At 41.6% G+C, this 288,358-nt stretch overlaps 6 protein-coding genes and 1 pseudogene across 8 annotated transcripts; 2 read left to right on the top strand and 5 right to left on the bottom strand.

Moving 5' to 3' along the window:
- Window positions 1-9,270: 9,270 nt before the first annotated feature.
- ENC1 (ectodermal-neural cortex 1) lies at window positions 9,271-19,164 on the bottom strand. Its single transcript, XM_068990723.1, has 3 exons — window positions 19,062-19,164; window positions 13,411-15,223; window positions 9,271-9,400 (listed from the first exon to the last, which is right to left on the bottom strand). The coding sequence occupies exon 2, from the start codon at window positions 15,210-15,212 to the stop codon at window positions 13,443-13,445; it is 1,770 nt and encodes a 589-aa protein (XP_068846824.1). The 5' UTR covers window positions 15,213-15,223; window positions 19,062-19,164; the 3' UTR covers window positions 9,271-9,400; window positions 13,411-13,442.
- Window positions 19,165-60,713: 41,549 nt separating this feature from the next.
- LOC138094387 (beta-hexosaminidase subunit beta-like) lies at window positions 60,714-92,701 on the bottom strand. Its single transcript, XM_068990457.1, has 14 exons — window positions 92,427-92,701; window positions 86,052-86,197; window positions 80,636-80,701; window positions 74,325-74,371; window positions 73,952-74,062; window positions 70,302-70,403; window positions 68,319-68,448; window positions 65,776-65,956; window positions 64,701-64,787; window positions 63,409-63,481; window positions 62,433-62,607; window positions 61,364-61,454; window positions 61,115-61,219; window positions 60,714-60,813 (listed from the first exon to the last, which is right to left on the bottom strand). Exons 1-14 carry the CDS (start codon window positions 92,699-92,701, stop codon window positions 60,753-60,755), a joined length of 1,650 nt encoding a protein of 549 aa, XP_068846558.1. The 3' UTR covers window positions 60,714-60,752.
- Window positions 92,702-95,736: 3,035 nt separating this feature from the next.
- HEXB (hexosaminidase subunit beta) lies at window positions 95,737-127,824 on the top strand. The gene is made up of 14 exons (XM_068990385.1): window positions 95,737-96,077; window positions 102,772-102,917; window positions 108,259-108,324; window positions 113,853-113,899; window positions 114,161-114,271; window positions 117,774-117,875; window positions 119,703-119,832; window positions 121,505-121,685; window positions 122,304-122,390; window positions 124,651-124,723; window positions 125,528-125,702; window positions 127,072-127,162; window positions 127,307-127,411; window positions 127,708-127,824. The coding sequence occupies exons 1-14, from the start codon at window positions 95,830-95,832 to the stop codon at window positions 127,766-127,768; spliced, it is 1,623 nt and encodes a 540-aa protein (XP_068846486.1). The 5' UTR covers window positions 95,737-95,829; the 3' UTR covers window positions 127,769-127,824.
- A 168-nt stretch (window positions 127,825-127,992) lies between these two features.
- GFM2 (GTP dependent ribosome recycling factor mitochondrial 2) lies at window positions 127,993-179,263 on the bottom strand. 2 transcript variants are annotated; one of them, XM_068990602.1, is made up of 21 exons: window positions 179,155-179,263; window positions 172,377-172,463; window positions 170,065-170,149; window positions 168,658-168,715; window positions 168,110-168,207; window positions 165,917-166,042; window positions 165,109-165,197; window positions 160,376-160,464; window positions 158,649-158,709; window positions 158,203-158,382; window positions 152,949-153,029; window positions 151,505-151,653; window positions 149,815-149,955; window positions 149,626-149,725; window positions 148,718-148,907; window positions 147,178-147,254; window positions 143,612-143,750; window positions 138,431-138,610; window positions 137,079-137,194; window positions 128,769-128,951; window positions 127,993-128,319 (listed from the first exon to the last, which is right to left on the bottom strand). In XM_068990602.1, exons 2-21 carry the CDS (start codon window positions 172,437-172,439, stop codon window positions 128,191-128,193), a joined length of 2,334 nt encoding a protein of 777 aa, XP_068846703.1. In that variant the 5' UTR covers window positions 172,440-172,463; window positions 179,155-179,263; the 3' UTR covers window positions 127,993-128,190. The 2 variants fall into 2 exon arrangements, with proteins under 2 accessions (XP_068846703.1, XP_068846704.1); XM_068990603.1 differs by lacking the exon at window positions 149,815-149,955.
- A 149-nt stretch (window positions 179,264-179,412) lies between these two features.
- Window positions 179,413-186,586, top strand: LOC138094554 (ribosome biogenesis protein NSA2 homolog). The gene is made up of 6 exons (XM_068990641.1): window positions 179,413-179,573; window positions 181,508-181,695; window positions 181,787-181,937; window positions 183,234-183,413; window positions 184,814-185,006; window positions 186,373-186,586. Exons 1-6 carry the CDS (start codon window positions 179,571-179,573, stop codon window positions 186,438-186,440), a joined length of 783 nt encoding a protein of 260 aa, XP_068846742.1. The 5' UTR covers window positions 179,413-179,570; the 3' UTR covers window positions 186,441-186,586.
- Window positions 186,587-191,043: 4,457 nt separating this feature from the next.
- FAM169A (family with sequence similarity 169 member A) lies at window positions 191,044-236,088 on the bottom strand. Of its 2 annotated transcripts, XM_068990747.1 has the most exons (12): window positions 235,957-236,088; window positions 234,687-234,786; window positions 234,288-234,373; window positions 232,019-232,190; window positions 213,386-213,565; window positions 209,347-209,475; window positions 206,605-206,717; window positions 203,643-203,682; window positions 202,999-203,149; window positions 196,710-196,866; window positions 193,734-193,937; window positions 191,044-191,592 (listed from the first exon to the last, which is right to left on the bottom strand). In XM_068990747.1, exons 1-12 carry the CDS (start codon window positions 236,086-236,088, stop codon window positions 191,044-191,046), a joined length of 2,013 nt encoding a protein of 670 aa, XP_068846848.1. The 2 variants fall into 2 exon arrangements, with proteins under 2 accessions (XP_068846848.1, XP_068846849.1); XM_068990748.1 differs by lacking the exons at window positions 232,019-232,190; window positions 234,288-234,373.
- Window positions 236,089-262,960: 26,872 nt separating this feature from the next.
- Window positions 262,961-264,797, bottom strand: LOC138094665 (endogenous retrovirus group K member 9 Env polyprotein-like; annotated as a pseudogene).
- Between the last annotated feature and the right edge of the window lie 23,561 nt (window positions 264,798-288,358).

The raw sequence follows: 288,358 nt of genomic DNA, 5'->3' as shown, positions 1-288,358 counted from the left end.
TTTCTTCTCTGATTATTTCAAAAGAAAATGTTCCCAGCCAATAGACCAGTGAATGACGAATTTCTAGTCACACAGGCATTTGTATTTTGGATTTCCCTGGTGGCTCAGCTGATAAAGAATCCACCTGCAATGTGGGAGACCTGGGTTCGATCCCTGGGTTGGGAAGATCTCCTGGAGAAGGGAAAGGCTACCCATTCCAGTATTCTGGCCTGGAGAATTCCATAGACTCTATAGTGCATGGGGTCACAGAGTCGGACAAAACTGAGCAACTTTCACAGAGAAGCCTGGCATGCTGCAGTCCATTGGGTTGCAAAGAGTCAGACATGACCGAGTGACTGAAAAACAACTGCCGTTTATGAAGTTGACTTTCTGCTCTAGAAAAATACCTGAACATGGAAATAAGAATATATTAGAGTCCTTAAATTTCAAACACAAAGTCTTATGAAGGAAAAAAAATGTGCAGAAATAAAAATCTCTGGATCAGCACTTATACAGTAAATGCAGATATTCATGTATAGATATTTGCCAAAATACCGACTGTCATTAATTTGTGAGTTAGTCAGTTCTGACAGTGAATTGTAAGTTCGCAGCTTGGAGTGTAGGACATATCCTCCTGGCAGCGATGTTATAATTGGTGGCTCGTTCCCCATCATGACTCCACATCCTAAGCCTCCACTAGGAGGGCCTGATCTGGGGTCCTGGGTCAAGGAATGCAGGGGTGGGAGAATTTTCTCTTTCCAGTACATGGAGTCCACCTGTGGTAACAATTTAAATATATATATATATACTATATAACTTATTTAGGTTTAACAATTTATTTGACATCCTTTAAAGACTCTTTTTGTTTCTTTTTATTTTTTTGGCATTAAATAAACCTTCTTTTTTTAGGGCAGTTTTAGGTTCACAGCAGAACTGACAGCAAAGGACAGAGTTACACCAGCAACATAACCCCCCGTCCAGCAACACACAGCCTCCACCTCTCTCAAAGTCCCCACCAGAGTCGTCCATCTGTTGCAGCCTGGGTCTTTTGGGAACTTACACCGACACGTTATCACCTTAGGGTTCATTCCCGGTATATAGTCTATGGGTCTGGACAAATACATAAGGGCGTTTCAATGATTATAGTATCGTACAGAATAGCTTAAGGGCCCTAAAAGTCTTCCATGCTCTGCCCTCTCATCCCTCCCTCCCACCAATGGTAACATTTTTGAAGAAAAATCGCGCCTTTCTCATTTTTTCTCCCACCTGCTGCTAAAACACCCACGGGCCTCCTGACCCCGTGTTCCCCTGGGTGTGCCTTCCAGTCTGACCCGACTTGGGCAGAACGGCGCCCCCTAAGGGTTCCCTGACGCAGCGCCCCCACCCTCACCCCTGCCCTCACCCCAGAGTGGCCTGGATCATTTGAACAGGCAAATACTAACAGTCCCCCAGACGGAGCTTAGGGATTTCCATTTTAACAGGGTGCTGACTGACCGCCTCTGTCTCTTGAATAGGTGCAACCTCAGAGAGCATCTGAAAGGAATGTGAGGTGGACCCCCCAGGTACATCTGCCCCAGAATCCTTCTACTTTTTCTTGTTTCTCCCTTCCTTCCCTTTAGAGCAGACCCATGATAGCAGAATTCCTAGATCTCTCAAAACGGTTCTCCTGGCAGCAACAGACTTGGCCAGAATGTGTGGGGGTGGCTGAGTGGTACCCCAGTGTGTGCAATTTAGAGCTCGCGAACAGATTAGTTAGATCCTCAGAGAGAGAGACGTTTTAGCTTTCACTTTGCAGGTGCCCAGTTTGTATCTACTGATTTCATCTTCTTTGTACTTACAGTATCAGCAAGTGCTCTCAGCCCTTCTAGGATATTCAATAAACACCCCCAGCAATGTCTAAAAAACTGGGTGTAAAATCACTTTTTGGAACAAAACAAATCATCCAACAACCCAAGAAAAGGATTAATAGAAGACTTGGCTGCCCCTCCAACTGCCTTTCCTCGATGCCGTCCCCCATCTTTGCCCATATAAAGATTATGGTTGCCAAGGCAACAGGACCAGAGAAAGAGAAAGACAGAAACTTTGTCTCATTCGGTCGTCCCAAACTCACAAAGCAAGCTGGGCTGTAAGCAGAGCTAGATGGGATTATGGTAGATTTATAATTTACTTAGTCAAATTGCTTTTAATTCCTAGTCAAGCTTCAATGTACACTTTATTTTTCCTCTGAAAGTTAGGTCTTGCACTTAGTGGTCCAAGGTCTGACATATAACAGAGCTTTACAATTCATTGTCTGTGATTAAACTCAAATGCAGGACAGATGGCTTGTCTGAGTATCTGTCAGACAGGCAAAGCACTTAAGATTTGTGACAGGCAAGACCAGGAATTAACTGCTAAGTTTTTGCATGTATTCATACATTCATGTGCACTATGAATATGGCTGTAAAACTCACTTAAGTGTTCTCACTTTATTCACAATATTCCCAAACAAAGCAACTGCTCTCTTTTTGGCAAACCAGATGCCCTAATCTCAACCTCATTAACTCAAAATCCATTTTTCTCCTACAATATGTGTTGTGTACATTCCATCTTACTGTGACATGCAGGATGCAAATAACATCCTCTGAAAGCCCAGCTTGCCCAGAACCCAAAATGTTGGTTCTCACTTCATTTTTATCAACACTTTTATTGAAATATTTAACTTTTTATTGAACAAACATTTGTCTATCAAAATAAACAAAAACCAACAAAATGAGAACAGGCAAAGGCTATTTATTCAGAGCTTGCTATATCACAGGGGAGTTAGTCACTGTCAGTTGGTTTTGGCAGAGACTCAAAGGCGGGCACAGAGGGGGAAGGCTTTATAGTGGAAAAAAGGGAAGGTTTCAGATATGCCCTGGTTGGAGGCTGGTGACCTAGGGAAGTTGGAGGCAGGCTAACTAGAAGCAGGCATGCTATATGAGGGTTGCTGCTGCTGCTAAGTCACTTCACTCGTGTCCAACTCTGTGCGACCCCATAGATGGCAGCCCACCAGGCTCCCCCGCCCCTGGGATTCTCCAGGCAAGAACGCTGGAGTGGGTTGCCATTTCCTTCTCCAATGCACGAAAGTGAAAAGAGAAAGTGAAGTCGCTCAGTCTTGTCCAACTCTTCGCGACCCCATGGGCTGCAGCCTACCAGGCTCCTCCATCCATGGGAGTTTCCAGGCAAGAGTACTGGAGTGGGCTGCCATTGCCTTCTCCGATATGATAGTTAGGAGGGGATATTTGATTTTTTTTTGGTTAGTCCTAAGTTAGGAGCAACAACAAAAATTAGAAAAGCTGGAAGTTATTAATCAAGTCCTGGTGTTTGGGGCCATGTGTTGCACAGGTTATTGTTTGGCTTCTTAGACCAGTTGCTAGAGATAGTAATCTGACTTCCTGCAAGTCTGACTTGTAGATTGCAGCCTGACATTCTGGGCTGGTTACGGGAAATAATACAGTTGGTTTCCTGGTCTGGTTGCTGCAGGTTTTAGTGGTTCAGAATTCTATTTTTATTATGCACTGGCCATTGTCCATTTGTATGTTCAACGTTTAAGCGATTAACATTATATGAACGAAAAGTACACAGAGTCAAAGTGTGCAGCTCAATGAGTTACCAAGTGTAACAACCACCCAGGGCCCCCATTTATTTTAAAATTTGCTTCAATCAGAATTTCAGAAACCTGTCATCAAGGAACATTGTGAGCAGCCTAGTAGATTTTCTTTCTCTTTGCTTCTTTAGTCCTGGTGTCCAGGGTGGGACCTATCACTTGCAAACTTCTCAGCCCTTCTCACGATGTCACGCCTTCCCAGACACAATAGACATGGGCAGTCCTGGGTTTCCCACAGTCAGGCTCAGCCCCATGAGTCACCACCCTCCACATTCCTGGACAGGTTCATAGAGCATGCCTTGAAATCCAGGCCTCACCACTTCCTTGGCAAGTTAATCTCTCAAAACCTGTTTCTTCATCTACAAAATGGGGGTAATAACAGTGCCTGTTCTCAGGACCTCCCTGGCAGTCCAGTGGTTAAGACTCTGAGCTCCCACCGCAGGGGACATGGGTTCGAGTCCGGGTAGGGGAACTAAGATCCCACATACCTCGTGGGTGCAGAAACTGCCTCTTAATTGCTCTAAGGATCAATTAAGGCGTCGGACATGTCAACACAATCCATCACACAGAATAAGCACTCAGATTCTGATTTATTGGATGTTTAAAATGTCTAAAAATGACAGCTGAACATTAGTGAGAAACTCCGATGTGCCAGGCCCTGAGCTTGGCGCTTAAACGTAAGATATGAATAAACGTTCCTAGCTGACTCATTAGAAAAGGCCCTGATGCTGGGAAAGATTGAAGGAAAGAGAAGTGGGCAGCAGAGGATGAGATGGTTAGATAGCATCACCGACTCAAAGGACATGAATCTGAGCAAACTCCGGGAGATAGTGGAGGGCAGAGGAGCCTGGCGTGCTGTAGTCCATGAGGTTTCAACAAGTCAGACACCACTTACTGACTGAACAAGAACAACACAAATTAATCATCCTTATTTTACAGAGGAAGGCATTGAGGCTTAGAGATGTTAAGAAACCTCTCTGCACTTACCTGCATTTGTTATGAGAAATAAGAAATGAAGGAAAGCATGTCCTTAGTGCAGCCCCAGTGCATCATAGTCACTCCATCAATGGGGCTATTGTTGAAAATGACCCTTGGATTATCCACTGTGGCAGACCCTAGGCAGCAATTGCTTAGCAACATCTGCTCTCCTTTTCACCCATAGCAACAGAAAAATCACTTTTGTATGGGGTGGCATCATGCCTTGTAAGAGGAGTACGTAAAAGTACTCCTCTTATCAGGCTCTCTTACTTCTTTAGGAGGTTGTGAGACCCAATTTTGGCCAGTGAGAGGTGTTTACATTTCTGAGGTGGGTCTTTTTGGAAAACTTATTATTGTCTCAAGAAAAAGGAAATTTCATCTGACAAATACTTTTTCCCCTTTGCCCCCATCTTTGCCGCCTAGAATGCACGTGCAGTTCTGTGAGGTACAGCTGCCATGGGCTTTTCTGGTAGCCCAGCTGGTAAAGAATCCACCTACAAGGCAGGAGACCGCAGTTCAATCCCTGGGTTGGGAAGATTCCGTGAAGAACATGGCAACCCACTCTAATATCCTTGCCAGGAGAATCCCATAGGCAGAGAAGCCTGGCAGGCTACAGTCCAAGATTTGGACATGACTGAGGGACGAAGCACAGCACAGCACAGCTGCCAGCCTGTACGCATAAGGACCAGAGGCCCATGCCCAGGATGCCGAGGCAGAAGAGCCCCCGGGACTTCCCTGGTAATCCAGAGCCTGGGACTCTGCCCTCCCAATGGAGGGGGCCCAGCTTTGATTCCTAGACAGGGAAGTCTGACACTAAAGACATGCTGAAACTAAAGACCCAGAATGCCGTAACAAAAGGATCCCACGTCTGCAACTGAGGATCCCACCTGCAGCGGCTGGACTCTGCACAGCCAAACAAAATAAATAATTTTTTTTAAGAAGAACCCCAGACCCCTGATGGCCTTGTAGGCATACTGTCCAAGCCCTGGATTGCCAGCCTCCAAGTTTTCACCACTGTGGTTAAACCACCATGGCCAGATTTCAGTTGGTTATACACATTTGAAGGCAATCCAGACTAATGCAGCCACCATTAGGGTGGGAACGATAACTGAATGAAATGCAATTTACAAATGAATGAAAATTAGGAATCTTTAGCATCTTCTTTAATCTGTTTACACATCCCTACTGAGATGATAAAGAACTCCTGAGAATGAGAAGTCAGTGCAAATCATGAACTCTTCTCCAGCCTTCTGAGGACTGGCATCAAGGCTTTCCCTCAGCATCTGAGTCCCACGTGTCCACTAACTCTCCCCTCTCACCACGTCACATGGTATCATAGACGACGTCTCCAGCAGGGTTTCCATGGGTCATGAGCACTGTGTGCCGAGGGACCAGAGGACGCTTGTCACTTGTTCTCAAGGCTTGGCTCCAGACCAGCCTCACCCAGCATGGGCCTGAGTGACGCTTCTGTAAAACCTGAGGCATCTGCTCTGACATCTTGGTCCAAGTCCAAGGGCAGTAATTGCATTCTGCCTACTTGTGTCTCTCCTAGACTTCTAATTAGGCAGTATTTATGGTCTATCCAAAAAAGATTATGCCCAATGTTGCTCTGCCCGTTAAAACAACGAAGGGTCCACCTTAAGTGATAAAGGAGCATCTCCATGAGACATGAAGCCATCCCAAAGTGGGGGCAAGAGGCTTTACGATGAGCCGGCTGGGATGGCGGCTTTCAACTGGAAAGAAGCTAAGTGTACCAGAGGGGTTAAACTTGTGCTTTTTCATGTCACTTCAAAGAAATAATATGCATACATTTCCACTTACTTTAAATGACTCTAAGGCAGTGTCAGATGAAAACAGGATTTACCTCCAGCCTCTTTTCTCACAAAACATATCCCATGAGGAGTACAAAAACTAAATTCCTTCTATATATTAAGCATGTTGTCTTATCACTACATAGTACATGACTTTGTATTCTAAACTATCAGTAAGCCCAACTGAGGTATACTTTGGGTTTGCTTAAACATTCTAAAAGGCCAAAACTTTAAATTACTTAAAAATTAAAGCAAAATTGCTCGAATAAATGGATGTAAACAAATGGTGAAATAGAGGACACCCAGAAAAATTTGAAATGATCCTCTTTTGAATTCAACTAGTAAAAGCACAATTTTTCAATGCCTAAAATTATATTCAATAATGACCCATACACACAATGAAGAGAAAATCTCTAATAATTTATTTGACCTTCAGTTTCACATTGTGAAAAAAAAAAATAACAGTTTTACAAAACCTCAAAAATGTAGTAGCAAACAAGTACATATGAACACGAACACTTTACTTCTTCAACTTACACAGTTTTGTACGTTAACCACATACTCAAAATAGTCAAGAGAGGGATATTATTCAGCTCTAATCATTCTTATTCAGACAGGTGTCAAGCCCAGAGAAAAGGGGTCTACACAATTATACCAGAAGTGGAAGGCTGCCCTTTGTTATCCGTTTCCACAGCAACCAGTCCACAGAATAAGAAGAACCTTCTCTGTCTTATGCCAAGGTTTTTGTGTGCGCTGTGCTGTGAATTGTATTTGCTTCAAAGTGTAGGACATTTCACAGGGTGAGAATGGTCAAGTAGTGCGCCCAAATGCCTCTGTCAATTCAAAGAGCAGGAGTCCAGAAAGTTGCCTGCAGGCTGCGGGCCCACCCTGACCACCGCTCCCCTCTGGCTCACACACTGCAATTAATAGAGGATTCAAGGATAGACCACAACTTCGAAACAGCTGCAGAAAATTCACCCTGCTCTCAAAAGCCACATAGCAACACCCACATCTTGCCAGATTTGCATCATAAACTACAGAGCTGTAACTGCTACAATATACTGCCAGGGTACAATCAGACATTTGCATTGCTTAGAACACATCTAAGAGCGAGGGACTGACTGCTAGAAAGTATTAAGACCCTCCCTTTGATTTCAATGGCTCATTTATTTTGGTCCAACTATAGCCCACTTATTCACAGCACGGACAGACATGTATAATTAGTCTAATGAATTCAGGTGGAGAGAAATGTGAGGGATTTATCTGTCTTTAGACAATGCAAACACACAATGTCAAAGGTTATTGGTCTTAAACCCTATTTTCTAAGACACAATATTATGAGAAACAGCAATAGAAGCAGTGTGAGTTGCAGATGCTGGGCTTCCCCGGACACGTGCGAGGAAGCACCTATGAGTCTACCACTAATACCTATCACGGCACATGTTTAGCAAACAAGCACTGGAACTAGCAAAGAATGTATTCACAACCCATTTCCAGCTCTCCAGGGAGGCCTCTCCGCAGGGGCCACTGCTTACAGTTCTTTGGTGTTTGGGGGGCCATGTGTGTCACTTTTGTGCACCAAAGAGTTCTTTTAGAGACTTACCTAAGAGAGAGCACTGAAGTTTACACTGTACCCCTCTGAATATCACCTTGGAGAACTTTTAGCACTTGCTAAATGCTACAGCAGGAAGAGAGAACGACCAGTTTCGGTCAAGCAAATCTGATGAGTGAATTAATTTCTGTCGGTGAGAGTTCTGTTTTTTCCTGTTAACTGGGGTTATGGCCAAGCATTCTCACAGGGTAATAAATAGATAAATAAATAAACTTTGGACAATGCCTTTACCTGTGCCCTATATACAGAACTAGTCCATAGAGTTTCCAGGATTTCAGGATATCACACAAAGGGGAAATAAAAACAAAAAACTGCCAAGTGATTTGGTCCTTTCCAAACCTCAGTAGCTGAGACAGAAGCAAGTAAATCGAACAGGGATGGGAAGGACAGAAAGATGGCTTCCCTTGCCCCAGGAGCCACTGGCATGCCCAGAGCCCACGACACCCCAAAGCTGACTTAAGTTTAAGAAAAAAATGACCTTCATGCTTTCCCTACCTCTAGGATGTAACTTTAAGTTTCTATTTTGTAATCTTTCCCTGTCTTGACATTTACAAAATCTGCCCCCCCAACCCTGCCCAACCCACCCTCCAGTTATACCCCTAATTGTAACGCCCAAGTTTTCACTTTTGTGCAGCAGAGCACATCACAATGGTCACAAAATTGTGCAAAACGTACAACCATTCACACGCGTCCATACACGTGAGGACAACTATAAGCACTGTTTCAGCATGCAGGATTCAAATAATAAATAGCTGAATGTACAACACATTTCTTACCAGCCAAGGGGAAGTTTAAAGTCACTTATAAATAGAAAAGAACGCCTAGCAAACAGCTACCAACAATGTCCCCATTGTTCAGAAGCGTTTCTGGGGAGCACAGCCCTGGGAGATTAGCGTGGAGTCCAGCGGTCCTCACTTCTGCAGCCAGCCCAGCCACCTCCCCTCCTGGCCCCACAGTCGGGTTTTCAAATCTCCAACAGCAGCTGGTATGGAGACTTCAAGCTTGCTCCTCAGAGAGAGGTGACAACCATTTCAAATTTTACACATAAGTGGTGGAACCCATGGAAAATCAAATGCTGAATATGGTACAGCAAGGAAAAAGGGCTGGCTTTTCTCTCCCTTTGAGAAGCTGATTAATGCTGACATTAATCCACAATTACAAGACAAGGACTAGATCACAGGTTTGTTCATTCATATTTAAACCATGTGTTACTTGCACTGAAAATCCCACCCCCTCCCCCACCCCCTTCCTTCATGTCCAGTTAGAAGCATTTACAAGGTGCAGTGGATCGGATGCGAGTCTTGTAGCCACTTCTTTTCCTTTTTCTTGTCTTTCATTCGATTTGGCCTCTCTAAAGTAGAAATCGCATCTTGTCTCATCGAGGGATGGAGTCAGCTAAAATAGAAGAGAAGGAAGATTTTTTTGTTAGTCTCAAATCTAAAAAAAAAAAATTAAATTCAGGACAGAGCTGGTCAATATTGCTTCTAAAGGTCTTAATTACACATTTGGCAGGCAATGTGCAAAGACATTTAAAATGCCAGACTTAAAAGAGTACACTTGTGCATTCATGCAGGCAGACGCTCCAGCAAAAACAATGGTGTCCACAGAAAAGATCCTCACTTCCTGATTAACCATACATACATGCAAATCAAACCTATACACCTAGGTGCTATTACATCTTCTGCTTCTGATATGCGTAATTCCTCTCCATGGTTAAACAGCGCCACTGTAAAGTGATCACAAGAGATTCCTTTGCCAACTCACCCCCACCCTCTTTGGCCCATTTACCATAAAGGATTCCAAATTAAGTTTATTCACCATATAGAAAGCAGACATATTAATCCTCTTATTTAAATGCATCTCTGCTATTCATTATGGCAGAAGTCAGCCTCGCTTCTTTTCACATGACAGCACACCAGGCCTCAGCAGCCAAGGCTGGAGTCTATTCTCCAAGTCCATCAGTCCACACTTAGGAGACTCGGGCTGTGGCACGCAGCGTTCAGCATTATCACCTACAGGACTGACCGCCCGCCGATCATCAATTCAAGGTGCTGTGAGCACAAGCTTGCAGGTTTCATGGGAGCTGGTGGTTTCTCACACCACCCATCCTTCACACTTGGTTAAGTCTAATTTTACATAAGGAGAGTTTGCAGAGGGCTTTTGTCTTTGAAAAGCTCCCCCTATCTGGTCTCGGAGCACATTTCCAGCCCTAGCATAGGAATCTGCAGCCCCAATGCTGAAATTCCAAGTAGAGACAAAGGGAATTCAGGAGCGGCCGCTCATCACTCACAGAGTCCTTCTTTTTCTCCTGTGTTCAGAAGTCTGATTCATTCCATTAGCTGTTTCTTCCATTTCAAAACAGTGACTCAAGCTTTCAAGACATTCCTTAGACTACGGTGTCATCCCCCACCCCCAGCTCCTTGGAACCTATACATCAACATGAGGCCAAAAGAATGTATCTTGTAATAATATGAAATTTCAAGATGTTGCATACTCAAACAGAAAAACAAACAAACAAACAAAACCCAAAACAAAAACACCTCTAGAAAGGGGAGCAGGGAACAAAGCGAACCAAAATCCAAGTGTTGTCAAGCTGGGGCCACAGAGCATCATGAACACGCAGTGAAATCAAAGGCATTTCCTTTCTGTCCCTCCCAGGGCTGACAGAGCAGCAACAAAGAGTTAAAATCACCTTGGTGGATAAGCTTTCAGGCAGAGGGAAACGTTGTGTTAACACTGTATTAATTCAGATAGCACCTACATTTGGAAGGCAAAGCCAGGTCCCGGAAGCACTTGCAGCTCAAGTTTGATACCTACACAGTACTTCTTTTAAGTCACTCCATCCGGCTTAAGTGTTTTAACATTATCTGGTGTGCAGTAAACTTTAAAAATTTAAACCAACATTCTCCCCGTCGGAAACTGCAAGAGTGGCTTTGATCAGGCCCACACCGTCCTTTAAAAAGGCAAATCCAGCCCCCTCAAATTTGCTTATCCTGTGCTTGACTCTGGCTAATAACACCAAGAGTGGAGAGGATATGTTTCGAATATAACCCAACACTTTTTTTGCTCCATTTCCCAGGGGCCGGACATGTGTGATTAAATAGGTTCAAAGACCCAGGAGAGGGTGAATTCAAGTGTTTGCTAACATATTCACTCTGGGCTGAGAAAGAAGGTACCAAAAATGAAGTATAGAGATAACAAGCAGGTAACAGTCATAGAAACCTCATTGTCCCCCAACACATAAAGCTAATTCCACTTCGAGGTAAGGTCTAAATTGAAGGGAGGAAAGAAAACACAGACATGGGCTAGGTATTTTTACCCCTTTCTTTGCTTTTTTTCATTTATCAATTCATCCAAGTCTAAACTGGGACAGATCTCAAGGAAAGCACAATTCGAATCACTCATTTAACAAAGGGGAAGTCTGAAGTGCAGAGAGGTCCAGACTCCACAGCTGAAGGCTAGAACCAGACACACGTGGTCGCTCTCTTTCTGCCTCCAGTTCCTTATCTTGCTCCAATGATGCCAAGCCAATTACCACTTGGAAGTATCGCCACTGTCACTGGCAATTTTTAAGGCTCTCCTATGCAAATATAGTCAATTCTGGACTAACACCCAATTTAGCATGCTGTTAATTGATGCTTCTGCCTAGAAGGTTCTTTAAACTTGCTTTAGAGTTGAGTAATGCATTTATATTGCAAATGACATAACCCCTTTCAGAGCATTTGTTTATTCAGGATTACTGAGATGACAGCAAGGCTGCAAAAACCAGTTTGGTTTGGAACAGTTACCCTATTTGTTCCCCAGAGGACAGTCCTGCACCCCTGATGGTGTCTCAGTACAGGTAAACATTACGTTACTAAGAACTGTACCACCTGTAACAGGCGGGAGGAGATGAAGAAGAAATGAAAGAAACAGAAAGATTACATGTGAAAGGGAGGTCAATTTTACTGGTGTTTCTAAACAAGCTGTAAGAGATGAGGAAAGAGAAGACAAATGAAGAGTCCAAACCCCCTCTTTGCTGGATGGTCCCCTTGAAAGGTATGAAACATACTAAACACAGAACCAAACCTTTCCAAGTAATGAGTTCATTATCACAAGCAGCTCCTCCAAAGCAGATTCTTAAACTTCATCCTCTTATTATTAGTAATGAGCCGTCTAGTCACCAAAACAAATCAACCTATTCTATGTGCCCTGTGCTACGCTTACACATGTTTAAGTGACTTCGGGGCCAATCCTGAGAGTGCTTTACAAGCAAGCAAGGCAGCCATTAGCTCCCTGAACCCTGAACTGCGAAGGCCTATTAATTATTTGAACCAAGAGTATGATATACTCTTAAGTACACAAGACAACCATTATGTACTCAGATATATGACACAGAAACACAACTCTTGTTCACCCTGACAATGGGGTCAGCCTGAATGATTAACTCTGAAAAGCTGCAGGGAGGGTGGTTTGGATGGCTCTGTGTCCATGCATCAGACAAGCTCATACAATGCATGTGCAACTTTTCCCAAGGACAGACCCAGATTTCATGAAAGTTAGTAAATGCCCTAAAGGGGGCAGTTTGGGGATGGGGGGGGGGTGGCGGGGGGACATTTTAAATAAGCTAATAATTAATTTTGGACAGAATACACTGGAAATAATTTTCAGCATTCAATTTTTGAAACCCTACTTCATTCCAAAAAGGGTTTGAGGAAGCTCAGTTTAAATATCAACAATTATCTCCTGGGGTGATACCAGCGTGAAGGGTACTAAATGCCCTTTAGGCATGAGCTGAAGTGCTTACGCTTTATAGCCAGACTGCCTGGGCTGAACTCTTGACCAACCTTTCTGCCTGCTGAGCCCTATGACCTCAGGCAACTTACTCAACCCCTCTGTACATCAGGTGTTCTCATCTATAAAGTGATCCTGTAATAATATCCCACAGGGTTGTTGTGGGGACCAAATGAAAAGATCCATGTGAAACATAGAGCCCAACAGCCAGCAAAGGGGGAAGGCTCAGAAGACATCAGCTGGCATTATTAACATAGGTCAGGGTTCCCAACCAGCTCATAATTAGAACCACTGAAGAACTTTCTAAAAATGCGAATGCCTAGGACCCATCCAGACCCAACAAATCCAGCCTCTGGGGTGTGCAGATTTTGGAAAGCTCCTTGGGAGATTCTGAAGCTCAGTAGAGGCTGAGAACCACTTGCTGATGATCTGGGGCAGGGGCGGGGCGGGGGGTTGGCTCGTGTTGCAGCTGTGGTCAACACAAGTGTTTAAGCTTTGGGGTGCAAGTGCTTTTATTGGTATAGTTTGTGTGGTACCTCTATAGGATGGGCTATATGGAGCCTGTCTTATTCCATGTACGAGCTTAAACAGCTCTCTCAACTATACAGATACTTACAGCTAAGCTGACTTACCTCACGCTCACCCTCTCCAGGATGCAAGGCATTTAAGAAGGCAGATGTTTCCAGGTGCTGACAAACGCAGTAGGGATCAGTGAGTACGGGACTGTGGTGATGCTGTTCCACGCGTCCAGTGTTGGGTCGTAGCAGTCCAGAGTTTTGCATCGCTGAATGCCAAAGTACCCTCCAACCACGTAGAGTTTGTTTCCGGAGGCCACGGCGTGGCAGCTCATGCGCTTTGCCGTCACGTCTCCCACCTTGGTCCACTGGTAAGTCTCGCTGTTGAATTTATATGCAGAGCAGGCGGAGAACTCAGTATCTCCCCCCATAATAAAAATCTGGTTGCCCAGCACAGCTGCCGCCGTGTAACGCCAGGGCTGCGGACAGGTGGCTGGGACCGTCCACCTGTTTTCACACTGATCATAACACTGAACTTTGGGGAGCTTGTCATGACTGACACTGGTACCCCCAAAAGCAAACAGCTTGAGCTTGGCACTCACCACTGCGGCGTTGCTGACCCCTTCTCGGAGGGGAGCCACCATGGTCCATTTGTTGGTTGTGGGGTCGTAATGTTCCACTTGCTTCAGAGAGACTGAGGGGGAGGCTGGGAGGCAGCCAGTGGCGGCAGTGTGCCCGCCGACCACATACAGGCAGTGCTTGAGTTCAGCAGAGCCGTGGCCAAACCTGGCCACCAGCATGGGGGCCGCCTTGGACCACTCCTCATGCAGGGTATCATACACCCAGACGTCTTTCGAGACTCCATTCTCAGACCCTCGCCCCCCAGTGATGTATACTTTGCAGCCAATTGCACACGCACTGAATTCTTTCCTCGGGCTTGGGATGTCAGCCTTGGGAATGATCTCTTTGGCCTTCTGGTCGACCAGATAGAGTTTGTCACACATGAAAGTCTGTCCTCCCAAGAGGAATAGGGCATGGCCAGTTTTCCGGGGCCGGGCACAGAGGCTGGTCACCACACCGTCGTTCTGCAGGATTTTCAGTTTGCACCTGATGGCCTCTTCCACGATCTCCTTGCTCTTCCTCTGCTTGGTGATGAGTTCTTCCATGGCCACATTCTCCATGAGATAGATGGCCGGCAGCAGTGCCAGCCGCACCGTCTGCAACAGCTCTGGGAGGTAGCAGTAGCGCTTCTTCAGGTCGTAGCTGATCCAGTTAATTGCAGACTCGTACACAAGCCTTTCATCTTCGGTCTCCAGCTCTTCACTGGACAAGAGCTGCACGACCATGTCCTGGGGCAGCTGCAGGAAATCTTCGTTCTTCCTGATGGTCTGAAAGTTGCTGAGACACATCCGCCAGGAGAGCTCATACAGCTTGGTGCACTGGTGCGCATCAGACAGCAGCAGCATGCCCAGGCAGTTGGTGGGGTGCAGGTTCTTTTCTAGGAACTCGGCACATGCATCCCGGATGTCTTGAAACTCCAGCATGTCGCCGGCTTCCAGGAGCGATTCTGCATTTTCTTCATTGATGATGACCCGGGAGGAGTAGGCATAGTCGAGGAGCAGCTCCAAGACTTCCGGGTGGATGGAATTGTCGAAGTTGACTTCACTGTCCTGGCTCTCTTTCAGGCCCCCGCTGAACATGGCTTCGAAGTAGCGGCTGCACGCAGCCAGCACTGCCCGGTGACAAGGGAAGGTCCTGTTGCCCGCGTGGAGAAGGACATCAGTGAAGAGGCGCTGCTGGCGCAACAGGTTCAGGTGAGTGAGGACACTGTCTGCGTAGGAGGACTTGTGGAACAGGTAGATGTTGATGGAGCCACTGCTGGCCCTGGACTTGCGGTTCTCGTGCACACTGACAGACATTGTTTCCACTCCTGCAAAAAACCAGACACAACTACTGAACAGAGATGCTCCCAGTGTGCGGAACAGCCGAGCCAAAGCCCCAGTCGAAACCAGAAGACAAAAGACACGAGGGAACAGAACACTGCGCTGTGGGCCCCGCTGCCTACTAATCTGAATGATGGCTGGCCAGGCCCATCCAAAGCCAGAGACAGTTACTGATAAAGAAAGGCACTTACACTACTGTTGAGCTATGTAACCTATACATTGTTTAAAAAAAAAAAAGTCACTGCTCAAGAGCAGGTTCATCTTGGAAAACCTGATTGCCAACTTTCAGGATGTTGAAGTCCTTGAGAATGTAAGTCAGCAAAAGCCAAGAGGATCAAGCTCTCATTCTCACAGGTCCCTGCCCTGGTCCAGCTGATTCAGGGTTGGTCACTTGCAGTGCCAGGCCTCCAGCTCTCGTAACGCCGGGATGGGCACAAGTTTTAATGCCCTATGCAACATAAAGCCATGTGTAAGACAAATACCTACTAATTAATTCCATTAAGAATTCCTTTGGTAATACCCACTGTCTTTACTAAAGTGTAGGTACAGTAAATGGGAAATGTAACACTAAAGCCACAGGTGTAAGCCAACTTCTGAAGTGACCAAACATTTACTTAACATTACAAATCATTTCTAACCAGACACCTCTACCACTTCAGTCCTAAAAGAGCCCCAGTATAAACACGACCATATACTGATCAGCAAGCTATCCTGGAAACACAGAATAGACTCTGGCCCCAATTACCACCCACCTTTTCTGCTCTGGCCAGCTTCCAAAATGGGGATTTGTGCCCAGAAAAGAAAGACTAGTTTGAGTAGCAAACTCAGGAGTTCCAATGTTCTATTCTCCCTGCTTTAAGTTAGTTCTTAGAAAACCAGCTTCAAGAACAAAGCGTGTATCCACTGCTCTCTCTCGATTACACAGGGATCACCAGGGCCATCCCTGGGTGCCTGCAAATGCTGGCATCTGCATATAGGGAGATCAGAATGCAGATGTTACTTTATCTAAATCAAAACACACATACACACGTGTGTGTGTGTGTATGTGTGTTGCCAGCCATTGTTAACTTACGGTCACTCTAGAATTTATTTGTCGACTACAGTGCTTTCCTCAGTATCTAAATGGGAATTATAGCAGAACCGAATCGACTCTTTGGCTTTCCTCAGTAATCAAAGTGTAAGCTAAAGATACAGGACATGCCTATCACCTATCTTCAAAAATTGAATTATCTTCTTCCTTTTTAACCCTACCCTTCTGTTAAGTCAAAGGAATAAAGGCTCCAGGAACCCGCCTGTCAGAGGATTCGTAGGGAAGCTGTTTATTCCAGGACGGTGAACTGCATTGATACAGTATCTGTTCCAAACAGGGAACAGCTAGTCCTTACCAGCCTTGTTTCCTTCAACCTGACCAGCGGAGGCACAGAGAACAACAGAGGCAGGTGCCTTTGACTCACTGGTCTCATATATTAGGAGTTGCAACTTGTTTTCTTTTATTTTAGGCATGTAACTTTTCATCATGAGTAACCATGATTTACTGGGGAAGAAAATAAACAACAGAGTCCTATGGCTCTGGTGTTAAGACTTTAGGAAGCACCCATCAGTCTCCACAGTGACCTGAGCTGTGACAAATGGTGAAGAGGCCAGCATCACCCCTATGTCAAGCTAAGCCTCTTAAGGTCTAGTCCATGTCACCCAAGGCCCAATGCTCCGAAGAGCAACTGACAGGACCCTATGTAAATGCACCAGGTTCTCCAATGTGTTCAAAACCTGAATTAGCATCCCTGCTGTTCAACTGCTGTAGTCACATGAGCATGAGCACATTCAGTCTTCAGTACTTTGAAGAAGAGTTTTAGCCTAAACCTCAAAAAATGGTATAAATACTCTTATGCCTTATATAGAAACCTGCAAGAATTCCAAATGAGTAGCTATGCTTTTTAATGTTTTTTTTTTTTTAACGAATGCTTCCAAAGCAATCTCAAAACCTGCCTCCCTTGGATGGACCTAGAGATTATCACACAAAGTAAGTCAGATAAAGACAAACATCATATGATATTGCGCAAATGTAAAACCTTTTTTAAAAAAGATAGAAATGCACTTATTTACAAAACAGAAATAGACACACACATAGAAAACAAACTTATGGTTACCAAGGGGGAAAGGAGGAATAAATTAGGAGTTTGGGATTAAAATACACACACTACTATATATACAATAGACAGCCAACAAGGCCCTACTGTATAGTGTAGGACCTACTGTACAGCATATATACTCAATGTCCTGCAATAGCCTATAATGGAAAAGAATTCATAAATGTGTGTGTATTCTGAATACTTTGCTGTATACCTGAAACTAACAACATTGTAAATCAACTGTATTTCAATTTAAAAAAAAAAAAAAGCTGCCTTCTTTCTGGCTGAGCGTGAATGCAGCTGACAGAAGAATGAGGCTCTTGCACAAGGTACAGAAGCACCAAAGTGCCTGCAGATTGAGCTGGAATCACACCCACCAGGCCCAGAAGGCATTTCCCTGAGCAGTGTAAAACAACACTCATAGCCAGGCTTATACTTAACATAACAGTTTAGAAGACTGGGATATAGGATCTGCATCTCTTTACAGCCTGTGTTTATGCCCCTGGATTTCCCAAGTAGGTTCAAAAGCCAGCAGAAGAGCCTAGCCCGTCATCTTGGATGCCACCCAGATGGAGAAGTGTGTCACAGTCAAAATCCAACAATCTCGCAGGAATATTTGATTAAAAGGTACACTTGAAGACCCAAGGGAGACAACTTGTCTTTTGGTTTAAAAGTATGAAACATGAAAACATCAGCAGAAACCACGTACACAGACTCTAAACACACCTTCAACACAGAATGAATCATCCTTTTGGCATTTTTTAAGCCCCCAGAGAAATAATATTTGCATGCCAAGTAAGTGGCCAAAAAACGCACACATATACTTAACCTGCCTCTACAAAGAAGGCGAAAAGGGCTGCTATTACCAGTGAACATCAAAAGGAATTCTGGCTACAGTAACTTCAGTTCACTTAATGCTCTTTAACCAGGATCTCAGCCTCCAATACTTAGCAGCGCGTCACATTTCTTTAAGTTTTGAACCTGATCTCCAGGCCATCGAAGGAGAAACTAGGCAGATTTTCTCAGGCAATTAACATTATTGATAACAAAGGGACAACACTATAAAGAGACTGTTAACAAGAAAAGCATTTTACCATAGAGTCCTCTATAGCACTTGTAACGCTAACACATGCCCGTGTGGGCGACACCAGATACACACCAAGTTCAGTGGTTCAACTCCACCCCGCCTACCGATTCCTATCCTTCGAAACTAACCATGTTAAGGCTAAACAACTTGAATGACAAAAAAAATAATTTTTTAGAAAGCAGTTTTCATTCATTCCCCACAGACATCTGGCCGCAGTGAAGATGCCCTCACTAGGGGTGTCTGTGCGTGACCCCAGTGCCGCGTAGGGTTGCAAGGGGAACAAGCCATCCCGCGCGCTAGGCATACCCCTTTCCCCCGGAGGGGAGTGGGGCGGCGGGGCGCGGGGGGGTGTCGATCGTATCCTGGCTGAGCTCCTCTCTCCCCAGCGGCTCGTCCCGGCGGCGCAGCGGAGGTCCCTCGGGCAGTGCCCGGCTCTGCTTGCCAGAGGAGCGCAGCGGCGGGCCGGGGTCTCCGCCCGAGAACAGTTCCCCACCGCCACCTAGGTCGGAGCTCCAGGCTCCGCGGTGCGCGCGCGCGCACACACACACACAGGCAGACCCTGACACCCACGGCGCCCGCAACAGGTCCGCGGCGGTGGCGGAGACTTACAGCAGTGGCGGCCGGCCACAGTGCACAACCAGTTAGTTGGGTCTGGCCTCGGTAACCCGGCGGGGAGGCGACGGATCAGACGTCTCAGCCCCAGGGAGCAACAGCAACTGCCCCGGCGAAAGGAGCGCGCATGGGGCTCCGGCTCGCCGGCTGGTTACCGCGGGCTGATCGCCGCGGTCTCACGATTCCCAGGTCACGGACTCTGTGCCTGCCACCCGCGGAGCAGCTCCCGGAGGGCGCTCGGGAGGGAAGAGGGAGCCAGCGGCCGCAGGCGCCGCGGAAGGAGGCGGGCTGAACGCTCGGGGGAGGGAGCTGGAAAGAGCTGTGCGCGCCGGCGGCCGCCTGGCGTCTCCACCCGGTCTCTGCAGCGCCTCAGCCGCGCCGCCTCCTCTCCGGCTGCCCGAGCAGTCTGCGCCCGGCAGCCCAGCGCCCGGCTATAAGCGGCGAGACGGGGAGGGGAGGGAGGGGAGGGAGGGGAGGGGAGGGGAGAGGGCGCGTAGGCAAAAAGTGACACCAGGGGAGGGAGGGAGGAAGCGCGTGAAAGCGGCCGGCGGAGGAGGAGGAGGAGGAAGGGGAGGAGAGCGTGTCGGGGGAGTTAATCGAGAGAGGAAGCGGGGGAGGGGGCTGTGGCAAGTAGAGAGAGAGAGACAAAGAGGATGCGAAATCTCAGCCACGAGCAGCTGCAACCTTCGGGAATCGCGAGTAAAACAAGTTTTCCTGGGTCGCTGTGTCTTGAGCAGAGTCCGGTGCTGAGGGACCCTTCTGGGGTGGTTGGGGACAGCGCGGCCCCCCAGGTGTGTGCTCCGCGTTGCGGGAGCCGACGTGAGGCTCAGCAAAGAGAGACAAGAGGCGAGACGGGTGTTAGTGGTTCGCGCCCTGGGCGCACACAGCCTGCCCGCTGGGCGAGATACCTGGAAAGAGGACAGTGGCGAGGTTTGGACACAATTTTGGACACTGTAGGCACTCCGCAGGTTGGGCAAAGCCGGGCTGTAGGGCCCCTCTGTAGGGCAGGGGGCCGGAAAGACTCGAGCCCCTGGCGCTTCCTGCCCCCACGTCCTCCCGCACCCTCGCCGCGGGTGCGGCACCCGCGGCCGGAATCTGCCCCACGCCGCCCTAGGCAGCAGCAGCCGGGCGCTGTCCGGAGGAGCGCGCACCACGTGCTTTGCAGCCAATCGCTGTGGCCGCTTGATTCAAAACCAACTGCTCCAAGGAGTGGCCACGCCGCCACCTCTCTGTAGAGATAAACCTTTAATCGCCCCCTCAGACCTGGCCCTTTCCTATCTTTTATCGCTAGGTTGTGTTGGGTAGGAGTTCAGCAGAGAAATGGTTCAGCCCATACACGTTTGAAGCGCCGCGTGCCACGAAAAGGAAAAGTGATTAGAAAATCTCGAACGGCAATCACTATTTATGAAACCCATTTTTGATCTTTGTACCAAGGGCTTGTCTTTCCACGGAGAGCTGAAATGCCTGGTTTTCTTTTTATTGGACATTTGGAATAAAGTATATGAATGAACTGTAGAGATTACCGGTCCAGCCCCCCGCCCTCTTTTTTTACGGATTGGGAATCTGAGGTCCAGGGAGATCTGAAGTGAATTGTCCAGCTCGAGGGCACACGGCTACTTGCAATGGCCTAGCCCTATAGCTAGAGTGGAGATCCCCACTTCCCAGCTTTCTTTTAAATATTAATGGCAGAAATGGTTTAAGAAGCAGAGGAGGCTCCCCCTGGCGCGCCCCGAATCCAGAGACTAGAAATCAAGGCCCTCTCGGTCCTTTAACCCCACTTTCCTTTAAGCACGGTCCCTCCAGGTATTCGTGCTGAGAAATTTCGCTCCTTGCAAACAAAGGAAGACAGTGCCCTCTGAAGTCCTTTGTTCGCATTAACTCGTCAGCTTCACCAGGAGCCTTTACAGGTCTGCTTCATATTTTAACTTATTATGCAGAGTCGCGGCTCCAGACTGCTCCACAAAGCCAGAGAGGCCAGATCGCTTACCGGTCAGACCCACGTGCAGGGGGTCTACCAGCTGCAAGGTAAAGAGACCGGGTACGTTGCCTGCCCACCACTGGTTCCTAAAGATGTGGATAAAAATCAGCGAAGACCAGACAGAGAAAGGCCGCAGATATTGGAGATAGGGGCTGAAAAGCCGAGAGAGGTAAACGTGTTATATTGCACAGATGTCTTTTAAAAACATGTTTTCTTAGCCTGCGGCAAGGTGTGGGGGAAGGTAATCAGTGCAACCTCTGGAGGCACTTCCTCCTAGCGCTTTATCTTTCTGGACTTCGGGTCAAAAACGAGCAGGTTGGTTCTGAAGACCAAATGTTAATATCTGCCCTGGAAGGTGGGACTGGGTTGGGGGCGGGTGTTCTGTGTAAGAGATTATACACTTTTTCTCATTAAAGAGAAGTACTTCCTTCTTATTTCAGTTACTTACCAAACCTACAGGGACCTGTACCTAGATGACCCTGCCTAGGAATAACACATGTCCTCAGTTCATTTGGTTGGCTGGAGATTTTGCCACAGGAAGCCGCTGAGCTAAGAACAGGCCATCTGTTTCTATTGCGTCTTTACCACTCAGAAAATGCAGAGTGTCCTTAAACAGGGGGTGGGGGGACAGCAAAGTTTACATGTCTTTGCAAATAGCTTTGCTCAGCAGGCAGGACTGAGAAAAGAGAGAACTCCATCTGGCCATTCTGTCATCCACCTATGCTGTTTTCCTGTATCTTTTCTACCTAACATGGCCACCTTTCTACACTTGAAGAAGAGAGAAGGGGAAAAAAAGTTGTGGTCTGGAAAATCTTGAATGTATTCAGTGACTATATACATTCACATCATCTGCCTTAGGGAGATAAGCAGCATGGAGGAAGGGAAAAGAAATTACTTATTCTATGGGTTATAAAAACTGGAAGACAAATGACCTACAAACCGTACACTGGTTTGCCTGAGCCAATGCATGGAAAGTTATCAGGCCTGTAGGCAGTTTCTAATGTTTACTTCACAGCTGAAAGTGATTTGGCAATTTAGGATCACAGCCGTTCAAACTGTTATTCCTCCAGCGTCTCTCAGCCAGTCCTAAAGGTAGTTCTTATCACTTCACTTGCTAGGAGAAAAGATGAGCAAGTCTTGTATTTGTACAGGAAGAACTCTCTAGATAGACTTGTGATCAAACCGGATGATATAGACTTCAGAGATATGAGTCATAAACATCTTGGGAAACTCTACAGACATCCCTGTTGTACAATGGCCACCACCTCCCTCAAGATGTTAGGCCGGTCCCCTGGGCCCCTGGGAGCTGGTCTTCGCTTCTGCCTTGTGACACCAAACCAAGGTCTCGTTTTTAATGCTATTAGGAAGCTGTGCCCAAGGCTTTGGCCTTGTTATCTCCCTTAACAATGTTATTTTGTTAGGCTGCAAAAGAAGCAGCATGGGGTTAAATGTATTAGCTGCCTTCAAACCTAATTTATCTTCATTCCATCCTAATTTACACTTGGGCTGAATTAATGAGAATGATTTAATTAACACCCTGCGACCATAGTACCAGGAACAGGACCGCTCAGGGGATTAGACCAAGCAGTGGGCTGAGCAGCTGCCGTCCTGCCTCCTGTGGTCGCCTGAAAGCCCCACCCGCCTTTCGGGCACACTGCCTGCCAGTCTTCCAAAAGTGCCCCTTTGTTCTTTGCTCCTCTTTTTGAGTGTGTGAAAGGAAGATGGCACTGCGTTCCTTCCTCGTGTGGTTTGTGAGACAGGCATGTGAAGTCAGCGTGGCCTGGAGCCGAGGCTAAGTGTCAGTTCCTCCCCAAGTGTCAAATTCGAGCTGCAAGTGAACACCCATCCCGAGGTGACATGCCACACCTCCCACCCCTCCCCGGCCCAGCGTGGGTCAGTGGGTCACGTGAGCGCAGGCATGCGTGCGTCCTGGGCTCAGCACCTGTGGGACAAAGAGAGCCCAGCAGGATGGGCAGGGAGAGAAGCTGAGCTGCGACGCAGTCTCGGTCAGAGATGACGCCGTGGAGCTGTCCCCAGGTAGGCTGAGAAGGCCAGGCTGTAGTCGGCTGTGCTACCAGTTGCTGAAGGCAGGCTGCCCAGGAAAGGGGCCATGGCACAGTCATGTTCCCCAGAGGCGTTCTGAGGGCTGCTGCTAGCACCCCCAGGGCCAGGCAAGATGTCCTTCACTCTCCAAGGAGATGCTGAGGCGTCAGTGCAGTGCCTGCTCTGACTCCTGAGCCTCACACACAGACACAAGCCTAGAAACCTACTACGGAAGTGAGGCTTCAGATCCTACCAGCAATACTCTTTAATAAAAGGGAGAATTTTTTTGTTAATTTGACTATTGATTAAAAAGACAAGGATAGGAAAAAAGTAAAGCAATCAATGCAAGAAGTCATCGGCATTGTTCAGGTCAGTTATTTGTCTCTCTGGGAAGAAACAAGGGTCTAAACTGATAGTTGTCTACATTTTGGTTTACCACCTGCTGCATTTATATCTTTTTAACTGTATTTGCGTTAAACATGTCATGAGAAACTTTGAGAGTATTCTTAGAATTGGATCCAAATTGGCATGGTCATAAGTTTTTACTTGTTTCTTAAAAGCTTCTGTTGGAGAAGAAATGGCAACCCACTCCTGTATTCTTGCCCAGAGAAATCCATGGACAGAGGAGCCTACAGTCCATGGGGTCATGAAGAGTTGGACAGGACTGATGTGACTTAGCACACGAAGCCATTATATGTGTGACTACGTTACATGTATTTTGTGAATCAAGTTGGATTATAGTGTGACTTTTTAATTTCCAATTCCGATTGCTTGTTGCTGCTATCTAGGAATACAGGGGGCTTGTATATAATGATGCCTAATGGAAAGTCGTATGTGGCTGTATTTGTGACTTTTCAGTGCTGAGCACCACTGTGGGACTGCACCCCTCTATTCAAGGTTAGAGCTGGGGAATTCATTCTTTCCATGAGACTGTCGCTTTCCACATCCCCAGGTGACATGGCAAGTGGTAGTTTATTGCCTGCTTACAGGACAGCCGAGGGACACGTCTGAGGCACTTTTGCTTGATATTTCTCAGTAAGGTCCCGGTCATTAGTAAATCAAGCCATTCAGACTTGTGACTTCTATTGCAGGGCCGTTTAAAACAAAGATCTTCACAACCTGTGGTGGGTTATTGATTTTAGGGTCAAGCTTTTAAAGCTGCATTTATTATTTTCTCTTTGATCACAGAAGCACTTGATGGTAGAAGTTTGGGGAAAAAACAGAAAAGTAACAGAAAAAATTAGAGATAATGACACTTAGCATTTAAATTCTAGTCTTTCTGTATCCACATGGTATTTTATTTTTGGCAACTAATTGGTTAAGGGCAGAGACTCTGGAACCAAGCTGGAATTCCTGCTTTGACATTTACTAGCTAGGTGTTTGGAGGCCAAGTATTGTAATACCTGGGTACCTTAGCTTCCCAGGTTGCAATCTGAGCTAATAACAACCCTGGCTCAGAGGGTTGTTTGGCTCCTTAATAAATTAGCATATGTAAAGTGAGTAGAACAGAGCCCAGCTAGGGGTAAGTGCTATATAATGGCTCCTTTTATGATTCTGTAGTCAACTGTTTGAGAATGATATTCCTACAACCCCATAGTTTTTTCCTAGGAATTCTCCTAATAAAGACATGAATCCTTATCAAAGCTGCTATTAATATTTCTACACCTGCCCAATAGCACTAGATTAAAGGACATTTCCAGTCTTGAATTAATTCATTAACACATACAATTTTGGAGTGTTTATCTGAGGCTGTGCTTCTCTCAAACCCAACTTGTGCGAGAAACGCTCAAATTCATGGGAGTCACCGCTGCCTCCTTCCACCTCTTACTGACACTTTCTTCTTTTTGTCCTGATCTTCTGCTGATGATGGAGAAACAATTCTTCACCTTCCATCATCTTAAAAACTAAGCAGATGAAAGGGGAAAGTATTTAAGAAATCATATTTTTTTAAAAGCAGTATTTAGAAGGCAGCAGGCCAAAAACAGTGCATACATGAAACACAGCCCTACTTCTTCCTGCCCTGAGGTTCTGGTAGAGGACCCTAGGTAAAAACTCACTCCTATCTGTCAGAATCACACCAGGACCTCTGCAGGGTGAGGCCTTTCACAGCCCAGGGGCATATGAAACCATTTTCCTTTGCTTCTTCATAATTTTTGAGTGTCCCAAGGCCCCTGGATCTAAACTCTTAATTTGTCCTAAGTAATTACATTGAAGAATTGACCGTTGTTCCAAGCAGTGAAAATGAAGGTTTTCTTTGGCCTATAGGCTCTGCTACAGGGCAAGACGCCAGGTCTGAGCATGTCTGGGCATGAAAAAGGGGCCAGAAGAAGGGACCTTTGTGGTCCATGAGCTCCTACCTTTGAATGAATGAATATTAAGAGGATAGCATTTTATGGCACACTGTGAGCACGCACTTGACTCAGACCAGAGTCTGAAGTCAGGAAGCCGCAAGTCAGAATAAAGAAAGAATGAACAAGAAGAGAGAGATGCTGGTGAGTGTGTTGTCTTTAAGTTCTCTTAACTGTTTCCCCTCATGATTTTGAAAATACAGCCTGAACAAGGATATGCTGCTGCTGCTAAGTTGCTTCAGTCGTGTCCGACTCTGTGTGACCCCATAGACGGCAGCCCACCAGGCTCCCCCATCCCTGGGATTCTCTAGGCAAGAATTCTGGAGTGGGTTGCCATTTCCTGCTCCAATGCATGAAAGTGAAAAGTCAAAGTGAAGTCGCTCAGTCGTGTCCGACTCTTCGAGACCCCATGGACTGCAGCCTATCAGGCTCCTCCGTCCATGGGATTTTCCAGGCAAGAGTACTGGAATGGGGTGCCATTGCCTTCTCACTCAGCTATTAAAAAGAATGCATTTGAATCAGTTCTAATGAGGTGGATGAAACTGGAGCCTATTATACAGAGCGAAGTAAGTCAGAAAGAAAAATACCAATACAGTGTATTAACGCATATATATGGAATTTAGAAAGATGGAAACAATGGCCCTATATGCGAGACAGCAAAAGAGACACAGATGTAAAGAACAGTCTTTCGGACTCTGGGAGAAGGTGAGGGTGGGATGATTTGAGAGAATAGCATTGAAACATGTATATTATCATATGTGAAACAGATCACCAGTCCAGGTTCGATGCATGAGACAGGGTGCTCAGGGCTGGTGCACTGGGATGACCCTGAGGGATGGGATGGGGAGGGAGGTGGGAGGGGGGTTCAGGATGGGGGACACATGTACACCCATGGCTGATTCATGTCAATGTATGACAAAAAGTACCACGATATTGTAAAGTAAGTAACCTCCAATTAAGATAAAAAAAAATTAGTAAATAAAGTAACAAGGTTCCCCTAGACACATAAGTCACTTTTGAAAACAGTCCTAAAATCCCAAATAAAGTTGGAAGACTTGCTATTTCTTGGTCTGAGGATATTTGGAAATGCTGTAATATCAGAAAGAAATGAAGACTTTAAAAAAGTATATATATTCAAGTAGTTCTAAGTCAGTTTTCTTACCTGCAATTATCTGAAAAGTTGTGGTTTTATTCATTCATTTGTCCACTCATTCAGTCATTCATCCAGCCAATATTTACTCACAAGCATCATATTAATACTTAAAGCTGGCGAAGTCCCCAATTCCATTTTATCTAGCCTTCTCCTGTGATTTTACACTGTGTAGGCTTGGCTTGCCATCAATGTCCTCTTATTTGCATTTCGAATGTGTCTCTTCCCAAAGCTGAAACCACAGAAAAAGTCATATAAAGAAACTTGAAAGAAATAAGCAGGAAAGAACATAAACACAGGCAGAAAAGGAGCTCAATTTCTGTCACCCTGATTGCTGTTGGTTTAGAAGAAAACCAAGTGAAGGCAGAGCGCCTGGGCTGGAACTGGTGGTCTTCAATTGCCATTTTTCACCCAAGGATTATAAATAAAGCCTTTATTGCCTCATTAAAAACTGGCCTGTTAAAAATGGTTAAGTGAGTGGCTCAGAATGGCACTAGCCAAGAAAGGAAACGGGAAACCTCACAGGCAAGAGGCAAGAGTCAACACTGCACCTCCTTAATTTTCACAAGGGCTTCTGTTTTCAAGAGGCTGAGTTTTGCCACAATACAAGGAAACATCTCGGGTCCACAGAACTGTCCATCAGTTTCTTCTGTACCTTTTTTGGGTCACTTGCCCCAAATCAGCAGGAAAAGCAAGTTACACTCTGATGGTTCTGACTGATAGTGTTCCAGGCAGATTCTCGATCAGTTTCATCAGCATAAATTTTCTCTGTCTCACTTGTGTATTTTATTTTTAACTTTTTATTTTGTATAGAAGCATAGCTAATGAACAATGTTGTGATAGTTTCAGGCCTCAGGCATACATATACGTGGATCCGTTCTTCCCCAGACTCCCTTTCCACCCAGTCTGCCACATAACACTGAGCAGAGTTCCCTGTGCTACACAGTAGGCCCTTGTTGGTTATGTTACAAACTAGCCACTGGTATATTTTTTAAATGCCATACACAATGTCGCATAACTTAAGTTAAAACTTTGAGAACTATCTCAATATTTTCTGTATATATTTTTCTGCTACAGACAAAAGTTTTTGTTTTTTTTTCCCCTTCGTGGTTACATAAGAAAGAAAACTGTTATCATGAACAAAGCCACGAATGGGACGCTGCGGTGCAGGACAGAGAAGCAGGGCCACAGTGCGGAACTGGGATGAAGCAACAGTGCCCTCTTCTGACTACAATGAGGAACCACACAAAATTCAAGATGCTCAGGCCCTAGAGATCTGCTTTAGGACGCGGTGCCGCTAGGTAACAATAGTGTATCGTGTACTCGAAATTTTGCCAAGAGGGTAGATCTTATATTAAGTGTTCTTATCACAAAATTTTAATAATAAATGAAGAGGACAGGAAGAAACTTGGAGGTGATGGGTATGTTCATGGCTTCGATTGCAGTGATGGTTTCACAGATATAGGCTTACTCCCAGATTCATCAAGTTGTATGTATTAAAAATGTACAGCTTTTGGAGACATATTTGAGTCAGTTCTAATGAAGTGGATGAACGTAGAGCCTATTATACAGCGTGAAATAAGTCAGAAAGAGAAAAACAAATACCGTATATTAACACATACATATGGAATCTAGATGGAGAAGGCAATGGCACCCCACTCCTGTACTCTTGCCTGGAAAATCCCATGGACGGAGGAGCCTGGTAGACTGCAGTCTGTGGGGTCGCGAACAGTCGGACACGACTGAGTGACTTCACTTTCACTTTTCACTCTCATGCGTTGGAGAAGAAAATGACAACCCACTCCAATGTTCTTGCCTGGAGAATCCCAGGGACGGGGGAGCCTGGTGGGCTGCCGTCTATGGGATCGCACAGAGTCGGACACGACTGAAGCAACTTAGCAGCAGCAGCAGCAGCATGGAATCTAGAAAGACAGTACGAATGAACCTCTTTACTGGGCAGCAGTGAAGAGGCAGACATAGAGAACAGACTTATGGACACAGCTAGGGGAGGGAGGAAGGAGAAGGTGAGATGGATGGAGAGAAAAGCATGGAAACGTATACACCACCATATGTAAAGCAGAGAGCCAGTGGGAATTTGCTGTATGACTCAGGGAACTCACACAGGGGCCCTGTAACAACCTAGAGGAGTGGGAGGCAGGAGGGAAGTTCAAGAGGGAGGGGACATATGTACACCTATGGCTAATTGAGGTATGACAGAAATCAAACCAATATCCTAAAGCAATTATCCTTCGATCAAAAATAAATTTGAAGACAAAAAATGTACAGCTTTTCGTGTGTCAGTTATATCTCAATAAAGTGCTTTTTTAACCAAAACACACACACACACAACCAAGATATGGGAAAAGAAATAGTGAACATGGTGTGGAGCTTTTTGAGTAGCTATATAGCCCTGAAGGTTATGACTCAAATGAGCCCTGGCAGGTGTAATCTGGGGGCTGACAGTCTGCAACTCTTATGTCCTACAGCCCGGCAAACAAAGGGCACAGCTGGGCCATCAATCTCCCCAGATTGAGCAATTCCTGCTGCTCACTGGCCAGTCCAGTGCCACTGGCTCTTCTGCGTATAATGCATACAACTTACATACAATATACAATATAATATAAAACTTATGCAATATAAGTTGTCCTAAAGGCTCCTGGACAGGGACCCATTTGTCCACTGGGCTGGTCTTAGAGCTAATAAGAATGACAAGAATCCCTAGCATTTATTTTATCTTGTTATTGTTGTTCAGTTGCTAAGTGGTGTCCAGCTGTTTGTGATCCCATGGACTGCAGCATGTGAGGCTCCCCTGTCCTTCGCTGTTTCCTGGAGTTTGCTCAAATTCATGTCCATTGAGTCAGTGATGCTATCTAACCATCTCATCCTCTGCCATCTCTTTCTCCCTTTGCCTTCAGTCTTTCCCAGATTCAGGGTCTTTTCCAATGAGTTGGCTCTTCACATCAGGTGGCCCAAGTGTTGGAGCTTCAGCTTCAGCATCAGTCCTCCCAATAAATATTGAGGGTTGGTTGCCTTTAGGATCGATGGGTTTGGTCTCAAGAGTCTTCTCTAGCACTGCAATTCAAAAGCATCAATTCTTCAGCACTCAGCCTTTGTTATGGTCTAATTCTCACATCCATATATGACTACTGGAAAAACCATACCTTTTACTACATGGGCCTTTGTTGGCATAGTGATGTCTCTGCTCTTTAATACACTGTCTAGGTTTGTTATAGCTTTCCTTCCAAGGAGCAAGCATCTTTTAATATCATGGCTGCAGTCACCATCTGCAGTGATTTTGGAGCCCCCCCAAAATAAAGTCTCTCACTGTTTCCATTGTTTCCCCACCTATTTGCCATGAAGTGATGGGACTAGATGCCATGATCTTAGTTTTCTGAATGTTGCGTTTTAAGCCAACTTTTTCACTCCCCTCTTTTACTTTCATCAAGAGGCTCTTTAGTTATTTTCTTTCTGCCATAAGGGTGGTGTCATCTGCATATCTGAGGTTATTGATATTTCTCCCAGCAGTCTTGATTCCAGCTTGTGCTTCATCCAGCCCAGCACTTGGCATGATATACTCTGCAGGGTGACAATATACAGCCTTGATGTACTCCTTTCCCAACTTGCAACCAGTCTATTGTTCCATGTCCAGTTCTAACTGTTGCTTCTTGACCTACATACAGATTTTTCAGGAGGCAGATAAGGTGGTCTGATATTCCCATCTCTTGAAGAATTTTTCACAGTTTGTTGTGATCCACACAGTCAAAGGCTTTGGCATAGTCAATAAAACAGAAGTAGATGTTTTTCTGGAACTCTTGCTTTTTCAATGATCCAGTGGATATTGGCAATTTGATCTCTGGTTCCTCTGCCTTTTCTAAATCCAGCTTGAACATCTGGAAGTTCACAGTTCACGTACTGTTGAAGCCTGGCTTGGAGAATTTTGAGGATTACTTTGCTAGCATGTGAGATGAGTGCAATTTTTCAGTTAGCTTAAACATTCTTTGGCATTGCCTTTCTTTGGGATTCGAATGAAAACTGACCTTTTCCGGGCCTGTGGCCACTACTAGTTTTCCGGATTTGCTGGTGTATTGAGTGCAGCACTTTCACAGCATCATCTTTCAGGATTTGAAATAGCTCAACTGGAATTCCATCACCTCCACTAGCTTTGTTTGTAGTGATGCTTCCTAAGGCCCACTTTGACTTTACATTCCCGGATGTCTGGCTCTAGCTGAGTGATCACACCATTGTGATTATCTGGGTCATGAAGATATTTTTTTGTATAGTTCTGTGTAGTCTTACCACCTCTTCTTAATATCTTCTGCTTCTTGTGCTAAAGACTACACACACCCACCTTATTTAATCCCTGCAATGACCCTGAGAGACTGAAGGTCTCCAGAACCCAAGGTGGGTTTCATCCCAGTAGAGTTGTGTTCCTAACCATTGACCCACCCTGCCTCCTCTACTGTCCTAATTAGCTTGAGCCCCTGCTTTTCCATCCTCTGGAAGGGCAGATTTGGACCCCTGGTATACATACAGTGAATTTACGAGAGAAGGAAAAGAAGTGAATTGTTTGGTTTTCTTTGCTTCACCTTAACAGGTCTGATAAGGATGTGACCAATGAAAAGCTGGAATCAACTGACTAAAATTATATTTTTTTAATTATTCATTTTTACACTTTATAGTTGACTAAACATGTTATCAGATCATTCATTCTGGCACACTATACCCACGAGAAATTGGTACATCAATTCACAAGCAAAATAATGTCCTAATCAAATTGCTTTTTAAAATGTAATTCAGACATAGTCTCTTAACTATGGAACAAAGCACTCTTTCTCCAACTGTGTGTATAGTAAGTGGCTTCAGTCGTGTCTGACTGTTCGCGATCCTATGGGCTGAAGCCTGCCAGGCTCCTCTGTCCATGGAATTCTTCAGGCAAGAATACTGGAGTGAATTGCCATGCCCTCCTCCGGGGGATCTTCCAAACCCAGGGATCAAACCCGAGTCTCTTCTGTCTCATGCATTGGCAGGCAGGTTCTTTACCTCTTGTGCCAACTGTGACTCAGCGCCAAATATTAAGAGTCACATACCTGTCCACCTCAATGTCTAAAATCCAAATGTCTGGTGGAGTTCTGCATGTCCTCCTGGTATGATCTGGAGAAAACATGCAGTGGAAAATAAACAATGCACCGAACCGCTTGGCTATATCCAGCAACTGTGAAATTGTGGTTAAAAATCCTAGGATACATAGGTTATGCTAAAGTTTGAAATCTTCAGATTGGACAATGGTTTACAGATGGGAGGCTTCCCTTGTAGCTCGGTTGGTAAAGAATCTGCCTGCAAGACAGGAGACCTGAGTTTGATTCCTGGGTCGGGAAGTTCCCCTGGAGAAGGACATGGCAATGAATGCTGTCAGTGAGGAGGCACGGATCCTCCGTTAGAATGTGATGGCGCTCGTCACTCCCCGAAGAAGCCAAAACAATAGAACCTCAATTGTCTAGAAGCCAAATCACTAGAATGATTAATAAAACATTTTCCTATACTGAACTTTTAGAAGAAAGATGCTGAACACAAGAAAATATGTCCGTGTTGGAGCTTTTTCTTTTTTTTTTTTTAAGGCAAGTAACATCTGCCTAAGCAACAAATCAGTAAGAGAAATCTGAAATTGGGAAATAAAGGTGAACAGTGTGAAGGCAGTATTGACAGGCGTGAGGAACGGCTGAGGGACAGCTGCTTCTGGGGAGTGTGCAGCGCTGCCCCCGGCTGCCTCTGCAGGGTGGGCTGCAGCTGGCGGGTGAGGCCAGGGGGCTGCTGCCTTTCCTCTCGTCCTTCCCTGCCAGTTCTGCATCCACCTGCCTTTACTACTTTGGTTCATGTTAGGAATTTTTGAAGATGAACAACAAAAATTAAAATGTTATTTATTTACCCCCCCAAGTTTTTTTTTTTTCAATATGAATTGTTTTTAAGGTCTGCATTGACTTTATTACAGTGTTGCCCCTGTTCTATGCTTTTGCCATTGGCCACAAAGCACATGGGATCCCAGCTCTCTGACCAGGGATCAAACCTGGACCACCACCACCTCCACCACTACCCCTGCCTCTCCCAGCACGGGAAGGCGAAGTCCCAACCACTGGACCTCCAGGGAAGTTCCCAAAGTGTTATTAAAAACAAAAAATATCTGCAGAAACCAACCTAGTATTATAATTCTCCTTCAATTAAAAATAAGTAAACTGGGCTTCCTGGTGTTCCCGTGGTTAAGAATCTGCCTTGCAGTGCAAGGGACACCGATTCGATCCCTGGCCCAGGAAGATCCTACCTGCCGCGGGCACCACAGCTACTGAGCCCACGCACCCTGAGAGCCCATGCTTTGCAACAAGGGAAACCACCACAATGAGAAGCCCGCCCACTGTGACAAAGCGTAGACGCCGCTCTCTGCAACTAGAGAAACCAGAGAAAGCCCAGCAACGAACACCCCCCGCAGCCAACAAATAAAATAAATAAATAAATCTTAAAAAAAAAAAAACCCACATATCTTCCCCCATCAAAAGTAAATAAATAAGAGGAAAACAATATCCATTTATTATTTCACAGTGGGTCAGAAGTGCCAGCAGAGAGTGGCTCCCTGTTTCCTCTGCTCAGAGGCTCCTGTGGCTAAAGTCCTGGTTCAGACAGCTTGAACCTTATCAAGGGGCTCTAAGGAAGATTTTGTTTCCAAACTCATTTCAGGTCGTTGCAAGAGTTTGGTTCCTTGAGGTTGCAGGACTGTGGTCTCCATTTCCTTGACTCCTAAGCCTCTTCATCTTCAAGCCAATGATGGTACATCAAATGCTTCTCCCAAACCTATCTGTTTCCCTCTTCTAACAGCCTTCTCTGCTTTTAATGGCTCATATCATTTCATTGGATCCACCTGGATAATACAAGATAATCTCCCTATCTTAAGGCCAGTTAATTAGTCACCTTCATTATATCCACAATGTTCCTTTTGCTACAGTTCAGTTCAGTTGCTCAGTAGTGTCGGACTCTTTGCCACCCCATGGACTGCAGCACGCCAGGCTTCCTTGTCCTTCACCAACTCCCGGAGCTTCCTCAAATTCATATCCATTGAGTTGATGATGCCATCCAACCATCTCATCCTCTATCATCCCCTTCTCCTCCCACCTTCAATCTTTCCCAACATCAGGGGCATTTCAAATGAGTCTGTTCTTCACATCAGGTGGCCAAAGTATTGGAGCTTCAGCATCAGTCCTTCCAATAAATATTCAGGACTGATTTCCTTTAGGATGGACTGGTTGGATCTCCTTGCAGTCCAAGGGACTCTCAAGAGTCTTCTCCAACACCACGGTTCAAAAGTATCAGTTCTTCGGCGTTCAGCCTTCTTTATAGTCCAACTCTCACGTCCATACATGCCTACTAGAAAAACCATAGCCTTGACTAGACGGACCTTTGTTGGCAAAGTAATGTCTCTGCTTTTTAATATGCTGTCTAGGTTGTCTTTTGCTACACAATACAATATAACCATGAGCATTACAACAGAGGGCAGGGGTCCTGGGGGCCAAAATTCTGCCAGCTACACAAGCTTAAATATTGAGATTAAAATCAGTAGTTCTTGGAAATGGATGAAGCCACAATAATTACATTCTTCTTCCTTGACAGATTCAAGTGGAGAGAAGTTACAGACCAATTTCGGGTTAACCAGCTGCTGTTCTTTGTCAGCCGGTATCATCAGGTGCTCTGTAGGTCTGACCCATAACCATGAGTAATGGGAACTAGATGAGAGCAAGTGTCCTGACCTCTAGTCCCAGACCTGGAGTTTGTTAAAAACAAGACAACAGACCCAAATGAAATCACTTATGCTAAGCCTCACATCTCCAAACTGAGACTTAATTATAGTTCCAACTCTCCTACCAATGGAATCTTAAACCAGTCAGTCAGGAATGGCCTGATTAGCACTAGTTACATCATCTGCCTGATAGCCCTGTCATACCGTAAAGAAAAGTATCTTTGCAATAACCAACCTGCTTTTGGCCCTCTATTGCTTGCCTGTCCTTGCTTCCTTCTGCCTGTAAGAGTCTTCCATTCTGTACAGCTCCTTAGAGCTTCTTTCTGTCTGCTAGCTTGGATGCTGCTCAGTTCAATTTCTGCTCAGAAAAACTTAAATTTGTTAATATACCTCAGATTATTTTTTAACAAGGTCCTTGAGTAAGTCAGTCCATCTCTTGAGGCCCTGGTTTTCTCAAAAAACTTTAAAAGGAAGGAATTGAACCAATAGTTTATCCTAAAACAAATGCTATTTTTAATACAATATAGAGTCAAAATAGAAATGGTGTCTTCTTTTTAAATGACAGGACGTTTGGACCATTTAAAATTATTTTCATAAAGCAATGCAAGATTCTCAGGCATCAACTAAGAAGACCATTCATAGAGAACTGCAGGTTTTCATGTTTGTGCTTTATTGTCTTCAAATGTCCTTGGCAACCTAGGCATTCTAGTTGCTGCTACGTTTAGTTGCTAAGTCATGTCCAACTCTTTGCAATCCCATGGACTGTAGCACGCCAGGCTCCTCAGCCCATGGGATTTCCCAGGCAAGAATACTGGGAGTTGCCATTTCCTCCTCCAAGGGATCTTCCTGACCCAGGGATACAGCATTGGCAGGCGTCTCCTGCTTTGCAGGTGGATTCTTCACTGCTGAGTCACCTGGGAAGTCCAGATATTCTAGTTATTGGGACAATTTGCCTGATGAGAAACTGAATCCAGGAGAATGAATCCAGAATCATGTAGCTGCCAAGTGGTGGTGTTGCAGCCCGCATGGGGGTCCTTTCAGCCTCTACCAGATCACCGTTGTCTTTTTCTCATTGTGTGTCCAGTCCCTAACCCAGTGCACAGTAGGTAAACAACTAATATTTTTAGAATGAACAAGTGAATTGTTTAACAAATGAATGACTCTCAACCATCTCATAACTCATAAAAAAATATCCAAAGTATGCTCATTGCTCTGTACTTGCTAAGCCAAGAAAGTCTAACAAAGCATTAAACATAGATGTCAACTGGGACTAAGCCCAGATGATTTACCTGATTTTATCTGGAAAACCCCATTTCCAGAATATTTTGCTTAATCAGAGTTTCGCTGGATGCCTTAAGTAACAGGACCACATTCAGAGCCAATGAATTAGAGGAAGTTCCCTCAAATTTGCAAAGACGAACCATCATCAATATATGATAAATTGTTGTTGTTGTTATTGTTTAGTCACTAAGTCGTCTCTGACTCTTGGCAACACCGTGGACTGCAGCAGGCCAGCTTTCCCTGTCCTTCACCATCTCCCGGAGCTGCTCAAACTCATATCCATCGAGTCAGTGATGCCGTCCAACCATCTCATCCTCTGTCATCCCCTTCTCCTCCTGCCTTCAATCTTTCCCAGCATCAGGGTCTTTTCCAATGAGTTGGCTCTTTGCATCAGGTGGCCAAAGTACTGGAGCTTCAGCCTCAGCATCAGTCCTTCCAACGAATGTTCAGTGTTGATTTCCTTTAGGACTGACTGGTTGGATCTCCTTGCAGTCCAAGGGACTCTCAAAAGTCTTCTCAAACACCACAGTTCAAAAGCATCAATTCTTCAGTGCTCACCTCTCTTTATGGTCCAACTCTCACATCCATATATGACTACTGGAAAAACTACAGCTTTCACCATATGGACCTTTGTTGGCAAAGTAATGTCTCTGCTTTTTAACACACTGACTAGGTTTGTCATATCTTTTCTTCCAAGGAGTAAGCGTCTTTTAATTTCATGACTGCTGTCACCACCTGCAGTGATTCTGGAGCCCAAGAAAATAAAGTCTGTCACTGTTTCCACTGTTTCCCCATCTATTTGCCATGAAGTGATGGGACCAGATGATCTTAGTTTCTGAATGCTGAGTTTTAAGCCAGCTTTTCCATTCTCCAGTGGATATTCAGGGTTGATTTCTTTTAGGATTGACCTTTGCAAATAATTTGAGTCTCCTTGGAAGTATGGACCATTCCAACTGTAAACTAAGCAACATCACTGTGCTTTTCCTCTCAAGATAAAAAAGTGTTAAGTCACCCAAAGAGCCAGTCACCCAAAGGGGAGGTAATGTATTTCTGCTCCTTGGTGATTAATTGGTCTGCACTCCTTGATGCAAGAAATGATAAGACTTACGTAATGGAAAACCAGGGCATATCTCCCAGTGGGAAAGCCTCATAGTAAGTCATGCTTGTTAATTCTGACATGCCAGCACAAATCCTCCTGGCCTGTGGTCTGGTGGGTAAATCTATTCACCAGCTCTATGTAACATTACCTTTATGTCAGACAAACGAGGAATTCCCTTAAAAGTCTAACCCTAACTTATTTTGTTGGGTCTAGTACTTAAGTCTCGAGTGAGCAGCCTGCACAGAAATTAAATTCAAGCTCACTTTGAAGTCCATCAGTTCAGTTCAGTTCAGTTTAGTCGCTCAGTCATGTCCGACTCTTTGCGACCCCATGAATCGCAGCATACCAGGCCTCCCTGTCCATCACCAACTCCCGGAACCCACCCAAACCCATGTCCATCGAGTTGGTGATGCCATCCAGCCATCTCATCCTCTGTCGTCCCCTTCTCCTCCTGCCCCCAATCCCTCCCAGCTTTAGGGTCTTTTCCAATGAGTCAACTCTTCGCATGAGATGACCAAAGTATTGGAGTTTCAGCTTTAGCATCAGTCCTTCCAATGAACACCCAGGACTGATCTCCTTCAGAATGGACTGGTTGGATCTCCTTGCAGTCCAAGGGACTCTTGAGAGTCTTCTCCAATACCACAGTTCAAAAGCATCAATTCTTCAGCACTCAGCTTTTTTCACAGTCCAACTCTCACATCCATACATGACCACTGGAAAAACCATAGCCTTGACTAGACGGACCTTTGTTGGCAAAGTAATGTCTCTGCTTTTTAATATGCTGTCTAGGTTAGGTAATACAAAACACACAAGTCATCTGTAAATTATAATTTGTGTCCATTTATACTCACATCATGACTTACTGAGTATTGAATGTTCTTAATCATCCTGTGAGGTAAATACTGTCATTATCCTTGTTTTGTTAATGAGGAAACAGGGAAAGCAATGTAATTTAATTTACCAGAGAGCCCACAGTTAACAAATGGCAAATATCAGAGCCGACTTTTTTACTCAGAACCTGAGTTCTTCCTAGTTTGTGTGTCTTCTGGTCCACTTGGGTAGCCAGCAAGCAGCTCCTGAATACAGAGTGGCTTCTTACCTTCATGTCCTTTCTCCATCAATGATAGGAAAAAACATAACAGCTCTCATGCTTGGAGACATGCTGCTCAAATTTTTACACTGAAAGGGGTCCATATACTTGGGTAGTAATTATGAACCTTAGGACACAAACTTAGAAGTATAAGAAATGCAATTTTCTTTTTTTTCCTTTTTTTTTTTTTTTTTTTAATGATCTGCCGAGGTCCAGCCTCAGCAGAGTCCAGGGATATCCTCAGGATGGAAGACGTCTGCGAATGAAGAAAGATAGATAAAGAGATAAAGAAAGAGACATGGGGTGACCAAGCTTCTTTGGTGAGCGAGGCCCATTTACTTTATTCTTCTCGGGGCTTTTATACCCTGAGTTATACATGCAGCAAGGTGAAAAGTGCAGACTCAACTCAACATTCCATCAGTAATAACTGTCATCAATATCAGGTTCCTTCCTGCAAAAGTCTTATTTTCTGTACATCATCTTCTATTCCGGAGGCCTGTTGATATTCCATGACCTCCTTTTGATAAAGGTTGGTCAGCCAGAACACCAGAACAATGATTTTTTCTTAAAGTGTTTTTTCTTAAATTCTTAGCCTTTAGCCTGCGTCACCCTTAAAGTACAGAGTTACATTTTTATGGAGCAAAGATTCAGCGGGTTACAGCAAAGAAAGAACTTATTAACTCAAAGTCTAATGTTGCTAATGCTAAGGCTATGACTTGTTTTTTTCTACGTCTGACTATACGCACTCCCAGGAACACAATGGATAAGGGATGTGAGAACTTGGCAGTAAGCATAGGCTCAACAATGTTGCAGGGGTCTGGATAAACCTGCCAAGTAAGCTAGAATGCTAACAGAGGGTTTGAAACACTCCTTTCATGCCCAGGAGATTTATCAACCAGAGCCCTAAGTTAACTCTTTTGGTCAGAGACAGCCCCTTGCTAATGTCAGAAGAGTTGGTGAAAGACATAAAATAATAAGACAGACAGATTTTGGTTTGGGGGTAGATGCTCGAGCAGGTCCAGGGGGTCTGTTGAGTCCTGAGGCCTTGCTCATCAGGACTCTTCTGCATGACCTTGTCATGGGTCGGATGGCCCAGGGATTCCCTCAAGTCCTGCATGACCTTGTCATGGGTGGGATCTCCCATGCTGGCTCCCGGCAATGATCAAATAGCTAACTTTATTTTTTAAATTTTAACTGGAGGCTAATTACTTTACAATATTGTGGTGGTTTTTGCCATGCATCGACATGAATCAGCCATGGGTGCACATGTGTTCCCCATCCTGAATCCCCCTCCCACCTCCCCCCGCATCCCATCCCTCAGGATCATCCCAGTGCACCAGCCCCGAGCACCCTGTCTCATGCATCGGACCTGGACTGGTGATCTGTTTCACATATGATAATATACATGTTTCAATGCTGTTCTCTCAAATCATCCCACCCTCACCTTCTCCCACAGAGTCCAAAAGTCTATTCTATACATCTGTGTCTCTTTTGCTGTCTTGCATATAGGGTCATCGTTACCATCTTTTCTAAATTCCATATATATATGTTAGTATACTGTATTGGTGTTTTTCTTTCTGACTTACTTCACTCTGTATAATAGGCTCCAGATTCATCCACCTCATTAGAACTGATTCAAATGCATTCTTTTTAATGGCTGAGTAATATTCCATTGTGGATATGTACCACAGCTTTCTTATCCATTCTGTGCTGCACCACACGTGGGCCCTGACCCATGTGTTCCCCAATCAGGGATTGAACCCTTGCCCCTTGCATTGGAAGAACAGAATCTTAACTACTGGACGATCAAGGAAGTCCCAAATTTTCTTTTTCTAGGTGTTTTGGTGAAAACTTAATTTGAGTCATTGACCAAATCCCCTCCCTCACCGCCCACCTTCCCACTTTTCCCCCAGAGCTGTGTTCAAGTTCCAAAGTGCTCTTTAAGGTCAAGGATAGAGGCCCTTCCAGCCCCCTCCACCATCTGTCCATGGTAACAAGCCAAAACAACCATCACCCCTTCTCCACTTCATTAGGTGGCCGCAGAGTCACCCCAACTTCCCTGGCCCTCTCAGTTACCCTCTGTCATTTGCTGCCCTCATCACACTGGAAACCCTGGTAGGTTATGTCTATGGCCCTTTCGGCCCAAACTCGCCACACAGCTCGCTTCCTCTGAGGTCCCATCACAGCCCCAGGCCTGTCCCATCAGGAGCAAGGGGGAAACGCCTTCTCAGGGAACCACCCACATCTGTGCCAGTGACACTGTCTCTTTTGGTGTCAATTATTTTTACTATCTGTTTGTCTCAGGTCAGATTTGGAGAGGGAAATGGCAACCCACTCCAGTGTTCTTGCCTGGAGAATCCCATGGACAGAGGAGCCTGGCAAGCCACGGTCCATGGGGTCATGGAGAGTCGGACACGACTGAAGCGACTAAGCATGCATTTTTACTATCTACTTTGCCTTCCTGAAACAGAAGTTTTAGACAATACAGTCTATTAAGTTTCACTTCAGAAAACTCGATAACATTTCTTAACTCTAGGGTCGAGGAGAAACAAATGGAAAATTATAATAAAATCATATGCACTTAAATATGTAAGTGCCCTAGCAGAACTACACCAAATGACATCAAAAGGAGTCAGACAGCTGCCCGCATACACGGGGCTGTGGTGAGTGTGGGCCTCCAGATGTAGCCTGCACGTTGCCCATTCAAGTCCCGTGACTCACATCACATCAGCAGCACGATCTTAAAAAATGATGACCGACTCTTGGTAAAGTCCCAGACAAAACAAAGAGCTGTCTCTCAGTTTTCACAGTCGTCCCCGCCTAGATAATTGGATGGGTATTAAAACACCACAAAAGTGCTGTGTGTTTATGAGTAAAGCAGGCAACTTCCACTTCTGGCCAAAATGGAATCACAGGGACCATATTTACCTTCCACTTTTAAAACCAGACAAAGCATAAGAAACGAGGGCCCTCAAGACATTGCGTTATCGGGTGATGAAGGCCAGACTTACAGGCCACGCTCCAACCTCAGAGCCACATCTCTGCCAACAGGACCTCTAGGCAGCTTCTCTAGCTTTGCCTGAATGAACAAACACACATTCACAGTTTACCAAGTGGGGTTTCCATAGGGGTTGTGGTGATGTTGATGGTGTGGTTGTCAATGTCAATAATTTTGACTAAATGTGATAACTTTCAACCCAGATAAAGTTCCTGAATTCTGTCATGGTTGATTCATTTTTGTTAAACATCAGGGTGATTATGCACTGCCCTGGCCTGACAGGCATGAACTGCACAATGTGCATCACTTAAGCCAAAATACACCCATTAGTGTTCATGGAGACCCTTTTATGTGTCTGGTTGTGGGGGTCTGAAGATACACCTCCAGGGAGCTCAGAGACCAGTAGGGGCGGTTCTAGTCTAAGGCTTCTAAATCGGCCATAGGGCCACCTCATGCCAAGCATCTCCGTTTCCTACACAACAAAAGATAAAGATGTCCCGTGTCCTGTGGATGTCTGCCTGGGTGGCTCTGGGGTACACGGCTAGCCTGCCCAGCTCTCTCCGGCTGAAGCGGCCTTCACTCCCTTTGCCCCACTTGGGCGTGTGCCTGGGGAGGAGGTGTGGCCAGCTCACACTAGTGCCAGCACATCTTTGGAATCTGGCCAGCTTAGAGCATCCATCCCCAGGTGTCAGCAGCTATAGTCCTTTCTATACTGTACTTTCCATGGAAGCCTCACACAGGCACTGCTCAGACTTTAATGTGTGTAAAAATCACTTGAGGATCTTGTTCAACCGCAGACTCTGGCTCAGAAGGTCTGGGTAGATGCAGAGATCCTGCTTTTCTTTTCATTTTTTTCTTTTTTAACTGCCCTGGGTTTTTGTTATGGCCTGTGGGCTTCTCTTGTCACGGAACACAGATCAGAGAGCACATGGGCTCAGTACTTGCACAGAATGGGCTCAGTTGCCCCACGGCATGTGCGATCTTTGTTTCCCGACCAGGAATCGAACCTGTGTCCCCTGCATTGGCAGGGGGAGTCTCAACCACTGGCCCACCAGGGAAGTCCCAGAGGTTCTGCTCTCAGGTAACGTCTGTGATGTTGAGCTGCGGGACACACCTGTGCAGTGAGGCCTCGCTTGGCAGCATCGCAGAAGCCGTCTGTAACCACAGAATCACACAGGGACATTTCCGTGAGTGATAGGAACAGTTCTTTGATCCCCTGGGGCTGCAGCTCCTTGGACATGAGGTTAGCCTTCATTCCTACGTTAAGGGGATCCAACTCAAATAAATACATTGCATGGAATATACGGAGAATAACAGACTTTTGGGGGAAGTAAGGGACGGCTTCCAGAAGGAGGTGACTTCTGAGCTGGGTGTGTAAAGACAGACATTCAGCAAATGGAGAGGAGGTATAGGCATGGAGGGATGAGTCCCTGCAAGGCACCCGCAGCCACACTGGAAGGTTAAACTGTTTCTACACCGTGGAACAGGTATTTTTGAGAGAGCACCCTGACTGCTGTGTAGGGCGTCAGCTAGAGAGGAAGAGGGCCAGGGCCAGAGAGATAGCTCCGTCCAATGCAAAGGACAGAGAAGTCTGGACTAAGGAGAGAGAGCGAGGAAGCGGGAGCCTGTGGATGCGGTGCCTGCTGACTTTTACTGGGACCGTTTGGGGAGTGGGAGGTAGGGGGCGCAATTGTGTAGCTGCTGAAGCTGGGTGGAGCTGAATATCCAGGAGACAGACACCAGCTCTCTGACCTTGATTCCACGAGCACAGGAGCAGTGGCGGTGACTAGTCCTCCAGCGGGGATGAAGGTGTGTGAGGCACTGGGAAATCACACGCAGTGGTTCCGGGTACCCTTTCCCATTTCCACAGTACCGAGTGTCTATTAACATGAGGACGTAAAATGATGTGCTTGCTTATGCCGGGCACTAGTAAGGACTGTGATAAGAGCATCAATGTTATTTTGAGAATGTTCTAACCAATATACAGAGAAGTACGGGGATACTAACTCTTAAAGCGCTGAAACTTTTGTTGTTAATTTTGGAGAGTTTCAGATATCTGACTATTAATCTCTCAGCATCTATAAGAGTCACCCACCATTCACTATTGTGTGGCAAAGCCAGTTAAAACTAGTCAGCAATCAGTCTTTATGCTAATTCACACAATTAGGTACTGTACTATGATTAAATGCAAATGACTTGAGGCGATGAAAAGAATCAGAGTTTGTTTTTAAGGGATCCAAATCTGATTTTCACAGCAAAATCAGTCTTGTACCTGAAGAAGGCTGAGCCTGGAGATGGCTGTGTGTGTGTGTTATGTGAACCTTCTTTGTCCCTGTTGCATGAACTTACAGTTTACATCCTCCAGTGGCTCCCATCTCCTTTTTGCAACCGCAAGATCCGGTTTAGCTGGCTTCATCTCCACTCCAGCCACCCTCCACAGCCCAGGACCTTGGTACTTACTGTTCTCCTGCCCAGAGCAATCTTCCGTAGACATCAGCATAACCAGGTGTCTCTGCTCAGATGTCTCCTGATTAATGAGGCTGTCCCTGGGTTCCTGATCAAAGACAAGCTCCTCTCGCTCCATCCCTTTACCCTGCTTTGTTTTTCTTCAGCACACTTCTCACCACATCAGGGCATATATTTATTTATTATTTGTATCCACCACTAAAAATCAAGCTCCATGAGGGGAAAGACTTTGCTATTTTATTTTGCTCTCTGCTGAATCCTCAGCACCTAGAATGTTGCATGGAAATAGCATGTGTGTGTTAGTCACTCAGTTGTGTCAACTCTTTGCAACCCCATGGACTGTAGCCCACCATGGAATTCTCCAGGCAAGAATATTGGAGTGAGTTGTCACGCCCTCCTCCAGGGGATCTTTCTGACCCAGGGATCTAACCTGGGTCTCCCACAATGCAGGCATATTCTTTGCCATCTGAGCTAGAATGGAAATAGTAAATGCTCAATAAATATTGTTAAAGGGAAAGATGGCAACTATTCATCAAAAGAGTCGGACACAATTGAGCGACTGAACTGAACTGATTCATCAGAACCTTATGAGAAAGCTAGTAAGTCCTTCACTTAAGGGAGAATATATTTTTCTTCTGAAACCTCACACTGACAATGTAGTCACAGGCTTTCTAGCAAATCTGTGTCCTCTTTGCTCCATCGGCTGCTTTAGTTCCTAACTCCGTGCCTCACCTGTTGTGTGGTGCCCCCCACCCCCAAACCTCCCTTCCCACCCCTGTTTATAAGGGTTTCCTGTCCAGTTTCTAACTCAAGCTGCTTGATCTCTTTTGAATCCCCTAAGCCTCTACACCCCCAAATCTCCAGTTCAGGTGTTCACAGACTCTGACCTAGTTAGAGCCAGTCGTTTGCTTCCAGAAATGTCATCTGTGAGTCCCCAGGGCATTGGTGTCTTGAAACACACCAGACTCTGGAGCCCTAGCTTCTCGGCGTCTCTGATGTCTGTAAGCCGCTGGAAGTAGCAGCTGGGGCTCTGGTCTGTGTGGCCCCCAGATCACTAGAACATATCTGGTGAGAAAGAAAACAGACTCAAAGCAACTGTGTTTGATCTCCAGCACCACTAACAAATCACTGTCTCCAAGATGGCTCTGATGCCTCTCTCACTTTGCACTTTCCTAGAGGCAGCCTATGATATCAGTCATGAGTAAGAAGCGAAGCATCTTGCTAATAAAGAATTTGGTTTTTTCCCAGAGAGAAGTTTGGCCCTTGCCCCAGCTTCTGGGAGAATAGAAGTGTCTTAGTCTAGGGCAGAGCCTGGACACAGCAGATCTTCAAAGGGGCCCGCCACATCCCGTAGTATTAGGGTGGGAGCTGGCCAGGTGAGAAAGACCAACCTTGTGATTTAGGATAGGAGCTTTGGGTCACGTGGTATCAGTAGACCTGGAGGCTTGGATCAGCCATGCCTATGGAATGGGGCCTCAAGAAAACCTCCAAACATCGAGGCTCAGAGGAACTTCCCCGGTGGGTAATATTTTGTGTTTTGTTGCACATTGTAACGTGTCCCCAAAACAAAAACTTTGCTCTCAGCCCCTGCCCCCAACTCTGCTTTACATGTTTCTCCCTTCAGCTAATTTTAATCTATATCCTTCTCCTGTGATGCCCCATACTGTGAGTATCATAGCTTTCAGTGGGGTCTGTAAATCCTTTCTTCTAGGGAATTATCAGAACTGAGGGGGGGTTGGGGAACCTCTTCCCACAAACTGCAGTTGGTGTCAAAAGTGAGGGCAGCCTTGGAGACTGTGCCTCCAAACCTTGCAGTCTGGCTGACTCTGGGTCCATCTCCATGCCATAAGGAGGTTGATGCTTCTGCTCCGAGGCGTTTCACTTTAGTACAACACGCATCCTTTTTTTTCCATTTAGCCGTAACTTTTGTATTTTTTAATACCATATTTCAAAGCTTTCATAGAGGAAAGGGAGTTTTAAAACAGGAGAGAAACATGTGTGGTCTTTATGTAATATTTGCATTTGTAAGTCCCAAGATATTCTAAAAATACAGAATTTCAAAATGACTTCCCAGCACAGTATTATTATTTTTTTTAGCATAATTCAATCATCTGCGAAGAAAACATAGAAATGCCTGATTTCCCTCTGCCCAGCAGACCATGGTCAAGACCAGGGACACACTGATCTTAGAACACACTGGAAAGCACACAACCCCCAGTACAAAGCAGGTGAAGGGGCCAAGATAGGAAGAGATGGTGGAAAAATATAGAAATGCTGAAGGGGGAGCTGCAGGCAATTCTGAACTCAAAGAGATCACAAGGTGATGTATGAGGTCCCCACCAGCTAGAGATAAGAAAGCTGAAAGAGAAAAAGGAGGGTAGAGAAAGACTCAGGCACTTTGCAAATGTGAACACAGAGAGGAAGCAGGAAGAAGGGGATCCTAGGGCTTGGGGACAACCCCAGATCCTCCTTGTTCTGGGAAAAAAAGAACTGTGATCAATTCTTTCTCCTTTTCTCTTTTCAATCAGTCAAAAACTAATACTATGAGTGTATTAGCAGAAACTAGCATTGCATTATTGTCAGCTGAACAAGAATGTTCTTCCTCAACTCAGGAAGATTGCATTTTGTTGAGAATAAATGAAATTTAAACCTTAAAATCTTGATAAGTGGCTGGACTTTAGTATCACACTTCAGAAGTCAAAGAAGGCTCTTACCTTAGAAATCATGTTCTTTTCCAACCTAAGGGTAAAGGGCAAGAGAGGAATGACCCTCAACAGCCTGTCTGTGGGTGATAAGAGAGGAGAGAGGTGCGGAGCCCAAGGGCAGAGAAACAATCGCCACTTCACCTGAGCAAGAAGCCAAAGGAGAAGAGAGGCTCTGCCCTTTGTCAAGAACACAAGGGTCACTTGGGAAGGAAGCAAGAGGATGGGGCGTGTGGGGTGCAGAGACCTTCAGCCTGGCTGACCCCACTCATCAGGCATCCCCCCCCCCCCCACAAGTGATGATATTTCCATGTCTGCCCAGCCCTAAGCAATAACTGGCAACTGGTCTAAGCCAAACATAGTAACCCTCATCCTCTTCCAAATGCTGGTTGCCCAGCCTACCTCTTCAGCAAGAGTAGTGGTGCCAATGAAGTATAAAAGGTAGCCTGCTGGGAGGTTTCTGGGAAATGTTTTGCTTTTTGGTTAAACTAATATGTCTGAGGCCACCTCTTTTCCTTTTCCTCCTCCCTCCCCGGCTGCACATGATGCCTGAAGTCACAGCAGCCAGGAGAGATGAGGCAGGAGAGTCATAGAAACACCAGCCCCGAGGGCCTTAAGCTGCTGAACTGAGCCGGCAGCTGCCCACCTGTGGACTTCTTGGTGGGTAAGGAAAACTAGAACATGTTTGCTCAAGCTACCCTTAGTTTTGTCTACTCCTCCCAGCAGCCTCAGAATACTAATGTCTTATTCCAAGAAAATGTCTTTCAATCCTCCGTTTAGATGATCACAGGAGAAATTCTGGCCAAAAAAATAATTGTCTTGGAGCTCATAGAACAAGGCCAGATATGCAACTACAGCAAGGGTAAGAAAGACAAGGCATTCCCTAGAACAAAGAGTCAGCTTAGGAAAGCAAGAACATGGGCACCTGAAAAGGTGCCACCCAGCCTCCCTGCAGCAGAGGGGAAAGGACGATTAAGAAATCCCTTTCGGCTTGGCCTCCACCCTTCAGGTCAGACAGCAGTGGACTGAGCCGTGGGGAGGCAGGAAGCTCTGTCTGTTGGTATCAATGGGGGGTCACAGAGCAATCAACCCCTCTCTGCCTCCCAGCATGACAAACTCAGAGCTGGAGCAGAGGCCAATATTGCACTTGCACCGAGCGCTCATTAGATCCCCAGAGCGCTCTGGAAGTTGAACGTAAATTGAAGTTTACAGTCCTTGACCCCCAGGAGTTATCCTCTGAATGAGAATAAGGGAAAATCAACAGGGAGGCAGAGAGGTGAGAAAGAAAAGCCAGAAATGGAACGCAGGCCTGACAACCAGCTGGGGGCTCACATCTTCCCTAGTTTAAGCAGGCTTTTCTGTATTAGTTCTGATTTTATTTGGAAACTGACATATTTTTAACACTAAGTTCTACTTAAGGAAATTCAATACATAAAAAAATGTTGAAAGACGATCACTCACATTGTGGATGGAGAGTTCATTTGACATACTGCAGAGGCTCTTCATGAAATGTGTTTTCATAGTACCTTTACTCCACGATCTGAATTCAGCAGAATTCCTCAGCTTCGTGTCCACGTACAATAAGACCTTACCTAACACATTTTTCCTTTCATAATTATGTTTCCATTCAAGGAGAAATATTCATCTAAAAAGTGGGTTTACTTTTAGCCAAGTATAAATTTTGTATGTGTTCATTGCACAAAGTTGGAAAATATAGAAAAATAGACGGGAACATTCACCACACTCCAAAGAAAACCTCTATGATTTTAGCTTTTTTGAAATAATTTTTTGTTAGTTTCAGGTGTACAACATAATGATTCAATACTTGTATGTATTGCAAAATGATCACACACTAAGCCTAGTTAACCTCCATCATCATAAATTGTTATTTTTTCCCTTGTGATGAAAACTTGTAAGATCTGCTCTCTTAGCAACTTTTAAACATACAATTCAGTATTATTAACCATTCTCATCATGCTGCACATTATGTCCCCATAAATTTTTCTTTTAGTCTTTGTACTGTGCACAGTATTTTTCCACAGGCATATAATATTGATTAGACAATTTTATTTTCTGCTTTTTTTCTCCTAACATTATAGCATGAGTATTTTCTTATTGTTACTCTTACTAAATATTATTTTTTATGATTGCATGCTATAATTTACTTATGTATTTCTGATAATGAAATACTCTGACATAAATATACTTGTTTTGGATTACCCTGTAAGTGTCATTTAAGCAAAAATCTAAATGAATTATGTCATTATAAAATCTACCATATTATCATTGTCCCTACTATTGAGATTTTCCTGGTATCTTTCATTCTCTGACAACATCTTTATGTACCATTTTTTTCTACATCTTAGGTGAATTTCTTTTAGGCTAAATTACTAGAGATGGGACCTACTGGTCCCAAAGGAAAGAAGTCTCAAGGTGTTTGATTGTAAAAATTGCTTCTCAAAAGGATTATAGCCAGGTATACTCCTACAGTGTCCATTTAACCACACTTTCACAGCACTTAGCGGGTATTTTTAAAAAAATATTTCTTTATCAGTAAAAAAATCTTATTTCATTATTATATTAATCTACCTTGTGTTTGACTACCATCGATATTGGTACATCTTTCCAGAAATTTATTAACTAGCTGTATTTTCTCTTTTGTGAAGTATTTGGTCCTAGGTCAGAAACAAACTTCATTTTACTTCAAAGCGGAAAAAAAAGCTAGCAGAAGTTAAACCATTCCCCCAAGGCTACACAATTAAATGTTTCAGGAATCCAAATCGGGTATTTTAAGGCCTACTTAAGAAATTGCCCCTCCCACTACTGCCATTTGTTTTTTCAATTCCTCAACCCTACTTGCAAATATTAACAAAATAAGTACATTTCAAAGCACACACTTGAAGCTCATAGCTTCTCTTCAGGTTTGAAAAGTGAAAGGCGCTCAGTCGTGTCCGACTCTTTGCGACCCCATGGACTGACATCAACACTTAGCTGCAGCATGCGGGTTCCCTGAACTGTCTAGCCCAACAGGCTCCTGTGTCCATGGGGTTCTCCAGGCCAGAACACTAGAGTGGGTAGCCTTTCCCTTCTCAGGGGATCTTCCCAGCCCAGGGATTGAACCCAGATCTCCCACGTTGCAGGCGGATTCTTTACCAGCTGAGCCACACTCTCTTCGGGTTTACCACCGAGTAAACTGAAGCCCTGGGCGACACTGGAGACGGGTTTGATCCCTGGGTTGGGAAGATCCCCTGGAGGAGGGCATGGCATCCCACTCCAGCATTCTTGCCTGGGAAATCCCATGGATCGAGGAGCCTGGCGGGCAGCTTAGAGGAACAATGGCAATTTAAACAGGTGTGTGTGTGTGTGTGTGTGTGTGTGTGTGTGTTGCTCACTGTATCCAGTTCTTCAGCTCGCCAGGTTCCTCTGTCCCTGGAATTCTCCAGGCAAGAATACTGGAGTGGGTTGCCATGCCCTCCTCCAAGGGATTTTCCCAACCCAGAGATCAAACCCAGGTCTCCCGCATTGCAGGCAAATTCATTACTGTCTGAGCCACCAGGGAAGTCCTTCTAGCCATTCTACTTCTAGGAAATAATCAGAGCTCTATGAAAAGACTTTTATAGAGAGGCATTTCTCCTAGACTGTTCTTTTTCATTGAAGTATGGTTGATTTACAGTGTTGTGGCAATCTCTGCTGTAGGGCAAAGTGACTCAGTTTTACACATATATATTCTTTTTTTATATTATTTTCCATTATAGTGTCTCTAAGGAGATTGGCTATAGTTCCCTGTGCACTACGATCTTGTTTATCCATTCTAAAAATAATAGTTTGCGTCTGCCAATCCCCCAAACTCCCAGCCATCCCTCTCCCTCCCTCTCTGCCTTCGGCAACTTCAATATCACAGACTGTTTGCAGCAGTGAACATTCCTAAAAACTCTAAATGTCCCCAAATAAACTAGTTCAATGAAAATAGCCTTCCTATCAAGTTTCCTATTTTAAAAGAACAAAACGTGTGGTATTTGAAGTGACAAACAGTATATAGAATATCAGTGTAATCTTATAAAATGAAAAATGCTACCTATATACACTGTGGTAATAACTGGATATGGCTGCAGATGATTTTTCAGTTTTCTTCTATACTTTTTTAAACATTTACGTTTTAAATTGAGGTATAATTGGTTTACAATGTTGTGTTTCAGGGGTACAGCAGAATGTCTTCTTGTATTTTTCTGTGTTTTCCAAACTTTCTAAAATAAATGGGTGTGTGTGTGTGTGTGTGTGTGTCTTCGGTGGTGTGGTGTTCAAGGAGATTTTTAGAATAGTAGCCCAGTGGACAGTGTTCTAAATATCTTTGTTTCCGTTCCCCATACACACAGATGTTAAAAGCATCTTGTTGGAACCCCACAAAGGTCTATAAAATGGAGACTACACAGGTGGGTTAGCAGCTAAGCTTTCTTAATGAGAAATCGGAAAGAAGTGAACAGCAAGTTTGATGAAATCATTTTTTCATAAAGCTGTAAATATTCCAGAAGACAGATAAGAATATAAATGAGAGCAAGATCAAAGATTTGATGGAACATACCCACTAGCAGTGAAGGTAAATTTATGGACTGAATTCTTTTTCTTAAGCTGGTGCCTTGTGAGTGTCCAGTTTATTGAAGGTTTAAATTATGTCTGTAATTTTCTGAGCGGTTCACTTACATTTCAAGTTTGTAAACCAACACATCAACAATCAATGGGAGAGCATTTCTCCAGGGAGCTATGAAAATATATGTTGCATTTCAATGCAATAAAAAACATGACTAAACATGCCTCTGTTCTTCATAACACAAAAGTACCACATCTGGTCATTAAAAAAAAAACATTATACAGAGTTGTAAGGATGCCAGATACTTATTACAGAGAACTGTTTTATCCATTTAGCCTAATTTTCCAGATGTTTTATTACTTGGAGACAGGACAATTGTTGAAGCTGGTGATTGAAGCCCATTTATTTCCAGGGGCTCATCTGCAAGCATTTGAGGGACAAGTAATTTATGACAGGCCACAAGGCAAGGCTTGAGGAGGGCTGCCATCTCACTGGGTCACGAATAATCCCAAGAAAGGACAAACTACCCTATTTTGTTAACACCCAGCTTCATTTGCAAAAATTGCCTCTGAGGCAAGCACTTAGTTGTCATTTCACATGCAAATATGATGCACTTAATTGGAGCAATTTCCATAATAGTGGGTTAAGTTGGCTGTGCGTGGTTGGCTGTGATGGGAGGCCTGGTTCTCATCGTCTACCAGCAACAAAATGCTCACTTGGACCAGTTGGAAGTCTTGTCCTCATAAAGACAACAGGATCATGTTACACAGGAGCAGGTGTTGCTCCTCCCGCCCTTTCCCCAACCAGGTGTCCCCGCCCCCGGCTAACCCCTCACCCCCCATCCCCGCTCCCCCCAGCTCCGCACTCCCAGCCTCACTTCCCTGCACACAACCAGGGAACCTGCAGAGCACTAAGCTCAGGACATTAGTGGAGCAGTCCTGGCAGCCACAGTCTTTGCAGCTAATTAGAAGGCACCTCTGGAGAAGGCAATGGCACCCCCACCCAGTACTCTTGCCTGGAAACTCCCATGGATGGAGGAGCCTGGTAGGCTGCAGTCCATGGGGTCACTAAGAGTTGGACACAACTGAGCGACTTCACTTTCACTTCTCACTTTCATGCATTGGAGAAGGAAATGGCAACCCACTCCATTGTTCTTGCCTGGAGAATCCCAGGGACGGGGGAGCCTGGTGGGCTGCTGTCTATGGGGTCGCACAGAGTCGGACACGACTGAAGCGACTTAGCAGTAGCAGCAGAAGGCACCTCACTGTGGTAAATTCTCTCCACCTGAAGATCAAAATAGGGATTTAGGGGGCAGAAGGGATGGGTGGAATCTTTTAGCTTTGCATCTCTGAAGTCAGCATGTGTCTTTGCTTCATACACAGAAGTAGGAGATCCCAGGGCCTTGTAGAGGTGTATGTTCAGGTTAAAAGGGTAATGCTGCAAACTGTCCTAAGCCAACGGATTCACTAGCAAGTCAGTGTTGGGCAATTTACTTGTTTTTGTTATTCTTGTAAAAGCCGGTTACCTCTGGCATTAGAGAGAGTGGAGACTGTACATCCTCTCCTTGACAAATTTGCTACCAACTTGTTTATTGTGATGAAATGGAATCTGAGACCAATTTCTGCTGTGTCAGTGTTTATTAACAAGCAGGTATAAAAATGATCATACAGTGGTGTCTTGTGACTGGGGGAAAAGTCCCTCGCAATCTTTAGGCATTCCAACTAGCTCTTTGCTTGAGAGGTTCATTCTAAGGAGGAACAGTAATTTTTAAAGCAGAATTAGCCAACTTACTGGTTGGGTCAGGAAACAGGCCCAAGGGATGAGAAAGAGCACAGGGTCAAACGAATGTCTGAAGGGCAAGTGCTGCTCCAAAGGCGTGAGCTGGGAAGGCCAGATCCTCATATTTGCTTGGGTAAGGGCAGTAGGGCCCATTATAGTCTTTCTGCTGCTGCTATTTAGTTGCTAAGTTGTGTGTGACTCTTTGTGACCCCATGGACTGTAGCCCACCAGGCTCCTTCTGTTCATTGGGTTTTCTTGGCAAGAGTACTGGAGTGGGTTGCCATTTCCCGACCCAGGGATCAAACCCACATCTCTTGCATTGGCAGGTAGATTCTTTACCACTGAACCACCTGGGAAGCCACTTTCTAATTAGTCATAGATTTTAATTCTGCATTTCAACAGGAATCATTCCAGTCATTACTTCCCGACCCAGGGATCAAACCCACATCTCTTGCATTGGCAGGTAGATTCTTTACCACTGAACCACCTGGGAAGCCACTTTCTAATTAGTCATAGATTTTAATTCTGCATTTCAACAGGAATCATTCCAGTCATTACTTCTGCTAGTTAACCAACTTGCTCTTTCAAAAATAATAATTCTAATCTGCAATTCTGGAGTGTATCTTCTTGATTAGGATGCTTCAGAGGCTCCCTAATCATCCCTGAAGTATGGATTCTTGATTAGGGGTTCCTGAAAGGCCACCTAGTCCCATGTGCATCATACTGTTTACAGTGGGTAACATTAAACTAGATCATCTCAGGTTGGACAGAGGTTCATGACATTGTACAGGAGGCAGTGATCAAGACCATCCCCAAGAAAAAAAAATGCAAAAAGGCAAAACAGTTATCTGAGGAGGCCTTGCAAATAGCTGAGAAAAGAAGAGAAGCAAAAGGCAAAGGAGAAAAGGAAAGATATACCCATTCGAATGTAGAGTTCCAAAGAGTAGCAAGGAGAGATGAAAGCCTTCCTCATGATCAATGCAAAGAAATAGAGGAAAACAATAGAATGGGAAAGACTAGAGATCTCTCCAAGAAAATTAGAAATACCAAGGGAACATTTCATGCCAAAATGGGTACAATAAAGGACAGAAATTGTGTGGACCTAACACAAGCAGAAGATATTAAGAAGAGGTGGCAAGAATACACAGAAGAACTGTACAAAAAAGATCTTCATGACCCAGATAATTAAGATGGTGTGATCACTCACCTAGAGCCAGACATCCTGGAATGTGAAGTCAAGTGGGCCTTAGGAAGCATCACTATGAACAAAGCTAGTGGAGGTGATGGAATTCCAGTTGAGCTATTCAAATCCTAAAAGATGATGCTGTGAGAGTGTTGCACTCAAAATGCCAGCAAATTTGGAAAACTCAGCAGGGGCCACAGGACTGGAAAAGGTCAGTTTTCATTCAAATCCCAAAGAAAGGCAATGCCAAAGAATGCTCAAACTAATGCACAATTGCAGTCATCTCACAGGCTAGCAAAATAATGCCCAAAATTCTCCAAGCCAGGCTTCAACAGTACATGAACTGTGAACTTCCAGATATTCAAGCTGGATTTAAAAAAAGGCAGAGGAACCAGAGATCAAATTGCCAACATCCATTGGATCATCGAAAAAGCAAGAGAGTTCTAGAAAAACATCTACTTCTGCTTTATTGACTATGCCAAAGCCTTTGACTGTGTGGATCACAACAAACTGGAAAATTCTTCAAGAGATGGGAATACCAGACCACCTGACCTGCTCTTGAGAAACCTATATGCAGGTCAGGAAGCAACAGTTAGAACTGGACATGGAACAACAGACTGGTTCCAAATAGGAAAAGGAGTATGTGAAGGCTGTATATTGTCACCCTGCTTATTTCACTTATATGCAGAGTACATCATGCAAAATTCCTGGCTGCATGAAGCACAAGCCAGAGTCAAGATTTCTGGGAGAAATATAATAACCTCAGATATGCAAATGATACCACACTTATGGCAGAAAGTGAAGAACTAAAGAACCTCTTGATGAAAGTGAAAGAGAGTGAAAAAGGTGGCTTAAAACTCAACACTCAGAAAACTAAGATCATGGCATCTGGTCTCATCACTTCATGGCAAATAGATGGGGAAAGAACATAAACAGTGACAGGCTTTATTTTGGGGGCTCCAAAATCACTGCAGATGGTGACAGCCATGAAATCAAAAGACACTTGCTCCTTAGAAGACAAGCTATGACCAACCTAGACAGCATATCAAAAAGCAGAAACATTACTTTGCCAACAAAGGTCCGTCTAGTCTAGGCTATGGTTTCTCCAGTGGTCATGTATGGATGTGAGAGTTGGACTGTGAAGAAAGCTGAGTGCTAAAGAATTGATGCTTTTGAGCTGTGGTGTTGGAGAAGACTCTTAAGAGTCCCTTGGACTGCAAGGAGATCCAACCAGTCCATCCTAAAGGAAATCAGTCCTGGGTGTTCACTGGAAGGACTGATGTTGAAGCGGAAACTCTAATACTTAGGCCACCTGATGTGAAGAACTGACTCATTTGAAAAGAACCTGATGCTTGGAAAGACTGAAGGAGGGAGGAGCAGGGGAAGACAGATGAGATGGTTGGATGGCATTACCAACTCAATGAACATAAGTTTGAGCAAGCTTCGTGAGTTGGTGATGGACAGGGAAGCCTAGCGTGCTGCAGTCCAAGGGGTCGGAAAGAGTTGGACATGACTGAGTGACTGAACTGAACTGGTGACATCCACAGTCTGTAACGAGTGGATTGGTAAGAGACCAAGGCTCTCAGAGAATAGACAACCCGTCCTGCTCCACAAAGGAATGGAGCCTGGCTCTGTGATATCTATCCTTGACATGCCTTGATTGTGATCCATGGAGGCTGGACCCAGCCCAGGCAGGGTTACCTGATGCAGACAGGGAACAGGTGAAGGGGTGCTTTGTAAAGGGGGGACCTCCTAAGAACTGTAGCAGTGGGCCTTGACCACTAGCTTGTTTTCTGTGTGTGTTTTTCTTTGCACATTTATCCTTTGATCTTTAACTCTGCTTTTCGCAAATCACAGAAAAATTCCATTTTCTTATAATTTTTTCATCTTTCTTCTGGATTGGAGTTTGGGGAGGGTAGGTGGGAAGCAGTTTTTCCAGATTCAGGTTTCAGTAGTGGAAGCCAACTTCTTTACAAGTTAAGATGATTTCAGCAGGGCAGCCTGGCCCGTGGGAAGAAGAGAATGTGTAGTTAGTCCAAGTAGAATCAGATCCTGGTTCTCAAACTTCCTAGCAGTGTTTTTCTGAGCCTCACTTTGCTCATCTGTAACATAAGACCATGTTCTTGAACTTAGATTCCACTGTTGAAAGTCAGTATTCAAGAGACAAGTGTTGGTTGGAAAGGAAAGTTTGCTTTATTCAGTTGGCCAGCAACCTGGGAAGAAGGCGGACTCGTGTGCAAAAACCAACTTGACCATGAAAGTTTTTTAATGGAGAAAAGGAAGTTAAACATTCGAGGGGGTTGGGCGGGGGGGGGGGGGGTTGGTTTCCAGAGTCTTCATTATCTTCCACTGTGTGCACACTTTCTTCTGATTAGATGTCAGTGAGGAAACAGGAATCTTATGCTCACCCTGCCTTTAAAACTGCTTTGCTGAAACCCTTCAGGGCACTCAGGCTTCCTGAGTACTAGCTGTCTGAACTCCTTGTGTGGTACCCGGCAGCAAACACTGTATTTTCCCTCACCACAATCCCGTGTGTCACCAGGTTGGTTTTGCTGTGCCAGGGCAAGTGAACCCCAGTTTGGCTTGGTAATAATACTACAACATGTATGAATCTTAAAATAATTATGCTGAAGCTCAAAGAAAAAACATACTGAATGATTTCTAAAAAATTTTAGATGACAAAAGCAGATAAGCGATTTGTCTGGACAGGTGGAAAGGAGGGAGTAGGGTAAGGTTAGAGAGGTCAGGGGTCAGGGAAGGGATTACATAAGGTCAGGAAGAAACATTCAGGGCTGATGGATATGATATGTTTCATTATCTTGATGGTGGTGGTGGTTCCACTGTTACATACCTAAAACTTACCCAATGGTTGTTCAGTTGTAGTCACGTCCGACTCTTTGCGACTCCTCTTTTCGACTTTGAAAGAAATTAAACGTTGCTGAAATTCAGCCTCTGTTCACAGGTGATGAATAGAAACGTGGAGACAAGAGTTTTTGGTGAAACAGGAAAGAGTAGCTTTTATTGCTTTGCCAGGCAAAGGGGGCCATGGTGAGCCAATGACCTCAAGACTGTGACCCACTATAATGTTTCAGGAGCTGGCTATTTCAACCAGTCCATGGTCTATGTTCTTGTGGTTGGCAGTCTTCATCGGGAGGGGGTCTGCTTCATGTAAAATCAATTTGGGAATGTGTGTCAGGCCTTTATATCTTTAAGGGAGCTGTGAGTTTGGTAATTCTGCTTTGTGACAGAATTACAGTCTAAACTGTTACCAGTTCCCTAGCCCAACAGCTATCCTTGTTTCTCCATCTTCACATTTCCCAATCATTAGCTCTTGAGTCGGCATTTTACTTCAAAAGACAAGGACACAGGGGCTTTTACAGTTTCCTTCATTGTTGGCCTGTGGTGTTTTGGAGGCTATGGGTACAGTGGCAGCATTCCAGACGTGGGAAGATTAAAGAAGGCAGGGGGTGTTGAAATTAGGGTTGGAAAAGTAAAATAGAGTCCGACTGTGGGGAAACCTGTAAGAAACTACAGTGAGGAATTTGAGATTTGTTTTGAGAACTGTGGTAAATGATTTAAACATTTTGAAGAGAGCAGCATAATCATTAGAACATAGGAGGGACTGGAGTATGGAGAGCCTCAGACAGGGAACAGACTAGATCTGGGCTAGAATGTCAGCAGTAGGAATAGAAATCTTACAGCTTACATTGGGGAAAAAGGAAATCAAAGATGTGTGTCTGGGCAAACTGAAAACTAGTGATGCCATCAACAGAAAGAGGAAAGAGCAGGCAAGTGTTTGGAAAAGGAAATAATGAGATCAGTTTGGGCCATACTGGGTTGCTGCAAGATACTCAGACATCATCACAGAGCAGGCCAGTGATTACAAGGAGCACCCAAAGGCTGTGACTCGAATGCAGCTTTGAGGAGGCTTTGACGCTCTGTAACTAGGCAGTTGTTCCCAAGGCAAGGCAAAGACTGTGACAAGAGAACTAAGGACAGACCCACGAGCACAATACCTCCTGTTCAGTCACATACAACTCTGTCCTTTCCTCCGATATGGCATTATTCCTCTTAATTTTTAGTCTTTCCCCACTCCATTATGTTATTTGAAAAGCTACACTGTGAAGCGGCACAAAGCTTTGGGTAAGAATTGCAATACATAGGATCTATTTAGTTGTTTGTGGGGACTGTTGTTATTTTTTAGTAATGTTTTCATTCAAGGATTATTAGATACTTTCTCGCTGATTGAGTCGTTTCAGTTGATAGTGATTTTAAAGGCTTAATCAGCTGCAAAGAACTGAAATTATGCTTTTACTAAATATATGTGCGCTATGGTTTTCTGAAATTTCTACGATAACGAGAATATACTGATGTTTTTATGGTCTGCCCATTTTTCATGATTGTGAAGGTAGCAGGGAGAGGGGAAGGCAGAGGTGCTGAAGTGTAGGGAACAGAAGCGTCCGAGGCGCAGAGCATTACTGGACAATAGACGCCATGGTACCGTCCAGGCCTGAGTGAGTGGGGGCTGGTGAGCAGGGGGAGGATGATCAGCCAGAGCCAGATAAAGGAGAGGCCACATTCCAGAGCCCTTGCTCTTTGATCTGGTTTCCACTGCTAAATCCAAGATTATTACATCCCACCTGACAACCAACAGGCTTAGAATATATGGGAAATTGTTTTAACTCTGGTAGGCCGGAGGAGTAGGTTACCTCTTAAAGCAAACCCATCAGTAGTTACAGTGCTTGCAAACGCCCTCTGAATCCATGTACCAGTTTGGCTGATGGAATGATGCGATACAGACAATCTGACCAGGACCCCAAGATGTCTTTATTCCTCTGCTGCTGCTACTGCTGCTGCTGCTGCTAAGTCGCTTCAGTTGTGTCCAACTCTGTGCGACCCCATAGACGGCAGCCCACCAGGCTCCCCCGTCCCTGCTGCTTCCCCAGTTTTTGTCCACTTCCTATTTGCCTGAAGCTGTTTTAGCTTGCTTGAACAAGCCTGATGCGTTTGTTGAAATCTGAAATTCTGAAATCTGAAATTCTGAACAGAATTCTGATTGTTTTACACTCAGCATATGTTTCTACTTACTGTGTTTTTAACTCTCTCCTTTATTTCTTTCCTTGATTGCCCTGACTTGTAGCATGCACTGTAACTATAGGTTTCAAAAACAAAAGAGGAGATATATGAAGGAAATATGTCTTTGAGAGGGGAGAACCATTTTCTTTCCCTGTGTCTCTGGGCACATGTTCACAGGTGCTCTACATAATCAGCTTTACCAAGCGTCCTCCTGCAGCACATGCACGAAGGCAGGAGCACACCCCACAGGAGGCCTCAGGTGCCCTGCTGGCACGCATGGGCAAGCGAACGCTGACATTCTGGACTTCTTATACGGTGTTAAGGCAGGCTTCTGTCTTTTTGCTGGAGGCTCTGTGCTTGGGTATGGACAGTATTTAATTTTTTATGAATCTTCCCTTCATAACAGACGTCTGATCTGCAGTCTAAGGAAGAGGAGTAACATCTTTTAATTTCTTTAGCAGAGACATTACTTTGCCAACAAAGGTCCGTCTAGTCAAGGCTATGGTTTTTCCAGTGGTCATGTATGGATGCAAGAGTTGGACTGTGAACAAAGCTGAGCACCGAAGAATTGATGCTTTTGAACTGCGGTGTTGGAGAAGACTCTAGAGACCCTTGGACTGCAAGGAGATCCAACCAGTCCATTCTGAAGGAGATCAGCCCTGGGATTTCTTTGGAAGCAATGATGCTAAAGCTGAAACTCCAGTACTTTGGCCACCTCATGTGAAGAGTTGACTCATTGGAAAAGACTCTGATTTTGGGAGGGATTGGGGGCAGGAGGAGAAGGGGACAACAGAGGATGAGATGGTTGGATGGCATCACCGACTCGATGGACGTGAGTTTGAGTGAACTCCGGGAGTTGATGATGGACAGGGAGGCCTGGCATGCTGCGATTCATGGGGTCGCAAAGAGTCAGACACGACTGAGCGACTGAACTGAACTGAACTAAATTTCTTTAGGCTCTGAAGAAAGCGGATAAGCAAATTTTGGAGCCCCTGATGAATCTTGAGGTGACAGTGAGCAGAGACTACCTCAGCCCTGTCCTAGCAGACCTGGCACAGAGAAGAGGGAACATTCAGGAAATCCAGTCTCGCCAAGACAACAAAGTTGTTATCGGATTTGTTCCCTTAGCAGAAACCATGGTAGGTACTCTGTAACTAAATCTACATATTTTACATGAATTTCTGGAGAAACCCCAGGGGTTCTATCCTCACGGGTGTGGATGTGTGGGGGAGGGCTTTCCAGTCCTCCACAAAGTTTGAGGTGTGCTCTACCAAAATGTGTCATCAGCCTCCATGACCGTTTTTCCATCCCAAGCACTTTTTTACTTCCACTGTTGCTGGCTCTCAGCCAGTTCTTCATGTCATTCTTGTCCCCGCCAGCTTCTCCTGCTCTGGGACAGGCATCCGAGTGCCAGCAGTCTTTACCAAATGTTGGGACTGGGGAATGCTTCTGAAGCGGACCCCCTGCTCCTGGTTCTGTCCTCCACAGTACTTACCAAATTTTTCCTGATAATGGTCAAAAGATGTGCAGGGAGAGATCTGAGGCTTAACTTTGCAGAGATAACTAACTTAAATTATTTTGATTAGGGTTATTCAACTGTGCTTCGAACATTAATATCAGGCTCAGCTCCTTTTGCCTTAGAGCTGCCTAACTATCAAGCCATGAATCCTCAAGATCAAAGTACGCTGCTCAGCCAGAGACATGGCCCTGTCCTAAGTCCTTAAAGGGAAACTCAGGAGCACCTACCTACTTCGTTTTCAGTAAGAACAATTTAAAAGAGAACTTGAACAGACGGTGGCACTGGTGCTGATCATTCTGCTTTATAGTGTGAGAAACGTGCTTTGATGTTGACGGTTGATGTACCTGAGCTGTACTGTGTGTCTAGTAAATTATTACTGTTGATAGTTAAGATTCGGTCTTTTGGAATACACTGATAGATATCACAAGGTTTTCGGTTGGTTAATTTTACACTTCTCTCACAAGAAAGATGTCAGCCTTCTAATGTATAATAAGATGGAGGTTCAATCAATAAAAAGATATTTTATTCAAAAACATGATTTTTAAAATCAGGTTATTGTAGTATGGATGACTGTGGGCTCTTTTCCCATATCTTTCTTCTGTTCCAGCTCGTTTTTACATTCTGCCCTCATGCTCACAATATCCAGGAAGGAGAGGCTGTGCAGCTATTCCTCGTCTGTAGGAAAAGTATAAACAAAAGATGTTTTAGATTAATTCATGTCTGTCTTAAGAAACTTAGTAGCTCAAGTCAGAATCACTAAACCATACCATTAATTACTGAAGAGAGATTCATAATTCATGGAGAAACAGTTGCCAATTTTTCCTAATTAGATCACTACCTATTAGGTCACATACATTTCTGTTTATGGCAAAAAAAAAAAAAAAAAATTGTCCCAATAAGCTAGCTAATACTAAAAAGGTAAAAAAATCACTCTGTACTTAACAGTATCCTAGCCTGACAAATAAATGTGTCTTACCCGACCATTCTGCAGCGGTGTCTTGTTAGTCTCCTGTAGGCATCCTCTAGGTCTGTGACATCTTGGTGACTCCAGAGTCTCTCACCAACAGCACTCGCCCGAGGCCTAAAATTTAAACCACACATCCCCCAAGGCAATTTAAATTCACGTTTCCTTCAAGAAGCAAACCACACACTTGGGCAAGTTTCTAGTGCTTTCCCGCTTAAACTCAGGCCCCTTAGTCCACATGTCCTCCCTGAGGTTCCATACCATAATCTTGGAGTAAGGTTAGTTGCATCCACATACTCTCCCCATATGCAGGCTTCTCCACCAATGACAAGCTGTTTCTGTTCCGGAGTACCTAGATTGCAGTCAGTGGTGTGAGTTAGGTGGTTGCAACCTGAGGCTCACACACAGAGGCGGCGCTGGTTTCTGGTGTTAGCCTGGGGCAAGGCTTCTCTCTGGGAGTCAGAAGGACCTTGGGAGAAGTTCACAGCTGTGGCACAAAAAATGGTGGCAAGCTTTATTGCTGCAACTGACCCCGTGGTTCACAGAGCATTTGTTAGCGTGTGTCGACTAATGTAGCAGGCCAGTAGTAAAGAGACCATTTTATTTTGGTTTTCTGCAAACTTATTTGGACACCAGAAGCACTTCCCCTGGTTGCCTGTGAACAGTGTGCCAAGGAATGCAAGGTGGACTAGTGACCACCACTCCTGCCTTCAATTCCTGTCTTTTGATGTCAAAGAGACTAGGTATCTACCGTAATTACGACTTCTTGATTCTCAGAAAATGCTTTTAGAGAAACAGTTCCTGACAGACCTACAGTTTTGAAACTTTTTAAACACCAGAACACTTTTCCTCAAAGGAAATTGTATATTAAAGTCTAGTGTACAAAAGTGGACAAAGCAGAACTGTTCTTAAGGGGTTTGAGAGCCTAGAGCCCCACCACTCAGACATGCCCACCCCCAAGGACGCCTCCTCCCCAGAACCCGGAAGCCACCCGAACAGGACGCGATCCCTACTTAGGTGCCTTACATTGCAGAGGAAGCTCAGAGGAGAGACAAGGCTCCTGCAGTCAGGCCTCTTTGAATGCCTAGTGACAAGTCTTATCAGTGTAAGGGAATCGTACTTTAGAAGTTCTTTCATTTAGGAAAGAATACGGTTTCTTTCACAAAGTTTAAAATGATACTGAGTTCAGTCTGTTGGATTATACAGAAGGAAAATCAAGGATCAAACATAAAAGGGAGGATAGTAGGTGGTACCTAGATAAAGATTCCCTGGAGGGAGGGGAGGGTTTGAAAAACCTAACATGTCAAGTAATGGTGGTTGCTTCACTTACCCGCAAAGTTAAGAGGCTCCACAGAGTAGTACCCAGTCCAGTCTTCTCCATAACTGATCAAATCTAAGTACCAAGGAGTAGAAATGATCACAGGGAAGCCAGCTGCTGTAATTTTCCTTAGTTTCATATGAAAGTTGCCCTTTTTCCATACTTGAACTACCGTGCCTGGTGTAAGCTATTAAAGTTACAAATGAAATATGTATTAGGTCTTGCAGCTACAGGAGATGAAATTAAAAGTCTAAGGCATTGTAGCTAATAACTTTTCAAGATCCTTGAATAAAGCAGTGTTTTCTTCTTTGCCCTTTCCTTTTTGAGGTAGTATCTAATGCTATTTGTAATAACAGGGACGTAGACATTTCATCAAACCTTTTAATTTTTTACCTTTTGTCTACATACAATGCCATGTAGGTGTAATAAATTAAGGCATTAGTCCGATTTCTACCACACTATTTTACTTACTTTGGAACTTCCAGGATGCCACTAACCCTTCTGGAAAGATAATACAAGTAGCTGGACTTTCAAATTTTCAGTTGCCCCAAAGGAAAATAAAGAATTCTGATTATGTCAGAGAGAAGTACCATTAAAAAAAAAAGTACACTTGACAGTGATACTTAAAACAAGATGAAGGTTACCTTAACAGCAATAAAGACTCATTCTTATCTGTTCTGCCCTTCTGAAGAAATGAACATTTTTCAAAGAACCTCACTTTGTTACTAAGAATGAGATGGAGAGGGAGGAGGGAAGATGGGAGAGAAGAGAAGGAGGTTGCACTGAGGGATGAAGTAAATGGAAGAAATCAGATAAATGCCATCGTCACTGGTGTCGGTGTGCGGCTCCTGCCTACCAGCAGCTTAAACGGAAAGGTAAGCTGACCTCCCCCAGCATTACAGGGAAAGCTTAGGGTTCTTCCATCCAAGGTGTTAGAGTATTAAGTCTCATATTATCAGAACCACACGCAGTATTAGTAACCTCTCACCTTGCCTTCATCATCATAAACCTCTTGCCAGACTATGGATCTCTTTTTCATGGCTGAAATCATATTCGAAACCCTACCATTGAAAAAAATTACAAAGTTATTTCAGATCACAAACTTAGCAGTGTGTGTAAAGAATGCACATTTTATACCAAAGACTGCAACACTGGCAGATGCCTCTCAGTATGTGCATGTGAAGCCGCTTCAGTGTCCCACTGTCGCGACCCCATGGACTGTACAGTCTATGGGATTCTCCAGGCCAGAATACTCAAGCGGGTAGCCTTTCCCTTCTCCAGGGGATATTCCCAACTCAGGGATCGAACCCAGGTCTCCTGCATTGCAAGCGGATTCTATACCAGCTGAGCCACAAAGGAAGCCCCTTTTTACACTGTTAAAGCAGTGCTTAAAAAATATTAAAAAAGTATGCAGCCATATGCATGCATGCTCAGTCGTGTCCAACTCTTTGTGACCCCATGCATGGACTGTAGCCCGCCATGCTCCTCTGTCCATGGGATTTTCTAGGCAAGAATACTCGAGTAGGTTATCATTGCCTCTTCCAGGGGATCTTCCCAACCCAGGGATCAAACCCACATCTCATGCACTGCAAGCAGATTCTTCACTGCTGAGCCATCAGGGAAGACCATGAAACCACATGTGCCCCATGAGGTCACCAACACTTACTGTCTGGCTCTTTACAAAATACGCTTCCTACTCTTCGCCATAGGGCAGCACTGTCGAGTAGCTCTATCTTCAGGGAAGGGAATGCTCTATGTATGCACTTTCCAGTATGGTAGCACTAGTCTCATCTAGCTGTTGGCTCCTGAACACGTGAAATGTGGCGAATGTGACTGAGGAACTGAATTTTTAACTTTTTCAAGTATACTTTAAATACAAACAGCCACATGTGGCTGTGGCTGCCATACCAGACAGCACAGGTATAGGGTAAAAGCAATGCTGGAGTTGACAAAATGAATTCCAGGAGCTAGACGGTGACGAAGCCTTCGCAGGGTAGCCTGGGTTTTCAGCTGAGTTCACAGAGCAGATAACTTACCACCCTACGTCTCAACAGTCACCAAAAGGACTGGAGTCACCACGTTATCGATTTAAAGAGAATAATGGGTACTGCACCCTCCCTTATGATTTTTCATCTGTACTTTGTGTAGCAAAGATTATAACATGTACACTTTGAAAAGGAGTGGAGAGAAAATGAGAAAATAAAATGGTGCTAAATAAGAGCTTAAACTTTTACAAAAGGCACTGATGAAATAAACAGAAGTAGGCTTTCAGTAACTTACTTCTGCATATAGAAAGATTGTAGTTTCTCAAATTTTTTGCCAAAGCCTTTGTTCCTCATGAAATGCAGAACTGCTGGATTGGACTTCCTTAAACAAAAACAGTGATAAAAATTTCATTAAAAGTTCCATATGCCCAATCTTTTTAAGGCAACAGATAATCCCCAACATCATTTATACAGATGGAAATCTATTAAAGTTTGTAAAGAGTAAAATAAGCCTAATTATGACTAAATTAAGCCTAAAATAAGCCTAATTATGAGGAGCTACTCCACGTCCAAGGTCAGGGGCAGCGGCCGAGAGGAGCTACCCCTCATCTGAGGTCAGGGCCGGCGGCCGAGAGTGCCAAGTTGGTGATGGACAGGGAGGCCTGGCGTGCTGCAATTCATGGGGTCGCAGAGTTGGACACGTCTGAGCGACTGAACTGAACTGAACTGATGCCTAAAATAAGCCTGTTGCTGCTGCTGCTAAGTCGCTTCAGTCATGTCTGACTCTGTGAGACCCCATAGACGGCAGCCCACCAGGCTCACCCGTCCCTGGGATTCTCCAGGCAAGAACACTGGAGTGGGTTGCCATTTCCTTCTCCAATGCATGAAAGTGAAAAGTGAAAGTGAAGTGGCCTAATTACACCTAAAATAAGTCTAAAATTTAATTATGAGTTATCTTGACTTTCCACTGCAATTAATTTTTTTAGAAGCTGATATCCTATAAAAATGGCTTTCCCTAAGCTCCCTCATCATTCTTCCATCTAACGCTATTTGCACAGAAGATTTTTACTAAAAAAATCTCTCCCACTTAATCACTACCCTCTTCACTAAAGCTATTGTTCTGTATTTAGCTTTTTTTAAATTTCCATTTTCTTCTGCATTTTAATTCTCCTTCCTACAGGCTTCTGTCAATAGCATCAGTGTGTGAATTCTATAAACAACTCACCATCTTAGGAGCTGTGGTCCCAGGTTAACACCTCACAGAGGTGTTCCCCCAAGTCTTTCCTCTTCCCAGAGACACCTCTACACCCATTTCAAGTGCAAGAGGTTTTAGAAAAGGGTGGAGGGGCGTCGTCAACAAAGTTTCATACCAACAATGAAAATCTACTTCATCTCCTCCCAGATGAATGAATTTATCTGGAAACACAGTACTAATTTCTTTGAAAAGTTTAGACAGGAAGCTGTAAGTTGAATTCAATATAGGGTTTATAGGTCCGAAAGTCCCAGACGGCTCTCTCGAGTGATAACATGGAGTCAGGACGTCTTTCTGGCCTGGAAGGAAACATGCAGAAAGCAGAAGTTCAGGCACAAAGACAAGGCTCTGCACATGACTGTACTGCTTTGTTTTGTTGAAGATATATGTTATACAGAAAAAGATAAGCAGGTTTACTCAGAGTTGCTTTGGTAATTTCTTCAGATAAGAAAAGGGAGAACTAATTCCTGAATACTGCCCCTGTGCCGCTTTGCTTCCGTTTCCGTCAGCCTCTCTGAGGTGTTACCCATTTCAGATACTATCTCAAATACTGATGGCTGGTGGTTAGTCGCTAAGTGGTGTCCGATTGTTGCAACCCATGGACTGTAGCCCACCAGGCTCCTCTGTCCATGGGATTCTCCAGGCATGAATACTGGAGCCTGTTGCCATTTCCTTCTCCAGGGGATCTTCCTGACCTGGGAATTGAACCTGGGACTCCTTCACTATAGGCAGATACTTTACCAACTGAGCTACAAGGGAAGCCCCATCTCAAATATTTAGGGCTCCCAAATCTTCAGCCAGTCTTCTCCCAATCTTCCTTTTCCTCAAGTTTCAATCCATATTTCAAATTCCCTGCTGAACGCAATTAGCTTCACTTCAAATATAATCCAGCAGGGCTTCCTCGGTGGGTCAGAGATAGAGAATTCTGCCTGCCAGTGCAGGAGACACAGGTTCAATCCCTGGTCTGGGAAGATCCCACACGCGGAGCAACTAAGCCCATGCGCCACAACTTCCGAGCCCCCCGGCCACAACCAGAGAGCAGCCCCCGCTCGCTGCAACCAGAGGAAAGCCTGCATGGCACAAAGACCCAGCACGGCCCAAATAAATAAATGCAACCTAACAGAAACCAGATTCTCTCCCCCAACTCCTTCTGTAGCTTCCCAATTGTCACATTCTGGTAAGCCAGTCACCATCCCACCAAGTCTCTCGTCCCTCTCCTGACGGACTCAGTCAGTTGCCAAGTTCTGTGGACTGTATTTCCAGAATGTCTCCCAGTTCAATACATTGTTTGCCATCCCTGTTATCAGCATTCTGCTCTCGGACCTTCACTTCCATCTGCCACTTTCACACAGGGTTCCCTGCACTGAGGACCCACCGTGTCCCTCTTCTACCCTGCAGCTTTCACTGGCTTCCATGCGTCCTGACGAAGCGCAAACTCCTCACCCAAGGCCTACCATGCTACTTTTTCAGACTCATTTCCCACTATTCTCCAGGTCTATTCTAATAATTTTTATTGAACAATTATAAATGCTAGGTGCAGTGCTATGTGCTTTATATTCATTTTTTAATCTTCAAAAAACATGACATGATGGCTACTACTAATACACCATTTTAGAGATGGGAAGTCTGAGAATGAGATGTTCTGTAACTTGCGCAAGGTCACTCAGTTTATAAATGCTAGAAAGTGAAAAGTGAAAGTGATATTCGCTCAGCTATGTCCGACTCTTTGCAACCCATGGACTACAGCCTGCCTGACTCCTCTGTCCATGGAATTCTCCAGGCAAGAATACTGGAGTGGGTTGCCATGCTCTTCTCCAAGGGATCTTCACCTCCCAGGGATAAAACCTGGGTCTCCTGTATTGCAGGCAGATTCTTTACCATCCCAGCCACCAGGGAAGCCCATAAGTGCCAGAAGCAGGACTCAAATCCCAGGCAGTCTCGCTCCAGAAGCAGTTCTTAAGCATCCAATAGCAAAGAATGCGCCTGCAATGCAGGAGACCCCAGTTCGATTCCTGGGTGGGAAAGGTCCCCTGGAGAAGGGACAGGCTACTCACTCCTGGAGTGAGTATTCATGGGCTTTCCTGGTTGCTCAGATGGTAAAGAATTCCCCTGCAATATGGAAGACATGGGTTCATCCAGGGGTTGGGAAGATCCCCTGGAGAACAGCATGGCAACCCCCTCCAGTATTCTTGCCTGGAGAATCCCCATGGGCAGAGGAGCCTGGGGGCTACAGTCCAGGGGGTCACGAAGAGTCGGACACGACTGAGAGGCTAAGCACAGCACAGTACATACTGCTCTCTCCTGTGCTGTCCTCCAGCTAAATGCCTTTCCTGTTATTCCCTCTACCAGAAACAAGAATAGATTCTTTGATGTCTCAAGAACATTTTAGGTGTTACTTCACTCATGTAACTGTTTAACTCACTTTTCACATTCTACTTGTAATCATTTCTTGTTTCCTTTTATCCCTCGTGTTTATACTTTAGGCAATGCCTAGATACAGTGACCTGCTCACAGCAGACGTATAATAGTTATTGAATTACAATCATCAATAGTGCTACCTTTGTGCAAATCACAAGTAAGAACAAAATAAGCAAACACCAAGTCATGAGATGCAGGCGCACACGTGTTCACTTTTAGCAACTCAAAAAACACACTCCTTACCTTTTCCCCAAGATGCCGTATGTCCAGGGCTGTCAAATTCTGGCAGGACGCGAATCCCTCGGAATCGGGCATGTTCAATCACTGTACGGACATCGTTTGGTGTATAAACATGAGACAAAGAATAGCTTCCCTGCAAAAGTCACATTTATTAAAATTAAAATGTATGAGCTGCTCATGGTTCTGTTTGTACTTTGGTATCTGCCAGCAGACTTTTCAGGTATCATAAAGTATTAAAGTCTTATGTGATGTTGGATGACACATTTAAATTATCTGTTTACTATATCTTAGCAGTAAGCTCTCACCACACTTTGGGTTAATTCCTGATTTACTGACAGAACTATCTATTGACAGAACCAGTACCCTGTTTTAGCAATGTTTACCATCACGCTATTTCAACCTCATGTGACCGTACGACAAAATAGAAATAAAAGGTTCTACTCCAAAGTGAAAATTCTGAATATATTGCCCTTGTCAGTTTTAGAATCAAAATTCACACATTATTACAAAACATAGCTGTTGGTGATCAAGATCACTTTAATTACTGCCAGCAGTAAAAATTCCCCTTGAGATGCCGATTTTTTTCTTTTTAATTAAAGATTACCTTTGGTCCTGTTTTATGTTCTTGAAAAATTAGAAGTCAGTATCAGTGATAAATAAAGGTCCATTAAAAGTGTTACTATGGCACATCTCTCAAGGTATAAATATATAAATATAAATAAATGCCCAGCTCCTTAAAAAGTAGTCTTGTCTTCCCCAATCCCAACAACAAATTTGTATTGAATCAAGAGCTGATCCCAGTTTATAGTAAATACAGGGGACAGAAGAACATATTGACACTGGAAAGGCAATCAACAAAACCCAGATTGTGGAAAACTACAGGACAAATTGAGCTTCGTTTCCTCAATGAAAATAATAAAAGAAAAATAAAAAGACATGGTCAGGGATGGGCACCCATAGATCTAAAGAGAACAGAAATATTAACTGACCACAATGTATGGAGTTTATTTGCATCCCACTGCAAATAAAACAATTTTTTTTAAAGAAAAAGGCACTTGGGCATACAGGAATAATGATTGGCTATCTGGATTATTGCTAATTTTTTAGCTGTGATAAGGAGTTATTTTTAAACAGGCCTTTTTACCAATGAGAGATGATGTCTGAGATTACCTTCAAAATAATGGTGGAGGGGATATAGGTGTTGGAGGATTGGCCATTACTTTATTGAAGCTGAGCGATGAGGAAGTGGGAATTCATTAAATCCTACTTCTGTATATGTTTGGAGCTTTCCATATTAAAAGCAAACAACAACAGGAGTGCTGCCAGGATTTCAATCCAAACCACATCAAAACTTTAAGGAAAGCTTTGGAATTGTGACCAGAGGACTGATTCAGGGTCTTGGCTCTGCCCCTTCATAACTACAGCTCTGAGGCAGGCAGCTTCTCTCGCTGCCAGTGGCTAGCTCTGCAGCACAGGGCTCAGTGAGGCAGCAGGAAGGCCGGCGCCCTGCACCACTGCTCCACAACTCAGTCAGCTTAACACTGCCAACACCATTATTTTCTGCGAAGGAGCCATTATCTCTTAAGATTCCCTACTTCATACAGTTTTTCAGAGAGAAAAGAAGTTGTCATTTACAGAATTCAGAACAATTCTGTTTAAAACACTTATACAGTTGGCTACTTGATAAAAATAATTATTTAACTTTCTGTTAATCACAAAAGGTTCAGGTCTCCTACATCCATTAAGCTTTTAAATTTGTATTTCTATAGCCCCATAAATGTTTACATTTATGATAACAATTACAAAAGCAGACCAGTTTTGTGGACCTAAAATGCTCAGCAATAGCGTATCAAAAATTTTAAACCATGAATATCTAACTTTTACATTTAAATTATATTCATAAAAAGAAACATTTAAGCTACAAACTTCTAAGGAAACCATACCAAAAATTTTCGTACATCAACAACAATAACATGAATTACTCACTTTATTGCTTAATTCAGGAAAAGTGATGCTCTGATAAGGGAAAGACTGGTCATCCACTATGTGCCAGTGGAGAACATTAAACTTATTAAAAGCCATGGCATCCTGCAAGCAAACAAGTTGAAATTTTATACACCTTAAAACCACAATGAGATTATCAACTCATACCTGTCACAATGGCTATTATCAAAAAGAACACAAGAAATGTCGGTGGGAATGTGGAGAAAAGGGAGCCCTCATAAACTCTTGGTGGGAATGTACATTGGTACAGACAACAGTTTGGACGTTTCTCAAAAGACTAAAAAGAAAACTTACCATATGACCCAGCAATTCCACCTCTTGGTAAATATACCCAAAAAAACAAAAAAAATAATCTGAAAAGATACATGCACCCCAGTGTTCATAGCCGCATTATTTACAATTGCCAAGATACAGAAGCAACCTACGTGTTCATTAACAGGTGGATGGATCAAGATGTAGTGTATGCAGTGGATAGACACAATGCAGTGGATAGACATTTCTCTGTATATAATGGGATTCTACTCTGCAATAAAAAAGAATGAAATTTTGCCATCTACGAGATGGATGGACTTGGAGGACACTATACCAAGTAAAGTAAGTCATACAGAGAAAGATAAAAACTGTGATAGCACTAATATGTGGACTCTAAAACATACAACAAACTAGTGACTATAATAAAAAGCAGACTCAGAAAGAACAAACCCGGTGGGGAGAGGAAAAGGAAAAATAATTACATATCACAGATATACATTCCAATTTATTAATACTTAGTATATCCAGGATTGTTCCCAATGTGTCTGTTTCCTTTTAAAATTTCCTTTTCAACAAGGGAAGGATGTGAAGAAGTATAAATTTCTTTTCATTTTTCAAAAAGTCTATACACAATTTATATCATAAATTAAAACCTTAACTTTGCCCTACTGGAAGACAGCCAGCTCATGAATTCCCAGTAGCTCTTGGCTACCACTACTGTGGTGTTTGGAAACAGAGCAGAGGAAAAATGGGATTTACAATTCCCACAATTCTGAGATTTTAGTGCCAACTACAAATGAAAGAAATTCAGTACACACACAGCACAAATCCAATTAACATTCTCAGAAATTTGGGGGACACTGACACTGATTTTATGTATACTCTGGAGGAATAAACAATATAATATGTATATAAAATATAAAAGATGATATGAAAAAAATGGAAAATTAAGTGGAGAGACTTTCCCTATCAGAGAATCAGAACATATAGCCTCCCTCCTCAAGATGTGGCAAGAAGGTGGAGCAGGAAGACCCTCTTACCTCCTGCCATAAACACAGCAAAATTACAACTATTAAGAGCAATTACTGATGAGAAGGACCTGAAGGCTAGCAGAAAATATGTCTTTAGAACTCAAGATATAAAGATGGAAACACAAGGAGACAAGTAGGTGGGTTAAGACCCACAGTCCTGGGTAGATGACCCACAAATGGGAGGCTATCACAGTGCAGAGGTTCTCCCCAAAGGGGTGAGGAATCTGAGCCCATATCAGGCTCTGCAGACCAGGGGTTCCAACACTGGGACAGTTAGCCCCCAAAACATCTAGCATTGAAGGCCAGCAGGACTTGAATACGGGAGAGCTGAAGGGCTACAAGAGACAGATTGTGCTTTTCAAATTTCATAGACTCTAGTCCCAAGGCAGAGGCAGTAATTTTTAAGAAGCCTGGGTCAGAACCACTTGTCGATGTTAGCCTCCCAGAGAGGCAGGAGACTACTGGGAATCCCCTTGGGAACAAAAGCACTAGAGGGACCCATCTGGGGAGCTTGCTGACACTGGTGATGTCAAGTGCTATCTTGGAGTCCTCACTCTCGACTGTCAGCACCAGAGACTCAACTGCCCATCAACAGGCCAGCGCCAGGCCCGGAAGCCAGTCCCACAGGCAGCTGCCCCAGGGCCCAGCTCTGCCCACCCATGGAGCAGCAGCCCCCCCAGGAGGCAGGGCCTGTTATATAGGAACCTTATGGTAACTACAAACCAAAAACCTATTAATAGGTACACACACAAAGAAAGGAATCCAGACATAACACTAAAGATAGCCATCACATGGCAAGGGAAGAGAGCAAAAGAAGATAAAAGGAACAAAAGAGAACTACGGAAACAACCCAAAACAGTTAACAAAGTGACCGTACGTATATATCCATCAATGATAACTTTAAATGTAAATAGACTAAGTTCTCCAATCAGAAGAGAGTAGACTCAGCCATAAAAAAATTGAAATCTTGCTTGTGACAACATGAGTAACTCTAGAGGATATTATGTTAAACACATCAGAGATACGTCAGAGAAAGACAAATACCAAGGATCTCGCTCATCTGTGAAGCCTAAAAAGCAAAATGAAACAAAAACAGACTCAAATACAGAGAATGGTTGCCAGGAGGGTAAGGGGGTGGGTGAAAATAGGTGAAGAGGATTATGAGGAATGAACCTCCAGCTACGCAATAAATAAGCCCTGGGAATGTAATAATATTGTAGTAACTATATGGGTATAGATGGATACCAGACTTATCTTGGTGGTCATTTCATAAGGTATGCCAGTGTCAAACCATGATTTAGTATACCTGGAAGTAACAGAATATTGTATGTCAACTATATTCAATAGAAAAGAATCATATGTAAATTCATTCTTCAAGTCTAAAATGAGATGAATGGGACATAAAAATTCATGTCAGTCTTTGGTAAATGAGATTATGGGATCACTATTTTATGTATATCTATGTTCAAACTTTTTTTTACGCTAAGCCTATATTTCTTTCATTAAAAATTACAATTATATCTTTTGAAGAAAAAATCAAGGTTTTAATGGAAATGTAAAAATAACTTTTTTATAACATGCTATATTCATAAATGATTCGGTGAAGATACAGGAAAACTTCTTGACCCTCATAAACTGACAGTGATGGGAGAGATGAACCAATAAAAAGTCAGTAAGAGAAGAGTTACGTCAACTTTGCTTCCCAGCTCCCACCACCTGAGGTTCCCTATTTCTTTGGGACATTTTCTTAGTTATAAGCTGCTCTCAGATTCCTTTCTAGGCCACTGAAAAAAACAGTAAATGGAAGTCACAAAATTAATGGTCAGTAACTGGAGATACTGGAGAAGGAAACAGCAACCCACTCCAGTATTCCTGCCTGGGAAATCCCATGGACGGAGGAGCCTGGTGGGCTACAGTCCATGGGGTCACAAGAGTGGGACGGAGTAACTCAACAGCAACAGCAGCAACTAGAGGTAATGTATTCCTCGTGAAGTCTCGACCCATGATTATTCGACAATTGAGATTTACACAGAAGGCCAATAGGCAGCATTAAAACTGAGTGTTTTTCTTAACAATGCTGACTGAATACTGGGTTAGCCTCTCTCCCACCTCAATGAAAACAAGAGGGTGATTCCCTAGGGGGGCCCCCACTTCTCTGCAGAGGAAATACATTTCTCAGGGAAGGGAGGGAAGAAAGTCCACTGCTCATACTTAGTATAGGGAAATATATGAGTATAGGGAAAATGAATCCCTTGTTCCAGCCAGCACAACAGCATAGTGACCAACATAGAGTAACAACATAAAAGAACACTTCTTCAGAACAGACGATGGATGAACATAATTACCTACCAGAGTTTTCAAAATAGTCTTAACGGGCAGAAAGTGCCTAGATGTATCGATTAAAATTCCTCTATGAGGAAACCTGGGAGAATCTACAATGTTGGATTCATTGGCAGTGAACTAAAAGACAAAAGAAAACTTTTATTTATTTTTAGAATTTTCTCCAGTTCAATGATGACTACAGCTGTCTATGCAAGTATGGGATAAGAGATTAATTTAAAACCAAACAAAGTGTGAAAATTACATTTACCATCTAAGAGACACACTTGGGGAGAAAAAACATTCAAGAAGCAAAAAATAGCTAAAAAGTTTACATTTTTTTTATAGAATGTTTTATTATGTTTACCCAATAATGTTAGTAACATACAGTAATCATACTTACAGTCCCAGAAGAATGTTGATAAATCAACTGGCTAAAGGTCTCTAAACCTGAGGAAAATAAAATTGATAATTTATTGTATTAATTTATAAAGGAAACAATAAAAGATATATTATCCAAGCATAGAACCATAACCAGGAAAGGCAAATAAAATTAAACATGTTATACTCTGTAACATGCTCTCTAAAATCAAGGCTCAATTTTTAAAAATCCCTGTTGCTATCAAATAAAAATGTTTTACTTAATTGCGCCCATACCGCTGTTTCTGTTGTAATGATAAACATAATAAAAGTGTTTTAAGAAAACAAAATTCCAATTCCTTAATAAGTTTATAGCATTATAAGAAAGAATTTTTATAATACAATATTATACTCACTTTAGAAAGTACCTAAATTTAACAGAGGGCAAAGAGGCTCAGAAAACACCATTGAAACTATAAAGGCCCAACTTACAGTGTTTTATTTATAACAGCAGAGACTCTTTTTTATGCATATGGACTGTTCCCTATATTATAGGCCAATTCCTCTATCTAGCCTTGACTTTACCAAAATTCATGGTTCTAGCTGACAACTATATTGCCAACGAAAATTTTAACCTAAGAATACAGGGATACTTCAGTTTCTTGCATTTCACAGATAACTGCGTTTTTTTACCAATCAAAGGTTTGAAGCAACCTTGCATTGTCAGATGATGATCAGTATTTTTTTCCAATTAAGTATTTTTAAATTGGGGGAGGAAACAGCAACCCACTCCATTATTCTTGCCGGGGAAATCCCATGGACAGAGGGGCCTGGTGGGCTACAGTCCATGGGGTCACAAAGAGTCGGACACGACTTAACGACAACGCAACATTTTAAAATTAAGGTCTGTACCTATTTTTAAGACATAATGCGATTGCTCTGTACTGTTGAAAAACTACAGAATAGTGTAAGCATAACTTTTATATGCCCTGGGAAACCAAAATATCTGTGTGACTCCCTTTATTGAGATAGTCAGTTTACTGCAGAGCTCTAGAACCAAACTCACTGCATCTCCAAGGCTTCCCTGTGATACAAACTCAAATAACAGAGAAGATGTGACAACATACTACAAAAACACGAAAGATCATGAGAGACTGTGATGACCAATTATATGCCAACAAATTTGACAACTTAGAAGAAATGAATAAACTCCCAGAGAGAACACCTACCAAGACTGAATGACGAAGAAACAGAATCAGAGACTCATTACTAGTAAGGAGATGGTAACAATAATAAAACATGTCCAACAAACAGAGGCCAGGACCAGAAGGCTTCACTAGTGAACTCTACTAGAAATTTAAAAAAGAATTAATTATTAGGATATGTCACCAAAAGCAAAAGAAATAAAAGCAAAAATTAACAAATGGGATGACACCAAAGTAAAAGCTTCTTCACATCAAAGGAAATCAACGAAAAGGCAATCTACCAAAGGGAAGAAGATATTTGCAAACTACGTATCTATTAAGGGGTTAATATATAAAGAACTCGCACAACTCAATAGCAAAAAACAGTCCAATTAAAAAATGGGTAGAAGATTGTGAACAGGTATATTTTTCAAGGAAGACACAAAAATAGCCAACAGGTACATGAGAAGGTGCTCAACGTCATTAAGCATCAGTTCAGTTCAGTCGCCTAGTCGTGTCTGACTCTTTGAGACCCCATATACTACAGCAGCCAGGCCTCCCTGTCCATCCCCAATTCCTGGAGCTTACTCAAACTCATATCCATTGAGTCAGTGATGCCATCCAACCATCTCACCCTCTGTCATCCCCTTCTCCTCCTGCTTTCAACCATTCCCAGGGTCTTTTCAAATGAGTCAGTTCTTCGCATCAGATGGCCAAAGTATTGGCATTTCAGCTTCAGAATCAGTCATTCCAATGAATATTCAGGACTGATTTCCTTTAGGATGGACTGGTTAGATCTTCTTGCAGCCCAAGGGACTCTCAAGAGTCTTCTCCAATACCACAGTTCAAAAGCATCAATTCTTTAGCGCTCAGATTTCTTTATAGTCCAACTCTCACATCCATACATGACTACTGGAAAAACCAAAGCTTTCACTACACAAACCTTTGTTGACAAAGCAATGTCTCTGCTTTTTGATATGCTGTCCAGGTTGGTCATAACTGTAAATATTAACCATCAGGGAAAGGCAAATCAAAACCAGTGACCTATCACCTCACGCTTGTTAGAAGGGCTATGATCAAAAGCACAAGACATAACAAGTGTTGTTGAGGATATGCAGTAAAAGGATCCCTTATATACTGTTCATGGGAATATAAACGGGTGAAGCCACTATATAGCTACCACATGATCCAGCAATTCCACCTCTGGGTATTTATCCAAAGAAAACAAAAACTCTAAGTCTCTCCACCCCAATAATGTACCCCTGTGTTCACTGCAGCATTAACTGCAATAGCCAAGATATGGAAACAGCCTATCCGTCAAAGGATGAATGGATAAAGATGCGGTGTGCATATGTATACAATGGAATACTATTCAGCCACAGAAAGAAGGAAATCTTGCTATTTGTGACAACGTGGATGGAACTTAAGGCCATTATGCTAAATGAAATAAGACAGAGAAAGACAAACACTACATGATCTCCATGAGATGTGGAATCTGAAAAAACAAAAACCAAGCTCATAAATACAAAAAATAGATTGATATTTACTAGAGGCAGGGGTAGGGGGTGGGCAAAATGGGTGAAGGGGATCAAAAAGTACAATCTTTCGTATATACGTAAGTCCTAGAGACGTGAGGCACAGCATAGTGACTGTAATTAATAAATATTGTGCTACCTATTTGCAAGTTGCTAAAAAGAGGAAATCTCAGAAGTTCTCATCATAAGAAAAACAATTCTTTTCTAACTATGTGTGGTGATGGATGGTAACTAAACTTACTGTGGTGATCATTTGCATTATATACAAATATCAAATCATTAAGTTGTAAAACTGAAACTAATATAATTTTATGTCAATTATACCTCAAAAAAATTAGGGAAGAATAAAATGTTCAAAGTTGCTTTGGCTATGCCTCCCTCCTACCCTCAAATACAGAATAACTTTGGAATTTTCTGTTAAGTGGCAGTACCCTCAAATATCATTTATGACACATTTGTTACTTTCAAAGTCTGACAGTAAGTGGAAAATAAGGACTTCCTGGACTAGATTCACCAAATGCTCCCAAAAGTTCTCATGTGGATCAGGACAGAGATCAATAAAGCTGATTTCCCTAACAGGCCCCAGACAAGACAGGCAGACCAGATTGGTAAAAGTTTAACATCACATCCCATTATATGTAAATAATCTAGATGATAATATCTGTAGTTACATTTGCGGTAAGTCTCTATAGCTATTTTCATGTCACTATTTGAATAAGATCACAATCATACCATATTACTATGATATAAAACACAGCATTAACAGTCGTTACTTTATTCTAAATAACACTCAACCTGAGTCACATCCAAAGCCTTCTCTCCTTTTAATTACTATAACTGTGGCTAGCTAGCTCACATTAGAGAAAATTATTCTTCTCCTTTTTTCAAAACCATACTAATTTGGAAGCCAGTAAAACAAACTCTTATCCTCTTAAAAGAAGAGGTCAAAGCAGCTTTCCAACAACACAAAAGAAGACTCTACACATGGACATCACCAGATGATCAACACCAAAATCAGACTGATTATATTCTTTGCAGCCAAAGATGAAGAAGCTCTATACAGTCAACAAAAACAAGACCAGGAGCTGACTGTGGCTCAGATCATGAACTCCTTATTACCAAATTCAGACTCAAATTGAAGAAAGTGGGGAAAACTGCTAGACCATTCAGGTATGACCTAAATCAAATCCCTTATGATTATACTTTGGAAGTGAGAAATAGATTTAAGGGCCTAGATCTGATAGATAGAGTGCCTGATGAACTATGGAGTGAGGTTTGTGACATTGTACAGGAGACAGGGATCAAGACCACCCCCATGGAAAAGAAATGCAAAAAAGCAAAATGGCTGTCTGAGGAGGACTTACAAATAGCTGAGAAAAGAAGAGAGGCGAAAAGCAAAGGAGAAAAGGAAAGATATAAGCATCTGAATGCAGAGTTCCAAAGAATAGCAAGAAGAGATAAGAAAGTCTTCCTGAGTGATCAATGCAAAGAAATAGAGGAAAACAACAGAATGGGAAAGACCAGAGATCTCTTCAAGAAAATTAGAGATACCAAGGGAACATTTCATGCAAAGATGGGCTCAATAAAGGACAGAAAAGGTATGGACCTAACAGAAGCAGAAGATATTAAGAAGAGGTGGCAAGAATACACAGAAGAACTGTACAAAAAAGATCTTCACGACCCAGATAATCATGATGATGTGATCACTCATCTAGGCCAGACATAGTGGAATGTGAAGTCAAGTGGGCCTTAGAAAGCATCACTATGAACAAAGCTAGTGGAGGTGATGGAATTCCAGTTGAGCTGTTTCAAATCATGAAAGATGATGCTGTGAAAGTGCTGCACTCAACATGCCAGCAAATTTGGAAAACTCGGTAGTGGCCACAGGACTGGAAAAGGTCAGTTTTCGTTCCAGTTCCAAAGAAAGGCAATGCAAAAGAATGCTCAAACTACCGCACCATTGCACTCATCTCAAATGCTAGTAAAGTAATGCTCAAAATTCTCCAAGCCAGGCTTCAGCAATACGTGAACCGTGAGCTCCCTGATGTTCAAGCTGGTTTTAGAAAAGGCAGAGGAACCAGAGATCAAATTGCCAACATCTGCTGGATCATGGAAAAAGCAAGAGAGTTCCAGGAAAACATTTATTTCTGCTTTATTGACTATCCCAAAGCCTTTGACTGTGTGGATCACAACAAACTGTGGAAAATTCTGAAAGAGATGGGAATACCAGATCACCTAACCTGCTTCTTGAGAAATCTGTCTGCAGGTCAGGAAGCAACAGTTAGAACTGGACATGGAACAACAGACTAGTTCCAAATAGGAAAAGGAGTACGTCAAGGCTGTATATTGTCACTCTGCTTATTTAACTTCTATGCAGAGTATATCATGAGAAATGCTGGATTGGAAGAAACAGAAGCTGGAATCAAGATTGCCAGGAGAAATATCAATAACCTCAGATACGCAGATGACATCACCCTTATGGCAGAAAGTGAAGAGGAACTAAAAAGCCTCTTGATGAAAGTGAAAGGAGAGCAAGAAAGTTGGTTAAAGCTCAACATTCAGAAAATGAAGATCATGGCATCTGGTCCCATCACTTCATGGGAAATAGATGGGGAAACAGTAGAAACAGTGTCAGACTTTATTTTTTTTGCGCTCCAAAATCACTGCAGATGGTGACTGCAGCCATGAAATTAAAAGACGCTTACTCCTTGGAAGAAAAGTTATGACCAACCTAGATAGCATATTCAAAAGCAGAGACATTACTTTGCTGACTAAGGTCCTTCTAGTCAAGGCTATGGTTTTTCCTGTGGTCATGTATGGATGTGAGACTTGGACTGTGAAGAAGGCTGAGCGCCAAAGAATTGATGCTTTTGAACTGTGGTGTTGGAGAAGACTCTTGAGGGTCCCTTGGACTGCAAGGAGACCCAACCAGTCCATTCTGAAGGAGATCAGCCCTGGGATTTCTTTGGAAGGAATGATGCTAAAGCTGAAGCTCCAGTACTTTGGCCACCTCATGCAAAGAGTTGACTCATTGGAAAAGACTCTGATGCTGGGAGGGATTGGGGGCAGGAGGAAAAGGGGAAGACAGAGGATGAGATGAATGGATGGCATTACTGACTCGATGGACGTGAGTCTCAGTGAACTCCGGGAGATGGTGATGGACAAGGAGGCCTGGCATGCTACGATTCATGGGGTCGCAAAGAGTCGGACACGACTGAGCCACTGAACTGACCTGTTGTTTGAATAAATAAATCAAATGCAGAAAGGACATGCTTGCTACTGAAGGTGGCAAGAGGGGATGCATGATAAAACAAAACCTAACTGGAGCAGATCAGGGCCATTTATGACTCTATGAATATTACAGTCCAAGGACATCAAGGAATCGAGCACTATGAACGCAATAACCTTCAGACATTTGTAGAGGGTCCAGTGATCTTTCATTAAGTGGTATATATCAATGATCTTTCTTTAAGTGGTATATACAGTACTTAATGGAAATTGTTTTGAAAATACCCAACAAATGTATAAAGGGCCCAAGGAAGCAAAGTTTTGCTATTAATATGCTTGATTTCCCAAAGTGGCAACTGAAACTATTTCCTTACTAGAAAATAACAATGAAACTACATAGAACTTACCTCGTAATACTCCCCAAACTCTGTTGGCAGTGAGCGTAGCCACTGGTCCTTGCACAAGTAAATTATCTGTATTGGAAAACAGAAAAAAAATGTTTCTCGTATGGTGACAGATGGTAACATTTTACATTATATACAAATATCAAATCATTATGTTGTAAACCTGAAGTGAATATAATGTTATGTCAACTATACCTCAAAAAACCAGGAAAGAATAAAACAGTCTCTGCTTCATCATCACCCTCCACGGCCCCCACCACTCAGGGTGTTGCGTGACAGCTGGTGACACCCAGGGAAAACACATCTATCCACAGCTAGTCATCAGGTGACATCAGGTAGCCTTTCCATCAGAAGAACAGAGTCACGAGTTAGGCTTATGTGTAAAAATGGACAGAAATACTGAATCACCATGTTGTGTAAGGGGAATGAACACGGTGTCGTAAGGTAATTGTACTTCAAAGACAAGCAAGCTCACAGAAACAGAGACAAGACTCTTGGTTACCAGAGGCGGGTGGTGACTGGACAAAGGCGGGCAAAAGGTACTAACTTCTGGTTATAAGATAAATAAGTACACGGGACGTAATGTACAACATGATGAACATAGTCAGCACGGCTGTATGCTATACATGAAAGCTGTTCAAAGAGTAAATCATAAGCGTTCTCATCAGGAAAAAAATGCTTTTCTTTAATTTTGTATCTGTATGAGATGGGCGTTCACTAATTTTCTGTGCTAATCATTTCACGATGTATGTAAGTCAGATCATTATACTCTACACCTAGACTTTCATGGTGCTGTGTGTCAGTTACGCCTCAATTAAACTGGAAGAAAAAAAAATGTTTGCTGTTAATCCCTCAATGATATACAGTACATTTCGCAAAACATATTACTATTTCTGGGTCGTTATTTCTCCTGAGCTCCAAACCTGTTTCTCCAGCTGCCTTCTGTATATACTCACTTAGAAGTCCTGTGAAAAGTGAAAGTTGCTCAGTCCTGTCCGACTCTTTGCGACCCCATGGAGTTCTCAGTCCATGGAATTCTCCAGGCCAGAATATTGGAGTGGGCAGCCTTTCCTGTCTCCAGGGGATCTTCCCAACCCAGGGATCGAACCCAGGTCTCCCACATTTCTTGGGGATTCTTTACTGCCTAAGTCACATGGGAAGCCCAAGAATACTGGAGTGGGTAGCCTACCCCCTTCTCCAGGGGATCTTCCTGACCCAGGAATCAAGCCAGGGTCTCCTGCACTGCAGGCGAATCCTTTGCCAGCTCAGCTGCCAGGGAAGCCCCAGAAATCCCATAGATTCTTCCTTAAACTCCACAAGCCCCAGACTGGACTCTTCCCTCTTCCCACTTGCTGGGCTCTGGACTCATCCTCTCCTGACTCCAGCCAGCCGAGCAGCTCAAGTCAGGAACCTGGGTGTCATCTCCATGATTCCTCATTCTCCCTTACTGGAGAGTTCTCTCCTGCTACCCCTCTACAGAGCAGGGTCTTACTTAAGCTAACAATTTAAGTCAAAAGGGCAAACTCCTCAGTGCCTCTCATTTCATGATGAAGCCTCGGGTATCAGTCTTGCACCCTGTAAGACCAGAGTTTTCTCTACTCCGGCCGTTCTCTCCCTGTGCCCCCTACTTGCCCTGTACCTAATACCCCTAACATTGTCCTGAATCTTCCTTAACACTCACTTGCTGGGACCTTGCTGGTGGTCCAGAATCTGCTTTCTAACGCAGGGCATAGGAGTTCAATCTTTGGTTGGTGAACTAAGATCCTGCATGCCGAGGTGCAACTGAGCGCACGCAGTGCAACTAGAAGTTGCCCCAACAGTCATTTCCGTGTTTAGAGAGCTTTCTCCTGGAGTCATCCACAGATAGTGTAAAGCACCAGAAAGCACAGAGGTTGAAAGCTAAAGGGATGTGACAGGGAAGACTCTGCCAGAGCAAAGACACTCGAGGGCTGCAGGTCCATGATTTAACATGCTATCTCTGCTTCATCATCACCCTGCACCACCATCACCCAGGGTGTTGCCTAACTGTTGGCTACACATAGGGAAAACAGCTCTATCAACAGCCAACAATCAGGTGACAATCTTCTGACAAGGAAGCCTTTCCATCAGACGAACAGTCGAGAGGTAGCTAAAGGCCAGGCTAAGAACGGTATTGCTGTTATGACCACAGTCGAATCACGATTCCTCCCCTCTATTAAATCTTTAGTTTAAGCTCCCTAAATACAACTCACTATTTCACGGGTCACGGTTTAAAAGCCAGCTTTTCCCACATTCCAGTTCTGAGATCTCCTGGAATCAGTCAGCACAAAGACTTATCTAAGACCATTAACGTGGCATATACCTGATGCCAATTATTTTCCAACAGCTGAGGACTGGCTGATATTTAAAAGGATTCTGATTCAACCCAATGCAGAAACCACACATATAAAGCAATACCGAGGAGACTGTGTTTCCTAAATATATGGACAAATAAGCTATAGAATTTTTATTCCACAGCCAAATTCTTAGTCTTAACACCGATAAGCTCCCTGAGGTGGAACGAAGGTATCTTTCTTCCAATGATCCCTTTCTATACTTTCTGCACCACACTGTTGTTTTGAAGGGTATACATGCAAATAACAGCAACAGATTCCTCCTTTTAGAATAATAAAATGTTACAGGTAAGACTAAAATCCCCTTTGAGATGCCCACTGAACTCCCCCTACTTGCTCAGAGGAAACAGCAGGGCTTTCCTGGGCACTGTTACATCCACGTGGCAAGAAACAGATGCTGCCTCATGTGCACCTCCTTGTATTTCTGCTGGTGTGTAAATGGGACCCCCTGTACACACTAGGATATATCCCCCCTTGTCCAACTCAGCAACTGATCTTGGCAAGTTCCCCATGTCATTCTATCTCCACTTCTTTTTTAAGTATTGTGTTTACTGGCGTGTGCTGCACTGGGTCTTCGCTGCTGCCCGTGGGCTGTCTCTAGCTGCGGGGGGCAGGGACTCCTCTCGAGCAGCAGTGCACGGGGGTCTCGCTGTGGCCATCTCTTGTGCAGAGCACAGGCTCTCAGGCACGCAGGCTTCAGTCGCGTGGCTCATGGGCGCAGTAGTTGTGGCTGTGGGGTGTAGCTGCTCCTCAGCAGATGGGGTCTTCCCAGATCAGGGTCGAAACGCGTGGCCTCTCTCTTGGCCCGCAGATTCTTAAACACTGGACACTAGAGAAGCCCTGTAACTCCACTTGTTCATTCTCAATTGTTGAAGCGTATTCTCTAGAGTCAACTGACAAGATATACGCAGCCATTCTTCTGGTGACGAACATTCGTTTTGCTTATAAACGTTCACTGTGGCAGACAAACCAGAGAACATTCTTGTATGTAATTACTTCTCTGTGGTAGAAATTAGTCTATATCTGGTTCCGAGGAGGTGCCTATTTTTATTTTACTTGATGCTGCTGTTAACACTCATCAGCTTCTCCAAGATTTCCTCATACCCTTGGACAATGGTTGATATTTGGACAACGGTTGATATCTTGTTATTTCCATTTGTGTGTTACTTCTCTCATCATCATCAACAACTAGTTTAAAACTAGTTTATCCTTTAACCAGAATATTTCATGGTTAGTTTATCTCCAGAAGTCTCCCTTTCAGAAAAATGGGGTTTGCAAAGCTGAATGCAAGACAGACTGTAACTCCCCAGCCTTGACACATTCCATCATTTGGATTTTACAATATGTCATTGTACTGCCAGTCAGCAAAGATTCCTTGGTAATTTACTGATCATTCCTCAATTCAGATTGCAAAATCTAATTCATAAAGTGTCTGAGTGCTAACTGTCAACTCACATGACTAATGTGGGCAAACCATCATGATTCTAAGAACAGCCACAGAATGGAAAAGAAATGAAGTTATTTTGCAAAAAGATGTTATCAAGGCATCAAGAAATCTCATCTCTAATCAAAAGGATGAAGAGATGGACTTTAACTGTCTGTGAGGCAGCCTGAGAACAAAGGGGTTACTCTCTTCTCTAAGATATGCATTTTCCTTTCTATTTTGACACCTGACTCACCAGCCTGCTCGTTCTGCACTAATCTTAAATCACCCATTGCTCTTCTTTGATTCCTTGATACAATTCCATGTAATTTCCAGTCAGTACATGCTATGAAAAAGGTCTGCCCATCTGTTTATTCTTTCTAGAACAAGGTAGGAAAAGCCTTGGAGAGTAATATTTTATGCAAACAAAAAATCACAGAGCTAAATGTTGATATTTTCAATCAATATAAATGAAGATGGAATATAAATATAATACAACATAAATATAAATGAAAAGTGAAAAACTTCACCCCTCTCAGTTCTGCATTATCTATGTGTCAACTTAATTATAAACAGAAATCATGTCAGGACTTCTCTGTAGGTCCAGTGGGTAAGACTCTGTGCTTCCACTGCAAGGGGCACAGGTTCAATTCATGGTCAGGGAACTAAGATCCTGCATACTGTGCCAAAAAAAAAGAAAGAACGAAAGATCATGCCTATAAACACAGGGTTAATTTCAAAATAAACTATCTAGATGTGCAAAATTAAGGGATAAGCCAAGTAAGTTTTGGCACATCCACACCGTTGGTAGAACATTATTCAGCCACTAAAAATGCTGTCATTGAAAAACACTTAGTGAAATGCATGCTCATACACAAAAAAGAGGCTTCCTGGGTTGTGCTAGTGGTAAAGAACCCGCATGTCAATGCAGGAGACATGAGAAATGTGGGTTCAGTCCCTTGGTTATGATGATCCCCTTGTAAGAAATGGCAAACCACTCGTGTATTCCAGCCTGGGAAATCCCATGGATAGAGGACCCTGGCAGGCTACAGTCCATGGGGTCTCAAAGAGTCAGGCCGACTGAAGCAACTTAGCATAGCACATGCAAAAAAGAAAAATAGAAAAACCAAATGTACAGAACTAGACCCCTTTTTCATGCCATTCTTTATCTTATGCTTTTATTTATATGTATGTAAAACATTCAAACTCTGCAAAAAAAAAAAAAATCTAAGTAACAAAGGTGAACTCTGAGTGCTGGGATTATGAATAATTTAATTCCTCCTCTTCACTTACTGTACTTAAAGATTTCCTGCAATGATTATGTTTGAGTTTTGCCATCAGACTTTTAGCAGTAATTATTTAGTCATTTATTATTGCCATGTGTGCAGCATGTGGGACTTTCGTTCCCCATCCAAGGATCAGACCTGTGCTCCCTGCAGCGGAAGTGCAGAGTCTTAACCTTGGACCACCAGTGAAGTTCCATAATGGTTATTTTTAAAAATAATAATTATAAACTCACTGGTTAAGAGCTCACAATAGTTCATGGAGTAGAGTCAGCTTCTGGCCCTCGAGTCTGTAACAAGCAGCTTTGTGAACAGTCTATTCCCATGACATAGGTACTCACAAGACTCATCCGAGGTGATGCTGGGGAAACTGTCACACTCTGGGTCCATGATGACTGAGACTTCAAGTTTCTGTAACTCCATTTTCCTTGGAACATTATCAGAGCCAAGGGGCCACTTGTCGAAACCAAAAATATAGGCATAATAGCTGTGTGAGAGAAATTGAAGCAAATTTTTAAACCATTGTTGTGCATTCGCTATGTCGGGTCTGACTGTATGACCACATGAAGTACAGCACACCAGGCTTCCCTGTCTTTCACTCGGTGTGTGAAGCTGGGTGTGCAAGCTCATTCTGACTAGTGATGGGGCAGGGCGGGGAGGAGGGTGGGAGGAAGCTTTCTCTCCGAGGTGAGCACCAAGAAGAAAACTTTCTCTGTACGTGACACCTACACAAGTATCAGCCACACCAAAGAGAGCAGGTCAGAGATGACAAGAATACAGATTTCCTAATGATACTGCTGAGCCACGTAGCCAACTAGCCCTGATGCTTTTGGACTTCTCAATGTGTGAGATTCTTTACCATCTGAGCCACCAACGGCTGAGTGGTTCAAGATTGAGAAAGGAGGAGACAGGGCTGTCTGCTGTCACCCTGGTTCCTTAACCTGTATGTTGAGCACATCATGAGAAATGCCGGGCTGAATGAGTCACAAGCTGGACTCAAGACAGGAGGGAGAAACTCAGATACAGGGATGACGCCACTCTAATGGCAGAAAGAGAAGAGGAACTAGAGAGCCTCCTGCTGAGGGTGAAGGAGGGGAGAGGAAGAGCTGGCTTAAAACTAAACATTAAAAAAACTAAGATCATGCCATCTGGTCCCATTAGGTGGTGGCTGAGACATTAAGTCGAGTCTGACTGTTACGACCCCATGGACAGTAGCCTGCAAGGCTCCTCTGTCCATGGGATTCTCCAGGCAAGAATATTGGAGTGGGTTGCCATTTCCTTCTCCAGAGATTCTTCCAGACCCACGGATTGAACCAGGTTCTCCTGCTTTGCAGGCAGATTCTTTATCAAATGAGCTACTGGCTGATCACTTCATGGAAAATAGAGGGGGAAAAGGTTGAAGTCAGTGACAGATTTCCTCGTCTTGGGCTCTAAAATCACTGTGGATGGTGATGGTAGCCATGAAATTGGAAGACATTTGTCTCTTGGCAGGAAAGCTATGACAAACCTAGACAAGTGTGTTGAAAAGCAGAGACATTACTCTGTAGAAAGATCTGTATAGTGAAGGCTGTGGTCTTCCCAGTAGTCATGTACGATTGTGAGAGCTGGACTGTAAAGAAGGCAGAGTGCCAAAGAACTGATGCCTTCAAACTCCAGTGCTGAAGAAGACTCCTGAGAGTCCCTCGGATAGCAAGGAGATCAAACGAGCCAATCCTAAGGGAGATCAACCCTGACTATTATTCACTGGAACGACTGATGCTCAAGCTGAAGCTCCACTATTTTGGTCATCTGATGTGAACAGCTGACTCATTGGAAAAGTCCCTGATGCTGGGAAAGACTGAGGGAGAAGAAGAGGATGTCAGAGGAGGAGATGGCAGGATGGAATCACCAAGGCAATAGATATGAACTTGGGCAAACTTCGGAAGATGCTGAGGGACAGAGGTCTGGCGTGCTGCCTCCGTGGGGTCACGGAGAGTTGGACACGACTGGGCAACTGAACAACAGCAAAAACAACATGTGAGGTAACAGGTTTTCTCTTTGCTCAAGCCAGACTGAGCCGGGACTCCTGTTACCTTCCAACAAAAGTATCCCAGCTAATAACACCAAAGAATCCTCACTAGGGCCTGGAAAATTTACATTCTGCTGGCACCCGACTATCAGAGGAAGAGGGTAGCAAATAAACATTTGAAGGTACTAGAAGATAAAAGATCACATAGTCTTCAAAGCCTAAGTTATGCAACAGATTCTGAGAAGCCAGAAGGCTATATAAGCTACTTATATATAAGACTGTCTTGTGTGTTTTCCAGGGAAGTAAGGAGAGATGGGAAAGTTCTGATGAACTTGGAAGTGTATGGAAGTGAACCAGTGAGACAGTGAAAGAGATAAAGGTGCTGAAGGAAATCATTAGCTTAGGAAAAATTTTTTATAATTTAAAAATACATTATTTATTTACTTGGCTGGGCTGAGCCTTAGTTCTGGCATGTGGGATCTAGTTCCCTTACTGAGGATTAAACCTGGGCCCCTGCATTGGCAACATCCAGGCAGTCTAAGCCCCTGGACCACCAGGGAAGTCCCTATTAAAAAATCCTGACAGATTCAAAAGGAAATGAAGATCGCTAAACTGTATAGCTAAAAATGGCTAATACAGCAATCCTAAAATTACGGCATCTGGTCCCATCACTTCATGGGAAATAGATGGGGAAACAGTGGAAACAGTGGCTGACTTTAATTTTGGGGGCTCCAAAATCACTGCAGATGGCGACTGCAGCAATGAAATTAAAAGATGTTTACTCCTTGGAAGGAAAGTTATGACCAACCTAGATAGCATGTTCAAAAGCAGAGACATTACTATGCCAACAAAGGTCCGTCTAGTCAAGGCTATGGTTTTTCCAGTGGTCATGTATGGATGTGAGAGTTGGACTGTGAAGAAAGCTGAGTGCTGAAGAACTGATGCTTTTGAACTGTGGTGTTGGAGAAGACTCTTGAGGGTCCCTTGGACTGCAAGGAGATCCAACCAGTCCATCCTGAAGAAGATCATTCCTGGGTGTTTTTTGGAAGGACTGATGCTGAAGCTGAAACTCCAATACTTTGGCCACCTCATGCGAAGAGTTGACTCATTGGAAAAGACCCTGATGCTGGGAGGGATTGAGGGCAGGAGGAGAAGGGGACGACAGAGGATGAGATGGCTGGATGGCATCACCGACTCGATAGACATGAGTTTGGGTAAACTCCGGGAGTTTGTGATGGATAGGGAGGCCTGGTGTGCTGCAATTCATGGGGTTGCAAAGAGTCGGACACGACTGAGCAACTGAACTGAAGTGAACTGAACTGAGGGCTTCCCAGGTTGCGCTAGTGGTTAAAACCCAATTGTCAAGGCAGGAGATGAAGAGATGGTGGTTCCATCCCTGGGTTGGGAAGATCCCCTGGAGCAGGAAATGACAACCCACCCCAGTATTCTTGCTTAGAAAATTATATGGGCAGAGGTGGCTTAAGGGCTACAGCCCATGGGGCTACAAGTCAGACACAACTGAGCACACAGCAGTCTTAAATACAAACTACCATAATTTTTAAAAAAATTTAAAGGAAATTATACCTGTTGGCAGCTTTGAGTCAGGTGCTGCTTTTGCCAAATAAAGAAATCTTGGCCCTAGATATTAAAGCTCTAATATAAAACTCTAGTCAATACTATGGTTTTGCTAGTAGTCACGTATGGATATGAGAGTTGGACTATAAAGAAGGCTGAACACCGAAGGATTGATGCTTTTGAACTGTGGTGTTGGAGAAGACTCTTGAGAGTCCCTCGGACTGCAAGGAGATCCATCCAGCCCATCAGTCCTGAATGTTCACTGGAGGGACTGATGCTGAAGCTGAAACTTCAATACTTTGGCCACCTGATGCAAAGAACTGACTCATTTGAAAAGACCCTGATGCTGGGAAAGATTGAAAGCAAGAAGAAAAGGGGACGACAGAGGACGAGATGGTTGGGTGGGATCACATATTCAATGGACATGAGTTTGAGTAAACCCTGGAAGTTTGTGATGGACAGGGGGGCCTGGCATGCTGCAGTCCATGGGGTCAAAAAGAGTGGGACACAACTGAGTGACTGAACTGAACAGAAAACTAAGGGATTGGACTCAATGGTGTCCAAGGTCCTTGTGAACAGTCAATACCTTCGTCATCTCTACCTCTTTGCGACCCCATGGACTGTAGCCTCCCTAGCTCCTCTGTCCATGGAATTCTCCAGGCAAGGATACTTGAGTGGGTAGCCTTTCCCTTTGCCAGGGGATATTCCTGATCCAGGGATTGAACATGGGTCTCCTGCATTGCAGGCAGATTCCTTACCATCTGAGCCACCAGGAAAGCCCATTTTAGCTTGTCAGGATCTGAAACTAAAGTTTCAGTTAACCAAGGAGGGAAAAAGGTAAGAAAAAACTGGCATGTGAGCTTGTTCTAAAAGCTAAGGAAGCAGCCACGTACCAGACAGACAGAACTCTGCCTGCAAAATGCATACTGTTTCAAAGCAGAGGCTGACACAAGTGGGTCCTTCAGGAGACAGCAGCCGTGAGGATCTGATCACACTGGGGCCTCGGTTTTTCCTGTTCTCCATGGCCTACACATTCTAGAACACCCCATCATCTCTAAACCTTTCCAACTCCATCATGCCTTTTCTCTGAAGCAGTAAAGGCCCCTCCTCGGTTCCGAGAACACTCTCCTGAGTGCTTTCAAGTCTCAGCCATAAGGGCTGATGTTTTATAACCTGCTTCCTAACACGCAGGGTATAATTAATAGCTGCTTGCCACACAGGGCAGAAATTAGTTAGACAAAGCCTTCAGATAACTACCTGCACTCCCTTAGGATGCCAAGCCTTGTTTTTTAAACCATCTCACAGCTTCTTCAAGTTCTGGTGATCTAACCATGGTTGCCTTACAGCAGCCACGCTTTCTTGCCATACTCATACCATTCGCTTATCACTAGCAGTATGGCACAGAAGGAAAATCCAGTTGTATGAACTGAGTCCCAGAGCAAATGAGGTGTGTTTGTTTTTAAAAGATTCCCAAGTCAACATCTTCCATTAAATGGCCTTCAGGTACTTGTTCCTTCTCAATACCCCAAGGCCGGTAATCAACCACCTTGATATTACTTCTTCACCCAGTCTCTAGCCATTCTGACCTGATGGCAGATTCAACACCAAAGACTCATTAGAGCATGCATCTAAAATGAGGGTAACATCGTCCCTCTTCTTATTTAGTGGTTCACAACCAAAGGAGAAGAAGCCATCTCTGCCATCGACTTCGGAAGTCTCTGCGGCCTAAGCCTGGGTCCAAGGCCGAGCTGGGGTCACCCCGAGCTCACCTGCTCGGGGTCAGCAGGTGCTGATTTGACTAGTCCTGCATTTGCCTCCCAGCTGCTTGGTGTCCTGCAAGCACAGTTAAGCTCTAATGGCCTCAAGGAACAACGACCAAAATCTGAGGGAGGGAAGGACCTGTACAGTGAACACCAAACCACACTCCTTCAGGGCACCTTTAGGACAGTTCTGCCCTTTAGGACAAGTCGAAGACTCAGGCTTCTTGAGACACCTGCCCAAGGGCTATCCGCCTTGCACACGGTGTAGTTAGCAGAGCTAGCGCTGTGGCACACCAACACAAACCAACTCTTACTTTTGCTCAGTAAGTCCTGTCCCACCCTTGTGACCCCCATGGACTGTAGCCTGCCAGGCTCCTCTGTCCATGGGGATTTCCCAGGCAAGAATGCTGGAGTGGTTGCCATTTCCTCCTTAAGGGGATCTTCCCCACCCAGAGAGGGATGGAACCCATGTCTCTTGTGTCTCCTGCATTGGCAGGCAGAGTCTTTCCAGCTGAGCCACCAGAGAAGCCCCGCCCCCCTCCCAATCAACTTGACATCAATTTTAAAACGAAAGAAAAAGCTAGCACTGTGGGCTGCCTCCCTACTACACAACTCACCCTGTGGCCAGTGGGGTTACAGACCTGAGGCTGGAGGGCTGAGAGGTGCTAAGGATCTAAACAGGAAGCTGCGAGAGCAAGCACATGTTTCTGGCAAACAAAAGGAGAAGCAGGGACTGCAGTGCAGTGACCATACCAAAGCAGCTAGGGGAAGCTATCCAGCACTTTGCATGGGACAGAGGTTCTGGAAGGGGAGGGGAGTCTGGGGCAATGCTTCAACCTAAGGACTTTCTGCCACCTGAACTGTTACCAGACTTCGGGGAGGAGAGACTGCCTATAAACGAAAAGCCACTTCGGGAAACCCCTAGTCCCCAAGCTTTAAGAACCCATCTTCCTCTTAGAACTCCCCCCAGATAAACTGCCATTAACCCTCCATCCACTCCATTCTCCGAGGCGAACACAGCCACAAACTCTGAGCACCCTACTCCAAAACAGAGTTCCAGAGCACCCAGGAAGTCCCTTAGGAGGCGGGGGTGGGGGGACGGGACGGGAGGTCAGGGGAAGAGCTTGCGTTTCAGTTCCTGCCCGTTCAAGCCGGCTCTGCTCTCTCCAGACCCGTGACTTTGGTCTGGTCACTGGCCGGTTCACCTGTCAAATAGCGGCAAGAGCGTCGGCCAGGCTGGATGGCTGTGCAGATGGCAAGAGGCTCTCAGGTGCTCCTCCTCTCGGCGCCTGCGCTGCGTCCCAGGGTGGTCCGTCCCTCCCCGTCCCGGGGTCTCCGGGTCCCCTCCCTGGCCGCCCGTCGGGAGCGCTCACCGCCGAAACGCTTCCTGCAGGACGGCGCAGGAGGGGCCGGCCTTGGAAGAGGGGCTGTGCCCGAAGAAGAAGTTTCCGGGCGAGAGGTACAGCAAGCGCGGGGTCGTCCTCACAGAGACAGGCAGGGGCCAAAGATTCTGGTTCCGCGATGCAGAGATGCGTGGGGTCTGCGCCCTTCGCCTCCCCTGCGCCGCCTGCACTACCAGCACCCCCAGCGCCGCCAGCAGCGCCAGCAGCCCGGGCAGCCTCAGCTTCCCCAACCCGCGTTGCTCCATGGATGCAGCTGCTCTCTACCCGCCCCCACCGCAAGCTCCAGCCGCGGCCTCGGCTCCTGATCCCGCCGGAGTCCGAGGGGCGGCGCGTGGAGCAAGCGAGTCGGAGAGTCAGCTGACTGTGCTCCGCCTCCATAGCGCTGGGGCAGCCATGGGGACCAGCGCCCAGCCGCGCAGCCCTCTGCCTCCAGCCCAACCCGGGCTTCTTCCCTGCCCAGACTTCCCGCTGGTAGCGCTGCGGTTCTTGCAGCAGCTCACCTCAGTGAAACTGCCGAACGCACGCCTAACTTCCTCCCGCCCCTAACACCAGGTAACCCGGGTTGTTCAATTCAGTTCAGTTCAGTCGCTCAGTAGTGTCCGACTCTTTGCTACCCCCTGAATCAAAGCACTCCAGGCCTCCCTGTCTATCACCAACTCCCGGAGTCCACCCAAACCCATGTCCATTGAGTTGATGATGCCATCCAGCCATCTCATCCTCTGTCGTCCCCTTCTCCTGCCCTCAATCGTTCCCAGCATCAGGTGGCCAAAGGATTGGAGTTTCAGCATTAGCATCAGTCCTTCCAATGAACACCTAGGACTGATCTCCTTTAGAATGGACTGGTTGGATCTCCTTGCAGTCCAAAGGACTCTCAAGAGTCTTCTCCAACGCCACAGTTCAAAAGCATCAGTTCTTCGGCGCTCAGCTTTCTTCACAGTCCAACTCTCACCTCCATACATGACCACTGGAAAAACCATAGCTTTGACTAGACAGACCTTTGTTGGCAAAGTAATGTCTCTGCTTTTGAATATGCTGTCTAGGTTGGTCATAACTTTTCTTCCAAGGAGTAAGCGTCTTTGAATTTCATGGCTGCAATCACCATCTGCAGTGATTTTGGAGCCCCCCAAAATGAAGTCTGCCACTGTTCCCACTGTTTCCCCATCTATTTCCCATGAAGTGATGGGACCAGATGCCATGATCTTCATTTTCTGAGTGTTGAGCTTTAAGCCAACTTTTTCACTCTCCTCTTTCACTTTCATCAAGAGGCTCTTTAGTTCCTCTTCACTTTCTGCCATAAGGGTGGTGTCATCTGCATATCTGAGGTTATTGATATTTCTCCTGGCAATCTTGATTGCAGCTTGTGCTTCTTCCAGCCCAGCGTTTCTCATGATGTACTCTGCATAGAAGTTAAATAAGCAAGGTGACAATATACAGCCTTGACGTACTCCTTTTCCTATTTGGAACCAGTCTGTTGTTCCATGTCCAGTTCTAACTGTTGCTTCCTGACCTGCACATCAGTTTCTCAAGAGGCAGGTAGGTGGTCTGGTATTCCCATCTCTCTCAGAATTTTCCACAGTTTATTGTTATCCACATAGTCAAAGTCTTTGGCATAGTCAATAAAGCAGAAATAGACAGATAAATTATCTATCCATAAACTTGAGCTAGAGGGATTTCTCTGGTTGTCAGTGATTAAGACTAAACTTCCAGCACAGGAGGTTAGGATTTGATCCCTGGTCAGGGAATTAAGTTCACACATACCACATGTCGATGCCAAAAAAAAAAAAAAAGGCCTGAGCTAGAAATAAATTGCTTGATGTCCCCTTGCCCCTCACTCCTCAGGGCTGATTGATCCAAAAATATTGTGTGAATAATTTTTTTAAAATTATTCTGCCACGTGTATTCAGGACTATTGAAAGATGTTCCAAGACAACCACAACAGGGGCGAGAGGTCAGGCTCAACTCTGAAAATAAGAAAGACAGCTGGGGTTTTATAGCCAGTGAGCAGGGGGCAGCCGTGGCCTGTGAACGGAGAATTATGAAGAGGAGACATCAAGAGTAAGGGAGATTCTTGCCAAACCAACCTAACAGAATTCTTGCTGCAGGATTCCTGGGTGATCCCATATCAGGGGTGGTGGGGGGGGATTCTTAATCCATTAACTTCTCAGGATCCTAGAACTGGGCTATGCTAGTCAAGGAGAGGGTTTAAGAGAGCCTGACTGATGTTTGGTCAAGGAGAAACCTCTTTACCAGTTGATAGATGGAAATGTGCTCAGTCTAGGGCGGGAGTAAGTTGTATCAGTTCTTATTCCCTTCTCTGCTTTCCTGACACCTTTAGGTCAGGCTGTGAGGGAAGAGAAAGCTCAGCAGGTTCAGATAACAGAAGGGCAGGGCACTGGGACAAGGTAATGGAAGTTGGTAGTCAGGTGGAGCGATGCAAATTCCGGCACACCTTGGGCGTCACGGTAAGGAACTTGTATTTTCTGTTAAAGACAATGGGAAACGAGCCACCGGCATGTATGAGTAAGGAAGTGACATGCTCCAGTTTACCTTTTACAAGGAAGACTGGCAGCTGTGTTTCCACACTGCTTGAGGTGGGATGAGGTCAGTGGTATAAGCAGCAAGTGGAAAGATATTTCCAGGCCAAGACCTAAACTTCTACCTCATTCTTTCATTCTTTCTGGGGAGGAAGGGGGAGCTAGGGGAGGGAGCGATTCTATTAACACCAGCAGCAAAGCAATGAAAAATCTAGCAACTTGCCTCAGAAGAAATAAGAAAGCCCGTCTCAAGCAGGCTATGAGACTTTGACGATAAGCATAAGCCGACTTTACAAAGTCAGAGATCATGTTTAAGTGGGAAGATTCAATAAAGCCTATTTTCTTACGGAGTATCTTCTGCCTAATCTTTAACCTCCCGTCTGTTCAAAACTGTCCTAAGGAGTTCTGAAGGCAGGCTTTAACATCTAAAGTTGAACTGCCGTTTTTAGAGAGATCCAGACATAGGGACAAGTAACCAGATCCTTAGGGGCAAGTATCTGGTGTTAGGGGCTGGAGGAAGTTGGGCGTTCCGTGGCGTCCGTTCTGCCAACAGGAAGGCTGGGTGTGGAGGAAACCCGGGTTGGGCTGAGCGCGGTCGGCTGCTGCGTCCGGGCGGTGGTCCGGGTGGCAGCCCCAGCCCTGTGGAGGCGGAGCCAGGGCGGGGCGGTGATCCCGAGGACGGCCCACCCGCCTGGAGGCGGAGCCCGGGCGGAGCACAGTCAGGTGACTCTCAGGCTCTTTCGCTGCACGTACCTCCTTCGGACCCGGACGAGAAATCCCGAGCCAAGGCAGCGGCTGGTGCTTAGGGGGCGAGCCCCGCTGGAGAGAGCTGAGCTGCCATGGAGGAGCGCGGGCTGGGGAGGCTGAGGCTCCCCGGGCTGCTGGCACTGCTGGCGGCCCTGGCGGCGCTGGCGGCGCGGAGCCCACGCGTTTCTGCTTCGCGAGACCTGAGTCTTTGGCCCCTGCCTGTCTCTGTGAGGACGACCCCGCGCTTGCTGTACCTCTCGCCCGGAAACTTCTTCTTCGAGCACAGCCCCTCTTCCAAGGCCGGCCCCTCCTGCGCCGTCCTGCAGGAAGCGTTTCGGCGGTGAGCGCTCCCGACGGGCGGCCAGGGAGGGGACCCGGAGACCCCGGGACGGGGAGGGACGGACCACCCTGGGACGCAGCGCAGGCGCCGAGAGGAGGAGCACCTGAGAGCCTCTTGCCATCTGCACAGCCATCCAGCCTGGCCGACGCTCTTGCCCCTATTTGACAGGTGAACCGGCCAGTGACCAGACCAAAGTCACGGGTCTAGAGAGAGCAAAGCCGGCTTGAACGGGCGGGAACTGAAACGCAAGCTCTTCCCCTGACCTCCCGTCCCGTCCCCCGACAGCCCCCTCCTAAGGGACTTCCCGGGTGCTCTGGAACCCTGTTTTGGGTGCAGGATATTGAGCGGAAGGAGTAGGGTGCTCAGAGTTTGTGGCTGTGTTCGCCTCGGAAAATGGAGTGGATGGAGGATTAATGGCAGTTTATCTGGGGGGAGTTCTAAGAGGAAGATGGGTTCTTAAAGCTTGGGGACTAGGGGTTTCCCGAAGTGGCTTTTCGTTTATAGACAGTCTCTCCTCCCCGAAGTCTGGTAACAGTTCAGGTGGCAGAAAGTCCTTAGGTTGAAGCATTGCCCCAAACTCCCCTCCCCTTCCAAAACCTCTGTCCCATGCAAAGTGCTGGATAGCTTCCCCTAGCTGCTTTGGTATGGTCACTGCACTGCAGTCCCTGCTTCTCCTTTTGTTTGCCAGAAACATGTGCTTGCTCTCGCAGCTTCCTGTTTAGATCCTTAGCACCTCTCAGCCCTCCAGCCTCAGGTCTGTAACCCCACTGGCCACAGGGTGAGTTGTGTAGTAGGGAGGCAGCCCACAGTGCTAGCTTTTTCTTTCTTTTTAAAATTGATGTCAAGTTGATTGGGAGGGGGGCGGGGCTTCTCTGGTGGCTCAGCTGGAAAGACTCTGCCTGCCAGTGCAGGAGACACAAGAGACATGGGTTCCATCCCTCCTTGGGTGGGGAAGATCCCCTTAAGGAGGAAATGGCAACCACTCCAGCATTCTTGCCTGGAAAATCCCCATGGACAGAGGAGCCTGGCAGGCTGCAGTCCACGGGGTCACAAAGGGTGGGACACGACTTCCTGACTGAGCAACAGTAAGAGTTGGTTTGTGTTGGTGTGCCACAGCGCTAGCTCTGCTAACTACACCGTGTGCAAGGCGGATAGCCCTTGGGCAGGTGTCTCAAGAAGCCTGAGTCTTCGACTTGTCCTAAAGGGCAGGACTGTCCTAAAGGTTCCCTGAAGGAGTGTGGTGTGGTGCTCACCGTACAGGTCCTTCCCTCCCTCAGATTTTGGTCGTTGTTCCCTGAGGTCATTAGAGCTTAACTGTGCTTGCAGGACACCAAGCAGCTGGGAGGCAAATGCAGGACTAGTCAAATCAGCACCTGCTGACCCCGAGCAGGTGAGCTCGGGGTGACCCCAGCTCGGCCTCGGACCCAGGCTTAGGCCGCAGAGACTTCCGAAGTCGATGGCAGAGATGGCTTCTTCTCCTTTGGTTGTGAACCACTAAATAAGAAGAGGGACGATGTGACCCTCATTTTAGATGCATGCTCTAATGAGTCTTTGGTGTTGAATCTGCCATCAGGTCAGAATGGCTAGAGTCTGGGTGAAGAAGTAATATCACGGTGGTTGATTACCGGCCTTGGGGTATTGAGAAGGAACAAGTACCTGAAGGCCATTTAATGGAAGATGTTGATTTGGGAATCTTTTAAAAACAAACACACCTCATTTGCTCTGGGACTCAGTTCGTACAACTGGATTTTCCTTCTGTGCCATACTGCTAGTGATAAGCGAATGGTATGAGTATGGCAAGAAAGCATGGCTGCTGTAAGGCAACCATGGTTAGATCACCAGAACTTGAAGAAGCTGTGAGATGGTTTAAAAAACAAGGCTTGGCATCCTAAGGGAGTGCAGGTAGTTATCTGAAGGCTTTGTCTAACTAATTTCTGCCCTGCGTGGCAAGCAGCTATTAATTATACCCTGCGTGTTAGGAAGCAGGTTATAAAACATTAGCCCTTATGGCTGAGACTTGAAAGCACTCAGGAGAGTGTTCTCAGAACCGAGGAGGGGCCTTTACTGATTCAGAGAAAAGGCATGATGGAGTTGGAAAGGTTTAGAGATGATGGGGTGTTCTAGAATGTGTAGGCCATGGAGAACAGGAAAAACCGAGGCCCCAGTGTGATCAGATCCTCATGGCTGCTGTCTCCTGAAGAACCCACTTGTGTCAGCCTCTGCTTTGAAACTATGCATTTTGCAGGCAGAGTTCTGTCTGTCTGGTACGTGGCTGCTTCCTTAGCTTTTAGAACAAGATCACATGCCAGTTTTTTCTGTTTACCTTTTTCCCTCCTTGGTTAACTGAAACTTTAAGTTTCAGATCCTGACAAGCTAAAATGGGCTTCCCTGGTGGCTCAGATGGTAAGGAATCTGCCTGCAATGCAGGAGACCCATGTTCAATCCCTGGGTCAGGAATGTCCCCTGGCAAAGGTAGAGGCTACCCACTCAAGTACCCTTGCCTGGAGAATTCCATGGACAGAGGAGCCAGGGAGGCTACACTCCATGGGGTCGTAATGAGGTGGAGATGACAGAGGTATTGACTGTTTCACATACACGTCAGATACCACTGCGTCAGATCCCTTTGGGTTTTCTGTTAGAGTTTTAATATCCAGGGCCAAGCTTTTCCTTATTTGGGAGAAGCCAGCACCTGAGTGAAATCTTAAAGCTGCTGACATCTTTAATTTCCCTTAATAATTTTTTTTTTAAATTTGTGGTAACGTATGGGATTTCTTTGGAAGGAATGATGCGAAAGCTGAAACTCCAGTACTTTGGCCACCTCACGTGAAGAGTTGACTCACTGGAAAAGACTCTGATGCTGCAGGGATTGGGGGCAGGAGGAGAAGGGGACGAGAGATGAGATGGCTGGATGGCGTCACTGACTCGATGGACGTGAGTCTGAGTGAACTCCGGGAGTTGGTGATGGACAGGGAGGCCTGGTGTGCTGCGATTCATGGGGTCTCAGAGAGTCGGAAACAACTGAGCGAGTGAACTGAACTGAACTGACACCTAAGATTGCTCTGTGCTCAGTTGTGTCTGACTTGTTGTCGCCCCATGGACTGTAGCCCTTAAGCCGCCTCTGCCCATATAATTTTCTAAGCAAGAATACTGGAGTGGGTTGTCATTTCCTGTTCCAGAGGATCTTCCCAACCCAGGGATGGAACCACCATCTCTGTGTCTCATGCGTTGGCAGCTGGGTTCTTTACCACTAGCGCCACCGAGGAATCCCTAGGATGCATTTTTAGCTATACAATTTTGTGATCTTCGTTTCCTTTTGAATCTGTCAGGATTTTTTAATGGGGACTTCCCCGGTAGTCCAGGGGCTTAGACTTCCTGGATGTTGCCAATGCAGGGGCCCAGGTTTAATCCTCAGTAAGGGAACTAGATCCCACATGCCAGAACTAAGGCTCAGCCCGGCCAAGTAAATAAATGATGTATTTTTAAATTATAAAAAGATTTTCCTAAGCTAATGATTTCCCTTAGCACCTTTATCTCTTTCACTGTCTCACTGGTTAACTTCCATACACTTCCAAGTTCATCAGAACTTTCCCATCTCTCCTTACTTCCCTGGAAAACACACAAGACAGTCTTATATATAAGTAGCTTATATAGCCTTCTGGCTTCTCAGAATCTGTTGCATAACTTAGGCTTTGAAGACTATGTGATCTTTTATCTTCTAGTACCTTCAAATGTTTATTTGCTACCCTCTTCCTCTGATAGTCGGGTGCCAGCAGAATGTAAATTTTCCAGGCCATAGTGAGGATTCTTTGGTGTTATGAGCTGGGATACTTTTGTTGGAAGGTAACAGGAGTCCCGGCTCAGTCTGGCTTGAGCAAAGAGAAAACCTGTTACCTCACATGTTGTTTTTGCTGTTGTTCAGTTGCCCAGTCGTGTCCAACTCTCCGTGACCCCACGGAGGCAGCACGCCAGACCTCTGTCCCTCAGCATCTTCTGAAGTTTGCCCAAGTTCATATCTGTTGCCTTGGTGATTCCATCCTGCCATCTCCTCCTCTGACATCCTCTTCTCCCTCAGTCTTTCCCAGCATCAGGGACTTTTCCAGTGAGTTAGCTGTTCACATCAGATGACCAAAATAGTGGAGCTTGAGCATCAGTCCTTCCAGTGAATAATAGTCAGGGTTGATCTCCCTTAGGATTGGCTCGTTTAATCTCCTTGCTATCCGAGGGACTCTCAGGAGTCTTCTTCAGCACTGCAGTTTGAAGGCATCAGTTCTTTGGCACTCTGCCTTCTTTACAGTCCAGCTCTCACAATCGTACATGACCACTGGGAAGACCACAGCCTTGACTGTATGGACCTTTGTCCACAGAGTAATGTCTCTGCTTTTCAGCATGCTGTCTAGTTTTCATAGCTTTCCTGCCAGTAAGCAAATATCTTCTGTTCTCATGGCTACAGTCACCATCCACAGTGATTTTAGAGCCCAAGACGAGGAAATCTGTCACTAACTTCCACCTTTTTCCCCTCTCTTTTCCATGAAGTAATGGAAATTAATTAGCAGTAGCTAATTTGGTAAAGAATCTGCCTGCAAACCTGGAGACCCAGATTTGATCCCTGGTTTGGGAATATCCTCTGGATAAGGAAATGGTAACCCACTTCAGTATGCTTGCCTCGAGAATCCCGTGGATAGAGGAACCTGGCAGGCCACAGTCCATGGGGTTGCAAGAGTCAGACGTGACTTAGTGTCTAAATCCCCACTCGATCGTGGCAGATGGCATGATCTTAGTTTTTTTAATGTTTAGTTTTAAGCCAGCTCTTTCTCTCCCCTCCTTCACCCTCATCAGGAGGCTCTTTAGTTTTTCTTCTCTTTCTGCCATTAGAGTGGCGTCATCCTTGTATCTGAGGTTGTCCTGCCTGTCTTAATTCCAGCTTGTGACTCATCCAGCCCGGCATTTTTCATGATATGCTCAACATACAGATTAAGGAACCAGGGTGACAGCAGACAGCCCTGTCTCCTCCTTTCTCAATCTTGAACCATTCAGTCGTTGGTGGCTCAGATGGTAAAGAATCTCACATATTGGGATTTCAGGGCTAGTTGGCTACGTGGCTCAGCAGTATCATTAGGAAATCTGTACTCTCGTCATCTCTGACCTGCTCTCTTTGGTGTGGCTGCCACTTGTGTAGGTGTCACGTACAGAGAAAGTTTTCTTCTTGGTGCTCACCTCGGAGAGGAGAGCTCACCCTCCTCCCATCTCTGCCCCATCACTGGTCAGAATGGGTTTGCACACCCAGGATTATTGGTTTGATTACTTTTATAATGGGGACCTCATAAGAGTCACTTGGGGTCGTGGCCCAGGCAACTTTTAAAATCACACTCTCAGAGACTCTGATTCTGAAGGTCTGGATATCAGTGAAAGTCAAAGTTGCTAGGTTGTGTCCAATTCTTCGTGACCCCGTGGACTATACAATCCATGAAATTCTCCAGGCCAGAATAGTGGAGTGGGTAGCCTTTCCCTTCTCCAGGGGGTCTTCCCTACCCAGGGATGGAACCCAGGTCCCACATTGCTGGCAGATTCTTTGCCAGGGGCGCCAGCAGGGAAGCCACTGGGCGTCAGTGCCTGTTTGCAAAATGCTCCCAGGTGATGCTGCTGTGCAGCTTGAGGTGGGAGCTTCTAGCTGGACTCATACCAGGTAGCAGGGGTTTGAGGAGTCAACGACATCACCTCCTACCACGTATGTGTTTAAAACGCAGCTTGTGGTGTTCAGTCGCCAGTCAGGTGAGATGCTTTGGGACCCTATGGACTGCGGCACGTCAGGCTCCTCTGTCCTTCATCATCTCCCGGAGTTTGCTCACATTCATGCCCGTTGAGTCCCTGATGCTATCTAATCATCTCATTCTCTGTCACCCCTTTCTTCTTTTGTCTTCAACATACACCGGAACCCACTCCAGTGTGGCAGAAATTGAAGCAGTAGAGAGTCTCTTGATGAGGGTGAAAGACAGGGGAAAAGCTGGCTTAAAACTGAACTTTCAAAAAGCTAAGATTATGGCATCCAGTCACATCACTTCATGACAAAGAGGGAAACAAGGGACACAGTGAAAGTTTTCATTTTCTTGGGCTCCAAAATCATTGCAGACAGTGACTGCAGGCAGAAAATTAAAAGACCCTTGCTTCTTGGAAGGAAAGCTGTGATAAACCTAGACAGTATATTAAAAAGTACTGACATCACTTTGTTGACAAAGGTCCATATAGTCAAAACTATAGTTTTTCCAGTAGTCCCATATGGATGTAAGAGTTGAACCATAAAGAGATCTGAGCACTGAAAAGTTGATGCTTTCAAATTGTGCTGGAGAAGACTGTGGAGAGTCCCTCGAGCTGCAGGGAGATCGAAGCAGTCAATCCTAAAGGAAATCAACCCTGAATATTCACTGGAAGGACTGGTGCTGAAGTTCTAATACTTGGGCCACGTGATGTGAAGAGCTGACTCTGATGCTGGGGAAGATTAGGGCAGGAAGAGAAGGGGAGGACAGAGGATGAGATGGCTGGATGGCATCACTGACTCAATGGGAAAGAGTTTGAGCAAACTCTGGGAGATAATGAAAGACAGGGAAGCCTGGTGTGCAGTACTTCAAGGAGTCACAGTCAGACCTGACTTAGCGAAGGAGCAATGGTTTAAAAATTTATTTGAATTTCTCTCACACAGATATTATGCCTATATTTTTGGTTTCGACAAGTGGCATCATGGCTATAATAAAATTCCAAGTGAAATGGAGTTACAGAAACTTGAAGTCTCAGTCATCATGGACCCAGAGTGTGACAGTTTTCCCAGCATCACCTCGGATGAGTCTTGTGAGTACCTATGTCATGGGAATGGATTGTACACAAAGCTGCTTGTTACAGACTCGAGGGCCAGAAGCTGACTCTACTCCATGAACTATTGTGAGCTCTTAACCAGTGAGTTTATAATTATTATTTTTAAAAATAACCATTATGGAACTTCACTGGCGGTCCAAGGTTAAGACTCTGCACTTCCGCTGCAGGGAGCACAGGTCTGATCCTTGGATGGGGAACTAAAGTCCCACATGCTGCACATATGGCAATAATAAATGACTAAATAATTACTGTTAAAAGTCTGATGGCAAAACTCAAACATAATCATTGCAGGAAATCTTTAAGTACAGTAAGTGAAGAGGAGGAATTAAATTATTCATAATCCCAGCACTCAGAGTTCACCTATGTTACTTATATATTTTTTTTCCAGAGTAATATATTTGAATACTTTACATAGATATAAATAAAAGCATAAGATAAAGAATGGCATGAAAAAGGGGTCTAGTTCTGTACATGTGTTTTTTCTGTTTTTCCTTTTTGCATGTCCTATGCTAAGTTGCTTCAGTCGTGTGTGACTCTTTGAGACCCCATGGACTGTAGCCTGCCAGGCTCCTCTGTCCATGGAATTTCCCAGGCAAGAACACAGGAGTGGTTTGCCATTCCTTTCTCCAGAGAATCTTCATGACCCAGGGACTAAGCCCATATCTCTCATGTCTCCTGCATTGACATGCGGGTTCTTTACCACCAGCACGACCTGGGAACCCTCTTTTTTGCCTACAAACATGAATTTCACTAAATGTTTTTCAATGACAGCATTTTTAGTGGCCGAATGATATTCAACCAACGGTGTGGTTGTGCCAAAACTTACCTGGCTTATCCCTTAATTTAAGACATCTAGACAGTTTATTTTGAAATTAACCCTGTGTTTATAGGCATGATCTTTCATTCTCTTTTTTTGGCACAGTATGCGGGATCTTAGGTCCTGACCATGAACAGAACCTGTGCCCCTTGCAGTGGAAGCACAGAGGCTTACCCACTGGACCTCCAGAGACATCCTGACATGATTTCTGTTTATAATTAAGTTGACACACAGATAATGCAGAACTGAGAGGGGTGAAGTTTTTCACTTTTCATTTATATTTATGTTGTATTATATTTATATTCCATCTTCATTTATATTGATTGAAAATATAATCAACATTTAGCTCTGTGATTTTTTGTTTGCATAAAATATTACTCTCCAAGGCTTTTCCTACCTTGTTCTAGAAAGAATAAACAGATGGGCAGACCTTTTTCATAGCATGTACTGACTGGAAATTACATGGAATTGTATCAAGGAATCAAAGAAGAGCAATGGGTGATTTAAGATTAGTGCAGAACGAGCAGGCTGGTGAGTCAGGTGTCAAATAGAAAGGAAAATGCATATCTTAGAGAAGAGAGTAACCCCTTTGTTCTCAGGCTGCCTCACAGACAGTTAAAGTCCATCTCTTCATCCTTTTGATTAGAGATGAGATTTCTTGATGCCTTGATAACATCTTTTTGCAAAATAACTTCATTTCTGTTCCATTCTGTGGCTGTTCTTAGAAGAGAATCATGATGGTTTGCCCATATTAGTCATATGAGTTGACAGCACTCAGACACTTTATGAATTAGATTTTGCAATCTGAATTGAGGAATGATCAGTAAATTACCAAGGAATCTTTGCTGACTGGCAGTACAATGACGTATTGTAAAATATAAATGATGGAATATGTCGAGGCTGGGGAGTCTTGCTTTCAGCTTTGCAAACCCCATTTTTCTGAAAGGGAGACTTCTGGAGATAAACTAACTATGAAACTAGTTTTAAACTAGTTGTTGATGATGATGATGAGAGAAGTAACACACAAATGGAAGTAACAAGATATCAACCGTTGTCCAAATATCAACCGTTGTCCAAGGGTATGAGGAAATCTTGGAGAAGCTGATGAGTGTTAACAGCAGCATCAGGTAAAATAAAAATAGGCACCTCCTCGGAACCAGATATAGACTAATTTCTACCACAGAGAAGTAATTACATACAAGAATGTTCTCTGGTTTGTCTGCCACAGTGAACGTTTATAAGCAAAACGAATGTTCATCACCAGAAGAATGGCTGCGTATATCTTGTCAGTTGACTCTAGAGAATACGCTTCAACAATTGAGAATGAACAAGTGGAGTTACAGGGCTTCTCTAGTGTCCAGTGTTAAAGAATCGGCAGGCCAAGAGAGAGGCCACGCGTTTCGACCCTGATCTGGGAAGACCCCATCTGCTGAGGAGCAGCTACACCCCACAGCCACAACTACTGTGCCCATGAGCCACGCGACTGAAGCCTGCATGCCTGAGAGCCTGTCCTCTGCACAAGAGACGGCCACAGCGAGACCCCCGTGCACTGCCGCTCGAGAGGAGTCCCCACCCGCCGCAGCTAGAGACAGCCCACGCGCAGCAGCGAAGACCCAGTGCAGCACACGCCAGTAAACACAATACTTAAAAAAGAAGTGGAGATAGAACGACATGGGGAACTTGCCAAGATCAGTTGCTGAGTTGGACAAGGGGGGATATATCCTAGTGTGTACAGGGGGTCCCATTTACACACCAGCAGAAATACAAGGAGGCGCACATGAGGCAGCATCTGTTTCTTGCCGCGTGGATGTAACAGGGCCCAGGAAAGCCCTGCTGTTTCCTCTGAGCAAGTAGGGGGAGTTCAGTGGGCATCTCAAAGGGGATTTTAGTCTTACCTGTAACATTTTATTATTCTAAAAAGAGGAATCCATTGCTGTTATTTGCATGTATACCCTTCAAAACAACAGTGTGGTGCAGAAAGTATAGAAAGGGATCATTGGAAGAAAGATGCCTTCGTTCCACCTCAGGGAGCTTATCGGTGTTAAGACTAAGAATTTGGCTGTGGAATAAAAATTCTATAGCTTATTTGTCCATATATTTAGGAAACACAGTCTCCTCCTTATTGCTTTATATGTGTGGCTTTTGCATTGGGTTGAATCAGAATCCTTTTAAATATCAGCCAGTCCTCAGCTGTTGGAAAATAATTGGCATCAGGTATATGCCACGTTAATGGTCTTAGATAAGTCTTTGTGCTGACTGATTCCAGGAGATCTCAGAACTGGAATGTGGGAAAAGCTGGCTTTTAAACCATGACCAGTGAAATGGTGAGTTCTATTTAGGGAGCTTAAACTAAGGATTTAATAGAGGGGAGGAATCGTGATTCGACTGTGATCATAACAGCAATACCGTTCTTAGCCTGGCCTTTAGCTACCTCTCGACTGTTCGTCTGATGGAAAGGCTTCCTTGTCAGAAGATTGTCACCTGATTGTTGGCTGTTGATAGAGCTGTTTTCCCTATGTGTAGCCAACTGTTAGGCAAAACCCTGGGTGATGGTGGTGCAGGGTTATGATGAAGCAGAGATAGCATGTTAAATCATGGACCTGCAGCCCTCGAGTGTCTTTGCTCTGGCAGAGTCTTCCCTGTCACATCCCTTTAGCTTTCAACCTCTGTGCTTTCTGGTGCTTTACACTATCTGTGGATGACTCCAGGAGAAAGCTCTCTAAACATGGAAATGACTGTTGGGGCAACCTCTAGTTGCACTGCGTGCGCTCAGTTGCACCTCGGCATGCAGGATCTTAGTTCGCCAACCAAAGATTGAACTCCTATGCCCTGTGTTAGAAAGCTGATTCTGGACCACCGGCAAGGTCCCAGCAAGTGAGTGTTAAGGGAGATTCAGGACAATGTTAGGGGTATTAGGTGCAGGGCAAGTAGGGGGCACAGGGAGAGAACGGCCAGAGTAGAGAAAACTCTGGTCTTACAGGGTGCAAGACTGATACCAGAGGCTTTATCAAGAAATTAGGGGCACTGAGGAGTTTGCCCTTTTGACTTAAATTGTTAGCTTAAGTAAGACCCTGCTCTGCAGAGGAGTAGCGGGAGAGAACTCTCCACTAAGGGAGAATGAGGAATCATGGAGATGACACCCTGGTTCCTGACTTGAGCTGCTCGGCTGGCTGGAGTCAGGAGAGGATGAGTCCAGAGCCCAGCAAGTGGGAAGAGGGAAGAGTCCAGTCTGGGGCTTGTGGAGTTTAAGGAAGAACCTATGGGATTTCTGGGGCTTCCCTGGTAGCTGAGCTGGTAAAGGATTCGCCTGGAGTGCAGGAGACCCTGGCTTGATTCCTGGGTCAGGAAGATCCCCTGGAGAAGGGGGTAGGCTACCCACTCCAGTATTCTTGGGCTTCCCATGTGACTTAGGCAGTAAAGAATCCCCAAGAAATGTGGGAGACCTGGGTTCGATCCCTGGGTTGGGAAGATCCCCTGGAGACAGGAAAGGCTGCCCACTCCAGTATTCTGGCCTGGAGAATTCCATGGACTGAGAACTCCATGGGGTCGCAAAGAGTCGGACAGGACTGAGCAACTTTCACTTTTCATAGGACTTCTAAGTGAGTATATACAGAAGGCAGCTGGAGAAACAGGTTTGGAGCTCAGGAGAAATAATGGCCCAGAAATAGCAAGGATATGTTTTGCCAAATGTACTGTGCATATTGAGGGATTCAAAGCAAACATTTTTTTTTCTTCCAGTTTAATTGAGGCGTAACTGACACACAGCACCATGAAAGTCTAGGTGTAGAGTATAATGATCTGACTTATATACATCGTGAAATGATTAGCACAGGAAATTAGTGAACGCCCATCTCATCCAGATACAAAATTAAAGGAAGAAAAACATTTTTTTCTTGATGAGAACGCTTATGAGTTACTCTTTGAACAGCTTTCATGTATAGCATACAGCCGTGCTGACTATGTTCATCATGTTGTACATTACGTCCCGTGTACTTATTTATCTTATAACCAGAAGTTAGTACCTTTTGCCCGCCTTTGTCCAGTCACCACCTGCCTCTGGTAACCAAGAGTCTTATCTCTGTTTCTGTGAGCTTGCTTGTTTTTTGAAGTACAATTACCTTACGACACCGTGTTCATTCCCCTTACACAACATGGTGATTCAGTATTTCTGTCCATTTTTACACATAAGCCTAACTCGTGACTCTGTTCTTCTGATGGAAAGGCTGCCTTGTCAGAAGACTGTCACCTGAGGACTAGCTGTGGATAGATGTGTTTTCCCTGGGTGTCACCAGCTGTCATGTGACCCCCTGAGTGGTGGGGGCCGTGGAGGGTGATGATGAAGCAGAGACCGTTTTATTCTTTCCTGGTTTTTTGAGGTATAGTTGACATAACATTATATTCACTTCAGGTTTACAACATAATGATTTGATATTTGTACATAATGTAAAATGTTACCATCTGTCACCACACGAGGAACATGTGTTTCTTTTTCCAATGCAGATAATTTGCTTGTGCAAGGACCAGTGGCTACGCTCACTGCCAACAGAGTTTGGGGAGTATTACGAGGTAAGTTCTTTGTAGTTTCATTGTTATTTTCTAGTAAGGAAATAGTTTCAGTTGCCACTTTGGGAAATCAAGCATATTAATAGCAAAACTGCTTCCTTGGGCCCTTTATACATTTGTTGGGTATTTCCAAAACAATTTCCATTAAGTACTGTATATACCACTTAAAGAAAGATCATTTATATATACCACTTAATGAAAGATCACTGGACCCTCTACAAATGTCTGAAGGTTATTGCATTCATAGTGCTGCAATTCCTTGATGTCCTTGGACTGTAATATTCATAGAGTCATAAATGGCCCTGATCTGCTCCAGTTAGGTTTTGTTTTATCATGCGTCCCCTCTTGCCACCTTCAGTAGCAAGCATGTCCTTTCTGCATTTATTTATTAAACAACAGTATACTCATATTTTTTCCTGTACCAGTCTATTAGTGCAGAAGCAGAAAAACAAAGAGGAAAATCATGTTCCCAATAAAGCATGTCCAGCTCTCCATGTGTGGTGGTGTTTTCTGCTTGATATGCTAAGATGCTCATGAGCTCAGAGCAGCATAGATGCATGTGCCATGGCATGGAGAGTCCCTGTCGACTCAGCTTGGTTCTTCTCCAGTGTCTCCTTTCAGGAGTGGAGTTGTACTTGATCTCATTATCCATTTTCACCTGAATCCACTGGGGAATTGGACGATTCTGTTTCTTGGCCAGGAATGATTTGATGCTGGGAGTCTCAAGAAGAGTTCAGGAACAGAGTCAACCACACACACTATGAAGACCTAGAAAAGAAGAGAACCCTTCCCCCATTTTAAATTCCCATGGATTTAGAAATATAACAAAGTTTGCAGAAACGTTGTGAAAAGATAAAAATATACTCGAGAGTGACTGGAGGCAGTGAGCAGAGGAGAACATTAAAAGCTTTTCCTGTGACTTTCAGTCTGAACTTCAAAGTTCAGGCATTGGAACATTTACTTTTGCTGTTCGAAAGCTGCTTTGACCTCTTCTTTTAAGAGGATAAGAGTTTGTTTTACTGGCTTCCAAATTAGTATGGCTTTGAAAAAGGAGAAGAATGATTTTCTTTAATGTAAGCTAGGCAGCCAAAGTTATAGTAATTAAAAGGAGAGAAGACTTTGGATTTGCTCAGGTTGAGTGTTATTTAGAATAAAGTAACGACTGTTAATGCTGTGTTTTACAGTCATAGTAATAATGGTATGACTGTGATCTTATTCCAAATAGTGACATGAAAATAGCTATAGAGACTTACTGCAAATGTAACTACAGATATTATCATCTAGATTATTTACATATAATGGGATGTGATGTTAAACTTTTACCAGTCTGGTCTGCCTGTCTTGTCTGGGGCCTGTTAGGGAAATCAGCTTTATTGATCTCTGTCCTGATCCACATAAGAACTTTTGGGAGCATTTGGTGAATCTAGTCCAGGAAGTCCTTATTTTCCACTTACTGTCAGACTATGAAAGTAACAAATGTGTCATAAATGATATTTGAGTGTACTGCCACTTAAGAGAAAATTCCAAAGTTATTCTGTATTTTGGGGTAAGAGGGAGGCATAGCGAAAGCAACTTTGAACTTTTTATTCTTCCCTAGTTTTTGTGAGGTATAATTGACATAAAATTATATTAGTTTCAGTTTTACAACTTAATGATTTGTTATTTGTATATAATGCAAAATGATGACCACAGTAAGTTTAGTTAGCATCCGTCACCACACATAGTTAGAAAAGAATTGTTTTTTTATGATGAGAACTTCAGAGATTTCCTCTTTTTAGCAACTTGCAAATAGGTAGCACAATATTTATTAATTACAGTCACTATGCTGTGCCTCGCGTCTCTAGGACTTACGTATATACGAAAGATTGTACTTTTTGATCCCTTTCACCCATTTTGCCCACCCCCTACCCCTGCCTCTACTCACTACCAATCTATTTTTCGTGTTTATGAGCTTAGTTTTTGGTTTTTCAGATTCCACATCTAATTGAGATCATGTAGTGTTTGTCTTTCTCTGTCTTATTTCATTTAGCATAATGGCCTTAAGTTCCATCCATGTTGTCACAAATAGCAAGATTTCCTTCTTTCTGTGGCTGAATAGTATTCCATTGTATACACATGCACATCGCATCTTTATCCATTCATCCTTTGACGGATAGGCTGTTTCCATATCTTGGCTATTGCAGTTAATGCTGCAGTGAACACAGAGGTACATTATTTGGGGTGGAGGGACTTCGTGTTTTTGTTTTCTTTGGATAAATACCCAGAGGTGGAATTGCTGGATCATGTGGTAGCTATATAGTGGCTTCACCCATTTATATTCCCATGAACAGTACATAAGGGATCCTTTCACTGCGTATCCTCGCCAACACTTGTTCTTTTTTTGATCATGGCCATTCTAACAAGCCTGAGGTGATAGGTCCCTGTGGTTTTGGTTTGCCTTTCCCTGATGGTTAGTGATGTTGAGCACCTTCTCATTTACCTGTTGGCTATTTATGTGTCTTCCTTGAAAAAAATACTTGTTCACAATCTTGTACCCATTTTTTAATTGGACTGTTTGTTTTTTGCTATTGAGTTGTTTGAGTTCTTTATATATTAACCCCTATAGATACATAATTTGCAAGTATCTTCTCCCCTTTGGTAGACTGTCTTTTCAATTTCTTGATGGTTTCCTTTGCTGTGCAGCTGCTTTTTACTTTGGTGTTGTCCCATTTATTTTTGCTTTTATTTCTTTTGCTTTTGGCATCATCTCCTAAAAATTAATTCATTTTTATTGTTTAGTAGAGTTCATTTGGAGAAGGCAATGGCACCCCACTCCAGTACTCTTGCCTGGAAAATCCCATGGATGGAGGAGCCTGGTGGGCTGCAGTCCATGGGGTTGCACAGAGTTGGACACGACTGAGCGACTTCACTTTGACTTTTCACTCTCATGCGTTGGAGAAGGAAATGGCAACCCACTCCAGTGTTCTTGCCTGGAGAATCCCAGGGACGAGGGAGCCTGGTGGGCTGCCGTCTGTGGGGTCGCACAGAGTCAGACACGACTGAAGCGACTTAGCAGTAGTAGCAGCAGCAGCAGAGTTCACTAGTGAAGCCTTCTGGTCCTGGCCTTTGTTTGTTGGAGATGTTTTATTATTGTTACCATCTCCTTACTAGTAATGAGTCTCTGATTCTGTTTCTTCGTAATTCAATCTTGGTAGGTGTTCTTTCTGGGAGTTTATTCATTTCTTCTAAGTTGTCAAATTTGTTGGCATATAATTGGTCATAGCAGTCTCTCATGATCTTTCGTGTTTTTGTAGTATGTTGTCACATCTTCTCTGTTATTTGAGTTTGTACCACAGGGAAGCCTTGGAGACACGGTGGGTTTGGTTCTAGAGTGCTGCAGTAAACTGACTCTCTCAATAAAGGGAGTCACACAAATATTTTGGTTTCCCAGGGCATATAAAAGTTATGCTTACACAATTCTGTAGTTTTTCAACAGTATAGTGCAACAGTAGTGCACTAGCATTATGTCCTAAAAATAAGTCCATACCTTAATTTAAAAAGTGTTGTCATTGTTTAGTCAGTAAGTCGTGTGCGACTCTTTGTGACCCCATGGACTGTAGCCTACCAGGCCCCTCTGTCCATGGGATTTCCCCGGCAAGAATACTGGAGTTGGTTGCGTTTCCTCCTCCACTTAACAAATACTTTATCGGTGAAAAACAGTGATCATCATCTAACAATAACAGGGTTGCCACAAACTTTTGATTCGTAAAAAACACATCATCTGTGAAATGCAAGAGACTGAATTACGATAAAGTGAGGTATACCTGTATTCTTAGGTTAAAATTTTCCTTGGCAATATAGTTGTCAGGTAGAATCATGAATTTTGGTAAAGTCAAGGCTAGATAGAGGAAGTGGCTTATAATACAGGCTGACTTTATTTTTCTGGGCTTCAAAATCACTGCATATGGTGACTGCAGCCATGAAATTAAATGATGCTTACTCCTTGGAGGGAAAGTTATGACCAACATAGACAGCATATTAAAAAGCAGAGACATTACTTTGCCAGCAAAGGCCCGTCTAGTCAAGGCTATGGTTTTTCCAGTAGTCATGTATGGATGTGAGAGTTGGACTATAAAGAAAGCTGAGCGCCGAAGAATTGATGCTTTTGAACTGTGGTGTTGGAGAAGACTCTTGAGAGTCCCTTGGGCTACAAGGAGATCCAACCAGTCTATCCTAAAGGAGATCAGTCCTGGGTGTTCATTGGAAGGAATGATGCTAAAGCTGAAACTCCAATACTTTGGCCACCTGATGTGAAGAGTTGACTCATTGGAAAAGACCCTTATGCTGGGAAAGAGTGAGGGCAGGAGGAGAAAGGGACGACAGAAGATGAGATGGTTAGATGGCATCACTGACTCAATGGACATGGGTTTGGGTGGACTCTGGGAGTTGGTGATGGACATGGAGGCCTGGAGTGCTGTGGTTCATGGGGTCGCAAAGAGTTGGACACGACTGAGTGACTGAACTGAACTGAACTGATAGGGAACAGTGCACGTGAATAAAAAAAGTCTCTGCAGGTATAAATAAAACACTGTTTAAGTTGGGCCTTTATGGTTTCATGGTTTTTTTCTGAGCCTCTTAGCCCTCTGTTTAGTTTAGGTACTGATAGCTTATGGTGAAAGGTGTTGGATTCCTGATCTCCAAAGATTTAACTTTGGGATCAGGGACCAGGCTTGATCACTCAAGAGCTTTCGTGTAGAGGAGTTTTATTAAAATGAAAATGGGACAGAGAAAGCTTCTGACACAGACATCAGAAGGGGCGTGGAGAGTGCCCCCCTCCCTACTGTTAGCAAGGGAGTTATATACTTTTTAAATTAGTTATTAACAATAAATCAAAAGAATGTCTCAAGGTTGTAAAAATTTTTCCAGACCCACTCCCACAATTTACATTTTAGGATAACTGGATTAGAACTTAACAACAGAAAGATCCTACCAGACGAGAATTAGTCAGGAAGTTTTCAGGAAGGAGTTTAAACGGAGTTATTTTGTGTGTAATCATTAGTTCCAGGCTTAAAGGAAAAAAAAAAAAACCTTTTTATGTGCCTAAAAATAAGGAATGTACAGAAAAAAAAAAGTTTGTCCTTTCCTCCTCCGTGAGAACCCCTTGCCCCTCTCTGCTCGGGGCCCTTTGGACCTCTTATCAACCTGCCTGGGAATTGACTTTCTCAGTACCTGCTAAAGTGCCTATAATATTTTATTATAACAACTCTTATAATGCTATTAAATTTATTAAGGTAATTTTATTTTCTTAAATCACTATTTGTGTGTTTATCATTCAAACACAAACACGGGTATGGGTACAATAAAGTAAAGCATTTTTTTTTATAGCAACGGGGATTTTTTTAAATTGAGCTTTGATTTTAGAGAATGTGACAGAGTATAGCATACTTAATTTTATTTGCCTTTTCTGGTTATGGTTCTACGTTTGGATAATATATCTTTTATTGTCTCCTTTATAAATTAATGCAATAAATAATAAATTTTATTTTCCTCAGGTTTAGAGACCTTTAGCCAGTTGATTTATCAAGATTCTCATGGGGCTGTAAGTATGATTATTGTAGGTTACTAACATTATTGGGTAGACATAATAAAACATTCTATAGGAAAAATGTAAACTTTTAGCTATTTATTGTTTCTTGAATGTTTCTTCTACCCAAGTGTGTCTCTTAGATGGTAAATATAATTTTTATACTTTGTTTGGTTTTAAATTAATCTCTTATCCCATACTTGCATAGACAGCTGTAGTCATCATTGAACTGGAGAAAATTCTAAAAATAAATAAAAGTTTTCTTTTGTCTTTTAGTTCACTGCCAATGAATCCAACATTGTAGATTCTCCCAGGTTTCCGCATAGAGGAATTTTAATCGATACATCTAGGCACTTTCTGCCCGTTAAGACTATTTTGAAAACTCTGGTAGGTAATTATGTTAATCCATTGTCTGTTCTGAAGAAGTGTTCTTTTATGTTGTTACTTTATGTTGGTCATTATGCTGTTGTGCTGGTTGGAACAAGGGGTTCATTTTCCATATACTAATATATTTCCTCTGCAGAGAAGTGGGGGCCCCCCTAGGGAATCACCCTCTTGTTTTCATTGAGGTGGGAGAGAGGCTAACCCAGTATTCAGTCAGCATTGTTAAGAAAAACACTCAGTTTTAATGCTGCCTATTGGCCCTCTATGTAAATCTCAATTGTCAAATAATCATGGGTCGAGATTTTTCACGAGGAATACATTACCTCTAGTTGCTGCTGTTGCTGTTGAGTTACTCCGTCTGACTCTTGTGACCCCATGGACTGTAGCCCACCAGGCTCCTCCGTCCATGGGATTTCCCAGGCAGGAATATTGCAGCGGGTTGCTATATCCTTCTCCAGTTACTGACCATTAATTTTGTGACTTCCACTTATTGTTTTTCAAGTGGTCTAGAAAGGAATCTGAGAGCAGCTTTGTAACTAAGAAAATGTTCCAAAGAAATATGGAACCTCAGGTGGTGGGAGCTGGGAAGCAAAGTTGACGTAACTCTTCTCTTACTGACTTTCTATTGGTTCATCTCTCCCATCACTGTCAGTTTATGGGGATCAGGAAGTTTTCCTGTACCTTCACCAAATCATTTATGAACATAGCATGCTATAAAAAAGTTTTTTTTTACATTTCCATTAAAACCTTGATTTTTTTCTTCAAAAGACATAATTGTAATTTTTAATGAAAGAAATACAGGCTTAGCGTAAAAAAAAAAAAGTTTGAACATAGATATACATAAAATAGTGATCGCATAATCTCATTTACCAAAGACTGACATAAATTTTTATGTCCCATTTATCTCATTTTAGACTTGAAGAATGAATTAACATATGATTCTTTCCTATTGAATATAGTTGACATACAGTATTCTGTTACTTCCAGGTATACTAAATCATGGTTTGACACTGGCATACCTTATGAAATGACCACCAGGATAAGTCTGGTGTCCATCTATACCCATATAGTTACTACAATATTATTACATTCCCAGGGCTTATTTACTGCGTAGCTGGAGGTTCGGTCCTCATAATCCTCTTCACCTATTTTCACCCACCCCCTTACCCTCCTGGCAACCATTCTCTGTATTTGAGTCTGTGTTTGTTTCATTTTGCTTTTTAGGCTTCACAGATGAGCGAGATCCTTGGTATTTGTCTTTCTCTGACGTATCTCTGATGTGTTTAACATAATAATCCTCTAGAGTTACCCATGTTGTCACAATGGCAAGATTTCAATTTTTTTATGGCTGAGTCTACTCTCTTCTGATTGGAGAACTTAGTCTATTTACATTTAAAGTTATCATTGATGGATATATACGTACGGTCACTTTGTTAACTGTTTTGGGTTGTTTCCGTAGTTCTCTTTTGTTCCTTTTATCTTCTTTTGCTCTCTTCCCTTGCCATGTGATGGCTATCTTTAGTGTTATGTCTGGATTCCTTTCTTTGTGTGTGTACCTATTAATAGGTTTTTGGTTTGTAGTTACCATAAGGTTCCTATATAACAGGCCCTGCCTCCTGGGGGGGCTGCTGCTCCATGGGTGGGCAGAGCTGGGCCCTGGGGCAGCTGCCTGTGGGACTGGCTTCCGGGCCTGGCGCTGGCCTGTTGATGGGCAGTTGAGTCTCTGGTGCTGACAGTCTAGAGTGAGGACTCCAAGATAGCACTTGACATCACCAGTGTCAGCAAGCTCCCCAGATGGGTCCCTCTAGTGCTTTTGTTCCCAAGGGGATTCCCAGTAGTCTCCTGCCTCTCTGGGAGGCTAACATCGGCAAGTGGTTCTGACCCAGGCTTCTTAAAAATTACTGCCTCTGCCTTGGGACTAGAGTCTATGAAATTTGAAAAGCACAATGTGTCTCTTGTAGCCCTTCAGCTCTCCCGTATTCAAGTCCTGCTGGCCTTCAATGCTAGATGTTTTGGGGGCTAACTGTCCCAGTGTTGGAACCCCTGGTCTGCAGAGCCTGATATGGGCTCAGATTCCTCACCCCTTTGGGGAGAACCTCTGCAACTGTGATGGCCTCCCATTTGTGGGTCATCTACCCAGGACTGTGGGTCTTGACCCACCTACTTGTCTCCTTGTGTTTCCATCTTTATTTCTTGAGTTCTGAAGACATCTTTTCTGCTAGTTTTCAGGTCTGTCTCATCAGCAATTGCTCTTAATAGTTGTAATTTTGCTGTGTTTATGGCAGGAGGTAAGAGGGTCTTCCTGCTCCACCTTCTTGCCACATCTTGAGGAGGGAGGCTATATGTTCTGATTCTCTGATAGGGAAAGTCTCTCCACTTAATTTCCATTTTCTTCATATCATCTTTTATATTTTACATACATATTATATTGTTTATTCCTCCAGAGTATACATAAAATCAGTGTCAGTGTCCCCCAAATTTCTGAGAATGTTAATTGGATTTGTGCTGTGTGTGAACTGAATTTCTTTCATTTGTAAGAAAGAGTTGGCACTAAAATCTCAGAATTGTGGGAATTGTAAATCCCATTTTTCCTCTGCTCTATTCCTGAACACCACAGTAGTGGTAGCCAAGAGCTACTGGGAATTCATGAGCTAGCTCTCTTCCAAAAGGGGAAAGTTAAAGTTTTAATTTATGATATGCATTGTGTATAGACTTTTTGAAAAGTGAAAAGTAATTTATACTTCTTCACATCCTTCCCTTGTTGAAAAGGAAATTTTAAAAGGAAACAGACACATTGGGAACAATCCTGGATATAGATAAGTATTAATAAATTGGAATGTATATCTGTGATATGTAATTATTTTTCACTTTCCTCTCCCCACTGGGTTTGTTCTTTCTGCTTTTTTTTTTTATTATTATAGTCACTAGTTTGTTGTATGTTTTAAGAGTCCACATGTAAGTGCTATCACAGTTTTTATCTTTCTCTGTATGACTTACTTTACTTGGTATAATGTCCTCCAAGTCCATCCATCTCGTAGATAAAAATTTCATTCTTTTTTATTGCAGAGTAGAATCCCATTATATACAGAGAAATGTCTATCCACTGCATTGTGTCTATCCACTGCATACGCTACATCTTGATCCATTCATCTGTTAATGAACACGTAGGTTGCTTCTGTATCTTGGCAATTGTAAATAATGAGGCTATGAACACTGGGGTGCATGTATCTTTTCGGATTATTTTTTTTGTTTTTTTGGGTATATTTACCAAGAGGTGGAATTGCTGGGTCATATGGTAAGTTTTCTTTTTAGTCTTTTGAGAAACGTCCAAACTGTTGTCTGTACCAATGTACCTTCCCACCAAGAGTTTATGAGGGCTCCCTTTACTTCACATTCCCACCGACATTTCTTGTGTTCTTTTTGATAATAGCCATTGTGACAGGTATGAGTTGATAATCTCATTGTGGTTTTAAGGTGTATAAAATTTCAACTTGTTTGCTTGCAGGATGCCATGGCTTTTAATAAGTTTAATGTTCTCCACTGGCACATAGTGGATGACCAGTCTTTCCCTTATCAGAGCATCACTTTTCCTGAATTAAGCAATAAAGTGAGTAATTTATGTTATTGTTGTTGGTATATAAAAAATTTTGGTATGGTTTCCTTAGAAGTTTGCAGCTTAAATGTTTCTTGTGTAAAAGTTAGATATTCATGGCTTTAAATTTTTAGTACGCTATTGCTGAGCATTTTAGGTCCACAAAACTGGTCTGCTTTTGTAATTGTTATCATAAATGTAAACATTTATGGGGCTATAGAAATACAAATTTAAAAGCTTAATGGATGTAGGAGACCTGAAGCTTTTGTGATTAACAGAAAGTTAAATGATTATATTTATCAAGTAGCCCAACTGTATTTTAAGTGTTTTAAACAGAATTGTTCTGAATTCTGTAAATGACAACTTCTTTTCTCTCTGAAAAACTGTATGAAGTAGGGAATCTTAAGAGATAATGGCTCCTTCGCAGAAAATAATGGTGTTGGCAGTGTTAAGCTGACTGAGTTGTGGAGCAGTGGCGCAGGGCGCCAGCCTTCCTGCTGCCTCACTGAGCCCTGTGCTGCAGAGCTAGCCACTGGCAGCAAGAGAAGCTGCCTGCCTCAGAGCTGTAGTTATGAAGGGGCAGAGCCAAGACCCTGAATCAGTCCTCTGGTCACAATTCCAAAGCTTTCCTTAAAGTTTTGATGTGGTTTGGATTGAAATCCTGGCAGCACTCCTGTTGTTTGCTTTTAATATGGAAAGCTCCAAACATATACAGAAGTAGGATTTAATGAATTCCCACTTCCTCATCGCTCAGCTTCAATAAAGTAATGGCCAATCCTCCAACACCTATATCCCCTCCACCATTATTTTGAAGGTAATCTCAGACATCATCTCTCATTGGTAAAAAAGGCCTGTTTAAAAATAACTCCTTATCACAGCTAAAAAATTAGCAATAATCCAGATAGCCAATCATTATTCCTGTATGCCCAAGTGCCTTTTTCTTTAAAAAAAATTGTTTTATTTGCAGTGGGATGCAAATAAACTCCATACATTGTGGTCAGTTAATATTTCTGTTCTCTTTAGATCTATGGGTGCCCATCCCTGACCATGTCTTTTTATTTTTCTTTTATTATTTTCATTGAGGAAACGAAGCTCAATTTGTCGTATAGTTTTCCACAATCTGTGTTTTGTTGATTGCCTTTCCAGTGTCAATATGTTCTTTTGTCCCCTGTATTTACTATAAACTTAGATTAGGTCTTGATTCAGATTGGATGTTGGGATTGGGGAAGACAAGACTACTTTTTAAGGAGCTGGGCATTTATTTATATATTTATACCTTGAGAGATGTGCCATAGTAACACTTTTAATGGACCTTTATTTATCACTGATACTGACTTCTAATTTTTCAAGAACATAAAACAGGACCAAAGGTAATCTTTAATTAAAAAGAAAAAAATCGGCATCTCAAGGGGAATTTTTACTGCTGGCAGTAATTAAAGTGATCTTGAACGCCAACAGCTATGTTTTGTAATAATGTGTGAATTTTGATTCTAAAACTGACAAGGGCATTATATTCAGAATTTTCACTTTGGAGTAGAACCTTTTATTTCTGTTCTGTCATACAGTCATATGAGGTTGAAATAGCGTGATGGTAGACATTGCTAAAACAAGGTGCTGGTTCTGTCAATAGATAGTTCTGTCAGTAAATCTGGAATTAACCCAAAGTGTGGTGAGAGCTTACTGATAAGATACAGTAAACAGATAATTTAAATGAGTCATCCAACATCACATAAGACGTTAATACTTCATGATAACCTGAAAAGTCTGTTGGCAGATGCCAAAGTACAAACAGAACCATGAGCAGCTCATACATTTTAATTTTAATAAATCTGACTTTTGCAGGGAAGCTATTCTTTGTCTCATGTTTATACACCAAACGATGTCCGTACAGTGATTGAATATGCCCGATTCCGAGGGATTCGCGTCCTGCCAGAATTTGACAGCCCTGGACATACGGCATCTTGGGGAAAAGGTAAGGAGTGTGATTTTCGAGTTGCTAAAAGTGAACACGTGTGCGCCTGCATCTCATGACTTGGTGTTTGCTTATTTTGTTCTTACTTGTGATTTGCACAAAGGTAGCACTATTGATGGTTGTAATTCAATAACTACTATATGTCTGCTGTGAGCAGGTCACTGTATCTAGGCATTGCCTAAAGTATAAACACAAGGACGAAAAGAAAACAAGAAATGATTACAACAAGTAGAATGTGAAAAGTGAGTTAAACAGTTACATGAGTGAGGTAACACCTAAAATGTTCTTGAGACATCAAAGAATATATTCATGTTTCTGGTAGAAGGAATAACAGGAAAGGCATTTAGCTGCAGGACAGTGCATGAGAATTGCCATGCCCTTCTCCAGGGGATCTTCCCAACCCCAGATTGAACCCACGTCTCCTGCATTGTAGGCGAATTCTTTACCTTCTGAGCCACCAGGAAAGCCCATGAATACTGGAGTGGGTAGCCTGTCTCCAGTGGGTAGTACTGGAAAAGGGTCTCCAGGGGATCTTTCCAACTCAAGAATCAAACCGGGGTCTCCCGCATTGCCGGTGGATTCTTCACTGCTGAGTGCTTAAGAACTACTCCTGGAGCTAGACTGCCTGGGATTTGAGTCCTGTTTCTGGCACTTATGGGCTTCCCTGGTGGCTGAGATGGTAAAGAATCTGCCTGCAATGCAGGAGGCCCAGGTTTTATCCCTGGGAGGTGAAGATCCCTTGAAGAAGGGCATGGCAACCCACTTCAGTATTTTTGCCTGGAGAATTCTGTGGACAGAGGAGCCTGGCAGTCTACAATCCATGGCTAGCAAAGAGTCTGACACAAATGAGTGTTACCTTCACTTTTCATTTTCTCGCATTTATAAACTGAGTGACCCTGGGCAAGTTATAGAACATCTCATTCTCAGACTTCCCATCTCTAAAACTTGGGGGCTGACTGAGTCCAGCAGGAGAGGGACGAGAGACTCGGTGGGATGGTGACTGGCTTACCAGAATGTGACAACTGGGAAGCTACAGAAGGAATTGGGGGAGAGAATTTGGTTTCTGTTAGGTTGTATTTATTTATTTGGGCCGCGCTGGGTCTTGTGCTGCGCAGGCTCTCTTCTGGTTGCAGCAAGCGGGGGCTGCTCTCTGGTTGTGGCAGGGGGGCTCGGAAGTTGTGGCACATGGGCTTAGTTGCTTCACGTGTGGGATCTTCCCAGACCAGGGATCGAACCTGTGTCTCCTGCATTGGCAGGCAGAATTCTCTATCTCTGACCCACCGAGGAAGCCCTGTTGGATTATATTTGAAGTGAAGCTAATTGTGTTCAGCAGGGAATTTGAAATATGGATTGAAACTTGAAAAAAAAAGACTGGGGCAAGCTGAAGATTTGGGAGCCCTTAATATTTGAGATAGTATCTGAAATGGGTAACACCTCAGAGAGGCTGATGGAAACGGAAGCAAAGCGGCACAGGGGCAGTATCCAGGAATTAGTTCTCCCTTTTCTTATCTGAAGAAATTACCAAAGCAACTCTGAGTAAACACGCTTATCTTTTTTCTGTATAAAATCTCTTTACTGTCTTCAAGGAAATAAAGTAGTATAATCATGTGCAAAGCCTTGTCTTTGTGCCTTAACGTCTGCTTTAGGAAAGATTCTCCGTGTTTCCTTCCAGGCCAGAAAGACATCCTGACTCCATGTTATCACGCAAGCGAGCCATCTGGGACTTTCGGACCTATAAACCCTATATTGAATTCAACTTACAGCTTCCTGTCTAAACTTTTCAAAGAAATTAGTACTGTGTTTCCAGATGAATTCATTCATCTGGGAGGAGATGAAGTAGATTTTAATTGTTGGTATGAAAATCTGTTAACTGTCCCCCTCCTCTGCTTTTCTAAAACCTGTTATCTTTGAAGTGGGTGTAGAGGTGTCCCTGGAAAAAGGGAAGACTTGGGGGAACATCTCTGTGAGGTGTTAACCTCGGACCACAGCTCCTAAGACGGTGAATTGTTTACAGAATTCACACACTGATGCTATTAACAGAAGCCTGTAGGAAGGAGAATTAAGATGCAGAAGAAAATGGGAATTAAAAAAAACACTAAATAGAGAACAAGAATAGCTTTCGTGAAGAGGATAATGATTAAGTGGGAGAGATTTTTCTAGTGAAAGTCTTCTGTGCAAATAGCCTTAGATGGAAGAAAGTCATGGGAGCTTAGGGAAAGCCATTTTTACAGGATATCAGCTTCTAAAAAAAATTAATTGCAGTGGAAAGTTAAGATAACTCATAATTAAATTTTATACTTATTTTTTAGGCATAATTAGGCTTATTTTAGGCATAATTGGCTTGTTTTGCTCTTTACAAACTTTAATACTAATTTCCATCTGTATAAATGATGTTGGGGCTATCTGTTGCTTTAAAACAGATTGGGCATATTGAACTTTAAATGAAATTTTAATCACTGTTTTTGTTTAAGGGAGTCCAATCCAGCAGTCCTGAATTTCATGATGAACAAAGGCTTTGGCAGAAATTTTAAGAAACTACAATCTTTCTATATGCAGATGTAAGTTATTGAAAGCCTACTTTTTATTTCATCAGTGTCTTTTGTAAAAGTTTAAGCTTTTAGGAGATCCAACCGGTCCATCCTAAAGGAAATCAGTCCTGAATACTCACTGGAAGGACTGATGCTGAAGCTGAAACTCCAATACTTTGGCCACCTGATGCAAAGAACTGACTCATTTGAAAAGACCCTGATGCTGGGAAAGATTGAGGGCAGGAGGAGAAGGGGGCGATAGAGGGTGAGATGGTTGGATAGCATCACTGGTTCGATGGACGTGAGTTTGAGTACTCTGGGAGTTAGTGATGGACAGGGAAACCTGGTCGGCTGCAGTCCATGGGGTCACAAAGAGTCGGACACGACAGTGATTGACCTGAAGCTCTTATTTAGTACTATTTTATTTTCTCATTTTCTCTCCACTCCTTTTCAAAGTGTACATGTTATAATCTTTGTTACACAAAGTACAGATGAAAAATCATAAGGGAGGGTGCAGTACCCATTATTCTCTTTAAATCGATAACATGGTGACTCCAATCCTTTTGGTGACTGTTGAGACGTAGGGTGGTAAGTTATCTGCTCTGTGAACTCAGCTGAAAACCCAGGCTACCCTGCGAAGGCTTCGTCACCGTCTAGCTCCTGGAATTCATTTTGTCAACTCCAGCATTGCTTTTTCTCTATACCTGTGCTGTCTGGTATGGCAGCCACAGCCACATGTGGCTGTTTGTATTTAAAGTATACTTGAAAAAGTTAAAAATTCAGTTCCTCAGTCACATTTGCCACATTTCATGTGTTCAGGAGCCAACAGCTAGATGAGACTAGTGCTACCATACTGGAAAGTGCATATATAGAGCATTCCCTTCCCTGAAGATAGAGCTACTCGACAGTGCTGCCCTATGGCGAAGAGTAGGAAGTATATTTTGTGAAGAGCCAGATAGTAATTACTGGCGACTTCACGGGGCACAAATGGTTTCGTGGTCTTCCCTGATGGCTCAGCAGTGAAGAATCTGCTTGCAGTGCATGAGATGTGGGTTTGATCCCTGGGTTGGGAAGATCCCCTGGAAGACGAAATGATAACCTACTCGAATATTCTTGCCTAGCAAATCCCATGGACAGAGGAGCATGGTGGGCTACAGTCCATGGGGTCGCAAAGTTAGCCATGACCGAGCAAGCATGCATATGGCTGCATACTTCTAAAATATTTTTTAAAGCGTGCTTTACCATGGGGTCACAAAGAGTCAGATATGACTGAGTGAATTCAGTTCACTTTACCAGTGTAAAAAGGGGCTTCCTTTGGGGCTCAGCTGGTAAAGAATCCACCAGCAATGCGGGGGACCTGGGTTTGATCCCTGGGTTGGGAAGATCCCCTGGAGAAGGGAAAGCCTACCCACTCTAACATTCTGGCCTGTTGCAAAGAGTCGGACATGACTGAACAGCTTTCACTTTACAAATATAAACACCATTCTCAGCTCATGAGCCACCCAAACACATTCTGCAGGGTAGTTTGCCAACCCCTGCACTGAGCAGGCCCAGGTTCCAGCCTTTTCCTATTTAGCTGTTCCTATTTTGCATGATGCAGTCTGATTTCTTTTTTCTTGATTTTTTTATCCTGCGTAACACCCATTGTCTGAATGTCAGGAGGTAATCTGTGAATTGATTGTCAGCACTGCTGGAAGTTATTTAGGTGCTGTCACAGGCTAGTTTCTAGTTTCCTTTATTCTAAGGTACTCAATGAGATTAACCAAGATCGATGTTTGTACACTTCCTTATGAACTGCCACATCTTCCTATCTTGGGGGCATGCTTAGCTGATTCATTCTGCAAACGACTGTAGAACCCTTCTTCAGTTGTGTCAGGTTCTGAGCCATGTGCTAGAAAGAAGGAACGACAGGGGCCACCACCCAACTTTAGCTTGTTCTGCTATAAAGTTGTGCCGTACTGAAAGGCTTCTCAGGTGGTGCTAGTGGTAAGGAACCTGCCTGCCAATGCCGGAGACACACGAGACAGGGAGTCAACTTCTAGGTTAGGAAGATCCCCTGGAGGAGGGCATGGCAACCCACTCCTGTATTCTGGCCTGGAGAATCCCATGGACACAGGACCTGGTGGGCTATAGTCCATGGGGTCGCGACAGTGGGACACTGAAGCGGCTTCACACGCACATACTGAGAGGCATCTGCCAGTGTTACAGTCTTTGGTATAAAATGTGCATTCTTTACACACACTGCTAAGTTTGTGATCTGAAATAACTTTGTAATTTTTTTCAATGGTAGGGTTTTGGATATGATTTCAGCCATGAAGAAGAGATCCATAATCTGGCAAGAGGTTTATGATGATGAAGGCAAGGTGAGAGGTTACTAATACTGCGTGTGGTTCTGATAATATGAGACTTAATACTCTAACACCTTGGATGGAAGAACCCTAAGCTTTCCCTGTAATGTTGGGGGAGGTCAGCTTACCTTTCCGTTTAAGCTGCTGGTAGGCAGGAGCCGCACACCGACACCAGTGATGATGGCATTTATTTGATTTCTTCCATTTACTTCATCCCTCAGTGCGGCCTCCTTCTCATCTCTCCTATCTTCCCTCCTCCCTCTCTATCTCATTCTTAGTAACAAATTGAGGTACTTTGAAAAATGTTCCTTTTTTCAGAAGGGCAGAACAATAGATAAGAATGAGTCTTTATTGCTGTTAAGGTAACCTTCGTTTTAAGTATCACTGTCAAGTACACTTTTTATTTTAAGGCATTTCTCTCTGACATAATCAGAATTCTTTATTTTCCTTTGGGGCAACTGAAAATTTGAAAGTCCAGCTACTTGTATTATCTTTCCAGAAGGGTTAGTGGCATCCTGTAAGTTCCAAAGTAAGTAAAATAGTGTGGTAGAAATGGAACTAGAGATTTAATTCATTACCTATGTGGTACTGTATATAGACAAAAGTTAAAAAGTTAAACATTAAGGTTTGATGAAATGCCTAAGCCCTTATTACAAATAGCATTAGATATTACCTCAAAAAGGAAAGGGCAAAGAAGAAAATGTTGCTTTATCAAGGATCTTAAAGACTTAGTTATTAGCTACAATGCCTTAGACTTTTAATTTCATCTGCTGTAGCTGAGAGACCTAATAATACATATTTCATTTGTAACTTTAATAGCTTATACCAGGCACAGTAGTTCAAGTGTGGAAAATGGATGACTTCTATAACGAACTAGGGAACATTACAGCAGCTGGCTTCCCTGTGATCATTTCTGCTCCTTGGTACTTAGACACAATCCATTATGGGCAAGACTGGAGACAGTACTACTCTGTGGAGCCTCTTAACTTTGCGGGTAAGTGAAGCAACCACCATTACTTGACATGTTAGGTTGTACAAACCCTCCCCTCCCTCCAGGGAATCTTTATCTAGGTACCACCTACTATCCTCCCTTTTATGTAGGATCCTTGATTTTCCTTGTGTATAATCCAACAGACTGAACTCAGTATCATTTTAAACTTTGCGAAAGAAACCGTATTCTTTCCTAAATGAAAGAACTTCTAAAGTACGATTCCCTTACACTGATAAGACTTGTCACTATGCATTCAAAGAGGCCTGACTGCAGGAGCCTTGTCTCTCCTCTGAGCTTCCTCTGCAATGTAAGGCACCTAAGTAGGGATGGCGTCCTGTTCGGTGGCTTCCGGGTTCTGGGGAGGAGGCGTCCTTGGGGGTGGGCATGTCTGAGTGGTGGGGCTCTAGGCTCTCAAACCCCTTAAGAACAGTTCTGCTTTGTCCACTTTTGTACACTAGACTTTAATATACAATTTCCTTTGAGGAAAAGTGTTCTGGTGTTTAAAAAGTTTCAAAACTGTAGGTCTGTCAGGAACTGTTTCTCCAAAAGCATTTTCTGAGAATCAAGAAGTCGTAATTACGGTAGATACCTAGTCTCTTTGACATCAAAAGACAGGTATTGAAGGCAGGAGTGGTGGTCACTAGTCCACCTTGCATTCCTTGGCACACTGTTCACAGGCAACCAGGGGAAGTGCTTCTGGTGTCCAAATAAGTTTGCAGAAAACCAAAATAAAATGGTCTCTTTACTACTGGCCTGCTACATGAGTCGACACACGCTAACAAATGCTCTGTGAACCACGGGGTCAGTTGTGGCAATAAAGCTTGCCACCATTTTTTGTGCTGCAGCTGTGAACTTCTCCCAAGGTCCTCCTGACTCCCAGAGAGAAGCCTTGCCCCAGGCTAACACCAGAAACCAGCGCCGCCTCTGTGTGTGAGCCTCAGGTTCAGTTCAGTTCAGTCGCTCAGTCGTGTCCGACTCTTTGCGACCCCATGAATCACAGCACACCAGGCCTCCCTATCCATCACCAACTCCCAGAGTTCACTCAGACTCATGTCCATCGAGTCATGACACCATCCAGCCATCTCATCCTCTGTTGTCCCCTTCTCCTCCTGCCCCTAATCCCTCCCAGCATCAGAGTCTTTTCCAATGAGTCAGCTCTTTGCATGAGGTGGCCAAAGTACTGGAGTTTCAGCTTTAGCATCATTCCTTCCAGAGAACACCCAGGACTGATCTCCTTTAGAATGGACTGGCTGGATCTCCTTGCAGTCCAAGGGACTCTCAAGAGTCTTCTCCAACACCATAGTTCAAAAGCATCAATTCTTCGGCGCTCAGCCTTGCAACCACCTAACTCACACCACTGACTGTAATCTAGGTACTCCGGAACAGAAACAGCTTGTCATTGGTGGAGAAGCCTGCATATGGGGAGAGTATGTGGATGCAACTAACCTTACTCCAAGATTATGGTATGGAACCTCAGGGAGGACATGTGGACTAAGGGGCCTGAGTTTAAGCGGGAAAGCACTAGAAACTTGGCCAAGTGTGTGGTTTGCTTCTTGAAGGAAACATGAATTTAAATTGCCTTGGGGGATGTGTGGTTTAAATTTTAGGCCTCGGGCGAGTGCTGTTGGTGAGAGACTCTGGAGTCACCAAGATGTCACAGACCTAGAGGATGCCTACAGGAGACTAACAAGACACCGCTGCAGAATGGTCGGGTAAGACACATTTATTTGTCAGGCTAGGATACTGTTAAGTACAGGGTGATTTTTTACCTGATTTAGTGTTAGCTAGCTTATTGGGATTTTTTTCTTTCTTTTTTTGCTATAAATGGAAATGTATGTGACCTAATAGGTAGTGATCTAATTAGGAAAAATTGGCAACTGTTTCTCCATGAATTATGAATCTCTCTTTAGTAGTTTGTGGTATGGTTTAGTGATTCTGATTTGAGCTAAGTTTCTTAAGACAGACATGAATTAATCTAAAACATCTTTTGTTTATACTTTTCCTACAGACGAGGAATAGCTGCACAGCCTCTCTTTACTGGATATTGTGAGCATGAGGGCAGAATGTAAAAACGAGCTGGAACAGAAGAAAGATATGGGAAAAGAGCCCACAGTCACCCATACTACAATCAACCTGATTTTAAAAATCATGTTTTTGAATAAAATATCTTTTTATTGATTGAACCTCCATCTTGTTATACATTAGAAGGCTGACATCTTTCTTGTGAGAGAAGTGTAAAATCAACCAACCGAAAACCTTGTGGTATCTATCACTCAGTGTATTCCAAAAGACCGAATCTTAACTACCAACAGTAATAATTTACTAGACACACAGTACAGCTCAGGTACATCAACCGTCAACATCAAAGCACATTTCTCATACTATAAAGCAGAATGAGCAGCACCAGTGCCACCGTCTATTCAAGTTCTCTTTTAAATTGTTCTTACTGAAAACGAAGTAGGTAGGTGCTCCTGAGTTTCCCTCCAAGGACTTAGGACAGGCCATGTCTCTGGCTGAGCAGCGTACTTTGATCTTGAGGATTCATGGCTTGATAATTAGACAGCTCTAAGGCAAAAGTAGCTGAGCCTGATGTTAATGTTCGAAGCACAGTTGAATAACCCTAATCAAAATAATTTAAGTTAGTTATCTCTGCAAAGTTAAGCCTCAAATCTCTCCCTGCACATCTTTTGACCATTATCAGGAAAAATTTGGTCAAGTACTGTGGAGGACAGAAAACCAGGAGCAGGGGGTCCGCTTCAGAAGCATTCCCCAGTCCCAACATTTGGTAAAGACTGCTGGCACTCGGATGCCTGTCCCAGAGCAGGAGAAGCTGGCGGGGACAAGAATGACACGAAGAACTGGCTGAGAGCCAGCAACAGTGGAAGTAAATAAGTGCTTGGGATGGAAAAACGGTCATGGAGGCTGATGACACATTTTGGTAGAGCACACCTCAAACTTTGTGGAGGACTGGAAAGCCCTCCCCACACATCCACACCCGTGAGGATAGAACCCCTGGGGTTTCTCCAGAAATTCATGTAAAATATGTAGATTTAGTTACAGAGTACCTACCATGGTTTCTGCTAAGGGAACAAATCCGATAACAACTTTGTTGTCTTGGCGAGACTGGATTTCCTGAATGTTCCCTCTTCTCTGTGCCAGGTCTGCTAGGACAGGGCTGAGGTAGTCTCTGTTCACTGTCACCTCAAGATTCATCAGGGGCTCCAAAATTTGCTTATCCGCTTTCTTCAGAGCCTAAAGAAATTAAAGGATGTTAACTCCTCTTCCTTAGACTGCAGATCAGACTTCTGTTATGAAGGGAAGATTCATAAAAACTTAAATACTCTTAAGCACAGAGCCTCCGGCAAAAAGACAGAAGCCTGCCTTAACACTCTATAAGCAGTCCAGAACTTCAACATTCGCTCGTCCTTGCGTGCTAGCACTACACCTGAGACCTCACGCATGTGCTGCAGGAGGACGCTTGCTAAAGCTGATTGTGCGGAGCACCTGTGAACATGTGCCCAGAGACATGGGAGAAGAAAATGGTTCTCCCCTCTCAAAGACATATTTCCTTCATTTATCTCCTCTTTTATTTTTGAAACCAATAGTTACAGTGCATGCTACAAGTCAGGGCAATCAAGGAGGGAAATAAACGAGAGAGCTAAAAACACACTAAGCAGAAACATATTCTCAGTGTAAAAGAAACAATTCTATACAGAATTTCAGATTTCAAAGAAGAACAAGCACATACAGAAACTGAAAAAGCTAAAACAGCAGCAGGCAAATAGGGTGGACAAAAACTGGGGAAGCAGCAGAGGAATAAAGACATCTTGGGGTCCTGGTCAGATTGTCTGTATCGCATCATTCCATCAGCCAAACTGGTAGGATTCAGAGGGCGTTTGCACTCTAACTGTAACTACTGATGGGTTTGCTTTAAGAGGTAACCTATTCCTCCGGCCTACCAGAGTTAAAACCATTTCCTATATATTCTAAGCCTGTTGGTTGTCAGGTGGGATGTAATAATCTTGGATTTAGCAGTGGAAACCACATCAAAGAGCAAGGGCTCTGGAATGTGGCCTCTCCTTTATCTGGCTCTGGCTGATCATCCTCCCCCTGCTCACCAGCCCCCACTCACTCAGGCCTGGATGGTACCATGGCGTCTATTGTCCAGTAATGCTCTGTGCCTCAGACGCTTCTGTTCCCCACACTTCAGCACCTCTGCCTTCCCCTCTCCCTGCTACCTTCACAATCATGAAAAATGGGCAGACCGTAAAAACATCAGTATATTCTCGTTATCGTAGAAATTTCAGAAAACCATAGCACACATATATATAGTAAAAGCATAATTTCAGTTCTTTGCAGCTGATTAAGCCTTTAAAATCACTATCAACTGAAATGACAATTAGAGAAAAAGTATCTAATCCTTGAATGAAAACATTACTAAAAAATAATGACAGTCCCCACAAACAACTAAATAGATCCTATGTATTGCAATTCTTACCCAAAGCTTTGTGCCGCTTCACAGTGTAGCTTTTCGAATAACATAACAGAGTGGGGAAAGACTAAAAATTAAGAGGAATAATGCCATATCTGAGGAAAGGACAGAGTTGTATGTGACCAAACAGGAGGTATTGTGCTCGTGGGTCTTCCTTAGTTCTCTTGTCACAGTCTTTGCCTTGCCTTGGGAACAACTGCCTAGTTACAGAGCGTCAAAGCCTCCTCAAAGCTGCATTCGAGTCACAGCCTTTGGGTGCTCCTTGTAATCACTGGCCTGCTCTGGGATGATGTCTGAGTATCTTGCAGCAACCCAGTATGGCCCAAACTGATCTCATTATTTCCTTTTCCAAACACTTGCCTGCTCTTTCCTCTTTCTGTTGATGACGTCACTAGTCTTCAGTTTGCCCAGACACACATCTTTGATTTCCTTTTTCCCCAATGTAAGCTGTAAGATTTCTATTCCTATTGCTGATATTCTAGCCCAGATCTAGTCTGTTCCCTGTCTGAGGCTCTCCATACTCCAGTCCCTCCTATGTTCTAATGATTATGCTGCTCTCTTCAAAATGTTTAAATCATTTACCACAGTTCTCAAAACAAATCTCAAATTCCTCACTGTAGTTTCTTACAGGTTTCCCCACAGTCGGACTCTATTTTACTTTTCCAACCCTAATTTCAACACCCCCTGCCTTCTTTAATCTTCCCATGTCTGGAATGCTGCCACTGTACCCATGGCCTCCAAAACACCACAGGCCAACAATGAAGGAAACTGTAAAAGCCCCTGTGTCCTTGTCTTTTGAAGTAAAATGCTGACTCAAGAGCTAATGATTGGGAAATGTGAAGATGCAGAAACAAGGATAGCTATTGGGCTAGGGAACTGGTAACAGTTTAGACTATAATTCTGTCACAAAGCAGAATTACCAAACTCACAGTTCCCCTTAAAGATATAAAGGCCTGACACACATTCCCAAACTGTTTTTTACAGGAAGCAGACCCCCTCCTGATGAAAACTGCCAACCACAAGAACATAGACCATGGACTGGTTGAAACAGCCTGTTCCTGAAACACTATAGTGGGTCACAGTCTTGAGGTCATTGGCTCACAATGGCCCCCTTTTGCCTAGCAAAGCAATAAAAGCTACTCTTTCCTGTTTCACCGAAAACTCTTGTCTCCACGTTTCTATTCATCACCTCTGAACAGAGGCTGAATTTCAGCAACATTAACTTCTTTCCAATGTCAACTAAAAACATGCCAAGTTAAGTTTCATCTGAGGCAAAATGAAGACTACAGCCTGCGAGACAGCACCTCAGACAGCTCTGAGACTGCTCCAAAGGGGCAGTGGGGAAGGTCAATATATAAGGTTTTGGTGAAGGGGATTCAGTACAATTAAGCCCTCATTTTACAAAGGGTTTTCTGCTCCCCAGGAGGATCTGAGGTCCTCAGAAAGGGATTTAGTGCTTTTCTAGGTAATAGGAGATGAAAGGACTGGAATCATGAAATCAGTTCCTAAAAACATCCAGCTATCTAAAGACCTGTCCCACCAGACTCCTGGAGGAAAGAGTGCCTCACTCCACCCTGAACTCCCTCAGGGGGTGCTGAAGGTCAGTGGCTGCAGCAGCACGGGGCTCAGTCTCTGTAGAGGCCGATGGTGAATGCCCTCGTTCAGTGGTTGGCAATGCTCTTGGCAGGTGCCAGTTAGTAGCTGACAGCAAGAACCAAGCTCCAATTTCCCACTCCTCAGCTTTTGTGAATCTTATGCCATTCTATCCAATATTTTGACTGTTTGGCTATATTTAATTTCCTTCTAAATCATAAGCTCGTTTAGGTCAAGAAAAGCATATGCATCTTACTGTGTTCCCTCGGCTCCCAGTGCACCATGACCACAGCATAGACGGCTCAGTAACTATATGCTGCTAAGTCGCTTCAGTCGTGTCCGACTCTGTGCGACCCCAGAGACGGCAGCCCACCAGGCTCCCCTGTCCCTGGGATTCTCCAGGCACGAACACTGGAGTGGGTTGCCATTTCCTTCTCCACAGTAACTATATGAAGCATCATTAACTTCTCATCAGCAGAGGCAAGGAGTTTCCCCACCAGATGAAGTTTCACAAGTGTCAGAGTACTTCCATTAGTAGTATTTAAAGTAATGAATTAAAACTGAATATTAAGTGGAGGCCTCATAAAGTTAATTCTTATTCTCTACTATGGTCTTAATGGAACGTTAACCAAGGGGTATTAGATTCTGAAGGACTGGCCAAAATACTGGGGCTTGAGGTTAACTTAGAAGCGCTGTATCATCTTTCAGGTTATGGTTATTTCAATACTAGAACCAAAGTCAGGTGGAACTCTAAGAATTATTGGAAGGTAAATGTTTTCAACAATTTCATCATGACCACTTTACAGGCACTATTTCTAACTATATGTTCCAGAAAACAATATTTAAATAATTATTTCTGAAAATGTAGGTGAGTGTTTTTTAAAATGAAAACTCTTAAGAAGTATGAATTTGAACTCACAGGAAAAAGTCATTAAAGTTCAGCCTTCCTAAGTCAGGGACCTAGGATATTTAAATTAACTTCGTAATTATGGATTCAAATAAGACTAGAAAACCAGGTCTCAAACACAGTCCAAAATATTAGAAACTGGTCATAAAAGCAAGTGTTTTAATGGGCATCAGTCACCTACAAAACTACAGTATTCCCACACTGAGAAGAATGCATGGAATCAGCATTTAACACATGAACGTCCTGGCGGGTGACCCCATGGACTGCAGAACACCAGGTTTCCCTGTCCATCACCAACTCCTGGAGCAGGCTCAAACTCATGTCCATCTAGTCAGTGATGCCATCCAACCTTCACATCCTCTGTTGTCCCCTTCTCCTGCCTTCAATCTTTCCCAGCATCAGGGTCTTTTCCAATGAGTCAGTCCTTTGCATCGGGTGGCCAAAGTACTGGAGCTTCATGGAGAAGGCAATGGCAAACCACTCCAATACTCTTGCCTGGAAAATCCTATGGACGGAGGAGCCTGGTGGGCTGCAGTCCATGGGGTCGCTAAGAGTTGGACACAACTGAGCGACTTCACTTTCACTTTTCACTTTCATGCATTGGAGAAGGAAATGGCAACCCACTCCAGTGTTCTTGCCTGGAGAATCCCAGGGACGGGGGAGCCTGTTGGGCTACCGTCTGTGGGGTTGCACAGAGTCGGACACGACTGAAGTGACTTAGCAGCAGCAGCAGAGCAGAAAGTTACTTGACTATAGAGAATCTTTCTTGGTGATGTTATCTGCTGTAATAATTTCTCCTAGATATGTCTTGCAAATTATTATTGGAATTTAGTGTGTGTGTGTGTGTTTTATATGGTATTAATTAAACTTGTAACAATAAAATCTAAAAAAAAAAAAAAAAAAAACAAAGTACTGGAGCTTCAGCACCAGTTCTTCCAATGAATATTCAGAACTGATTTCCTTTAGAATTGACTGGTTTGATCTCCTTCAGTCCAAGGGAATCTCAAGAGTCTTCTCCAATACCACAGTTCAAAAGCATCAATTCTTCGGCGCTCAGGTTGTAGAGTCCAACTCTCACATCCATACATAACTACTGGAAAAACAATAGCTTTGACTAGATGGACCTTTGTCAGCAAAGTAATTTTTCTGCTTTTAAATATGCTGTCTAGGTTGGTCATAGCTTTTCTTCCAAGGAATAAGTGCGTCTTTTAATTTCATGGCTGCAATCACCATCTGCAGTGATTTTGGAGCCCCCCAAAATAAAAGTCTCTTACTGTTTTCATTGTTTCCCCATCTATTTGCCATAAAGTGATGGATCGGATGCCATGATCTTAGATTTTTGAATACTGAGTTTTAAGACAGCTTTTTCACTCTCCACTTTCACTTTCATCAAGAGCCTCTTTAGTTCCTCTTCTCCTTCTGCCATAAGGGTGCTGTCAACTACGTATCTGAGGTTATTCGTTTTTCTCTGGGCAATCTTGATTCCAGCTTGTGCTTCATCCAGCCCGGCATTTCGCATGATGTACTCTGCATAGGAGTTAGATAAGCAGAGTGACAACATACAGCCTTGATGTACTCCTTTCCCAATTTGGAACCAGTCTGTTGTTTCATGTCCAGTTCTAACTGTGGCTTCTTGACCTGCATACGGAATTCTTAGGAGGCAGGTAAGGTGGTCTGGTATTCCCAACTCTTTAAGAATTTTTCAGTTTGTTGTGATCCACACAGTCAAAGGCTTTGGTGTAGTCAATAAAGCAGGATATGTTTTTCTGGAACTCTTGCTTTTTCAGTGATCCAACGGATGTTGGCAATTTCACCTCTGCCTTTTCTACATCCACCTTGAACATCTGGACATTCTCAGTTTACGTACTGTTGAAGCCTGGCTTGGAGAATTTTGAGCATTACTTTGCTAGCATGTGAGATGAGTGCAACTGTGTGGTAGTTTGAATATTCTTTAGCATTAAAATGAAAACTGACCTTTTCCAGTCCTGCGGCCACTGCTGAGTTTTCCCAATTTGCTGACATACTGAGTGCCGCACTTTCACAGCATCATCTTTTAGGATGTGAAATAGCTCAACTGGAAATCCATCACCTCCACTAGCTCAAGGGCATATCCCCAGGCAACCAGAAGAAGAGGAGACTGCTTTATGCTCTGAGAAGGAAATTCACTTATCTGATCTGTAATTCAACAAGACTTATCTGATTTTGGTGATCCTTGATTAATCTTAGTAGAATAAACATGAACTCCAATACTGGAACCAATATTAGACCTTCAGTGTCCTTTAGATTATAGTCCATTTTGGGCAGAGCTGACCCCAGAAGTGTCTCTTATTCAAAGCTACCAGACTGCCTCTATGGCTGTGTATCTGGTATAGGAAAAGCAGCATGCATATTCAGTCGCTTCAGTCATGTCCGACTCATTGCAACCCTATGGACTGTAGCCCACCAGGCTTTGTCCATGGGATTTCCCAGGCAGGAACATTAGAATGAATTGCCATTTCCGTCTCCCCTCCAAGGTATCTTCCTACCCAGGGACTGAACCTGCGTCTCTTACGTCTCCTTCATTGACAGGCAGGTTCTTTACACCAGTGCTGCCTGGGAAGGCAGGGAAAGGAGAGATGCCACTAAAACAACTTGCCTCTTTGGCAGAATCAGAGGATGTTTAGTAACTATCTGTGTCGAATACCAATATTCTAGATCCTATTTTGAATAAAACTCCAGTGATTAAGAAATCAAAGACTCTTCAGGATTAGAAACTCTTGATTATAGGGTTCAGAATGCAAGAACACAAGGTCATGCACTGGGAGTACAGCTGTCTGCAGATTAGTGGTGCAGGGCTGTCCAGAGAGTACCTTAAAGCAAAAAGGATTCAGTTCAGTTCGGTCCCTCAGTCATGTCCAACTCTTTGTGACTCCATGGACTGCAGCATGCCAGGCGCCCCTGTCCATCACCAACTCCCAGAGTGCTCAAACTCATGTTCGTTGAGTCAGTGATGCCATCCAACCATCTCATCCTCTGTTGTCCCCTTTTCCTCCTGCCTTCAATTTTTCCCAGCATCAGGGTCTTTTCCAATGAGTCAGTTCTTCAAATCAGGTGGTCAAAGTATTGGAGCTTCAGCTTCAGCATCAGTCCTTCCAATGAATATTCAGGACTGACTTCCTTTAGGGTGGACTGGTTGGATCTCCTTGCAGCCCAAGGGACTCTCAAGAGTCTTCTCCAACACCACAGCTCAAAAGCATCAATTTTTTGGCCCTTAGCTTTCTTTAGAGTCCAACTCTCACATCCATACATGACCACTGGAAAAACCATAGCTTTGACTAGATGGACCTTTGTTGGCAAAGCAAGGTCTCTGCTTTTTAATATGCTGTCTAGGTTGGTCATAGCTTTTCTTCTAAAGATCAATCATCTTTAAATTTTCTAGCTGCAGTCACCATCTGCAGGGATTTTAGGGCCCAAGAAAATAAAGTCTCTCACTGCTTCCATTGTTTCCCCATCTGTTTGCTATGAAGTGATGGGACCGGATGCCATGGTCTTAGTTTTTTGAATGTTGGGTTTTAAGCCAACTTTTTCACTCTCTTTCACTTTCATCTAAAGGCTCTTTAGTTCCTCTTCACTTTCTGCCATAAGCTTGGTGTTATCTGTGTATCTGAGGTTGTTGATATTTCTTCCAGCAATCTTGATTCCAGCTTGTGCTTCTTCCAGCCTGGCATTTAGCATGATGTACTCTGCATATAAGTTAAATAAGCAGGGTGACAATATACAGCCTTGACGTACTCCTTTCCCATTTTGGAACCAGTCTGTTGTTTCATGTCCAGTTCTAACTGTTGATCTGAATATAGATTTCTCAGGAGGCAGGTAAGGTGGTCTGGTATTCCCAACTCTAACAATTTTCCATAGTTTGCTGTGATCTACACAGTCAAAGGCTTTGGTGCAGTCAATAAAGCAGATGTTTTTCTGGACTCTCTTGCTTTTTGATGATCCAACAGATGCTTGCAATTTGACCTCTGGTTCCTCTGCCTTTTCTAAAACCAGCTTGAACAACTGGAGGTTCTCAGTTCACATACTATTGAAGCCTTGCTTGGAGAATTTTGAGCATTACTTTGCTAGTACAAGAGATGAGTGCAATTGTGTGATACTTTGAACATTCTTTGGCATTGCCTTTCTTTGGGATTGGAATGAAAACTGACCTTTTCCAGTCCTGTGGCCACTGCTGAGTTTTCCAGATTTGCTGGCATATTGAGTGCAGCACTTTAACAGGAAGCACTGTTACAGCAGCTTCTCCAATCAGGAAGCTTCCATAAGCCTCTTATTTTTATCCCTTAGAGGGCAGGTTAACGAAATGAAAACCACAATCACAATTACAGCAAAAAAGATTAGGACACGTCCATACCTTTTGTAGGCATCTTGAGACACAGGCAGAAATCATAGTTGTGGAGGTACCGGGATGAATTACCAAAGAATGTAAAGTAACTGCTACATCTTGAACTGGGGATCCAAGCAATGGTCCTAGGTAAGGGGGAAAACTATATTAGGACTGTACTGTATTCAGTGAGGGGTAACTGAAATGTGTAAAGAGGCAGAGAACTTCCAGTGTCCTGCAAGTAAAGAGCTTTGAAGCGATCACACTGTTCTAAATAATAAATAAAAGGCAACAACTCTTACTGGATTGACTGGACAGGGGAGGACAAAGGGCAAACCACGGTCCCTAAGACTGGAGAGAGAGGTCAGTGCAGGGAGTTGCACTGAACTGTAATTGCTAAACTGTTTGAGGCTCAGAGTGGTCCAGTCAGAGTTAAAAACTCCAGGAGGACCCAGTCTTGGGGGTGGGGAGGGGCAGAATTTTGTGATCTCAAGTAGGTTCTCACAGTAAATATTAGAGATTCATGAGGGTGGTAGTGGAGAGGAATTCTTTCTGAAATACTCCAAGGCATTCTATTCTTAAGGTCGGCCCTCAGAGGAAACTAGTGTATCAGAGCCAAACCTGAAGGGGTATCAGAGCCTAGATGACTTGAGGGAAGCACCCAATTCCAGTCTACTCCAGCCCTTGTGTCCCACCTATGGGGGATGAAAGGACTGAGAAACAGCTGTGCAGCTCAGAGGTCAAGGGCACTGGCTAAGACGCAATCTTCGGGATACAGACACTCCCCCTCCCCCTCACCTCACCACCATAGTACTAAAGGCCAGTTTAGAGCAGTCCCTTTTACCCAGTGTATCCTATCTGGCTATCAGGAAAAATGCTGAAGGGCAAAGAGCACAATATGAACACAGAGAGCAAGCATCAGAACCAGACATGAAAGGAATACTGAATGATCACACTGAGAATATAAACTGTGATTAACATGCTAAGGGCTGTAACAGACAAAGGGCACTAAGAATAGATGATCATGATAGCAGAGGGACAGAAGTCCTAAGAAACAACAGAAAGAAATGCCTCAGATCAATAACACTGTAACAGAAAGGAAGAAGACCACTGACGCGCTCAGATGGGACACGGCTGAGGAAAGTCTGAGTTAGAAGATATATCAGAAGAAACCTCCAAAACTGAAAAGCAAAGTGAATGAAAGACTGAAAAAAACAGAACAGAACATGCAATACTGTGGGACAACCACAGGGTGTGACATACGCATGATGGAGAGAAACAGGGAGAAAATACCCCCAAAGTTAGAAAGGAAGAATGAAATAACTTGTTATCAGAAGGGGTTGAAAGTGAGACTCATGCTTACTCTGATTTGACTACCTCACCTTGGAGGCACGCACTGTGAACGCCATTTTCAAAGGCCTCTCGGGAGGCCTGCGAGAGGTCTCCGGCAACACTTGCTGCATACTCGATAACGGGCAGAAGAGATGCTGTTTCCATGGGTTTTGCTTCCAGTTCTACAGTCACAAGATGCCGTTTGTCTCCTAAAGTTCTATCTAAGGTATCTGAAACAAATTGAATATAGTACCTCAGAGATCTGTTCTGGAAAGGTGTCAAGGTGCCACAACTGGCAAAATCAAGTCCAGCAAGTTGATTACAGTCAATAAGTTCAAGGTCTCGTGGAAGATAAAGTGGAAGAGAATACCAATAAAGACACTAAGCACAGTATAAAAATGGCAGAGTAAATAGTTCTATCAAGAAAGCGTAGATTCTATGTTTATCAATGTTAAACACCTGCTCTCAATCACCTATTAATAGTGCTTCAGTGTTAGGGTGTATTAAGGCAGATGAACACACAAGTTCTGACATGGAGATCATACATCTAAACATTTATGTGACCGAAATTCTTTTAAGCACAAAATTTTTACTTAAAACACTTATTGAGTACAATAGGTTATCTAATGAAAATTAAAAGGTTTTTAACCTTGACAACAAACAGTTAAATTTCATACTGTTCAAGCAATATATTCTTTATTTAATATTTATGATTTCTTCCCTCCAAAAATACTGATCTATTTGTTAAAATGAAAATGGTATCCTTCATTTGTCAACAAGCAACTGTGGTCAGTGAAACTGAGTGGGGCCCTGTGGGGCTCTCTGACATGGAGGCCCTTTTGTCCCCCATTTCTTGTAGGCAAGACTCCAGCCTCTATGACCTTCCCTGAGTTCCCCAGGGCAGATTTGGAACTGTTGCTAATCAAGGGAGAAGCAGTCAAGAAACCACTTGTTCAGTTCAGTTGCTCAGTCACGTCCGACTCTGCGACCCCATGAACCACAGCACTCCAGGCCTCCCTGTCCATCACCAACTCCCGGAGTTCACCCAAACCCATGTCCATCGAGTTGGTGATGCCATCCAGCCATCTCATCCTCCGTCGTCCCCTTCTTCTCCCGCTCTCAATCTTTCCCAGCATCAGGGTCTTTTCAAATGAGTCAGCTCTTCACATCAGGTGGCCAAAATATTGGCGTTTCAGCTTGAACATCAGTCCTTCCAATGAACACCCAGGACTAATACCTACTGATACCTACTAGAGGAACTGCTGAGAAGTAAGGTCTACACATAGCCAACTTCATAACAAAGCTGACAAGCTGTTTTCTTGCCAATCTTGTTGGTGTTAAGGGCATCTCGTCTTTTAACTCGCGTGACCCTAATCACTGAGAATCTTTTAATATGTTCATGGGCCTTCGGCCTCTTTTGTGAAATGTCTGTTCAACCTTTTTTGCTCACTTTTCTACTTCATTGGTTGCCATGTTTTTAGTGATTTTTGGATTCTAATCTGTCAGTTTTATATGAGGCAAATATCTTCTCTCAGTGTATCTTTTTGCTTTCACTATATTCTAATACCTTCTTAATTTCAGTAACATCAAATTTACTAATCTTTTAGTTCATAGTTTCAGCCTTACCTGGTTCAGTTCTCCTATACTGTCTTCCAAAAATTTGAAAGTTTAAAAGCTTTCATAAAGCACTGGGGTTTTCTTTCTTTCCTCTTTTGCATGCATTAGCATTTATTCTCTTTATTCTTCTGTCCTCAAAGGGAGACTTTCCAACTCTCTCCTCTTATTTAGGCTTTTAAATTCAACTGGAATTGAGGTTTAGATACAGAATGTGGGAGGAATCTAAATCTTTTCCCATGTGGATAGTTTGTCCAGGCCCATTTATTGAAATTCAGTCCGCCCTTTTCCACTGAGCTTCAATATCACTCTGTGAAAGGTGCATTTTCATATAGATATGTGTGCTTCTAAGCTCTCTGGTTTGTTTCCCCAGTATATTTGTCTGTTCCTAGCTTGATCAACTAATCAGTATCATAATGACTGCTTTTATAATAAGTACTAAAGTCTGATACACTTCTTTGGGTAGAACTGGCACCCTCATGCTATTCAGTCCTCGTATCTATGAACAGTATGGTTCTTATCTATAGTCTTCTTTCATTCTCTTTTTCAAAAAATTTATTTGGCTGCACCAGGTCTTAGTTGCAGCATGCACAACCTTTAGCTCTGGCATGTGAACTCTCAGCTGTGGTACGTGGGATCTATTAATAGTTCCCAGCCCAGGGATCACAGTCCCGGCCCCAGGCATTAGAAGCACAATCTTAGCCCCTGGACCACCAGGGAAGTCTCATGAATAGTATGGTTTCCCACTGAACTTCGGTCTTCTTTAATGCCTGTACATTTTGATGATTTTCTAGATGTACACAAATGTAACCTGTGCCTCAACAGCATGTGATCACTGGTGGTCTGACTGTTCAGTCAAGGTGTGGTCTAACAAGCTGCAGCATCTGGTTACTAGCTTTTCACTTTAAAACTAATAAGCAATTTAGAAGGAGACACTTGAAGGCTATGCAAATATGTTATTTAACAACGTACACAATATTAACTATTTGCAAAATGACGATTTTCTATTCCAACCCTCCTCCTCAACATCTAACGGTCAGCACTTGGCATTTCAGTGTAAGGAAAAGCCGTCTCTTCTTGTTGATCTATTATCGGTATGGCCTCATGAATTCTAGCTTTCTGTCAATGGCTTAATTATTGTTCTTAGCTATTCTAGAGCTCAAATTAACCCACAGTTAGCCAGTGCAGCCTCTTCAGGTTGGTTCCTATGTCCTTATGACACAACCCCATCAGTTTTTTGAACATTTCCTTTCTTTTCCAGATAACATTCCATTGCTTATTTTTGAAAGTTTCCTATTTCTTACTAATACTTTTTAATCCCCTTTCTTATTTCTTCAAAAACAATATTTTATATACTCTGTACTTGGTAATTCCGGTATCAGAAGCCTTTACTGGTCTGCCTGTGAGGTTTATTGTTTCTACTGCTTTCTTTTTGCTCACTGTGCCTTTTCTCAAGGTTTTATTATTTTAAAACTTAAAAAAAAAATTGTGCGTTCATTTTACTTTGTGGGATCTTTGAGGCCTGGATTGAGGGTACATTTACCTGAAGATCCCAATGTTTGCTTTCTCAAGGCTCCTTGGTCTATCACCAACCAAGAGGACTTCACACTAAGTTCTTCTTGGCTTGGAGTTTTATAGATTATACTGGTTCTATGAACTTAGGCTGAAAATGCCTATGGTTACAAATCCTCAGAAATTCTGCCCCTTTGTCAAAAGCCAGTCAGATAAGTTTCCTTGTCACCTTCTTTTATGGAGAAGACTTTCCATATTGTTTCCATGAGAATGTGGCTCTCAAGCAGCAAGTTAACTATGACCACAGATTTCTCCAGAATAGCTAGTGGCTTAGGTGCTGAGTTATTTTCCAAGATTCCTGTTCCACCTTCCTTTCTTTAACCTCTGGAAGTTTCCATCATATTCTAACCACTTCAGACATTAATTTGAGACAGGGTATTTATATTTTCCAAGCATCTTGTTTTTCCAAATATAAAGTCCAGAAAGAGAAATCATCATGTCATTTGTCATCATGCACCTAATCCTGCTTAATTTTTCAAGTTTCAATGAAAAGTAATCACCTGGCCTATTTACAAACCGCTGAAGTGATTAAAAGACGCTTACTCCTTGGAAGAAAAGTTATGACCAACCTAGACAGCATATTCAAAAGCAGAGACATTACTTTGCCGACTAAGGTCCGTCTAGTCAAGGCTATGGTTTTTCCAGTAGTCATGTATGGATGTGAGAGTTGGACTGTGAAGAAGGCTGAGCACCGAAGAATTGATGCTTTTGAACTGTGGTGTTAGAGAAGACTCTCGAGAGTCCCTTGGACTGCAAGGAGATCCAACCAGTCCATTCTGAAGGAGATCAACCCTGGGGTTTCTTTGGAAGGAATGATGCTAAAGCTGAAACTCCAGTACTTTGGCCACCTCATATGAAGAGTTGACTCATTGGAAAAGGCTCTGATGCTGGGAGGGATTGGGGGCCGGAGGAGACGGGGACAACCGAGGATGAGATGGCTGGATGGCATCACTGACTCGATAGACGTGAGTCTGAGTGAACTCCGGGAGGTGGTGATGGACAGGGAGGCCTGGCATGCTGCGATTCACGGGATAGCCAAGAGTCGGACACGACTGAGCGACTGAACTGAAGTGCTTAAAAGTTCCTAGTTATGCTAAACATCTCTTTTCTGTATTTTTTCACAAACCTGTCCAAGTTTTCTTATTGTGGGGATGGGAATAACTGTCATGTTCTTTTACTTAAGGGAACCAAACTGCAAAGATCATATGTAGAAAAAGCATGAATTCTTACATTTTGGCACAGAAATATAAAAACTTCAGTTTCCCAAGAATACCATCAGCACAAGATCACCATGTTTATTAAATAGAGAAAATTATTTTCCACTCTATGTTTTTTCTTTTTAAAATTTTAAAATTATCTGTAATTTTGCTGAGATATAATTGACATACAGCACTGTAGGAGTTTCAGGTGTATAACACAAGGATTTAACTTACATAGATCATGAAATAATTACCACAATTAGTTTGGTGAACATCTACCATCTCATATAGATACAACATTAAAGAAATAGAAAAAGACTTTTCCTTTGTGATGAGGACTCTTATGATATATTCTCTTAACTTTCACTTATAATGTACAGCACTATTAATTATCTTTATCATGGTGTACATCACATCCCTTGTACTTATTTATCTTATAACTGGAAGTCGGTACCATTTGACTCCCTTCTAATTCTACCTTCCCCACTCCCCATTTCTATTATTTTATGGAGTAAAAACTGGCACACCAACTTCATATTCTTATACTCATTCTGGTATTGAAGACCAGGATGAGCTGTCTACTTCAATGGTTAATCCCACTGTGTACCTGCTTGACGAGTGGCTCAGCCAGTATATGTAATAAATGAGTGGCAATGAAATAGGGCCATGCCTAAAGCAAACAAATTCTAAAAAAACAAGAAAACACACATAAAACCTGTCCTCACTGATGGAAGACACTAGTGAATATAAACCCTGCTTTATGAAACTAAACTAAGAGATGCAGCAAACAGATCCTGGAGAGAAAGAGAGCAACAAGGACCAGGAAATTCTAAATGTTTTATTTACCTGTGGCACGAACTGAATTTAGGATGGCCTCCCGGTATGCCACCTGGAGGGGCCCGAGATAGGTTTCCAGTCCATACTCCCTCTTGATTCGGTCATGAATAATTTCAATATGTAACTCCCCCATGCCACAAAGGACAGTCTGGGTAAAAGAGGAAGAAAACAAAACAAAGGTCAAGGAAAAATTGTTTATCACAAAACACTAAATAAAGGTATGATATCAATATATTTTATTTCCCATTACTTACAAACAAAATTTCTCCTGTAAACTTTTTTTGGCTCCTACATCAAAACACTGTTTTTAACTTCTCTGACTGTAATAATAAATCAATTGAAAGTGAATCACAAGGGTGGTCCAGGGCTAAGATTCCACATTCCCAACGGAGGGGGCCTGGGTTTGATCCCTGGCCGGGTAACTAGTCAGTGCTCATGCCACGATGAAGATCCCATGTGCCACCACTAACAGGCAGTGCAGCCAGTCTCTTACTCTGTGATAGCTGGGTTATTGGCTGGCTAAGTGGCATTCTAACCAGAACCATGCTTCCCAACCACAAAGCTAAGTTCTAGTCAATGGAATGTAAGTATCAATGATGTTGTCAACTTCTAGGTTATATCTTTAAGGATAAATAAAACCATTCTCTTAATGAAGATGTAGATAACTATCTTGAAACATGAATGAGGGCAACATCTTGTGAATGAGGGAAATAACCCCTCTCCCAAACCCTAGCAATCACATGGCTATTTCCCAACCATCCTAGACACCTTAACCTTACAGTTTTGTGGGCAGTCAAAACTACTAGAGTAATATGACCCAGCAATCCCACTGCTGGGCATACACACCAAGGAAACCAGAATTCAAAGAGACACGTGTACCCCAATGTTCATCACAGCACTGTTTATAATAGCCAGGACATGGAAGCAACCTAGATGTCCATCAGCACATGGATGGATATGAAAGCTGTGGTACATATATACAATGGAGTGTTACTCAGCCATTAAAAAGAATACATTTGAATCAGTTCTAATGAGGTGGATGAAACTGGAGCCTATTATACAGAGTGAAGTAAGCCAGAAAGAAAAACACCAATACAGTATACTAATGCATATATATGGAATTTATAAAGATGGTAACAATAACCCTGTATGCGAGACAGCAAAAGAGATACGGATGTATAGAACAGTCTTTTGGACTCTGTGGGAGAGGGCAAGGATTGGATGGTTTGGAAGAATGGCATTGAAACATGTATATTATCATATATGAAATGGATCACCAGTCCAGGTTCAATGCATGATACAGGGTGCTCGGGGCTGGTGCACTGGGATGACCCAGAGGGATGGGATGGGGAGGGAGGTGGGAGGGGGGTTCAGGATGGGGAACACATGTACACCCATGGCAGATTCATGTCAATGTATGGCAAAACCAAAACCATATTGTAAAGTAATTAGCCTCCAAAATATATATAAATAAATAAAATTTTTTAAAAAAATAAATAAAAGCAGGCCATATTAAATTTAACAAAATTCAGATTATAACAATATGTGACTACTCATGGAATAAACAAAGAATGAAAAAAAAAAAAACTACTAGAGTAGCTTGAACCTTTAAGTGACAGAGAAACTGACTTTTATCTTTTTTGAACCGATGTCATTTTGGGTCCTTGTTAGAACAGCCAAATTTGCATTAAAACATTTAAAAAAAAAAACCCAGAAAACAAAATAACACAAAAATAGTTATTCCTGAAGGTCTTTGTATATGGGAGAGTACAGTGCAAGTAATTCTATTTGCCCCATTTTATTCATATACTATCTGTATAGTGAAACATTAACTTTAACCCCAAAAGAGATCTGGCCCTTGCCTTTAGCTACTGGAAAGTTATCTCTAGGCCAAAATGCTCCCTTATAGAAGTGTCTTTGCTTGCCTGGTGCCTTTGTCCACCGGACAGTCTAACAATACGACTTACGAAACAGGTTTTGGAATAGCCAGACCCATTCACAACCTAGAGAGTGAAGGCAGTAGCCCAAACCTACAAGAGGCACGAGAGATTAAATGTCAACCACATAGGCAGTATGTGACTATGTTCCAGCAAAATCTCTGGACATTGAAGGCTTAGGTGAGCTTCCCTGGCTGGCAGTACTCCACAGAGTCAAGAGGATGAAGAAAGCTTTGCATTTAGAACTCTCCCAGACTTTGCCCTATGTGTCTCTTCCTTGGCTGTTTCTGATTTGTTTCTTTTCAGTGTAAAAAAACTGTAAGAAACAATAAAAGACTATTTGGTATATGACTGTGATACTTTAAGTTAAAAAAGTAAATTATTTGGAAAGAAGCAAGTTGCTGAATAATACAAATAGAACAACTTGCTATATATCTGTACATATATATTTAGAAATATGTATATATATATATAAAATGCTTTATAACATGGCATGGCAGAAAAATGGATGTTTGGAAAAGTGTGAAAGGCTATTCACTGATTATCTGTGTAGAACAGGATTGAAAGACTGAAAGGGAAACTTTTAATTCTTTACTTTGTCCACTTGCACGTTATTTTTTAAAAAATATGTATTGGTGGTTTTTAAATAAAGTTCCTATTGCGATCGCTGTTGCAGCTTCAGAATCAATTAAACTAAGCTGCTTCATCATTTAGTTGGCATTTAGGAAACAAAAGTACTTCACACTTTTCAGATTAACTAAAATGAGCTTATCCTTTTTACAGGCAAATTTATAATCTTTTAAAGGAACTTTTTCTTTCCTTTCTTTTTTTTTTTTTTTACCACTTGAATGCTGGAAAATCTCCATTGATTCCCCAAGCTCATTTATTTTATTTTATTTTTTTTTAAATTTTAAAATCTTTAATTCTTACATGTGTTCCCAAACATGAACCCCCCTCCCACCTCCCTCCCCATAACATCTCTGTGGGTCATCCCCATGCACCAGCCCCAAGCATGCTGTATCCTGCATCAGACATAGACTGGCGATTCAATTCTTACATGATAGTATACATGATAGAATGCAAAGGAACTTTTTCTCGATATTTTATATAACTCTACTCTGCTTCCCTAAAAAGATGTAGAACGAACATGTGTTCTTCTACTATACCATAATGCACAGTGCAGTCCTGTACCACTTTAGACTCTATATTTCTTCCCATACTGTTGGCCACAATCTGTCACTTCTCATCCATTTTAAGTGTGTTATCATCATTAAAAGTATCTTTGCATCCTCCCTTTAGTAAACCGTTTCTGTAAGTTTTAGCCTAAGAGGCTCAAAGTGTTGTCTTGGGGTTGAAAATTTTATTTCAAAATTTCACAAAAGGCTGTGTTCTGGAAGATAAAAATGTTGGAGAGTAGTTTTTATAAGTAAGGTATAATCATGGTGAGGAATTAAGGAGAATTTAGCTTGACAGTAAAAATAATAATCAGAAATTTATATTATCAGAGAGCCAAAGCAGAAGGCCTTTTCTTTCAGGTGCATGGAAAAATCAATGCTTTAGACAAATGCACTTAAAAACTCTCTTGCACACAAACATTATTATTGAAAGATTTGGGGAATTAAATAATAATATGCGTACTTGTCCAGAATCAGGATCTAGCTTCACTTTCAAACTGGGATCTTCACGCTGAAGGCATTTCAATGCATGATCCAAATCTAGAGGATAAACAGTAACTGTTACCTTTACATTTTATTTTTTAAGATAAGGTACTACAATGACAGTTATTTCACACAGCCAGAAATGTTTTATAGAGAATTTTAAAAAGTGACAAGACAGTGATGGGAGGTTACTTGAGATTTAGTGACCTGGAAAGACCTGTCCATGATGATTTAGATAAAGACATAAACCAGAAAGAATGATGTGCTAAGTAAAATCCCAGAGAAAAAGAATTCCAGATAGAGGAAATGGCTGTGCAAGGAATGGTTTCTACTGAAGAAACAAGAAGGCCAGTGTAATGGTAGATAAAAGAAAGAGCGGCATCAGATGAGGAGATGTGTGACAGAGATCAATCACATCATGAAAGGTTTGAAGGCCATGGTGAAGTCTGGATTTGCACTGGGAAGCCATTGAAAGGTTTTACATGGGACAGTAACATCATCTGCTTATACTCTGCAAAGGTTAAGAAGCTAACAAAAAAGCCTTCAGAAACAAATACGAAGAAGCTAAATTATATCATGAATAAAGAGATGCTAATGTGCCTACTCTACGATGAATGATCACACCAAAGAAGAATACAGCTGACCCTTGAATAACATGGATTTGATGCAGGTCTTCTTATATGCGAAGTCAGATATGGAGGAACCAAGTACAGGAAGGGCCAACTATAATTTCAACATTCAGAAAACTAAGATCATGGCATCTGGTCCCATCACTTCATGGCAAACAGGTGGGGAAACAATGCAAACAGTGAAAGACTTTATTTTCTTGGGCTCCAAAATCACTGCAGACGGTGAATGCAGCCATGAAATTAGAAGACGCTTGCTCCTTGGAAGAAAAGCTATGACCAACCTAGACAGCATATTAAAAAACAGACATTACTTTGCCAACAAAGGTCCGTCTAGCCAAAGCTATGGTTTTTCCAGTAGTCATGTATGGATGTGAGAGTTGGACTATAGAGAAAGCTGAGCACCAAAGAACTGATGCTTTTGAACTGTGGTGTTGGAGAGGACACTTGAGAGTCCCATGTGCAGCAAGGCGATAAACCAGTCCATCCTAAAGGAAATCAGTCCTGAATATTCATTGGAAGGACTGATGCTGAAGCTGAAACTCCAATACTTTGGCCACCTGATGTGAAGAACTGACTCACTGGAAAAGACCATGATGCTGGGAAAGATGGAAAGCAGGAGGAGAAGGGGACAACAGAGGATGAGATGGTTGGATGGTATCACAATTTGATGGACATGAGTTTGGGCAAAACTCTGGGAGTTGGGTGATAAACAGGGAAGCCTGATGTGCTGCAGTCCATGGGTCACAAACAGTTGGACACAACTGAGCGACTGAATTGAAATGCTGAACTCAATGACATAAAATGACATAAAAAATCTTTTGAAGTAAAATGTAACTATTTAATCTAAATTTTCAGAGCACTAATTAATTGATGCACCAAGACTACTTGTACCTGGCTGCTTAGCCATTGATGGAGGTTCTATGGTACAGAAGAAAACAGGTTCTGGAATCTCCACGCCAGCCAATAAAAGCCTCTCTGTTTCATTGTTTTCTTTCTGCTTCTTTTCTCCCTCCCTTCTGGCTCGACGAGATGCAGCTAATGCGCTGGACTTGGATGAGACAATGGTGTCTCCAGTAGCAGTCTGCAAGCAAACAAGATGCATGAACACAACAGGCAAGCCCTCAGCTTTCACCAAAAACCATGAAAACCAAAGAAAAATTTAATGCAGCACTTTCTCCTCATCAAAACCTAAAAGAGACTAATTCACTAAGCTGCTTATAACTGTACATTCGTAAAGCTAATTTAACTTATAGACGAATTCTATCCAAAACACTGCTGTTGTAAATTCTAACAATAAAACACTCCTGGAGGAAGACAATAATAAAACACACATACAACAAAAAATACATTTAAAATTCATCTGGCAAATCAAATTTATCTTTGAGCAAAAGAGACAAAAATTCTTGCCCTTACAAGACTTCATTAGGAAAATATCCTCACTTTTTACATAATCAGTTATAAAGTTAAATTTTCTGAAGTTATCAAGAAAGCAAAAAACCTAATGAGAATAACGCTATCTAATATAAACTTAAACATAAGCATGCATCCATAAATGTATTTATTTTACTTGGATTTGAAATTTATATGAAGACAATCCATAGTGTTTATAGTGTTCCATAATTTATTTTTCTCTGTATTAAATGTTTGAGATTTGACTATGTTGATGAATGTACTACAATACTCATTACTCCATTACTGATAGCTTTTGGATTGTTTGTGGATTTTTGCTATGACAAACTACGTACTTTTAATTAAACATTTAAGCTGTTATTTCCTACAGAAACCATTTGGTCACTTACATGTTTAAGCCCAACAGTCAAAGCAATGTTACCAGCAGTCAGTAAAGGGATTTCTATATGTTGGTCAGCAAATGGCAAAAGCAGACGACTTATCCTCTCCCTGTAAAACCATGATTCATGTTAGTAAAAGTACGAAGAAATGAGTTTAGAAATAAGAAGTTTTAGAAAATAACCTAGGCTTCTACTTACGTGCAGTTTCCATTAATATTATGGATGGCTGTTTGGGGTTTTATCATGCCTGAGTATATGCGCATAAAAACCAGTGGGCCTCGCTGCTTGTCATGGAGGACTTTAAATGCCAGGGCACATAAGTCACCCTTATACCACTGCCTAAAAATTAAGGAGAAATTCCAGAAAAGCCTTTAAAATATAGCTCCTATATATCTATATAGGTAAGATCAGAATCACTGCATAAACTTAACCTTCATGTCCTCCAAAGATTACTCTTATCTTCTAATTTAGCAACCCAGGACAATTAAATACTGTATTCTGTACTTCTCTTCCTCCACTGGACTAGATTACTTATTGGAGATCTTACCATTAATGCTTCAAAACTGGAAAAAAACAAAAAAAAATGGATTCTCTTCCAAATATTACTTCTATTAGCAAATAATTCTTGCTGAGACATCCCTCCTCAAAAAATACACCTAGGAATATCACACCACTTCTTAAAACCCCATAGAGGATAAACAAGAAGGCACTTTTCTTTTTTTTTTATTTTTATTTTTACTTTATTTTACTTTACAATACTGTATTGGTTTTGCCATACATTGACAAATCTGCCACGGGTGTACATGAATTCCCAATCCTGAACCCCCCTCCCAGCTCCCACCCCAAGAAGGTACTTTTCAATTACTGTTTTCACTCTCTCCTCCCACTTTTTCTTCAGCTGCATAGCCATATAAATCTACACTATAAACTTGAACTTGTTTAGAACACCAACACTTACAGAATGATGTCCTTAAATTAGTGTTCACTGAGAGGTTTCAGAAAGTCTGAATTAGTCTCAAATTGCCAAATTTTGTGCATAGGTACATTTTTCAGAGGAAAAAGCTCCATATTTTCATTAGTTTCAAAGGAGTCCATGACTCAGGAGATTAGACACTTCTATTATTGAGCTGCTCTAATCTTATTCCTGTTCTCTCCAAAATTTTATTTAACAAGTCCTTATATAGAGATTTGATCATATACTAGGAACTGCTCTATGTGCTTTATAAATATTAGCTCATTTATGCTAGTGTCAATCTTATGAGATAAATTCCACTTTCTGCATTTTACAGATGAGAGGACCTGAGATTTAAATTCAAGTAGTACACAGTCCATACTCATCATCACACTGCCATAATGCCTCTCCAATAGAGAGACATGAAAAGAGACTCAGATTCCAGTTAACAGGATTAAAGTCCACCTCTGCCTGCCATTATGCACAAAGCTCACTTAGATTTTAGAGGATTTATTACCAAGGACAAAGCTGTTAGGCACAAGAGGAGTAAAACAACAGACCTTTCCTTACAGTCACAAAATATTTTGAGCTTATGGAAAATCTTGAAATCCAGAATAAATATAAATATATCTATAGCATATTTATCAAACACCCCCAGGGTACTACTTCTTTTTTCTTAGACTAAGATGGAAGGGTCAACACTTGTACTTTTACACAGCAAAGAAGTCACACATTCTTAGCACCATCTTAAAGATAGCACGTTACAAGAGATGATGACAAACATCCCTTTCAAGTAAAAATTACAATGACTCTATATATTGTTTACAATAATATTCTTCATCAATGTTATTCAAAAATTGTGATTCAGCTACCATTTTTGAAAAATAAGACCTATCTGTCTACCTAAGATTTTAATCTATGTACTTTTATACTTACAGAAATTCATAGTTGCGTTCTTCCGGTGAAGGCAAGTACATAGTAATGGCGTCTAATAAGGGCTGGACCCCTTTGTTTTTCAGGGCACTTCCACAAAGCACAGGCACTGCTGTCTGAGCCAGTGTTACTCTGTGTATTGCAGTTTGTAGCTATAAAGCAGAGATATAAATGTTTCATGTATAGTATTTTGGTCTCCACCAAAATATCTCAGAATCAGATGTTTTCTTTAACTAACCATGTAAAATATCACTCCTCAGCACACTACCATCATTCTTTATGACCTTATTGTTTATTTTTCATTGTAAATAGCATTAATCACTATCTGGTATATTAAATATATATTTATGTTTACTGTCTGTCCCCCCATCCACTAGAATGTAAAATTTATATAAGCATTATAGCAAATCCCATAAAACAGCACTAAATCACCAAAAACTGGAAAAGTGTCTAAAATAAAGTAGTTGAATAAAAATATTTCTTGAAAAAGTGAGTTAATTACTTGTGATTTAACCTTGATAGTCTACTAGAAGAACTTGTTAGAAATACGAATTCCAGTTTCTTCAAATAAATTAAATCCACATTAAATAAAATCCAAGACAAAATGAGGTGTACCAAAGTTAGAAACAACTTTTAAACGATCACAAAAATCATGAAAAGCTTAGATGTGTTTGCAAGCTATTGATAAGAGGAATGGTGGGTCAACTTCATTTTATATTGTAAACTCTTTGAAAACAGAAATCATATTATGTGACTAAATGGTATAGTAAACATCACATCTAACCATGCAAATACTAAACAAGAAAAAAATTCAAACTTATAGCATTTCATGCAAAAAACATTTTTACACCTCTTACTTCAAATGGCTCAAAATTAATCTACAGATCTTATGTTTTTCGTTAATTCTTTCCATGAAAAATAATCAAGCGAATTTGCTGGGCTCATCTTGAAGTCAACTTAAAACACATTACCATTTAAACACTGTTCATGGGAGAAGGTTCCTGGCAGAAAAAACCAAAAAGACCTTGAATAAATCTGTCATAATTCAAATACAATTCTTTGGTTTGATGTATTTCATAAGAAAGCCAGGAAAAAAAAAAAAAAAAACCTGGGAAGATCTAGAATAAGTTTCCACTAACAATTAAAACAGATTCAGAAAAAATGTTCTGAGAAAAATGACCATTATAGTAGTCTCAAATATCAGGAAATTTTAAAAAAAACACCAAATTTCTATCTGTGATTTCCCTACTACTACTCAGTGAAATGATCACAGTGAAAGGAAAAGGATGCAGAAAATGAACAATGTTCTCTAATTTTTAACAGTGTTATAATTTTTAAGTCGGCATTTTTTAATGATGTCTAAAGTTGAAAAAAAAATCTACAACAGTCATCAAACCACATCCAAATAGTAAAACTTGGTCAGAAGTAAATGATTAATAAAATTTACCTTTTCGGCTGGTAGCAAATCAAAATTCTCACTAAATTCTCCTAAAACCAAGTCAGCAAATTCATCATCCAAATCTGCAACCTGAAAGGAAAGGCTTTAGTTCTATAACTTGCATTCATTATCACAACTATAGGTCTACACACCATAAATATCCATTACCCAAATATTTCAAGACAGTTACACAATCCAGCTTATCCAGGCTAAGGAACTCATCACATCTTCTAGAGATCTTCTTTCAAAGGAAAGAGACTGAAAACTGAAGATATGAGCTCATGAGTTTTCTAAACTCATGGGAAGCAGAGCCTTTTGATAAAGCACCTCAATTCAGTACTACCTACTCAGAGTACTCAAGAGAAATAAGAGAAAATTGACGATTGATAGCCAAAGATAATATATACAATGGACTGCTGTTTTAAAATAGATCTGGAGGGGACGTCCCTGGCAGTCCAGTGGTAAGAACTGTAATTACAATTCAGGGGGCGTGGGTTTGATCCCTGGTTGGGGAAATAACATACCACATGCTATGCTGTGTGACCAAAATAAATAAATCAATAAACAGATTTGGGGTCTTAGTTCATAAAAAAAGTTTCATTGGTAATCCTCTAATATTTTGAATGTTCATCATATCAGCTAAGTAAAATAATATATCTTGTTTATAATTCTTCACTGAGGGAATAAATTTAAGTCGAGAAGGTCATGGTATCGTTTCAATAATAAAAACATAAATAACCTCATTCATATTTGTTTTCTAATTATTTGCCTATGTGACAGGAGAATTCAGGTGATAATAAAATTATCAAAAGAGTTTCAATGAGAAGCCTCCACACTGCAACAGTCTGGCCCCCTGCTCACCCAACTAGAGAAAGCCTGCACACGACAGTGAAGACTCAGTGCCAGCAAACACAAACTTAAAAAAAGAAAAGAAAGAAGTTATGTCACCTCTCCTTGGTTACCCATGGAGATAATACTAGGACTTATCCCATGAGGTTACTGTGAAATTTAAATAACCAATTCAAACTATGCTTCCAGAACATACAGTAAGTATATAATATTCTTTTCATTGCTGTTCACCTTTGGAACACATGAAGTTGATTCTAGTTGCACTAATCTTATTCTCTAATCAAAAACTTTTAAACTGTGGTAAAATATAACAAACATAAAATTACCATCTTAACCATCTCTAAGTGAACAGTCTTAAGTATACTCCCACACTGTCATAAAACTAGTCTCCAGAACATTTTCATGTCACCAAACCAAAACTCTATATCCATGAAACAAACTCTTTATCATTCTCCCTTTCTCCCAGCTCCTGGTTAATTATCATTCTACTTCCTGTCTCTATAATGCTGAGGACTCTAGCTACTTCATATAAGTGATATTCTACAGCATCTTTTTGTGATTGGTTTATTTGAGGCTATTAGCATAAGGGCCTCAAAGTTCATCCATGTTGTAGCATATGTCAGAATTTCCTTATTAAGGCTGAATAATATTCCACTGTGTATATAGCACATTTTATCCACTCATCTGCTGAAGAATACTTGGACTGCTCCCACTTTTTGGCTGTGTGAAAAATGTTGCTATGAAGAAGGATGTACAAATAGCTTGAGAGCTTGCTTTCAATTTGTTTGGACATATACTCAGAAGTGGAATTGCTAGATCATATGGTAATTCTATTTTCAATTTTCTGAGGAACCACAATACTGTTTTCCATAGAAGTTCTATCATTTTCATTCCCCAAACAGTGCACAAGGGTTATAATTTCTCCCCATTCTTGCCAACTCTTCCTTTTTTTTGATCATAGCTATCCTAGCTGCTGTGATATGCTATTATTCTCTAATTCTATACATATGTATGTATTCCTCGTGATGAATACTTTTTTGTGTGTGTGATGAATACTTTATTACTATCTACTGATAGTCATCTCAAAATTTTCCTTATTTTCATTATATACTACCATGTTCTGGAACACAGAGCGATATACATGCAAGTGTAATTTGGCTCAATGATATTACAAAATCTTTCTTAGGTTTACTGATAGGGAGAGGGGTGTGTGTGTGTGTGTACTGATAGGCAGAGGGGTGTCTGTGTGTACTGATAGGTAGAGGTGGGTGTGTGTGTGTGTGTGTACTGATAGGTAGAAGGATGTGTGTGTGTGTACTGATAGGTAGAGGGGTGGGTGTGTGTGTACTGATAGGTAGAGGGGTGCGTGTGTGTGTACTGATAGGTAGAAGGATGTGTGTGTGTGTGTACTGATAGGTAGAGGGGTGTGTGTGTGTGTACTGATAGGTAGAGGGGTGTGTGTGTGTGTGTGAGTGTACTGATAAGTAGAGGGGTGTGTGTGTGTGTGTGTGTGTGTACTGATAGGTAGAGGGGTGTGTGGGTGTGTACTGATAGGGGTGTGTGTGTGTGTGTGTGTATACTGATAGGTAGAGAGGTGTGTGTTTGTGTACTGATAGGTAGAGGGGTGTGTGTGTGTGTGTGTACTGATAAGTAGAGGGGGGTGTGTGTGTGTGCGCGTGTACTGATAGGTAGAGGGGTGTGTGTGTGTGTACTGATAGGCGGGGTGTGTGTGTACTGATAGGTAGAGGGGGGTGTGTGTGTGTACTGATAGGCGGGGGGGGTGTGTGTGTGTGTACTGATAGGTAGAGGGGTGTGTGTGTGTGTACTGATAGGTGGGGGGTGTGTGTTTGTGTACTGATAGGTAAAGGGGTGTGTGTGTGTGTGTGTACTGATAGGCAGAAGGGTGTGTGTGTGTGAGTGTACTGAAAGGTAGAGGTGTGTGAGTGTGTGTGTGTGTACTGATAGGTAGAGGGGTGTGTGTGTGTGTGAGTGTACTGATAGGTAGAGGTGGGGGTGTGGGTGTGTGTGTGTACTGATAGGTAGAGGGGTGTGTGTGTGTGTGAGTGTACTGATAGGTAGAGGTGGGGGTGTGGGTGTGTGTGTGTACTGATAGGTAGAGGGGTGTGTGTGTGTGTGTGTACTGATAAGTAGAGGGGTATGTGTGTGTGTGTGTGTGCGCGTGTACTGATAGGTAGAGGGGTGTGTGTGTGTGTACTGATAGGCGGGGTGTGTGTGTACTGATAGGTAGAGGGGGGTGTGTGTGTGTACTGATAGGCGGGGGTGTGTGTGTGTGTGTACTGATAGGTAGAGGGGTGTGTGTGTGTGTACTGATAGGTGGGGGGTGTGTGTTTGTGTACTGATAGGTAAAGGGGTGTGTGTGTGTGTGTGTGTGTGTGTACTGATAGGCAGAAGGGTGTGTGTGTGTGAGTGTACTGAAAGGTAGAGGTGTGTGAGTGTGTGTGTGTGTACTGATAGGTAGAGGGGTGTGTGTGTGTGTGAGTGTACTGATAGGTAGAGGTGGGGGTGTGGGTGTGTGTGTGTACTGATAGGTAGAGGGGTGTGTGTGTGTGTGAGTGTACTGATAGGTAGAGGTGGGGGTGTGGGTGTGTGTGTGTACTGATAGGTAGAGGGGTGTGTGTGTGTGTGTGAGTGTACTGATAGGTAGAGGTGGGGGTGTGGGTGTGTGTGTGTACTGATAGGTAGAGGGGTGTGTGTGTGTGTACTGATAGGTGGGGGGTGTGTGTGTGTGTGTACTGAAAGGTAGAGGGGTGTGTGTTTGTGTACTGATAGGTAGAGGGGTGTGTGTGTGTGTGTGTGTGTGTGTGTGTGTGTGTGTACTGATAGAAGGGTGTGTGTGTGTGAGTGTACTGATAGGTAGAGGTGGGTGTGTGTGTGTGTACTGATAGGTAGAGGGGTGTGTGTGTGTGTGTGTGTGTGTGTGTACTGATAGGTAGAGGGGTGTGTGTGTGTGTACTGATAGTTGGGGGGTGTGTGTGTGTGTACTGATAGGTAGAGGGGTGTGTGTGTGTGTACTGATAGTTGGGGGGTGTGTGTGTGTGTACTGATAGGTAGGGGGTGTGTGTGTGTGTACTGATAGGTGGGGGGGGTGTGTGTGTGTACTGATAGGTAGAGGGGTGTGTGTGTGTACTGATAGGTAGAGGGGTGTGTGTTTGTATACTGTATGCACGTGCGTGCACTTAGTCGTGTCTGACTCTTTGCAACTCCATGAACTGTGGAGGCTCCTCTGTCCATGGGCATTCTCCAGGCAAGGTTCGAAGCCAGGTCTCCCGCATTGCAGACAGATTCTTTACCGTCTGAGCCACCAGGGAAACCCTGATAGCTCTTGGTACAAGTCAAAACACCTCAGAGGGGAGCCAGTTATGTACCTAATTATTGATTCCGCTTGTATTCTTTTCATGCCCCCTCCACCTCAAATTACAGAGTATAGCAAAACAGGTAAGAGCTCTAGCTCTAACTAAGACAGTCTGGGTTCAGATTCCCGTTCTGCTGCTCATTAGCTATATGACAACTTATTAAAGCACTCTAATCCTCTGTTTCCCCACCTATAAAATGGGAATACTATATAGGACATCTGCCAATGTAAAAAAGATGATACTCTTTGACCTAGCAATTCCACTCTTATATTTAGCAAATTCTTGCAATGTGTACAAAGAGATACATACCAAGATGTTCACAGAAACACTGTTCACCACAACAAAAAAAGAGGAAACAACCTCAAGTCCATTCACAGGAGAACAGACAATAAACTGTAGGATGATATTATACTGGAACACTATAGAAGACTGAAAACGAATGAAGTTTAACCACACGTCACACATGAATGAATCTCCAACATGTTGAGAAACGTAATAAAATACAAACAGTATCATTTCATTTAAGTGAGAGTCGCTCAGCTGTGTCTGATTCTTTGCAACCCCATGGATTATTCAGTCCATGGGCTTCTCCAGGCTAGAATACTGGCATGGGTAGTCTTTCCCTTCTCTAGGGGATCTTCCCAACCCAGGGATCAAACCCAGGTCTCCTGCATTGCAGGCAGATTCTTTGCCAGCTGAGCTACCAGGGAAGCCCCATTTAAGTAAAATTCAAAAACATGGAAAATGAGGTATATATCTGTAGTAAACTATAAAGTAAAGCAAATGAGAGATAAATACTGCAATCAAGGTGGTGGTGGGGGGTAGAGATTAGTGGAAGGGAGAGAGATCAGGAAATGGCACACAGAGACTCCAGAGTATTGCGAATATTCCACTTCTTAAGCTGGGTGGTGATTACACTGGTGTTCACAGTATTATACTTTATATATTCTATTTGTAAATTTAGATGAAATGTCACAGTAAACATTTTTTTTAAGTTTCTAAATATTTAAGCAATTTTAAGCTCAAAGTATTTACTTTACTTGTTCAATTAAGGCATTCCTTGCTTCCGTTGTTTCTTTCAGCAATTTAGGATCACTCATTTCCAAGAGAGGTTTTCTCTCAAAGTCTTTTCCATCATCTGAATTGGGATTCCAAAGAAGTTTTTCTTTACTTACTACATCCACCACTCCTTTGAAAGCTTTGCCTTCACCAACTGGTAACTGTAAGTCAGAGTGAGACAAACATTTTAGTAAATGATCATTAGAACTCAATTAAAACTATACTGGTGATAAAACTTCCCCCACTCACTCCCAAATGTCTCTTATCATCATTATCATAATCTAAATCTATTTTTACTTATATCCTAACTTCTTCCAAAAGGATCTGAGATAGCTTCAAAAATGTATATAATAATACCACAATAAACTGATAAGGAAACTAAGAAGGATCTGTTCATATTAATTAAACCAAATATTAATCAACCAACCTGTAAAAGCAAAGGTTTTGCCTTCAACTTCTCTCTGATGCTTTCAACTGCATAGTTAAAACTGTAAAATAATTAAAAATGTTAAGATTCTTAAAATAGGACTTAAGAATGTTCTCTAAAAGTATAACCCTAAATTGCTCCTAATATTCACCATTTAACATTTTTCCACAGGACATCTTGTCTTTTAATGTTAATTTCAGATTAACAGTCCCTAGAGAAGGGAATGGCAACCCACTCTAGTACTCTTGCCTGGAGAATTCCATGGTCAGAGGAGCCTGGCAGGTTATAATCCATGGGATCACAAAGAGTCAGACACGCCTGAGTGATTAACACTTTCACTTTTCAGATAAAAGTGACTGAGAATCTATCATAATTCTGCCACAAGTGTATTTAGGGTATTTTATTACTGTGAGCTTCATTTAACTAAAGTTTGAGGTTAAGATTAAATGAATTGATCAAAGTCACACAGAATAAATTGGAGTTAAGATTCAAATGCAAGATTTATGATTACAAGTCAAAGATTCTTTCTCTTAACAAATATCAATACATTTGTTATCACACATGACTAGAGCCAGCCTTACTTTTCTATACTTTTATCTCAGGCATTCTTCATATCATATGCTATACTGTTCATTTCTGTGCTAACACTAGGGCTGGCTACCTACAAAACACATGCCATCTTTGGCATGAGGGCTGATTCACACACACATGCAGATCATTCTGGTCCCAATGTCTTTAAGCAGCAACCTAGTATCCAGTCATCTCCCTCCCATCATTACAGGTTCTGTCAGTCAGTACTTCTATCAATCTCAAGGAACTCCAAACAGAAAATGGTCAGAACTTTAGTCTAGCACATTTTGAAGGTTGCTGTGTTTTTACTGATCAAGACAAAAGTCCTTTAAACCAGCAGCCTTAGAATTACTATACAGAGTGACAGAAACACAAAGCATACCTGTGTGGTATTAGAAGAGACACAGTTTATGGTTTCTAACTGTCAATCCCATACCACAGATCAGGACTGCCCCCTTTCACATTTCCCCAGAATCATCAGAATTCTTAATTCTCACCCTTTCTCATTTTCTCCAAATCCTTCATACATTCTTGACTGTCTGAGTTCTGTTCTCAAGATAACGTATCCATTTAGGATCACCACTCTAAGTCTGCGGAATTACCACTACATCTCAGCCTTAACGTGTTTGCCCTATATGCAGGTCTCAAAACACCTATGGTCTCCTTCCTAGTTTCTTTTCATTGAGAGCATTTTACCCAGTAGCTAAAGAAAATCAGGGGACAAGGAAGAACATCACTCACTGAGGCAACTACAGGAAACAATTCTCTACCCTCTACCATTAGCAATGACAGGAACACCATTCAGCAATACAAGGACTCAGCCATACAGCTCTAAATAGAGCCAGTGGAATCAGTGAGACATCACTCTGTCAGGAGCCTAAAAAATAGGATAAAGCCTCTCTACCTCAGAATCAGAGCACTTCATCATCAGCTCTCTATTAATCCCACATTGTTCCTTTACCTGTTAGCTGCTTTGAATTCTTTTTAAATGGGACTGAATTGGGATATCATGGAATAGGTACCATGGATTGAATTGGGATACCATGGAATAGATTATACTTTATAGGGAATAGCTGTTTCTAAATTTAAGTTATAGTGCATTAAAAGCTCAAATAATATTCTTACTTTGATAAGCCAAAGAAACACATTTTAAATACCTTGCTCCAATTTTGTCCATCTTGTTTAAAAAACAGATTCGAGGTACCTTGTGCTTATCAGCTTGCCTCCATACTGTAAGAGTTTGTGCCTAAAGCAAAGATAAGGAAAAAAACACATATTTGACAAAAACAACCATTACTACACATGAAATAAGCAGACCTCAGCCTGCACTGTAACGGAACCGGGCCCTGTTCTAGCATAGCTAGTACCACTGCACATATATCTCTGCTGCTGCTGCTACTGCTAAGTCACTTCAGTCGTGTCTGACTCTGTGCAACCCCACAGACGGCAGCCCTCTGGACCCGTGCTAATGCTGTCAGGTTAAAACAGCTGAAAAATTGATCAAGTATGCCTGAAGACTATGCTTCCAGCTAAGAATACTCTGGGTGAACCAGGATGCAAGACAAAGAAAATGAACCACTGAGAAGTACTGGGAGTCACAGAGAGAGGACTTAACCAAGAATCACAAGACCTTCTTTGTTTGGCTTCACCTTACTTGGTAACAATCACACTTGGTAACATCATATAATACTGAACTCATCAGTTTTCTGATCTGTGCAATATGGACTTTTGCCTTAATTAATTCAGACAGTTGTAATGTGAAAAGAAAAAATAGGAATGTACTATAAAATGCTACTACGACAAAAATCAAGTATTTTTACTGTGAATGTTTGAATACTCATATAAACTGAAGAAAATTTAAGGAGGGGAAAGGAAGCCAACACCTGTATTTCTAAGTCACAATTCTCATATGCTTTTTTATTTGGCTTCTTTTAATTCTACTTTCTGTATGTGTTAAATATAAACAGTTTGCCTAGTAGAGCCTAGACTTTTAAAAACCTAATGTGCTGACACTGTTAAAATAGATACCAGTTTGTCATTTATTAGGTAAAACTTAATATACAATAAAATACAGCTAGCTGCCCCCTGAACAACACAGGGATTAGGGTGCAAACCTCTGCAAAGTCAAAAGTCCACTTTTAACTTTACAGTGGCCTTCCTTAGCTGCAGTTTTGCATCTGCAGATTCAACCAACCCTGGCTTATGGAGTCTGAAGCCCCTATTTAGTGAAAAAAATCCACTTGTAAGCAGACCCATGAAGTTCAAACTCATGCTGTTTGAGGGTCAACTGTATACAGATTTTAAGAGTCCAGTTCAATGAATTTTGATAAGTGTGTATATTTGTATAACTACTATCCCAGTGAAGAGATAGAACACATAGAACATTAGAGATTTTTATGTCCCAAGATTCATTCTGCCTATTGTTGAACCTCATATAAATAGCATGGCATTTTCACCCAATATAACATTTTCAACATTCATTCCCACTGTTGCATATACTAGTTAATTTTTACTGCTAAATTCCTCTGTATAAAGCCTAGCATGCTACAACAGTCCACAGGGTCACAAAGAGTTGGACATGACTGGGTGACTGAACAACAACAAGGACAAGTGCATACTTAATTTTACAAGAAACTGCCAAATAGTCTTCCACTGTGGGTATAGTATTTCACAGTCCCACCAATAACATGTAAGAGTTCCGATTACTACACATCCTCAACCAAGATTTCCCATCATTCTTTTTAATTTTAGCTATTCTTGTGGGTATGAAACGGTCTCTTTGTAATTTTAATTTGCATTTCTCGAAGAACTGATGCTTTTGAACTGTGGTGTTGGAGAAGACTCTTGAGAGTCCCTTGGACTGCAAGGAGATCCAACCAGTCCATTCTGAAGATCAGCCCTGGGATTTCTTTGGAAGGAATGATGCTAAAGCTGAAACTCCAGTACTTTGGCCACCTCATGCCAAGAATTGACTCATTGGAAAAGACTCTGATGCTGGGAGGGATTGGGGGCAGGAGGAGAAGGGGATGACAGAGGATGAGATGGCTGGATGGCATCACTGACTCGATGGACCCGAGTCTGAGTGAACTCCGGGAGTTGGTGATGGGCAGGGAGGCCTGGCGTGCTGTGATTCATGGGGTCGCAAAGAGTCGGACACGACTGAGTGACTGAACTGAACTGAATGAATCAATTTTGTTTTTTGTTTCCTGTGTCTTTTTCTAAGAAATTGTTACCTAGTGGCCCCACTAATTTTTATGTGAGTTGTAGGGGGGATATACATTATAAATTTCCCAAGAAACAAAACATATTAAGAAATAAAACTCCCATCACTCCACCAGCCAGCTAAAAGCTCATCTACTATTTTAGCAAATAACAGCCTCCTGTATCACAAATTCAGAAACTTCCTACTAAGCATATTTCAATCTTGTAAATGTAATCTGTCTGAATGATTAAGTGTCAAATGCCTGTAAAGAATTATAATGATAGGAAGGATGCAACCATTAGGAAATGAAGTGACTCAAAGAAATACAAATAATAGTGTATAATCAACCTCAGACCTCAGTGTCAGGCTTTATATCAAGCAAATATCACTGTCTGTCAGGGGTCCTCAGGTAGACAGACAATAACTATTTTATTTCCCCTCCAACTTTTCTTTGAAACACTTCAAATCTATAAAAAAGGGGAAAGAACAGTACAATAAATACCCATGTACTCTTCATTCACCTAGATTTACCAAATATTAACATTTCGTTACACTTGCCTTTTTTCTCTCTATACATAAACACGTGCCTCTGTACACATTATGTGTGTGGTGGCTCTGAAAATGTGCCACTTGAAACTACTATGCAGAGCACGATTAACTGATGGTCCCAACTGTTAGCCTTCGAGATCAACACCATGTTCTCTCAAGGGTCCCCTTCTTGGGGGCTGTTCCCAGCTAATGACTGAGTTCAGCAGAGTAATAATGTAGGTCTATACCCACAAGACATGGGTTCCTCTAACAGGTAACTTTGTCTTGAAGACTCCCCAGAGTATAGTCAAACTCTCTTGTAACTGTGCTGTAGCCTGAGACTCTTCCTCCCGAATCCCCCTTCCTACCCTTCTCCTTCACAGGTGTCAGCCTGTCCTGTGGTCTGAACACCCTCTGCTACTTCTCTTTCTCCCTTTTTATTCCCCCCAATAAATCTCTTCTACATCTAATCCCATCTTGGCACCCAAACTAAAACCACGTATGTATCTGTGGGTGGATGGGAGCTGAGCCATGAGATCACATTGCAGGTACCATGACATTTCAACCCTGAATACTTCAGCATGCATTTCCTAAGGATAAGGACATTCTCCTGCATGATCAGTTACAAAGACCACATTCAGGGAAATTTAAGTTAACATTAAAAACAAAATTTCTGGCTGCACCTTGTGGCATGGGGGATCTTAGTTTTCACCAGGGAAAGAACCTATACTCCCTGCATTGGAATGGCAGAGTCTCAACACTGGACCGCCAGGGAAGCCCCCTGACACAATGCTTTAATATACATACTTCATATTCAAATTTCTGATTTTCCCAAAGATATCCTTTGTAACCTTTTTGATCCAGGATTCCACTGAGGAAGATATGTTACATTCAGTCTTGTCTCTTCAGAATTTTGTAATCTAGAACAGTTTCCCAGCTCCCCCCAACCCCAATCATTCATTTTCCTTATGTTTTTTCCTTATATTTTTCTCTCAATTTCTGAAAAGCTTTGGCCCGCTATTTTGGAGAACATCTTTCAATTTAGATTTGTTAGTCTGTTTTCTCACACTATGAGCCAAACATTTTTGCCAGAAAATAATAAAACAATACCCTTCTTAGTGCCTCATATCAGGAGGCCCATGGTGTCGATTTGTCCCATTTTGGGGTATGCTGATTTTGATCCCTTAATTAAGATACCACTTTTAATAATCTTAAGATAAGAACAATATGGTTCTATATTCAAGGTAAAGTCAATCTTGAGATTACAAAACAAACAGAATACCAGCTAAAGAGAACATAACAGACCCCAAGAGCAATAATTTAAGGATTATTGCTATCATTTTCAGGTTTTATTCAAGGAGATTTATATTAAGTTTTAGGATAAAATCCTTCATATGTTGCTCATATTTCTGCATGTTTTATCAGGAGAGGCACTGACTACCTTTGTTCTGGACTATCTTTTCAAAGATGTTTGTATAGTGAACAGTTCAGAGATGGCAGCTAGTGTCTCCTTCCAGAGCAAAAGGTCGGTAGGCTTACAACCCCGAAGATAATGTATCCCTTCAGAGCAGAGAGCAGGCATGTCTACTGCCCATTATAACACCTGCATTCTCTAAGCACAGGGTTCCACTGCACATGGAGCTGCCACCTGACCTCTCTTTAGTCACCCTAAGGGAATTAGGGCTTGAGGAATCAGCACAAGGAAATGTTGCTACTCTGGATATCGCTATTTTGGTGACTAATAGTCCTTCATCCTTGACTCAGGAATCTTGTGTCTTCTGCCAGAATCCATAAAGCTATGGCAGACTAACTTGTTAGCTTGAAAGTAAGAATCCAGCTCTTCTCAAAACCAACTTTCATTATTTCCTAGAGAAAAGTAAATTTTACTTTCCTTTTACTCTGAAGTACATGAGATCATATACAGATCACATCTCAATATTAAATTCCAAATTATTCCAAATTCTTTTCATTATAATTGGACTTTATGAGCTTATCAAATAAAGGGTTATAAGGCCACCAATTTGAGCTTATGAAATAAAGGGCTATAATAATATCAATTTCAGCTTACCAAATAAAGGGTTATCGTTAAATCAATCTGATGCACTCTACTTTTTTTTAAAAAATAATACTTTCTACCTTTACTTGGGCAATATTTTTTACCTCTACACCGGCAGAGGCATCAAACACGGCCACTGCACCATCTAACACTCTCAGGCAGCGCTCAACCTCCAAGGTAAAATCCACATGACCTAAGAAAAAGATGAGAAATATAACACCTAAAATCTTTAAACCACAATCCCAACCACCACCACCACATGATCCAGCAATCCCACTTTTGGGTATACACCCAAAAGAACTGAAAGGATAATTTCAAAGAGATATTTACACCTCCATGTTCAAAAGGGCACTATTCACAATAACCAAGAGGTGGAAGCAACCCAAATATTCATCAATTTTTTGTATTCAAATATTCACCATATATTTCTGTATATACACAAAATTTTGTATGTATACCATAATGTCTTACTTATGGGCAATGGAATACTACATAGCCTTCAAAAGGAAGGGAGCAGTCACAGGCTACAATACAGATAAACCCTAAAAAGTTTTGCTAAGTGAAATAAGCCTGTCACAAAAGGACAAATAGTGTACAATTCTATTACAAGCAGTATCTAAAGTAGTCAGTCTTATAGATCGAGAAAGTAGAATGGTGGTTACCAGAGGTCAAAGGGACAAAGAAGAGAGGCTGCTTAAGTGTACACAGTTTCAGTTCAAAAAAAAAATGAAAAAGTTCTGGATATCTATTTCACAATAATGTGAACAATCTTACTCTACTGAACGGTACAGTTTAAAATTATTAAGATGGTGAATTTTACATGTTTTTTTACCACGATTAAAAACACACACACACACATTAAAAAAACTCAAAATAATGTAGCACCTCTGCACTGCTGAAACAGCACTATACCTGGTGTATCAATAAGATTGATTCTGTACCCCTTCCAATCAAATGTGACAGCAGCTGACTGAATAGTTATGCCTCGTTCTCGCTCTTGAGCCATGAAATCTGTCACTGTGTCTCCATCATCAACATCTAGCCAGGAAAAGAAATGACATAGTTAGGCTTAAAAGCAAGTATATTTTATAGGCCTTTGATTTCTACCTGACATAGTTTAATTTGCTCTAAGAAAAACTGTTCATAAAATAATTGATTTAATATTTAAGACCCTTAATCCTTTTCTAAATTAAGCATCATTCTAGAAAAAGTTTTTTAAGCAGATGAGTAATTATTCCATAAAAAAATTTTTTTATCTATAATAATGAAGATTAAACTCTTTACATATTTTAATTTTACTGAATCATATACTTCTTTCATTTTTTTCCAAGTTTAACTTTCATTATCCCATCTTTACCCAATGTTCCTCATACCTGATCCCTTGACAGGAGGCAGAGTAATGCCATAAAAGAGCACTAACCAAATCTTAATTCCAATCTTATCACTTCTCTACAATATTTTTAAAATTTTTATTGGAATATAGTTGCTTTCCAATGTTGTTTGTTTCTACTGTACAGCAAAGTGAGTCAGCTAACTCTTTCACGAGTTGAGCAAAAGATTCTTTTGCGATCTCATGGACTGTAGCCCGCCAGGCTCCTCTGTCCATGGATCTTCCAGGCAAGAATACTGGAGTGGGTTGCCACTTCCTTCTCCAGGGGATCTTCCCATCCCAGGGATCAAGCCCGAGTCTCCTACATTGACAGGTGGATTTCTTACCACCTGGGAAGTCCCATTTTCCCATTTACACAGCAAAAAATTCCATAAGAAATTCATGTGTTTATCATTATGATAGGAACCTATCATCATGAAGATTCTCATCTTGAATGGTTTTATCCTTTATAAAAGTCTCAGCCAATTCCAAGGACCTAGAGAAATGGTTCTCAATGGAACACATTTCAGAATCACTTTGGTGGACTCCCCTGGTGGTGCAGGGCATAAGAATCTACCTGCCAATGCAGGAAACATGGGTTCAATCTCTGGTTCAGGAAGATTCCATATGCCACGGGCAACTACAGGCCATGCACCAAAACTACTTAGCTGATGCTGTAGTGCCCACACAGCCTGTGTGCTGCACCTACTAAAGCCCATGGGTCTAGAGCTTGTGCTCCACAACAGAAGCCACTTCAATGAGAAGCTTATGCACCACAACAAAGAGCAGCCCCTGCTCACTGCAACCAGAGAAAGCCTGCAAGCAGCAATGAAAACTCAGTGCACCCCCCAAAAAAGTTAAAAGGACATGATGCCCTCCATGTCAAAAAAAAAGGAAAGAAAAAAACTGTTTCACCAGAGATAAGGGGGCGAGGTAGAGAAAAAGAATCACAGTTTTTGACATATTATAATAAAATAAGTAAATTCAAACTTAGGTAAGTAATACTATTACTGGGAGTTAAAGATTAACAAAATCCTTTCTTGTCCTGCATGAGAATTTGACCTCTGGTTAACTTTCCAGCTCTTTTCTCCTAGAGCCCAGAAAACAAGTATGCCAAATGCACTGCTAGGCAACATACTTACAGAAAAAATGATTCCTGATTGGTAAGCTACACCTGACTTGGCAAGGACTATCAGTGAATTATAAATACCTGATGAAGAAACGCAGCTCTAGGTTTCCCTGAGTGGGGTATGGCATGTCCTTTGTGAGAAACCTGGAAGGTGGCCCACAGAGCTGTACCACGAGATATTCACTCCTCCAAGGCCTGAGCTTTCCAAGCTGGAGTGGCTCCTGTGAACCTGTTACCTGGCACCTCAGCTATCACTTTTGGGTGGCCAAAGCAGACAGTTTCCACAGAGCTCTGCAGACTGCTGTAAGAGCTTCTGCAGGAAGAAGCTCCCACTGCTGATCTGCTGGTAAGCTATGTCTCCTGCCCCAAGACTGAGCAGACCAGCGCCAACTGCAGCCCAAGACACAGGAGTCTGAATGTTTAACTGAAACTAAAAAGATCCTTTGGTGAGTACTGTAACTACCTTAAAAAACTTTATATTGGGGCTTAGATAGTACTGCCTCCATGCCATACTCAAGATCTCTGGGTTGACTTCTTAATCAAAATATTTCCCAATGATGTTTTTTTCTAATGGGGGCGAGGAGGGAGAGCAGGAATCCAATCTAACCTCCCAGTGATCTTGTGTATCCAGAATAATATAAAATTCTTTCTGTGGTGGTAGTTTTTCCTGCATCAATATGAGCCATAATTCCAATATTACGAATTCTGTTTAAAAGGGAAGAAAAAAAGAAGACATGTATTATAAGGTGGACATTACTGAAACTGTAAAACCAAAATATCTATGCTGTGCAATTTTCAAAACTGGTTAGTATTTCAACATTTTATACAAAAGTGTAAAAACTAGAAAAATGGATAACGTGTCACTCTCACAGTATTCTGACAAAACAGCTAAGTAACCAAAGAGCTAACTACAATTCTGTGAATATCTTATATTTATTTCTATGAAAAGTGTGCTGCTGCTATGTTAAAAATTCTGAGCACTGAATTGAGACAACAGCTTTTAAGAGACAAACCAACTTCTATTTATAGTTAATTAGGTAAGGCAGGAAGTTATAGAAATTAGAGCAGTCACTAAATGCTGAATTAGCCTGTGAGAAACACCTGTAATGTTTCATGGCAGCCTGTGGAAAAGACAGTATCAATGATGGGACTTACTTAGCAATAGGAGGATTGATGATGGAATGAAGGGACTTGATATCATTTCCTATTAAACCTAATGGAAAGAGTGTTAAAATTGAACTGTTAAAGAAAATGTCCTTAATTTATAAATTAAAGAAATTAAAAGAATTTTAAGCAAATAGTAATACCAATTAAAGTAAAATTCAAACTAAATGTAACACTCGTTTACCTAAAATTTATTTTCTTGCACTAAGAAAGCTTGATCTTGAACCAACCAAACAACAACAACAACAAATGCACAAGGGCTTTCCTGGTGGCCCAGGGGCTGGGACTCTGCACTCCTACTGTAAGGGGCCCAGGCTCAACCCCTAGTCAGGAAACTGGACCTCACATGCCACGACCAAGAGATCGCACGCCATGACCAAGATCCAGCACAGCCATATCAATAACTTAAAACAAAAACAAAAACACACAGTCCTATAAACTGACATTGTCAAGGCTTGAAGAGCAAAGAGTGATACTCATATCATCTGACAACGGTTTTTGTACAACTTGGAACCTACCATGCCTCAGCAATTCCAAGGACATAATACCTTTAAAGACAGCCTAGGAGGTGTCACTGAATAGGAAAGCTATAATAATCTAATATTTATAGAAGGCCAAACAGTATTTCTGGAATAAAAAAGTCATGATACTAAAGAAACAATGCAGTTACATTTATAAATTTAATCTACACTCTTCTGCTATTTAAACCAGTTCTCCCAAATTTCTATACTAAATTATGAAGACGTCTATTATATTTTGAAAACCTGATGGCAGTCTAAAGACTGGATGATAATCTGTACTGCTATGGATAAATTTGCACGGGCAAAACACAGAAACCCCATATTCACCAATAAGGCAGGCCATTAAATTTACATGTCTTTACAAGTTACACAGCCAATTGGTATTTTTACTCCAGTATTCTCACATGACCAAGATGGTAGTGAGAACTGCTACAGAATGAAGTTACAGGTGAACCTTGAACAATAGAGGTTTGAAGTGTGTAGGTCCACTTACCTGAGGATTTTTTTCAACGCATGCATGCCACAGCACTATACAACCTGCAGCTGGATGAATCCGCACATGTGGCACTGCAGATGCACTGCGCTGATCCACCTGCTACACCTCTGAGCCAGCTACTCAAGCCACCAACCCTTCCCTCATGAGGATGGACAGCACATGAGAAGTATAAGTTGACTGATACTACCTCTGAACATCTACCAGAATGCTTCAATTCCTAATAATCTCAAAGAAATAGCCAAGAAGTAAAAGAGAGCCACTGTTTCAAAAATGGTTGGCGATCCCTAATAAGGGAAATGCTTGCAAATGAGAGAGAAAGAGACAGAGAAAAGGGAGAAACCAAGCAGTTTAAGAAAGATGAGAAGAATCTAACATCTATACCTGGTAGGGAGCTGTAATTTCTTCCAAGAAGTACATGTAGCTTTAATCTTTTTAGACTTGCTCTTATTTTAGAGGAACACATATTCTGGTGAGGAGAAAAAGAAATGTTAATTTTATTTTAGCATAACTGTTTACTGTAGCTTTAACATCATAACTCTCTTGAATCTTCATATAGTAGTCCCAGTTTATTATCTCCAACTCTTAAAAAGTGACAACACAAAATTATAGAAGAAAAAACTAAGGCTAAAGTTAATACTGAGCTGACCTTAGATGATGGCTCTCCTCGATCTGCAGCATTAACATCACAGGGATCTTATTTGAAAGATAAATTCTTAGGACCCATTCCACTCAAGAGAATCAAACTCTACAGAGGGTCAAATAATGCATCTTAACAAGCCCGCCATTTGTCTGTAGACAGACATCTAGGTTGCTTCCATGTCCTAGCTATTGTAAATAGTGCTTCAATGAACATTGGGGTACACGTATCTCTTTCAATTCTGGTTTTCTCAGGGTATTTGCCTAGTACTGGGATTGCTGGGTCATATGGTAGTTTTATTCCTAGTTTTTTAAGGAATCTCCATACTGTCTTCCACAGTGGCTGTATCTATTTACACTCCCACCAATACTGCAAGAGGGTTCCCTTTTCTCCACACCCTCTCCAGCATTTTTTGTTAGTAGACTTATTGATGATGGCCATTCTGACCAGTGTGAGGTGATATCTCATTGTAGTTTTGATTTGCATTTCTCTAAAAGTGAGTGACGTTGAACATCTTTTCTTGTGTTTATTAGCCATCTGTATGTCTTCTTTGGAGAAATGTCTGTTTAGGGTTTTTTTTTTTTTTACCACTTTCTGACTGGGTTGTTTGTTTTTCTGGTATTAAGTCGTATGAGCTGCTTGTATATTTTGGAAATTAGTCCTTTGTCAGTTGTTTCATATACTATTATTTTCTCCCATTCTGAGGGTTGTCAGCCCAATAACTGGGACATGGAAGCAACCTAGATATCCATCGACAGATGAATGGATAAAAAAGCTGTGGTACATATATACAATGGAATATTACTCAGTCATAAAAGGAATGCATTTGAATCAGTTCTAATAACGTGGATGAACCTAGAGTCTATTATACAAAGTGAGTAAGTCAGAAAAAGAAAAACAAATATTGTGTATTAATGCATGTATACGGAATCTAGAAAGACAGTACTGATGAACCTATTCGCAGGGCAACAACGGAGATGCAGACATAGAGAACAGACTTATGGACACGTGTGGGAGTAGGAAGGAGAGGGTGGGACAAATGGAGAAAATAACATGGAAACATAAACGCTACCATATGTAAAACAGATAGCCAATGGGAATTTGCTGTATGACTCAGGGAATTCAACCTGGGGCTCTGTAACAACCTAGAGGGGTGGGATGGGGTGTGAGGTGGGAGGGAGGTTCGAGAGAGAGGACATACGTATACCTATGGCTGATTCACACTTACATACGGCAGAAACCACACAATATTATAAAACAGTTAGCCTTCAATTTAAAATAAATAAAGCAAAAAAACAAAAAACAAAAAAACACCAAGTCCCCCCAGGTGACTCTGACAGCTAGAAAGCTTTTAAAATACATTCAGGGGACAAGGAAGGGAGGGGAAAACAACTAACATTTTTAAAAGCTCCCAAGTATCTTCTTGTAATGTTCCCACACAGAGGCTGGATGTTCTCCATCAGTTTATCCCTAGACCACTAGATTTAACGGCTGTCAATATATCTGGCATTGTTGCAGTTAGTGTATGTAATGATTTTGGGCTGCCACAATCTGCCTTTCATGATATCAAGGAATGCATACCTGTCATTTCTGTGTTACTTCTACATTAGTTACCAAGTTGCTAGCAACAAAACACTATCATTATAAGAAAACAGATTAAGAGTAGAGAAGTGACTCAACTAATTAAATTTCTACTTCATAATGACCAGGGTAAGATGGTATCATCTATCAAAACGTGTACAATCTGAAAGCATCAGAAATGGAAACACTGAAGAAAATCTGTGTAACTCCTTGGCCACTAATGACCTCAAAATGGAATAGAGTCTCAATATGCTGCATAGGTAATTTTAAAGCAGCAAAATGAATTTACAGACTAATGAAAAGGCATGCTTCTTGTTGGCTACAGATTCTTCCATACTCCCTGTTAAGAAACTGCTGATATACTAGTATAAGAAATACAAAATTCTTATACTAGTATATGAAATACACTAGACCTTCAGGGAAGTCAAGTAACTGAAGTTGTCAAAGTACATTTAACTTTACAAGAAAACCTTACATTAAAGTAGTGCAAGCTGGATATTTTCTTCCGATTCACTGCAAATATCCTTAAATTGGACATCTTGGGCCTCTAAATTGTTATTCTCTGAAAAAGAAATAACAGAATTGCAAAACTAAGCTTATGTATTACATGTAAGACATGTGCAAGGCAAATGCAGTATATTAAGTAAAAATGTATTACTGTTAAAAAGTACAAATGATACTTTTAGCTATCAAAAAGGCAATGCATAATTCAGAAAATGACACTGAAACTAAACATGAGAAACATGGTTCTCACGTCCCTTATTTTTTCAGCATCCTTTAACTCAAGAAAGATGTGAAGATACTGCAGAAAAAGGCATACTGAAATTACAATACAGCAAGCAAAAAAGCATTTTTTTGTTAAAAAAACAGAATTAAGTACAGAAAGGTAAGCATCTACATGTTAAGTTGGTAATTTCTCACTGACAGTATAATTTTTTGGTTTATCTGTATATTCTGATTTTTCAACCAGAAATATATAGAAGCAAGTCCTCTTCTATGATCATGGAAAGTTAGTGTCTTTAGTCTAAAAAACATATACTAAATATTCACCATGCATCAGGTACACTCTCAAAGCAATGAGAAAAATGCACAGAAGCATATGAGACGAGGGGGGTGGGCACCAAGTAAACAGATAAGGTTAAACTCCACTGGGTACCTGTTATGGAAGAAGTCATGTCAAAACTCATTATCATCCTTTCTAAATCTTCTCCCTTCTGTTTCTTAAGACAGAAACATTCTCTACCCTTAGTTAGGAAGCTGCCGGTCCTTTTGATTTTATTTCCCAAATATATCTTGAATCCATTCCCTCTTCATTTCCAATACTAAAGTTCAGAATATTTGCAAAATAACATATGTTAAATTTATTCTGAAGTAGAACAAGTTCAGAATCCTACCATAACAGAATACAAAAAGCTCACCAATATGGCTTGATCCCACACTGCAACCTTTAAGAAACTATCACCTGTCAAAACCTGGTATATACATTGATCCACAATTTTCTGAAAAGACTTATTAAAATACTCCTCCTTTGCCCAACCACATATATGTATTCTGCTAGATTTTCTTCAGATACTTCAATCAAAAAAATATTTTAAATACATGTATACACATATCAGGAAAATGTGTATATACATATCTATAGGGAAGCTATATATATATATATATATATATATTCACACACACACACACATATATATACATACATATATATATATATATATCGGAGGATCCCCTGGAGGAGGGTATGGCAACTCACTCAGTATTCTTGCCTGGAGAATCTCTTGGACAGAGGAGCCTGGTGGGCTACAGCCCATATGGTTGCAAAGAGTCAGCTTAGCACAATACATAGTAGTAGCAGCACAATGTATAGTAACATAACAAACAGTAGCACAAGCATAGTAACAAATAGAGAAGCAGATGTAAGCTGTTTCCTGTTAAGCCAGACATTTAAAAGACTTGCAAAATTATAAAACAATATAAAACACCCTTCAAACTAAATCATTTTTGTTTTTGAAAAACAGGTATTTGCATTATAGTATATTAATGACATTAATATCTAATGGATTTATTATTTTAATGAATTATTAAAACATTTTAAAGTTTTGCTTTCATTTCTAATATCTGAGTATCAATTACAACCCATATAAACAGAATTGTTCTTGAGTTCTCACTTATTATTAAGAGCAAAAGGTTCCTATAGACCAGAAGTTTTTAACTTATTCCACCACTGTGTTTCCCAAAGTAAATGCCCATGATTATTACTTTAGGTTACAGAGGAAAAAAAATTTACTAAACAAATGTTAGAAACAATAGCCAACAAAATCTATGATTTCGTGCGTGCCACGCGTGCTCCTTTGTGTCCAACTCTTTGTTGCCACCTTATGGACTGCAGCCCACCAGGCTCCTCTGTCCATGGAATTCTCCAGGCAATGGGCTGCCATACCCTCCTCCAGGGGATCTTCCTGACCCAGGGATCAAACCTGAGTCTCCTATGTTCTCCTGCACTGCAGGTGGATTCTTTACCGCTGGGCCACCTGGGATTTTGTAGTATTGCTTTTATGAAATCATTTATGTAAAAATGTCAATTTAAGGAAAAATATTAAGTAATTAATAGCTCAGGTGACATTCAGTTGTCAGACTTAAAAAGGTAGTACTCAGATCACTTAAGTGGGAAATACTGCTTGAATCCATCATCTTGTCAATTTCCTACTTAAAAACCTGTAAAGTCTTTTAATATGACAAATTTGCCCCTAACTACCTTCACAGCCTTGTACTCTCCCACTCCTACTCTATTCCAGGAGCTCTAGCCAAATTCCTCTGAAGCACCATGCTCTGACACCTTTGCACCTTTGTGTGTAATGGTGCCGCTGTCTCAAAGTTGTCCTCAAATCCCCAAAGCCACACACCTGGCAAATTTCTATTCAACCTTCAAGCCTCAGCTTGGAAGCCTTTCCTAATCTCCTACAAAGTCTTCATACCACCTTCTCTCTGTTTTCATAATTGGAACTTATATTTATGCACGACAAACATGGTATTTCCAAGTTATCTCCACTACCGACCCCAAAGGAGGGATCTTCTATCAGCAGCCTAGCACCATGCCTCAAACATTTTTCTGACCTACGAAGTCATTTAGGGCCTGCCACTGAAATTCTTCTTCCTCTTAGCTCAATGATTTTCAATGAAAATGGTTTCCTACTAGTGCTATCAGATGATTCTTTATACAAGGTCCAGACCTCCTCAGGTTTAGACAACACATAAGTACAACTGAGGCACTTCCCTTGGCGATCCAGTGTTTTTTAACACTCCGTACTTCCAATACTGGGTTGGGGTGGGGGGGGCCGGTGTGTGCAGGTTCAATCCCTCACCAGAAACTAAGATCCCACAGGACAACGGGGAGTGGCCAGAAAGTAAAAACAAACAAAAACGTAATCGAGCAAAGCCCTATGGGGCCTTCCAGAACAGAGGCCCCTCCCATGTCCTCAACTTGCCTGTTGTCTGTAGAAAAACTTTATCTAGGTCTTCTAGGTCTTCCCCAAGTTCCAAAGAACTAATTTAATAAGAGTAGTGAGAAACTGCAGAAATAAAACAGCCAAACGATAAAACAGTAAGCTCACCCATTCTAAACCATGTTCTTTGAGTTGTTTTGCAGATACTGAAACCTCCACCAGGTGGAAGTTAACTATCCGATGCCGACAAGCAGGTAGACTCCAACTGATTGGAACGACTATCCATGAGCTGATCACACCCACAATCCCCCTCCCTCTCCCTATCTTTAAAACCTTGCCTTGAAAACCTTTGGAGAGTTGAGGCCTTTTAAGCACTAGCTACCGAGGCTCCTTGCTCATGTGTCTTAGTCCTCAGTCGTGTCCGATGTTTTGTGACCCCATGGACTGTAGCATGCCAGGCACCCCTGTCCATGAAACTCTCCAGGCAAGAATACTGGAGTGGGTAGCCATTCCCTTCTTCAGGGGATCAAACCGGAGTCTCCTGCATTGCAGACAAATTCTTTACCATCTGAGCCACCAGGGAACGCTTGCTTGGTACCCTGCAGTAAACACTGCACTTTCCTTCACAATCTGGTGTCAGTAGATGGACTTTATTGTGCTCATGCAAGTAGACCCAAGCTTATTTCGGTAAAGTAAGTACTCACTAAAAGGTGTGACACCTTATGTTATGAAAAGGGAAAGTAACGAGGGGAAAAAAGCTAGATATCCGTTCTACATGATCAACAAGTTACACAGTCTATAAACAAAAGAATCCATAGACTATTTAAAAAAAAAATCAGTGGACTATCATGTCTATAAGGCTTAATACACAAAAACAGGAATCATGGGACACTAAAATACAATCACAAAATACATGAGTATGCAAGCAAAAATGAAGATGTTCCTGAAGATGAAGTAATGTATTAATAGGAAAAGAGATTCTAAAGCATCAAGTTAAAATAGTCTGTTTGCATATGGGATTTGTTAGCATACTTAGTAATTTTTCCTGAATTAGAAACTTCAATTCAGACTTGTGTCATATTCAATATTCTCAGAAAAGTATCAACTATGAATCAGGTCAATATGTTCATCATTGATTAACGTCAATCCGTACTGTCATTTTTGCTTTTTTCTTTTTATGTTGAATTGAGCACCTCAAGCTAGCTATCTAAACACTCATTTTTACCACAGGATTTACATCACAAGTCCTAAGATGAGCTATTTATCTAAATTTTTAAAATGCGTCTAGCGTTTAACTTCATTTAAGAAAAAAGCTTGGCAAAAAAAAAAAAAAGGTTGCTAGAAAAAAATACTCAGTAATTAAAGATACTCTTAAAGGTCAACTGGAAAAGTACCTTCCAAGTCCTTGTTCTTCTAACATTTAGTGAAGCAACACAAGGAACTGGTTATTGGAAACATGACAATGGGTAACACATGATCCCCAGCCTCAGGAACATTGTGACTTTTAACAACCCTGCATATCAAAACAACAAACATTTCATTCATAACACCTTCTGCATGGCTTTTACCACCGTACCTGTTTCTCCTCTTTAACAAATCAATTTACAAAGCAGCTCTCACATCCTCCTGGCTTATTCTTCTAACCTTATCTGTACCAATAAATACCATTCAAGTATCATACAGATCAGGGGAATACATTGTCAAGCTTCTGACAGCCAAAATGCAAAGAGTGGCTATCTAGTATATACTTTTGGGACCTGCACCAAAGTAGTGATGATACCCTTCTTGGCTACTGACAGATAGATAGAAAGAAATTTTTTTAAGAGAGCTTTTTGCTAACATTGATTAGTTTAGGTCATTTCTATCCCCAAATCCCAGGTGAAAGTAAAAACAAATGATAAACAACATAGCAACAACTTTGCCTCTTTTTCACACAAATCAAAACGTGACTCTTGATTAACCTCAAAATATTTTCTATTTCTGATTCAGAAGGGAAAAGGGCATATGGCTTTGAGAAATACAAATGAAAAAAAAAAAAATCACGAGTCCACAATTTAAACAAACCTATTAAAAACTTCCATAAATTGGCAGGAAGCAAAAGAAACCAGCACGTAAAAGTTCATACTATATGATTCCAATCACGTCAATTTAAAACAGACAAAACTAATCCGTTCTGTTCGCAGTCAGGATTGCAGCTACTCTTAGAAGTGAAAAAGGCATGAGGAGGGCTTCTCATATGCACGTCATTTCTTGATTTGGGTGCTGCTTATATGGGTATATTCAGGTTTTGAAGAATTCACTAAGAACGTTCATCTACAGTACACATTTGTCTTTGTGTCACAGTTATTACACGTCAACAGCGTCTTTTAAAAACTCTCCATAAACTTTTAATTATACTAGAAATGTCAAGTGGGCCTTTCACTTGTGGTGGGAAAAAGCCAACTGGACTTTAGTTAGAGGACTTGCCTGAGTCCCAAGTCTTCTATGATTTTTAATGACTTCAAATCTCTGAGCCTGTCTTTTCATCTATCACATCACATGATCCACATGAGAATTCAATTCAATTAACAAGAATTTATTGTCTACCACTGTCTTCTAAGTAATGGGGTTAAAAGTAGTGAGCAAAAAACAACAATCCCTGCTTCATGCTGTCTTTATCCTAGTCAGTGGATACAAATAAGAAACAAAAGGAATAAAACACACAGCATCTCCTATGGTGACAGGTGCTACAGCAAAGAATTAAGCAGGAAAGGGGAACTGAGGCAGCAGTAACTGTAAGTAAGGAGCTCATATGCTGTGCTGTGCTTAGTTGCTCAGTCGTGTCTGACTCTTTGCAATTCCATGGACTGTAGCCCGCCAGGCTCCTCTATCCATAGGGATTCTCCAAGTAAGAATACTGGAGTGGGTTGCCATGCCCTCCTCTAGGGGATCTTCCCAACCCAGGGATCAAACCCAGGTCTCCTGCATTGCAGGCGGATTTTACACCGACTGAGCCACCAGGGAGGTCCAAGAATACGTACTGTGTAGACTACTCTTTCTCCAGGGGATCTTCCAGACCCAGGAATACAACTGGGATCTCCTGCATTGCAGGCGGATTCTTTACCAGGTGAGCTACTAGGGAAGGCCAAGGAGCTCATGGAAGGCCTCAATGTAACAGTGACCTGAATCAGGTGAGGAAGGCAATACCAGGGGTAAATGTATCCCACGAAGAGTCTACGTAATTTACTGCACTTGGAAATATACAAATGCTAATTAGAATGAGTTCGGGTTCTAAAGAACAGTCACATTAGAAGATGAAGGCTTAAAAAACCTGCCTCAAATCCATGCTCTAAGACTTTGGGAGACGAATAACTGAATGACGTTCCAGACGTAATTAAAGAAATTTCAGCGACCATGCTTTAAAAGGTAAAACGGACACTTTCTTGCGTACCGCTAGAGAACGACGAAATGCAAATTCACACCGCCCTGTGCACCAAAAGGCCTCACGAATTTCAAAAATTAGTCCGAAAAAACAGGACGCTTTCTTTTCTGACGGTCGTTAAGGCCCAGTAATTTTACTTTCCCTCTACAGTAAGTTTTCATGCCTCCGCATCCTTCTCAGTCGTGCACACATCACACACGGTGATAGAACAAAGACCAGTCGCTCTCGCTAGAGGGAGAGAAAGGCCCACACCTGGGCGAACACCGAGGTGAGGGGACGGGAGACTGCGGTTCTCGTGTCTGCCTGGCTGTAGCATCCTAGAAGGCCTCCAGGGAACTGCGTGGATCAAGGCACGCGGGAGCCGCACGGCGCGGCCCGGTACCTACCCGGCACTCGGTCGCATCTGGGGGCCGTCTTTTTCCCGCCCGGCTGGTGAGAGCCGATGTGCCGGCCGCAACCAAGGGTGCAAAGGTCTTACGTCGCTACGCTGTGTCTCCGAGGACGCCCTACCGGTGAGCGGAACCTAAATCTGTTTCGCTTTGCCTCAGTCGGCGCCGCACTTCGCCTTTCCGGCAGCGCCCCACTCAAAGGCTGCCGGCTAGCAACTTCCGCCCTCTTAGCTGAAAGTGGAGAAAGGAAGCTCGGAACGGTTGCGTCGCGGATTTTCTGGAGCACGTCGAGTTAGAAGACACCCTTTCCTGTCGCGGGTGGTGCGGAGTCGGCTCGTGGGTCTCTGAGAGCCGAAAATTGAGAGCTTCTTCGCGCCGCGGAGACTGCACCCGGCGGCTCAGCAGCCGTCACCATGGTGAGGAGGTCGCCTCGGGAGCTCGGGACCTAGGGCGTCGGAGGTGGCGGGGCCTGGGGTCCCATGGGCGCTGGGGCTGGCGGTGAAGGGTGATAGGCGGAAGTAAGGTGCTTCTGAGGGAATGAGGGTGGACTCCGTGGGGTGCGCTCTTGCTCAGTCGTGTCCGACTCTTTGCGACCCCCTGGACTGCAGCACGCTAGGCTTCCTTGTCCTTCACCAACTCGCGAAGCTTGGTCAAACTCCTTTCCCTTGAGTCGGCTATGCCATCCAACCGTCTCGTCCTCTGTCGCCTTCTCCTCCTGTCTTCAGTAGTTCTTCGCGTCAGGTGGCCAAAGTATCGGAGTTTCAGCTTCAGCATCAGTCCTTCCAGTGAATATTCTGGAGTGATTTCCTTTAGGATGGACTGGTTGGATCTCCGTGTTGTCCAAGAGACTCTCAAGAGTCTTCTCCAAAACCACAGTTCAAAAGCATTAATTCTTAGGCGCTTAGCCTTCTTTATGGTCCAACTCTCACATCCATACCCTGGGGTCAAAATAACCTCACTTATGGTCGGTGGAGTGGAGTATTCGCCTGAGCACAGGCTTTTGGAGTCAGACACGTTTCACTCTGCTGAATTCCTGACTTCACCTAAAGTTGTGTGGCCGTCAGTTCCAGATTCTAGTGATAACTCTGTACACTAGTCTTTAACCCCGCATCAGTCCTCATCTCGGCTGAGGAAACTGAAGGTAGGCCCTGCCGACAGCCAAGCAGCTGGACTTACAGCCCAGATCTGACTGCCAGATCTTTTGTCTTTCTACTACGTACCTAATCTGTGTTTCTCTGCGAAGTGGCAAATCCACATACCCTTTTCACGGTTGCTGCCAAGTTTATGTGATAGCACTTGAAACCACCACACAATACAAAGTAACTTGTTGATTGTTACACTTAGAATTATTTTCCGTGTTGTTGGGAGTTGGCCTCACACCATTGTTTTATTTTTGTAATCTTAAAATACAAATAGACTGGGGCCATACGTTTATAAATAAAACTGGCATATAAAATAAAACAGGCGCTTAAGAAGCAAAAGAGGATCCCATACATTGCTAACGAAACGAAAAATAGTACAGCGCCTTGAAAACAGTTTGGCATATGTCGGAACAAAGACTTCTGGGTACACGTTTATTCACTGAAAACTGGAAACAAGCTAAATATTTGTCAACTGGTAAATGAGTAAACAAACGGTGGTAAAAATAAAATGGCTACTTGTCAAAGACTTGAAGTATGGATTCATGCAGCAATGTAGGGGAATCTCAAAAGCCTTATGCTAAGTGAAAGAAGCTAGATGCAAAGGGTTGCATATTGCAGATTCCATTTACTTTCATTCTAGGAAAGGCAAAACTAGAACAACATGCTAGGTTGGAGGTGGAAAAAGATGATTTACTTCAAAGTGACACACAACTTTCTGGGGTGTTGGAAATATTCTTAATTTTGACTGTGGTTACAGAGCTGTATAGCTTGTGAAAACTTACAACTCTATACCTACATGCACGTATCTTTGTATGTATGTAAATTATACTTTAATAAAACTAGATAAATTAAAAAATTTTTAAATAAGTATGAATGATGATTATATTGAAAAACCAGATATTAATGAGAGCGATTCTAGCTAGAATCAGATCGTCTCTTTTGTGGTCCAGTGGATTTTGGACAGTTCTCTTCAGTGAACAGTAACTTTCACTGTTTATTACAGAAGTAAATCCTGATACCTCATATCATCCAGGATTAAAATTTATTTAACTTACATGATTAGGCTTAATAGTGCAAGTTATTTAATCAAGTGAGCGGTGGGTGATATACGACGATCTATATACTTCATATGCTGCTCATAATAAAGTATTTTAGAATAATTGTCGGTTTTTTTTAAATTAAAGTTAACACTTCTTGCATCGTTATAGCCACAAAATGAATATATTGAGTTACACCGTAAGCGCTATGGATATCGTTTGGATTACCATGAGAAAAAGAGAAAGAAGGAAGGTCGAGAGGCTCATGAACGTTCAAAGAAGGCAAAAAAGATGATTGGTCTGAAAGCTAAGCTCTACCATAAACAGCGCCATGCTGAGAAAATACAAATGAAAAAGACGTAAGTACCATTTATTTGTTGTACCAAGTTAATGTCTTTTGAGTATTAGTTGTTAAAACTGATAATCTTGAGTCTTTCTCATTCTTGGTAGTATTAAGATGCATGAAAAGAGAAACACCAAACAGAAGAATGATGAAAAGACTCCACAAGGAGCAGTACCTGCATATCTACTGGACCGAGAGGGACAGTCTAGAGCTAAAGTACTTTCCAATATGATTAAACAGAAACGAAAAGAGAAAGCGGTAAGCAGTAAAAAATTGGTCTTTATTTTTGTTGTTGTTGTTCAGGAAAATTACTTAAATTCATATTTGAGGTTCTTAGTTTCTTCAGTTAAATGGCAAAATAAAGTCCAACTGTTACATTATTTAGATGTTGAAGTCTTTCATATAAAATGTTTTAGTAATAAAAAAAAGGTCTGCTTTCTTACCATGAGAACATTCAGCAGGATATAATTTTTTTTTAAAGAATGTCATGCATCTTTAGTTTTCAAAAATTATTTAAGGTAATTCCCTGCCGACCCAGTGGTTAGGACTCTGCACTTCCACTGCAAGGGGCACAAGTTCAGTCCCTGGTGAGGGAACTAAGATCCTGCACATCATGGGCAAAAAAAAAATTATTTAAAACAGCTTCTTATACTTGACAGCTCCTAATGTTGTGGTGGTGTAGAGAGGGATACAACTGCTTCTAGTTTTTGTTGCTTTGCAGTGCCAAAACTGGATAAAAGGAAGAGTAGTGGAAAGCATCCTAAGTGATTTGACTCAGATAAAAGTTCAGAAATTAAAAAGAAAAAAAAAAAAAAAACTTCTGGCTTGCCCTTAGTGTCAGATTCGGTTAAATTTTGCTAAAAGCTGAGGGAAAGAGATAGATACTATTTTTAAACACCTGTGGATAGAGTGACAGATGTAGGTAGCAGCAGAATATGCAGTATCTGTATTTAAAGAACTGACTGTCTCCAGATTTGATCTGTAAAATCTTACTGCTTTTTTTGGTATCTATCAAAATTAGAATGGTAGAACTTCACCAAATTTTAGAGATTATCTACTTAACCTCTCTTCATTTTACAGATGAGACTGGAGTCCAGGAGTTTTGTGAATCACTTTTCACAGGCACTTATTTATGAAATGCTGTAGGGTTTGTCCTTCATAAATAGGTCCAGAATTCTTTCTGCTGCCTTGTGCTGCTTGCATTTTTCTCCCCCTGCACAGAATCTACACTCTAAGGAGGTACAAAATATGGAGTGATGATTTTGTCTTACTAATATTACCTAAAAATCCATTCAGGGTAGAAACAGATAAGAGATAGAGACAGTCTTCCAGTTTTATTACACTATGAACTATTTAGCAGTAAACTTAACTAGTTCCAATTAACTTCAGGCTTCTTGAGGACACAGTGTAGATCTCTAGAGAACAATTGAGCCAAAATATTGTTGCTTAAGCAAAAAAAGTGAATCTATAACTTTGTACAACTAAAAAATACTGGACTTTTTATTCTCATTCTCTTTTACTAACAATATAAATTTTAATTGTGATCTGTTTTAGGGAAAATGGGAGGTCCCTCTGCCTAAAGTTCGTGCCCAGGGAGAAACAGAAGTATTAAAAGTTATTCGAACAGGAAAGAGAAAGAAGAAAGCCTGGAAGAGGATGGTTACTAAAGTCTGCTTTGTTGGAGATGGCTTTACTCGAAAACCACCTAAATATGAAAGATTCATTAGGCCAATGGTAAGACCCTGTTAGAGTGCAGTGGCTTAAAAGATCTGCTCCTGTGGTAAACCGTATAATTTCCTAAAATTCCTAAAACTGGTATTAAAAAAAAACAGGTTGAAAGATGTTTTTAGGCTGTTTTTAAGCTGATGATAGGTATTGTTTAGCACTTTTCCACTACTGTCAAGAATCTCTGGCTTCGTAGGAGATTTGAAATGAAAAAGAATTCTCATTACAGAGATTGTCAGTGAATCTGGACTTGTAAACATCACAGAGACTTCCCTGGAGGTCCAGTGGTTAAGACTTAGTGCTTGCAATGCAGGGGACACAGGTTTGATCCCTGGTTGGGGAAGTGAAATCCCACAAGCTACATGGTGTGGCAAAAAAAAAAAATTAGAATCTTCATTTCCACACAGTCATTTTACTCATTCATCAAGTGATCTATATGTCTGTCACTTGTCTTTGAGAACAGTTAGAAAACTGGAGAATTGTTTTTTCAAGAGTCAATTCCAGCTTAGTAAGAGAAGTATCAGTGCCTTTGAAAATATTTACTTAATATGTAGTCATTGACAAAAGAGAGTATTAAAATAGCAGTAATGGCCAAGCTCAAATCTCCTTCTCTTCTCCCCTAATATATTTTTGCAGAATGCCTTTAAACAGAATGAATTCATCTCCCAACTAGACACCAGCCTGCTTAGAAAAACAAAGAATCAAAGGGGAAAGTTGGCAGTATTACTCTAGTTCTCAATCTGAATAATTTTCAATGAATTAAAATGTTGCCCAGCATCCTGCTTCTATCAAGTTCTACTGGAACATAGCCATGCCCATTCATTTACATATTGTCTACGGGTCTAGGTGACTAGGTGAATCTCGTCTCTGTAATAGAAACTTCTCTGGGCTGTCTGCAGTTTTTGACCAGTATTAACCATCAATGCAGAGTTGACAGTCTTTTTCACCAAGGAAGGTGGCTGAGGTATATAGAGACTTGGAATCAAGATACTTAAGTGTGATTCCATCCTCACACTATTTAGCCTGGGAACAAGTTATTTAACCTGCTGGTCCTTGTTTTATCTTTTTTAAGTAGCAGGAGTTGTTAAGGCTGTCATGCTGAAATGCACTGTCTATGAGCTCTGGCACAGTGCCTGGCATGTCTCAGGCCCTCGGGAAGTATACACAACTGGACAGCTATTCCATGGTGAAAACTTCTTAGGAGTACGTGTTTGAGTTTTTCCTCACATATTTTTCTGTAACTATCAGATAAGTTGTCTGTAGAATTAATTCTATTTTTCCGATGCCTTAAGATATAATCAATCCTCTTTGGAGCAGGGTGGGGAGACGATTGGAAAAGATAAGCAAAAAGAATCAATATTCATCATTAAGATCTTTAACTCAGAACATTCTTGTGTTTGGCTTACTAGGGATTACGTTTCAAGAAGGCTCATGTAACACATCCTGAACTGAAAGCCACCTTTTGCTTGCCAATACTTGGTGTAAAGAAGAATCCCTCATCCCCACTATATACAACTTTGGGTGTTATTACCAAAGGAACCGTCATTGAGGTGAATGTAAGCGAATTGGGCCTTGTAACACAAGGAGGCAAAGTCATCTGGGGTAAGTCCAATTTGAATATGGGGTTCTTGGTGTTATAATCCTAAAATAGACATTTTAAAGTTGACATGAGGTATGCAGCAGATTTTAATGCAGTTAAACTTGATGTGACTAAGACTTAGAAAACGTGAACATTCTTAATTTAGTTTACTGGTTTCAGTTATATAAACTACATTGCTAGATATTTTTGGTTGCTTTTTGTTTAAAAAGGTATTATTAGAAAAGATGGGAAGTTACAATTGAAAAATACTGGAAGAAAATAACGACAAACGGGGGAAGGGAGGCATACAGCGAACATGTAGCTACACTACTTAAGTGACAATGACAAACTAAAATATGTCATATGTAACCACTTTAAATTCTTTCTTCCTCATTTTCTTAGTTTTCTGCTTTCAGTACCCAGGTATTTCTAAACTTTAATGTTCTTTGAAAGGGAAGAATACAGTGTATAGCTTATTGATTGAATCTTCATATGAGTCATTGGCATGTACTTCATGTTGACCTAGAATTTAAAATAGGCTAATAAAACTAAGCATTTCTTGGCTACTGGTTGGCCATAGTATTATGCTGAGAAGGTATATTTTTATTTAGTTATTTTTCCATAGTTTTTACCCAAAATTAATATTGAAGTTTTAACAAATGCTTTTTTGGCACCTGTGAAGGTGATCATACTTTTTCCTCTGAAATATTTAGGGAATTAATTGATGTATTAATAGTCTTCCTAGTAATAAATCATAATGTATTTCTAGAATATACCTTCTTTGGTCATGATGCATTGTTCTTTTAATATTCAAATGATTCAACTTTTCCAAGTTTAATTTAGGATTATCTTTTCTGTGATTTTAAGTAAGATACTGTTTTATTTTTTATGTTATCTTAGTCGGGTTTTGGTGTCTGTATAATGCTAGGTCAGAGGAAAGAACCAAGATAGTTTAATTTTTCTATGGTTTATAGAGAAATTGTTTTGAAAACTGGAAGGTTCACTTCTCCTGCAGGTTTTGCTAATGGATTTGAAAACTTGGATTATTTCCTGCCTTGCTCCTGGTATAGACCAGGTGCCAGTAAACTGCAGCCTGCAGGGCTGCCACTTGTATTGGAAAACAAAAACAAAATAGGTTGTTAAGTTGATTTGAAACTTAGTTAATAATATTTGATGCTTTTTCCAGTAAGAATTGTGTAGAAAAGCAGTGCTCAGGTCAACCCACAAAGGCATGTTGAGTGATTCCGTTTTATAAAATCTCATGTAATACTACAGTTGTTCACTTTTTTTCTTTCTTAAAAGTGATGATTGTAAATATTTTAAGAAAAGAATGTATGTATTCTTTTTTATTAGCTAACATCCCTCATTGTTCTGTTTTATTTCCCTTAGGAAAATATGCCCAGGTTACCAATAATCCTGAAAATGATGGATGCATAAATGCAGTCTTACTGGTTTGACAGCAGTTACATACAAATAACTCCTTATAATTACTGAAGACTGCACACCAGTTGGGAAACCATTACTCTGATATTTCTGAATACTACCAATCAACCTTACATGTTGTCTTCAGTCAAAGAAAACTATTTATTCTACTGTTTTAAAAATGAAAAAAGCCAACATTAAAATGATCTAGTTTTACAAACTGGTCTTTTGCATCTGTTTAGCATTTAAATGTTCATAAAAATAAAATTTAAAAATCAATTATAGAAATATCTTACTTCAGCAGTATTTGCATTAATGAGTGGTACTATGCAGTGCAGACCTGTCATTTAAAAAAAGGAAAAGCCAGTATAGCTGAAAATACCTTTTATCATAAAGGTTAGTGCACACTCAAATGGGAAGAATAGGCCAAGCAACTTTGTCACGTCTAAGACCTTACCTTTAGGTCTTCTCCTCACCGTAGATTATTAATCCAAAGATATATAGCATTAACACATTTTAATGAAAATACTTTAAAAGTGTACGAGAGATGGCACATTACACTATAAAGTTCAGAAGAATGATAGTAAGTCAGGGAATTAGTATCTTAAACATTTTTCCCTTCTCATTCATCATATATAATACCGTATACTTGGAACTATATTTTCTACTCAAGACACATGAAAAAAATAAGCCAAAATGTTTATACTTTTAGCATTTTCTATATTCTAAACTTAGGGTAGTATATTTATATTTTTAGAATGGTAAAAATGTAAGTAATTCCAGATAAAATAGTTTTAAAAAGACTGCACTAATGCCCTTAAGGGGAAATAAATATATTTGCAGTTACTTAGATAATATTAAGAAGGTCATGTTTTAGTCAAAAGCACATTTGTGATCTGAGTATGTTTGTGATGGAGCTTTAGGGTGTTTATTTTTTTTTTTCTTTAGGGTGTTTATTATATTAATTTACAATCACATTAATTGTTTTCAATTCTGTTTATTTTTTTTTAAAGTCTGTCTTGAAAGTACAACCAATGTGATTAATTGTGGCTTTAACAAAATCAGTGTAAACAAATCCAGTATCTAAACACATCTTCACCAATGAAATTAGGGAAAAGGGAAGGAATTTCAAAACATAGACAATCACAAAATATAGGTTTAATTACTACTGTTAAAATTGAAAAAAAGAAAAAAACTACCAAGAAAACAAACATAAGTACTTGTGTAAGTCTTGCTATTTTGAATAATGTAACATCTTTCTTAAGTTCTATAAACAGGTAGAAGTTCTGGAACACACAAACACTTAAGAAAAGAAAGGCTAGTTCCTTGGGAATGACTATCCAGTATGATACAGTTACTTCAGGATAACCTAAGAGGAACCTACCTTACAATCAGATTTTAGCAAATGATTTTGCCACTAATAGAAATGGGGAATGAGTGAATGACAAGTTTCGGAGGGTGAAACGAAATAAACTAAAGGTAAGCACTGGATACAGAGCTGAGGTTTGCTTATTTTTCACAAGCAAAAATAAGCAAGTTAACTATCTTGTACAAATAAAGCTTGATACTAAGTATGTGAACAGAAGCATAAACATTGCAACTAATCACACCCATGAAAGACTAGATTAACACTTTAAACACAGTATTGCTACTAGTGGACAAACAAGGCAGAAATTTCTAAAATACTGTTATACAGATGAGTAATGTTAGTATAAATTCTTTATTTACATTAAGATCTGTCTCAGTTTGCTGGTGTGACCAAACCTTAGAAGGTAATCCCTAAGGGTAAAGCAGAATGTAAGAGCAGATATTCAGGTACCAGATAAACTTGCTCAACTTGATGCAATCATAAACCTTCAAAATATTTTTCTAAAGTTGCTGAAACCATTTTAGGTGGTGTTCTGGTGGTCAGCTAAAAGTGAACCATTGATCACTAGTAGTTTTTATGCTTGCCATGATTAATTCTCTGCACTGAGTGGAAACACCATGAATATAGACACATTTTAAGTAGTAGAAGATTGACATTCTGTCATGCTATTTTTGATTTTATAAAAAAATCATAATAGACCCTCTCTCTTAAAAGTTGTAGAGGAACTTTATAATAAATTCTTAAATATATTTCTGTGATGTCTAGCAATTTAATAAACTTCAAAGTAGGACTAAAATGTTTCTAATAACTGTCTGCTTTATATTACACAAGGAAATATATATGTATTTACACAAACTGCAGTGAACTCCACACATAAGACTTCTAAACAGAAAAAAGCAGTTCACGAAGAACTATAAGAATGTGACTGGACACTCAACTACCTGGTTGAAATCAGATTTCGGTCCTCTGTAATTCTGTTTTTCTAATGCCTTTTGCAAAAACTACAAGTAATCTGATTAAGTTTTATTTAGAGTCCTAACTCAGGATAAATTTTGTTATCAATTCTATACTCACTGAGCATAGAACTCATTGTTACTGAACATGAAAGTTAGATTTTCTTCCATATGACTTAACTTTTTTCCCTCTGCTATCTATAAACTCCAAAATAACATTTTCTGTCAGAGATAAATACGTGACAAAATTTTTCCTGTGTGAACAAAAATTCTGAAACTTGATTAAAATGCGCTTATGGTTTAAGAATAAACCAAACAAGTTTAAGTATAAATTTATACAGCGAGTCCTTAGTGATCACGTATGAATATCCATTTCTTTCCTGTAAACTCAGCAATTATATTCACACATCAAAAAAATGTCAGTGAGCTCAGTCTTAAACCACATCTTGTTAAAGAAAAGTATTTTAAAGAACAATGAAGAATCCAAGTTAAAAAAAGGTAAATGTTAGGTTTTTAAATCTGTTTTAAGAAATTAAAAATGGAAAGGTTTAAGAATTTACTGAATTTCTTTCCCTAACTGTGGCATTAACAAAAATTTCTCACAAAATGTATAAACTAGCATAAACATTCAATACATACACTAGTACTAGTCACTTATTCTTTCACTTGACTAGCATTTGTTAAGAAAACAAATGGCCAAAGTGCTTAATTTTCATTTAGAATGGAGTAATCTGGGCTAGCTCTGACCATAAAGAAAATGGAGGGGACACAGTATTCAAATTTTTACATGAATAAGGAGGGTTTGCTATTTTGCCTACTAAAGATTTTACCTCAACTTTAAATCTTCCTAAAATGCCAGCAGCCCAAAATAAAATTCAGTGTCACCTGCCTGTAGACTAAATAAACCTTCAACATTAATCCTTGACACCTCAAATAATGACACAAAATCATAACAAATTTTTTTTTTCATGTAAGGACCAAGCGGTTTTAAAAACAATCTAAATGGTCTCAAAGCATTCTCAAACTTGAATGAAAATTTGAGCACACATAATACTTTCAAAGAATAGGACTGTTTTAAGATTCTCTTTGGATCTGAATGACCATTTTGTTCACTTTTAAATAAATTACAAAAATAAACAATTGAGGACGTGTTCTTCAATTTTTTGGTTTTAGTTTTCCCAGGCAAAGGCCTTTGCTGTGGCAATACAATGTACACACAGGCTAGCCCGTAACTTCTCTGCACAGAACAAATAAAGGGTGAGCAAGCTCAAGGCGACTCGCTCTTGCAACTGTGGCTCCTAGGGCCACTTACTCCTGCCATCTAGGCCTAAGGCTGGGGCGCAGTTCTAAACTTACCAAAAATGGCAGCCAAGGGCACAAGCTGGTAGGCAGGCAGAGAGATCTTTTGACAGGAATCACTCCGTCAGTTAGGGAAGTGGACAAAAGCTGAGGGGAATATAAACAAGATTCTAGAATAAAGGCAGTGTCAGGATTAAGGAGAACCCTTTAGGAAGGGTTCTCAGACTTCTGAAGTATACATGTTAATCGGGTGACAACAAAAACACAACCCCCAGCTTCAGAAGAAATTTGAAATAATTATGCTAGTGCCTACACACTAGAGTTAAATCCCGAGTAGTACTGTTAACCTCAGATGTTACCAAGAGGGAAGTGGAAACAGACTATATTTGTATTTTTCCACAGACAAGTCAAAGGAAGAAACTACCTGCAACTAAGAACTAAGAGGTCAAAAATACCACCTTTGTAAACCTTTCACCATGAATTTCTGAATTTGTGCTCTCATTTAGTTGAAGTTACTTTGACCCTAATTTACTGACATTTTTGTTTAAGCACGCCTACATTTTAAAAAATGGTGATTAGTTTTGAAATTTAAAATAAAACTTCTAGAACCTTCACCAAGATTACTATTAAAACCCTTAGTATAAAAGATGTCTGTGATCCTTACAATTGATGGAAGCCCTACTACTTTCATAGTTTTTAAATTTCTATTTTCTGAAATAATAATGGTCAGATATCTCCAAATGCTAAAGAAAATATAGTATGATCTGGTTTCCCAAAATCGAAAAATGGTTAATAGAAATTAAAAAATTGTATTTACACAAAAATAGCCTGAAAAATTAAAAAGAACAGTGAATCCTAGGATCTACCGGGGAGGGAAAAGCAGCATCATAAATAAGTTCAACTTGAAAATTTGGAATTTTTGTCCTGTGCCCCATGCTATTTATTAATCACCGTATTTTAAAAACAACAATTTTTTTTTACAAAGAAGAGGTTTTATCATCTGCGTTTCTTCCTCATTCAGGTCAGCTTGGCTTTCTTCTTTGCAGGTCCTTTGTGCCCTTTGGCCTTTCTTCTTAAATTCCTCCTGTCAACCACAGGCACTTCCACCTCTATCTCCTCGGAGCTGCTGTCCACAGTCTTCTCTGTTGATTGTGTCAACTGATCCAGTTGCTCAGAAGATGCTTCAGACTGCTCCTCTGACAGGTTCTTCTGTCCTGCATTCTGTGAAAACGGCACATCTTCAAGTTCAACCTCTACCAGAGAGCTCTGAGGCAGAGCTGCAGATGATTCCTGGGGCTCGGCGAGCCCCTCCTCACCCTGGTCTTCCAATGAGGCAGTAGTGTTGGGTGACACATTTTCAGGGATTGATTCCTCAGAAAATTCAGCAATTACAGAGTTTGGAAAAGCGCTGTCGGACCGTTCTTCATTCGGGATAGTAGCCACATTGTCTGAACTCCCAAAATGTGCTTTCTTTCTTGAAACTGGAGGCAGCTTCTCTTCGGTGTGCCCCTTGTCATCAGATGGACCTTCATCCAGCAACATTTCTGAGTCAGTTGCATGTGAAGTCTAAACACAAAAAAATCCAGTGAACAACTTTTTTAATAAAGTTCTTACAGAAATTATTCTTAGGCACTACTATGCAATGACCCTGAACCACATTTTAAAGAATTCAGGACACACTACTTTTGTCAATCATGTGCACATATTCTCTGAATACAGCTCAATTTCTCAAAAACTGTATTACATGATAATTTGGATTCATTAAGTGCTTGCTTTAAAGATACAATAAAAGTAATGATTTTATCTCAAAAAGTATTTAAGGTTCTTAAACTTTCCCTCAAGATTCTTCAAAACCATGAATCAACTCAAGTGTTTAGTTACTGGAGCCAGAACCAGAACCAAGAATCCTGGTACTTGGCACTGTGCTACCCACTGGGTTTGAATATCAGCTGACAGGTGGGGTTTCCCAGGTGGCGCTAGCCATGAAGAACCCAACAGCCTGTGCAGGAGATGTAAGAGATGCGGGTTCGATCCCTGGGTCAGGAAGCTCAACTGCAAGAGGGCCTGGCAACCCACTCCAATATGCTTGCCTGGAGAATGCCATGATCAAAGGAGCCCAGTGGGCTACAGTCCACAGGGTCTCAAAGAGTCGGACACGACTGAATGGACTTAGCAGGAAGGAAGGCAGTGAAAATTACACACACACACACACACACACACACACACACACACAAGTATTACTCAGCCATAAAAAAGGAATGAAATCTTGTTATTTGCAACAACATGGATGGATCTACGCGGTATTATGCCAAGTGAAGTAAGTCAGACAAAGACAAAACCCATAGGATCTCATTTATATGTGGAATCTAGAAAACAAAACAAAATGAAAACAGACTCAGATTAACAGAGCAAATGGGTGGTTGCCAGAGGGGAGGGAGTGAGGGGACTGAAACAGGTAAAGGGGATTAAGAGCTACAAACTTCCAGTTACAAACTAAGCCACAGGGATGTAATACACAGCATAAGGAATATGTCAATAATATTGTAATAATTTTGTATGGGGACAGACAGTTAATAGACTTACATTTTACATTTAGGTGATCATTTTATAACATATGCAAAATCAAATCACTATTTGGTACACATGAAATTAATGCTGTACATCAACTATTTCAATAAAAATATTTCTTTAAAATATTATATCAACTTTTCCCCACTAATCAGTATCTCTAATTAAAACAAATGAAATGACTGTACTGGTCATAGACCAGCAATGCTGCTAAGTTGCTTCAGTCGTGTCTGACTCTGTGCGACCCCATAGATGGCAGCCTGCCAGGCTCCCCCATCCCTGGGATTCTCCAGGCAAGAATACTGGAGTGGGTTGCCATTTCCTTCTCCAATGCATGAAAGTGAAAAGTGAAAGTGAAGTTGCTCAGTTGTGTCCGACCCTCAGCGACCCCATGGACTGCAGCTTTCCAGGCTCCTCCATCCATGGGATTTTCCAGGCAAGAGTACTGGAGTGGGGTGCCACTGCCTTCTCCAGACCAGCAATAGGTAATTCAAATATTTGTGTGCATGCCTGCTAAGTCGCTTCAGTTGTGTCTGACTCTTTGTGACCCTATGTACTGTAGATCCACCAGGCTCCTCTGTCCATGGGATTCTCCAGGCAAGAATCCTAGAGTGGGTTGCCATTCCCGTCTCTAGGGCAACTTCCTGTCCCAGAGATCGGGAGTCACCCAGGTCTCTCATGTCTCCTGCACTGGCAGGAGGTTCTTTACCACTAGCGCCACCTGGTGAATAATATTTAGGTGTGTTACTCAGTCGTGTCTGACTCTTTACGACCGCATGGACTGTAGCCCTCCATGGGGGGCTGTTCATGGAATTCTCCAGGCAAGAATACTGGAGTGGGTTGCCATTTCCTTCTTCAAGTATTTAGGTAAATAATGCTTTATCCACTTTCCTAAGCATTTCCTAAATTTACAAAGTAAAACTCATTTTGTTACCATAAGTCAGATATGAATGAAGTTACAAAGATTTGAATTTATATTACTGATCGCATCTGCTCAAAATATCCAATGTAGTATAATTTATTTTTCGTAAAGGACTGTACACATTAAAATAGAGGAAAATATATATCCTACACTGCCCCCCCTGAGTCACCAAGGCTGAACACTGTAACTATAAAAAGTTAGGTTATTTTTCTATTACCTTCTCCTGTGCAACACCCTCAAGGGGTTGTGAAGAGTCTACCACCAGTGGAGCAAGATTCGTAGAGTCTTCATTGGAATTAAAAGACTGCAATTTTAATTCTTCATCTAAAACTTCACTAGTGGAGTCCTCCTCTTCTGTTACGAGTGAAGTCTTAAGAGTATCATCTATTATCTCACCATTCATAGGCTCTAATGCAGATTCCTACAAAATTGAGCAAAAAAAAAAAAGGACAAAATAACAGATTAACTTATTTGTCATGCAATGTGGGTCCATTCTCAGTACCTCCCTATCATGCACCAGGACCCAAGATACAGTCTACTGCATCACTGGGCATAGGTTAAGGAACAGCAGAGTCAGGAAGAGAACGGAACCCCTAAGCAGCCCAATTTCCCTCTGTGTTCATGGAGAATGATGCAGTGAAGAGACCCTACCGCCTTCTTCCTCTTCCTCCTTACAGGGCAGTCACAGAAAGAACCTTTTCGGTAAAAAGTTACAAGAGAAAATCTAAATTTGGTGCTGGCTCTTTACAGAACATCAGCTATTCAGTAGTTGGAATCTTTGGGGTCTGAGGAAGTCACAGTTCAGCATGCCTGGGAAGGAAGCACTACCAGATTTATGGCAGGCTGAGTTTGGGTAAAGCTTCTTGCTGGGAGAAGAGAGTCCCCGACCTCAGTGAGCTCACTGTACAGTTAATAAAGGGTTGTCCCGAACAATCCTGCCCCTTAAATCACATTAAAATATGCAAAAGTGATTTGGTAACACAAGGTCTCCAATTTCTGAAACTCTTCCTCTGATGTTTAATCAATTTACAAGACTTCCATTAATGTTTAACATTTCTAATTAATGCTAGTGACATTCTAAAAATTAGAGATCATTTTATATTTAAAAATTAGAATACTGATACACTCAAATTTTTAAAAATAGACTTGGCTGGATTGTATAGAATCCCTGAAATCATATAATGAATATTTTCCTAAGGGATATTTAAGTCAGAGACTTAGAGAAATTAATCTGGGGAATTCCTTGGTGGTCCAGTGGCTAAGATTCAGTGCTCCCAATGCAGGAGCCCAGGTTTGATCTGGGGGTCAGGGAATCAGATCCCACATACCTCAACTAAAGGCAGCACATGCCACAACTAAGACCCAGTACAGCCAAATTAATCAATTAATTTAAAAAACCACATAGGTTAAAAAAAAAAGAGGAAAACTAATCTGGCCAGAGTATAAACAATAAACTGCACACAGAAGATAATTAAAATAAAACTCACAAAAGGACCAACTAGGGTAGAAGAAATGTTAAAAAGACGAAAATGAGAAAGATACAGCAAAAGTTTTTGTAAAAAAACTGAATTTTGGTGAGTAACTACAAGAGAGAAACAAAAGAGAAAAACTCATGTCCTTCAAGTTTTAGGTTTGGGAATAGAATGAAAAATAGGAAATAGGAAAAGCAGCTCAGTAGAGAAGTGATAGGCAAGAACAGAGATTAAATTTAAGATGATAAAAGACATCTGTCTAAATAGAAATACTCAGAAGGCAGGTAATACTATGAGATCATAGTCTGGATCAATATTCAAAGTCTAGAGTTACTGGTCACCCCCACAGAGACAATCCTTCTGTCATAAGACTAGATGCATTTCAAAAAAAAAAAAAAAAGAACAAAAGGGCAGAAGGTCAAGAACTGAGTCTTCTAGAATGTCCACAAACACAGGGGAAAAAGGAAAAAAAAAAACACAACAGGAAACAGAACAGTCAAAAACCAAATGCATGAAACCAAACCAAACTCCAGAAAGAGGTTACCTAGAAAGCAAAACCCAGTAGCGCTATAAAGCCAGGGGATCCGAAAACCTAGAGGGAGAGGGTGGACAGCCTCAGCAAGGACGGCCATCGGAGCGGAGTGGGACCGTCTACAGGAGGTGCTCACAGGTACTGCTGGACGAAGAGACGGCCTACGTGCAGCGCGTACAGTGTAATCTCAAGTTTTTAATAAAGGAATAAACCACACAAAGATACATTCCCATAATCATCTAGAAGCAGGTAAATTTTGTTTTTAAAACATGTATTTCTCCAAATTTAAATCAGTAATGCCCTTTCACTTTCTTAGCTCCTGGTTGGTGACAAACAGGTAAAATGTTTTTAAAGAAACTGAAGCACGTCTGAAAGAAGAAATTAAGGAATCTGTAAAAGACTAAAGATATTAAAGAAAAAGAAGAGAAGGACAGGAACTAGAGAAGATGAAAAAAGAAAAATAATTGAGGAGCTGCAGAAATCAAGCCAGATAAAGAGATTTTTTACTCAGTCAAAAAGTTATTTTCTTACTTGTTTTCTAGTAATTAAACAAAAAAGAATTTAGTTATTTTTTAGGAATTTGTAAAGCAACTGTAAGTAAAAATACATTTTTTTTTCTAAACAAATAATTCTATCCTTATATCCAAAATCAGGTGAATTTAGGGCTTGTTGGACCTAAAGGCATTCTAATTGGTTTCGTAAGGTAGGCATCAAACAGTCACATCATTTGTGTCCCTTCTTAAAGTTTATGTTTAATTCCACAAATTGATTTGAATTTTAAATACACTGAGAGGACATTACTATCTAAACATCTTCTACTTTATCTCTATAATATGTCAAACTTTATAAATTCAGTTACAAGTATAAAATACTTTATAACTTTATAAATTAGTTACAAGTATAAAATACTTGTAACTTTATCCTTCACTACCTAACTTTACTTTAGACATATGTGCTTTTCAACATTACAATTTCTACTAAGAGTTCTTTACGCTTTTCCAACAATATACAACTAAGTTAAAATTTACCTCCATTCATTTTACTAAATAAATGAATCTCGGAAATCCAAAAAGGAGGGGATATATGTATACATACAGCTGACTCACTTTACTGTACAGCAAAATAACACAACATTGTAAAGCAACTATATTCCAATAAAAATTAATTAAAAAAAAAGTGAATCACTCACCTTTTCACCTTCTAGCTTTTCCAGGCCTGGCTGGGTTTCTGGTGCTGGTTGAGCATCTTTATCACTACTTTCATCCTCAAATTCAATCACACTCTGTTCAGGTTCTTCTTCCAAGAATTCTTCCGAGCTCTCTGATGTGCGTGCTGTAGACTCCAATCTAGGAAACCAAAGAAAAACATTCTTACTTATTTTATTAAAGATGATCAAGTGCCACAGGTTACACTCATACAAAATGGCAAACTTTAATTAATTAATGATTTTATTGGAGTACAGCTGACTGACAATGTTGTGTTAGCTTCTGCTACACAGAAAAGTGAGTGAGTTATACATATACATATATCCACTCTTCAGATGGCAAACCTAACTGATTAGTTGCCACAACTAAATGTTGCATGTGTTCTTACTATTACAACTGATTGGCCATTACCCATCTCTCTCCCTCTCTTTGGGTCTCCCTATTCCTTGAGACCAGACATCCTGCAATGTGAAGTCAAGTGGGCCTTAGAAAGCATCACTATGAACAAAGCTAGTGGAGGTGATGGAATTCCAGTTGAGCTGTTTCAAATTCTGAAAGATGATGCTGTGAAAGTGCTGCACTCAATATGCCAGCAAATTTGGAAAACTCAGCAGTGGCCACAGGACTGGAAAAGGTCAGTTTTCATTCCAATCCCAAAGAAAGGCAATGCCAAAGAATGCTCAAACTACCCCACAATTGCACTCATCTCACAGGCTAGTAAAGTAATGCTCAAAATTCTCCAAGCCAGGCTTTAGCAGTACGTGAACCGTGAAATTCCAGATGTTCAAGCTGGTTTTAGAAAAGGCAGAGAAACCAGAGATCAAATTGCCAACATCCGCTGGATCATGGAAAAACCAAGAGAGTTCCAGAAAAACATCTATTTCTGCTTTATTGACTATGCCAAAGCCTTTGACTGTGTAGATCACAATAAACTGTGGACAATTCTTCAAGAGATAGGAATACCAGACCACCTGACCTGCCTCTTGAGAAATCTGTATGCAGGTCAGGAAGCAACAGTTAGAACTGGACATGGGACAACAGACTGGTTCCAAATAGGAAAAGGAGTACGTCAAGGCTGTATATTGTCACCCTACTTATTTAACTTCTATGCAGAGTACATCATGAGAAATGCTGGGCTGGAAGAAACACAAGCTGGAATCAAGATTGCTGGGAGAAATCTCAATAACCTCAGATATGCAGATGACACCTCCCTTATGGCAGAAAGTGAAGAGGAACTAAAAAGCCTCTTCATGAAAGTGAAAGAGGAGAGTGAAAAAGTTGGCTTAAAGCCCAACATTCAGAAAACTAAGATCATGGCCTCCAGTCCCATCACTTCATGGGAAATAGATGGGGAAGCAGTGGAAACAATATCAGACTTCATTTTTGGGGGCTCCAGAATCACTGCAGATGGTGATTGAAGCCATGAAATTAAAAGACGCTTACTCCTTGGAAGAAAAGTTATGACCAACCTAGATAGTATATTCAAAAGCAGAGACATTACTTTGCCGACTAAGGTCCGGCTAGCCAAGGCTATGGCTTTTCCTGTGGTCATGTTTGGATGTGAGAGTTGGACTGTGAAGAAGGCTGAGCACTGAAGAATTGATGCTTTTGAACTGTGGTGTTAGAGAAGACTCTTGAGAAGAGTCCCTTGGACTGCAAGGAGATCCAACCAGTCCATTCTGAAGGAGATCAGCCCTGGATTTCTTTGGAAGGAATGATGCTGAAGCTGAAGCTCCAGTATTTTGGCCACCTCATGCGAAGAGTTGACTCATTGGAAAAGACTCTGATGCTGGGAGGGATTGGGGGCAGGAGGAGAACAGGATGACAGAGGATGAGATGGCTGGATGGCATCACTGACTTGATGGACGTGAGTATGAGTGGACTCCAGGAGTTGGTGATAGACAGGGAGGCCTGGCGTGCTGTGATTCATGGGGTTGCAAAGAGTCGGACACGACTGAGCGACTGAACTGAACTGAACTGATTCCTTGAGGCACAACAGTATTGAAATTAGGCCAGTTAAAAACCCTGAAATGGCTCTAAGTGTCCAAATGAAAGGAAGAGCCACATATTTCTTACTTTAAATCAAAAGCTTGCTAGAAGTGAATAAATTTATAACAGCACATTGAATGCTGAGACAGGCAGAAAGCTAGGTCTCTTGTGCCAAATAGCCAAGCTGTGAACGCAAACCAAAAGTTCTTGGAAAAAAAAAAAAATCAACAGTGCTACTCTAAGTGAACACACCAATGATAAGAAAGCAAAACAACCTTATTGCTGATCTAGAGAAAAAGTTGTAGTGGTATGGACAGATCAAACCAACCTCAACATTCCCTTAAGCCAACGCCTAATCCAGAACAAGGCCTTAAATCTATTCATTTCCACAAAGGCTGAGAGAGGTGAGGATGTTGCAGAAAAAAAGCATGAAGCTAGTAGAGAGGCTGGTTCATGAGATTTAAGGAAAGAAGTTATCTCTGTGATAGTGCCAGGCAAAGCAACCAGAGCTGATACAGAAGCTCTATCAAGGTAGCTAGAAGATCTAGAGCTAAGATAATGAATGAAAGTGGCTACAATAAACAACAGGCTTTCCAATGCAGACAAAAAGAGGATGTCATCTAAGACTTTCATAGCAAGAAAAGAGCAGTCAATACCTGGCTTTAAAGTTTCAAAGGACAAGCTGACTCCTGCTAGGCTCTAACGCAGTTGACACCAAATGCTCGTTTACCATTCTGAAAATCCTAGGGCCCTCGAGCCTTCTCTGCTCCGCCTGTCCTCTATAAAGGGGACAGCGCGGCTTGGGTGGCAGCACAGCTGCTGGCAACATCGTTTGCTGAGGATTTTAAGCCTACTGTTCAGACCTATTACTCAGGGGGAAAAAAAAATTTCCTTTTAAAATACGACTGCTCATTGACAATGGAACTGGTCACCCAAGAGCTCTGATGGAGATGCATAATGAAGTTCATGTTGTTTTCATGTCTGCATACAGAACATCCATTCTGCAGTCCATGGATCAAGGAATCATTTCAATTCTAAAGCCTTATTACTTAAGAATTACAGTTCATAAGGCTACAGCTGTCAAAGACACAGATTCCTCTTATTAATCTGGGCAAAGTCAACTGAAAACCCTCTGGGAAGGATTCACCATTCTAGATGCCACTATGAACACTTATGACTCATGGGAAGAGGTCAAAATATCAACATTACAGGGAGTTTAGAAGAAGCTGATCCCAACTACCATGGGTGACTGTGAGAGGCTCAAGACTTCCGCAGTGGAAGTCACAGCAGATGTGGTAGAAACAGCAAGAGAACGAGAATGAGAAGGAGAGCCCGAAACTGTGATTCAACTGCTGCTATCTCAAGTTAAAACTGTAATGGATGAGGAGCTGCCTAATGTAGATGAGCAAAGAAAGTGATTCCATCTCGAGATGGAATCTACTCTTGAAGACGCTATGAAGATCGGTGAAATAACAAAGGATTTAGACTATGACATAAACTTAGTTGAGGAAGCTGCATCAGCGTTGGAGAGGACTGACTCCAATTTTGCAAGAATTTCTACTGTGGGTAAAATGCTATCAAGCAGCACTGCATGTTACAGAGAAATCATTAGTGAAAGGAGGAAGTCAGCCAATCTACATGGCAAAGTTCACGGCTGTCTAACTAAAGAAATGGCCAAAGTCACCCCAACCTTCAGCAACCACCTCCCTGGTCAGTCAGCAGCCACCAACACTGAGGCAAGACTACACCAGCAAAAAGATTATGACTCATTAAAGGTTCAGATGATGGTTACCTTTTTATTTTTTTACCAGTAAAGTATTTTTAAATTAAAGAATATACTTTTTCCTTAAAGAAATATACTACAGTACAGTGTAAACATAACTTTATGTGTACTGGAAAACTCAAAAATTTTTGTGACCTGCCTTATTGTGATAGTTGCTTTATTGTGGTCCCATGGAACTGAATCTATGTCTCTGGAGTAGGCCTATATATAATGCCCCTTTCATTCTCAAAAATACTATTTGGGGCAATAAGTGATATGGCTTAGTTCTACTTCTGAAATGCCTTTCAAACAAATCCACAACTTTCTATTCTCATCTTCCTTCTTCAAGCCCTATTCTCTCTGGACACTATAACTTCTTCCCAACTCATGTTGAAACTAGCAGTACATACATTCTTTAGTAAGGTTTAAAGGCTATGTTTCTTTCTTCTTTCTTTCTATCTGTACCAGTGACAGTCCAGCTCAGAAAATTCTGATGGTCCTCTATGGATTGCAGAATAAAGCACACATCCTCTCAAAGTCTAACATGACCAGACCTTTATATTTTTCCTTCTACTAGATGCTGAAGCTGAAACTTGAATACTTTGGCCACCTGATGCAAAGAACTGACTCACTGGAAAGGACCTTGGTGCTGGGAAAGATTGAAGGCAGGACGAGAAGAGGACAACAGAGGATGAGATGGTTGGATGGCATCACTGACTCAATGGATATGGGTCTGAGCAAGCTTCAGGAGTTGGTGATGGACAGGGAAGCCTGGTGTGCTACAGTCCCTGGGGTCACAAAGAGTCGGACACAACTGAGTGACTGAACTGACTGCGATGCTACGATTTACCCATGTATCAGTTTTCCTTACCAACACCCCTCCCAGTTTTGTGCCTTTGCTCACATTATTCCTGCAGTCTAGAACTGCATGGTCCAATACAGTAGCCACAGGACACTTGCAATTATTTATAATATGGTAATTAAAACTAAGTGAAATAAAACACTCAGCTCCTCAACTACTCTAGCCACACTTCAGTGCTCAGTGACACACACACTGAGCAGAGGCTGCCGTGCTAGGCAGGGAGACACAGAACATGCCCGCTGTGCCAGGAAGTTCTCTGAACAGCCCTGGTGTAGATCGAGGCTTGGCAAACTTTTCTTTGTTTTGTGGGACACATGGTCTCTGAACACTCACTCACTGTAAAGCAAAAGCAACCACAGTAAACATGTAAACTAATAAACTTGGATGTGGTACAGTAACATTCTACTTACAAGAGGTGGTGGGCCAGACTGGCCCATAGACCATAGTTTGTGAACCTTAGAACTAGAAAACTCTTCTTTCCCAAATATGCTTGTTGAGTTTCTACTCATCCCTGAAGCCCTGGCCCAAATGTCGGATTTCTCCACCCCCTCCATTAGAGTCAGTCACACTCTCCTTTGCATCCACAGCCCTTTCACTTCTATTATTATATCACAGTCCACCTTGCAGCTCTCTCAACCTGTGTCACAGGCACAGACACGCGTATTAGAGACTACTAGACAAGGGTAAAGCTGACATTTCATTCTTCATAGCGTCCGAGCATTTAAGCATTTAGTCTCACTGCTACTACTTGATGAAAAGCTAAAGAAAAATTCCACAACAGTTTTGTGATGTGTAATTTAAAATGTGCTATTACATTCCCTTCTAAAAAGGGTATTACTTCAAAATGTTACTCAGTGGAAACAAAACGTAATTATCTAAACTCTTATTATTCTTTTCACAAGTGAAATACTTAAATTTTTCTTTAAAATGGTGGATTTTTCATTAAAATATAACATTTACATAATTATCCAAATTTAAAATTATATACAGAATGAAATTATCATAGCTATAGAGTACTTTACCTGAGAATAATTTTATAGCCAAGATGGCAAAGCTATGAATGGTTGACTCAAGAACAGATAGTAGGACTATCAGAGCAAAAGCTTAATTTAACTATAATATTCAAAATCTTGCTTTCTTTAAACAAGAAAATAAGGTTTTGATCCAAGGGTTCTGTTGATTCGGCAGACTATTAAGTTTCCAGAGGAGCTGATGATATCATTTATGGCAATTACTTATTTATGTTATGTTCTATAATCTAGTAAGATAAGTCCAGATAAGTCCATTATAAAGTAAAATTGAGGGTTTCTTAAATTGACTAAACTTCAGGATTACTAAAAACCACAGCTACTGTCAAATTCAAAGCTGACAATAAATGACTCATCTGAGATAATATAATCACTACAAGATTCTTCTGGATTTTCACACAAGAGACTAAAACATCAGTTTATTCTACTCTCTTTATTCCACTAGCAACTTCTCCCTATAATACTGTCAATGTGACACTTATTAAGTGTAATTAATAATCTTGTTGAAGAACTCAAATACAAACTTCTACACCAAGGTCATTTACTACACAAATAATATGTCACCTTAAAAACTAAATACTATGAAAATAAGAGGACACAAAATAATGACGGTAAAATAAACAATCCTTTACTTGTTCACTGAAGCTGTGGGAGAAGTCTGAGGGGTCTTCTCATCTTCCCCTTGAGAACTGCTGAACTCAGAATCCTGAAACCGCTTTCCGATCTTTGGCCGCTTTAGATGGCTACTTCGAGTGCGAGTGGAAACAGGTGTTTTATCATGACCTGAGAAAACAACAGCAAGCCCACGATTAACTGACTGTGTAGTCAAAGAATCACCCATTAACTATACACGGAAATGCAAGAACTAAGCTAGTTTAACTATATCACCACAATTACACACTTCCTATCACATCAGGCTAGGAAATCATGTCCATGACATATTCTAAATTAAGAAATAATCTTAAAGTCAGTATTCATTCCTCACATATCTGTGTTACCTTGAGCTCTGCAAAGTATTTGTGCATTTCACTTAAGATTCTCTTCCAATAATCTTGGGAAATAACAAGGCAGACATTATGGTCCCTATTTTACAGGTAAGGGAATGAAAAAAAAGAGGTACAGATAGCTTATCTGTTCACACAGCAGAATCAGTGGTACCAGAAGCCCAACCTAGATATTAGAGGTGGGTAAGTCTTTATGTATACTAAGGGACACACACACATGTAATTCTAACACTCTCAAACACTTAAACTAATAGACCAGCTGAATTTCTTACCTTCAGAAGTACTTGCAAAGGCATCTTTTAGAGAATCAATCTAAAACAGAGATACATATCAAAACCAAAAGTTTTAGACCCTTTTTCCTTCCTATGTATCTACTTCATTCAGTTTCAAAGAAAATTTCTTAAAAACGTTTTCAAAGAGCACCTTTTGTATTCATTATCCATCAATTAAGAAGACTCACTTACGTAAAAAGGCTATCTTATAGCTTCAGTTTATTATGAGCCTGAGAATTTGTGAAACCACCTAATATGGGATATACTGATATGCACTGGGTGTATACACGTGTACTGATATACACGTGTTCTATCCTCAGCTCCTTTCTCAGTCCAAATACTCCTGTGTAACTGTATCTACCACCTTTACTTTAACATCTCCTTGCTGATGAATCCAAATATGCAACTTAATTTCCCCAACTTTTTCTTGATTTTCAAAGCTCTATTTCTAATGAGATCTCTCTCCAGTGAATACTCCAACCCAATTTCCTATCCAACCTGTCCCAAACTAAACTCTCATATTTAATCAGTATTATTCTCTATCTTGGTTATTGGCAATAACAATTTAGTATGCTAGTCCAATCACGACCTGTGGGGCAATAATGACTTCTCGTCCTTCGTTCAACCAACCACAAGCCTGTCCACTAGGACGCTGAAAAATCTCTCAAAACTGCGCCTCTTTGGTATTACCAATGCTTCCATTTGGGCATTTATCATCCTTAACATGAAGGTGTACACCTTAAATATGTATAATTTTTGTCCATTATACCTCAATAAAGCTAAAATATGTACTTAAAATAAACAAAATCACTTCCCCATGTGGTTACTAATAAAGAGTTTAATGTGAGAAATATTTTCCTTGATTAAAATATTACAGTAATATGAAGAATATGAATTTCTAAAATGAAAGAAAACCTAATTTATATCGCCAACCTTTACAGTACAGTGAAATTTTAATGTTCTCATTAAAATGACACAAATTATTTGGCTTAATATTAAAGTAAATCATGTATGAAACAGATTTTTCTACTTTCCCTCATTTTATGATATCTAATCAATAATAACGTAATCTCAATATATCTGAGGAATTTGGAATGCAACATATTAGAAGGGCTTATTCTGAAGCCTGAAATTCCAAAGGTAGGAAAAAAAAAACTGAACTCCTTATAATAGTTATTGTATTATTTATATTATCCTTAAAAATGTTTTTCAAAATTTTTACTCAAATAGTCATCACTCATGCTAATTAAGACAGAAGAAGAGAGGGACAAATAATTCCCCAAAGCACTTGTCATTGAAATGCATGTGCGTTTACACAGACATATTCAACACTCACTAAAAATATATTCAGATACCCACATACAAAATAATTATGACTATATTAAAACCTTCCCTGATGGCTCAGCTGGTAAAGAATCCACCTGCAATGCAGGAAGACCCAGGTTCGATCTCTGGGTAAGGAAGATTGCCCAGAGAAAGGAATAGCAACCCACTCCAGTATTCTTGCCTGGAGAATCCCATGGACAGAGGAGCCTGGCAGGCTACAGACATGGGGTTGCAAGAGTCCGACATGAATGAGTGGCTAACCAATGTAATAATAATGTAAAAGCTACCACAACAAAACGCTGTAAAAAATAAACCTCTAGGATTCCACCAATGAATTTTAAGTAATACCAAGTAGGTTTCAGAAAAGCACCTGGTAAGCCCTCTGGAATTCAGTGGGGAACTGCCCTTCTCCTTTCAGGTTACCTAGTATTTGCAAAGTGCATTATATTCTACGGTGACTTAACACATATAGCCTCAAACTTCCCCCAAATAACTTCATAACCTTTGACCTATTTCACTTCAAGAAATTTATCTGTGCAAGGAAATAATTACATTTGCGCCAAGATGCATGTATAATTGTGTTCATGGCTGGGCCATTTATAAAAAACAAGTATAATATGTTAAGAAAATAAATGCTGGTATTTAAATAGAATAGTGTGCTACCTAACAACATTGATTTAATATAGTAATGACACGGTTCTCTGGTGACTCAGTGGTAAAGAATCTGCCTGCCAATGCAGGAGAAATGGGTTCGATCCCTGGTCCAGGGAGATCCCACGTGCCACAGAGCAACTAAGCCCGTGCTTCCCAGCTCCTGACCCTGTGCTCTAGAAGCCGGGAGCCACAGCTACTGAGCCTACATGCTGCAACTACTGGAGCCTGTGCACCCTAGACCCCACGCTCTGCAACAAGAGAAGCCAGTGCAAGCAGCAGCCCTCTCATTGCAACAAAAAGTAGCTCCCACTCGCTGCAACTGGAGAAAAGCCCACCCAGCAATGACCAGCATAGACATAAATAAATAAATAAAATTTTTTAAAAAAGTAACGACACAGAAAATGCTTACAATATTATGTCAATGGAGAAAAGCAGTTAGAAGCATGTATGAAAGTGAATGAAAGTCGCTCAGTCATGTCCGACTCTTTGTGACCCCATGGACTATACAGTCAATGAAATTCTCCAGGCCAGAATACTGGAGTGGGTAGCTCTTCCCTTCTCCAGGGGATCTTCCCAACCCAGGGATCAAACACAGCTCTCCCGCATTGCAAGCAGATTCTTTATCAGCTGAGCCACAAGGGAAGCCCAGTTACAAGCATAAAAGAATAAAAACAGAAATGAAACATATGCACATACATGTTTCATAATATATATTAAGTATGTACACAAAAATGTTAATTGCTAGATCTAGGGTAACAGAATTATAGATTTTTATTTTCCTCTGTACTACTTTGTGTATTCCTAATTATTTTTCAAAGAAAATTAAATCTTAGAAACCAATTAGCAAAAAATGCCAAGTAACACAGTAGAAGTTACCTAAGTTTGCTGAATGAACAGTAACATTTATAAAGTTATTAGCTGAACCTCTTTTTTAAAAACACCACGCTTGGTATTTCCTATGGTAAACACACAGTGTACCTACAGTTAGCTGCATCTCACTAGACTGACTGTCTTCAGCTCTTGCTTCGTATTCTGGAACAGAGGCAAGACCGTATTCTCCGGACGTAGATCTTTTAGCTTCATTTTGAGAAACTGCTGTGGGAAAAAGAATTTTTAAAATTTTAACCCAGTTAGTATTTGGTTTTAATTGTCACATTCTTTGTACGGATTTTTACAAAAGCCCTAAAGAAGGGTATTAAATATCCAGACGTGGGATATCCCTCCACCAATATCTTACAATGAAATCTTAAAAGAGTTTTAAATAGTTTATCTGTTATTTAGCAATTTTAAGGAGAGATGCATAAGACTGAGCACTACCTTTGATCCCCTGATGCCTATTCTGTGCTGAGTAACCTGTGTTCATTTCTTACCCACCAATTTCTACAGGACTACTGAGCTATATTCTATTGGGTTACTCTAGGTCTTCTTACTAATAATGACACAAATGTTTAAATAGAACAAAAATTCCAACTTTAGAAAAGAAGATCTATTACTAGAGAGATCACATTACAAGACATTGGACTATTCTAGACTATAAGACCATCATTCAGTTCAGTCCAGTCGCTCAGTCATGTCCAACTCTTTGCGACCCCATGAATCACAGCACGGCAGGCCTCCCTGTCCATCACCAACTCCCAAAGTTCACCCAAACTCATGTCCATTGAGTCGGTGATGCCATCCAGCCAATTCATTCTCTGTCGTTCCCTTCACCTCCTGCCCTCAATCCCTCCCAGCATCAGGGTCTTTTCCAATGAGTCAACTCTTCGCATGAGGTGGCCAGAGTACTGGAGTTTCAGCCTCAGCATCAATCCTTCCAATGAACACCCAGGACTGGTCTCCTTTAGGATGGACTGGTTGGACCTCCTTGCAGTCCAAGGGACTCTCAAGAGTCTTCTCCAACACCACAGTTCAAAAGCATCAATCCTTCAGTGCTCACCTTTCTTCACAGTCCAACTCTCACATCCATACATGACCACTGGAAAAATCATAGCCTTGACTAGATGGACCTCTGTTGACAAAGTAATATCTCTGCTTTTTAATATGCTATCTAGGTTGGTCATAACTTTCCTTCCAGGAGTAAGCATCTTTTAATTCCACTGCTGCAATCACCATCTCCAGTGATTTTGGAGCCCTCAAAAATAAAGTCTCTCACTGTTTCCACTGTTTCCCCATTATTTCCCATGAAATGATGGGACCAGATGCCATGATCTTCGTTTTCTGAATGTTGAGCTTTAAGCCAACTTTTTCACTCTCCTCTTTCACTTTCATCAAGAGGTTTTTTAGTTCCTCTTCACTTTCTGCCATAAGGGTGGTGTCATCTGCATATCTGAGGTTATTGCTATTTCTTCTGGCAATCTTGATTTCAGCTTGTACTTCCTCCAGCCCAGCATTTCTCATGATGTACTCTGCATAGAAGTTAAATAAGCAGGGTGACAATATACAGCCTTGACGTACTCCTTTTCCTATTTGGAACCAGTCTGTTGTTCCATGTCCAGTTATAACTGTTGCTTCCTGACCTGCACATAGCTTTCTCAAGAGGCAAGTCAGGTGGTCTGGTATTCCCATCTCTTTCAGAATTGTCCACAGTTTATTGTGATCCACACAGTCAAAGGCTTTGGCATAGTTAATAAAGCAGAAATAGATGTTTTTCTGGAACTCTCTTGATTTTTCTGAACCATAATCACAGAAAACTAGCCAGTCTAATCACACAGACAACAGCCTTGTCTAACTCAATGAAACTAAGCCACGCCGTGTGGGGCCACCCAAGACAAACGGGTCATGGTGGAGAGGTCTGACTGAATGTGGTCCACTGGAGAAGGGAATGGCAAACCATTTCAGTATTCTTGCCTTGAGAACCCCATGAACAGTATGAAAAGGCAAAATGATAGGATACTGAAAGAGGAACTCCCCAGGTCGGTAGGTGCCCAATATGCTACTGGAGATCAGTGGAGAAATAACTCCAGAAAGAATGAAGGGATGGAGCCAAAGCAAAAACATTTCCCAGCTGTGGATGTGACTGGTGATAGAAGCAAGGTCCGATGCTGTAAAGAGCAATATTGCATAGGAACCTGGAATGTCAGGTCCATGAATCAAGGCAAATTGGAAGTGGTCAAACAGGAGATGGCAAGAGTGAACATTGACATTCTAGGAATCAGCAAACTAAAATGGACTGGAATGGGTGAATTTAACTCAGATGACCATTATATCTACTACTGTGGGCAGGAATCCCTCAGAAGAAATGGAGCAACCATCATGGTCAACAAGAGTCTGAAATGCAGTACTTGGATGCAATCTCAAAAACGACAGAATCATCTCTGTTCGTTTCCAAGGCAAACGATTCAACATCACGGTGATCCAAGCCTATACCCCAACCAATAACACTGAAGAAGCTGAATTTGAACGGCTCTATGAAGACCTACAAGACCTTCTAGAACTAACACCCAAAAAAGATGTCCTTTTCATTATAGGGGACTGGAAGGCAAAAGTAGGAAGTCAAGAAACACCTGGAGTAACAGGAAAATTTGGCCTTGGAGTATGGAATGAAGCAGGGCAAAGACTAATAGAGTTTTGCCAAGAGAATGCACTGGTCATAGCAAACACCCTCTTCCAACAACCCAAGAGAAGACTCTACACGTGGACATCACCAGATGGTCAACACCGAAATCAGACCATCATTAGGCAATGCATTTACATTAGACTTGTGTCTAACTGAAAACAGTCTTACCTGTAATTTTAAGTGTTTCTCTCTGTAACGCTCTGGTGATTGGTACTCTCTGGTACCAGTGTCCAACACCTTCAACTTCCCAAAGCAGTTCATGGTCTCCTGGATATTTTTCAAAGTACTGGTTGCAAGCTGAAAAACACATTGAAACTTTCCTAGAAATCCCAGCAATCAAGTGGAATGAACGGTTAAAATGCCGTGTAATGTGTATTTTATCACCAAAAAACTGTTTAGGAGACACTGCCCTGGGAAAGAGGCCTGGTGTTCCCCTTACTTAATCCAAGTGGTAAGTTCTCCTACTCTTTGGCTTGGCTGTGTCTTTTGGCTCAAAGGGGCTTCCCTGGTGGCTCAGTGGGTAAAGCGTCTGCCTCCAATGCGGGAGACCTGGGTTTGATCCCTGGGTTGGGAAGATCCTCTGGAGAAAGAAATGGCAACCCACTCCAGTACTCTTGCCTGGAAAATCCCATGGACTGAGAAGCCTGGTAGGCTACAGTCCGTGGGGTCACAAAGAGTCAGACACGACTGAGCGACTTCACTTCACTTTGGCTCAAAACTCATCAAGAGGTGAACCCAGTTTTCAGGCAAGACCTTTAATAGGACAAACAACGAGAACTGTGCTTTTTAAATTACATCTATATTTTGGGAAGTGTGAAAATCTAAAGTAATTCTGTAAATATGAATATATAAAAAATAAGTCTGAAATTATTATTTTTTTAAAAACTTAAAAACTTTAAAAATAAGAAGCACACAAAATAATGTTTTATCGTGTGTCTAGACAGAGACTTAAGTGTTAAACCATGGGCAGGAAAGATACACACCAACTTGAGGAACACAATTATCTCTGGGGAGAAAAAGGTGAAAGGGGCATGGGATTAGGGCTGGGTTCAAAGAGAACATCAACTGTATCTACATCTTGTTTAAGTCTCCATCTCGTTTAATTCTCTTAAAATAAGTGAAAATAAATGAAAATACGGCAAAATCTTAACATCTGTTAATCTGGACATTGAACATGTGGACAGCAGGATGCCATTTGCTCACTTTCCTCTCATATATTTGACAATATTTCTCAGGTTCTTTGGTTGTTCCCACACCTATCAGGAAGCGAAAAGCTGGAGAAAACAGTAGGCCACACTGAGTCCTCTGTCTCAATTAAAATAGCTGAAATAGTAGAGGATGCCTTACATAATACATAAGCACCTGTAGTTCATTTAGTATGCAACTGATTCATCATCAGAATCCTTAAAAAGGGTAAGTAATAAGAGACTCTGCCTACAGTAGATGTGTTTGCATGCTTCCCCAAATTTAGTAAAGCAATAATTAAGACTTTAAGAGGAAAATCCGCTTTCAGATTATCCAGGGTATACAGGATTCATTCCATCCTCATGTATGGGCCTCGAGAGAATCTGTGATTCAAGATGAGCATGCAATGCTTGGTTCTTGTTTTCTGGATTTTTCATATTAAAAAGGGAGAAGAAACTTAGAACAAAAATATTTTTTCAGTGAATATCTAATGCTAGATTAAAATCAATGGTAAATTACATACTATAAAAGTTTTCACACAAATCACTCTTCAGTGTCAAATCTTACTTCATTAAGAAAAGAGCAGTACTACAGGCTTCATACAAATACAAATATAAATCCACTAACAGCTTTTAAAACACGACAACAAAATATATACACACAATAGAAACATTAAAAAAGAATAAATTGAGCTACATGAATCCATAGGAATAAATCTTATACAGATAAGTAGAAAAAGCAAATTGCAGGATTCATACAGTACATATTATTCATATAAAGTTGTGCTGTTTTTTTTTTTAATTTATTTTCAAGGACTGCATTCAGGCCCTTGGCACTGAAAGCACAGAGTCCTAACCACTGGACTACCAGGGAATTCCCTGAAATTTTAAACATGTAAAACAATATGACACTGAGACTTCCCTGGCGGTCCAGTGGTTAAGAATACGCCTTCCAATGCAGGGGACTTGGGTTTGATCCCTGGCTGGACAACCAAGATCCTACCTGCCTTGGGGCAACTAAGCCCACATGCCACAGCTAAAGAGCCCACCTGATGCAACTAAAATCCAACGAAGCCACACATAAAAAAGACCGTTAATAAAGAACATGACGTTGGAGTGTGTGTGTGTATGCATATGTGTGTGTGTGTGTGTGTGTGTATAAAGTCGAATAAATGCATGGGGAAAAGAAATGGCAAATTAAGGACAGTGCTTGAAGGAAAGTTACATGGCTCAAATCAGCCTGGAGTTAAACTCCCCTCCCAGTCTGCCCCACCATTCTATGCAAACCAAAGAACTCTCTCACCCGAAGGAAAAAAATGGACATTAAGGTTGATTTGCCCAGCTTCCAGCTGGTCCAGCCTCTGGCTGATCTCCAGAATTCCTTGCCCCAGTCATGTAAGAGAGAACTACTCTGAACCACCTTGGAGAACAGGCTCCCTTAAGACAGTAGATTTCCACTTATATGCCTATATACACTTTTTTCTTAGGTTAGTGCAGCAGCTCACTAATCTGACTGCTGCCCCTTCTCACATCATTAAAGGTGACCTGTTCCTGTACAGTGCTGGTCTCATTCTTTTTCTGAACCCCACCTTCTCTAACTCCGTACCCTACAGTGCTTATTTCAAGGAAGGGAGGGAATAAGCTAATTGGATAGGACAGGAGTACAACTACATTGGCAATAATCCACTTCTCATGGATGCTACATGCTAGACAATACATGAGTATTTTGTCATCTCCTACTTTTTTTGTACATTTGAAATTTTTAATTTAGAAAGCTACCACAGGGAGTCCCCTGGTGGTCCAGCGGTTAAGACTCCACTTCTAACACAAGGAGTGAGGGTCTAATCCCTGGTCAGGGAGATGAGTTCCCACATGACTGGCAGCGCAGCCAACAAAAAACCTACCACAAATAACAAACAACCCAAAGAAAGAATGGTTAAAGGATCTAAATATACATTTTTCCAAAGATGATACATAGATGACTAATAAGCACATGAAAAAATGTTCAACACCAAATGTGCATCAAGACAATGAGATGCCACTCCACATCCACTGAGAGGGCTATAGTAAAAAGACAAATAATGGGAATTTTCCTGCAGTCCAGTGGTTAGGACTCTGCGCTCTCACTGCCAGGAGCAAGGGTTCGACCCCATCAGGCAACTAAGATCCCATAAGCCTTGCAGTGTGGTCAAAACTTAAAAGGACAAATAATAGTAAGTATTGGTGAGGATGTAGAGAAAACCGCAACCCTCATACAATGTTTACGAGAATGTAAAATGGTGCAGTTGCTTTCAGAGCAGTTTGGCAAGGTTATGACCAAGCTATTTCATCCACACCTAGATATATATACACCAGAGCAATGTTCAAAAACTGCCCAAATGTTCACAGTGCATTATTCATAATATCTAAAAAGTAGAAACAGTCCAAAAGTCTATCAACTGGTGATGGCATATCCACACAATAGAATATTTCTCAGCCTTTAAAAAAAAGAAGCACTGAGTCAGACTGCAACATGGATGAACCTTGAAAACATTTATGCAAAATGAAAGAAGTGAGACACAAAAAGCTTACAATATAGCATACAATTACATTTATATGAAATGTCCAGAATAGGTAAATCCATAGACACAGAAAATGGATTAGTCGTTGGTTGCTAGGGGATGAAGGAATGGAGGAATGGAAGAGTGACTGCTAATTGGTACAGAGCTTCTTTTGGGGATGTTGAGAATGTTCTAAAATTAGATGGTGGTTATGGTTGCACAGCTGTGAAATAATAAGACCACTAAACTGTATACTTCATGAGGGTGGATTTAATGATATGTGAATTCTATTTCAATTTCTTAAAAAAAGCTACCATACCCTCAAAATGCCATTTATGTGAGGTAAGGGCACATAGACTCTCTTGACCCTAGAGAGTCAAGAATGTAATTTACTTAATACTGAAATACACACATTTAAGATAAAGTGCAGAAACTTAAGAAGTGACACTGAGATAAGTTTAACTAAAAACTTAATCCAATTACCTATGTACATGAGAGAGGTCAGGGGATACCGCAAGCCAAGTGCATCTTCTGTAAAGGAATCAACAAAGTCCTCCAGCATATGAAGCCCAAAGTCTTTGCCTCGATATTTCTTTCTTACAAACATTGTATCCAGAACTGGCAGTTGGTAGCTTTGGGTAAGAAATGAGGCACATGTGCTTCCTGCAGTCATAAAACAGAAATCCAACAATTTTTCACATTTAAAAGACCATGTAGGTATATACATTTAGAGAACATGAGTTAAGGTTGAAATTGGTTGTTTTTTCTTATATCACAAATGTTAAATAAATGCATAAATTTTACAATATAAAATGCTTTCCAGCTATTACATATCATAATGTATACCTGAGATGATGAGAACTACGTTATTTTACAGCTGCCAAGACTATCTCATGCAAATTACCTATTACCAATTGATGAACGGCATGCTTGAGTATATATCTCTGTCCATAGACCTGTACAACTTTAAAGCTCATCAGCTATTAAAACTTCAAATTTAAAGAGTATTTGGTGATTGCATAAGTACACCAAGTATCTAATTCCAACCTTCAGTTCCGTTTAGTTCAGTCTCTCAGTCATGTCCGACTCTTTGCGACCCCATGAATCGCAGCACGCCAGGCCTCCCTGTCCATCACCAACTCCCGGAGTTCACTCAGACTCACGTCCATCGAGTCAGTGATGCCATCCAGCCATCTCATCCTCGGTCGTCCCCTTCTCCTCCTGCCCCCAATACCTCCCAGCATCAGAGTCTTTTCCAACGAGTCAACTCTTTGCATGAGGTGGCCAAAGTACTGGAGCTTCAGCTTTAGCATCATTCCTTCCAAAGAAATCCCAGGGCTGATCTCCTTTAGAATGGACTGGTTGGATCTCCTTGCAGTCCAAGGGACTCTCAAGAGTCTTCTCCAACACCACAGTTCAAAAGCATCAATTCATCTTTTCCCTTTACTTTTTCCCTAGTGAGTAGTTTCATTTTTACCTACTTAATGGTGGCAAAGAAGTGAATTAGTTCTCCAAATTTTTAAGATCTATGGATTAGGACTAAATGGAAACATTGATTTTAGAAACGGCTAAGTCAGCAGTCTTTGTGAATACACTTTTTAAAATACCCTGTACATTTAAGGTTTAATAGGAGAAATGTTTGTAGTAGTAACTAAACATGCCTCCCCTTATTATATCACAGACCTACACTGATTTGTCTTTTAAGAACCCTGATTTGGGTTTTGACCCTTCAAGTAGATGTATAAGCTTCTATAATGTACCTTAAGACAGTTTGTAAGTAGAGGACCTCATGGTGGAGTATCCCACTTTCTAAGTTAGCTATCAGTCAGTATTCTACTCTTTTAGTACTTCAAGTAAAACAATTATTCTCAGTTATATTATTCACATGATTTTGGATACTTATAATGATGTAGTTCAAGAAAGACAAAATTTCAGGCAACAAACCTTTCACAAATTAACTTTTACCAATCATATCATTTGATGAGATGGTCAATATAGCAAGGCTTTTTAAGTTCAACCAAACATTGAATTACTTATTATTAAACTGGAGAACTTCAATAACTTTTTGCAATAATCTCTGTAAGAGGGCATGACAAACCACTCCAGGATTCTTGCCTGGAGAAGAGAGAAGCCTGGTGGGCTATACAGTCCATGGGATCACAAAGAGTCAGACACAACTGAGCGACTAAGCACACACACACACTAAGACAACTAATTTAAATTCAAAATAGGTAACACACATTGTTATATACTTAGTTCTTAACCGCCGATGTTCAGTTAGGAAACTAATAAGGGTCAAAATGTCTTACATAGTGGCTGTAATTAACAATATTGCTTTACATACATTAAATTTATTAAAAGGTAGATCTCAAGCTTCCCAGATGGCTCAGTGATAAAGAATCCACCTGCCAATGCAGGAGCCACAGGAGACTCGGGTTTGATCCTTGGGTAGCGAAGATCTCCTGGAGGAGGAAAGAGCAACCCACCCCAGTACATGGAGCAGAGAAGAGCTGGACAGAACCGAGTGCGCACACCAAATTTTTTTTTAAAAAGGTAGATCTTAAGCATTAGCACCTCAAAAAAAGAAAGGAAGAGGGCTTCTTTGGTGGCTCAGTTGTAAATATGTACATGTAAAACCCAATGCAGGCAGCAGGGGTTTGATCCCTGGTCCAGGAAGATCTCACACGCCACGGAGCAGCTAAGCCCGGGTGCCACAGCTATAGAGCTTGTGCTCCGGAGCCCGGGAGCCACAGCTACTTAACCCTGAGCACCCGAGAGCCCGTCTCTGCAACAAGGGAAGCCACGCAATGAGAAGCCTGCACCCCACAACCAGAGAGCACCCTGCTCGCTGCAACCGGAGGAAACCCTGCGTACAACAAAGGCACAGCACAGACAAAAGTAAATGAAATTACACACACACACACACACACACACACACACACTATATATATATAAAAGAAAAGAAGGAAGAAAGAAAATGGCAACCATGTTAGGCAATTAATATACTGATTATGGTGAATATTTTGCAATGTGTGTCAAATCACAACTTCAATTTATCAATTATACTCAATAAATCCAAAATAAATACATAAAATTATTATTAGTCTAACAGGTAGCCTCACCAACAAGCTACAGTGACTAGCTTTTTTAATGCCTTAAAATTAGGGTTCTCTCATAGTAACTGCTAGAAGTGATAAATCAAGAGACATTACTTTAAAAGTAACATTAATTCAAAGGACAAAGCAAACATGAGAAGAGAATCCTATCTAGTTCTTAATACTGTCTGCAGATCTATTGCTTTTACTGTTGTGCATGCCTCAGAATATCAAATATATGAAGTAAATTTCCCACAAATTGATTTTTTTCTATTTTTACACAAACATTCCTTTAAATAGAGAAAAGGTAGAGTCTAGCATCTAATAGTGTTAACAAGGTCAATTTATGGAACTAACAGTTTTCACAAAGTCTAAAGTTCTACTTATTCACCATGTACATATTCATTTCAAAAAACCATGCTAATTCTCTTTTTGTGACTATACCTTAAATTCTTGTTTTTATATTTCTATCAGGTTCTACCCAGATATAAGAGAAATCAAATAAAGGGCAGAAAAACTTCCCAAGTTACCAGAGATTCTTCAGACACATCAACAGCACAAGTACTTAGTAATTAGTGGGAAAAAAAAAAAAAAAAACAAAAACCCTACAACCTTAGATGAACTTTCATTAAAAATCTACTAGCTGAAATTTAATTTAGCACTGCACAAGAGGCAGCTTGGATATTTACACTCCTCAGAGCTTCACCTTTGGCCACAGTTTTTTTCTATATGCTCTCTCTGGGTAATCTCCCTACTCTCAAGGTTTCTACCATTTATCCAAATGCTTATGATCACAATCTTTTATTTCTGTAATGCATGAAACTTACTCCAAGATGAATGGAAGAGCTCATATAAATGTAAATACAACAAAAAACACACAGTCATCTCCAAATACAGAGAAAAAGCATTAGACAAAATCCAGCACATTCATGAGAAAAATACTCAAGGTCTTCAATCTGATAAAGGGATCTATGAAAAACCTGGCAGCTAATAAAAATCACACTTAATGGTGAAAGAGCAGATATTTTCCCCTAAGATCAAGAACAAGATAAAAATGTTAATTCTCACCACTTTTATTCAATACCTTAAGTAGGTTCTAGCTGGGCAATTAGGTAAGAAAAAGAAATGAAAAGCACCTAGAAAGAAAGAAAGAAAACCTTCTTGTATACAGACCTTAAGATTTTTATCTTAAGAAATTCACTAAAAAATTATTAAAACTGATAGTTTTTAAGTTCAGCAAGATTATAGGATATAAGATCAATATACAAAAATCAATTAAGGACTTCCCTGGCAGTCCAGTGGTTAACAGCTCAGGCATCCACTACAGGGGGCGTGGGTTTGACCCCTGGTTGGGGAACTAGGATCTAGACCCTCAAGTGCCTTGCAGAGTGGCCAAAAAAAAAAAAATTTTTTTTCAATTGTATTTCTAGACACCTGCAATGAACAATCTTTAAATGAAATTAAGAAAACAATTCCACTAACAAGAGCATCACCAAATAATAAAATACACAGGAATAAATTTGGCAAGAGTACAAAACTGAAAACTACAAACATTTAATAGGAATTAGGGACCTCCCTGGTGGTCCAGGGGTTAAGAATTTGCCTGGCAATGCAGAGGACACAGGTTCCATCCCTGGTTAGGTAACATCCCACATGTCGCAGAGCAACTAAGGCCATATGCCACAACTGCTGAAGCCCACACACTCTAGAATCCCTGCTCTGCAATGAGAGGTCACTGCAACGAGAAGCCTGCACACCACGACTAGAGAGTAGCCCCCGCTCACCCCAACTAGAGAAAGCCCGTGCACAGCAATGAAGAGCCCCTGGGATGCAGCGAAGACCCATCACAGCCAAAAAGAAGTAATTAATTTTTCAAACAACCAAAGGAATTAAAGAACAGTTAAATAACTGGAAAGACATCCCATTGTTCATGATTCAGAAGACAACATTGTTAGGATGTCAACACACCCCAAACTGACCTATAAGTTCAAAATTCCAGCTGGATTTTTTGCAGAAATTGACAAAGTAATCCTAAAACTCATACGGAAATGCAAAACAACAAAAATGACCCAAATAATCTTAACAAAGAAGAACAAAGTTGGAAGACTTCCAATTTAAAGACTTCCTATTTTAAAAGTTACAAAGCTACAGTAATCAAGCCAGTGTGGTACTGGCACAAGAATAAATAGCAATCAACAGAACAGAAGTTCCAGAAACAAAACCTCTTATTTTTGGTCAACTGATTTTTGACAGGAGTCCCAAGGCATTTCAATGGAAACAGAACAGGCTTTTTAAAATGAATGGGGGTGGGGCAACTGGATATCCACATATGCCAAAGAATGATGTTGGGCCCCACTCCCCTTTTTTAGACCTCATACAAAAATTAACTGCAAATGGAACATAAAATCTTAGCATAAAACACAGCAGTAAATCTTCATCATCTTAGGTCAGGAAAAGTCTTCTTAGCTATAACACCAAAAGCAAAAGTTACACATGAAAAGATAACCGGACTTTATAAAAACTAGTGCTTCAAAGGACATCAACAAGTAAAAAGACAAGCCACAAAATGAGAGAAAATCCTTTCAAATTTTGTATTCGTACAGGACTTCTATCTAGAATATATGAAAACTGCTTACAACTCACTTATAAAAAGACAAATAAAACCCAACTTAAAAATGAGCTAAGGATTTAACAGACATTTCCCCAAAGACATACAAATGGCCAACAGGTATATAAAACATGTTCAATGTCTCAAATCATCAGGGTACAGCAACTCAAATGAAGTATCACCTCATACGTGTCAGGATTGCTACCAGCAAAACAAAAGACAATAAACGCTAACACGGATATGGAAAACTGGAACCCTTGTATACTATTAATGGGAAAGCAGAATGGTGTAGCCACCATGAAAAAAAGCACAGAGGCTCCTCAAAGTATTAAAAATAGAACTATCACAGATCCAGCAATCCCACTCCTGGGTATATATCCAAAATAATGGAAATCAGTATCTCAAAGAGATTAGTAATTCAATGTTCACTGCAGCATTATTAACAATAGCCAAGATGTGGTAACAACCTAAAGGTCCACTGATGAATGAATGGATAAAGAAAATAAGGGGTGGTGGTGGGGTGTGTATAGGATACATACAAACAGCTTCAGAAAAATGTACCACATGGATGAACCTTGAGGACATTATGCTAGGTGAAGTCAGTCAGCCACAGGACAAATACTGCATGATTCCAATTACATGAGACAGCTTATAACAGTCAAATTCCTAGCAGAGAGCAGAACAATGGGTGTCAAGGGCAGAGTGATGGAAACCTGGGCAGCTGTCAATGGGTTTAAAGTTTCAGTAAAGCCAAGTTCTAGAGACGTGCTATATACAACACGACATCTGTGGTCAACAATACTGTAATCTACAGTTAAAAATCTGTGAAGACAGTAGATCTTCTGTTAAGTGTTCAGACCACAATAAAATAAGATTAAAAAACATATTTTAAGATAAATAATCTAGACAGAAAGGAGATTAGTGGCTTTCAGGAATTCTAAGATAAAGGAAATGAGGAGTGACAGCTAAAGGGTACAGGAATTCTTGAGGTGATGAAGATATTTTTGAATTAGTACTGGTGGTTGCATGACTCTGTGAACATACTGAAAATCACTTAAGGGTAAACTTGATGATATGTGAATTATCATAGGATGGACCTCAAAATAATCATACTGAAAGAACCCAGACCAAAAAAAAAAAAAAATGTACTATATGATTCCAATTTATAAAAATCTAGAAAGCAGGCTAATATATAATAATAGAGAGCAGATAAGTGTTTCCTTGGGGACAAATTGAGGAAGGAAGGATGGTTACAAATAGGCACAAAGAAACTTTTCGGAATAAGAGATCTGTTTACTATCTTGATTGTAGTGATAGTATCACAGCTATATACATAAGTCAAAACATAACAAAGTGTAAAATTTCAACATGGTTAACTTTTTGTAAGTTAGTTATACCACAATAAAGTGAGAAGGGTAAAAAAAAAAAAAAAAGACAACTCAATTTAAAAATGGGTAAAGGATTTGAACACATAGCCCAAAGAAGACACAATAATGGCCAAAATGCATGTGAAAAGACGCTCAACATCCTTAGCCATTTAGCAAATGTGACTCAAAATGACAATGCCAATCCACTTCACACCTACCAGATTGGCTATAGTCAAGAAGACAGATAAAAAGAAATAGTAATACCAGACCAACTTACTGGCCTCCTGAGAAACCTGTAGGCAGGTCAAGAAGCAACAGTTAGAATCAGACATGGAACAATGGACTGGTTCCAAATTGAAAAAGGAGTATGTCAAGGCTGTATATTGTCACCCTGCTTATTTAACTTCTATGCAGCGTACATCATGAGAAATGCCAGGCTGGATAAAGCACAAGCTGGAATAAAGATTGCTGGGAGAAATATCAGTAACCTCAGATATGCAGATGACACCAGCTTATGGGAGAAAGTGAAGAGGAACTAAAGAGCTTCTTGATGAGGGTGAAAGAGGAGAGTGAAAAAGCTGGCTTAAAACCCAACATTCAAAAAACTAAGATCATGGCATCGGGTCCTATCACTTCACGGCAAACAGACGGGGCAACAACGGAAACAGTGACAGATTTTGTTTTCTTGGACTCCAAAATCACTGCAGACAGTGACCACAGCCGTGAAATGAAAAGATACCTGATCCTTGAAGAAGCGCTATGACCAACCAGCTGCTGCTGCTAAGTCACTTCAGTTGTGTCCGACTCTGTGCGACCCCATAGACGGCAGCCCACCAGGCTCCGCCGTCCCTGGGATTCTCCAGGCAAGAACACTGGAGTGGGTTGCCATTTCCTTCTCCATGCATGAAAGTGAAAAGTGAAAGTGAAGTCACTGAGTCGTGTCCAACTCTCAGCAACCCCATGGACTACAGCACACCAGGTTCCTCCGTCCATGGGATTTTCCAGGCAAGAGTACTGGAGCGGGGTGCCATTGCCTTCTCCATGACAAACCTAGACAGTATTAAAAAGCAGAGACATTACTTTGCAGACAAAGGTCTGCATATTCAAAGCTATGGTTTTTCCAGCAGTCATGTATGGATGTGAGAGTTGGACCATAAAGAATGCTGAGCGTCGAAGAACTGATGCTTTCGAACTGTGGTGTTGGAGAAGACTCCTGAGAGTCTCCTGGACTGCAAGGAGATCAAACCAGTCAATCAACGCTAGAAATCAAACCAGGAAATCAACCTTGAATATTCATTGGAAGAACTGATGCTGAAGCTCCATATCTTGGCCACCTGATACAAAGAGCCAACTCACTAGAAAAGACCCCAATGCTGGGAAAGATTGAAGACAGGAGAAGAAGGGGGCGACAGAGGACAAGACTGTCGCATGGTATTACTGACTCAATGGATACCAGTTTGAGCAAGCTCCAGGAGATGGTGAAAGGCAGGGAAGCCTGGTGTGCTGCAGGCCATGGGGTCAGAAACAGTCAGGCCCGACAAAGCAACTGAACAGTGACAATGGGTAAATTGTATGGTATGTAAATGAACCTTAATAAAGCTTTAAAAGGTAAATGGAACAACAAATGTGTACATGTGACTCTAATAAACTGTTTATAATCAGATTTTTCATATACTCCCCAAACCTGCTTCTTCTCCTGTTTTCTAATTTTTCAGTAAATCTCATCATCATTCTACCAGGGGCTCAGAGCAAAACCTGAGATCTCATCCTTGACTTTTCCTTCACAGCCTACGCATAATCCATTAGAAATACCGCAGCAATGACTCCATAATTTATCTTAATTATGAAGACTTCTACCCCTTTCTTCACCTCTCACCAGAGTTTTCTGCAACCGCCTCGTAACTAACTTCACTCTTAACCCTGCCATCTCTCTTTCTGGTTTTCCACACAACACAGCTACTTTTATAGAAGACTAACCAGATTGTGTTACTTCCATGCTCAAAATCCTCCACCAGATTCCTGTCACCCAGAGTGAAATTCAGACCTCTAAAAACCTCTTCTCTTGAAACTTCAGGAAAGTTCTTTCCTCATTGTTCCCTCACTACCTTCAGAGATGCTTGCCCTGACTAGTCTATTTAAATAGTGCCTCTATTTTAAATAGTACCCACTCCCAACACACACTGTTCTTTTAACCTAGTTTTTCTTCATAGCACCTGAGAGCATATCATCTATTTGTCTATCCACTGCTATCTCCCCCTCTTAAATGTACGTTCCATGAGGATAGAGTTTGCAAACATTTTATTACTATCTCTCAATTTCTGCTTCTTGCTCTTTCTCCTATTCGCCCTCTTCCCCTCCCCTTCTTCTCCTTCCCTATCAATATAACAAATACAAATAACTTCTGAGTAAATAAATAAATGTTCACAATATCATTCAGGATCTATGCATCAAATTCAAGAACAGCTGTTCTGTCACAATTGAATGACTCTCTTTGCCGGGGTCCAGCCCCGGTGGATCCAGGGAATCCGAAGGGTGGACGGAGTCGGCGAGGAAAACTTATTTATTTATTAATATAAGATCAGATTAGGAAGAAATAGTGTAGTAGGAAAATTAAGTGGAGAGAAGAGGCTGATTAACTTGGGTTACGTGGAAAACCAATAAAGCTCCAGACAAGGAGCCTGCACCATCTACGTTAGGCCGCTGGCGCCCGTTTGAATATCGGAGAGTGCCCCGCCTTGGGCTCTCTCTGAGTTATAACAAAGAAGGTACTTAACTCAAAGATCTAATGTTGCTAATACCAGGTCTACGACTTGTTTTTCTATATACCAACTATATCTAAAAATAAAGGATATGAAAATTTGGCAGCAAGTATTGGCTCAACAAATGAAACCTTTAATCAGTCCTATTCTAATGATTTTGACTCGTCCGAAGCCCCTACATTCCTAGGATGTTTTAAGCTTCCTGTGCCTCCTGTGGTCAGGAGGCCTCAAACAATCACATGCGCAGCTGTATGAGTCCTGCAGGCAGGCTAGAAAGCCATCAGAGGGGTTTTTGGATTGAAACACTCTTTCAAATGCAGAAGACTAAAGCCCTGAATTGACTTTTTCTAGAGAATGTCAGAAGAGTGGAAAAGCTGGCAGATTCTTAATGTTGGGGGGTGGATGCTCAGGTAATTCCAGGGGGAAAACCTGAGGTCTGATTACCCTTGCCATCAGAGCTGTGCCGCATGACCTTGTCACGGTTGGAATTCCTCACGCTGGCTCCCGGCATCTCTTTTCATGGCATCACCATTTCCTCTTTGTCTAACTGGGAATTTGTCTCTTCTCACCTTCATGAAACCTGGCTTAATACCTTATGAAGCCATCAGTGTGTGATTGTCTGCACAGACACACAGCATAAAGTGAATCCTAAAGAAATAATGCTACTAGATATCTTTACTGGAGAAGGCAATGGCACCCCACTCCAGTACTCTTGCCTGGAAAATCCCATGGATGGAGGAGCCTGGTAGGCTGCAGTCCATGGGGTCGCGAAGAGTCGGACACAACTGAGCGACTTCACTTTCACTTTTCACTTTCATGCATTGGAGAAGGAAATGGCAACCCACTCCAGTGTCCTTGCCTGGAGAATCCCAGGGATGGGGGAGCCTGGTAGGCTGCCGTCTATGGGGTCACACAGGGTCGGACACGACTGAAGCAACTTAGCAGTAGCAGCAGCAAATATCTTTACATGAGACCTCGCCATATATTACTAGAGAAATATTCTCATCACAGTCTTCATGCTTTATAAATCAGTTAAGGTAGCATGAGCTGTTACAATAAACCGAATCTGGAAAGCTCAACATTAAAGAGTTTCGTTTTTAAATAACAATGCCACACTGTTGTTTCCAGGTAGTGGATGGCTTTCTGATTCACAACCCTTCAGTTACCTATTGCTGCCTCACAAACCATCCCCAAATGTACTGGCTTAAAACAAAATCTGTAATTTCGTTACTTATCACAACTCTCATACAGTATTAGGTGGGCCACTGGCACAGCCGAAGGTCCAAGTGCCTCTATTCCCACAGCAGCAGGAATCGCAGCCGGGCTTGGCTCCCAGCCGGGCGCCTCACTTCAATGTAGTTAAAGACCTTGACGGTGGCAAAGACTGAGGGCAGGAGGAGAAGGGGACAACAGATGAGATGGTTGGATGGCATCAAAGACTCAATGGACATGAATTTGAGCAAGCTCCGGGAGATGGTAAAGGACAGGGAAGCCTGCAGTCCGTGGGGTCGCCAAGAGTCAGACATGACTGAGCAACTGAACAACAACAATATATACTATCAAAAGTTATTATTTTATATCACATTTTTGTTATTCCTCAAAAAACCTTGAAACAGAAGGGCCGGAAATCTAAATTTTAGTGAAGAGAAAGTGAATGACCTATCCAAAAAAGGAGGTAAGATCATAGCTATAGCTCTGAGTAAAAAGAAGTCAGAAAGTTGTAACAAAAGCTAACAGCAAATGAAGAGAGGAAAAAACACTTCCACTAAATATTATATCAAACGGAAATTTCAAAAACCAAAAATACATCTCCTAATATCGATCATAAATAAATCCCTTTGGAAGCAAGTTAACAAACTGATTTTGAAGGTGTAGATTAGATTTTGCTTCCCTCACAACCTTCTTATGTTTTTCCAAAACACAAGTCTTCAAATTGGATCAAGGAGATTTACAGTTGAAGCCAAATAAGAAGCATTCCCAAAATAACACTTGACTTCAAATTTTTTCCCGTCTACACTAAAATGTGACATCTGATTTGTACACATTTACTATCTTTTATCTTTCTTGACATAGGACAGTTAACAAAACTTTCACTGAATTAACAAGTGGTTTTGTTTTATTTTTCATGCCTGTATGAGATTTTTCTCCCGAGCAGTTTTCTAGTTAGTATAGCCCTTTTAATAGGTGGACCTGATCGTCACAGACCCTGTGAGATTTAGAAACGTCACCTAGTTTTGTGGTAGACACCGATCAGACTCTGGGAATAGTCCTTTTGATAGTGCTCATTTTCAACTCTCCATCAAAGTTTCACATACACACTGCCAGCGCCCAACAGTCCTCTAAGACTTGTTGGGGAACACACACACACACACACACACACACACACACACACACACACACACACACACACTCCATCCCCCAGAAACAAGCACTTTCATCTTTTTCGGTATTTAAAGTTATTTTCAGTTATTATATACATATATAATATATATTATATATATTGGAAGGAATGATGCTAAAGCTGAAACTCTGGTACTTTGGCCACCTCATGTGAAGAGTTGACTCATTGGAAAAGACTCTGATGCTGGGAGGGATTGGGGGCAGGAGGAAAAGGGGACGACAGAGGATGAGATGGCTGGATGGCATCACCGACTCGATGGACTTGAGTTTGAGTGAACTCCGGGGGTTGGTGACGGACAGGGAGGCCTGGTGTGTTGCGATTCATGGGGTCACAAAGAGTCGGACACGACTGAGCGACTGAACTGAACATTATATATATTATATATATATAATATAGTGTTTCCAGTTTAAATAACTTACTACTTCTTGATTTTTCCATCTTAGGCATGATACTGACTTCCCAGTATAGAAGATGAGAATTAACTTTTATATATTAACACATTCACACACCCTACTCCCAATACAGCAGTGACAGAATGAGATGGTTAAGACAGCATCATCAACTCAATGGACATGAATCTGAGCAAACTCCAGGAGATAGTGAAGGACAAAGGAGCCTGACATGCTGCAGTCCACGGGGTTGCAAAGAGTCAGAAACGACTTAGGGACTGAACAACAACAATTCCCACTATACCATAACCACACATTCTATACAGGCCTTGTCCTATTACCTCAATATAGTAATATATCATTTTCGCTAGACCAGTCTTCAGCAATTACATTATGCATACACACACACATACACTTTTGATAACTGAGCCATGTGGTATATCAGGATTGTTTTTCTATCCTGCATTGCTTTTTGATACACCTTAACAGTGGTTTATCACTCATTAATTAGTGTTTACTTCTAACGTATCCCTCAAGAAAGTCTCCCTTAACTTTATAAAACTCATCTTGATAAATGCAAACACATCAGGTATTCCGTATTTTTGAATCAAGACCCAGAGTTTCCTAACCTACTACAACCTAGATAAGTCAATCTCTAGAAAAGTGCTGTCCAAAAGAACTTTCTGCAATGATGGAAATGTTCTATATCTCTTCTCTTCAGTGTGGTAGCCACATGCAGTTATGGGACACTTACACTGTGGCTAGTATGACTGAGAAACAATTTTCAGTTTTACTTCATCTTAACTAATTTCCATTTAAATAGCTACATAAAGCTAATGGCTACCAATTGGGACAGAGAAGCCCCAGAATGATCAGAGCTGTGATTTGGGGATATTTCTCTCCTTCATTTCCTAATCTCCTTCTTGATTTCCTTATTTTAACAGAGCATAAATTCTAGCTTCCTGAAAAACGATGCATGAGAGATTAAAAAAAATTTTTTTTTAATTAACTATGTAGAAATCTCCTTCTCTCTCATACTTCATTTATAATCTGGGTATAGAATTACAATGAAAGTCACTCTTGAGAGTCCCTTGGACTGCAAGGAGGTCCAACCAGTCCATCCTAAAGGAGATCAGTCCTGGGTGTTCACTGGAAGACCTGATGCTAAAGCTGAAATTCCAATACTTCAGACACCTCGTGCGAAGAGTTGACTCCCTGGAAAAAACCCTGATGCTGGGAGGGATTGAGGGCAGGAGGAGAAGGGGACAACAGAGGATGAGATGGCTGGATGGCATCACTGACTCAATAGACATGAGTTTGAGTAAACTCCGGGCGCTGGTGATGGACAAGGAGGCCTGGCGTGTTGTGATTCATGGGGTCACAAAGAGTTGGACACGACTGAGCGAATGAATCAAAATGAAGAATGAGACATTAAGAAGTTAACTAGCGTACATGGTGGAGACTGCTGACAATGAGTTGGGACTTTTCCCAGGGGAATTATTTAATACTTTTTAAAATATTTTTTATATTTTTTAATATTTTTTTCTCTTGAACAAGTCAAATTCCTCAAAGGAAACTTTTTTGTTCATGTGGAAAATTCTGAAAGAGATGGGAATACCAGACCACCTCACCTGCCTCTGGAGAAATCTGTATGCAGGTCACGAAGCAACAGTTAGAACTGGACATGGAACAACAGACTGGTTCCAAATAGAAAAAGGAGTACGTCAAGGCTGTATATTGTCACCCTGCTTATTTAACTTCTATGCAGAGTACATCATGAGAAATGCTGGACTGGAAGAAACACAAGCTGGAATCAAGATGGCCGGGAGAAATCTCAATAACCTCAGATATGCAGATGACACCACCCTTATGGCAGAAAGTGAAGAGGAACTAAAAAGCCTCTTGATGAAAGTAAAAGAGGAGAGTGAAAAAGTTGGCTTAAAGCCCAACATTCAGAAAACGAAGATCATGGCATCTGGTCCCATCACTTCATGGGAAATAGATGGGGAAACAGTGGAAACAGTGTCAGATTTTAATTTTTTTTGGCTCCAAAATCACTGCAGATGGTGACTGCAGCCATGAAATTAAAAGACGCTTACTCCTTGGAAGAAAAGTTATGACCAACCTAGATAGCATATTCAAAAGCAGAGACATTACTTTGCCGACTAAGGTCCGTCTAGTCAAGGCTATGGTTTTTCCAGTAGTCATGTATGGATGTGAGAGTTGCCCTGTGAAGAAGGCTGAACACCGAAGAATTGATAATTGATGCTTTTGAACTGTGGTGTTGGAGAAGACTCTTGAGAGTCCCTTGGACTGCAAGGAGATCCAACCAGTCCATTCTGAAGGAGATCAACCCTGGGATTTCTTTGGAAGGAATGATGCTGAAGCTGAAACTCTAGTACTTTGGCCACCTCATGCGAAGAGTTGACTCATTGGAAAAGACTTTGATGCTGGGAGGGATTGGGGGCAGGAGAAGAGGACGACCAAGGATGAGATGGCTGGATGGCATCACTGACTCGATGGATGCGAGTCTGAGTGATCTCCGGGAGTTGGTGATGGACAGGGAGGCCTGGCGTGCTGAGATTCATGGGGTCACAAAGAGCCAGACAGGACTGAGCGACTGAACTGAACTGAACTATTAAATAATTTTGAAATACATAACATGTATTCACACACCTTTGGTAACATTTAAAATTTCCATCATGAGTTTCAATTATAAAGATTATAATTTTTAGCAAGAATTCCCTCACGGCTCAGATGGTAAAGCATCTGCCTACAATGTGGAAGCCCCGAGTTTGATCCCTGGGTTGGGAAGATCCTTTGGAGAAGGAAGTGGCAACCCACTCCAGTACTCTTGCCTGTAAAATCCCATGGACAAGAAAAGCCTGGTAGGCTACAGTCCATGGGGTCGCAAAGAGTCAGACACAACTGGGCGACTTCACTTTTAACAACTTTTATCTTAAAAATAATTTCAGACTTAGCAAAAAGTTTCAAAAATATGCAGAGTGAGTTCCCACACACCCTTCATCCAAATGCTCCTAATGTTAACATCTTACATAGCCAGAATATTATTACCAAAACCAGGACTTCAACACTGATAGAAGACTATCAGCAAAACTGCAGAGCTTATTCAACTTCCACCAGTTTGTCTACTGATACCCTTTTCCTGTTTCAGAATCCAGTCCCAGTTTGTCTACTGACACCCTTTTCCTGTTTCAGAATCCAGTCCGAGATTCCATATGGTAGTTTCATGTCTCCTAAGCTCTGGTCTTTGACACTTCCTCCTCCTTTCCTTGTCTTTCATCATCTTGATACTTTTAGAGGTTACTGATCAGATACTTTGTAAAATAACCTCCAATTTGGCTTTATCTAGTGTTTTCTCATAATAAAACTGAGATTATGCATTTGGGGCAAAAACAGTACAGAAAAGATGTGGTGTCCTTCTCAGGATAGCATACTGGGGTCTCTACTAGTGATGTGCTTTATTCTTGGTAATGCTAACCATGATCTATTAACTAACATGGTGTCTGCCAGGATTCTCTATATAAATTTACTATGTTTCCTTTTTGGTTTTTGGCCTTAGGGCATGTGGGGGATCGTAGTTCCCTGAGCAGGTATTGAACCCACTGTCCCCTGTAGTGAAAGTGTGGAGTCTTAACCACTGGGCTGCCAGGGAAGTTGCCCCATCCCTTCTCAGACAAACAATACTGATTAAAGAAAAAAACTATATTACTACTCTTTTAAATGTAGCAAATGGACCCTAAAAACTATTATCAATTTGATTTGATAACTGTCATCACACACTGAACAAACTGTTCCTTACTACGGAACTATTAACAGTAACAACGTTTACATCATTCCTCTCCACCCTGCCTTCTATTCTATTTATTCTACACACTGTTATCTTGATGTAATATATTTTTATGTTTGGGTTATATACTGATTACCTAATCATTGCCCTCTGTAAATACATATCTGTATATAAATATAAATTTTTTTAAATATAAATTTTTAAAATTCCTTGTGACCGTAAGGTTCTAAGTACCAATTCAAAGGTAATTCTGAGTTTTCCTTAAAATTAATATTAGTATATGATGGATCAAAACACAAGTATATTATACATTTGGAAAATTATTCAGCAAAAAATAAAATTTTACTGAAAATATCTCTCTTAATGAAATAGAGCTTACCTTTGTCTTTTCAGTTTATGAGTCCATGAACAAATATTACATACTACCAAAACACAGCAAGCATTAATTCTGTTAAAATGCTTAATAACCATAGGAGGGACCAGAAAATCTTATTACAGTGATGTTACTCAACCCTGCAAGCTCTCTTTAGTGTTCTGTATCAGATATTATATAGTGATCTGCTAAAAACTATTTTTAATAATCTGACATCTACCTAACCCAAAAGATAAACAAACTATAAATCTCTCATGATAATTTATTTCAGGCCCCCCCAAATTATATATTTTCTTGAGCTTCATTTCCTATAATTAGATTTGACCTCATAAACAGTCTCCTCTTATATATCAAGATAATTTTTATGTTCCTACTAATAACCCTATATACTGATTTGCATTTTATTTAAAAAATCATAAATAATGAGTGATAATCACAGACTTTCATTCAACTACAAATGTATTTAATAAAGACTTTATCTTTTTGCTACTGGTACAGTTTTTTTCTGCTATGTATCAATACATTAAGAACATGTCTATCACAAAGTGTTTCAGTTTTTGTCCTGGGCAATTTTTTACAATCATGGGTTTCCTTTGTAGAAAACTACTTCCAGACTGAATTAGATGGTTACAGGTTCAAAGGCTAGCATAAGCACATCTAAGTCCACTGTTCTCTGGCTGACAAGAGCCAGAGCTTAAAGCGGAAAAAGACAAATAAACAGGCCGTAAGGCAGTTAGCAGGGAAGAATGGAAGGTGCTAAGAGGGGCAGACAAGTAGCAGTTGGAAGTCGAAGCATATAAACCTGAGTTAAATGCCAGAAACAGAAAACAGAAGCCAGGTTCCAAAGGAGAGGAGGAGCCCCAAAGCAGAGGAAGAGCCCCGGACACATATCAAAGAGGGCCCAACGCCTGGAATTGAATCCCGACCAGAAACACTGAGAGGGGAGTGCTGTGCCCGGTACTAACTGTGTGTCTTTCATCTAGAGATGCTCTAAATGAAAAAGCATACACTCTCATGTACTTCAAATGTCTATAAGCTAGTTTCAAGTAGGAAACCCTGCTGTAGCCAGTATGAGCAGCAACAAGCCTTTAATTTCCATAGGAATTATCTTGTATAAAATAAAGCATATAGTAATTGAAACATACTCCAGCCCCAAATGTATGAAAACATTTTAAGCCAATAAAGTGATGTCTTTATGCAATACAGCACTAGGCTTCCACTAAACAAACATCATTATTCTGCCTCTAAATGATGGTATCTTTCTGGAGTTACATAATTACTGGTTCTGCTTCAAATTTATACAAGAATAAAACAGCATACTAACGGAGACTTATTTACTACACCAAACCATTTAAAACTACAAATCACAGTTTTATTTATTCTTGAGAAAAACTGACCTCCCTTTCATTGACTATGTATACTAATTCTCATCATAAATGTCCACTAATTATATGAATAAGGTATTATTAGTCACAACTATCCTTCAAGTCAGCAGGGAATTTGGTAAGATCTTTAGAGGGCATGTGATCACAAGAGCTAAATTTGGCAAGTCTGAAATATAAAAAAGACAGAAAAATAATGGGAGCGTTCTCTGTGAAAGGTCTTCTGGCCTAGGTGCGGAGCAAGGCTGCCTTTGTTACACGGTGGTTGTCAGGGGTGGAGTACGTATGCACATGGACTAAGCAGGCTTGATTTTTCTGGCTCCAGAAGCTCTGGGGAACTAAATGAACAGAACGTACAGAGCAAGATGAAGCTGCTCTAGTCTTTCAGGAGTAAGGTGTAGTTGGGCCCTGGGATCAGCAATCCACACTTGACTAGATTAATGATGTCAAAGATGCTTGGCTTCTCTAAATATATTAAAGCACTTTGTTTTTCATGGTAATTAGCAAAGCGGCCTTTAACCCATCAGGCTGAATCAGCTAAAACCAGAAGAGAAAGGCTGTGCATCGGGTCCACAGGTAGAAAGGGGCTTTGGAAAAAGTTGGAAATAGTGACAGAACAGGAATCGAAGTAGAACAAGGACCTTTAAATAAAGGGAAGGAAATGGGAGGGAGAGAAGACAAATCTGAGCCTCAGCATACAACTTTCTTCACATACGTGGCGAAATTTTCCTATCAAATGTTTAATCTTTTTTTCAAGACTTTCCTAACAATCCTCACTTACATAGAATCAAAGCACTCACAAGAAATACGGAGTAAAATCATCTCAATTTGTACTTTAGATACTAATTTAAAAGGGACATTGATATAGGTGGGGTCCAGAAAGTGAGTTTACATAATAAATATTTTATTTAAATAACTTTTAAAGACTCACCTGTAGGCTTAACTGAATAAAACCCAATGGCCTCTCCTTTCTTCCACAGAATCTTAGCATAATCAGTACTGCTATGACACAGGAATGGGATCTCATTTCTCTCCATTTCCTGCTTTCTATAAATAATTCGATTCAGAACATACAGAACCACTCTCTCCCCAAGAGTTCTCACCTACAAAGAGAGTCAGACACCAGGCACAACGGTTATAATGCGCATCAACTGAGAGATGCAATTTACCTCACTCCCTGGTTCCGCATCTTGTACTGACATTCAAAGCATTTTGAATACATTCAAAATGACTTGTAAACCATTTTATTATCACAAAGATGAGACCAAGTCATTCACACCAATAACAATCCATTTCTATGGATACAAATTATGCATGAAGTAATGCTTCGCAGCAAAATTCTAAAATGGGCCAGCAGGTTTCCAATATACCAATGCCCAGCATCTCCACTTTAGCGGTCAGTGTTCTCTTCTGGCTTCCAACTGCCCAGATCCCAGGTCTTCCCAAACTCTAACTGCAGCCCCCAACATCTCTAGTGCGTCAACTCTTTCCACCCATTCCAGCCTACACACAAAAAAAAAGTAAAGAAAATAAAAGGGACAAAAGCTTAGTGTTACCCTGAAGACTTTAAAAACAATCATCTCATTTGATGAGGAAAGCCGTAATTATGCTCTTGGGAAAGGCATCTGTCTCATCCTTTCCAGGTAAAATGGTCATTTAACAGTCATGTGTTTGCTATGCAACCCTCAGGAATACCTGTCTCCCCGCACGCATACACACACACACCCCTCCACCAGACCAGATGGGCAATGACGGTGACACCAGGGCAGTCTGATGAAAACAAAACTTGGGTCAGTCACAGAATGGAAACAGATCCTCACCTCCTACAGGCAGCCCTACACAGTCACAGGGACCCCCTCATCAACTGCCTGACCCTGAACAGTAGAGTTTTCCCCACAGATATCTGTCACAGCTAAACACAAGAGTCTAGCCATGAAATCTACACGCCCTCCCCAACTTTCCTTAAAGAAAAACAAGAATGTCTAATTAGGGGAAGGGAGAGAAAAAAGCATTAGGCACACACACTACTACCAAAAACCTCCCTGGAAAGAGATTTCCAATACCAAACACCACCTGAAATGACCATGCTCACCAGCTTACAAGGTAACCCATGCCTTCCTTCAACAGCTCTGACCAGCATGACATTCATCCTCACATTGAACTGAATGAAATCTCTTTTCCATAAACTATACTTTGCTTGATATTCTGGACCACAGAGTCTACAAATATTTGAAAACAGCCATTATATTCTCCTAAATTTCCTATCAAAGCTGAATGCAGAAAAAGACTAATCTAATATGATTTTGGGTACTCCTGCCATTCCAGTCTTATCCCTTGAAATGGCTTCAGATCCCTAATATCTCTCTGCATGTCAGCGGATACAGCTACTACAAATATGAACTGAAGATATTGATATGATAATGGGGCCTTTCTGTATAAACTTAAGGTTTTTATTAGCTTTCTTTCTTTCCTTGATTTTACTTCTAATTAACTAAAGCCCAATCTTTTTCATATGTGCTGCTGTTTTAGTTTGATCTTCATGGTATACAGTTAATTTTTTGAACCCATAGATATTATTTTACCTTTTCCACTAGTTTATTTTCATCATGTTAGACCCTTTTCTTTCTTAATTCTGCCTCTACAGATGAGTCCTCTCTTCCGGCACTGTGGCATGATAAGCATGCCAACTATGTCATCTTCTAAGTAACTGATAAAACGATGATGGGGACAGAAAAAAAGGACTAAGTTTTACAGTATGCTACTGAGGACCTCCTCTCCACTACACTGTTTGGAACACTGAATGGACCACCCAAAATGGCCCTACTCATAAGCAAGTTTCCTGGTCAGTCTCTCCTAGAGACAGAGAACCTAAGCAACCACACAGAGAGAATAAGCTTTTTCCCACCCAAAAGGAAAAATCAGAACCTGAAGTTGATGTGCGTAATTCCAGATCAATTAAACCACAGGTTCTCATTCCTCCTCCCTCAATACTCAATCCCTACTCCCTCACATTAAAATCAAGGAAGCCCAATTTAAGTGCCAGTTTCACCGTAACAATGGAACAATGAAAGGGTATAATATCACCAGGTACCCTAAAATGGAGAATAGCCCAGTAACTTCAAAAACTATCCCTGTTTATGGCAAACACATTGTGAAATGGTCTCTTAAGAAACACTTCTAAAACGACGGGGTCTTGTTACCTGCTTAAGCCCCTCTCTAGAAGGGACAGATGTTTTCACAATATCATCAATAGCCCACCACTGATCAGCAAGGTAAAGAGCCACAGCTAAAAGAGAATAAATGACGGTTAACATCAAAGTCTTAAAGCACATGATATTACTATTTTGTAGGTTTTTAAGGATACTCTTAAATATACCCATACTTTATAATACAGTGTGGCAGCCCAATTTATCCTATCTTATTGTATTTCGCTCACTAAATATTTAACCAACTGAGAAATTTTATTTTCCTAAATTTACAGTTTGAAATAAGCTTTTTTTTTCCCCCCCAAAATCCCTTCATGTAGCTATCTTTTAATAAATTTCTAATTGTTTGGGGGGGAAAATTCCTCAATTATAAAGATTAAGCAAAATAGAGACCTGTAAGTGAGTCCTCTGGTGAAAAAAGAGCAAGAACTTTCTGGGTCTGATCTCCACCATAGAGAGGTACAAAGCCTACATTTGACAGGCTAATAGGAATCTGAAATGACAATTGATTAAACATTAGTGAAGAGCTGGTAAAGAAAATATCAAAAACACCATGTTTCTACCAAAAGTTTAAACATACATTAACACTAATTGCATAGTTTCTTTTCACAGAGGATATTTCTAGTCTCCAGAGGGAAAAAAAAAAAAGACCAAATGAGATAGACTTTGCTTTTGGAGGAATTTTATTAACTTGGGAGAAAAATGAAAGTATTTCAATAAATATCACTGTGCTCTAGCTATGCATCTGAATAAAAACAAAACATGATATGCTCTACAAAATGACTTAAAATTTTTCATCATCTGTTATTTAGATCATTTGAGAAAGAAAAAAATTTCATTTTCTAGTAAAAGACACTAGGGTATTTTTCCCCTGAGATATATACAATACTTTAAATCTTTTCCGCCTTCAGTGAATGAAAGCTGCTCAGTCATATCTGACTCTTTGTGACCCCATGGACTGTAGACTGCCAGGCTTCTGTGTCCATGGAATTCTCCAGGCAAGAATACTGGAGTGGGTATTCCCTTCTCCAGAGTATATTCCCAACCCAAGGATTGAACCCGGGTCTCCTGCACTGCAGTCAGATTCTTTACAATCTGGAACGCTAATTCCCTATTTATACATAATATTGCCGTTCAAAGAACTGTAAAATACTGATGTTGGAAGAAGCTAAGAATTCATTAAATAAACATCATTTGCCAAAAGAAAAACCTGAGGCCTAAACAGGTTACAGAATTTGCCTGTCATCAAATTCACACCAGAATTCTAATAATTTTATGCCTAATGATCTATCAAAATATAGTCAGAAATTTTAATATTTTGGGAAAAGGAAGGTTTGTGACATAAAAAAGTGTAATGTAATGTTTTGCTCATTTTTTTCTTTCGTTTTTTAATAAACTTTTTTTTGCCGATTTTTATAAAAAATGTTTGTAAAACAATTTCCAAATCTAAAGTAGATTTAATTGGGTTAGCTCAAATATGGCTAACCAGTCATTTGACCATGCTGCTGTACTACCAAATCAATATTTATCCATTTTACTGAGAAGTCTTCTGATAAAATTTTCAAAGGTGATTAGTTAACACTTTAAAAGATAATAAAAGGATACTGACTTCATTGTAAACTCAGTGGAAAAGATTGATAAAAATCACAGCAGGATGCCTTACCGTAATATTGAGAAGAGAAAAACATTCTGGATTTTCAGGGTCCCCACACCTCAGATCTGACATGTAATCTTCAGCAGAATTTTCCAGTTCCTCATGACTGCAATTATCCAACATATCCACAGGGAATGCCATCCTCTTTAACAAACAACATGGGACAAAATGTTTCAGAGTATGAAATACTGTTTTCTAAAAAAACAAAAGAAATGCTATCTTCCTGTACTGAGAAAACTTTATTGTAATAGCTCAGCATTTTACTGTAAGGAGACTTCTTTTTTACTATGCCAAGAAAGACTACAACTTGAGCCTGCTGATTTAAATGTATGTCAAAAAGAAAACTTAAACACTCATATTAAAAATAAGCAATGAAATAAGAATTAATGCCCATGCACCTTTGGTCAATTAATTTATGACAAAGGAGATAAGAATATACAATGGACAAAAGACGGTCTCTTCAATAAGCAATGCTGGAAAAACTGGACAACTACATGCAAAAGAATGAAATTAGAACATTTTCTTACACCACTTAAAACATTTTTTATACCATTTACAAAAATAAACACCAAATGGATTAAAGGCCTAAACTTAAGACCAGAAACCGTAACAGTCCTGGAAGAAAACATAGGTAGAATACACTTTGACATAGAGCACAGCAATACTTTTCTGGATCTGTCTAGAGCGCAAAGGGAACAAAAGCAAAAATAAACAAATGGTACCTAATTAAACTGAAAAGCTTTTGCACAGCAAAGGAAATAATCAATAAAATAAACAATCTACTGAACAGGAGGAAATATTTGTAAATGATATGACCAATAAGGGATTAATATCCAAAATAGCTGAACAGCTCATACAACTCGATGTCAAAAAAAACAAACCAGTTAAAACACAAGCAGAAGACCTGAATAGGCATTTTTCCACAGAAGTCATACAGATGGCCAACAGGCACGTGAAAACTACAACAATATATTAGCTCACATCTGTAAGAATGGCCATCAACAGAAAGAACATGAATAACAAATGCGAGAGAAGGTGTGGAGAAAAGGGAACCCTCCTACACTGTTGGTGGGAATGTAAAATGGTATAGCCACTGTGGAACACAGTATGGAGGATCCTTAAACAGCTAAAAATAAGGAATTCCTGGTGGTCCAATGGTTAGGACACAGCACTTTCACTGTGCTGGGCCTGGGTTCAGTCTCTGGTTGGGGAACTAAGATCCTGCAAGCCCATACCTGGGTATATACCTGAAGAAAACAAAAACAGTAATTCAAAAAGATACATGGCTTTAAATAGCTAAGATACAGAAGTAACCTAAGTTTCCAGATGAATGGATTAAGAAGATCAGATTTTTTTTAATGTGGTATAATGTGTGTGTGAGGTGTGTGTGTGTGTGTGTGTGTATAATGCAATACTACTCAGTCATTAAAAAAAAGAATGACATTTTTTCTTTTAAAGAATAACATGGATGGACCTAGAAGGTAATATGCTTACTGAATTAAGTCAGAGAAAGACAAATATTACACGTTATATGTGGAATCTAAAAAATAAAACAAAAAATGAATATTACAAAACAAATTCACGGATACAGAGAACAAGCTGGTGTTTACCAGTGGGAAGAAGTAGAAAAGGACAAGACGGAGTTAGGGAATTAAAAAGTACAAACTACCATGTATAAAATAAGCTACAAGGATATACTGTTCCGTACAGGGAAATGTATGATTATAACTTTAAATGGGGTGTGTGTCTGTCTGTCTGTGTGCGTGTGCATGCGTGCACACACACACACAGTCATGTCCTACTTTTTGACCCCTTGGCCTGTAGCCCACCAGGTTTCTCTGTCTATGGAATTTTCCACACAAGAACACTAGAGTGGACTGCCATGCCCTCAGAGGATCTGCCCGACCCAGAGATTGAACCTAAGTCTCTTGCATCTCCTGCACTGGCAGGCATATTCTTTACCACTGTATCATAAATGGAATATAACCTATAAAAAGACTGAATCACTGTTTTACACATCTGAAACTAATACTGTAAATCCACTATACTTCAATTGTAAAAAAAATGAATTCCTTAAATGATAAAATTAAATATTTATAAGGTATAGGATATAAACACACATGCATACAAATAAATCATCATATACCTCTCAACATAAGAGTCACTGTAAAAGGACACAGGAACTTTTCAGAGTCACAGAAACATTTACAAATATGTTTTGGTGATGGTTGAACAACCTTATAAATTTACTTTAAAAAAAATCACTGAAGTACAGCTGTAACGGGTAAATGTTTTTCAGTCACTCAGTCATTTCTTTTTGCAACCCCAAGGACTGCACCATGCCAGGCTTCCCTGTCCTTCACCATCTCTCTGAGTTTGCTCAAACTCATGTCCATCAAATCGATAATGTCATCCAACCATCTCACTGTCACTCCCTTCTCCTCCTGCCCTCAATCTTTTCCAGCATCAGGGTCTTTTCCAATGAGTCAGCTCTTCACATCTCGTGGCCAAAGTATTGAAGCTTCAGCATCAATCCTTCCAATGAATATTCAGGGTTGACTTCCTTTAGGATTGACTGGTTTGATCTCCTTGCAGTCCAAGGGACTCTCAAGAGTCTTCTCCAACACAGTTCAAAAGCATCAAGTCTTCCGCGCTCAGCCTTCTTTATGGTCCAACTCTCACATCTGCACATTACTACTGGGAAAACCGTAGCTTTGACTTCACAGATCTTTGTCAAAGCAATGTCTCCACTTTTTAATACACTGTCTACGTTTGTCATGGCTTTTCTTCCAAGGAGCAAGTGTCTTTTAATTTCATGGCTGCAGTCACCATCCGCTGTGATTTTGGAGCCCAAGAAAATAAAATGTCACTGTTTCCATTTTTTCTACATCTGTCTGTCATGAAGTAATGGGACCAGATGCCATGATCTTAGTTTTTTGAATGCTGAGTTTTAAGCCAGCTTTTTCATTCTCCTCTGTCACCTTCATCAAGAGGTTCTCTAGTTCCTCTCCACTTTCTGCCATAAGGGTGGTGTCATCTGCATATCTGAAATTATTGATGTTTCTCCCAGCAATCTTGATTACAGCTTGTGCTTTATCCAGCCTGGCATTTCACATGACATACTCGGCACAGAAGTTAAATAAGCAGGGTGACAACATACAGACTTGATGTACTCCTTTCCCAATGTGGAACCAGTCCATTGTCCCATGTCTAGTTCTAACTGTTGCTTCTTGACCTGCATACAGGTTTCTCGGAAGGCAGGTAAGATGGTCTTGTATTCCCATCTCTTTAAGAATTTACAGTTTGTAAACTATATCTCTCATGAATACAGCTGTTGAAAAAAGGAAGCCAACAACCTAAAGGGGGTGGGGACACTAAAGATTTTTCACTAAAGTCAAGAAAAATAAGGACTTAACAAATAACATGATACATACTTGCTAATGCAATTAGTCGAGAAAATTAAAACTTCCCTAGTGGTTAAGAGAAGGCAATGGTACCCCACTCCAGTGCTCTTGCCTGAAAAATCCCATGGACAGAGGAGCCTGGTGGGCTACAGTCCATGGGGTCGCTAGGAGTTGGACATGACTGAGCGACTTCACTTTCACTTTTCACTCTCATGCATTGGAGAAGGAAATGGCAACCCACTCCAGTGTTCTTGCCTGGAGAATCCCAGGGACGGCACAGCCTGGTGGGCTGCCTTCTAGGGGTCGCACAGAGTCGGACACGACTGAAGCGACTTAGCAGCAGCAGCAGTGGTTAAGAATCCATCTGCCAATGCAGAAACAGGTTCAATCCCTGGTCCAGGATGGTTCCACAGGCCATGGGACAACTAAGCCCACATACTGCAAGTACTGAGCCTGAGGTCTAGAGCCCACGAGCCACAACGACTGAGACCAATACACCCTAGAGCCCGCGCTCCTCAGCAAGAGAAGCCACTGCAATGAGAATCCCGAGCAAAGCAACTAGAGAGGAGCCCCGCCTCGCCACAACTAGAGAAAGCTCACGCACAGCGTGACCCAGCACAGCCAATAGTTAATTAAGTAGTTAACTAAAAAATTAAAGAAAAAAGCAATTAGAGGCATAACAACTGGGGACAGGTGCATGGGTTAGGGGAAAAGGAGACTATCTCTACCCCAATTTGCAAATAATACATTTAACTGAAAAACCAAAAAAAAAAAAAAAATGGAAAAGTTATTCCAAACAATTAAGAAAATGTAGTAAAATGGTAAGATATAAAATTACATAGAGAAATCAAGCCCTACTTTTTAATAGATAGTACTGTTTCACTGGTCTGTCTTACAATACATTGAAATGAGAAATTAATTCTGCCCATTAAAAAAATATTTATTTATGTGGCTGTGCTGGGTCTTAGCTGCAGCATGTGGGCTAGTTCCCTGGCCAGGGATTGAACCCTGGCCCCCTCATGGGAACTCAGAGTCTCAGCCACTGAAGTCCCAATTTTTTTTTTTTAATTTAGGGGAAAAGTCACTGAAAAAATAAGTTATTTTTCTCTAAAGTGACCTTCAAATCTATTTAAATACAACAAAAGTATCATTAGATAAGGAACTTAATATCTAATAGAAATGAGATAAACACAAAAAAGACATATATTAACATACAGTTAAATATATTTTTCTGAATTCTGAAGATATGTTAATGAGAGGAAGTTCCTTTTTTAACCATAATCTGAAATATTGGTCCTAAGAACTTTAAAACCTAATGTACATATGACTGGGACCTTAATTTGTAAATATATATAATTTTTTTAAGTAAGCTGATTTTTTTTTAATTAAAAAAAATCAGAACCTAGAAATAGAACACTTAAATTCAACCCATCAGCTAGTAAATGTCTAAATAAAAGGAGAAAGTAAGAAAAACTTGTGACACTATGAAAGCAATACCACAGGACTTCCAGCCAACTTGTGAATAAGGAGGAAAATAAAAACTGAATTTCAAGAGAGAACCAAAAAATAAAAAAACAGAGAACCATCAGGAGCTTATCTAAATAAGATGTTACAGTTAGAAGGGATCGTAAGATACAACAGTAGCTCAACATTGAAGGAAGCTTATTTGTTAGTTTGGCAAATCTTTGTATCTCTATCAAAGTCAATATGAAAAAGCAAACTAAGCAAATACAACAGCATGTTCTACAGTCAAACCATCACCTATAATGAAGAAACACGGGACTTCCCTAGTGATCCAACGGGTAGGACTCCACACTCCCCATGCAGGGGCCCAGGTTCAATCCCTGGTCAGGGAACTAGATCCCACATGCTGCAATTAAGACTCAACGTAACCAAATAAAAATTTTATTTTTCTTACAAAAACTAACAACATGAAATGGTCAACAGCACATGAAAGAAGCATAAGGAGGACACTAGTTAAAAGAATGTTACTACAGTAACTGTTTTTGCTTTCCGGCAGACAAAATCTCAACTTTGTAACCAAGTAAAACATTCAAAGGCACTTAGGTTCAAGAATAAAAGTATTCCTGGGACTTGCCCTGGAGGCCCAGTGGCTAAGACTCCATGCTACAACCACAGCGGGATGCAGATTAGATCCCTAGTCAAGGGAACTAAGATCCCACATGCCAAGGTCAATTTAAAAAGTATTCCTCTTAAACCAACTCAAAAGACTCTCTAAAATATTAACTACCAAAACAAGGTGTGAATGAGATATTTAAATTTTTTATTTGCTAAGAGTAACCACGATGTAAAGGATAAAATATAAATTAATAATTGAAGATTACTTTTAAAAAAACATTTATTCATCCTAAACTATAAAGCCTATGAAATCCTCAACTTGAAATATGAGATTATACATTTTCCTAATCAGCATTCAAATTTCTATAACTTAAATATTCACCTGAATATCAATTTAAAATACCTCCTAAATCTCCAGTAGTGCTTACCATTAAGAAGACACTGCTACAGATCAAAGGCAAGTAGAACATGCCTAGTTGTAAAAAGAGAAATTAATTATCCTTTATTCTTAAATCTTTTCAAACTGATGTTTTAAAATACAAAAAATAATCTCTTCTGGGTTGATTTGTATTTTTTTGTTAAAGATTATATAAACACAAAATGAAACAATTCTGTTTTCCTGAAATTCAATCATGTAAATACTCTGAAATTTGCATAATGAGCATTACCAGAGGGAAAAAATTTGGTTAGATGTTCTGATTTCCTTTCTTTTTTAATAACTAACTTTTATTAAGTGCCAGAATGTGTCAGAACTGGGCTAAAAGAATGTCATGCACTTTCATTCAAGCCTTGAGGCAAAGATATGTGGTAGACCCAATTAATATTATTTTATAGAAAAGTAAACTACCTTGGAGATGTTAATCATTTCCCCAAAGTCAGAGAGAGAGAGTGGGTGGCAAACCTCAGACCCAGGCATGGACCTGACACCCAAGCCCATCCTCCAGAGCAAGTGAAACACTGGCTCTGTGTCACATTTATGACTCATTCATTATTTTATAGTGAAAACCTTTAGACTTGGAGCACTAGAAATGTGGCGATTTCCAGATGCATCTGACTTGACTTTAATATTGTTCATTTTCCTGGTGGCTCGGATGGTAAAGACTGTAATGCAGGAGACCTGGGTTCGATCCCTGGGTTGGGAAGATCCCCTGGAGAAGGAAATGGCAACCCACTCCAGTATTCTTGCCTGGGAAATCCCATGGATGGAGGTGCCTGGTGGATTACAGTCCATGGGGTTGCAGAGTCAGGCACAACTGAGTGACCAACATTGAAAGTATTTTTTTTTTTAAACATTTTTTGGAGACATGGAAGCATGACTGGTGGTTTAATTGCTAAGTCGTGTCTGACTTTTGCAACGTGGTGGACTGTAGCCTCCATGCTCCTCTGTCAATGGGGATTCTCCAGGCAAGAATACTGAAGTGGGTTGCCATTTCCTTCTCCAGGGGGAAGCATGACTAAATGTCCTTAAATCGACTACTTCTGTGGCAGCAAAGCTAGTTTGAAATGAATGTATTTCTTCTTCACTATAAAAGAAATTATTTCACTATTTTCTCTCTCATTTCACCTCCAGGGCATCTCCCAACAAACTTAAAAGTTGTTATTTTTGAATATAGTTTAAAAACAACTATAGCATCATAGCTTTTGATATGAAAAAAATTCCCCAATTCCAAAGGCCCAAACATACACCCCTTCTAAAATATTTCTGTGTTTTCAAATCTGTCCTTAAATCCATTACTTTTATTACTGGTCACTCTCAGTGCTAAACTTTATTGGCTAAACAATCACTGATCAGTATTTTTAAAAGATGAAAGAACTATAAATCAGTAATACCAGCAGGTAACATTTACTGAGAAATGACAACATACCAGACTTTAAAGAGAATGCTGCATGTAATATATAATGAGGTACTTCTATCAGCCCCATTCTACAGATGAAGAAATGGAGCTTTAGAGATTAAGACATAATCAATGTCACACCACGGGTGGAGCTAGAAGAATATGAATCCAGACAAGCAAATAGACATTCCACTGTAATTATTTTTCACTCAATATGCAAAATCAAATATCACACTCTTTGTCATAAGAAATTTACTTATATAAAATATCGCAACTGCACCTTGTTATTAAACATTGTATTCACGTATTACACCAGAGAGAGTACTTGTAGTGGAATCCTGTGAGGATGCTCAGGTCAGTGTTGCCACTAGCCAGCTTCGTGACCCCCAGGCAAGTTACTTACCATCTTAAGTCTTCTGTATTCTCATTGGTAATGTGATGCAACTAGACAGGATAATCCTAAGGACCTTTTCACCTCTAAAAGTTTGTGATTGTTTATTTTAAAAAATAGCGGTTAGCTTAAGACTGTAAATTACTAGCCTTAAGCTGGTTCTGCCAGGCTTAGGGAGACAGAGAAGGTTAGTAAGGTTTTGGAGAGATACAGCTTGCTATGAAAAACATCAGTGACTTCTCTCTCTTTTATTGTTGTTTTTAAGCTTCTGTCCTATGTTATATAACTGTAAGGCTGTCAGATCAAATTGTGTCAAGTACTTTATGCTCTGCCCATGAGATGAACCAAAAGGCCTAACTAGATTCTACATGAATGAGAAAGCTTAATGTCCCCTTAAGCAAACTAACTCATCAAAATTTTTACGCAGAATGGACAATGAAGTGTAGAAAGTGTCCAAATTAATTTATAAATTAAGTAAATGGCATGCTCATTAATCCTGGATAACTTGTATAAAAACATAATACACCTCTTACATAAAAACATAAGTGGCCCACCAGCTATTTTATACCCATCTTTTAATAATTCCATCCCCTTTTCCTGAAAATTATGTAACAGTTTGCAAGAATGAATGTTCTTTAAGAAAGAAACTATGAGAAAGAGCTAAAAATCAAATGTTATTACTGTGATTTCCCCTCCTTTTTAAGGTTAATTACTAGATATCAAATATATTTTTTTATTCTATAATATTTTATTATCACTCTGAAGCTATACATTATAATTTCCAAATTATTAAAACTATACCTGAAAATAAGAATCCTCTGTGAAAGTATGTGGAACTTTTTGTATGATTATTTAATGTTCTCTCTTATTTCTTTTTTTTCCTGAATATCAGCATCTTTATTATTTTTTTTAACATATACCCCCTCTCTTTTTAGACTCCCGCCCATCAGATATATTCTTAAAGCAAGAAAAAATACGTATTTTTAACTTGAGTTCCTAAGTTACTTCAATAGTGTGGCTATTATTGAGGGCTTTAGGAGGAGACGATCCAAAGAATTATGGAGATTTTAGAGCTGAAAGAGTTCTTAGGAAAAAAAATAATTATCTCAACCAGTCCAAGCCTTGATCCTACCTCTGCTGATTGTTTCCCCAGACCAAAAATAGGTTAGGTATCCAAGTAACAAAATCTGCAATGCTCTCAACCTTTTACACAAAAGGCCTGTTTCTGGACCTTATTATGATTCTCCCCTTGTCTCTTTTCTCCCCACCATCATCATATCCTTCGCTGACTAACTTAGGTCCTGTATTACACATCAGCTCAACTTTATTCTACTCACCTTTTATCCTTCTACCCTCCTGTCCTACATAAGGCCCTAAATCCAAGATGAATCTCTCTCCCCTCTTAGAACTGCGTTTTTCAGTGTGACAAAAATGAAGCCACTGAACAGACTGCTACAGTTACCAACACTCAAGTGGGCTCAACAATGCTCAGAAATCCTCTTCTATCCCCTCAGAGAGGAAAAAGATTTGATTACAGATAGGTAAAGATGCCTATAAATCTATGGGTAACGGGACAGGAGGTTAAATGTGGTTCATAGTAGCAGCAGTGTCAGTCACATCCAACTCTTTGCGACCCTGTGGACTGTAGCCCGCCAGGCTCCTCTGTCCATGGGATTCTCCAGGGAAGAATACTGGAGTGGGTTGCCATTCCCTTCTCCAGGGGATCTTCCAGACCCAGGGATCAAACCCAGGTCTCCTGTGCTGCAGGCAGATTCTTTACTGTCTGAGCTACAGGGAAGTCCTACAAACGTGGTTGATATTTGTTACCTTTTTTATTTCAAGTAGAGAACAAAAATCACCTTTTGAAGTTATAATCACTAAGCCAACATGGACTACGCACCTGATTCTATTTGAAACATTTCACATGTATCCCTGATAGAGTTTTTATCTCCAATTCATGAAGCGGGCGATTTAATCATCTCATTTGTCAGATGAGGAAACTAAACACACAGCAGCAGCATAACCTGTTCAAGGCACACTATGTCTGTGTGTGCAGACTCAGTCCGTGTCCGACTCTTTGCAACTGCGTGCACTGTAGCCACCAGGCTCCTCTGTCCGTGGAATTTCCCAGCCAAGAATACTGCAGTGGGTTCCCATTTCCTTCTTCAGGGGATCTTCCCAACCCACATCTCACGTCTTTTTGCATTACAGGCAGATTCTTTACCAACTGCCCCACCTATAATAAGCAGCAAAGCTAGGATTTGACCCCAGGCAGTCTGGCTGTGAGGCTGATCCTTTTAGTTACCATGCTGGGCCAGAAGGCACAGCACATTAAGACCCTAAGATGGTACAAGACTGCTCACACATACCAAGAGAAATCTTAGCCATTTTCTTTCTAAGAGTTTAATTCCTTCTTCATTTCTAGAAAAATGGTCCTACATCTAAGAAATCATTTAACCATGAAGGTAATGGGTACTTGGCATGTTTCAGGACTTACAAAAGCAAAATCCAGTCACATGGCATAGAAGCTGATGCACTTGAAAGGCAGACTGTGTAGAATACTAGTTAAGGGAGTGTGGTCTCCAGCCAAAACTGCCAGGATTACTAGCTGGGTGAAAGTGCAAGTGCTGGCCGCTCAGTCATGTCCGACTCTTTGTGACCTCATGGACTGTAGCCCACCAGGCTCCTCCATCCATGGAGTTCTCCAGGCAAGAACACTGCAGTGGATTGCCATTTCCCTCTCCAAAGGATCCTCCCGATCCAGAGATCGAACCTGTGCCTCTTGCATTGCAGGTGGATTCTTTACCGTCTGAGCCACCAGACTAGCTGTGTGGCCATAAGCAAATTAGTTGAACAGAGAGAGGAAAAGGACCTCTGAAGAAGGAATAAAGTTCAAAGTAAAAACCTTGAATATACATTAAAATTTTTACATCAAAAAACTCTGGGACAAACTTTATATAACCAATATGATCCGTAAGAAATAGCTTCCTTAATACAAAAGTTTTTAAACTAAGCAAATAAATAAGCAGGTGGCATAAACAGACAATTCATAAAACAAGAAAAACAAACATAAAAATGCTCAACTCAAATTTTTTTTAAAAAGCCTATTGGATGTAAAATATTGGTATATATTTATATGTTTGTACAGAAAATGATCTGGAAGAGCTCACATTATTAACAGTAGATATTCCTGGTAAAGGAGGAAGAACCAAGGGAAGAAAGGAGATTCCACATGGAGCCTCCTTCCTCAATCGCTCACTGTGCAGTGTAGGCTCTCTTGGATGCAACTCTGACAAAATTTAGGTTACATGCCTGCATCCAACCTCCAAGGGAGAAGAATGATTTGGGAGGTTCTATCTTGGGAAGGCAAGCAAGGCTCATAGGGCTGACATGGGACTCCTAAGCAAAATGAGTCAGACCACAAATACTAAACAACCACACCCAGGAATGGATGCTAAATCCTTATCTTCCTGTCTATACACCTGGAGGAAGATATAGTGAGCTACTTACATTTCTCAGGTACATATGCAAAAGCCTAACAATAAATAGGCGATATGTGAAAGAGACATGTGCTTGTAACTGAAGCTTCCATTGATCGACCACATGTGGTTCTGCAGAAAAGAATACCTTTGCCTCTAGAACATGTCAGCTACCCCAGCCCGTCATGACCCAGTTTATTAAACACTGTTTATAATCTCACAGGAGCAGTTTATAAACCTCAGGAGGGACAAAATAAGAACTATTTAAATGAATACACCATAAAGTTTTGTCCTTCAACATTAGACAATCTTTTTTTTTAAACCTGGCTTCTTTACCATGAAATAGATTCAATTTTATAGTGCTTAAAGAAAATACGAGTTTGACATAGTGACTCTAAAAGACATAGGCAATTTTAAAAAACAGGAGTCTAAACAATATGCATTTGCTATACATATCTTTACCATATAATATCACAGAGATATGTCTCATTAGAACCATGAAGATGGATATTTCCATTTTAAAGGAAATACTAAAACAAAAACAAACCTTGGTTCTTAACATTGGCTTACAACTTATGAAATATTCTGCTGAGTGGCAATCACCACTACCACCATCACCACCACCTCACCCCATTTCCTAATATTTTCACTACACAACAAAAAAATGTAACCAAGGGTTGCTGCTCCTTGCAGAGTATCACACCAACTTGGAAAAAAAAAAAAAAGCAGCCTCCCAACTACAGGCTAAACATTCCACTTTCCCTTCCAGGCTTCTCCCACTCTGTACTGCAAGCCACAGCCTCATACACCTACTCTTGCAATCTTCCTGCAAACTCAGGTGTGTATGCTTAACAAGATCAAGTGAAACTGTTTTCTTACATTTCATTGGCAGCAGGCCCAGGGGAAAAGAAATAGTAGTAGCCTTCCTCTCTGGCTTCAATATATTTGTTGTTTAATCGCTAAGTCGTGTCCGACTCTTCGCGACCCTAAGGACTGTATCCTGCCAGGCTCCTCTGTCCGTGGGATTTCCCAGGCAAAGAATACTGGAGTTGGTTGCCATTTCCTTCTCCAGGGGTCTCCCCAACCTAGGAACTGAACCTGCATCTCCTGCTTTGCAGGCAGATTCTTTACCACTGAGCCACCTGGCTTCAATACATATTACTATATAAACGAATGATGAATGACTGAACAAGTTTGCATAAACAAACCACACACTGGTGCTAGAACAAAGAACTGCCACAGATGAAATCCATGTGAAGTTCTGCAGCTAGAGGAAGAGCAATAGATGGTCTCTCAACAGGCAGAGAGAAGGGGAGACCCTCTAGGACGGGAATGCTAAAAGGAAGCCAGAAAGCATACTGAGAATAGCAAGTAGTTGGATTCATCGAGAGAGTTAAGGTATATAAAAAGTAGGGGCATGTACACTAGGAAAATAAATTGAGGATAGAAATAACAGGCCAAGAACACCAGATTAAAGAGTTTGGATTTTATTTTGCACACAGAAGGAGGTAATTAAAAGATCCTGAGCAGAAGAGAGACACCTAAGGCTATGGTTTAAGACAATTAACCCAGCAGCTGCGTGTAGGATGGATTAATAGGCAAAAATGAAGGGAGACAACTTGAGAAACGTATATGAGTTTCTTGCAAGTTCCTCATGCATACTTCTTTTAACATACTTATCACAGGAGAGTGTAATTTACCTATTCTATCTTTTCTTCATCTATTCTACCAGGCTCAGAACTCCAGAGAAGCATAATTTTTCCAAAAAAGTAGGGATGGATCAAATGATCTCTGATGTCCTTTCTAACTAATACCTTAGGTCATGCATGACCACTTAGAGGAAGAAGACAGGGAAAAAGGCACTTAATTTACAAAAGGTTGGTACCATCTAATGAATAATCATTCATTCTAACTCAAAATATTTTCTGATGATGAAAGAACTATCATTCGCTGCTTGCTTCCCTTGCATGAGGCATTATGCTCAATATTCTACACATAATAAATAATTTATTCCTCAAAATGATTCTATGAGGTTAACTATTCTTACACACATTCTTCCAAAGAGGAGCCTCAAGTGTGAAAATGTCAAGTTGCCAAGTTCACACAGCTGTTAAGTGGCAGAGTCAGTCTCTAAACTTAGGCAATCTCTCTCCAGAGGGATTTAATCAGGTCCCTAGATCAAGATAAAAGTCCATATAACCCATAATTACCTGATCATACAAATATCATATATCAAGCATATTGTTCAGTCGCTCATTAAGTGTTAGATTTTTTTGAATCTTGCAGTGTCCTCTCTTCAGACTTTAGATACTTGTTCTAATCACCACGATCCACCTTCAGAATTTTAAAATGTTTACTACACAGTGAATACAAACCCAACCATTTTAAAATGAAAGGGAAACTTAAAAGCTGACAAAATAAAAGAGATTCAGCTGGTACTAGAGTCAATATGAATTATGAGCAAGTGGTTTTTTCCCTAAGTTAAAGCAAAATGATCCCACAATAGGGCTTCATTCAAAATTAGGAAAGGTGTACCTCAAGGATACATACTGTCACCACGCTTATTTAACTTTTATGCAGAGTATACCATGAGATATGTTGGACTGGATGAAGCATAGGCTGGAATCAAGACTGCCAGGAGAAATACCAATAACCTCAAATATGCAGATGACACCACCCTTATGGCAGAAAGTGAAGAAAAACTAACGCACCTCTTCATGAAAGTGGAAGAGGAGAGTGAAAAATCTGGCTTAAAACTCAACATTCAAAAAACTAAAATCATGGGATCTGGTCCCATCACTTTGTGGCAAATAGATGGGGAAACAGTGACAGACTTCATGTTCTTGGGCTCCAAAATCACTGCGGATGGTGACTGCAGCCATGAAATTAAAAGATGCTTGCTCCTTGCATGGAAAGTTATGACAAACCCAGCATATTAAAAAGCACAGACATCACTTTGCTGACAAAGGTCCATCTAGTCAAAGCTATGGTTTTTCCAGCAGTCATGTACCAATGTGAGAACTGGACCATAAAGAAGGCTGAGCGCTGAAGAATTGACTCTTTCAAACTGTGGTGCTGGAGAAGACTCTTGAGAGTCCCTGGGACAGCAAGGAGATCAAACCAGTCAATCCTAAAGGAAATCAACGCTTTCCTTTAGATAGGTCGGATAGCATCACTGACTGAGTGGACACGTGTTTGAGTAAACTCTGGGAGATGGTGAAGGACAGGGAAGCCTGGCATGCTGCAGTCCATGGGGTCAAAAAGAGCTGGACATGACTGAGCGACTAAACAACAATTAGGAGATGCAGAAACGGAAAAGGACCCCTGGCCTCTTCATATGTCAGACTCCATTCAGCCTTTTATTCCATCCTGAGGATCACATCTTAAGAAAACTACACTGAAATGGCATCACCGACTCAATGGACAAGAGTTTGGGTAAACTCTGGGAGTTGGAGATGGACAGGGAGGCCTGGCGTGCTACAGTTCATGGGGTCGCAAAGAGTCAGACATGACTGAGTGACTGAACTGAACACTGAAAAACAATCAGGATGGCAAAGGATTTGGAAACAACAGTATGGAAGATGAGGAAAAGGAACTAGGGAGAAATCAGTGAGGGCAGGTCCTGTTGGACAAGTCTTAGAAGGCAAGAAACTTCCCTTCAAATATCTGAGGTGTCAATATACAGATGAAACCTTAGGCTTAGTCAACATACCTCTACAGAGTCAAGAGAAATGAGCATTTCCAACAGTAAAATCTATCCACAAATGTATCACACCTCATGAAAATACAGATCAACTAATTAGCTCTTCAGAGAGTACCGTCAGTGACTGCCAATACATTCCAGTTCTGACTGGAGTAACATCTCTCCACCCAAGGCACAAATCTAAGCCAGTTCTAGACAGGAGAGCCAAGAGTCCACAGAATTCAGCTGAGTGATTATTTGTATATGCAACTGTAAAATCACAGGAATCATTTTATAGAACTATGCTTTTTGTTCTTGTTGCCGTTCTGAAAAGCTGCTCAGATACAAAAAGTTAGTATTCACCAAAGTTTCACTTCACTTAGAATCACCTCAGTTCTTTTCTAATGCTCTAGAAAATTTTATCAATAAATCTCAGCCTTGAAATTAATTTCAAATACTTTTAAATATGCATTAAATTACAAAGCTAAATATCAATACTTCGAACATGTGGTTGCTTTTTGCTAAATATAACTATATTTGCCACTCATACGCATAAGCAATTAATAGAAAATAGGACCAGATATAAAAAACAATTTTTTTTTTAACTTTTATTTTTTGGCCCTACCACACAGCATGTGGGATAGTAGATCCCTGACCAAGGATCGAACCCATGTCCCTGCAGTGGACATGCAGAGTCTTAACCACTGGGCCTCCAGGGAAGTATCCAGATCTAAAATAAGAAGATAAGATTCTTATTCTGGGATCCATAAGAGCTATATGGGGGACTATATACATTACATTCAATTTTTCAAAACAACACTCATTTCCCCACATTAATACACAAACTAACGAAAACCAAAAGATTTTCTTGTTTTTAATTTGAACTCTACCAACTCAACTCATTTTGGTTATACTTTATCTCATGAAGAGCAAAAGCTCTGACTGACAAGTGGTAGAGAACACAATTTTAAAAAAGAAAAAGTCCTGGTTTTGAAACGTACCTCAAAAAAGTGCTGTACGCTGCATGACTGTGGGGAGAACATAATAAAAAGGAGAAAAAGTTGAGGAACACTGAACTAGATACTTAAAAAAAAAATTCTAATTTCACTGATGACGATACTAGTAGTAGCTCACCTTTAGGAATGTTATCACATTTAATTCTGCTAACATTTTGAGATAAGCTCTATTTTAACTACTCTTACAAGGCAAAGTTGAAACATACCTATTTGGCTTAAATTGTGGCATTATACTGCCTCTGAGTGACAACTACTGTTAACTTAAGAATCAGAATAAGTTCATCTGATATATGAAGGGCCAGTTGATGTAAACTTGAAAGCATTAGTAATATTTATAAAGACTTTATAGACTAAATTCCTTGACTTTTATAGACTAAGGTCATTGACTTTTTCTCTATAGCTATTCACTGAAATTGGCTTCTCCATTATCACTATACTGATATCACTCCTCCAATAATAACCTCTCGATTCCCAAATTCAAGGGATTACTTTCATTTTACCCCTCTTGTCCTTATGACAGATCAGACCCAATTGACTACTGTCAAGTTTCTCTTTCCTTGGACAATACTCTCAAGTTTATTAGTTTCTTTCCTTTCTCAGTTTCTTTCAGCAACTGAACCCTCTTTCTCCTCTCCTGAATCCATAAATGCAGGGGTCCCCCCACATGCAATCTGGGCTGTTTTAAAAAAGGCAATTTACTAAATTGATTTGTTCTCAATACATATTAGCCAAAACCTCTGTGCACTTAGATTAAGGAATTTTTAACATTTTAATCCACAACGTTGGACTATAAGCATCGTGAGAGTGGAGTTTGTCTGTTTTTGCACCCCACAGCATAAGACACTCAGTGTGTGTTGAATAAATGAAAGGTACCTCTGGTGTAACCTAAAACTAACACCTCATCGGAAAAGCTAGTAACTAAAATCACGCTCTTTTTTTCTCTTTTTACTCTGTGCTGAACTTCCTGGCAGAACAATGTCAATCCTCAGGGACCTATAACAGGTCCAGTCAGGGCACAGGCAATCCTTAAGTTCTCTAAAACAAGACTCATCTCTCAAGGTCCAAGGTCCCTTTCACCTAATTCTCCTCCAAAAAACATGTCAGCAGGGAGAAGCATGACATTTCTGCTAGGGATGGTACATGAGGTGGAATCATTTATTTTCAGACAGTAAGTGAAAGAGTCTTCAACTAATCAGAAAAAAGTTTAGAGTGGATGGGTTTAAAAAGTTTAAATAGATGACTCTCAAAAGCATCTAATTATAAAATATTTTTTTCTCCAAATCAAAGTTAAGTCTTTTGTTTGAGGTATATTACAAAGCTATTAGAGAAATTTGTAATGATTTGAATACTATTTAAAAGATCAGACTAATCTGGAACAGGTTAGAATCTAAAATCCACAGGTAAAGCATCTTAGGTTGTAATCACTCAAGGAGCAAGCAATGTTGCTACTCATATAAGTTCCCTAAACCAATCCTCATCATAAATTCAGAGGAGTCCACTACGACAGCATACAAGCTCTCCACGAAAGACTGGTATTTTATCATTGTTTGTGCTGGAAGTCTTATCACAAATGGACTTGCACCCACATTGCCCCCCACCCCACAAATCAAAAGAGACTAGCAAAGATTTTTAAAAACCAAAAACTTAAAAGTCTTGTCCATATACCAAAAACTTAACCTTGTGCACATTAGTTAATAAAAATCGTTCCTCTTGTAGGAGAAAACCAAAACACAGCTTGCAAAGATAACCTGTACATCTTTTGTACATGCAAACAGACACACAAGGCACGTCAAACCCAGATCCATTTTGGTGAACTCCCTTCAGGGCCCAACTGTGTGTATTATGCAACAGCCACCATTCCAGGCTTTAATCCCTGTGATGCAGTGATAAAATACAAATGGCCAGAGTATAACCTACTAGGAACTTAAGTATATTTGTGAGGAGACAAATTAAAAACAAGAACTACCAAATTCTCAAGACCCTTGAAAAAGACAGGATGTGTTAACAGTTCTGAATCACAATACAACTTTTCCTTTGGGTAGTCTTTTAGCAACCTGTCCCTATCCCACTCAAGAATCCTCACACGAGAACGTTTTGAGGTTTTGAAAGGATATCGCAAAAGAGGAAGGGGTCGTGGTTAATTTAGAATCTACTCCACATAAGACACTCAGACCAACTTCCAGAAGCTGAAAAGCCAGTGAGATACTTCATCTGAAGTAAATGTAACCCAGATCCCTGAGCCATAAACAATCCAAAGCTTCACCCACTGATTTCCTAGGGCACAGGCCTCGAAAAATTGCACAATGGGCAGCCAAGAACCAGAACAAAATTGCAACGACCTGTATTTTAGAAGAGAAGCTATACAATACCTAATCCAAAAATGGTTACAGGTAAGGGAGCTGGTCAGAGCATCCTTGGAGGCCACCTGCGTGGCGGAACCGGAACGCTCCCGCCCCACCCGCCACCAGGTCCGCTTCCCCCACGCCGAGGCCACCGGCCCGGACTGAAAGGCTCCAGGTGGGAAAGGCAGGAGGGGAGGGGGCTCGGCAGGCCGCAGCGGGGGATCCGGCCGAGGCGGGCGCAGGAAGGAGAAGGAGGCATTCCCTCACACAAAATGGTGGCGCTGGCGCGGAGGCCGGCGCACCTGGGGGCGCACCGCACGCCCCTCGGAGGAGCCGGCCAGTGGCCCGCAGCTGGACGAGCGCCCCGAGCCCGGGCGGCCGGCGGCCGGCGTGGGCCTGCGCCGCGCCCGAGCCCTCGCGGAGGCCCGCAGCTCGTGCCCGCGTCACTGCCCGCGGCTGTGCGGGGCCAGGCCGGCGGGGCGCGAGGCCGAACCCGGCAGCTTCGGCCTGGGCCGGGAGACCCCAGCCCGGGACGGGCCGCGCACTCACCTCGGACGCGCCGCCGGAGCCGCCGGAGGAGCCCGGGAAAGGAGGCGGAGCCGCGGGAATGAATGGAGCCGGTGGCGGCTCGCTGGCGACCCCCGGCCGGGCCCGGGCCGCGCCGCTCGCGGCCCCCGGGGCGAGCGCGGCCGCCTGCCCGCCCCGCCCGGGACACCCGGCTCCTGGTCGGCGGGCCGGCCGCAAGCCCACCGTGCCCTCCGCCGGAGTGACGCACTCGCGCCGCAGCGCCTCCAGGCTCTGCGGCCGCGCGGCGCCCTCGCCCACCGCGAATCCCCCCGCCCGCCCGCGCCGCACGGCCCCTCCTCGGCGCCGGGGACGCCGCCCTGCCTCCAGCCCGGCTCACGGGTCTCGCGGGCGCCGGGCAGGTGTGGGCTCGGCCAGCCGGGGGGCGCCCCGCGGCCCCCGCCCCGCCCCGCCCCCCGCGGCCCCTCTCCCCGCCCCGGCTGCCGTCGCTAGGCAGGGAGCGACGCCGCAGCTCAGGCGCTGGCCCGGTATTAAAGAGTGACCTTGGCTTAGCTATAAAAATAGGTGCGGGTAAGCCGCGGGGACCTCGACGCTGAATGTGCGTATTCCTTGACTGTCAACATTCGCAGACGCCCGTTTGCACTCCCCCGGGGAGTTCTCCTCCAGCGAGGGGCGGGACCTCCGGGAATTTACCCAGGGTGGGCGAGGCCAGCCGACCTCGGGCCGGGATGCAGAGAGTGCGGGCGAGGACCACTGGCACCCGCCCGCCACCTCCCTCCTAAATCCACTGCCACGCTGGAGGATGGAAGCAGAAAGGAGGTTTTTCACAATCTGGAAAAACCCAATCTGGACAAGACAAGACTTCCATTTTGAGATTACCAGGAACCAACAGATCCCTGCGTTGACCTTTCCTCTTTCTCAGTCTAGCACACTCAAACTATCCCCAGGCGAACGGCGGCTCCACCCTCCTCTCCTCCCCTTCCTCTCCCAACGTATTTCATCTGCCTTAGCGCCCAGGGCCCTTTTGCTAATTACACTCCCATGGAAGAAGTATTTAAAGCATGATAGATTTCTTTAAAGTAATGAAGGCCATGGTTTAAATATGTTTAATAAATGAATTGAGAAATAGTATTATGTTACTCCGTAATCTCTGGAAAATAAACTCACCATTCAAGAGCTGCGGCATTGTTTTCAGCTCATCCAATAGGTTTGAAATTGCTTCTTTAATTCCTCGGAAATATTAATCGCAGTTCCAGCCTTTCATGAATTTACTAATAGTCAACGAAGTCAATAAATACTTCATAGAACACTTGTTGATAGAGATATATTTAACTCATGTTTTTCACCAAATAGACTTTTCTAGTTGCTCATAAAAATCAATTTCACATCTCTAATGTTTTATTTGTAGTATTTAATTAACAGAAATCTTAAATGTTATAAAATATTTACCCATTTTTCTGGCCCTTAACACTGAATAAGATTTAATTGATCAGGAATTTTGAATAGCAGGGTTTTATTCACAGGAAATCTGAAATGAATTAAGTTATATATCTCTTGAATTTATATTTCAAGGGCTATTTGTAAATCAGAGTCCCTGGGGCAATTCCAAACGATTGCCGCTTTGGCAAGATGTCCTATTGGCTACCAGGCTACAGGTGTTGAAGACTTGGGCCTTAAAGTAAAGTTAGCCAATACAACTTTTTATGTTTGAAATGCATGAGTGTGATTGGATTTTAGCTGTTATTGTAGTCGGTGGCCACTTATGCATGGGAAGCTCTCTTTCAGGTGTCTGACCATGCTTTAGTAATCAAAGTCACACTCACCTAGCCCAGTGGCCCCTCATTCAAGCAGCTAAACTCAGCTCTATTTCTGTGGCAAGGATCTTTCCTGCTGAGCCCTGGTGGAGAAGTGCTGTCTCCTTCTCATGAGGAGTGTCAAGTGAGGAAACTCAGGCTTCATTCTCTGCACTTGCAACAAGGTAAAGCTCTGAGTGTTTTAAGGGGGAAAAAAATCATCATTTACTTCCCTCTTTGGCTGAGATACACAATACCTTGCCTCTGTGTTTACCCATATTCTGAAGATCCATGGGCTCTAAGTGGATAAAGAACTGAAAAAATGAGTCTATCAGATTAATACATGCTATAAATCGCTACCAAAGTGTTTTAAAATATGCTTTGAAGCTTTTGTCTTAAAAAGTTTTGTAGGGAGTAAGAGTTCTTTAGCTCTGATTCTTGTTGTTGCATATGCTTGCTTCCCTGGTGACTCTAAGGGTAACGAATCTGCCCGCCAAAATGCAGGAGAGAAAGTGAAAGTGATGTGTCAGACTCTGCAACCCCATGGTCTGTAAACTATTTGGCTACTCTGACCATGGATTTTCCAGGCAAGAATGCTGGATTGAGTTGCCATTTCCTTCTCCGGAGGGTCTTCCTGACCCAGGGATCGAACCCGGGTCTCCTGCATTGCAGGCAGACGCTTTATCATCTGAGCCACCAGGGAAGCCTGCAATATAGAAAGTCGCAATGCAGGAAACCCGGGTTCAATCCCTGGGTTGGGAAGATCCCCTGGAGCAGGGAATGGCCTACCCACTCCAGTATTCTTGCCTGGAAAATTCCATGGACATGGACAGAGGAGCCTGGCATGCTACAATCTATGGGGTCGCAAAGAGTCAGACACGACTAAGCAACTAACACTTTATGCTTGCTTTAATTATTATTTGGTTAAGTTATAAGCAGAAAGAAATATGTTCAGAGTTCTCATTGCATTGGTAGTATATGTCACAAGGGAAATAAAACCATGGTAAGAGAAACTTGCAACACCTCCAGACTTAGAGGTTGCTGATATAAATGACCCAGAAAAGAGCACTTAAATTGTATTAGAAAAGAGAAATTCCTAATGGCTAAAATAATGGCTAGTGTTTTTAATTGTTAGCAATCTGCAAGGCATTCTACTAACTTCCTGGTAGAAATCAGCTCATTTAATTCTCATAACCATCCTTTGAGGGACATACTAATGTTATTGCTAGTTTATCGACAAGAAAGGTCATCTGAGTTAAATTCACCCATTCCAGTCCATTTTAGTTCTCTGACTCCTAGAATGTCAACGTTCACTCTTCCATCTCCTGTTTGACCACTTCCAATTTCCCTTGATTCATGGACCTGACATTCCAGGGTTCCTATGCAATATTGTTCTTTACAGCATCAGATCTTGCTTCTATCACCAGTCAAATCCACAGCTGGGAATTGTTTTTGCTTTGGCTCCATCCCTTCATTCTTTCTGGAGTTATTTCTCCACTGATCTCCAGTAGCATATTGGGCACCTACTGATCTGGGGAGTTCCTCTTTCAGTATGCTATCATTTTGCCTTTCCATACTGTTCATGGGGTTCTCAAGGCAAGAATACCGAAGTGGTTTGCCATTCCCTTTTCCAGTGGACCACATTCAGTCAGACCTCTCCACCATGACCCGCCCGTCTTGGGTTGCCACGCAGGCATGGCTTAGTTTCATTGAGTTAGACAAGGCTGTGGTCAAAAGGAAAGATATAAGCATCTGAATCCAGAGTTCCAAAGAATAGCAAGAAGAGATAAGAGAGCCGTTTTCAGCTATCAATGCAAAGAAATAGAGGAAAACAACAGAATGGGAAAGACTAGAGATCTCTTCAAGAAAATTAGAGATACCAAGGGAACATTTCATGCAAAAATGGGCTCGATAAAGGACAGAAATGGTATGGACCTAACAGAAGCAGAAGATATTAAGAAGAGGTGGCAAGAATACACAGAAGAACTGTACAAAAAAGATCTTCATGACCCAGATAATCACGATGGTGTGATCACTCATCTAGAGCCAGACATCCTGGAATGTGAAGTCAAGAGGGCCTTAGAAAGTATCACTACGAACAAAGCTAGTGGAGGTGATGGAATTCCAGTAGAGCTATTTCAAATCCTGAAAGATGATGCTGTGAAAGTGCTGCACTCAATCTGTCAGCAAATTTGGAAAATTCAGCAGTGGCCACAGGACTGGAAAAGGTCAGTTTTCATTCCAATCCCAAAGAAAGGCAATGCCAAAGAATGCTCAAACTACCCCACAATTGCCCTCATCTCACAGGCTAGTAAAATAATGCTCAAAATTCTCCAAGCCAGGCTTTAGCAATATGTGAACCATGAACTTCCAGATGTTCAAGCTGGTTTTGGAAAAGGCAGAGGAACCAGAGATCAAATTGCCAACATCCGCTGGATCATGGGAAAAGCAAGAGAGTTCCAGAAAAACATCTATTTCTGCTTTATTGACTATGCCAAAGCCTTTGACTGTGTGGATCACAATAAACTGTGGACAATTCTTCAAGAGATGGGAATACCAGACCACCTGACCTGCCTCTTGAGAAATCTGTATGCAGGTCAGGAAGCAACAGTTAGAACTGGACATGGGACAACAGACTGGTTCCAAATAGGAAAAGGAGTACGTCAAGGCTGTATATTGTCACCCTGCTTATTTAACTTCTGTGCAGAGTACATCATGAGAAATGCTGGACTGGAAGAAACACAAGCTGCAATCAAGATTGCCAGGAAAAAAAAAAAAAAAAGATTGCCAGGAGAAATATCAATAACTTCAGATATGCAGATGACACCACCCTTATGGCAGAAAGTGAGGAGGAACTAAAAAGCCTGTTGATGAAAGTGAAAGAGGAGAGTGAAAAAGTTGGCCTAAAGCTCAACATTCAGAAAGTGAAGATCATGGCATCTGGTCCCATCACTTCATGGGAAATAGATGGGGAAACAATGGAAACAGTGGCTGACTTTATTGTTTTGGGCTCCAAAATCAGTGCAGATGGTGATTGCAGCTATGAAATTAAAAGATGCTTACTCCTTGGAAGAAAAGTTATGACCAACCTAGATAGCATATTCAAAAGCAGAGACATTACTTTGCCAACAAAGGTCCATCTAGTCAAGGCTATGGTTTGTCCTGTGGTCATGTATGGATGTGAGAGTTGGACTGTGAAGAAGGCTGAGCGCCAAAGAATTGATGCTTTTGAACTGTGGTGTTGGAGAAGACTCTTGAGAGTCCCTTGGACTGCAAGGAGATCCAACCAGTCCATTCTAAAGGAGATCAGCCCTGGGATTTCTTTGGAAGGAATGATGCTAAAGCTGAAGCTCCAGTACTTTGGCCACCTCATGCAAAGAGTTGACTCGTTGGAAAAGACTCTGATGCTGGGAGGTATTGGGGGCAGGAGGAGAAGGGGACGACCGAGGATGAGATGGCTGGATGGCATCACTGACTCGATGGACGTGAGTCTGAGTGAACTCCGGGAGTTGGTGATGGACAGGGAGGCCTGGCGTGCTGCGATTCATGGGGTCGCAAAGAGTCGGACATGACTGAGAGACTGAACTGAACTGCACTGAACAGTTAGAAAGAAAACTTGTAAGACTTCCTCACATATACATTAAGCAAAATTATATAATCTGTTAGTTTTTGAAAAGCCAAAAAAAAAACCAAACCAACTTTCCACATTTTTTAAGGGTAATTGCTCTCGAAGTTTTTTTTTTTCCCCCCAGATTCCAGAGAACAGTTATACATTTGGTTTATATATTTATTTAGTGAATGGAAGAAAAGATTCACCACCATCTCTGACCCTCCGTTAGGCTTAATGGGCAGAATTGTTACCAAGTCCAAGCTGGCTCTGCTTGCAGCTTGATAGGCCAATCAGTCTGAGAGAGGAGATATTGAGGAAAGAAAAAGACTTTGATCAGGGAGCCAGGAGACCAAAATGAAGGTAGGCTAGCACCTGAAAATAACCATCTTACGGCATCTGGATAGCAGGTTCTTTTATAGATCAGAGATGAGGGGAGGTGAGGAAGCAAAGGAAAAAGGCCATTAATCTTGCAAACATCTAGATTGGCAAGCCTCAGGCAGCTGCTGCTGCTGCTGCTGCTGCTGCTAAGTCGCTTCAGTCGTGTCCAACTCTGTGCGACCCCATAGAGGGCAGCCTACCTGGCTCCCCTATCCCTGGGATTCTCCAGGCAAGAACACTGGAGTGGGTTGCCATTTCCTTCTCCAAAGCATGAAAGTGAAAGGTGAAAGTGAAGTCGCTCAGTCGTGTCCGACTCTTCGCGACCCCATGGACTGCAGCCTACCAGGCTCCTCCGTCCATGGGATTTTCCAGGCAAGAGTACTGGAGTGGGGTGCCATTGCCTTCTCCAGCCTCAGGCACAGGATGTGTTAATTTCTTCCTTCCTGCCATCCACAGGTGAACAGGGTTCTGAACAAAGGTGCTTTAACAGTCAGGCAGAGGGGCAGGATTCCCTGAGCAAACCATTCTGTATGATTATAATAGCAAAAACAACGAAAAGCAAGTTAAAGAAACAGTTCCAACGTGGAGTCAGAGTTGGCTTCCTCTGTGCAACAGAAATTCATAAAATCACAGTGAAAAAGCTCTCTTGATTAAGGTGGCCCAGGCACCTCTAGGTCTAAAATACTAGCCACCTAGTTAACCAGTTAGCTAATAGTGACAGCCATGGGAAAGGGGAAGCGAAGAGGTAGCCTAGTCGTCTTTCCTACTCACCCTAGAGGAATGCTTTATTTCTTACCCAGGTATACAAAGTATGGCACAAGAATGCTTTCAGGATTAAAAGCAGTATTTTGTCGGGATTTTCTTTGTCAAATACTACTACTATCTGCAGATTTCAAATTCCTGAATGATACTATGCATTGAGGAAAAAGGAACTTGAAGTACAAGAGTAATAACAAGTTTGAGAAGACCAGTGACATTTGTTCTTTTGATTCAGTTTAATCTAACATGATATATAAGCTAAAGCACAGAGTATTTGGTAAGTTTAGGCTCAGTTTAAGAGAAAGAAAATGTGATATTTTTCATATTGTTGTTGCTAAGTCACTCAGTCGTATCCTACTCTTATGACCCCATGGACAGCAACATACTAGGCTTCCCTGTCCTTTACCATCTCCCAGAGCTTGCTCAAACTCATGTCCATCGAGTCGGTGATGCCATCCAACCAACCACCTCATCCTCTGTCATCCCCTCTCCTCCTGCCTTCAATCTTTCCCAGCATCAGGGTCTTTTCAGATGAGTTGGCTCTTTACATCAGGTGGCCAAAGTATTGGAGCTTTAGCACTGGTCCTTCCTGTGAAAATTCAAGGTTGATTTCCTTTAGGATCCTAAAGCATGGTTCAACTCCTTGCCGTCCAAGGGATCTGAAGAGTCTTCTCCAACACCGCAGTTCGAAAGCATCAATCCTTCACTGCTCAGCCCTCTTTATAGTCCAGCTCTCACATCTGTACATGACTACTGGAAAAACCATAACTTTGACTAACTTTTTAAGCAAAATAATGTCTCTGATTTTTAACACAGTGTCTAGGTTTTTCACAGCTTTTCTTCCAAGGAGCAAGTGTCTTTTAATTTCTTGGCTGCACTCACTGTCCGCAGTGACGTTGGAGCCCCAAAAAATAAAGTCTGTCACTGTTTCCATTGTTTCCCTACCTGTTTGGCATGAAGTGATGGGACTGGATGCCATGATCTTAGTTTTTTTGAATGTTGAGTTTTAACCCAGTGCTTTCACTGAAGAAAAACTATTTATATTCATGTCATATACAACAAGTTGCCTAGTTAATATCTAATAGATATTCCCCTTTTTCTCTGTCAGATGTAATTTTGTTCAGGGTAGTCATGTGTCCAGCCAAAGCTATTTTCCTTCACTCCTCTGGCAGCTTATGATCATCTTGGCCAATGAAATGTAACAGAAGATTACTTGGTATGGCTTCCTGCCGCGGCCAGCACAAGCAAGAGTTGCACCTGCACAGGGAGAGAACGGAGCGTCCCCGCTAAGAAAAACAAGAGAGAGACAAAAGATGGGGTTGAGAGGATCAGACCACAAATGGCTGATGCCTTTCTTTATTAGGCTATAATATTTATAGGATAATGTACGTGACTTAAGACATGTACAGGATTATTTTTTAACTTCAGGATACAATCACTAGACCCTTACCATTGTGTACAGAGTATAATAAGTAATCTATCTTCTATGACATGTTGCAGGACACCCTGACCTTAAGGGCTGTAAAAACTCTTCAAGGGTGGCGGGACAGGGAGCTCAGGAACAATGCCTAAGGCTCTGCATACCTGCCGAGCAGCTCCCAAGACTTAACCCTTCACGGGCAGTCCCCCGCAGCTCCCCTCTAAGGGTGGCGGGACAGGGAGCTTAGGACAATGCCTAAGGCTCTGCATACCTGCCGAGCAGCTCCCAAGACTTAACCCTTCACGGGCAGTCCCCCGCAGCTCCCCTCTCTTTATTCTTTAAAAGCTCCATAAGGTGTCGGTGTTGCAACATGTTTTTATGTATCAGAATTTTCATGTGTAAGAATTTTTTAACAATACTACGAATAAAACAAGGAGCCAAACAAATCACGATAAGCACAACAATCAAAACTGCGCCCACAGCAATTATGCTTCGCCACAGTGAATGCAAGCTAGGGAAGTTAGAAAATAAATTTTGTAAAAAATTGTCAACAGTATCAGCTATGTTTAGAGTAGCTTTAGGAGAATTTTCAATATTAAGAATTTCATTATGTAATTGCAATAGGTCTAGTGAAACATTAGTGTTAAACCAAATCCCTTGTAGATGTTTTTTCACCTTATCCCACGGAAAGTCAGATGCATTATAAGCCTTTTTTTGTAACACAAATCCATTTATAATTAGCATGACATTGAATTTTCATGCGAAAGCTAATGCTCTGAACTTGTTCTCCTAGAACTCTAACCACATCATATAAAGCTGATAATCTATCTTCTATTTTTCTATCTATATCTTCTTGTGTTCCCATTACTTTAGTAACGTTATATGACAAGGAATCTACAGTATGAGCAGCTTGAATGGATTGTGCCAGAGATACAGAAGCAGTAACAGCAGTTGCTGTAAGGGTGATTAAAGATACTATACCCAGAACAATCAGGCTCACACTTCTTTTAGTGCGGTTAAGAGCCGTGTTAATGCGTTGTAGCAATTCTAAAGCAGTCTCGTCATACCAAGCTTCAGTTATTTCAACTGGTAACATTACAAAAGCAGGTTGTTTTACTATTATAACTTGTTCTCCTTTTGCAACACCTCTTATGCAATTAGTAAGTATGCAATTAGAACAATTTAAATGATAAATATTCAATGACAATGTTATTTCCATATGGCCTTGTATCAACATGAATGGGTAAGGGACACAAGCTCGGGGATATAAAAACCCCGTAACTCCTACATTACCATATTTACTCCCACTGATATTGGGTTGTAAATATAGACTATTGCCATGACCAAAAGCAGCCAAAAGTTTCCACAGTTCTGTTTGATATGTGTGAGCAGTGTTTACAGAGAGAATGGGTGGATGCTGTCCTCGATATTCAGGAAAATCAGGTTTTCCCCCAGGTGCCCAATCCCATAAAAAGGTGGTATTGGCATTGTTGATGTTGTACACCGACGCAACCCGGGCTCGACATGAAGTCCAAGGAGTGTCTATTCCTATGCGGATGCTTAGATGTTTGCCACAAAACGGAATGTCGAGAGGTCCAGTTCCATCACGGTGCGATCTTTTTCCGGTTTTTTCATCAATGCCAGAAATAGTCACTCGAGGATAGGATATATCAGCTGACACCTGTATACAGTGAGGATGTTGTAATTGATAAGAAAAGCACATAGGATATTGTGTAGTAAGACCATAAAAGGAGATATTGGCTTGCTGAGGGGAAATATGAGTGTCTGATTTTCCTCCTAAAAGACTTGTGTCGTTGACATAGACAGGTACTATTTCTTTATCCCAGCCTAATGATTGAATCATAGGTGGGTCAGGAATGTATGCCCAAAAAGCCGTAGCCGCTCCGTTTTGTGTCCTCTGTAACAATAATAATAACATAATCAATATATTTGTAGGTGTCACTGAAGGTTGTACATGAGCCTCATTCCAAGCATATCGCATCAATGCCTCAATCTGCCTTTGGGTAGGCAGCTCACTCGTGGGCTCGCCCAATGTCATGCGGTTCATTTGATATGTTAGGGAGTCCCTCCGTCGCGCGTACCAGCCTCTCCGGGATCCAGCGCGGCGCTTCGGCATCCTGTGGAAAAACACAAACATGTCCCCATCCCCATATTAATACAGGGTCTGGCCCATACCACAAATTGGTAAGTGGATCCTTCCATCGTACAAGTGGTTTTTTGCATGAAGACCGTTCTCCCCAAAAACGTTGGGCTGCTGAATTGCCTTCTGCATCTAAAGTTAAAAAGTTTAGAACATAAAGAGCATGATTTAAGGCATTATGCGGTGAGGGGCTATACAGTTCATTCCCCTTTTTTTGTTTTAATAATTGATGTTTAAGGCGTTGATGGGCTCGTTCTACAATACCTTGTCCCTGTGGATTATATGGAATTCCTGTCTTATGATGAATTTGAAAAGAAAGACAAAAACGTTGGAAAGAACGGCTAGTATAACCGGGTCCATTATCTGTTTTAAGGGTGTGTGGGATTCCTGAAATAGAAAAGCAAAAGAGCAAATGTTGAATACAATGACGAGTTGATTCTCCAGTATGAAGGGAGGCCATGAGAAAATGGGAAAAAGTGTCGATAGAGACATGAACATATTTAAGACGCCCAAATTGAGGAATGTGAGTAACATCTGTTTGCCAGAGATGATTAGGGCGTAAACCCCGAGGGTTGATTCCATATTGAGGGAGAACAAAAAATTGAGGACAGGTAGAGCAAGATTTTACGATTTGTCGTGCAGCACGTTGGGCGCCACCTGCCGCGGCCAGCACAAGCAAGAGTTGCACCTGCACAGGGAGAGAACGGAGCGTCCCCGCTAAGAAAAATAAGAGAGAGACAAAAGATGGGGTTGAGAGGATCAGACCACAAATGGCTGATGCCTTTCTTTATTAGGCTATAATATTTATAGGATAATGTACGTGACTTAAGACATGTACAAGATTATTTTTTAACTTCAGGATACAATCACTAGACCCTTACCATTGTGTACAGAGTATAATAAGTAATCTATCTTCTATGACATGTTGCAGGACACCCTGACCTTAAGGGCTGTAAAAACTCTTCAAGGGTGGCGGGACAGGGAGCTCAAGAACAATGCCTAAGGCTCTGCATACCTGCCGAGCAGCTCCCAAGACTTAACCCTTCACGGGCAGTCCCCCGCAGCTCCCCTCTAAGGGTGGCGGGACAGGGAGCTTAGGACAATGCCTAAGGCTCTGCATACCTGCCGAGCAGCTCCCAAGACTTAACCCTTCACGGGCAGTCCCCCGCAGCTTCCAAGAAAGGTTTTGTTTTAGTGATAAAAGACACACCGAGTGATCCCTTTGCCTTTTGCTGTTTGTACTTTTTATTTTTCCTGCTTGGAAGAAGGACTTACCCCTGGGATGAGAGCAGCCATCTTGTAACCAAGAGAATGAAACCCATGTGTGAACCGTGCCAGAGCCAAGAGATAGGAACGCAGGGTAACGATGACACAGAGAGCTACCACAGCAACCCCAGACTGCTCTAGTCTTCTCCATTACTCAGCAAAGAATGCAGTCCTCACTGAAATTCAAAATTAAACACTATCTCCTTGCTATGGCTAGGAACAAAGAGCACTCTTCCATACTATGGATACTGTACTAGACAGATGCTTTTCTTTGATTTTGCTGCTGTCCTAAAGAGCAGCATTCTGAAGAAATCAGTGTTCCCTGTGATTTGTCTATCTGGTATTTGGTGAAGAAAACACACTGCCCCCTGACCTTGAAATGAACATCTTGGGACTTCTCTGGTGGTCCAGTGGCAAAAGCTCCCTGTTCCCACCACGGGTAGGTTTGACCCCTGGTCAGGGAACAGGAGCCCACATGCCACAGCTACAGGTTTGCATGCTGAAGTGAAGGTCAAAAATAAATAAACATCAAAAAAAATACCTTATACTTGATCATTTAGCTCATTTGATTTTACGCGTTTCATACATGACCTCAGAGAGTCTCAAATGTTGCTGTGAGGAGGGAGAACAAATGACCATTTTAGTCTGGAAACAAGCTACTGGCCAAAGTAATTGCCATGCCAAGTACATAAAGAGTATATGGAAAATCATAATTATGTTTTTCATTTTTTAATTAAAAGCAAGTAGAAGAATCAAGATGTCAAGCGGGATCCTAAAACAAGAATAAGTACGGAGAAGGAAATGGCAACCCACTCCAGTATTCTTGCCTGGAGAATCCCGTAGACAGAGGAGCCTGGCAGGCTACAATCCATGGGGTCACAAGAGTTGGACACGACTTAGTGCACTGTCTTACCCCAGAGATCCTGCCACATATACCACAAAAACCAAACATCCCCCAATGCCCTTGGCCCCACTGTTCCAGTCACTCCCAGGTGGGAATTCAGGCATGTGTCCACAGAGGTCACAGACAGCATACATACAGTTCTGTTATGTCCCATATATTACCCTTTCATGTCCCAAGGAAGACATTTTCTCTTAGAGATTTTCATTTAGTGTATCTTTAAAAAATCTTGTGTTAAACTTGCCTCCATCTTTTTCTTGGGTAAGGACAACCCAGAAATGGCCCTTTTGTGTCTGTGATGTTGCCATTCACAGCTTTGATAGGCCTAGTACAATCTTGAGAACAGGGTTTCTGTATGCTGAATGTCAGACGGTAGCTCTTAGCTTTGCCTATCTTAGGTAGTTATGCTGTGCATTTTTTATTGGTGTACCATGTTTGATTTGTCCCTAATACCTTTGAAGTTTTTCTGAGAAATGAAATAATGCAACATGAACTTTTTAAAATACATTTTAAGCCTTAAAAAAAAAGAATAAGTAGTCTGTACTTCATAAAAACCTACCAGTTGATACATAGCAAAACTGATGAAAGTATGAATGTTCCCCTTAATACATAAGGAACCTTTTAAAAATGAGAAAAAATTAACTACAATCTACTGTCTTTTTATTGTGTGTATTTCGTCAAATGGCTATTGAATAGTTAAATGACAACAATATAAGTTAAATTTTCAAAATAGTGAAAAAAAGAGAAAAAAGTCATGTGTATGAAGATGTCAGTAAAGCATTTTTTTAAAGCCAAAATGTGGAAATAATACCATGAATGTCTAAAGAGGTAGACTGCTATTAATCAAAGGAATATAAAAAGTTTGCCTATCTTATTGAAGTCAATAAGAGTTAATATTTTTAAGTGCTAATAGCAACCACAAAGCTTGTTGAAACAGCTGCTCTAGAATAGATACAAAATAGATCACCTATCTGAAGGCAAAGTATCCTGATCATCATTGTCATTGTTGCTGTGTTACATCTGTTAAACACTTATGTATCAGTTCAGTTCAGTTCAGTTCAGTTCAGTTCAGTCATTCAGTCGTGTTCGACTCTTTGTGACCCCATGAATCGTAGCACTCCAGGCTATGATTCCTGTCCATCACCAACTCCTGGAGTTCACCCAAATTCATGTCCATTGAGTTGGTGATGCCATCCAGCCATCTCATCCTCTATCGTCCCCTTCTCCTCCTGCCCCCAAGCCCTCCCAGCATCAGAGTCTTTTCCAATGAGTCAACTCTTCTCATGAGGTGGCCAAAGTATTGGAGTTTCAGCTTTAGCATCAGTCCTTCCAATGAACACCCAAGGCTGATCACCTTCAGAATGGACTGGTTGGATCTCCTTGCAGTCCAAGGGACTCTCAAGAGTCTTCTCCAACACCACAGTTCAAAAGCATCTATTCTTCGGTGCTCAGCCTTCTTCACAGTCCAACTCTCACATCCATACATGACCACTGGAAAAACCAAAGCCTTGACTAGATGGACCTTTGTTGGCAAAGTAATGTCTCTGCTTTTGAATATGCTATCTAGGTTGGTCATAACTTTTCTTCCAAGGAGTAAGCGTCATTTCATGGCTGCAATCACCATCTGCAGTGATTTTGGAGCCCAAAAAAATAAAGTCTGACACTGGTTCCACTGTTTCCCCAACTATTTCCCATGAAGTGACGGGACCAGATGCCATGATCTTCATTTTCTGAATGTTGAGCTTTAAGCCAACTTTTTCACTTTCCTCTTTCACTTTCATCTGCTGGAGTCCAGCTCCAGCTGCCAGGGATTCAACCTGAAAAGATGGACAGTGTCCATGATGATGTGGCTTCTGACTCACAGTATGTAGCCTCTGACTTGTCTTGTTGCAGCCTCTGACTCGAAGTACGGAACTACATGTTTATTTCAAGCTTCAGGTTCTCTTTTATACTTTGACAAGAGCATTACATAGACTTCCCTGGTGGCTCAGATGGTAAAGCATCTGCCTACAATGCGTGAGACACAGGTTCAATCCCTGGGTTGGGAAGATCTCCTAGAGAAGGAAATAGCAACCCACTTCAGTATCCTTGCCTGGAAAATCTCATGGACAGAAAAACCTGGTAGGCTCTAGTCCATGGGGTCACAAAGAGTTGGACATGACTGAGCGACTTCACTTTCACTTTCAAGAGCATTACATCAGAGGTTTGATACTCCCAGTTTCCCCCACCCAGATTTATCATTGTTGCCCTACAAACAAGAGTTCCTGCTTCAGCTGATTCTCTCAGAATTGGCTTATCTATTATCTTCTTTCTGTTATGTGTCCTATACTTAACTTGTGATTACATTGTAACTCATGCCACATTCCTCAGTTTATTTCTTATCTTTCTAGATCCTGTTTGCCCCTAGCATCTTAAGATCATTCATTATCTCCTAAAAAGGCTTCTAGCTATTCTTGCTGCTGCTGCTAAGTCACTTCAGTCATGCCCGACTCTGTGCGACCCCATAGACTGCAGCCCAACAGGTTCTGCCGTCCCTGGGATTCTCCAGGCAAGAACACTGGAGTGGGCTGCCATTTCCTTCTCCAATGCGTGAAAGTGAAGTCGCTCAGTCGTATCCGACTAGTAGCGACCCCATGGACTGCAGCCTACCAGGGTCCTCCGTCCATGAGATTTTCTAGGCAAGAGTACTGGAGTGGCTTGCCATTGCCTTCTCATTCTAAACCCTAAACTCAGCAAACATCTTTTGCCATGAACATTCCCCTCACAAACAGGTCTCAGATAATAATCCTTCCCATGGCCTCAGGCTGCAGCCTACGTGCTCATCCTGGGACATTTTTTGTAAAGATCCTTGAACAAATGTCAATGGTTATTTTATAGATTATTTTCTGGGCACAACTGTAGAAGGCTTTGTGCCTTCTCATGCTCCTCTCAAGAACAATAAGCACCTTAATATTCCTTTTCAGTCAACTCAGCCGAGGAGAGGAAAAGACAAGTCAGAATTACAAGGCCTAACTCCTTCATCCCGGAGCCGTGCCTGCGGAATGAGGAGAGGGGTCTGGGGCCGTGCCTCTATTCTGTCAGTAACGCCTAACGTGGCTCCCGACATCTTCCCTTTTCTTATTTTTTAGAGCATAAGTATGAAACTCAGTAGATAAAGCAGAGACACTTCGGTTAAGTATTCTGAAAAGGCACAGGGCTATTACACAACTCAGAATCAATAGGCATAAGCACATGGCAGCATTAATCATTATTATAAAAAAGGATCCATAGGAAAGATATCCCTCCAGATTTTTAAAAAGGGAATTAGAAAGCCATTGAGAGGAAAAGTCAGACTCCGCCTGTTTCATACTCTGAATATCCTGAGGTAACTTAGAAATATCAATACTAAAATCTGAATGATTCCAGACACCTAAAATATGATTCTTAATGTGTTCCCAAGAGTGTACAGAATCATTCACTTGTAGAGGAGTAACACACATCCATTTAAATTCAGCATGGCACCTTAAAGACAACTTAATTTTTAAATTTGTAATTTCTTGCCCTATAAGCAGGACTGTTCCTTCTAAAGCATTGACCTTATTTTCTATTTTCCTATCTATAATTTCCTGTGTAGTAAGAGCTACGGAGACATTTTTAGACAGCTGATTGACAAACGAGGCAGTATGCACTTCTTTTGACAGGGCAACAGCAGAAACTGTAGCTGAAGCAGTTATGGCAATCAAGGCAGTTATTCCCACAATCAAAGCCGCGTTACGCATTACTGACATTCATCAAGAGGCTTTTTATTTCCTCTTCACTTTCTGCCACAAGGGTGGTGTCATCTGCATATCTGAGGTTATTGATATTTCTCCCGGCAATCTTGATTCCAGCTTGTGCTTCTTCCAGCCCAGCATTTCTCATGATGTACTCTGCATATAAGTTAAATAAGCAAGGTGACAATATACAGCCTTGATGTACTCTTTTTGCTGTTTGGAACCAGTCTGTTGTTCCATGTCCAGTTCTAACTGTTGCTTCCTGACCTGCATATAGGTTTCTCAAGAGACATTATGCTAAAAGTTTTACTTAAGTTTTTTTGTTTAATCCTCACACTCTCTATTTGAGGTAGATACTGTATCCTAATTTCAGAGATGAGGAAACTGATGTTTAAAGAGGTGAAGAAACTGACCCAAAGTGGTAAAGCAGAAATTTGACCATTGTCCTGCATTACAGTAGACTTTAAACACTAGACTATATACTTACTTGTACTATTTCTCAATAGTATATATCCAAGCTTCTAGAAGCACGTTGGCCTAATGGATAAGGCGTCTGACTTCGCATCACAATACTGAGGGTTTGAAACCCTTTGTGTTTAGTTTGGGCTTCCCTGGTAGCTCAGCTGGTAAAGAATGCACCTGCAGTGCAGGAGACCCCAGTTCAAGCCCTGGGTCGGGAAGATCAGCTGGAGAAGAGATTGGCTACCCACTCCAGTATTCTTGGGCTTCTCTGACGGTTCAGCTGGTAAAGAATCTGCCCGCAATGTGGGAGAGGGAGCTCTGGGTTCAATCCCTGGGTTGGGAAGATCCCTTGGAGAAGGGAACAGGTACCCACTCCAGTGTTCTAGCCTAGAGAATTCCATGGACTATCCATGGGGTCGCAAAGAGTCAGACACGGCTGACTTTCACTGTCAGTACGTACTTATGTTGCAGGAAGGGGGACCCCTTCCAGGGCCTAAAGGGGGCGCTTGTCTAACACTCAGAAATGAATGGTCCAGTGAGACACGTGTGCTGATGAAGCAACAGAGTTTATTGGGAAGGGGCACCCAGGCAGGGAACGGGAGGGTAAGGGAAGCCAGGAGAACTGCTCTGCCATGTGGCTCACGGTCTTGGCTTTTGCGGTGATGGGATTCGTTTCTGGGCTCTCTCTGGCTGATCATTCTGACTCAGGGCCCTTTCTGGTGGTGCACACATTGCTCAGCCAAGATGGATGCCAGCAAGGAGGATTCTGGGAGGTGGTAGGACACGTGGCGTCTCCTTTTGACCTTTCCCGGACTCTTCTGGTTGGTGGTGGCTTGTTAGTTCTGTGTTCCTTGCCAGGACCTCCTGTTGTAAAATAGTTCACGCAAGTGGTGACCATAGTTCCTGGCCCGGGTGGGTGGTTTCAGTCAGTGTGTTTCCCATAACATTCCCATTAACACCCTCTCACTCACTATTATATTTTATTAACTCAGCATGCACCTTTCAAAAAGATACACTTGTGCCAGGTACTGTGCTGTACAGTCCCTGTAATGTGACAGTGACTCGGGTCAGGCAGAGCCAACGGGAAATGTGGATGCGCCTGTACAACAGTGGTTTTCTGGCAGAACTGAGAAGACAGCTCATACTTTTAGAAGAGTGCAGGGTGTCAAGAAATGAGACCAGAGAAACAGGCAAGACCAGTTATTCCTCTAAAAAGTCCTTGTTATCAATGGTCAGTACGGACTGCCTCCCAAAGGCAAGGGAGAGCCATTTAAAAAGTTTAAGTTTCAGGGCTTCCTTGTGGCTCAGATAAAGAATCTGCTTGCAATACAGGAGACACAGTTTTGACCCCTGAATGGGGAAGATCCCCTGGAGAAGGAAATGGCAACCCACTCCAGTATTCTTGCCTCGGAAATCCCATGGACAGAGGAGCCTGGCAGGCGATAGTCCATAGGGTCCCAAAAGAGTGGGATGTGGCTTAGCAACTAAATAACAACAAATACATATTAAAATTTACCATTTGAAAAAAAGTTTAAGTTTCAGAGTGATACACGTTAGCAAATTTTCTCAGGCTGCAATTGGGAAAATGAAGAAAATAAGTCTGCAGGCTGGAAGCCAGCTATGGAACTGATTAATTTATCCAGGTGAGAGATGGCAGTCTGGTCTAGAGCTCATAATGAGGATGAAGAGTTGTAAATGAATTTCTAAAGCTCAAAGGTGGAAAGTGGAAGCAACAGGACTTGGCAAAATGTGCAAAGTAATAGAGAAGACAAGCAAAATCACCAGGCTTCTGGCTTGAACCAGGGTAGATGCTGATTCTGCTTACCAAAATAGGCATCACTTAGGACATGAGAATTTAAGAGGTAAAATTATTCATTTCATTTCAACTACGTTAAGCTATCTGTGCTGTGAGACATACAAGTGGGGACACCTGAAATAATGAGATATTTAGGAACTGGAGCTCAGGGTTGTCGAGGATGGGGAGGGCAATTTCCCTCTTTTCAACCAATTTTATATACCTTGCAAGACTGTCATAAGGTCCGTATAGTGAAAACTATGGTTTTTCAAGTAGTCATGGACAGATGTGAGAGTTGGACCATAAAGAAGGCTACTGCTGTTGGTGCTAAGTCGCATCAGTCGTGTCCTACTCTGTGCGACCCCGTAGACAGGAGCCCACCAGGCTCCTCTGTCCCTGGGATTCTCCAGGCAAGAACACTGGAATGGGTTGCTGAGCACTGAAGAACTGATGCTTTCAAACTGTGGTGCTAGAGAAGACTCTTGATAATCCCTTGGACATCAAGGAGATCAAACCAGTCAATTCTAAAGCAAATCAATCCTGACTATTCATTGGAAATACTGATGCTGAAACTCCAATACTTTGGCCACCCAATGTGAAGAGCATTGGAAAAGACCCTGATGCTGGGAAAGATTGAAGGAAGGAGGAGAAGGGGATGACAGAGGATGAGATGGTTGGATGGCATCACTGACTCAACGGACATGAGTTTGAGCAAGCTCTGGGAGTTAGTGATGGACAGGGAGGCCTGGCGGGCTGCTGTCCTTGGGGTCACCAAGAGTCGGACATGATTGAGTGACTGAACAACAGCAACAACTCAAGCCCCAAATTCTCTACTTCTGTTGATAAGGATGTCTTTTGACCTCCCAGCACAGGGAAGCACCTTTCACAGGGAAGATTTCTTTCCTGCTTTAAGGGAGACAGAGAGGAGAGGTCTGATTAACAACTAAATTCTGTTCTGCAGATAATGCTGGGACTAAAAATGCTTTCAAAGTAAAATTTTGCATGTGGAAGCAATAGATATTGTAATCAAGAAACCATAAAGCAAAGACTTCTTTACCCCAACTTCAAAACCAAAAATCAAGCAGTGAAACAAATAAAACCCTATGAAACTCTCAATACTCCAGCTCAACTAGGATAACTAGGGGAAAATAAAAAAAGACCAGGCAAAACACTTGATTTCTTTTATATTGGAAAGGAACGAAAAAAGATGAACTTTCAGTCCAAACAAAGGCACATCCAGCAATGAAAGGCATGTCCTGCCAAGGCTTAGAAGAGGGACAGTCTTCTGCTTCCCCCACGTCAAGGCAGAAACAATACACAATGTCTCTCAATTTTTCAGCTTGGCCTTGGTTTGAAAATGCTACAGTGGAACTAATTAGTGCAAGGCTGGGGGCTGGGCTGGAACTAGGCCTTCAGTGTGCAGGCTCCTTGTCTGCTTCAGCTTCAAGTTTAGAAATGCACAAACCTGAGTCTCTTCTCTCTAAATATTCCAATCCAGGACATCTAGAATGGGGCCAAACAGTCTGCATTTTAAATGAGCACCGTAGGTATCACCTTTATTGAGGCTTCCCAGGTGGCGCTAGTGGTAAAGAATCCACCTGCCAGTCAGTGCAGGAGATGTAAGAGATACCAGTTGGATCCTTGGGTTGGGAAGATCCCTGGAGGAGGGCATGGCAGTATTCTTGCCTGGAGAATTCCATGGACAGAGGAGCCTGGCAGGCTACAGTCCATAGCATCGCAAAGAGTCTGACATGACTGAAGCAGCATAGCATGCACGCACGCATCACCTTTATTAAAACTCTATAGAGAGTGAGATAATTTACAGACAGAGCAACTCAGATGAGACAAAGTAAAGGGATTTAAACTTCTGATTTTGGACTTCCCCGGTGGTACAGTGGTAAGAATACACCTGCCAATGCAGGGGACACAGATTCGATCCCTGGTCCAGGAAGATTCCACATCCTATGGCGCAACAAAGCCCAAGCGCCAGAATTACTGAGCCAGTGTGCCACAGCAACTGAAGCTCATGCACCTAGAGCCCACGCTCCACAACTGGGGAGCCCACCCAATGAGAAGCCTGTGCACCGCAAGGAGTAGGCCCCGCTCACCACTGCTAGAGAAAGCCCCCCACACCAGTGAAGACCTGGGGAAAGCAAATAGAGAAACAAGTTAAAAGAGGCAGTGCAATGACACAAAGTAGGCATTCAATAAAAGGAAAAAAATTTTTTAATATACTTCTGATACTTAATCTTGAACTAAGGCATCCCTTTTCTGGGAAAGTGAATAAGAGGTCTAAGATTAATCGCACAGTTCAATGAATTTTTAAAGTCTGGACACCTAGATAGCTGCCACCCAAAGCAAGAGAGGGAACATTTCCAGCGTGTCACCAAGCTCCCCCATTCCGTCCCAGACCATGCCTCTCCCCGGAGGTAACCACCATTTCGACACCTGACATCATAGGTGTTTTGAACTTCATTTCAATGGAATGATGCAGTATGAACTTTTTTTGTCTTAACATTTTTGCTCAGCGTTCTGTGTTGTGAGACTCACCTGTGTGGTTGAGTATGGTAGTAGCTTCTTCCTTTGGATTTCCGCGTATCATTTCACTGTATAAAAATGCCATAATACATTTGCCTTCTCCTACTATTGGACACCAGTCATTTAAAGGCTGTTTGGCATCTCCGTCTTGCTGTGTAGTGGTGTGATGTAATTATTTTTTCCTTTTGGCGGCACAGTGCGCAGACTCTTCGTTGCTGTGTTCAGGCTTTCTCTATGCTGCACTGCGCTTAGTCACTCAGTCGTGTCTGACTCTTTGCAGCCCCATGGACTGCAGCCCGCCAGGCTTCTCTGTCCATGGGGATTCTCCAGGCCAGAATACTGGAGTGGGTAGCCATGCCCTCCTCCAGGGGATCTTCCCCACCCAGGGATCTAACCCGGGTCTTCTGCATTGCAGGCAGATTCTTTACCAGCCGAGCTGTGAGGGAAGCCCCAGGCCTTCTCTAGTGTGGCAAATGGAGCTACTCTCTAGCTGCGGTGCTGGAGCTTCTCACTGTAGTGGCTTCTCTTGTCGCAGACCTTGGGCTCTAGAGCACTCAGCCTTCAGTAGCTGAGGCTTAGCTGCTCCGTGGCACGTGGGATCTTAGTTCCTTGACCAGAACCCATGTGTGCTGGCTGCACTGGCTGACAGATTCTTAACCACTGGACCACCAGGGAAGTCCCTTGATACAATTTTAAATCCACTTATTTCTGACAAAAATGAAGTTGTTTTTAAGAGTGAATTTTTTTATTTTGGGTTTTTTTTTTTGTCATGCCATGGGGCATGTGGGATTTTAGTTCCCCAGCCAGGGGTGGGACCTGTGCCCCCTGCATTGGAAGCTCTGGACCACCAGGGAAGCCTCAGTGAAGTTGTTGTTTCGATATTGAAGTGAAATCATATGTTAGGATGTCACCATCCATGTCTGGAGTTGCTGATAAGAAAAAGTAACTGTGATGAGAGGACATTTAGACCATAAATACCTAGGGTGAGGACTATCCAAGAGGGTTAGGTAAGGGTGAGGCCACCCTTGACTGAGCTAAATAGCCCTCTGAAGATCTTAGGGCATCAGCTCCTGCCGTAGTAAAGCTAACTCTTTTATCCACAGTGGCAAAAAGCCACGCAGCAGCCCAAAGAAGATCATCTTGCCCCAAACACCTGTGCCACGGTTCCCTGGCAATAAGTTCTAGCAACAGGGAACTTTTCACTTTTGTTCTGCGGGCAGCTGCGTGTCAGCTTGCTGTTGATTAAGCTGCCTCTCCTGAGAACCAATTTGCATAAAGGTACACTGTGAACTACATTTGGACTTTCTTTTACCTTCCTTGCCTGGAACAGTAGTGTCATTAATCTATCATTTGTTTGGAGTATGTTATTTCTTTATTGACTTATTAAGAGACATTATCGTATATGCTGTTGGCTTGTGAAATTATTATAATTACTGCAATAAACCTATGTCAAATAAACAAATAAATATTGGGCAAGGACAATCTCAGCTTCTGAGCATAGTCTGCCAACCACCCCATGTGCAAAATACATATGAACTTTAGAATCCATTTCTATTAAAAAAAAACCAATTGAATTCTTGATACAGGTTACATTTGAGGAATGCTGTCATCTTAATATTATGTGCTTTAGTATGTAAACACAAAATATCTTTTTGCTTCTTTAAATCTTTTTTTAAACCATTATTATAGTTTTCAGTGTGCAAATCCTTTATTCCCTTGCATTTATTTTTTTCTTTCATATGCTATTGTACATGAAATTGTTTTCTTAATTCAATTTTCAGTTTGTTTACTACTAGTACATAGAAATAAAGCTGATTTTGGTATACTGACCTTGTATTCTGCAACTTTTTCGTTTTTTTTTTTTTTTTTTTTTGCTATGTAGCTTGCTGAATCTGAGTTCCCCAACCAGGATGGAACATCCTCCCCCAATGGAAGCTCGGAGTCCTAATCAGAGGACCATCAGAGAATTCCCTCTTACAACTTTGGTTAACTTGTTTATCAACTCTAATCATTTTTTGTTCTGGGTTTTTTTTTTTTTTAGGGTTTTCTATATACAAGATCATGTCATCTACAAATAGAAACAGTTTTATTTTCTCCCTTCCCACCTCGATTTCCCTTTTTTCTTTTTCTCACCTAGTTGCCCTGGCTAGAACCTCCAGTACAACATTGAAGAGAAATAATGACACCAGATATTTCTATCTTGTTCCTGATTTCATGGGGAATATTTTCAGTCTTTTATCATTATGATATAAGCTGCAGGCTTTTCATGGGTGCCCTTTATCAGGCTGAGGAAATGCCCTCCTATTTTGTTGAGTGTTTTTATCATGAAAGGGTGTTGGATTTTGTCGAATGTAGTTTTTGTTTTGTCTGTTGAGATGATCTTTTATTTTATTAATATCATCTATTACATTGATTGACTTTCTATGTTGAACCAGTTCTCACATTCATGGGATAAATCCCACTTGGTCATGGTGTATATTCCTTTTTATGTGCTGGTGGACTTGACTTTCCAACATTTGCAGAGGATTTTTGCACTTACGATCATAGGTGATATTGGTCTGCAGTTTTCTTTTCTTGTGATGTCTTTGCCTGGCTTTGTTATCAGAGTAATAATGCACTCACAGAATGAGTTGTAAGTATTCTCTCCTATTTTTTGACAGTGTGTGAGAAGGATTTTTGTTAATTCATTAAATATTTTGTAGAATTCAGCAGTGAATTCTGGGCTTTTTCTGTATGTGTGATCATTTATTTTTATTTTTTAATTGGAAGATAACTGCTTTATAATGTTGTTTGGTTTCTGCCATACAACAACTTGAATCAATCATTATTATATATATATACTATGCATTTTCCTAAGTATAATGAGATTGAGAATATTTTCATTTGCCATTTGGATTTATGCTTCTATTTATTGACTATTTGCTTCTTATATATATATCTTCTGTATGTTTGGAAGATTCCAGAACAAGCGAAAAAAAAAAAAAGGAATGTTCATAACAATAGATATAAGGATACACATGAGTGTGTATGTTCTTATATGTATGCAGTGTTTGCTTTGTTTGGCCATGCAGCATATGGGATCTTAGTTCCCTGACCAGGGATTGAACTTGGGCCCTCAGCAATGAGAGCTTGGAGTCCTAACCACTAAAGTGTCAGGAAATTCCCCCAGTATGTTTTTAGATAAATAGTATATTTTTGAAAAATAAAAGAGCGATAAAGTTGCAAGAAGTATTAAAAAGACATTTACAGTGAACTGTAAAAGCAAAACGGCAAATGCACTATAATCTGTCAAACTTATGTCCAAAGTTTTTTAAAATGTGAGAAAACTGAGATAAGAGTAAAGCTCCTGACCTGTGTGTAAGGAAAGGGCATAAAGGGATGGGAGTGATGGGGTTTAAATATATAGGAATCTTGGTAGAAACGAAGAAGACCCAGAAAGTCAGCCAGATGGCCAAGAGAACTCAATCTCAAGTGAATCCATGTGAAGTCTTTGATCTCTCTTGTGAAGGAGTTCAAAGGAAATCTCTTGCAGGAAGGACTAGCTCTGTAAAACTGCAGTCCTGGCTACATGCTAAGTTCACCAGAGGAGCTTTTAAAATAAGGGCCTAAAAAAAATAAATAAATAAAATAAAATAAAATAAAATAAAATAAGGGCCTATGCTCCAACTTGGAACAATTGAAACAAAATCTCTGCAAGTAGCTCTGAAAACCGGTTTTTTGTTTGTTTGTTTGTTTGTTTTTTGGGTTCTTTTTTGTTTTTTAAATTGATGCATAATTGACATATAAGAATATGTTAGTTTCAGGTGTACAACACAAGAATTCAATATATTGAGAAATGATCACCACAATAAGTCTAGTTAACATCATTCACCATACATAGTTGCACAGTTTCATTTTTTGTGATGAAAACTTTTAAGATCTACTTTTACAATCCAAGTAACCTTCAGAAATAGTGCATGGGAACTATATTTTTTTGAAATTTCCCCTGGTAATCACCAAGGTTGAAATTTCACGAAGTAGACACTGACATGCAGAACACCAAATTATATTGTTTAGAGGCACATGAAAAGATTATTAATTATTAGAGAAATACAATTCAAAACTACCATGAGGTACCACCTTACACTGATCAGAGTGGCCATCATTACAAAGTCTGCAAATAACACGCTGAAGAGAGTGTGGGGAAAAGGGAACCCTCTGCACGGTTGGCGGGAGTGTTAATTAGTGCAGCTACTATGGTAAACAGTATGGAAGTTCCTCAAAAATTAAAAATACAGTTGCCATTGCTGGGCTGTGCTTAGGCACTCAGTTGTGTCTGACTCTTTGGGACCCCATGGACTGTAGCCGGCCAGGCTCCTCTGTCCATGGGGATTCTCCAGGCCAGAATACTGGAGTGGGTTCCCATGCCCTCCTCCAGGGGATCATCCCAACCAGGAATTGAACCCAGGTCTCCCACACTGCAGGTGTATTCTTTACCATCTGAGTCACCAGGGAAGCCCAGAGTTGCCAATGTGATTCTGTAATTCCATGCCTGGACATGTATCCAGAGAAAATTATAATTTGAAAAGTTACATGCACTCCTGTATTCAGAGTAGCACTATTCACAATGGCCCAGACATGGAAGAAACATAACTGTTCATTGATGGATGAATGGATAAAGAGTATGTGGTACATATATACAATGGAATACTACTCAGCCATAGAAAAGAATGAAATTATACCATTTACAGCCACACAGATGGACCTAGAGATTATCATAGTAAGTGAAATAAGTCAGAAAGAGAAAAGCAAATACTATATGATATCACTTACATGCAGAATCTAAACTATGATAATAATGAACTTACCTACGAACCAGAAACTTGTGGTTGCCAAGAGAGGGTGGGGAGGGATGGATTGGGAGTCTAGGATTAGCAGATGCCAGCCTTTATGTATTGAATGGATAAACAACAAGGTCTGTCTTACTGTATAGCACTGTGTTGTGTGCTTAGTCACTCAGTCGTGTCTGACCCTTTGTGACCCCCTGGACTGTAGCCCACCAGGCTCCTCTGTCCATGGGGACTCTCCAGGCAAGTATACTGGAGTGGGTAGCCATTCCTTTCTCCAGGGGATCTTCCCAACCCAAGGATCAAACCCAGGTCTCCTGCATTGCAGGCGGATTCTTTACTATCTGAACCACCAGGGAAGCCCACCATATAGCACAGGGAACTATTAATAATTAATATAGTCAGTGTCCCAATAAACTGTAATGGAAAAGAATATGAAAAAGAATATAAATATATGTATAACTGAATCAATTTACTGCACAGTAGAAATTAACACAACATTGTAAATCAACTAGACTCAATAAAATAAATTTTTTAATTGAAAAAATTGTATTGTTTAGAAAAATAAGATTTTATTTTTTGGTATGTGATTATCAAAATTCTTTTTTTTCAACTGAAGTGTAAAGAAATTAGGAAAAAGTAGGTTTATCATAAAGGATATCAGCAGAAGAGAAAAAGGAAATGATAGTTTTAGAATAGTTTCTAAATTCCCAAGTGGTGCAGGGGTTAGGATTTGGCACTTTTGCTGCTGTGGCCTGGAGTTCCATCCCTGGTTGGGGAACTAAGAGCCCATTTGCTGAGCTGCTTAGCCAAAAATTTTTTTAAAATAAAATAAAATGCTTTCTGTCTCAAATTATTGTTCTTTTCAATGTTTTTCACTGAAAGAAAATTTATTGAGAACCTATGACATGCAAAGCTCTGTGCACGTCATAGAACCATGAGATGATTTTTTTTCAATGACTAGAGAAATGGCTCTTAGCTTCAAAGGTCTTACAGTCTGGTTGAGAGATAGGAATAACTTGTGACTGAACAAGGCAGAAAGAAATGCCAAACTTGAAGAAACAAAGTGCCATGACAACACTGAAGAGGTGACTCTAGCAAGACTGGGGTTGAGAAAGTTTTATGAAGAAACCAGGGTTTGAACTCATCCTTGAAGGATGAGCGGAATCTCAGCAGGTGAAGAGATTGGGGTGAGAAATGGATTCCTGATTTGGGGAGGAGCAGGGGCAAAGACCGAGCAGTGAAAGAGCGCATATAAGCCACGCCTCCTATTCTCCGGGATCTGCAGCAATCGCCTCCTTGACTGGTCTCCAGCCTGTCCCCACTCCACCCCCTACAGCTCCTCACACCACCACTACAGCTCTTATTTCCACAGAACACTGGGCATTCATTATGAAATGTTCATTATTAGCCTAGCATGCATGTGCATGCGTGCTAAGTTGCTTCAGTCATGTCCGACTAGTTGTAACCTAGGGACTGTGGCCTGCCAGGCTCCTCTGTCCCTGGGATTCTCCAGGTAAGAATACTGGAGTGGGTTGCCATGCCCTTCTCCAGGGGATCTTCCCGAGCCAGATATTGAACCCAGGTCTCCTGCATTGCAGGCGGATTCTTTACCCATGAGCCACTGAGGAAGTTCCCATATGTACACAATATTCCCTAATTTGAGATTTCTGTACTACAAAATCAATGAATGCTCTTGCATCAAATTCAAATAGTTCTGTAAGGTATAAACAGGAAGTGAAAGTCCTCTTTCCATTTCCAATCTGCCTTCAGAGGTAGCCATTGTTAGCATCATGAGTAGGTATCCATCCAGTTTCTCCATGTCTCTGCCTCTCTCTCTCCACTCCAGCTGTTTGTTTCTCCCTTAATACAGAATATAGATATACAAATACACATATTACATACATACACATACAATGTCATATTCTTTATATATATATGTATATATATATATATATATATATATACATTCCGCTGTATACATGTATCAATTCAGTTCAGTTCATTTCAGTTGCTCAGTCTGTTCATCTCTTTGCGACCCTATAGACTGCAGCACGCCAGGCCTCCCTGTCCATCGCTAACTCCCGGAATTTACTCAAACTCATGTCCATCACGTCAATGATGCCATCCAACCATCTCTTCCTCTGTCATCCCCTTCTCCTCCCACCTTCAATCTTTCCCAGCATCAGGGTCTTTTCTAATGAGTCCGTTCTTCATATATCAGGAGTTGGAGTTTCAGCTTCAGCATCTGTCCTTCCAATGAACATTCAGGACTGATTTCCTTTAGGATTGACTGGTTGAATCTCCTTGCAGTCCAAGAGACTCTCAAGAGTCTTCTCCAAAACCACAGTTCAAAAGCATCAATTTTTTGGCACTCAGCTTTCTTTATAGTCCAACTCTCACATCCATACATGACTATTGGAAAAACCATAGCCTTGACTAGATGGACCTTTGTCAGCAAAGTAATGTCTCTGCTTTTTAATATGCTGTCTAGGTTGGTCATAGCTTTTCTCCCAAGGAGCAAGCATCTTTTAATTTCATGGCTGCAGCCACCATCTGTACTGATTTTGGAGCCCCCAAAAATAAAGTCTCTCACTGTTTCCATTGTTTCCCCATCTATTTACCATGAAGTGATAGGACTGGGTGCCATGATCTTAGTTTTCTGAATGTTGAACTTTAAGCCAACTTTTTCACTCTTCTCTTTCACTTTCATCAAGAGACTCTTTAGTTCTTCACTTTCTGCCCTAAGGGTAGTGTCATCTGCTTATCTGAGGTTATTGATATTTCTCCCAGCAATCTTGATTCCAGCTTGTGCTTCTTCCAGCCTGGCATTTCTCATGATGTACTCTGCATATAAGTTAAATAAGCGGGGGACAATATACAGCCTTGACGTACTCCTTTACTGATCTGGAACCAGTCTGTTGTTCCATGCCCAGTTCTAACTGTTGCTTCCTGACCTGCATAAAGATCTCTCAGGAGGCAGGTCAGGTGGTCTGGTATTCCCATCTCTTGAATTTTCCAGTCTGTTGTGATCCACACACTCAAAGGCTTTGGCATAGTCAATAAAGCAGCAGCAGATGCTTTCTTGGAACTCTCTTGCTTTTTCAGTGATCCAACAGATGTTGGCAATTTGATCTCTGGTTACTCTCCCTTTCCAAAATCCATCTTGAACATCTGGAAGTGCAATGTACTATTGAAGCCTGGCTTGGAGAATTTTGAGCATTAGTTTGCTAGTGTATGAGATGAGTGCAATTGTACGATAATTTGAATATTCTTTAGCACTGCCTTTTCTTGGGATTGGAATGAAAACTGACCTTTTCCAATCCTGTGGCCACTGCTGAGTTTTCCAAATTTGCTGGCAGATTGAGTGCAGCACTTTCACAGCATCATCTTTTAGGATTTGAAATAGCTCAGCTGGAATCCCATTACCTACAGTAGCTTTGCTCGTAGTGATGCTTCCTAAGGCCCACTTATCTTCACATTCCAGGATGTCTAGCTCTAGGTGAGTAATCACACCATTGTGATTATCTGGGTCGTGAAGATCTTTTTTGTATACTTCTTCTGTGTATTCTTGTCATGCACATACTTATATGTGTGTGTGTGTGTATAAACATATATATGTATGTATAACACACCATATGTGTGTGAATATAGTAAACTAAGCAATTGTGTATATATTTACATACATGCTTAATACATTTGTAAGGAATCTATCTAATGCCTCTAAATAGAGTGTATCTATCTATTCATGCACATATATGTTTATGTGTGTATCGGAGTATGTGTTTGCTCTCAGAAATGTAGGGTTTTTTGGGATTAATCCCTTCCTAAAACCTTTTACTGGGCACATCACAGACCAGGTCAAGTCCCAGCTTTTAGCATGTTGTCCCAAGCTTCCTGTAGTCAGGCCACTGCCTCCATCCATCTCCAGCCACATTTCAGAGGGATACACAGTGGAGAGCAAAAGAAAGAGCGCTCCTTCTGAGCACCTTCTTCAAAGCTGGGGTTGTTTCAGCAATTATTTTTCAAAATCAAGGTGCTGACATGATTTGTTATGGTTATAATGAAAAAAGCTTAGGGGAAGCAGTGCGAAAGCAGAGGGGTGAAAGTACAGAGAGGAAACGATATGCTTGACGTTTTTTTCTTAATTTATTTTTATTTCTCTTTTTGGGGGTGGGAGGGAGACACACCACGTGGAAGATGGGATCTTAGTTCCTAGGCCACGGGACTGGAAGCACAGAGTCTTAACCACAGGACCTCCAGGGAAGTCCCAACATGCCTGTTTAACACCCTCCTAGTTCCTCCCCAAATGCAAAGCCCTCCCCTCCCATCTGTCACCCCTCTATTCGGGCGGGCTTGGCCTTGACCCTACTGCAGTCATGCTGAGAGCTCTGTAAATTGCCCAGAGGTTCTTCAGCAACCCAGCTGCTTCCCGTCTCTGGACTTTCACACATTTTTATTCTTCCAGCTGGAACTCCCTTACCTGCCACACTCTGCCAGGCAAACTTTAATTAACTTTCAAAACTCAGCACATGCAAGAGTGTTATTTCTATCTGGAGGCCACAGTGAGATGTCCCTTACCTGGTGATTTTGAACTAAGAATAAAACAAGCCAAAATGTGGATGTGGTTAGCTCTCTGGAAGGAGAGCAAGAATTGTGAATAAATATGTGACTAAAGGATTTGAGAGACTTTCCAATTTAAAAAAATGTTGGGTAATCTGAGAGAGAAAAATATGGAGAAACTCCATATTACTTCACTGTAACTCAATTAACAGAAAGTTCGTTTTCTTGCCTTGTTCACAGTAAGACCATGTGAAGAGAAGTGTCCAGTAAACACACGAAACAGCGCGGAGAGGCAGGGGTCGGGGAGAAGGTTCACAGAGACACAAGCTGGTAGGTGCTCGTCATTAACCTTCATGGCTGGGCGTCAGTCTAGCATACAAATCAACTACACTTTATCTCCTATCGGTAAAATTAAGACAGCTTCCAATAACTAACCATTATAAACACTGCTCAATGGGTGTTATTGCTCATGTCTCCTCATGCTCACGAGCTTGTATTTTTGAGAATGCATGTTTAGGAGTGGAATCATAACGGATGAGCTTGTTCAACTTCACTATTGATGCTCTCCAGTTGCTAAGTCATGTCTGGCTCTTTTGCAACCCCATGAACAGTCGCCCACCAGGCTCCTCTGTTCATGGGATTTCCTGGGCAAGAATACCAGAGTGGGTTGTCATTTCCTTCTCCAGGGGATCTTCCCGACCCAGGGGTTGAACCTGTGTCTCCTGCATTGGCAGGCAGATTCTTTGCCACTGAGCCACCTGGAAAGCCCTCAACTTTACTTGACAATGTCAAATTGTTCTTCAAAGTGGTTGTGCCAATTACTGCTGCCACAGTGTAACGATGTCCCAGTTCTTCTGCATTCTTACCATACTCAGTCTTATTTGCAGGTTGGGTGCACTGGGAATGCTGCCTCATGCACTGTTCTACTGTGCATTTCTCTGATTCCTACTGAGACTGTACATCTTTTACATTTTATTGACCACTAGGGTTTCCTCTTCTGCTCATCCCCTTTGCCCATTTTTCTGTTCAGTTATTTTTATTCTGTTTATTGTTTTGCAGGAATTGTGTGTGTGTGTGTTGGATATATACCCCTGGTCCGTGGCTTGTTTTTTCATGTAAAAAATCTTCAGTGCCTCAATTTCCTCATCTGTTAAACAAAGGCAATATTATTAAACAAGTATGCATTATTATTATTAAGTAAATCTTAACAATTATTAAGCAAAAATGTAACATATTTAAAACAGTGCCTCACTCCTAGGAAGCACTATGTAAATATTTATTATTATTATCAGTGTCTTTCAATGAAAAGAAGTTTTAATTACTGCTATAGCATCTTTTGATGAATAGACATTTTTATTTTTAATGTCTAAATGTATTAATCTTTTCTTCTATAGTTTGTGCTTTTTGTGCCTACCAACTTTTTATACCTGTTCTCTGTGTTTCCCATTCTATGAGTATTTTTACAATTGAAGTTTTCCCTAAAACACTCTGAAACCCATTATATTGGGAGAATAAGGAAAACACTTCAATTATCACCTTTGTGTTTTAAAAAATGGTGGCTTTTCCCTTTAGACACTATCGTGAATACCAAAAATATGCTTTAGTTCATGTAGTTAACTCTATAAGAGAAGGCTTTTATCATGGCATCTTATTGAGGATATATTAATGGTTCTTGAATGGTATTTAACTTTAAAATTTTTACTTTTTGTGTTTTTTTTTTTTCATTTTCTTTCCTATGATTGCTTTTCCCCACAAATGCTGATATTTTACATATATACCAGCACTATTCTTCCTCTCTTATAAAACTTACTAGACTCCAACAAATACATGAATTCTTTGCCAATGATCATGTCTGTTCAGTGAACTGAGTTGATTGGCTGTTCTAGAATAGAAAAACCTGCACATCACATTAGCTAAGTATTGTAGTCATCTTGCAGAGTCATTCCTCATGATTAAAATCACTTCCAGGCCCCTTTGTGGTTGATTATTCCCTTCTGCTCTATTGAAGACATTGTAATACTTGTTGGGAAAGTTTCATGGCTACAAAAGCAGTAGCCGTCACAATTCAGCAGCGATGCTGGCAAATACAGAGGAGCACTGTCCAAACTCATGATCAAGATGGGCTAGAAGCCACCAAATGTAACTTTGCAAGACAACTTAGATAGTGAAAATAAATGCTGGGAACATTCCAAAACTGCTTTTCCTGGAGAAAAGCCTGCTTTGCCTAGATCCCCCTGGGATTCTCTTCTGTTTGGAGTTCTCTGAGTCCCTCAGAGAATATATATTGAATTTTCTGCTCTTCACTTTGTATCAGAAATCTAGCCCAAAGAAATGATATTCAGGGAAGATCACCCATAGTTTTACAAGTTTTGTATGTGGGGGCAACAGTCATGAAATTCTTCCTCTAAGACCATATTATTCAGATGCTATTCTAGTTGAAGTAGGAGGAGAACATTCAGAACTTTTATTTTCTTGAAGGAACTGATAGGCTTATTTCTTTCTAATAGTGGGTGTCATATATTAGAACAAGTGTTCTTTGTTTCCCTAGCCAGGAAGCTTAATGCCCAATTTAAATTTCAGTCATATATTAAAATGGCCATACTACCCTAAGCAATCTACAGACTGAATGTAATCCCTAACAAATTACCCACAACATTTTCACAGAACTAGAACAAATATTCCTAAAATTTATATCAAACCATGAAAGACCCAGAATTCCCACAGTAATCCTGAGGAAAAACAACAAAGCTGGAGGCATAATTCTCCTAGACTTTGGACAATACTATGAAGTTACAGCAATCAAAACAGTGTGGTATTGGCACAAAAACAGCCAAATGGCTCAATAGAATAGAATAGAAAACGCAGAAATAAACTCATACACCTGAGTTTACATATTGACCATACATATGGTCAATTAATCTTTGACAAAATAGGCAAGAATATATAATGGAGAAAAGACAGTCCCTTCAGCAAGTGAATTAATGAAGTTAGAATACACCCTCAAACCATACACAAAAAAGAAACTCAGTATGGCTTAAAGATTTAAATATCAGATATGACACCATAAAATTCCTACAAGAGAACATAGTCAAAACGTTCTCTGACATACACTGTAGCAGTGTTTTCTTAGGTCAGTCTCCCAAGGTAATAGAAACAAAAATAAAAACAGGGGACTTCCCTGGTGGTCTGTCCAGGGATTGAGAATCTGCCTTGCAACACAGGGGACTCGGGTTCAATCCCTGGTCAGGGAACTAAGATTCCGTGTGCTGTGGAGCCACTGAGCCTGTGAACTACAACTACTGAGCTTGTGCACTCCAAAGTCCATGTGCTACAACCAGAGAGTTTGAGTGCTGCGTTTGCGGAAGTGCTGCCGAGTCCACGTGCTGCCTCATAGGATCCTGCGTGATGCAGCAAAGATCCCACATACCACAACT

The sequence above is a fragment of the Capricornis sumatraensis genome, chromosome 18, assembly GCF_032405125.1.
Source record: "Capricornis sumatraensis isolate serow.1 chromosome 18, serow.2, whole genome shotgun sequence".
Classification (NCBI taxonomy): domain Eukaryota; kingdom Metazoa; phylum Chordata; class Mammalia; order Artiodactyla; family Bovidae; genus Capricornis; species Capricornis sumatraensis.
Note: the sequence above shows the minus strand (reverse complement) of the source record. Positions and strands in the feature narration are given on the sequence as shown.

Bases quoted from the DNA above. Each gene is read 5' to 3' on its own strand.
- ENC1 (XM_068990723.1), bottom strand. From the start codon at position 15,212: ATGTCTGTCAGTGTGCACGAGAACCGCAAGTCCAGGGCCAGCAGTGGC.
- LOC138094387 (XM_068990457.1), bottom strand. From the start codon at position 92,701: ATGGAGCAACGCGGGTTGGGGAAGCTGAGGCTGCCCGGGCTGCTGGCG. The intron at 65,957-68,318 runs GTAAGGAGTGTG...GTTTCCTTCCAG, and splicing joins TACGGCATCTTGGGGAAAAG to GCCAGAAAGACGTCCTGACT. The intron at 60,814-61,114 runs GTAAGACACATT...CTTTTCCTACAG, and splicing joins CACCGCTGCAGAATGGTCGG to ACGAGGAATAGCTGCACAGC.
- HEXB (XM_068990385.1), top strand. From the start codon at position 95,830: ATGGAGGAGCGCGGGCTGGGGAGGCTGAGGCTCCCCGGGCTGCTGGCA. The intron at 113,900-114,160 runs GTAAGTATGATT...TTTGTCTTTTAG, and splicing joins ATCAAGATTCTCATGGGGCT to TTCACTGCCAATGAATCCAA. The intron at 125,703-127,071 runs GTAAGTGAAGCA...ACTGTAATCTAG, and splicing joins GGAGCCTCTTAACTTTGCGG to GTACTCCGGAACAGAAACAG.
- GFM2 (XM_068990602.1), bottom strand. From the start codon at position 172,439: ATGTCCAATTTAAGGATATTTGCAGTGAATCGGAAGAAAATATCCAGC. The intron at 158,383-158,648 runs GTTGGTTGATTA...TCTGACTTACAG, and splicing joins CAAAACCTTTGCTTTTACAG to TTACCAGTTGGTGAAGGCAA. The intron at 148,908-149,625 runs GTAAGTGACCAA...GTTTGCTTGCAG, and splicing joins TGACTGTTGGGCTTAAACAT to ACTGCTACTGGAGACACCAT.
- LOC138094554 (XM_068990641.1), top strand. The intron at 181,696-181,786 runs GTAAGTACCATT...CATTCTTGGTAG, and splicing joins AAAATACAAATGAAAAAGAC to TATTAAGATGCATGAAAAGA. The intron at 185,007-186,372 runs GTAAGTCCAATT...TATTTCCCTTAG, and splicing joins AGGAGGCAAAGTCATCTGGG to GAAAATATGCCCAGGTTACC.
- FAM169A (XM_068990747.1), bottom strand. From the start codon at position 236,088: ATGGCATTCCCTGTGGATATGTTGGATAATTGCAGTCATGAGGAACTG. The intron at 232,191-234,287 runs GTAACAAGACCC...CTCTCTTTGTAG, and splicing joins CTAGAGAGGGGCTTAAGCAG to GTGAGAACTCTTGGGGAGAG. The intron at 191,593-193,733 runs GTAATAGAAAAA...TTTTGTGTTTAG, and splicing joins AGGGTGTTGCACAGGAGAAG to ACTTCACATGCAACTGACTC.